This window comes from Erythrolamprus reginae, chromosome 2, assembly GCF_031021105.1.
Source record: "Erythrolamprus reginae isolate rEryReg1 chromosome 2, rEryReg1.hap1, whole genome shotgun sequence".
Taxonomy (NCBI): Eukaryota; Metazoa; Chordata; class Lepidosauria; order Squamata; family Dipsadidae; genus Erythrolamprus; species Erythrolamprus reginae.
Genome location: NC_091951.1, coordinates 205,513,710 through 205,758,875, shown reverse-complemented (window position 1 = coordinate 205,758,875; position 245,166 = coordinate 205,513,710). Strand labels below are relative to the sequence as shown.

Genomic DNA, 245,166 nt, shown 5'->3' with positions numbered 1-245,166 from the left:
AAAATTGTTAATTGTGACCGCTAACTATGGACTTCCTTATGGCTTTCTAATTCAGTGGGGTATACCATCAAAATTTGAGATCTCGGTGTTGCAAAGTTAGTACTGAGATTCAAACCCTACTCATTGAAATAACATTATACAGTTATTTTTTTCATGGAATGAAAACAAAGGTTCAAGATACAGAATGCTTGAGGACCTTCTCCATTACCCTTTGCCATGACAAAAAACGTTGTGACAAAATATCTTCTTTTCTATAGTGTCCTCAAGACATTGTCTTCATCTTAGCCTGAATCTGTTCAGTGAGGCAGGCTTGGGTCATCCATTGAGCTAAAGTTTTTTGTCCCCTTATTCCAAAACCAGCCTCAAGGTGTATAAAATCTGTTAGGCTTGGTTGCCTTAAAAAGGCAGGGTTATGGTTAGGTCTCCTTGGGGTCTGGGTCAAAACCTGATGCGCGCGTCCCCAGTGTGATTTTGCTTCCGTGCATGCGCAGGAAGCAAAAATGCACCGAAATCTCACAAGTTGACGCGTGCACATGCAAGATTTCATATATTTCTTGCATCTGCGTGTTACCAAAATCTCATGCACGTGAGCGTCTCCTTGCAAGTTTTTATTTCTGTGCATGTGCAGGTAGCAAAAAAGATCAAAAATTCAAGAAAAAAGATGGCGCCCAAAGGACTGGCACCGGAGTGGTCACACGCAAATTGCGCAATCTGGTGGTCACTACCGGTGTGGAGTTGCCTATTGCACGGGTAGCAACCCACCACTGGATAGATTTATGTAATTACATTCTTTCTATTTAGCTGTGTGTTCGAAGATAGGTGAAAGTAAAAATACAGCACACACAATCATTAAAATAAATTAAAGTCTATGTTAACAATGAAAGTCACGATGGAATAAGTGCCTTGACTGTTGTTTTAAACTAAGGGTGAAATCCAGCAGATTCTAACAGGTTATGGAGAACCAAGTTCGGAAAACTGGCAAATACCACCTCTGGCTGGCCCCAGAGTGGGGTGGGAATGGAGATTTTGCAATGGCCACAAGAGAGTAGTAAATATTTAGTCTATCACTTGACTGCCATTTAGTGGTCACCCATATCTTTTTATTTGGTATTCTATTTTAACATACTGGCAGATTCAAAATGGGAAAGGCATTGCCTTAGTTAAGTACTAAGTATATATAAAAAATAATATTAGCACTCTAATTTGTATTTAGAAAGCAAATGGCCACCTCACCAAGGCAAATCTTATAGTACAAATGTGATATGATATTTGTATCTTACACTGGCTAGCCGTCCAGCTGATTCATTTCACATGCTTGTAGCATTCCAACATTCTTTGTTGGTGCTATTATATCAAGATGGGATTTGTGACTGCTATAATTGTGGAATGTGCTCCCTGTTACAAGTAGTTATTCAGTGCTGTCAACATCTCTTTAAAGTAGATCAGGCTGCAAGGATAGTATTTAAAAAAAATTGGATAGTTGAACATAGTAGTACTCTACACTCCATTATCACTGTTTAAGAATACTTTGATAAAAATGCAGGCATAACTGTAAACTACAAATGTTGGGAATGGTTAGGAGCTCTCAATTGTTCAATAAGCATTGCTAATAGTAAAAACAAGTTACAGTACACCTGAATTCTTAATTTATGTACAGTGGTACCTCTACTTAAGAACTTAATTTGTTCCGTGACCAGGTTCTTAAGTAGAAACGTTTGTAAGTAGAAGCAATTTTTCCCATAGGAATCAATGTAAAAGCATTAGGAAAGAAATAAAAGCTCAGAATTTGGGTGGGAGGAGGAGGAGGAAGAAGAGGAGGAGGACAGTCGCTGCCCAGAGTGAAGGTACCGTTTCTTTTCTCTGGGTGCTGGCAGAGGTTTATTCCCTCTCCAAGCGCCCAGAGAAAGGAAAATACTTTTTTCGCTCTGGACTGCCAAACCTCCTTAAGCACCACAGAAAGGTTCCTCTGGCAGCTTAGAAAAGCCTGAGATGGCTGGGATTAAAAGAGGAATGGCAGGAAACTGGCTGGGCCTTCATGCCACTCTCAAATTTCCTGGGAAATTTTTCCGGGCTCGGGTTCTTAAGTAGAAAATGATTCTTGAGAAGAGGCAAAAAAATCTTGAACACCCGGTTCTTATCTAGCAAAGTTCTTAATTAGAGGCGTTCTTAAGTACAGGTACCACTGTATTATATATTACATATGCATAACTATTATCATTTTTAAAGCTCTGGAAGCAAAGCTAACATCACAACAGGGTAGAGAACTGAGCATGAATTGAGAAAAACACTACAATAATTTGAAACTGGCAAGGGAGTCACATTAAGATCCAGGATAGAAGTTCCAGCAGCTAATTCTGAAGAAAATCTGAATAAGGTTGGAATATTCTTTTCTGGAACCCAACCACATCTTTGTAGTTTGCACCCTCCTCCATTCATTCACTGCCTCTCTTTTAAAGAAGTAGAAATTGTAAGCACATGGTGGTGCCCTCAAACTCAAAGGCTCTGGTACATAAGAGGATGAGCCTCCAACATTGCACTTCCTTGTTGAATAAAAGACAACCAACTAGAGCTTAACTCATCTGGGCTATTTCTTGACCTGTACCAGCAAAGAGCAATTCTCTAATCCATGCCACACTCTTCTGAAGATCTGATATGTCGTATGAAAGTTATTTCCTAGTTTCTCTGCTGCACTATAGCACAACAAACGGAAAGCTTTGGCAACATATTGAATTTTAGCAGCCAATTTTCACTGAGGAATAAAAATGAAACTCACATGCTCCATAAATGGTTTTTGTCTGTTTGTGTGTGTGTGTGTGTGTGTGTGTGTGTGATGTGGGTTCTACACAGCAGAAATTGACATCTGTACATAATTTCCACACCAGCAACATGAAAACTGCAAATCTGCATTGCCCTGTTAAGCTCACTTTCAGGAAGCAAGAATTTCCTAGGGAAATGCTGTAAAATTTAAAATTTAAAATCAAACCAGGAAGATAGACTGGTGACCTTACCTACAGATACAAACAAAATATAAAAAGGAGGACTTGAAACAACAGGGCTTTCAAAATGAACAACAAGAAATCGACAAGATATTAACAGGCACAGAAGAATAAAGGACATCTAAGGTATATAATTGTCTTCTAAACATAAAATGGAGGAAGAAGTTGTAACAGAATCAATGGTAGCATGGGCCAAAAACTTTGGGTACAACATTGACTTAGAGTATTGGTAACAAATTTGGAATAAAAAATACAAATTGACAATGTCGGTCGTATTTTAAAAGAACACATATAAAATGTTTTATAGATGGCAACTACCACCTGCAAGATTGGCCAAAATGGATCCATCTAATTGTTGGAAATGTAATCACACACAAGGGAAGTTCTACCACATGTGGTGGATGGACATGTCCCAAAGCAAAAAATATTGATGGAAAATTTAAAAAATGGATAGAAGAGATAGTGGAACAGAAAATTGAGATGAGACCAGAACTATTTCTTCTAGGAATAATAGGAGAAAAGATGAGAAAGGAAATTCCTATATTATTCAATATATAATTACTGCAGCGAGAATCACATTTGCTCAAAACTGGAAGAAAGAAAAAAATCCACAATGATTATAAAAAAGGTGCTAGAAAGCTCAGAGATGAGTAAATTAACAATGGAATTGAGAGAGAGAGAGGAAACAATGTATTATAAAATATGGAATGAATGGTATGATTGGCTTGAAAGGGAAAGGGAAATTAATGTATAATGTAATATAGCCATATCAAAATAAATGTAAATGGAAAATGGAAATACAGATGTAAAATAATATACAACAGGTATAAAATTGTAAATTGAAATATGTCTAGGTTAAGAATAATAGTCTTAGATGTGTATTATAAAATATGGAATAAATGGTATGATTGGCTTGAAAGGGAAAGGGAAATTAATGTATAATGTAATATAGACATATCAAAATAAATGTAAATGGAAAATGGAAATAGATGTACAATAATATACAACAGATATAAGATTGTAAATTGAAATATGTCTAGGTTAAGAATAATAGTCTTAGATATGAAAAATGTAGAATGAAGAAAGTACTTCGAATAGCGACAAGCGGTTTTAGTGAAATTATGTTTTGTCTTTTTAATGTGAAAAAACTCAAAAGTATTTTAAAAAATAAAATAAAATTGAAAACAATTATTTTTTCTTAGGTGAGAATCCACTTGGCTATGTGGTGTATTTGTAAAAGCTGCCACATTTGTAGATGCTTATGCGGAGCTTGTGAGAGACAAATGAAGGCAAATCTATGGACTTGTGAGGATGGGCTTCAGCCTAAGTCCAAAAGCTCAGAGGACTAAACTTCTGGTACTGTTGAGTGGCCCCAATTGGATCCTGCAAATAAGCTTCCTTGCAACGGGTTCCATCCATGAAAGGGTGCATCAGATTTTCTGATAAGCCATTGCATTATATGATGCTTCACCGGTGGCTAACTCAAATTTCTCTCTGCAGTCAAACTTGTCCCAGTCCTATTTTTTTGCCTCTGCACTCCTCCTACTTACAGGATATAACTCTTCCATACTCTGATCAATATTCTATTTCAACATCTGAAAGGTAATTCCCAGTACAGTATTTGAGGTCACTGATATGGCATTGTTAAACACAACACAATGCAAATCATTTGCAGAATACATGAACTTTCTCTCACTGACACAAGGTATTTTGGCATGAAATACAGAATAGAATAGAATAGAAATAAATGCTTTCCATCCTATGTCAGTAGAAAACCTCCAATATGCTGGACCATCCAATTCTGTTTCCCTCCTCATCACTCTAGGGAAGTAAATCAAACTTCTGTGAAATCAAACTGTCCACTTAGGAAGCAACAATGATTGACAATCAATTTCACATGCTATTGTGCACATTCAACTTTGTACAGAATGAACTATTCCATGAGAATATTTCATTTATTCAGATCTAGGATGTGTTATTTGAGTGTTCCCTTTATTTATTTATTTTTGAGCAGTATATTTTATAAACCACAAGGGATTGCAAGCATCTTGAGTGAACCCGATCCTTGTGGATTATTTCACAAATCACAAAGCCAACAACAGCTTCATATCACTTATGAATTTAGCCATTTCCCAGGAATAGGCTATAAAAACAAGAAATTGATTCTGAAAGCTTCCCGTGAAATCGGTGGAATTTCTGCTTGCACTGGGCCTTCAGAAAGTTGCCAAGGATTTAACCAACCAATCATTTTTTTCTCCTCAGTTCTTCTCAGACAAACATTTATTTATTTACTTACTTACTTACTTACTTACTTACTTACTTACTTACTTACTTACTTACTTACTTACTTACTTACTTATTTATTGGACTTATAATATATATTGGATTTATAGGCCAATTAATAAGATAATAACTTAATAAAATTTCTTAAAACTGTTGTGGGTGGCTCTGGCTCAGCTCCTGCCCCAGGGAATGTGGAGGTGGATGCAGGGGAAACTTCAACATGTCATATGCCTGTGTTATTGCTGACAGTCAGTTCAGAGTTTAGTTTCCTCGGACGAAGAAGAAGGTGGGAGTGACTTGGAAGAGGGGGGCTTGGCACACAGCCCAGGCAGTCAATCTCCATTATCTTCCATTGATTCAGATGAAGACATCTTGGACCCACGCAAGCGTAGAATTATGCATAGAAGAGACCAAGTAAGGATATATTACAGGAGATAAGAGGCCACCTGTGTTTGGGTGGGGCTCCAGTAATTAGGGCTGCTGCTATAAATAGCAGCGTGTGGGTTTGGCCGTTGTGGAAGAGTATCTGATTGCAGTTCTTCAGGAATCGTGTGTTGCTGTTTTCTGGACTTTGTTGATTTTTCAAAATCAAAAAGTCACACACGTACTTCTTGTGGTTGGCTCTGGGCCAGCTTCTGCTTCAAGAACTGTGAGGGTTGATGTGGGTGAATCCTCCCATTGTCAGCACTGTCTGTAGAAGATAGTGAAAGTGAAATGGAATCCTCAGAAGCGGTAATTGCAGGCAGCCCATTAGATAGTCGCCCTGTGAGTGATTCATCATCATTATCATCAGTGGATTCGGAAGGGGAGACATTCATTGATGTGCGCAGATGCAGGGCAATGTCAAGAAAAGAGCAACTGCGTAAATACTACAGGAAATAAGGAAGATCACCTGTGGCTGGGGGTAATTAGGCTAATGGGGCTGCAGTTAAATTGCATCTGGGCCTGGAAGTTTATCTGTTCGATGAAGGAGAGAAGAGTACTTTGAATCAGGATTCTACTGGGACTATTTGAACTGTTTCCAGGACGTTTTGGACTACTTCATAGTTAAGTTTGGGACTTAAGAACTCTTGAAGGAAGGTGGCTGTGACATCTTTACAGCTGCTTTTTATCTGCTTTGTGTTTGTTTATTGTTCTTCACAGCATTCAAGGCTGTTGGTTTGAAGGTGAGCACTTTGACTGACTAAAAGTGTGTTTGGCTCATATTTTCCTTTCGATAAAACAGTGTTATTGACTTTACAATTGTGTGTATCTGAATTCCTACCTTTGAACTCAACTGGGGGCTCGTGTCAAGAAGCCCGGCAGAACACGTACTATCATAACATAAGATTCAAATGCATCCAAACACGGCTCCACTTCTCATTTTACCATTAGGCTTTTAGGTCTAGCAAAAAAAGGAATAGAAACGAAATGGAAATGGAAGAGAGCTGAAGGGAGGGTCAGCAAAACCACAACTTCAGTGCTGTTGTTTAATGGCTTTGCGGGTAGACATCAGCTAGCTGTGAGTTAGTTTTTGCCCTTGTGTTATGAAAAAGAAAGCTTTAAAAAAGCAGATGGTAATTAAAATTGAAGCTTTGAAAGGATGGTTTTCATTGTTCAGTGATTTTTTTAGTCATTAAAATTTCACAGAGATAAAGTCAGCTGAAAGTTTTAAATTAAGCAGGCAATAAAAAAAGGAAATGTCACATACATTGAATATATTTACTAAATTAATACCATATCTGAGCACCAAGGTTGGAAAGCTAAACCACCAACTTTGCAATCTCCAAACATGCCTTGTGAATATACAGCAGGGGAGAGAATACATTGCAGTGAGATGATTTATTTTCTTATGGTTTAGGGTACTTTGGAACCCAACAGTTTATGGCTTATGAACCCTGGTTTATAGGAGAAATATGCAATGTTTTCTGGGCTTGAAAGCCATTAGAAGCCTGAGATGTTTGGGAGGCATTTTAAAAAGATAGTTCATGTGCTATATTTTATTTAAAAAGTAAAGTTGAGCTTTTTAAAAAAAATTCCAGATCATTAAAATCAAGAAGGTCCAGGTGTATCAAGCCAGGGAAGGAAGCCCTCTAGAAAGTACAGGAGCCAAAAGGCAAAAGTGTCAACTTTTAGGGTGCCCATAAGGCACCCTAAGTGGTTCTATTAACATAGGGACACATAATAAAGAAAAATAACTTCAAAATGTCATGTGTTGTAAAAGAAATTGACTGCCCAGTTTAAAAGATTCTAAGACTAGTCTACAGTCCCACTTAAGTAAGGAAAAAAGAACATTTTATCCTTTGATCTGGAAGAGAGCAGCGTAAATTATCCTGCAAAGGGAGCTGCTTAAATCTATTACACTGTAATGGAACCCTTGGGAAAGTTCTAACGACCCATACATTTACGGTAGGATTTTACAGGTTGATCACAGTGTATGATCCCCCAAACATGCTTTTTGCTTTACAATAGTTATTTATAACCATCTAACGCACATATTTTCTGATAAGTACTGATAATCTGCACAAAAGATGTTAATTACTTGTTCTCAGTTATGCCAGAATCAACCTCTCTCCCAAGAATGGAATTTAGTCTGATTCAGGAAGATTTTTAAATCCTAAATGACACACAAACATTAGCCTTTTTGGTATAACACTATATTCTGGAGAATTCATAAAACATTTTTATTAGTCAGGGCTGTTAAACTCCCCACCTGTGGGTGTCGGGCGGGATGGATCATGCGTTGGCCACACCCATATCCCGATTAGCAAAGGGGGGGAAAGTCCCGATACGTCACGTGACTCTACCAGTTTGACACCCCTGCTGTAGCGTTACCAAGTCAAAGGAGCTTTATCCAATTTAATTTCTGTTTCTGTGAGAGAAATGGAAGAAAGCACAGTGACGTCAGCTTTACCTCTTGTCAAATGCTGCATAACAAAGGTCTAGCAAAAGTCCCTTCTACTCGTATCCTAAAATCAGTGTGCTGAAGAACATTGCTGTCCTTTCCCCTTGCTCCGGCCTCTTCTTGAGAAGGGATGGTCCTAAAGTGAATCCCTCCATCTCTATTGAATTGTTTTGGTAGCAGGTGGGTACAGAACTTCCGTCCCCTGTCCTATTGCTCTCCTATATCTCCTATACCTTTCTTCTATTCCTATATCTCTTCTTCTATTCTTTCATTGATATGTTCTATTACTATATCTTCTTTTCTATCCTTTCTTAGATATATTTTACTATGAGTATCTCCTCTATAACCTTCATCATGTATTTTACTATGTGTATATAGATATATATATATACCCATTAAAACCCTCATTGTGTATTGGACAAAATAAATAAATAAAATAAACTGTTGATCCACTCATTAGAAAGAATGGAAAATTTGGGCTGCCAATCAAGCGCCAACCCTCAGATCAGGGAACTGAGGGAGAAGGTCAAGCATAGAACCAGAGAGAGAGAGCGGGTGTGTATGCAGTTCTCCTCTGTCAGAGCATCAGGAATGGGCAACATGTAAACATTTACAGTTCTTGATTGCAAGGTCAAAATCCAGGTTCCTGTCCCAGGAGGCTGCCAGGGCTCTGGGGAGGGAAGGCAGAGTATCTAGTGTGGGAAGAACTGGTGATGGGAGGGGATAAAGCTACTGCTGGCATTTCCCTGTTTATCTGAGCTCTGCTTCTACTAACACAGACATTCAGTTTTGCAATATGTAATTGGTCAGCTCAGCAGAAACCTATAAGGAAACGAGCAGGAGGAAACCCTGCCCAAAGTCCAAATCCCTGTCTCTTAAAGGGAAGCCCTTGCCTGAATCTTCAAGAAACTTTCATTGTCAAAAGGCACACTATATCTTATATAAACATTAGAATGGTTATATTCAGACCTCAGCTTAAAAAGGAGATATCCATTTCCTGATGCAAAACAGCTGGCTCTTATTGCTGAAGAAGGGACTCCTGTGACACAACTGATAAAACTCAGTAGAGTAGATGACTTTCCTCAGCTGTTAATGCCTCAAGAGAGAAGGAAGAAGAAGAAGAAAAGGGGGAAAGAAGATAGAAAGAGGAATTATGGGACTTGGGGCAAATGTATCTCTTCAGCTGCTTGTCCTATATGTTGAATTGCATATTGAGGCACCAGGAGTCCAGTGGTGATCACATGACATACCGGTTCCACAATCCAAAATGATCACACCCAAAAAGTTCCAGGAGCTCAAAAGCTTGGAAGGATGAGACGATGGAGACTGCAGAGCTGGTGTCCACCTTCATGAGACATGGCGTACCATCGATGGAAACTGCGATGGTCAGCTTTCCCTTGCTTGGCAGCTTGACTTAAGTGGCACTGTTGTGGATGGCTCTGGGCCAGCTCCTGCTCCAAGGACTGTGGGGGTTGACGTGGGAGAATGCTCACATTATCAGAGGCCGGTTTTACTGCCAACAGCTTCTGACAGTGAATGGTCTGTGTCAGGGGAAGATTCTGGAAGTGAAGTAGGATTAACTGAGGAGGTAATTACAGGCAGCCCATTAGCTAATTACCCCATTAGTGAACCATCATCATCATCATTATCATCATCTTTAGATTCAGAAGGGGAGGCATTTATAGATGTTCGCAGACGCAGGTTGATGTCAAGGAAGGAACAACTGTGCAAGTAGCTCCCCCCAGAGATTAGGACTGCCCCCACCCTCCTTGCCTTTCGTAAACTTCTTAAAACCCGCCTCTGCCATCAGGCATGGGGGAACTGAGACATCTCCCCTTGCCTATGTAGTTTTATGTATGGTATGTTTGTATGTATGCTTTTTATATAATGGGGTTTTTAGGTTTTTTAATGTAAAATTGTTATTTTAGACTTTGATATTAGATTTGTCATTGTACATTGTACATTAGATTTGTTATTTTAGACTTTGATATTAGATTTGTCACTGTTGTGAGCTACCCTGAGTCTACAGAGAGGGGCGGCATACAAATCTAATTAATAATAATAATAATAATAATAATAATAATAATAATAAATAAGGGAGAACATCTGTTGCTGGGGCAATTAGGCTAATGGGGCTGCTGATAAATTGCCAGCATTGTTGCCTCTCGGCGTGGGAGTTTATCCATTTTATGAGAGAGAGAGACTTGTGGTTTGCTTTGGGATTTACAAAGACTTTTGTGAACGGCTTCAGGATTTTCAAGGACTTTGTGGAACAATTCACAGTTAAGTCTCAGCCTGAGGACTCTTGAAGGAAGGTGGCTGTGACATCTTTACAGCTGCCTTTTATCTGCTTTGATTTTGTTTTACGTTTTTCACAACATTCAAGGCTTGTGGCGTGTGGGAGAGCACTTTGGCTGATTAAAAGTGCATTTTGGACAGTATTTTCCTTGTGATAAACCAACTTTGTTTACTTTACAAACATGTGTGTTTGAATTTCTCCTTTGCACTTAATTCGGGGCTTGTAACGTGAAGCCCAGCATAACACACACGAGTCTGGTTGGTGTCTAGTGGTCCCTGTACTGTGGTGTGACTTCCAAGCTTCCCACTGAAAAGAGTTTGACTGGTCATTGTGTGTGGTGTCAGGCACATGTGCACAGCTGGTGGGGAAAATAGCATGGCAAACCCTTGCCAAATGTCCTCGCCACTCGCATCGTTTGCAAATGGAGTTGCGGAAATGGCACAATGCCTTCAAGTGCTGCCCCCCCCCCCCCCGGTGTTGTTGTTCCATGTGGCAGACTTCTTCATTGCTGCTAGCCGAGTCCTTGAAGGGGCCCTTATGTACTGAGGCCAGCGGCTTGGTTTCAGCTCTGGAGGCAGCAAACTTGTGAAGTGAATCAGCTTCTTTTATCGATAATTCTGCAGTCCTGGCTTCATCCAAAGCAACAGCCAGGGTCAAATTTGTTCGGGCAAGCAGCCGGTGCTGGAGGCAGATGTTCTGGATGCTTCAAATGAATTGGTCGAGCAGAATATCATTGAGGTCTCTGAATTCACAGTCCACAGTGTGGCTTTATGGAGGGCAGTGATATATTGGTTTATCGTTTCTCCCTCCTGCTGCATGTGCTGCTGGAATTCATAGTGTTGGGTGACTTTGGAAGGAGAGGGAGCATAGTGTGTCTTCAAGGTCACTTATAGCAGTGTTTCCAACCTTGGCAATTACACAGGTTATTGTGGTTGTAGTTGGCTACTACCTCAATTGCTGTTTCCACATTGCCTTCAAAGGCATCTCTACATAAAGCATTTTGGGAGGAGGATGAGGAGTGCCAAAATCTCTCCCCATATGCTATGTATCATGTCATCTGTTTCAATGACCTCACTGCCTTTAGGGGTTTTGCCAAACATTCTGTTTCTGTGCTTATTGCTTATCAAGTTACAACTCTCATTAAAAAAGGTCTCCCTTAATAGTCCAAAATAGGATGAATGGTGTCCCAAAGAGATCATTTCATTCTTGTCATCCACAAATTATTTTCCCTTCTGTGTATTCCGGAGTAATGACAGAAACTATGAGGTCTTTCACGTGAACACTGTGATCTACTAGGGGATTTGGGAAGACAGACACAATTCTATAAAAACCTTCCCACCAAATCCTGAATTTGGTTATACCTGCTAAAGCAGGGGTGTCAAACTCAATTTCATTGAGTGCTGCATCAGGGTTGTGTTTGACCTTGGATGGGGAGGCATGGCCAGGGTGGGCAAGATTAGCTTGACAACACTCGTGTCAGGGGTACCTATAATGGCTTGAGTGCTCTGCCAGAGAAAGTGGGCTCCTGAGCTTCGTTTTTGGCTGTGACAGCCTCCTGCAACCCACCACCAGCAAAAATGGAGCTTGCAAGGGCCTCCCATGGTCCTCCCAAGCTCCATTTTTGCTGGCTGAGGCCAGAAGAGCCCTTCACTCCTCCACTCGAAATAGAATTCCCTACGAAACTAGACTTACAATGCTGGGTCTAGAAAGCTTAGAACTAAGACGCCTCAAACATGATCTACGTATTGCCCACAAGATCATATGCTGCAACGTCCTGCCTGTCAAAGACTACTTCAGCTTCAACCACAACAACACAAGAGCCCACAACAGATACAAGCTTAATATTAACCACTCCAAACTTGACTGTAAAAAGTACGACTTTAGTAATCGAGTTGTCGAAGCGTGGAATTCACTACCGGACTCTGTAGTATCATCCTCTAACCCCCAACACTTTACCCTTAGACTATCCATGGTTGACCTCACCAAGTTCCTAAGAGGTCAGTAAGGGCCGTACATAAGTGCACCAGAGTGCCTACCGTCCCCTGTCCTATTGTCTCTCCTATATCTCCTATATCTTCTCTTCTATATCTTTTTCTGCTATTCTCTCATAATTATATTTCACTCCTTTATTTTCTCCTCTATTCCCCCTTTAATACATTCTACCTGATTATATCCTCTATAACCCCCATTGTGTATTACTGTGTATTGGACAAAACAAATAAATAAAATAAATAAATAAAATAAAACTGTGGGCTTGTGCTTTACTGTTTCCAGGGCAGCCCCATGGCCCAGATCTAAGCACTTTGAGGGCTGGATCCGGCCTCCAGGACTTGAGTTTGACACCCTTGTGCTAGAGTAACCTGATGCAAAGGAGATTAGAGTACTTAAAAACACTGTGCCATGATTGCTCCCATTGTGTCCCATGGATGCTCAGCCTCCTGTGGTAAATGTTTTAAACTTCAAGATAAGCAGTGTGAAATATAACGGTCTGAGAGAAAATAACACTATTTATAATGAAGACATCGGAACTTGATCAGCTGTAACTCGGAAAATGGCGGCTGCCATCTAATTCTGCAACCGCCATAAACTGCCGCTAGTGATCAAGGGACAGAGACTGAGAACTGGGCTGTAAGATCAAGCCAGAGAAAAGACCTGTATGCCTCGGAAGAGCTGTATGCTATGTGCTTTAGCTCCCCGTGGCATTCCTGATCATCCCTTCGCTGCCGAACTCGATCAGCTGGGATTCAGAAAATGGCGGCCACCATTTAATCGTGTGGCCACCGCAAGCAAACGAGTAGCAGAGAGTGAGAGCTGGGCCTTAAGACCAAGACTGACAGACAGACAGACGGACAGACAGACCTGGGAGGCTGTGGTGCCAAATGGTGGGGGTGCCTGGCATCGGAGGGACTGTTGGAGCCGTTGGAGTGAAGGATTATACTAGAGCTGTCATTACCAAGGGGACTGTCATTATCAAGGGAAAGGAGGTTACTGCAGAGAGAGAAGGATGGCCGAGGCTGAGGAGAGGGCGAGGAGCTGTTCTGAGGCTGTTCGACATTACTGAGAGACTGTGCGGGATCGCGGTGAGAGGAGAGTGTGGAGAACTGGAATTGTTGCCCAGTAAGAACAGTAACTATCACAGGGTGACCGGAGTGAACACTGAGAGCCGGGGGAGCTGTAGAGACGCAGGAGTCCGAGTTAATAATAATTTGAGACACAATTTACGAACTGGGAGTGCCAGGCGGTGGCAACGGACGGCACTAAAGAGATCTTTCTTTCCCCCAGGGACTCATTATTTAAAGACTTGGACATTTATGCTGGACTTTTTCCAGAACTTAATTGACTCAGAGTCTGGGGCCACCTAGCTATTGATGATCTAAAAACTGCTAACTAATTGATTTTTAACTGATTCTCCCCCCCCCCCCCCTGTATTTTGGTCTTTAAAAATATTTAATAATTTGACATCCAGTACTAGTTTTAGAGTAATTGATAATTAATTAGTACATTTAGGCTATTTTTATATTTCTGGTATATGTATTATGTATTTTTAATTTTTTAACTATTTTTTAGGGATTAATGTATTTATGGTATGAATGAATGGGATTATGTTAGTAATTATTGGAATGAATGGAATATTGTGAATGGAAATGAATGGGAAGAGGGGTGATAGATGGAACAGGGTGGGTGGGTGGGATTATAATATGTATGAAATGAATGAATATGATATGAATGAAATTTCAGGCACACCTGACACTGGAAGGGCAGGAGGTGGGGGAACACTTATCTCTGGGGTGGCGGAGGGTCAGAATATCCCGGTCTTGCTGGGGAGAGGCAGATATGGCGGAAGCCATGGAGCTAGCCGTTCCAGGGGAAGGAGGGATCGCTGCTTAATAACGATCCCTTGTTCCGGCTCCATGAGCTTAACTCAAGGCACTGGTGATGAGTGTAAGTCTGGCCCTGGGCTCAAGCTGTTGCTACTCAATGCCAGGTCGGTAGTAAATAAAGCTCTCCTAATCCAGGATTTGATCCTGGATGAGGAGGCCGACCTGGCTTGTGTGACCGAAACCTGGCTGGGCCCGGAGGGAGGAGTTCCTCTCTCTGAAATCTGCCCAGCCGGGTTTCAGATATGGCATCAGCCTCAACCCCAGGGAAGGGGGGGAGGAGTGGCTATTATAGCCAGGGAAAGCCTGTGCCTGCGTAGACTCATTGCTCCAGAGATTGCGGGTTGCGAGTCCCTCCTGGTGAAGTTGGACCTAGGGGTTCAGGTGGGCTTGTTACTCACGTACCTGCCTCCCAGCTGCGTGTCAACAGCCCTGCCTGTGCTGCTGGCGGAGGTGGCCGGGCTGGCGGTGAAGTTCCCTAGGCTTATGGTCTTGGGGGACCTCAACCTGTCGTCGCTCGGCGGATCCTCTGGGCTGGCACAGGAGTTCATGGCCACCATGGCAGCCATGGACCTGACTCAAGTAGTGCAGGGTCCGACTCATAAGGGGGGGCACGCACCCGACATGGTATTCCTCTCTGAGCAACTGAGTAATGGTCTGAGATTAAGGGGCTTAGAAGTATTGCCTTTGTCATGGTCAGACCATTTTCTACTGCGGCTTGACTTCCTGGCTCCAATCCTCCCTCGCAGGGAGGTGGAACCAATTAAGTTGTTCCGCTCCAGGCGCCTGATGGATCCAGAAGGCTTTCAGAAGGTGCTTGGGGCTCTTCCAGATGCACTCATCCACAGTTCAGCAGAGTCTCTGGCTGAGGCCTGGAACAAGGCTGCAGCAGAGGCCCTTGACTGAATTGCACCGCTGCGACCTCTCCGCGGCACTAGACCCCGTAGAGCTCCATGGTTCAACGAGGAGCTCCGGGAGTTGAAACGCCAGAAGAGACGTCTAGAGAAGCGATGGAGGAAGAGTAAGTCCGAATCCGATCGAACACTTGTAAGAGCTCATATTATGACTTACAAAATGGCACTCAAGGCAGCAAGATGCGCGTATCATGCCACCTTGATTGCATCAGCGGAATCCCACCCGGTCGCTCTGTTCAGGGTAACCCGCTCCCTTCTTAACCAGGGGGGAGTTGGGGAGCCCTTGCAGAGTAGTGCCGAGGATTTTAACACATTTTTCGCTGATAAAATTGCTCGGATTCGAGCGGACCTCGACTCCAATTGTAAAACAGAGTCAACTGACAACGAGTCAGTCGAGGTGACTGGGGCTAAACATCTTTGTCCATCTGTCTGGGAGAGGTTTGACTTGGTGACACCTAAGGAAGTGGACAAGGCCATTGGAGCTGTGTGTTCCGCCACCTGTCTACTGGATCCGTGTCCCTCTTGGTTGGTTTCGGCCAGTCGAGAGGTGACGCGGAGCTGGGTCCGGGAGATTGTCAACGCCTCTTTGGGGAGTGGGTCCTTTCCGGCTCCTTATAAGGAGGCACTTGTGCGCCCCCTCCTCAAGAAGCCTTCCCTGGACCCAGCCATACTCAATAACTACCGTCCAGTCTCCAACCTTCCTTTTATGGGGAAGGTTGTTGAGAAGGTGGTGGCACTTCAGCTCCAGCGGTCCTTGGAAGAAGCCAATTATCTAGGTCCTCAGCAGTCTGGATTCAGGCCCGGCTACAGCACGGAAACTGCTTTGGTCGCGTTGATGGATGATCTCTGGCGGGCCCAGGACAGGGGCTTGTCCTCTGTCCTGGTGCTTCTTGACCTCTCAGCGGCTTTCGATACCATCGACCATGGCATCCTTCTGCACCGACTAGAGGGGTTGGGAGTGGGAGGCACTGTTCTTCAGTGGTTCTCCTCATACCTCTCTGGTCGGTCGCAGTTGGTGTTAGTAGGGGATCAGAGGTCGACCTCTAGGTCTCTCCCTTGTGGGGTGCCTCAGGGGTCGGTCCTCTCCCCCCTGCTATTTAATATCTACATGAAACCGCTAGGTGAGATCATCCAAGGGCATGGGGTGAGGTATCATCAATACGCCGATGATACCCAGTTATACATCTCCACCCCATGTCCAGCCAACGAAGCAGTGGAAGTGATGGGCCGGTGCCTGGAGGATGTTAGGGCCTGGATGAGTGTCAACAAGCTCAAACTCAACCCAGACAAGACGGAGTGGCTGTGGATCTTACCTCCCAAGGACAACTCCATCTGTCCATCCATTACCCTGGGGGGAGAATCACTGGCCCCCTCAGAGAAGGTTCGCAACTTGGGCGTCCTCCTCGATCCACAGCTGACATTAGAGAAACATCTTTCAGCTGTGGCGAGGGGGACGTTTGCCCAGGTTCGCCTTGTGCACCAGTTGCGACCCTACTTGGACCGGGAGTCACTGCTCACAGTCACTCATGCCCTCATCACCTCGAGGCTTGACTACTGTAACGCTCTCTACATGGGGCTACCTTTGAAAAATGTTCGGAAACTTCAGATCGTGCAGAATGCAGCTGCGAGAGCAATCATGGGCTTTCCCAAATATGCCCATGTTACACCAACACTCCGCAGTCTGCATTGGTTGCCGATTAGTTTCCGGTCACAATTCAAAGTGTTGGTTATGACCTATAAAGCCCTTCATGGCACCGGACCAGATTACCTCAGGGACCGCCTTCTGCTGCATGAATCCCAGCGACCAGTTAGGTCCCACAGAGTGGATCTTCTCCGGGTCCCGTCAACTAAGCAATGTCGCCTGGCGGGACCCAGGGGAAGAGCCTTCTCTGTGGCGGCCCCAGCCCTCTGGAACCAACTCCCCCCAGAGATTAGAACTGCCCCCACCCTCCTTGCCTTTCATAAGCTACTTAAAACCCACCTCTGCCACCAGGCATGGGGGAATTGAGATCCTCTTTCCCCCTAGGCCTTTACAATTCTATGCATGGTATGTATGTATGTATGTATGTTTGGTTTTTATATTAATTGATTTTTAATCATCAATACCAAATTACTATTGTACACTGCTTTATTGTCACTGTTAGCCGCCCCGAGTCTCTGGAGAGGGACGGCATACAAATCCAATAAATAAATAAATAAATAAATATCGGATTTTCATTAGCCCCAATCAATGCGGACAAGGCAAATGTTTATCTAAGATGACTTGAAGGGCCCATGGGCCATGTCACTTTCATTAACTTCATTCTCTTTTTAATCAGTTCCTGAACTAGAGGACAACCCAATTTCCATGTCTTTCTGTACTTCTTTCTCGTCACAAGAGAAAGAAGTACAGAGATATTTCTGCAAGGGCAACTTGTCATGCAGAGCTGCCAGAATCATCTCTTTTTTGAGGAAATGAATAAGAAATGGGCATGGTAGTGCAAACAAATGGAAACCAGTTTAGTCTAGTGGTTAAGGTTTCAGGGTAGAAACCTGGAGACCGTGAATTCTAGCCCCACCTTAGCCATGAATGCCAGTTGGGTGACTTTCATTCTCTCAGCCCACATATGCGCTCAGCCCACTTGATTGGTCTGAAAGAAGCAGATCCTGCATTTGTGGGAAACCACTAATGGAAGAAATGCAAGCAGTTAATGCAAGCAATGATCACTTAAATACCAGGTCTCTGGTTTATTAATTAATTAAATTTGTTTGCCACCCACCTCACTGCAAGACTTTTAATTCTCATACACCCATTTTAAGCTAGAATTAGAAGAATATAAGTAGTGATAGTTTAGGGTGTTGCCATAATTGCTTTGAGGAAGAAATATGAACAACCGCATCTAGCCAGTATAAATAACAACTAGTTATTAAAATGCAAAAAAAGGCTTCTTTAGACACAGGATCAAAGGAAAGTTCCACTGCCTGAGAAAATAAACTCGGGGCAACACACTGCTAGCAGGAAATGTTCCCGGCCTGTAATTAGCTGCATTTAAGTGGGTCTGTATAATTTTACATTCCATACAGATAATGGTTCATGGTCCATGAGGCGATGGTCAATGAACTTTTTCATAGCATTGAAGACGATTTTTTTAAAATCTTCATTAAAGCTTCGGACAGAGCCTGTGAAAAGCATCAGCCATTGTTAAGCCATTCAAAGTTGTCTAGAACAGACTCCACAAGAGGACTAGAATTCTACTTTATGAGATAGGCTACAATTAACAGAACTTTGCAAATCTAATTTTCTTCTTCTTCCTCTTCCTCTTATGCACCAGTGAGCCAGGGAGAAGTTAACCTGAGCCTTTTTCTACTTTTTTCCTAGGAACTCAAGAAAAGTTTCTTCCCTTTTCCTCACCATGGATCTCTATATGAAGCAAGATTTGTGACAATGGTGAAAACAAGCATTTTGTTGCCTGAAATGGAAAAAAACAACAACCCCAAAACCAGATAGCACTTAATCTAAGAAGCATGGCAACTAGGACAAGTTTTCCCAATTTGGTGCCCTTCAAATGTGTATGATGTTATTCCTTCCGTGTTTTTCATAACGTCTGAAAATACCCTACGCAAGTAGACTTAGAATCCTAGGTTTAGAAAGCTTAGAACTACCTCACTTTAAACACGACCTAGGCATAGCCCATAAAATCATCTGCTACAACATCCTTCCTGTCAATGACTACTTCAGCTTCAACCACAACAACACAAGAGCACGCCACAGATACAAACCTAATGTAAACCGCTCCAAACTTGATTGCAGGAAATACGACTTTAGTAACCGAGTAGTTAATGCATGGAACTCATAATTACCAGATTCTGTAGTATCATCACCTAACCTCCAAAGCTTCCCCCCCTAGACCTCTCCAGATTCCTAAGAGGTCAGTAAGGGGCATGCATAAGTGCACCAGAGTGCCTTCCGTCCCATCCTAATGTTTCTCTCTTGCAAGTATCATGTATATAAACATTGTTATACTACCAATTTGTACTTGACTAAGTAAGTAAGTAAGTAAGTAAGTAAGTAAGTAAGTAAGTAAGTAAGTAAGTAAGTAAGTAAGTAAGTAAGTAAATAAGTAAATAAGTAAATAAGTAAATAAGTAAATAATAGAAGTTGATGTCTAAAGGGCTTTAAGGTTGATCTAGATATTCAGTTGTGAAATTCCATTGAGATATATTAGAGTAAGAGAAAGAACAAGAAACAGAAATGAACTAGTTAGAATCTGCCAGATATTAAAAATAAAAACTTGTTCAACCAAGTGGCTGAATTACATGATGACACTACCCGTAGGGTTGTCTTCTTTCATGTAAAATAACAGCATTACCATTGAAACTATTCATTCACGTATTTGGTCATTTTAAAATCTCAACGACCTCCAAAGATCAAAATGAAAGCAGCAGAAGAGCAGCATCATTGTACATTTGCCCAGGTTAAAAGTTTGTCCTAGGCTAGAGGCCATTCACCAGCTTTGGTACATGTAATGGAATATACCTAGCTTTGTTTCTATGTTAGACAGATTGTTTCCTTTTTTAATTTTAGATAAGATGGTTGAACAAGATGTTCGTGGCAATTTTGACTCCATAGTAACAGATGTAAAATATTGTAACGATGGAAATAAGCAAGGGACAGGACACACAACTGGAACAATTGCACAACGTAATAGTAAACATACGACTAAGAGAAGAAAGAGGTTTGGAGGGGAAATATTCACATTTTGGGGAAGAAGAGGTTTTGGCATGTTTCAGACCTTTGGTGCAAATTGCTTAGCATTTTTGCATAAAGCAAATTCTTGGATGAAAATTACAATTGGCATAAATAACAAATTCACATAAAGCAAAGGAAACCTGTAGATTTCCACATTTACATCAATGTTCAGTGTTCTATGTTAAAGTCATAGCAACCCAGGCCAACAGACCGAGTTATTGGGAATGGCCACTCTTTGAGATATCCTTTGCCAGGACTGAATGTGGTAATTTGGTTTATCCCATTGCCAGCAAAAACACAGTGCGGAGAGGCCAGTTATAGGACAGTGTAAGTTTAGTGAAGATCTGGAAAAAATATCCTATAAGTTCAGTTGTTCAGAGCTGGATTCTCCATCATCCAGTGCTATCTATCATATCAGTGTGGCCAAGTCTCCTGACTTTTCTGCAAAAAAGTTTTTATCCCAGGAATGCTATGGTTTAAAATAAGCGTAAGTGATTGATTCTCTCCCTGGGACATGTATGGGAAAAAAGTTAATGGCAGCTTCAGCAAACAATAAATCCCAAGGTTCTAGTGTAAAATAAATGCCAATTTGTACTGTATAAACACTATCAAGAAAATAAATATGCTTTAAACTGAAATCCAAAAGGTGAGACACAAAGGACCACACATTGCTTCCTTGTCAGCAGGAGACTCTTCAACAGCAGCATCATATCTTATTTTTCCATTTTCTTTTTCCTATTCTTTCCAATGCAGTTCTAATAAAGACGGAAAGAAAAATGGCCACTTCCCTTTACTCAGAGATGCAAGTACAGTGGTACCTCTACTTAAGAACTTAATTCATTCCATGACCAGGTTCTTAAGTAGAAAAGTTTGTAAGTAGAAGCAATTTTTCCCATAGGAATCAATGTAAAAGCAAATAATGTGTGCAAACCCATTAGGAAAGAAATAAAAGCTCGGAATTTGGGTGGGAGGAGGAGAAGGAAGAGGAGGAGGACAGTTGCTGCCCAGAGCGAAGGGAGCATCACAGAAAGGCTCCTCTGGCAGTCCAGAAAAGCCTGACGTGGCCGGGATTAAATGGGGAGTGGCAGAAAACTGGTCGGGCCTTCATGCTGCTCTCAAATTTCCTGGGAATTTTTTCCGGACTTGGGTTCCTAAGTAGAGGCAAAAAAATCTTGAACACCCGGTTCTTATCTAGAAAAGTTCTTAAGTAGAGGTGTTCTTAAGTAGAGGTACCACTGTACAGTGGAACCCCGACATAAGAGCTGCTCTACTTAAGAGCAACTCGAGATAAGAGCTGGGAGGGGAGAGATATTTTTGTTCTACTTACAAGCCCAAATTCGAGATACAAGCGCCAAGGAGCTGTCTCCTGAAGCCAAACGCTAACTTCCGCGTTCGGCTTCAGGAGACAGCTGCGAAGCGGCGCGCGTGTTTTAAAAGGTTGCAGCCGGCCTGGGGGGCTCGGGGGGGTGCTTGCAGCTTTCTTTCTTGCTCTTTTTCTTTCTCTCTTTTACCTTCCCTTCCTCTATTTCTTCTTTTCTTTCTCCTTCCCACCTTCTTCCCTCCCTCCCTCCCTTCACTCATTCCTCTCTTACTCTCCCCTTTCATAAGTTTCCTTGCTTCCTTCCTCTGTTCCTGTCCCTTCCCCCTTTCTTTCTTTCTTGCTTTCTTTCTTGCTCTTTTTCTTTCTCTCTTTTACCTTCCCTTCCTCTATTTCTTCTTTTCTTTCTCCTTCCCACCTTCTTCCCTCCCTCCCTCCCTCCCTTCACTCATTCCTCTCTTACTCTCCCCTTTCATAAGTTTCCTTGCTTCCTTCCTCTGTTCCTGTCCCTTCCCCCTTTCTTTCTTGCTTTCTTTCTTGCTCTTTTTCTTTCTCTCTTTTACCTTCCCTTCCTCTATTTCTTCTTTTCTTTCTCCTTCCCACCTTCTTCCCTCCCTCCCTCCCTTCACTCATTCCTCTCTTACTCTCCCCTTTCATAAGTTTCCTTGCTTCCTTCCTCTGTTCCTGTCCCTTCCCTCTTTCCTTCCTTCCTTCCCACCCTCCGTCCATTCATTCACCCATTCCTCTCTTGATTGCTTAAAGCCGGTCCCTGGTGCAAAAAGGGTTGGGGACCTCTGTCCTACAGGATTGGGTGGCAGAGAAGTTGAACATATGTAAATTTAAAAGTTTAAGAAAGTTTACAAGTTAAGTGAAAGAAACTTCATTATTCATTTATATGTACATGTACATTTCTTCATTAAAAACATGTCTTTCTGCATAATTTAGACTAACTTTGTGAGTTTTTTGAGGGCTGGAACCAATTAAAATTATTTACATTAATTCCTATGGGGAAAAGTCGTTCGAGATAAGAGCTGCTCGACTTAAGAGCCCAGGTCCGGAACGAATTAAACTCGTATCTCGAGGTACCACTGTACTTGCATTCAAACACAATCGAGCCTTTATGTTCATTGGTGAAAACAATTGGTTTCAAACTAGGAGCAGGACTGGAGAGAGAGAGAGAGAGAGAATTTCAGAGCTATTTACACTGGAGAGTTTCCCACTGTATGTCTCTGTAAAGAGACATCCACACCATTTGTGGTCAAAGAGATATCTGAAACCTTTCTGCACCTTTCCCAGCACCAAACTAATGAAGCTAAAAGCCAAATAAATTGACAAAAACCACAGATCAGGGCAAAAGTGGCTTTGCTCCTCCCGAAAACTGCTTTTTAAAAACCATAAATGTATGTTCCCAACAGCACCATCCTATCTAGACAAGAATTTATTAGAGGAGGAATAAACTCAGAGTTTCAAAATGAATTCACAGATTTGCCCCTATGAAACTGAACCGCTTCCACTTTGGCAGAGGCTTAGAGGAACACTCCACATCTTCATGTCCTTGAAGGAAAGCATAATGTCTCTCATCCTCTGTTTCTTTGCCTATGTCTTGTCCAGATGTTTTTCTACTTCCTAGTCTAACCTACAGCTCTACTATTCCTTGGTAGTCTCCCATGCAAATGTTATTCAAGCCCAAGACCTCTTAGCTTCCAAGCCCCAAATAAGATCAAAACTGGAGTCTGTCAAGCCCAGGATCCTTCCCAATTAAAACACAACCTAATTAAAAATGAATAGGAAGGAACCTAATGGATGCCAAAGGGAGTTGCTGTGGGCACATACTGGTTCCCATTGTGAACTGCAGTGCTAAAGACTTGCTTCATTTTTTCCATGGAAACAAATCTGGACTTTTAGAGAATGCAAGATTTAAGGTAGGTAAAACTGGTGGGGGCAAATTTGGACGCTTCATTCCTACCAGATCCACGTTAGGAAGAAATGAAGTCTGATAGGCTCACTTCCTTGCTTAAAAATAAAAGACTGCAAAAATATTTCTACTGATTGGAAGAACTCTTGAGAGTGTTTACATGCAAAAAGAACAGAATGGAATGAAAGACATCTCTCAGGGGATCACACGCAACAGAGACTGTAAGTCAGTGACGGGCTCCTACGGGTACGGTCAGAAACGTAGTACCGGTAGCAAAACGTGGATCTCCACCCCAGAGCACCCAATTTACACTGAAAGATGTTGAAACAAGATGCATAAGCCACGCCCACAATGTGGTAGTAAAGATTTTGGTAGCCCATCATTGCTGTAAGTCCAATTTACCTTCTCAAATCATCTGTTTAATGTTTTCATCAGAAATTGTTTCCAATAAAGATTGAAGCAGAGAAAATTTTACCTGATATGTATGGTATATTCCTACTTTAGATGAGTTTACCTGAGCATGATTTTTAGTTTCCCTTGTTGCCTTCTTTCCTTCTCTCTGACATCTGAGTTCTAGAACAGGAGTCTCCAATCTTGGCAACTTTAAGACTTGTGGACTTCAACTCTTAGAATTCCTCAGCCAGCTGGCCAAGGAATTCTGGGAGTTGAAGTCCACAAGTCTTAAAGTTGCCAAGATTGGAGACTCCTGTTCTAGATGATGTGCTCTTCATCTCCTAAATAGAATAGATGCCTAGGTCTTTTACTATTTATTTATTTATTTATTTATTTATTTATTTATTTATTTATTTATTTATTTATTTATATTGTCCAATACACAATACATATTGAAGAGGATAGACATGAGGTGTTATATATAAAGAAAGGATATAAAAGTAGAGGAGAAGATATATGAAAGGAAGAAAAGATATATGAGATATGAGATAAGGAGATAAGGAGATAAGGAGAGACAATTGGACAGGGGACGAAAGGCAGGCTAGTGCACTTATGTACGCCCCTTACTGACCTCTTAGAAACCTGGAGAGGTCAATCGTGGATAAGGGAGAAATGTTGGGGGTTAGGGGTTGACACTACTGAGCGGTAATGAGTTCCACGCTTCGACAACTCGATTGCTAAATTCATATTTTTTACAGTCAAGCTTGGAGCGATTAATATTAAGTTTGAATTTGTTGTGTGCTCTTGTATTGTTGTGGTTGAAGCTGAAGTAGTCATTGACAGGCAGGACGTTGCAGCATGTGATTTTGTGGGCAATACTTACATCGTGTTTTAGGCGTCGTAGTTCTAAGCTTTCAAGACCTAGGATTGATAGTATGCTTACGTAGGGCATTCTGTTTTGAGTGGAGGAGTGAAGGGTTCTTCGGGTGAAGTATCTTTGGACATTTTCTAGGGTGTTGATGTCCGAGATGTGGTATGGGTTCCAGACAGATGAACTGTATTCAAGGATGGGTCTGGCAAAAGTTTTGTAGGCTCTGAGGAGTAGCGTGAGTTTGCCAGAGCAGAAGCTGCGTAGGATCAGGTTAACAACTCTAGAAGCCTTTTTGGTGATATTGTTGCAGTGGGCTTTAGCACTTAGGTCATTTGATATTAGTATTCCTAGGTCTTTTACTGAGTGTGGGCTGGCTGTGAGAATTTGTTTATTCAGTTTATATATGAAGTTTGGATTCTTTTTGCCGATGTGGAGGGTAGAGCATTTGTTGGTTGATATTTGAAGTTGCCAGGTGTTAGACCAATTTGAGACAAAGTCCAGGTCTTTTTGGAGAGTAGATGTGTTGTCCGTGGTGTTGAATAGTTTTACATCGTTGGCGAAAAGAACACAGTTGCTTGTGATATGATCGCAGAGGTCGTTGATGAAGAGAATGAAAAGAGTAGGACCTAGTACGCTGCCCTGGGGAACGCCTATTCATTTAATGAAGGCATCATGTGGTGCTTATGACCCTCCTTTGAAATTTCCTGCACTTTTGCACACTTTGCTTTATGACTGCATCACATAGCAATGGAAAGTCTGTTCACAATCATCCTTGTAAGTTAAGAAATAAAGTATACTTCACCTGGTGGCTAAAGACCCAGTGGCTATATTTATACAATGTACTCATTTGGTGAGAGAGTGAAAATCGTTGTGAAAACTCAGCCCGTTTGCCTGCTCCACAATTCAGGATATCATGTTAATGCAGAAAAAGGGTTAATTCGACAAGCTATCTGGAGAGCAACAAGGGGAAGAGAACACAGTCGGTGCCTTTAATTCTTATTATAAACAGTTCTATGACTGCCTTAAGAGGAAGCTGGAAATCATATCCTGATGCTCTGCAGTGTGCAGCACAAGGAATTTAACACTTTTTCCTGGCGCTGGCAGGACGCATGATGCGAGAGACAGACGGGGTCTGCTGAAGTCTAGGATTAGGGGGTTCTTTTCACTGCTTCGGCAAAGGACGTGGGTGCACGCAACGAAAGAGCTGGATTATTGTTTTGGACACGGAGGTGACCAGCATGCAGGTAAGACAGTGGGACATTAAACAACAGACTAAGAAGACAAGTTACACAGAAATCCTTCTCCAACAGTTTCAAAAAACCTGCCAGTTCTCATCTATATATAGAACAAGGTTATTAATGCGGGTTATATTTTTTTAATTCCTTTTGCCTTTTGGTTTGGAGAAGCTTTGTGTACAAAGAATAATCTATTCTGTTTATAAATATTGTGGGGGGGGGAGGCAGTACATAGCTGTTTAATCTTCACAACAAAATGGAATTGAGTAACATGAAAATAATTAGTAGGAAATTAGCTTTCCGTATTCCAAACAATGAAGACGTGGACACAACTCTTGAAAGTGTTCTTGGTTGCACTTTCTTCCATGTCATTGCTCTTATGGTGTTGTCACGTTGGTGGTAGATTGGTGATAGCGTTCATTGCTTCTCCTCAGTCCTACATCCTACAGGCTCAATTCTCTGTTAAGAAGTAGGAATTCAAATGAGAGTAAAATATTGAACCGATACCAACATTTCTATCTGAAACTCTACCAGGCAGAGTCTGCCCACGTGTAACAGATGGGTCAAGGGTTGCAGACTGAGAAACCATCTTTCAGGGAAGGTCAAAGGGGAGGGAGCCAGGAATTTGACCTTCTTAGTGAATTCGACTTATTCATCCATCCAAATCGCATATTGATGGAAGATCTCAAGAGATTTCAGGGATTTGGGGCTGAAGATGTAAATTAAATGGGTACAGTCCAGGGATGGGTTCTAGATCCTTTTGCTGCTGGTTCTCTCAAGGTTGGACCATGCACATGTGCATTTCTGCAGCCATTAAAAAAATCCAAGATGGTGGCACCCAACCAAAGTAGCCCATGACATCCTCACCGAATTACTAACAGTTACTAATGGTTCTAAAAAAGCAGTAAGAACCAGTAGGAACCCACCTCTGATTTAGCCAATCCAAGGAGGACTATTGTGTGGTTTAGACATCAATACAATGGGTTTTATTTTGATAATTTTAATCTTTGTTTTATATGGTCTTACATGTTTTTATTTTACCTAGAGGTAACCTAGATGCACTCCGCAGTCTGCATTGGTTGCCAATCAATTTCCAGTCACAATTCAAAGTGTTGGTTATGACCTATAAAGTCCTTCATGGCATTAGACCAGAATACCTCCGGGACCTCCTTCTGCCGCACAAATCCCAGCGACCGATTAGGTCCCACAGAGTTGGCCTTCTCCGGGTCCCGTCAACTAAACAATGTTGTTTGGTGGGTCCCAGGGGAAGTGCCTTTTCTGTGGCGGCCCCGACTCTTTGGAACCAGCTCCCCCGGAGATTAGAACTGCCCCCACCCTCCCTGCCTTTTGTAAACTCCTTAAAACCCACCTTTGCCGTCAGGCATAGGAGTATTGAGACATATCCTATACAATTTAAGTATGGTATGTCTGTGTGTATGTCTGCTTTAATAACAGGAATTTTAATGTTTTCTTTTTTTTAATCGTTAAATTATTAGATTTGTTATGAACTGTTTTCTCTTGTTGTTGTGAGCCGCCCCAAGTCTACAGAGAGGGGCGGCATACAAATCTAATAGATAGATAGATAGATAGATAGATAGATAGATAGATAGATAGATAGATAGATAGATAGATAATAAGAGGCAGGATATGTTATTGAAGTGGTTGTCAACTTGTGATCTGCAGAACCCCGGGGGGCTGTGATGTCATCACAAAGGGGGTGTGAAGGCTTGAACAAATGTTATAATTTAAATCTTAAGTCTTTGGGGACCATGACCATGGTCCATAGTCACAAAAGATATTTAAAGGGAGTACGTGGTGAACAAAAGATTGAGAACCACTAAGTTATTGGACAGCAAAAAAAATCTATGGGATTGCTAGAGTTGAAAACAACTGGCTAGTACAATAATTAAATAAAATAAATTCCCCCTGGGTATCAATTCTGAGTCTGTTTAGAGTTTGGTCAGTTCATTTTATAAATATGTGAAAGAGAATATCTCACATGCATAATGGAAGGCAGATATACATAATAAATTATAATTATTATCTGTTCATAACAATGTGAAATCGCAGCTGCCAATTCTTTAGCTAATATCCATTAAATTCTTGCCAAGAACCTAAAATGTTGTAATGCATTCGCATAGTATCTGTACAAAATCTAAGAGTATAATCTTTTGCAATTGATAGATGGAAATTTTGTCAATGTGCAGATTAAAGGTAGTCCTCAATTTATGACCACAATTGAGGCCAAAATATATGTTGCTAAGTGAATGCCAATATGTACTGAAAGGCAACATGAATGCCAACATGTACTGTGACATACTGAAGCAGAGCATGATCCTCTCCCTTCAGAGATTGGGCCACAGGGCAGACATAACAACGACCCCAAACAGACCTCCAAAACGACCACTACCTTGCTAAAGAAGCTGAGGGTAAAGGTGATGGACTGGCCAAGCATGTCTCTAAACCCTAATGAACATCTGTGGGGCCTCCGAAATGGAAGGTGGAGGCGTGCAAGTTCTCTTAACATCCACCAGCTTCGTGATGCTGCCATGGAGGAGTGGAAGAGGACTCCAGTGGCAACCTGTGAAGCTCTGGTGAACTCTATGCCCAAGAGGGTTAAAGCAGTGCTGGAAAATAATGGTGGCCACACAAAATATTAACACTTTGGGCCACATTTGGACATTATCACTTAGAGATGTACTCACTTTTGTTGCCAGTAGTTTAGACATTAATGGCTGTGGGTTGCATTATTTTGAGGGGACAGCACATTTACCAGTGAAAGGCTACCAACATTTTTACTACCACACTGTAGGTGTGGCTTATGTAGGATGCCCTGCATTTTCTTTAATCTTTCAGTGCAAATTGGGTGCTTCGGGTGGAGCTCCATTTTTGCTCCCCCCATACACTTAACCCTGCTGTTCTGGTCGAAAAAAGTTAAAAATCTTCTGTTCGGGTCACATACGACCCGGACCGAAAACTCTTCATTTGAAGTGCTTATGTTTGGTCAATTTGAAAACTTTTTTCACTTGGAAAGTAGTCTGAACATTTCTGCACACAATGATATGAAAATTGAAATGAAAAAAGTAAATCTTATTGGTTTATTTTGCGGACATAATGCACGCCCCCCCTTTTTTGTGATTTTTTTTCAATTTATGGATAGTTTTGCTTGCAAAATCCATTCTATTTTACTAAAGTTGGTGTGGGATTGGTAGCTTGAACATTTCTGAACATAATGATATGAAAATTGAACTGGAAAAATTGATGCATATTGGTTTATTTTGCACATAAATGTATGCCCCCCCCCGTTTTTTTGAAATAGTCTTCACTTTATGGATAGTTTTGCTAGCAAAATACATTCTATTTTAATAAAGTTGGTGTGGGATTGGTAGCTTGAACATTTCTGAACATAATGATATGAAAATTGAACTGGAAAAATTGATGCATATTGGTTTATTTTGCACATAAATGTATGCCTCCCCCCGTGTTCAATTATTTCAATTTATATAAAAATTATGCTGTTAATTTCAAACTTACATACTTTTTTTTAGTAAAATGGATTTGTTTCATAAAATTAGTTCTCTGGCTACAACGTGGTTGATTTTCAAAAGGATATTCCAAATATTTCTAGCCAAATATGTATAAAAAGTGACAATAATGGCACACAGCAAGGCCGAGGGGGGGTGGCCCTTTTGTGGCAAAAATAAACCAATAAGAACCATTTTTTCCAGTTCATTTATATTTTTCTTGTATTCAGAAGTGTTCAATTTAGTATATCAAACCTTTTGGGGGAAAATTCCTTAGGGATTTGTAGCCTTAAAAAATAGAAATTGACACGAAATTCAGAAAGGATGGGGGGAGGGGCTTTTTGATCAAAATAAAAATATAAGTCTCAATTTTTCCAGTTCAATTTTCATATCATTATGTTCATAAATGTTCAAACTAGTTTTCCAGTTGAAAAAGTTTTCAAAAAGACCAAATTCAAGTACCTAAAAAAAATCATTTTGGTCCGGGTCTATATGATCCGAACAGACTAAACGTGACTTTTTTTTTGCCCAGAAAAAAATTTTTCCCCCCACCCCCACAAATATTTTTTTGATGATCAGCATTGTTAAATTGAGTAAATGAATGCCTAAGATTTTAAAGAATATTTCGGATTTGGAGCATAAAAAAATAAAAAGTGAAAATGGTTGCAAGCAGCCGAGGGGGGGGGGCTTATTTCTGATTTTAAAAAACCAATAAGAATCATTTTTTTCAGTTCCTTTATATTTTTCTTATATTCAGAAATGTTCAAGCTAACAATCCCACACCAACTTCAGTAAAATAGAATGCATTTTGCAAGCAAAACTATCCATAACTTGAAAAACATTTCACAAAAACGGGGGGGAGGCACATTTATGTGCAAAATAAACCAATAAGGATTAATTTCTTCAGTTCAATTTTCATTCCATTGTGTGCAGAAATGTTCAGACTACTTTCCAAGTGAAAAAAGCTTTCAAAAAGACCAAACATAAGCACTGCAAATGAAGAGTTTTCGGTCCGGGTCAAGGTGACCCGGGAACAGAAGATTTGTAACTTTTTTTGCCCAGCAAAAACTAAGCCCCCCACCCCCCAAAAAAAATTCTCATAGAGAGAACCCCTGAAATGATGAACAGTCATGAAATTTCAAGTTTCAGATATGCAGGGAAAATTTTTTATAGGGACTCAAACTTGGCTTCGGGTCACATACGACCCGAACAGAACAGCAGGGTAGCATACAGCTTAAGTGTAGTGAGTATACAGTATAGCCAGTGGTGGACTCCTACGGGTACTCACTTAAGCTGTATACTCACTACTTTACATTGTAGCCAAGTATCATTTCTTCAGTATTGTCACATGAAAAGATATACTTAAGTATTTACAAAATGTGTACTCACTTCTGTGACATACTGTACATATACTGTATATATCTCAAAGTTCAACCCAACAAACATTCTCTTCCATCAATTCAAATTTATTATAGCCTAAAAGCAGATTAATTCAATTTTATTTACCTTCCTCAAAAATAAATACAACTGCAGTTAATAATTATTTCTCTCAAGTAAGAACCGTATGTTTAGGATTGCATCCTTGGTTAAGCCATAGTTGAACTTGAAAGAAGGTGAGATTTGAAACAATAATGTTTTAATTTCCAACCTTGCTATACTTTTCTTTATATTCCACGTTAAAGCTGTCTTTAATACATTACATAGTAAATATTTAATGCTGTTTTGTTAAAGTCATAGATGTTCCGTACAGTATATTAAAACAAGCATCTATTAAATTTTGATTCTCAGATTTTATGTTTTTTATTCAAGTTGAGGTTAGGAATTTGGAAACATGGTGGCAGCTAGTTCAGAAGGTCATGCCAAAGGCAGAAGATAAGAATGTCTAGAGTAGTATTTCTTAAACTTTCTTCTTTCAGGATTTCTTTACACTTTTAAAAATTATGGAAGACCCCAAAAGAGCTCTTGATTGTATGGATTAAATTTATTGATATTATCATATTAAAAATTAAAATCCACACATTCACTACCACTAGGGCCTCTCACATTTGCTTGATGGGATTTTAATGTTTATTATTTTTCAATATAGGCCGGCAAATAATTTTGATTTCTCAGACCTCTGAGAGGTCATGAGGACCCCCAGAGATCCTACGACTACATTTCAAGAAAAACTGCTAAATGGTGTAATGTTAAATGCACCTTCCATTTTAACGTACACATTATCTAATGTATAATATAATGTTTCCATGCAAATACCTATCACATGAATGCCAACTGATTATTGGGATTAGAGACAAAAGGTGTATTAGAGGAAAGGCTGGAATCGGATGCTTTTGCTCTTGTGTTGCAATCTGGAAAGAGGAGAAAAAAATCCTTCTCTGATATTTGATGGAAGAATATTGGATAATAGCACTAATAGAGCAATTTTCCCTCTAAGCAAATAAAGGTAGTCCTTGTCTTATGACCACAATTGAGCAAGATCCAAAACAGTTGCTAAGGGAGTTTTGTCCCCCCCCTTTTTTTGCCACAGTTGTTAAGTGAATCATGCAATTGCTAAATGAATCTGGCTTCCCCCTTCCCCTGTCTGTCTCTTCCCCCTCACTGCCTTCCTCTGTCTGAGGCATCTTCTTGCAACCAGACTGGCCTTCTATAAACAGATGTTTCCCACTGTTCCACATCAAAATCCCCAGCTATAGGAGCTGGCCTGGAGCCAACCACAACACCCCCCATTCACTTTGCTTGCTGAGACCACTTTGAAAGGTTACAAATAGTGATCGAAAGACCTCAGGACAGTAGTCATAAAAACATGCCAGTTGTCAAATACCTGAATTCAGATCATGTGAGCAAGAGGAGGCTGCAATGGTGGTAACTTCAAACAGTCACTAAATGAACAGTTGTAAGTCAAGGACTTTTGCTCAAGGCCACTTGAGAAAAGTGTGTTAAAATTCTGTTTCATACACAAACTAAATAGTGATCGGTCTCTTCTTAACTGATGCTTTAAAAAGCTGAAGATAAAATACATGAAATGCAAATATACTGCTCAAAAAAAATAAAATTTGTGTGAATAACTACTCTCGTAGCTGGGCTTGCAAAGATTTTATGTTCTTTTAGTCTTTCATGTTCAAACTAAATTTTTAATACTTAGAAAGAATTTGCTGAGTTTTGCAAGAATCTCATATCCTTTTAATCCATTCAGAGTTACTTCTGAATAACTTTACGCAGTAGAGAGTTGACAGAGATTGCAAGACAGTGTAATGATTTTCTGTCCATTCTTAACCGACTTGTCTGAAAGTAGTCTTGATGGCTGGTTCCAGCTCTCCCACTGCTAACAATAAATACCCACAGCTATTTTAATCTTTTCTGCTCTTGAAAGCCAGCATGAGAAGAGGGACAGGAAGAAGGAGTGGGGGTTAAAGAAGCTGTGATAAAATCCAGATGGAACTGCCCAAGAGGCCTGGGAGTGGATGCGCTGATTTACACAGGAACTAGAAGCCTCATCTATCCAGGGTTTATCTCTTGCTCTCTCCTTCCCATTGCAATGTTAATCCAAATCTAAACTGGTTACATGCCAATCGTGAAGTTTGTAAGATGGAAACACCCTTCAGAGTTTCTGTCTTGGTTACTTCTCACGTACAGAAGGGAGATGTCTGAGAAATTGAGCCATCTCCCATGTGAGAATAGAATAGAATAGATAGAATAGAATAGAATAGAATTCTTTATTGGTCAAATGTGATTGGACACACAAGGAATTTGTCTTTGATGCATATGCTCTCAGTGTGTATAAAAGAAAATATACATTTTTCAAGAATCATGAGGTACAACACTTAATGATTATCATGGGGTACAAATAAGCAATCAGGAAACAATCTATATTAATAAAAATCATTATTATTATTATTATTATTATTATTATTATTATTATTTTCAAATATAACAGAAAAGAAAAGACATAAACATAACATATACATACAACATTTGGGAAACGAGAGCTTCCCCACTTCTTTTTTGAGTGTTCGACCAGAGAATTTTCCTTTTTCACTTAATATTAATTCTTTTATTTGACGTGTTGCTTTGCTTGAATTTTATTTATTTCTCCATTGTTCTTTCATTTAGCCAATCGTAGACCTTCCCCCATATTTTATAATAATCTGAGTCTTCTTTTCCCTCTAATTTTTTGGACATCCTGTCCATTTTTGCGCATTCCAGTATTTTTTTAATTGCCATGTTTTCTTCTGGTGTTTTGTCTATTTTCCATTTCTGGGCATATGCTATCCTAGCAGCTGTTAGTATGTGTATAGCTAAACATCTTACCTCTTTTTTCATTTTTTAATTAAAAATACCTAATACAATATAATTCTGGGTTTTTTTCAAAATCTTCCTTTGTTATTTTTTTTAGCCACTCTGTTATTTTATTCCAATAATTTTTTGCTTGTACACATGTCCACCATTGATGATAAGGATACAAGCAACAAGTTACAGTCGTACAGTCATAAGTGGGATGAGATGGATAATGGGAATGATGAGAAAAACTACTACTAGCCCATCTTGTAGCAAGCTCGGGTGCAAGAGAAGCCGGGGGGGGGGCAAGCAAGCCCTGATAAAGGGTGCACGCCCCACCCCTGGCTTCCCAGAATGCCTGAGCGGCCACTGGATACTCTGGGGCATTCCTACACTACCGTGGGGATCGCCCCAGCCAATAGGCGGTGCCGAGTTGGTTCCCGCCATCAGCAACTGTTGGCTGGGTGTTAATTCGCCCGGCCTCTTGTTAATATTAGTGCAGACTTAGTAAATAATTTCAGAAAATATTTGATTAGTAGAGTGATGTGTTTGGGGGAAATTATTATTGTGTCTAGTTGTCTTGGCATGCAGTGCTCTGTAGCAACGTTTTGAGGATAGGAGTTGAAAAAGTTTATGTCCAGGATGTGAGGGGTCAGCAAATATTTTCACCGCCCTCTTTTTGACTCGTGCAATATACAGGTCCTCAATGGAAGGCAGGTTGGCAACAATTGTTTTTTCTGCAGTTCTGATTATCCTCTGAAGTCTATGTCGGTCTTGTTGGGTTGCAGAACCAAACTAGACAGTTATAGAGGTGCAGATGACAGACTCAATTATTCCTCTGTAGAACTGTATCAGCAGCTCCTTGGGTAATTTGAGCTTCCTGAGTTGGCGCAGAAAGAACATTCTTTGTTGTGCTTTTTTGATGACGTTTTTGATGTTAGGTGACCATTTTAGGTCTTGATATATGATAGAACCTAGAAATTTGAAGGTCTCTACTGTTGATACTGTGTTGTCTAGTACAGTGAGAGGTGGAAGGATGGAAGGGTTTCTCCTAAAGTCTACCACCATTTCTAGGGTTTGATAAAATTTTGTATATATGTTTTGTTTTCAGTTGACTCAAAATATTGACATGCGAAGTGAAGTGTTTTCCTCTATGAGTTATGATAACGAAAAAGCCCAATGCAAGTTTTGTATCATTTGTGTAAACAGGTAGCTTTATTGTGCATTCTTTGCTGCTAAGGCCTTATTGGGTTTGAAGCTGTTCATCCTCTGCTTTGTAGGTCTTCTGAGAGGAGGACTTGTTTCCAATCCACCCTGCCGGCATCTTTTGCCTCTTTATCCCACAAGTATGGAGCCTCTGTCCTCAGTGTTGGTGCTGCTGTTATTAAGCCTGGCTAGGCCAATTCTCTCAGGCCCTGAACCAATCACTGGACCAAAATGTACCTACACCTTCATCTTGCCCCAGCAGAAGTTCACAGGAGCAGTGTGCTGGAGCAGTGTACGTCCTCCCGCTGACCCTCCACGTCCCAACCGTAGTGAGGTGGAAGAGCTCCACGTCCAGCTGAGCCGACAGCAGGCCGAAATGGATGAACTACGGCGACTGGTGGAGGTGGACGGGGCCATGGTGAGCGAGGTCAAAGCATTACGCAAAGAGAGCCGCAATGTCAATGCCCGGGTGACCCAGCTCTACACTCAGCTGCTTCACGAGATCCTTCAACGACGAGAACGGCCAGCGCAGACCTCTCATCTAGAATGGCGGGTAGCCAATGCTTCTGCTGAGGCCGCACGGGTGGCGGCCAGTTACCGTCAACTGGAAGGGAAGTACAATGCTTTGGCTGCCCTTGTCAACAATCAGAGTGCCCTCATCAGCCGCCTAGAGAGAGAGTGCCAGCAAGGAAGAGCGGGCAAGGAGGTGCTGCCACAGGTACTGGTCAGAGGGAACTGGGACTCAGGAACCAAAGAGAGGACAGGAGCAGAGGTGGGCTGCTAAGGTGGAATGGTGACGTGTGCTCTCCCCCGTGGCTCTGAGTGCTAGCAGAGTCCAGTGCACTTCTGCTACTGCACCTGGGCAGGTAGTGAAATCATGCATGGACACGCAGATGCTCCCATAGCACTCCTGCGTACCCGTGTGCGATTTCGCTACCTGCCTAGGTGGCGTAGCATAATTGCACTGGACTCTGTTAGCACTCAGAGCCACAGGGGAGAGCACACGTCACCGTTCCACCTTAGCAGTCTACCTCTTTACAAGAGAATAGGCAAGGTAGAAAGAAGCATGGTTTCATGATTATGAGGATAATGGTAGTTGGTTTTTTTTTTAATTTGAAACTGGAATTTTCTAAAATCATACTTTCTCCATGGAAAAATTTAAAAATCCATAAAATTGCATCACTTCTTAATAGATTTAATAAGCCTCTTTTGCAAAACCAACGTAGGAAAATTATGCACGTCATTCACTTGATTTGTTATTTGTTTATCCCTTTCAATTATTAAGACATCAGCTGGTTTCTTTTGTATGTCCAGTATAACAACTTTTTCCATGTCATTAATGTAACATGTCATTTTAAAATGCAATTTCAAATCAGTCTCAATCTCACGATCAGGAGATTGTGAGTTCAATCCTAGGTGGAGGCAGATGTAGGGTATTCTGCTTGGGTGGGGGGTTGGATTAAATGACCTGCGAGGTCCCTTCCAACTCTGTTAATCTGTTAAATCTGATCGGACAATTTCCATAGCACTTTTTAAATGCAGTCTGTGTATTTAAAGACATTCTTAAAATTAACTCCTATAATTCTGATCTTAGTTCTTTCTGGTTTCCCTTACTATATCATATTTAAAGTCTTATTATGTTTATTTAAAAAAAATTCAAATGCAAAGTATTTTATCCAGGAGAAGTATTTTTATCATTAATTTCAAAATCTTATTACAAATCCATCTGGACCCTTAGTCTGTTTGTAAGCCTTTCACAATCAAAGTTCTAATTATCCTTTTGCTGCTTTTTTTTGGGGGGGGGGGATCCTCAATACTTTAAGTCCTTAAATTTGTACAGTATTTAAAATTGTTTTGCTCAGAATTGAAGGAAATTCTCCTTGTATTTTCAGACTTAACTATCCAAAGATTTCTATTACTGCCTGCAAGCAGTATATGCAGTTAGAGAAAACTTAAGGCTGTGATACTCAATTCCTTCTGCAATTTATAAACCATGTGGCAACATTACTAGAAGCAAACACCAAAACGGAGATAGCCCATATATAAATTCTGCTTCCAGAGCTAGACTGGAGAAGACTAAACTAAATTAACCCCATCCAAAAACCCAAAGAAGTTGCCGCACTGTGTTTTCTATCAACTCTTATGAACCCACAGGAAGCCCATGTGAGAGTAACCATAGGGTGAAAACCGATGTGATTTGCACCACCCACATTTGCAGCATTCCAAGTTAATCTGTTTTCAGACCACCAGGGTGGGATGAGCAAAAGACTTACCCCTCAACACTTCAGATCTATAATAATAATAATAATAATAATAATAATAATAATAATAATAATAACAGCAGAGTTGGAAGGAATCTTGGAGGTCTTCTAGTCCAACCCCCTGTTCAGGCAGGAAACCCTACACTTCTTCAGACAGATGGTTATCCAGCATCATCTTAAAAACTTCCAGTGTTTGAGCATTCAGAACTTCTGGATGCAATCTATTCCACTGATTAATTGTTCTAACTGTCAGGAAATTTCTCTTTAATTCTAAGTTACTTCTCCCTTTGTTTAGTTTCCACCAATTGCTTCTTGTTCTACTCTCAGGTGCTTTGGAGAATAGGTTGACTCCCTCTTCTTTGTGGCAACCCCTGAGATATTGGAACACTTGCTATAATTTCTTCCCTAGTCCTTCTTTTCATTAAACTAGCCATGCCCAGTTCCTGCAACCGTTCTTCATACATTTTAGTATCCAGTCCCCTAATCATCTTTGTTGCTCTTCTCTGAACTCTTTCTAGAGTCTCAACATCCTTTCTGCATCGTGGTGACCAAAACTGAAGGCACTATTCCAAGTGTGGCTTTATCAAAGCCTTATAAAGTGGTATTAACACTTCATGTGATCTTGATTCTATCCCTCTGTTATTGCAGCCTAGAACTGTGTTGGCTTTTTTGGCAGCTGCTGCACACTGCTGGCTCATATTTAAATGGTTGTCCCCTAGGACTCCAAGATCCCTCTGACAGTTACTACTGTTGAGCAATGTACCTATGCATTTTGTTTTTCTTGCCTAAATGTAGAACCTTACGTTTTTCACCAATGAATTTCATTTTTGTTAAATAGCACCCATTGTTCAAGTTTGTCAAGATCCTTCTGTATTTTGCACCTATTTTCTGGAGTGTTGGCTATTCCTGCCAGTTTGGTATCATCTGCAAATTTGATGAGTTCCCCATCTATCCCCTCATCCATGTAATTGATGAAGATATTGAAGAGAACTGGGCCTAAAACAGAGCCTTGGGGTACTCCACTGCATACATCCCTCCATGTAGATGCAGTTCCATTGAGCACTACACGTTGAGTGCGGTTGGTTAGCCAGTTTTGAATCCATCTGGTGGTAATGTTGTCCATCCCATATTTTTCTACTTTATTTAGTAGTAGTTATGGTCTACTTTGTCAAAATCCTTACTGAAGTCCAAGTAAACCATATTGACAGCATTCCCCATGTCCACTAATTTTGTCACTTTGCCTAGCATCTTGCTTTCATTTTACTCATCTATTTCCGTAAATATTGTTTAGAAACAAATATCTATAGCTATTCTATGGGGGCATAATGCTCTTCTATGGTTGGGTCCTTTTGGTTTCTTCACAAACTAGCCTTCACCAATTTCATGCTTTCCAAATGCAAAGGAAAGGATAGACTTCTAAAGATGTAGAATCTGCCTTATCCATGACTCATCCATTTTCTGTAGAAACATTTCCCTCTGCCCCCAAAACCAGCATAGGAAGAGTTGTAGAGTTCAGCTGAGATGCTCTAAAATTGGATGTTGCTCCCTGAAGACATGATTGTTGCTCCACCTCTTCACACAGCCGCCTTTGGCACCAGTGGTACCTCACAACCCTGCAAGCACCTCCAATGAAAGCAGAGCCCACTTTGACATCATCAATGACATCCAGCGAGACCAGACAGCATCTGCCCAGCACTGGTCTGACAAGGATCCCTCCCCACTGGATGACACTCTTCTGCTCCCTGCTGCTGGTCCCACCAAATCTACAGGTGAGAGAGAATGCAACTGCCAAGAAACACAGCAATCTGTTGCCATGATCGGAAATGACCAGGTCTTAAGTCATCCCAATGGGGAGGTAAAGTTATTCCTAAAAGAGGATGGTGCAACGTTCCTTTATTTCCTCTCCACCCACCAGGGAGAGAAACCTGAGTTACATTTTCTATATAATATTGGTATGATGATTTATGTTTCATTTTCTGTAAGGTTCAGCTATGCAGTTACTCCACCCATAATTAAAGTACAGTACATCAGTCCAGGCACGGTTTAATGCTACTTATCTGTGTGAAATACAGATTAACATGTAACACATTGAATTCTTGGGATGTTCATGCAGACAAAGCATGGACATCAACTGTGGGTTGCTCTCAGTTCTGTGAACCAGTAGTGGTGGTGGCAGGAGGCTCCGCCCACCCACCTGGTACGCTTCTCGCATGCACAGAAGTATCACGCGCGTGAGTGTCTGTGCAAACTGGTAGCAGCAGGTTTTAAAACCCACTCCTGATGGACTTCCAAAGTATTCTTTATCTTGTGAATAATTCCCCACTTTTTTCTCTACTGCTCCATGCTATTTCTAGCATATTTTTAGACTGCCAACTAAGGGATGTTCCATTCCGCAGATTTATTAGTTTGGTTTTGAAAGTTGAAGTAGACTTATAAACCACTATGAATAGCTTATTATAGTTTAGAAGAAATATTCATACTCTCAATGCAGAGTGTTGGCTTTATAGCTGCTCCCCACCCAACACTGTTCACCCTTACTTATTCATGGGGCCTCCTGCTTCTTCCACAAAGCATCTGTTGACCAGAACCAAATAAAAATAAAAAAAGATTGTCATTTACACTGAAACTACGTCCCATTCTTTTCATCTTGGAGATCCAAGCCTTTGATCTGATGTTCTAGCTTGGCTGAACATCAAACAGTATTTGCTAAGAGAAACCAGTGATTTGTTGGTAGGCTTTCAAAACTGACAAGGACCTAAATGCCAGAGCATGGCTTCCTAGTATATAGAAGGACTTTAGTGCAGGGGAAGCATTCCCTTGTCTGAGTCTTTCTATGGAAAATGTGGTTTATGGTTAAAGGCATGCCTGCCACAAGGCAAAATATCAACAGAGACCAAAATGTGGTGTTTAGACCGAAATGTGGTGTTTTTGTAGAAACATAGAAACATAGAAGACTGACGGCAGAAAAAGACCTCATGATCCATCTAGTCTGCCCTTATACTATTTCCTGTATTTTATGTTACAATGGATATATGTTTATCCCAGGCATGTTTAAATTCAGTTACTGTGGATTTACCAACCTCGTCTGCTGGAAGTTTGTTCCAAGGATCTACTACTCTTTCAGTAAAATAATGTTTTCTCACGTTGTTTTTGATCTTTCCCCCAACTAACTTCAGATTGTGTCCCCTTGTTCTTGTGTTCACTTGTGTTCACTTTCCTATTAAAAGAAGCCTATTGTAGAAGCCACAACAGCATCGGTCAGTTTGGAATAAGCTTTATTTTGTTTCCTGTGCAGGGCCTTGGTCTGACTGTCAAGCAGCTCAACAGGATGGCCAAGCCAGTGGCATCATCATACTGCAACCAGCTCATGCCAAGGATATCATCCAGGTCTGGTGTGACCAGGAATACGATGGAGGTGGTTGGACAGTCATTCAGCGGCGGCAGGATGGATCAGTCAATTTCTTTACCACTTGGCAGCATTACAAGGTTGGAGGATGTGGCTCCTGGTGCCCCCACGAAGAGGGGAGCTATGAAGTGGAAGGATACCCAAATTGTGGGTAGAGTGAGGGGGAGCGAATTGCAGGATGCACGCTTACTTGAAGTTAGCATTAGCGAGCTGAAGTCACATAGCAGGGCTGAGGATGAAGAACCAAACGTGATGAAGCTAGGAGCCAGGTTCATACACTGAACTTCAGTGGATGGTTATAAAGAGCATTCACAAACCTCAAAGCAAAAGACTCAGGCATATGTACTTTGGGGGCTAGTTACCATTATAGAAAAACGGTTATAAATTTATATTTATAAATCCCAGCGACTGGTTAGGTCCCACAGAGTTGGCCTTTTCTGGGTCCCGTCGACTAAACAATGTCGTTTGGCGGGACCCAGGAGAAGAGCCTTCTGTGTGGTGGCCCCAACCCTCTGGAACCAGCTCCCCCCAGATATAAGAGTTGCCCCCACCCTCCTTGCCTTTCGCAAGCTCCTTAAAACCCACCTCTGTCGTCAGGCATGGGGGAATTGAAATTTTTCCCTTCCCCCTAGGCTTATAGAATTTATACATGGTATGCTTGTTTGTATGATTGGTTTTTTAAATTGGGGTTTTTTAGATTATTTTTAATATTAGATTTGTTTACATTGTCTTTTTTATTGTTAGCTGCCCCGAGTCTTCGGAGAGGGGCGGCATACAAATCTAATAAATAAATAAGCAAGCAAACAAACAAATAATAAATAAATAAAATTTATCTTCAACGAGAAAGAATTGGGTTATCCAAGCTAAGATTGTTTGTACAGTTCTTGAGAAAACCATAACGGATGAATCCTTCCATATTGTTAATCTATAAATCATGGTACACAAAACACGTTAAGTCAAAGATGCGCATTTTGGCTTAGTAGCAAAGTAGTAGTGAGTATTATTAACACTCACGAATATCCTGTTCCAACTGGTGTCCTATGATGTCGTCCCTCCCAAGAAATCCTCTATCCTTCAGTGTAAGGCATAGCAGTCCCGCTTTTCATGTCCATGTATTGTAACTCCTCCCACAGGGCCTTTTACAAGACCACTGGTTACACTTTCAAGATCATCTCGATGGCCAGGAACCGTCCCTTCCAACCAGCTTTTTAATGAGGCCTTCATTGCACCCCTTATAGTGGTACATATCCCCTCATGTTCTGATCACGTATGCCCGTCCCACACCTGGCAGCTCTTATTTTTACCACAGCTTTCACCTGGCACCCCCTTGCCCGCAGCTCCCTCTCGGGAGTGTATATTCCTAGTCAATTTGGAGGATTCTTATTGACCTGGCATATTCGTCCATGGGATACAGGGATATAGAGATGTTCTCTTAAGCATCCTGATGGTTACAGAGATACCAGGTGATCTCTTTGCAAAGGAAGGAGATGGGTTGAGCCTGGATGCCAGATTATTCTATGTATTGACCTGGCAATGTATGAATGCATGTTCTGTGAATGAAATTCCTAATTTCCCACTACAGAAGTACTCCAGAGAGAGTCATTTGCCTTAATGGCACTTTGCTAATCGTTTGCTCACTGTGTTTATCTCAGAATGGCTTTGGAAACCTGGAAGGAGAACACTGGCTGGGCCTGGAATCCATTCACTTGCTGACCCACCAGGGTTCCTACATGTTGCGTATATTAATGGAAGACTGGAGTGGGCGACAGGCACAGGCTGAATACAATACCTTTGCTCTGGAGCCCGAGAGCGACTTCTATCGGCTGCAACTGGGAAAATATCAAGGGAGTGCTGGAGACTCTCTCTCTTGGCACAATGGCCGACAGTTCAGCACTCTGGATCATGACCATGATGCTTACTCAGGTAAGAGGGCATCACTGGTGGCAGAAACTGCTGGAAGGACGCATCAAAAACTGAGCAGGAAAGACTATTGATACAAATAGTTCGGTGTAATGTTTAAGGAGATGGACTAGAAGCCAGAAGGCTTGAGTTACAATTTTCCATTAGCCATGAAATCTTAGTGACTTAGGCCAGTTATTCTCTCTCAGCCCAAATCACCTCACCAGGTTATTGTTGTGAGGAAAATGGAAGAAGGAGGCCTTATGGATGCCGCTATGAATTGTATACAGAAGAGTTTATACCAGTATTTCTCAAGCTTGGCCGCTGGAAGATGTGTGGACTTCAAGTCCCAGAATTCCCCAGCCAGCAGAGCTGGCTGGGGAATTCTGGGAATTAAAGTCCATACATCTTCCAGCGGCCAAACTTGAGAAACACTGGTTTATACTCATCGTACATTAATCCCTTTCTTTCTCCTTGGAGCTCAGATTGATGGGTGGGAACCTTCTATTTGCTTCCTCATGAAAACTACAAGGAAGGCTTCAGGCCAGCATCAGCCAGTTGGGCTAGTCAGAACCTGCTGGCCTATGAGGCATCCCATTGGTTGCTTCCACATGATAGTAAAGCAGGAGAAAGCTGTTGTGATGGGACTTGGAGGCAGAACTATGTCATCTAGAATCATCAATATAATTTTGTGGCCAAAACATGGAGCTCAGTTCACCTTCATCCCTAAGGTAAATCAACACCTGCAGGGTAGAATATTTTGAAAAGTAATTGTTTTGTCTCTGAAGAGAATGATTAAAGGTTTAGCTTGTTTTTCCAAAATGACACATAAAGTGTAAGTGCATGTGTTTTCCATTTCTTTAATTCAAAAGAGGCCAGGTTGTTAAATGTACTAAAAGATGAAACTTCTCCCAAGGCCACCATTATATTTATAGTCAATTTCAGGCAGTTTAAAAGATTTTAACTTATAAAAACCGTATATTATCTTGTGTACCTCAAGGAAACTTGGAGGCTTCTATTCTCCTGCAAAATGCATTATCTAGTTAGATATGCTGCCTCAGCAGAAATTTTTTTTTTAGGAGACAAAACAATTTTTTTTATTTCTGGAAAATCAAAGATTTCCAGGTAGAAGACTCAAAAGTCTTTGTGCAGCTAATCCGTCTTTTCTCCTTGAAGACTTTTTATTGCAATTTATCTCAATCCTTACGGGAAAAAAACAAGAGGGAAAGAAATAACAAGCCAGCACAAACTGGCTTTTCCACTTGCCTAGGCAGAATTTTCTATTTGGGGCAGAATGGCTGCAAAATAAAATCCTTGTCTGTTTTATGATTTAGCAGCTGATGTGTACTCTGGCCCAAGGTGTTTCATATTAGCTTCAATGAGGCTTCCATTGGTTTTATTTCTGTCTTTAAACACAGTGTTGGCTCTTATTTCCCATTCTGTTGAGGAAAGGGGAGAGCAAGAATTGCGCTACATAAAAGAACGTTGAGGTTCTAGAATGTACAGTTCCCAAGCTATTAAAGGAGAACCTAGGCGGGAAACAAATTAATATTCCTACAGCAGTAGTAAAATTGCTTAATTCTGCCTCAGATTTCTAGAAGGAAGCCTGGGCAGATAAAGCATTTAAATTTCAATTGATTATCTTTCTCTCTGTCTCATTTGTCTTTCAGCATTGCAAAGTTAGTTCCAGCTGTTCCCCCTCCCCTTCCAATAATTGGAAGTTATGTTCATTCCAAATGCTGCTTGATACACAAAGCAAACGCACTTTGCCAATAAACCATAATCTGATCTATCTACAAGTAGTCCTCATTTAGTAAACCCAATTAGGACTGGCAAGGGGGTTGTTAAGTAAGGCAGTTGTTAAGATAAAAATAATCACTTATAGTGTTGTACTGTTTTGTATAGGATAACACATACTGACTGCATTGGTGAACATATGATGGAGATGGGGACGGGAGAGGGAGAGAGTTTTGCATTAGTGCCATAGCCACAAATAGTTACTGTCTAAGACACTTTCTAAGCCAACCTTACCCAAATAATTTTTCAAGGCAGTACAACATTTATCTCAGCATTTGGCATAAGAGACTGAGCAAAGTTTGGATAATATGTGCAGTATATGAATATATATGCAAACATGCAGCACTACGTTAATTGAACTTCAAATTATAAGAGAGAGAGCAGCTCATAATTTTCCTATTTGGAGTATTTGTTAAACATAAAATTTTGTTTTCCAAGGTTGCCTGGAATGAATGTGAAATAATTTCTTTTGCACTCATACGAAAAATAAATACTTTAAGATACTAAAGATAAAGCATGGATAGCAGCCTTTAAGAAATTATAGGTACCTTTTTCCCTGCCAAGGAAGGGCTATATTTTCTCAGTAATTTTTTAGAGATTGCATTACATGCTAACACTAAATTAGGCTGAAGTCAGTGGAAGGCGGGGCCAAGAATCAGTGATTTCCTTCCTTCCTTCCTTCCTTCCTTCCTTCCTTCCTTCCTTCCCTCCCTCCCTCCCTCCCTCCCTCCCATTTGCTTGATGTCTAAATGTGTTATTTATTTATTTATTTATTTATTTATTTATTTATTTATTCATTCATTCATTCATTCAGTCCAATACACAATAATACACAATGAAGGTAATAGAGGACACCTTTGAGGAAATAGAATTAGAGAAAGAATAGAAGAGAGAGTATAGGATAAAATAATCAATGAGAGAATAGAAGAAAGATATAGAGATAGAAGAGAAGATATATGGGATATAGGAGAGACAATAGGACAGGGGTCGGAAGGCACTCTAGTGCACTTATGCACGCCCCTTACTGACCTCTTAGGAATCTTGAGAGGTCAACCGTGGACAGTCTAAGGGTAAAATGTTGAGGGTTAGGGGATGATACTACGGAGTCCGGTAATGAGTTCCACGCTTCAACAACTCTATTACTAAAGTCGTATTTTTTACAGTCAAGTTTGGAGCGGTTAATATTGAGCTTCAATCTGTTATGTGCTCTCGTGTTGAAGCTGAAGTAGTCGTTGACAGGCAGGACATTGTAGCGTATAATCTTGTGGGCAATACACAAATGTGTTATCTGCAAAAGTCATGTCAATTAGGCCAAGGCACCTCAGTTAAGCTCCTTGTGACACAGTGGCTGCTCAGTTTTTCCCTAGGGTACCAAATGTTAATGGCATCTGAATTCATAGTTTGATCTCGCTCCACCCTCACCCCTTTATTCTTTCTCCCTAGGGAATTGTGCCCATTACCAGAAAGGTGGTTGGTGGTACAATATGTGCGCCCATTCCAATCTCAACGGCATCTGGTACAAGGGCGGTCACTACCGAAGCCGTTATCAGGATGGAGTCTACTGGGCAGAGTTTCGTGGTGGTGCCTACTCCATCCGAAAGGTGGTAATGATGATCCGGTCCACGCGAGGCAGCTAAGTTCCATTCTTATCTGCTGAACAGATGACAAAGCACATCAAAATCCAGATGGATGTACTTTGCAAAAGAATTCACTGAACTCTGGAAACACACCGTGCTTTTTTTTAATTGTCTGACCTCAGGAGAAACATCTTTAACTGTCTATGCAATGCACTGATTGGCTGAGAGCCTTGTACTTCACAGATTCCCCCGCCCACTTGCTTCTCAGGCAATTTTGCAGCTTTCATAAAAAGCATTGCTTCCAAAGAAGAAAGTGCCAAAGATATTTCAAATAGTACTTTAAATCATGTTAAAAGTCTTTGAAAAAAAGAAAAAGCATATTGAGACACCATGTGGCAGAGAGCAATATTGTATAGTAGTAAAAGAATTACCTTTTAAAAATATTTTTGGCTTCTTCCTGATACAGTATAGTTCTCATCACCTACCTTTGAGTTGATTTTTAAAAATGATACTAGCATCCAGTCTCCCTGTTGTAGCTAGCCCTGGTCCCTGCAATTGGCCCAGTCCTCCAAAAAAACAAATGAGATTTTATGCAATCTGAGGCTGTTCTTGAAATGTGTCAGGGTAAAGGAAAAATATTTTTCATCACCAGAGCAAGAAAAGACATATACAAGGTAGAGTTGAGAAGGTAGGGCAAGAAAAAATGTTGCCAGGACGGGTTTGTCTGGTACTTTAAGTGGGTGTGGGGACATAGCTTTGAAGATGCACCTTCATCCATATCCTGGCATTGTTTAAGGCAGAGGTCCCCAAACCTGGCAACTTTAAGACTTGTGGACTTCAACTCCCAGAATTCTCCAGCCAGCATAGCATTCTCCATAGCATAGCATAGCTGGCTGGAGAATGCTGGGAGTTGAAGTCCACAAGTCTTAAAGTTGCCAAGTTTGAAAACCTCTGCGCCTACAGAATTGTCTTGAGCAGAAGTCTTCAAACTTGTCAACTTTAAGACTTGTGGACTTCAACTCCCAAAATTCTCCAGCCAGCTATGCTGGCTGGAGAATGCTGGGAGTTGAAGTCCACAAGTCTTAAAGTTGACAAGTTTGAGGACCCCTGGTGTAAGGTGAAATTCACTGAAGTGTAGTTCTCCAGTCTGGCTTTAACTGGGAATCTTGCAATGAGAATACCTTCATTAACAACTTGCCTGCATGCTCCATATACTTTTGGACATTAAGGGATAGCCTTCCTGCCCAGTTTTTACAGATGGAAACTGGAAGTAAAACTGGCCTTCACCCAGCAATGAAGTGGAGGTTGCTTGGGTCACCGTCTTACCTCCTGGTAAATATATTGTCATCCCAGGGTTTATTTTTGAAGGGGTGCTTTTATTAACTCTGCCTGATCTTTTAATATTTGATGTGGCTCATATTCTATTTCCCTTGCCCGCTCAGATTAAAATTCTATTTCAAAGAAAATAAAATCCTGAACATAAAAACATACAAAGCACAAATCCTGCAAATGACAACAATGCAATGACTTAACAGCTGCACAAAGAAATATAGGGACAGTCCTTCCATTCAGGTGGTCCAATAACAAAGCTGTACCCAATGAAGCAAAAGGAAGGGATTCTCAGGCAGATCTGTGTGTCACCTTAATATGAACTTCTCACTTCAAGTCTTCATCTTAACTCTCCCCTAGTAAGAATGAGAGAATACATCAAACTATGAGGGTTGCCCAGAAAGCAATGCACCACATTTTTTTCTTCAACAATTATTTATTGAACACAATGAAACTTACACACAAGAAAGAATGATGATGTTTCTTCTACACATAATCTCCGTTCCATTCTGTGGCCTTCCTCCAATGAGACATAACGGCATGTATGCCTTGTCGGTACCACTCCTTCTTCTGGTCACAAACCCATTTCTGCAGTGTAAATCACCTTTTTTTCATCCTCAAAATGTCTTCTGCAAATGGCATCCTTTAATGGAATTGTTTGTGAATGTTCCCAACAGTTTCTTTCTTCGCAGCAAGAAATTAAGTGATGACACGCTGCTTGTAACATACATCACTTACAGATGTCATTTTGAAACACTGCTGCAACCACACTGTCTGAAGAAACACAAAATTTACACACGCACTCCTGACAATTCTAATAACATATATCTAAAATTTCATATTCGTACCATTACTGTAGGCTGAGAAAAAAAATGTGGTGCATTACTTTTTGGGCGAGCCCCGTACATACAAATGAGTCCAGATCAAGGTGTTTTATATTACAGCTTGGACATCTGGCATACACTGTCTATCCTGAGGGAGTGAGGCTCCCTGGAGTCTCCGGCAGAGTTCCTACACATCCACTGGTGCTGCCATGTGAAAATGCCTGAACCGGAATGTGGGACATGTGTCTCTTCAAACCAACCTTTATGTTTCTGAAAGAATTGCTGTTCCACTTAGTTAATTGCAAGAGAATAGTTGTGGTCAATATATTGTGAGCTTCTGCACATCCCCTCTCAGGTGGTATAGCAGGCAACCTCTGATTGGACTTATACTGGGATATTTGTTGCTGAAATCAGACATCTTCATAGAAAAATCATTTTAATTTTCATTTTAATATACCAGGGCAACCAAAAGATACATTGCAATTTGTTATATGCATTCATCACTGATTTGAAAAACATCTGCACAGAAGGAAATATACTAACGCTTTCTATTTCAAAATCAAGAAGTATTATCTCAATTATAAGGCATTGCATATATTAGCTTTCCCCCCTCCCATAGCCTTTAAATGGATAATTCTCATGTTGTCACTTGACATATTGGGACTTTCCCCCCTTTTGTTAAACAGGGCGTGGCCATGGCCAGCATGAGACACATCTGGCCCGCATGCCATGACTTTGATAGTCCTGCTGTAATATATACAGAGAAAAATGATTTATATATGATAGAACTAATACTTCAATAGCATTACTATTATTATGCAAGTACTTTGGAGGGTAGTAGCCTGCCCTTTTTAATTAAGAAAAATATTTGGTCTTTTGGTTTTATATTTCAAGAATTAAAATATATCACAATGAGAATTATTCTTTTCATCTATTGGCTTGTTGCTTGCCACAGGGATCCTCCAATTCCATGATCTTTAATATTTTGGTCACATAAAGTGCAGGTCTACGAGCTCCATGGTGATCACAAAGCTTCTGCAGTTCCTGTCATATATCTTTGTCATAGTGTCGGATTGGATTTGAAGCAAATTGCATTTCACGATTAGGACAGACAGGCACAGAGCTCAGGAAATTGTAAAGTAGGACTCCATACAAATGTCACTTTTCCTAATTTCTTCTGTTGATCTATTGCAAGATGGTTGGCATCTCAAGCCTACAGATGGCTAATTGATGCCCTCGCATTCGTTCTCCTCATCCTGTTCTTCCAGATCCTCTAAGATGATGTCATCAATGTCCAAAGATGCCAAGCTGCATTGGCTTATGCAAGTGGCTACTGTGGAACCAGTGCTATCGTGCACTTCGCTGGGATACAGGACTTTTCGCAAGTGATTCTTCATACGGCTTCGTGGATTAACACAGTAGGTCCCAGGAATATGAGGTTCTGCAGGAGAATAGAAGATCAGATAATAATGGTTGGCTGTTGCCCCTGTGATGAACCTGGAGGTATATTGGTTGAAACCCAAACCCAGGCTTATCTTGCTTCCCTACCCCCTCTACTTTCACCTTTCCTAGATAGCAGTAAGATCCTTTCCAAACCCCGGTGCTAACTCAGAGGTCACGGAATCCATAACCAAAATAATCCTGTGAGCCCAACAAAATTGCCTACCCATTGTCATATTTTTGTATTTATCCCCAGAAAGTATTTCATATAGCCCTGCAGACGGTGCTGTTTGTATTTTTTTAATAAGATATTAAAACCAGCTAAAAAAAAAAAAGGAAAACCACATTTTTACCAACATCAATTATAGCGTACTGGAAGATGACACGCACACTGCCTACTGAGCATAGCAGGGATCCTGAAGATTAAGGTGGCACGGTCAATCTCACCTGATCGGTTGAAGCAGTCTACTGCAAAGCAAGAATGCTTCTGTCTGCCTCGGAATCTTGGGAACTTTTGTGGTGGGAGGATACAGCTTGGGAGTACAGGTGTATGGCACCGGAAGCAAGGGGTTGGTGTTCCCATCTGAGCTGATCTCCTGTATGGGGAAGACAGAAGACAGTCCTTTATTTATTTGATTTATGTAGCCACCTATCTGACATACCTGACTCTGGGCAGCTTACTGGATTTTTTTTTCTTTGTTTGAACACTGGTAATTAGTGTCTTCATAATTTTTTATGACAATTGACAAATATTTTATTCTATTATTTTGTTTTTCATGAACTTACATTATTGCCAACTCCCAGCAACTATCTGCTTCCCCCACAACCATTTTGCAAACTGAGTTGGGCTAAGACAGAGTGACAGGCCCAAGGTCACCCATCCGGCTTTCAGGCCTAAGGAAGGCCTATAATTCAGTCTTCTAATTTCTAGGCTAGCACTTTCACCAGACACCAGACTCTCTAATGATCATGATAATGTTCTATGTGTTCTATGTGCAGACTGAAGATTCTAAAAAGTGCCATTCCAGGGTCTAGCTCGCTCAGTTAGATACACCAAGAGCATCTATTTCTAAGAGGCAAACTGGTAGTTTTTTTAAAAAAAATCTTCCCAAGAAAAGAAAGCTACTTTTACCAAAATTCAGATAACTCTTCTGTTCTAACTACCAAGGAAAAAATTGAAGGCCTCCACAACTTGATATGTCAACACACATCATCCTGAGGTCTAGATATTGAATGACTTAACAAAAGATCAACTAACATGCTGTATATTTTTGGTTTGTTACATTTAACAAATATGTGGCTTTCTAAGTCTTGGGGATGGTAACTATGCCAGGCCATGCAGGATTTGGCTCTCACCTGAAAGTATGGATACACGTTAAACATTTAAATTCTGCTGTGCCCCACATTTTATTGTATGGCACTGGATCATAGCGGATCTTACACCGGCGGCAACGGGACACCTGTGAAAGATACAAAACAAAGGGCTGAACAAGGTCTCAACTCCCCAAAGAATCTCAATAATAGTAACCAGAGCAGAAATTCTGTCAGAGTTGGCGATGTTGCCATGTCCATTGTGTTAAGATTGATTAAACCCAGCAATTTCTTTCCTGGAGTCCTGCCACACTGCAATCTGTTTCATTTGCAAGCTGCAACCAGGGTCCTGTAATTCCAGCCCACCTCTTTTATTTATTTATTTATTGTATTCACAAGGGGTGGACAAAAAAATGGAAACACCTGTAAGAACAATTTCCTATCCTCGGTTATTTATTAGTTAAATTAATGAGTTATTTATGATAGAATTTTTGTTTCTAATTATGTTATTTGATATGTATTTTTAAACTACTCTTTTTTTTACAGAAATTTAAGGAAATTGGTTATAACTTTCTATTAATGGCGGATCTCTCAGACTTTCAAAGAGGCCAAATTGTTGGTGCTCGAATGGCAGGCGCTAGTATAACAGAAAGTGCCCAAATGTTTGGCGTTTCAAGAGGTAATGTCTCAAAAGTAGTGACTGTTTTTGAAAGAGAAGGGAAAATGTCCTCAGCCAAGCACAGGTCTGGTCGAAAGTCAAAGTTGTCTGAGAGGGATTGTCAGACTCTAAAGCGAATTGTTAGAGCAGATTGCAAGACTGCAGCTCCTAAAATCACTGCAGAGCTCAATAGACACGTACAGAACCCAATTTCCACAAAAACTGTTTGAAGGGAGCTTCACAAATCTGGATTCCACAGAAGAGCTGCAAGGTGTTTCCATTTTTTTGTCCACCCCCTGTATATGCTGCCCATTCCAAAGTGGACCTAGAGAGGCTAACAAATGGGATAAATATAATAGTATTAAATTACAATCCCAAATACTAAAATCAATAATAACAATAACTAATATCTTTAAATGAACCATACACACACAGCAGTCAATCTAATTCCACGCCTGCCGGAAAAGCCAAGTCTTAATGGCTTTCTGGAAGACTGGTAGTGAGGATACAGTGTCTCTAGGGGCAGTTGATTCCATAAGGTCAGAGCTGCCACAGAGAAGGCTCTTCTTCGACCCACATTGTTTGGTGGATGGGACCTGATGAAGGCTGACTCTGTGGGCCCTTCCTGGCTGCAATGAGGTATGAGGTCAGAGGGGGTCATATAAATAGTCTGGCCCTGAGACATTTGGGGCTTTAAAGGTGATAACCAACACCTTGAATTGGGTTCAGAGACCTACTGGCAACCAATGCAGCTCACATAGAGATGGAGTAACACGGGCATACCTAGGTATACCCGTTATTGCATGCGCCACTTCATTTTGCACCAGCTGAAATCTCCAAACACTCTTCAAGGGTAGTCCCATGCAGAGCGCATTGCAATAGTCAAGACGAGAGGTGATGAGGCCGTGACTGACTGTGCAAAGCGCCTCCTGGTCAAGGTAGGGTCGAACCTGTGCGAAAGCCCCCTGAGGGATGTTGCTCTAGCCTCAGCTATGGGTCTAGGAGGACACCTAAGTTGTGAACCCTATCCGAGGGGGAAATAGTTTCTCTCCCCAAGACCAAAGACGGAAAGATAGAAGCGTCTTTAGGAGGAAAGACCCACTGCCATTCAGTCTTGTTAGAGTTCAGTTTTAACCTGTTAACCCCCATCCAAACCCTTATGGCTTCAAGACACTGGCACATGACATCCACTGCTTCACTGAACTGACAGGGGGTGGAGATATACAGCTGAGTATTGTAAGCATATTGTTGGTAACTCGCCCCATGTCGTTGGATGATTTCACCCAGCAGTTTCATGTAGATATTGAATAGGAGAGGAGAGAGGACCGACCCCTGAGGCACCCCACAAAGGAGGAGCCTAGGGGTCAACCTCTATCCTCCCACTAACACCGACTGCGATCGGACAGAGAGGTAGGAGAAGAACCACCATAAAACGGTACCTCCCACTCCCAACCCCTCCAGCCGTCACAGAAGAATACCATGGTCAATGGTATTGAAAGCCACTGAGAGGTCAAGTAGCACAGGATAGAGGAGTGCCTTGTATCCCGGACCCTCCAGAGATCATCCATCAGCGCAACCAAAGCAGTTTCCGAGCTGTAACTGGGTCTGAAGCCAGATTGAAATGAGTTTAGATAATCCGCTTCTTCCAAGGTTCGCAGGAGTTGGAGCACCACCACTTTCTTGACAACCTTCCCTACAAAGGGAAGGTTGTTGAGAAAGTGGCGGCGCTCCAACTACAAAGGGAAGGTTGGGGACAGGATGATAATTATTCAGTGAGGCTGGATCCTGGAAAGGCTTCTTGAGGAGAGGCCCCACAACCGCTTCTTTCAAAGGTTGGGGGAAGGATCCCTCACTCAAAGAAGAGTTGACAATCACCTGGAGCCAGCCTCACGTCACCTCCCTACTGGCTGAAACCAGCCAGGAGGGACACAGGTCCAACAGACAAGTGGAGGTGCTTATCGCTACTGTGGCCTTGTCCACTTCTTCGGGTGTCACAGGGTCAAACTCCCCACACACAATGGGAGGAGTTCTCTTCACGGTGCTTCTGTTTTGGCCTTACCAATTGGAATCATTGACATTTTTAAGAACTCATAAGCACCATCTGGATTAGTGCAAAATGTGGGCTAGAAACAGGGAGAAAGTTGGCAACCAGTCTATTTAATGAGGAAAAAATTGTAAGAAAAATGTGTTGCAATGGCACAGGAAGTAATGGGAAAAAACTTGTTTCTTGCGGTTGCAAGCTTCAAATGTTGGATTAGTCAGTACCACATGACTGATGGTATCTATCTGGAAGCAGATGCAGTGTATTTATTCAATCAGTAATTATATAGATCACATACAACACATCAGATCAAAACCCATAAGGTAAAATACCAACCTAGCAGAAAGCCTCTGTACTAAAAAGCAACCTAAAGTACTGTAATGATGCAGAACAATAAACTATTAAATATAACATAAAATAATGATTTATAAAGTAAATACACATTTCTTCAAATGAAGAATGTGAAGTAATTAGAAGTAGTCCTTAAGTTGCAATAGCAACTGAGACTGGGAACTGTGTTGCTGAGTGATCCAGTTATAAAGCATGTGTAGAGTAAGCAATTATATGCATACATCTGCATATTATTATTTATGTTTAAATATACGACGTTTAAGTTATTATTTTCATAATTTTTATTACAGCAATGCAAAATTTGGCATCAGTGTAGATTTTGGTGGGTTTCATGTCTCATAAAAGAAGGGAAGAAATTATCAAATTAGATGCAACAATAGCAGACACAACTGAGATACTAAATCCCTACAGTAGACCATAGGATGGATTCACCTCAACTCGTCCTTGGAATCACTGTGAGATAAAGAATGAAAGACAGAAAAAGCTCACACATATGTCCCCAAGTTACTTATTGTTCTGCCAGCTCCTGGCACAAGCCTTCAATTAAATGTAAAAGTAGCAAAAACAGATACACACACAGGAAAAGGCAACAATAGTTTCTTTATCCAAAGAAAAATAGAAGAAAAACCCTCTTTTGAATTCAAAGGGCTCACTTGTAAAAACAAACTTGAATGCAGTGAAATAACAAAAACAATAAACTCAAGTCAATTAACCAATAGTTGTGCATTCGTCACAGCTACTCCTCTTCAGACATTGTAAACTCACTATGATTTATGGTCAGAGTCCCGAAATCCAAACACAAGGTCCTGGGAAAATCCGGAACAGCAATGCAAAATCCACAAGCACGATCAGATAATCTTCCACACTGCGAGGCTGGCACGCTGCCCATTTAACAGCAGCCCTAATTACTTGAACCCCACCCAACAACAGGTGGACTCTATTATCTCTTGTAATACCTACAAAGCTGTTCTCTTCTATGCATAGCTCTACGCATGCGTGGGTCTATCACTGTTTCCTCATCAGAGTCTATCGAAGATAAGGAAGATGATGATTGGCTTCTTCCTGGACTGCCTGCCAGGCCCCCTCTGAAGGTCCTATCTCACAGTCACTCACTTCTTCAGATGAAAATTTGCTGCCCGAAGCTGTCATCCACATCCACCCCCACAGTCCTTAGGGTAGGAGCTGGGGCAGAGCTAACCACAACACTTATGCTACAGTTTTCCATTCCAAAGAAATTGCATCCCTACGGAGAGGGGCGGCATACAAATCCAAATAATAATAATAATAATAATAATAATAATAATAATAATAATAATAATAAAGGCTAGATAATTCATAAAGATTGTTGCAAAAAAATCCAAACCAGAAGCAAACACAGATAACTGATTCAGCTGGATTCATTAAGCTCTTTATAAACATATGAGGGTCGCCCAGAAAGCAATGCACCACATTTTTTCTCTCAGTCTACAGTAATGGTACAAATGCAAAACTTTGGATATACATTATTTGAATTGTCAGGAGTGTGTATGTAAATTTTGCATTTCTTCAGACAGATAGCGTAGCTGCAGCACTGTTTTGAAATGGCGTCTGTAAGTGATGTATGTTATAAGCAGCATGTCGTCACTGAATTTCTCACTGCAGAGAAAAAAACTGTTGAGAACATTCACAAACGTTTGTGTACAGTTCATGGAGAATCTGCAATTGACAGAAGTACTGTTAGTCGTAGAAGACATTTTGAGGATGACAAAGTCATAATTCGCACATTGCAAAAATGGTTTTGTGACCAGAAGTCACGAAGTACCAAGGAGTGGTACCGACAGACCATACACGCCCTTGTGTCTCGCTGGAGGAAGGCCATAGAACGGGACGGAGATTACGTGGAAAAATAGGGATCGTAGAAGAAACATCATTCTTTCTTGTGTGTAAGTTTCATTGTGTTCAATAAATAATGGTTGAAGAAAAAATGTGGTGCATTACTTTCTGGGCGACCCTCGTAGTAACAGATGAATTTGCAATACCAATAGCAGAGTTCTTTTTCAAGTAAACACAAGCAGAGGAGTTATTTTCATTTCAGCAGAGCAGTCAAGCACAGAAAGTACAGAGTGTGCAAATAGTACAGTGTGGACAAAGCCACCCCAGCTTTAAGCTTAAGCTTTCACTTTTGATTCTCTGCACAGACTCAGAAGTGGTTTGCTCTCATCGGATGACATAATTGCTATGCATGAATATTCTAACATTCATGGTCCTCAGGAGCATGGGTTTCCAACCTTGGCAACCTTAAGCCTAGTGGACTTCAACTCCCAGAATTCCCCAGCCAGCTAGCTGGGGAATTCTGGGAGTTGAAATCCGCCAAGCTTAAAGTTGCCAAGGTTGGAGACCCATGCTCAGGAAAATACACTGCTGATCTTTGGCAGGAAATTGGCCCGATTTTCAATATCAGTGAAGAAAGTCTCCTTGTAAATATTTCTTTAAAAATATTTGGCTAAAAGAGTCCAATAACTTAACAGTTGCTATTTTGCTGTTTGGAAAAAACTTCTAAAACCCAAAGAAACACAAAAGACACAACTTCAACAATGGGTTCTGTTACTCTGGTCACATAATCAACAACCCCAGAAGTCATGACCTGTAGGAGACTACAGGTTTGGGTTTTTTTAAATGGATTTCTCTGTTGCAAAAATTTGTTCCAATTCCTTTTAAAATGAGAAGGAGAGGTGAACATCTCTATGCTTCATATGAATTTAGTGGAGGACTGTTTTATCACACACTTACATGGTCTTTTCCTTTTCAATTTAGGCAAGAGTAGAAAATAGCGAGGAAGACAGTGAGGCCACAAAAACAGTATAGTCATAAATCAGCTTTCTTATTTATTTATTTATTTATTTATTGGATTTGTATGTCGCCCCTCTCCATAGACTTGGACCACCTTCCTTTGGGGGCTAAAGAAATCATTATTTATCAGATAGGATCATGCATTAAGGCCATCACACTAACCTGTTTTCTCTCTGGGACTCGACGCCACCACACGAAGTCACAGGGTTGGCAGGCAAACTGAAGACAAACTGAAGGGATGTGATTGCATTGGGCATTATTGAACATCTGTAAGTTCTCCTCTGTCAAGGGCAACAGCTGTCTAGCAACCTCCTAAGGAAAACACAAAGGAAAGACATTGCAGTGATCCCAAGTGTTCTAAAATAATAAATATCCAAGTATTTTCCCCATAGATTAAATTAATATGTCTCATCACTAAGGGAAGGGAAGGGAAAGGAAAGGACTTGGATATGGAAATTCTGACCGATGTTGCGGGGAAATGTACAGGGTGTGTTCCAAAATTAATGCAATTTTTTTTAAAAAAAATAATTTATTGAACAGATTTGCACAAACACTTAAAATTCTTCAAAGTACTGTCCTTGGGCCTCTACACATTTTTTCCAGCGACTCTGCCATGACAGGTATGTGCCCTGGAAGGCGTCTTCGGGAACCTCTTCAGGGCATGGTCAGTGCCGCAACAAGACGGTATCCCTTATACTCCTGCGGGGAGATGTTGAATCTCCACTGTTTGGGGGTGCCGATTCCAGCTGGATTGGCCCGGAACCTCCCTGAAGGGGGTGGGGTGAAGAAAGGGTCTTTTCTGCCTGCCATTTTTGGGATTGGCATACCCCGCAGTAGGCTGGCAGCCGACCTCCACTGGCAGTGGGTGAAACGGCCTCAGTTGCCATAGTCACAACAACTACGTACTTCAAAGAGATAAAGTGTTGGGAGTCATCTGGAAGGAGAAGAAATGCAAGTGTTTGTGTGGGAGGTTGAAGAAAAAGAGAATTCTGAAGAAGGGGTGAGCTATTTTGCCGGAGGGAAACCTTGATACTGAATTTACACATTTTTTTATGGAAGTTAAGCTAAAGCGAAAGTGTGGAAGCAGCCAGACTATTAGAGGACTGTTTATTCAAAATTAAATGGATTTTAAAAATTAACTAAAACCCAAGAATTATGCCTTTGGTCTGCTTTTGAAATATTGGCATTAAAATTTGATTTTTGGAATCTATCGAAATTTAAGCCTAAAAAATCTTTTAAAAAGTTAAAAGAATCGAAAGTTACTGTGAGATTTTCTATTGGGACATCTGCTGGTGAAGTTGAGGCAGTATTTGGTTGGATTTGTTATTCACTGAATATGACCTTCATTCAATGGAACTGGGCAGATTGTTTCCATAACAAGTGATAAAGAGCAGCTGGGAACCAGAAGAAAATATCATTGACTCGAACTTTATTTGAACTTGAAAGGAGAAAAAAAGGGGACAAAAAGATAGACTGTTTGTTTTACTTGAAATAGTTTGGTTCTTTCAAACCTGGATGAGATGGAAGAAATAAGAGATTTATTCAAAGATATATTGAAAGACATTAAGGACTGGAAAGAAGAAAATAGAAATCACAATATTCTTTTTTTAACTGGAAGGTCTTATCAAGAATGTAGAGAAATTGATGGAGTGGAAGAAGAAGAGAGGAGTTCTAAACAGATTGAGATTTTTCAACAGCAAGATATTGATGGAAACATAAAAGCGAGACTAATTGGACCTTTTCATAAACTAGATGATTCTATACTTAATGAGATTGATGAAGTGGGTAAGAGATGCCAAAAGATGAATGATTTAGAAGATGGTTTGATTAAAGAGGTGGTAGAGGGTCACATGTTTGATTATAAGAAAATGAGCACTAATAAAACTGAGAATAGATGTGACCTGATACCTTAGAACAGGCAAAGCAAGAAGGAAATTAGAATGGAAAGTGGGAAATCAGGAAAGATTGTTCTTTTTGGCAGAAAGAGAGAGAGGAAGAAAATATTTAACTATAAAAAGACAAGAAAGACCAGAAACAAAATAATTGGGGCTTGGCAAGAGGAATGGAAATTTGATGAATGATTAATGACTAATATGAATTGGTTTAAGGGTGCAATTATATATATTTAGTATTGCTTTAAGATATGATGTATTAATTTATAAAATTGTAGAAGCATAGAGTTGCATGAATAATCTAGATTAATAATTGTAAAAGATTGATTTTATTTGATTCATTTTAATACTATCTAAGTTTGGAAACACTGAAATATATATATAGAAATCAAAGATTGAAAGGTACTATGTATTGATAGAATTATACAATATGCTATTTGTTTTATGATTATAATATTAGGATAAATGTTTAAAAATGAACTGATTAATAGTTAATTTTTTAATTTTTTAATTTTTTAAAAATTCATTTTTAATAGCAATAATGTTCGGTTCTTTTTTCTTTCAATTTTTATTATTATACTTTCTTTTTTTTCAGCTTATAAACTTTTTCTATTCTAGTTAGGAAGAGGTAGTAGGGGTTTTTAGTTATTTTTAAAGAGAATGTAGGAGAAGGGGGAGTTGATATAACAGCTTATTTGAATTTGCAAAAGTAAGATGAAATTATTTTAATAAGGTCAAAGGAAATCAATGTGGAATTCAATTAGATGAAAATTTGGACATCTAGATGACAAAATTAGAGGTCAAGGTTGGGAGGTCTGATGAGTACCGGAAGTAATTTATTTGGAACTATTAATTTTTTGGGGGGGACAATCATATATGCTTTAATAATTTGACATTGCTTTTATTTTAATTTGAAAGTATTTTGAAATGTATTGAATAAAGTTTGTATGGAGGAAAAAAAAATTATACCCCCAAAAACGCTTAACAAAAACATTACTGGGAACTAAATTCTCTCAGGTTGGGTTGGGGAACAATAGGGCTGATGTCAGGAACTGCCACCCTGCTGTATCAGCCATACTTTGCCAGCCGCCCGTCTGCCATACACACTGGGGGGGGGGGGGGAACTCTGGGAAGTATAAGGTGGGGGGAGCTGGCATAAGGGGAATTGAAACTACTTGTACCACCCTATGAGAGCTACCAGCAGTTCCAAAATGACACTATAGAAAGCAGTACCATACAGCCCCTCAAGCCAGGAGTGTTACAAAAACAATTTATTTAATGGCAGAGATAACCAAAGGGGAAGGTGGGAAGAGCAGAATAGTCAACCAGATGCTTTGGGTGTGAAAACCTAGATCTGGCTTTGCTACACTCCAACCACTTGGCTTTAGTAAAGTGTACTTTCATTAATAATGGAGTTGAGAGTGTTTCTTTTCTCACTGACCAAGTTGGGATGGTTGACATTAAGTCAGATCTGTGACTATGTCCTTAACCGAAAAGAAGTCAGAAGAGTTGGAGGACACCAGGGTGAAGGAAGAACCTGAATCCTGGGACCCCAGCAGGGAGCCTGGGGTGGCCCCTTGAGTTTGGTGTCCGAATGAAGATGGCAGGAAGGAGACCTATGCTCCTGCCCATGATACCGGAGAACTGGCAGGAGAGCTTACTGGGATAGGCAATGACCTGTCGGTTGTGGGGAGTCAGAAGGATGGTGGAATCAGAAAAAAAACCTCTGGGGTTCAACATCATATGAGGCGTCAGGGGGCAAACTTGCTGGCCACCAGATTAGGCTCAAACTGTTGATGCCTAAGCTGTGGCATTTGACTACGAACTCAACTATCTAAGAGGGAGATTCCAGGAGTTTGGGAAATGTGACCATCCCATCCCAGTGGAACAAGCCCTAGCTGCCATGCTGGCTGTGTCAAGGCTATCAGATCCAGCTGCCCCAGCACTGGCTGTCCTGGTGGCATTGGCCACCCAACCGGCACCGGGCACTGCATGAGCGCCAACTGCTACCCTGCCCTAGTCACACCTCTAGCAGTAGTCATCCTCCTGAGTTGGGATTAGGGTTATGGTTATTGTTAGGATTTATTCCTACTGTTAGCCGCCCAGAGTCCATTTTGGAGTGAGCAGCATATAAATACAATAAATACAATAAAATAAATAATAAATAAATAAACAAATAATCTGCACTTGTACATTTTTCCTGCTTAAGTATAAAACCTTGCTTTTCTCCACATTAAATCTCATTTTGCTGGATAGGGCCCACTGTTCAAGTCTGTCAAGATCCTGACCTTATTTTCTGGGGGTTTGGTTATTCCTGCCAGCTTAATGTCATCTGCAAATTTGATGAGTTCCTGATCTAAGTCATTTATGAAGACATTGAAGAGTACTGATCCTAACCTACCTTCGTGTAGATGTAGTACAGTTAAGGACTATTCTTTGAATATGGTTTGTACACCAGTTACAGACCCACCTGGTAGTGATGTTGTCTATCCCAGGAGTCTCCAACCTTAGCAACTTTACAACGTGTGCACTTCAACTCCCAGAATTCCTTAGACAGCATGTGCTGGCTGAGGAATTCTGGGAGTTGAAGTCCAAAAGTCACAAAGTTGTCAAGGTTGAAGACCCCCGGGTCTATCCCATATTTTTCTAGCTTAGCAATAAGTAGGTTGTGGTCTACTTTGAACAGTCTGGAATTTTCTTTCCCAATGATGTGGCCAGGGTACACTGCATGGCCCTGGCGTTAGATGGATACACACCTGACTGGCTTGTTGCTCTACACAACAACTCAGACAAATTGCACCACTTTGACCACTTAAGACAACGTTTTGAAGACCCTCTGGCAGTCCCGCAAGCTGCCACCCAAATCACCTAACAGAGGGAATTATGCTACACCTGCCTGTCATTAGGAGTACTGAGAAACCTGCTCCATCATATTCTAGCATTTCTATTCTCACCTTAATTTTCTTATTATCCTTGCCCCTTGTGTCCTGCAAGAAAATATATGTATATTAAAAGCTAGAAATTTGTTAAACTTCATACATAGCAAGGTTAAATTGTGATTTTGGAAACAATTGATAAGGTTGCTCTATGTCAGTGATAACGAACCTGCGGCACACGTGCCTATCTGAGGACATGTGAGGTGTTGCCATGGAGATGGCAAAAAAACAGCCCAAGCGGAAGTCCATTTGTGTGCTCACCCCCAGCCTCCTTTTCGCTGTCAGACATTGACCACTTCATGTGAGACTTAAGACAACGTTTTGAAGGCCCTTTGGCAGACCAGCAAGCTGCCACCCAAATCAAGATCATCTAACAGAGGAAATGTCCCATCACTGCCTGCATACAGGAGTTCTGAAGCCTGGCCACAGTCGATACTGATGGATTACTTCTGAGAGGGGCTGAACACCTGCCTGTCACGGGAAGTACTGAAAAACCTCTTCTGTCATATTCTAGCATTTCTATTCTCACCTTAATTTTCTTATCATCCTTGCTCCTTGTACCCTGCAATATATATATATGTATTAATATATATATTAAAAGCTAGACATTTGTTCAACTTCACACATAGCAGTATTAAATTGTAACTTTGGAAACAATTGATAAGGTTGCTCTATGTCAGTGATGGAGAACCTATGGCCCACATGCCTCTCTGAAGGCATATGAGGTGTTGCCCTATGTCAGCTCAGCTGATTTTCGGCCTTCTTTTTGGCCATTTTCACTCTCCCCAGGCTTCATGAAAGCCTCCCGAGGCCTGGGGACAGCAAAAAAAAAAAAAGCCCAATCAGAAGTTCATTTGTGGCTCACCCCCCCCCCCCCCTACTTTTCGCTATCAGAGCTCATAAGGAATTTCTTCAGGTTTGGACAGTTGAGCCAGACTTCCCACAATTTGGCCCATTTCTTCTGCAGCTGACAAGGCTTTTCTGAAGGCCTCTGAAGCCAATAACAAAGATCCAGATCAATCCGGAGCTCTGTTATCAGCTGCAGAGGCCTTCAGGGGAAAGCCTTGCAGGCTGCAACATAAATGGGCTGAGGTGTGGGAGGCCTGGTTGCAACTAACTGAAAGTAAGTAAGTAAGTAATAGGGCAGCTCTGCTGAAGATAAGTATTAGAGCAGCTCCACAGCTCCAGTGAGACCTGTGCACATGTGTGTGTGTGGGGGGGGGGGGCAGACAGTGATTTAAGAGCTACTTATCAACAATTGACACATTCTTCATGCCAAATGATTAAACTGCTAACTAGTCCATTAGCTGTTAAAAGGGATTGGCAAAGAAAGACATTTTAGATTTGCCTAAAATATTATCTGTGAGATTTTTCTTTCCTTAAAACTTCCAACTCACAGTTCAGCTTCTCTGAGAAATTGGCCTAAATAAAACAGAAAAAAACGTTACCAAAGTAATTTCCATCCATTGTAGCTGCCCTGTCCTCCTCCCTTAGTCACCTGCTTATTCTGCTCCTCTTCTTTCTTCAGTTTATTCACTACTTTCTAAAATTACAAAGAAAAGTTAAAGTGAAAAAGTAGACAGCAGAAAAATAGACAATTATGAATTTACTATCATACAACAAAGAACAGTTAAGTCACAGAAACATATTGTTGGGAAAATTCGAATAGCAAGCAATTGAATAAGTAAACCAAACCTAAAATGTTATATCTGGAAGCTACAACTGATAGATTGGTAGAGTAGCTTAGGTATAATGCCAGAATATGAAGCTGGTGAAGGTTTAACAGTAAAAGAATGACTAACTAAATTATAGGAATTTGAAGTCTAGATGAACTTGTTAGTTAAAAACTAAAGTAACGCTGTATAGAATTCATTTCTATTTCCAGTTTTATATAACAGTTTTGTACAAAGAATTGTGCTACATCCAAAATTCAGATATTAGAATTTATATCTTGACATATTGTCTGCATATAATTTACAGTATTGTCTTAATATATTATCTGTTACCTCATAACCTCTCTGTTACTTTTTGGTTTTAATGATTTGAACTATATTAATCAGATACCTATAAAGTTTTACAGAGAAATGTTTTGATTAGAAAATGGTATAAAGTACCTTGTATTAAAAACTTTTAATGATATACACTGTTAGCATGTATTAGTCATAGCATATTTCACATTAGTTGGTTATCCACTCCTATTTACTCTTTATCTTTGGTTTTCTGAATGTATTGCCGGTATTATGTTTATATTCTTTTAAATTTGTTTACTTGAATTTATATCATCACTATCCCTTAACTATTTTATAAACATATATTATTTTTAAAAAATTTAAAAAATGTATATTCCAAAGAGAAAAAAAGGTTTTGTGGAAGAGTTCTGGATAGGACATGGGCAACCTAGGTGAAAGGCACACATGAGGTTACCCCTCCGCCTTACATCTTTAGTCACGAATGACTTCAGTTTACCCTAACTTCAAATCTGGGATAAATATATTGCTAAAAAAAATAAAGGAACACTTAAACAACACAATATAACTCCAAGTAAATCAAACTTCTGTGAAATCAAACTATCCACTTAAGAAGCAACACTGATTGATCAATTTCATATGTTGTCAGCACATTCAACTTTGTACAGAACAATGTATTTAATGAGAATATTTCATTCATTCACATCTAGGATGTGTTCCTTGAGTGTTCCCTTTAATTTTTGAGCAGTTTATTTCCTTCTTATTGACTTCAGTGGAGAAATAAAAACAAGAACTGCCTAATCACACAGCACACCTAAGGAGAACAATCATAAGGGCTATATATGACCCTTATGGTTTCTAAAACAGTTGTTTTTACCCTATACTGAGAAAATAGCAAGAAGGGTGGGGGGGAAGCATCTAGCATACTATATAGCATAATAATCTGTACAATGGCAGCTAGTTTCCCATCTAAGGCTAAAGTAGTTTGGTTCTTTCCCAATTTAGTGTCCATCATATTCCTTTCAATGTAGTCTTTCACTCCTCAGATTTTACCTAAAGGAAACAGAGCATCTAAATTAAACAGATTATTATTACCATTGCTATAGGATCACCACTGAGCATATCTCCCTCTTCTGGCTCTGCATCTAAAAAACAATAACATATAGTTAGAGCAGTTTAGATTTAAAATAAACAGACAGCCAACATGAAGCTTTCTAGTTGTGAAACTGGGAAATGTACACTTTATGAAAATCCATGTGGCAAAGATATGCAGCAGTTGATCGGGGATAAAGTCCAAGACAAAATAAGCAAGTTGGCATAATTTGAATTGATGTCTTTCTTTAATGCTCTTGGATTATTCTTTCTCAGCATGATCTCTGCAAATGTTATTATTTCTGTGGTTTTCTATACATTAGATTCCTTTAAAATCAATCAACTGCATTTTTACTGCAACATGGATAGAAAACCTTTAGATGAGAACTGGAGAGAATGTGGTCCTTCCTTCCTCTTTCTCATCTCATATATATAATACTTTCCATCTATTTCAGCTCCTCAAAAAGAAGGAAAACTATGCCAACAGTGTTCAACAGCCACCAAGATTGCCTGTTCTGATCCCAGGGGAAGCCATAAATATACATTTTAATAATGTAAGCTGCCCAGAATTGCCTTGTGGTAAGATGGGCAGCTAATGAATTTTACAAATAATAATGTAAAATAAGATCAAACAAAACAAATTAAATAAGAAGAAATAAATGGCTACAAACCTGTTGGATGCAATATGTTAATAAAAGGAGCCAAGAAAGTCAAAGAAGCAAGGCAAGGCACATGTTGAATGGAAAATGCAAACTCCAAGGGTTAGTCTGACTTGAATAAAGTGTGTTTTAGATCGGTGAAGCAACTTTTTAAGGAAAGAATTTTTAAAGTCCCCCCTGCCCCGCACTTAGGACAAAGATAGGATACCTACATCTTCAGTCCCTATGAGGCAGGACAGGTTGAGGAAGTAAAGATATAAAAATTGTGATTAATAATAACAACTCTGTGTCTGGGCATGCAAGCAGGAAGAATAAGAATATTTCAGAGTTATAATAGACGGAAAAATTAGAAAAATCTATAATACAGAAGACACCGTCTGAGTCTTCAAACATACTATGGAAATCCCTGAGCCTCTTCTTTCTGCTTGTTCCCTTCTCCATGGATGTATCCCAAACTACCATAAACCAAATGTTTGAATGCAGACTCCTCCTTCCCCCACACAGACGAGTGTATCAGTATCAATGCTAGATTCACCTTCTGTTTCTTTTATATTAAGTATGATGTACTTGGTTGCTATGTCATGATTGTTGTGGAATATTCGCATCAGAGTCACAGCATCCACGATGCTCACTTTTCCATAGAACTTCTCCCGTAGTCGGCGGACACTTTTTTCTAGCTGCATTGAAAATACAAAAGCAATTTAAAATTTTCAGAGACCTCACATATTTTCTTTTAGGGCAGATTTCCTCTTAGTGCCAACCCAGATTTGTTGCTCAGTAGTTGGATCAATAAATATATTTATGCAATCATTCATTTAAAACGATGGATAGGTATGAAGGCGGGAGAAAGTTTAATTCTTTCCTCACTTGTGGTTTTGACTGCTATTAACACAAATAAGAGCTTTCCATCCAGACCAATAGATACCTGGGGAGGGGGATTTCTTTATGAAGACTGTAGCAAGGAAGGAAAGGGCTCACCCACATACAGGTGCACACATGTATGTACACCCACACATACATGCAATGTAGGAAGAGGGGACAAAGGCAGGATAGAAAAAAGGGGAAGGAAGGGGAGGAGGTGGAATAATTATCTCATTTTGCCTTATATTGCTATTCAATACATCTAAAACTACTTTGAATAACAGTGGTGACAGGAGACATTCTTGTCTTATCCCCTTCTGTATCTCACACAAAGTTTTGTTGATTCTCCATCTACAATGATCTGGGCCTTTTGAAAGGTACAAATCGACTTTACCTATAAATCCTCATTGAAGCCCACATCTTCCAAAATTTTAAATAACAAAGTCCAGTTCAAATTGCCAAAGACCTTTACTACATCTTGAAAGATCACTGAACGTATTTTTCATTATGTTGTTCTAGGTCAGAGGTCTTCAAACTTGGCAATTTTAAGGCATGTGGGCTTTCAACTCCCAGAATTCTGAGAGTTGAAGTCCACACGTCTTAAAGTTGCCAAGTTTGGGGACCCCTGCTCTAGGTATTTTAAACCAAGATTGTTTCCAAAAATGTTGCAAAGGGCTCTAGGCTTGTGCATAAAATGCAACTAGCATTTTATGTCTGAACTAGTATGTCTGAACTAATCTTCTAATCTTCTTTAAAGGTTATGTTTTTATGATATCTCCTTTGTGTCCTCCAAGCCTGTGATGGAGGCTGCCTAAATTGATTTTTAGCTTTTTCTGATGCAGAACAATATCTGATGAGGTTGGTGATGACAGAGACAGAGGGCTCTACCCAGCTTCTAATATTCTTTTCAGCTGGTGAGCTTCCCTTGTTGATGAAGTGGGGGGAAGATGAGGGGGAAATTTGATGGAAGTTCTTCCAATGAACAACAGAGATACTTCTGTTTCATCCTATACCCAGGATATTTTGGAACACACACCACACACCTATTCAGAAATAGCCCAGGTGACAAATCAACAACAGGGGACAGCTCCATGCCAACAACCTATTTTTCATGCAAAGGAAAACTGGTTAAAACCTCCATCCCAGATAACAGCCCACACTCACCCAACTCTACACTAAGGAGAGCAATTGGAGGCTGTTCCATCCACCAATTCGTGATGTTCAATGGGAAGGGGAAATGAAGCTGAGGAGGAATCTCCCAACTACTGCCCTTAAATAGGACCAGCTAAAATGACAACCGCAGATGCTGTCTTTGCCAGCATCCTTTTTTTGCTAACCTAAACATTAGAGGAAAACCCAGTTGCCTATTTTTGCCCCCGGTCCTCCCAAATTTTTCAAAGGTTTTTCTGAAGCAATAGCATTTAGACTTATATACAGCTTCATAGTGCTTTTACAGCCCTCTCTAAGCAGTTTACAGAATCAGCAAGTTGCCCCAACAATTTGGGTCCTCATTTTGCCCGATCTCGGAAGGATGGAAGGCTGAGTCAACCTTGAGCTGGTGGTAAGATTTGAACTGCTGAAGTACAGCTAGCAGTTAGTTGAAGTAGCCTGCAGTACTGCACTCTAACCATTGCGCCACCCTGGCTCATATAAAGGACTCAGACATCCCGCTAAGTAGGCAGATCACCTCTGGGACGAACTGTACCAACATAAAAATTCCTCTCACATTGTTAGTGAATCATTATTTTCCTTACTCATAATTTTAAGGCAAATATCTAGAAGAAACTTTACAGGAGCAAAAGATAAAACCTCCTGAACAGACCACTTAGCTTGTGACCTTTGTTGCGCCATTTCCTCTGGCACTTCTGATAAGAAGGAACAATATTTACAGATTGCATCAGTGCTAGCCATCAGGGAATCTTTCTGAACCTTTGCCCCCGCCCCGGCCAGAACAATTCACTTAAGATAAACATGAAACTAGGTGACCACTGTGGCATACACATCTATCCACTGAGCTAAAAATCAGTGTTTGGTTTCTGTGCACCTGCTAGGAATTGATTCCCCTTTTCTACAGAATATTGGTTGTGCTTACACCTGATGTTTTTGAAGTTTCAATGCTGATGAAACTATTGGTCGAGACCAAGTAGCAGCCTGTAATTTGCATTTATTAAATTTAACTTTGCACAATTAAAAGTTTGAATACTATTTGGCCTGTGCATTAGAGAAGAGCAAAGCTAGTCCACAAACCCAAAGGTACTTTTCCAAAAGCAACTGGACTTTCTTTGTTTTTCCTTAAAGACACTTTATTTCTCATACAAGAACTGAAGAAGCTTCCTGGCATGAGAAGCACAGTTTAGGGTTAAAGCTATGGGGATTTGAGGAGATAACATCAGAGTCAAGGAGTGCATTCCAGGCATTGACCACTTTGTTGCTGAAGTCGTATTTTCTCTAATCGGGTTTGGAGCGGTTTACCTTGGGTTTGTATCTATTGTTTGCCTGTGGATTATTGCAGTTGAAACTGAAATAATCATTGACAGGTAGGATGTTGTAGCAGACAATTTTGTGTACTACGCTTAGGTCAGACCCTATGTGGTTTAGTTCTAGGTTTCCCGTTGGCCAGCATTTCTTTCGGGAGCAGAGCAGCCTCGAACTCAAGCAATCCATGCCAGTCCCAGCCTCCGCAAGTGGCATAATGTATTCTATTGTGAGCAGAGAAGTGGAGTATTCTTCTCGTGAAATACCTCTGGGCTTGCTCAATTGTATTAATGTTCAACAGACAGTGTGGATTCCAGGAAGAAGATCTGGGTTCAAGAATTGGTCTGGCAATGGTTTTGCAGTATCCTTCCCCTGCCATGCCTACCAAGCCACGCCCACAGAACCAGTAGTTTTAAAAAATGGATTTCACCACTGAACTCCATGTTTACAAAGCATACAGTGCTCCTCTTGATTGAACATATTTATATCGAGTAGTATACAAAACATTTTAAATGTAAACTGTTTTGTATTAAAACATGCCATTTTGAGTCCCAAACAATTGTTTCAAGTGTTAACATAGCTGTTTTAGATATAATTCAGAAAGGGACACTTTGAATTTCTTGTTTTGCACAAACTTCTTTAATTAAAGCAATTGCAATTGCCCCTGGCTGGCAAATTTCTCTCCGGACCATATTAAACATATTAGAAAAATATAGCCTGAGGTCAGAAATGATTAAATTAAAGTCATTGAGTAGCTACAGACTGTTTCCTAACTTCTGGTGGGCCCAGTAGGCTCATCTTTCGCCCTCCCCAGGCACCAAAGGCTTCTCTGGAGCCAGGGGGGGTTAAAAACGCCCTTCCCCATCCCCTGGAGGCTCTCTGGAAGCCAAAAACGCCCTCCCAGAGCCTCTGTGCGAGCCAAAAATGAGCTGGATGGCACACACATGCATGTTGAGCTGAGCTAGGGCAACAGCTCACGTGCCAGCAGATAATTCCATTTGTCCGTCCATTATCCTGGGGAGGGGATTATTGACCCCCTCAGAGAAGGTCCGCAACTTGGGCGTCCTCCTCGATCCATCTTTCAGCTGTGGCGAGAGGGGCGTTTGCCCAGATTCACCTGGTGCACCAGTTGCAGCCCTACCTGGACCGGGACTCACTGCTCACAGTCACTCATGCCTTCATCACCTCGAGGTTCAACTACTGTAATGCTCTCTACATGGGGCTACCTCTGAAGAGTGCTTGGAAACTTCAGATCATGCAGAATGCAGCTGCGAGACCAATCATGGGCTTCCCTAGGTATGCCCATGTTACACCAACACTCCACAGTCTGCATTGGTTGCCGATCAGTTTCCAGTCACAATTCAAAGTGTTGGTTTTGACCTATAAAACCCTTCATGGCATCGGACTAGAATATCTCTGGGACTGCCTTCTGCCGCACAAATCCCAGTGACCGGTTAGGTCCCACAGAGTTGGCCTTCTCCAGGTTCCGTCAACAAAACAATGTCGTCTGGCAGGACCCACGGGAAGAGTCTTCTCTATGGTGGCCCCATCCCTCTGGAATCAACTCCCCCCGGAGATTAGGATTGCCCCCACCTCAAAACCCACCTCTGTCGTCAGGCATGGGAAAATTGATTCCCCTGGGCCGTTTCCACTTTATTTATGGTCTGTATGAGATGTATGATTGTTTTTATGTTAAGAGTTTTAAACTGTTTTTAAATATTGGATTTGTACTGTTTTCTTGTTGTGAGCTGCTCCAAGTCCTCAGAGAGGGGTGGCATACAAATCAAATCAAATCATGAATGAACAAATGAATAAATAAATAAATATGGCTCCGCGTACCACCTGTGACACCCGTGCCATAGGTTCGCCATCACTGTGATAGGGAGTTTCTTCTCACACTCACTCATGCCCTCACCACCTCGAGGCTCAATTACTTCAATGCGCTCTACTTGCGGCTACACTTGAAGAACGTTCAGAGACTGCAACTAGTCCAGCATGCAGCTGCGTGACCCGTGATGGGTGTACAATTGTTTCAAGTGTTAACATAGCTGTTTTGCGTTAGACCCAGCTGATCCCAGTTGCTTTCCCAATGTGTCAAATGTGAAGCCAATCTGGTTTGAGCTGAACATATTTTCAAAATGATTGAAGCAGACCTCTTAGATATGATTCAGAAAGGGACACTTTGAATTTCTTGTTTTGCACTTCTTTAATTAATGCCCCTGGCTGACAAATTTCTCTCCAGACCATATTAAACTTTTAAGAAAAATGTAGCCTGAGGTCAGAAATGATTAAATAACAGTTATTGAGTAGCTACAGGAAAAGAGTGATATGTTTGGTAGTTCTGGAAAAATAATTGAAATTTTATTTATTGAATCCCCCTCCCATCGGACTAGAATATCTCTGGGACTGCCTTCTGCCGCACAAATCCCAGTGACCGGTTAGGTCCCACAGAGTTGGCCTTCTCCAGGTTCCGTCGACAAACTGAGTTTTAAGCCTGTCCTTTCTAGCTTAAAAGATATCTCTATTTCTATCTCTATCTCTAACTAATTACATTATTGCTATAAATTATAAAATTTTATTTAATTAAATGCATATTCAGGCATCTATATGATAGAGTCAGAAACTCTGCAATAATTGAGAGTCTGTAGCTACAAATATTTTGGAATGGAATCTGGACTATTCACTCACATGTAACATTCTATACCCTGTTATTCTTCTCCGCACTCTGGCAGCAACAGTAAAAATCTGAGACTATCCCCCTGATGCAATTATTATTGTCTTTTCTGTTTGTCTTTTCTTAAAATGTTATCTTTGGTCTTTACTTTGTCCTTGGTTCGGCAAACAGATTTCAAAAGATAACAGCTTGAGTAAGTAAAACAAAAATACTTTGTGTAAATTCACTTGCTTAGTCCAATGTACAATATTGACTACTTCCTGGATGTCCTGTTCCTATTCCTCTTTCTTTCTTTGACCTGTTGCTTTTCTCTGATGGGTTTTTTTCTGCTTTAATATTTTACTCTCTTTATCAATATTTTTTTCTTCAATGTGCCCAGTATTGGACCTTTAGTGTGGGGCCCATGGAGCAGAAGGAGCGTTAGTTAATGATAGGTAACCAACAAGGAAATTATAACAGGTTAGTCAGTCAGTCAGTCAGTCAGTCAGTCAGTTAGTAATATTTATATGCCACCCAACTCCAGCAGGACTCTTAAAGTAATAGTATAATCTATTTCTCAGGCAGATAAAGATGGCTTAACACTGAATATCAAATACTTATAGATAGGATACAACAGGAGAATTTTTAAAAAATCTTTTGGAAACAGGATACTGAGTCATAAGGCCTATTGATTTGATATGGTGACTTTTATTAAAATTGCTATCAAAGTCACCTGACACTAGAACTAGCTGCAGAAATCCGAATAGATTCCTTTATTGCCCTCTGTTGTTCTTCCGGGAATTTGCAGGAGAGTATTTTCTCGCGGAGAGTTACTGTATTACATAGAAACAGCCTTCCCCAGACATGTCATACTCTAGATCGGACAGGAAAACGATTCACACAACCACCGCCCCCAGATCCGATGCGAATCAAAGATGATGGGTTTTGCAATTTCGGAAGAATCTCGGAGGAAACTCCTTCGCAGGTATCGACCAAATTCTGCAAATTCCTCGAGACATTTACTTTAAAATAATATTGCCCTCTCACTACCATGAAGAGTAGCGCCTACCTCCACTTCATCTTGCCTTTCCCGCTGGTGGTACATGGTGCTGGATGCGAGGGTCAGTTCTTTCTCCAGCTGGAGATCGCTGCTCCGTCCCACTTAGGCAACAGGAAGCCCTCCGAGACAAGCCCAGCCCAACTCAGACTATCGTTGCTTTCAATCCTCTTAAAACAAGGGGTCCTCCCTCCCCCTCCCTGGATGTTTAGTTTAACCCTCCTTTCCGGACAGAAAATTCGCCACAGCTCGTAAAGAGACACGGTTCAGAAAGTCACTTTTCATTCGGAAACACACACACACACAAAAAAAAACCCCAAAACCCCCAATTTGGGCATTTATTTGCTTGCCGTTTGCAATTTCATCCCAAGGCATATTTCTCCTAACAATACCAACTGTCACACCAGTGTAACAAAAGGGACAGAAATGTGGTTTTGTTAAATAGTCATTTACTTCTTTTAATAAACATTTGTTCATTTCAAGAGACCATGTACTTTATCAGTATTTGAATACTGGAATTTCCCCCATTGCATTTCTCCTTCTTTAGTAACCATTCTAACAAGGTAGCCAAATTCACCTCCATTCTCTTAATTTGTAAATATTTATGTACAACTCCCAACCATTCATATCCTTTTGTCAGTGAAACTACCTTGCATTTTTGATGGATTAAGAAGGACATGATCTGATCTAGAAGGATGATGGCAAACATCTCTGAAGGAACCTTCCCTAGTTTCAAGGACTGAAAAAGCGATGGGGGAGAAATATACGTTCAGGCTTACAAGCTTCTGAAAACCTTTGGGCAGGAAAGGGTTTGAAGGCTTGCAATGGTTCAGCCTTGCAAATTTCTGTTAATATAAAAGCTGCAATAAAGTTAGTGCTACCAGTAGTATTTTGGGGTGTGCTGCTTGCCTGGATCACATTGTATGGGTTAGGCTATGCTTAGGGTTTGAGATATTGGGCACAATTCAAGGTGTTAGTCATTACCTTTAAAGCCTTAAATTATCTACTGTTGACCTGTCCCCTTTTCTAAGAAGTCTGTAAGCGGCGTGCATAAGCGCACTATTGTGCCTACCGTCCCTGTCCTTCTGTCTTATTATCCTTTTTATTACTTCTTTATGCATTGTTATGTTAATACAAACTATAACTCTATACTTGTTTGACAAATACAGTAAATAAAATAAAAATAAACAAAATAAAGCCCTACATGGCTTAGGACCACACTATCTTCAATACCACCTTCTACCCCATAGCTCCCAGTGACTGATAAGGGCCCACAGAGTCGGTCTCCTCTGGGTCCCATCAGCTAAACAGTGTCGGCTGGCAGGTCTGCAGGGAAGGGCCTTCTCTGTGGCAGCTCCAACTCTCTGGAAACAGCTGTCTCCTGAGATCCAGATTGTCCCCACCCTACTTGTTAAATCCTGGCAAAGGTGAAAACTTGTTAACTGCAATGGCTTATTTATTTAGGAAGAAGAAGAAAAGCAATGGTAACTCCACGTGCAACAGGCAGCTAGAAGAAAATCACCTCAGCCCACACTGTTACAGCTCTTAAATACTCTGCTGTCAGGCGCGGCAGCCAATGGACGCCCTCGCATCTCCTGCCCGAATGGTAAGCCAATCAGCAACCCCTGGCTGTTGCCGGGAGATAACACTACTGGCTTTCGGGAAAACTGTAAAGACCTGGCTTTTCTGGCAGGCTTGGGGCCATTGATCTGATGGTACACTATCGGGTTCCTGTCATTAATGATATGCATGGTCTTTGACTATTTTAACTGTTTTTAATTGTTGGTTTTAAATTGTTTTAGATTGTTTTTTAAGGAGTTTTAATATTACATTGTATAAACATATTTATTTTTTGTTGTGGCGGCATACAAATTTGAATAATAAATAAATAAATACTAAATATGCCAAAAAGAACCTTTAAATAGTAACCTTAACACCCAAGTACACTTTTGAACAAATTGGCATTTGTATTTTATCTCTTTGAAATTGAAATTCAGACATTTTTGAGCCGTAGCCCATTATAATTCTGAAGGATTCTTGCTCTAGTATAAATGTGATTAATAGTGACAAGTATTTGACTGAAAAGGTATGTTATTTTTAGCTGTATCCTCATAGCCCTGCCTAGAAACTCTTGCCAATCCTGAAAAGCTATAGCCTGGTTAGTACATAGAGGAGAAATCATCAGAGAAACCTGTGGACTAGACTTCCAAATTGGAATTGCATCTCAGAAAACTATAGTGGCAAAATACTTTTGCCCTGTGCAAAGAAAACAAGACGGATTGTGTCATTAACGTTCTTGTACAGTGCTAGAGATCTCCATCTCACATTTTTACGCCAAATGATATTCTACGGGTACATATTACCCTCAGTAAATTCATATCACCATAATTGCGCTCTAGATTCCAGAAGGCTTAAGGGAGAAAGAAGAAAAAGCAATTTTTATTTTTTTGTATGTATGTATGTATCTGTGTCTGTGTGTATGTATGTATGTATGTATATGTATGTATGTATGTATGTGTGTATATATATATATATATATATATATATATATATATATATATGTAGATTGTTCTGAGTTCGGGTTTTGCCCTGTGTAATGTTTTGCATGTCTATGCGACGTTTCGGCGAAATCACATTCACCATCTTCAGGCTGTAGTTCCAATCTTTGTGTTGTTTTAAATGGAAATATATATTGTATGTATGTATGTATCTGTGTGTGTGTGTGTATGTATGTATGTATATGTATGTATGTATGTATGTATGTATGTATGTGTGTATATATATATATATATATGTATATGTAGATTGTTCTGAGTTCGGGTTTTGCCCTGTGTAATATTTTGCATGTTTATGCGACGTTTCGGCGAAATCACATTCACCATCATCAGGCTGAAGTTTCCAAGCTTCGTGCTGTTGTAAAATGGATTTTACATTTTACAACAGCACGAAGCTTGGAAACTTCAGTCTGATGATGGTGAATGTGATTTCGCCGAAACGTCACATAAACATGCAAAATATTACACAGGGCAAAACCCGAACTCAGAACAATCTACATACATATACCCGTGAAAATTTACCAAAACAAATATATATATATATATATATATATATATATATATATATATATATATACTGTATATGTTTTTGTAGATTTTCACGGGTACAAGTATGACGGACTTGGTATATTCAGGTTTCTTCCCGTGTAGGATTTGGAAATTTCTGGCAACGTTTCGACGAGGTCCCACTCGTCATCTTCAGGCTGGTGTTTCTGTCCTTGTTCTAGGGCGAACACTGCGAGACCTGAGCTGCCTTCCTTCTATAAATACTGGTGGCTGGGTGTGGTTTGATGGCTCAGGAATTGCCTGCTGTGTAGAAACTTCCTGGTGAGTCAGTGGGGTAACATCTGGGGTCATTGATGTAGCTGAGGTATGCTGATTAGTTAATGGTTGTAGATTAGGCGTGATATCCTGAGTAGTTGGAGCTTGCAGGCTACTTGATTGTTTTGCAATGTGTGTTCTGAGTCTGGTTTCTATGGCTGGGATATGTTTGAGGGCTGATTTCCAGATGTCTGGTAAGCAGGAGGTATCATCCCGCTTGTTCATATTTTGGGGATGTTTTTCTATCTCAATGGCTTCCATGATTATTCTTTTGCTGTAGTGTTCTGTTTTGGAAATTAATTTGGTACTGTCAAAATCAAGTTCATGTCCTGTAGTTTTGAAGTGTTGGAAAAGGGAGGAGTTTTTTTCTTTTTTTCCTTAATGCATTCTTATGTTCTGCAACACGTGCATTTACTCTCCTGTTAGTTTGTCCAATATATGTGGCTGGGCAGATTTTACACGGTATTTCATAAACTTCCTGGTTTTCTAGCTGGATATTGTCTTTCGGGTTTCTTAGGATGTTGGCTATTTTTTAATCTGTACCAAAGGCTGTCTTGATGTTGTGTTTGCGGAGAATTTTACTGATTTTATCTGTGGTGCCCTCCTCCCTTACATCAAAGGCACCACATTTTGGCCTCATTAGCTAGCCATACCCACTGGGACTTGAACCTGCAACCTTTGCCTTGTAAGGCAGAGAATTATCCTCTAGGCTACAGTATCCAATCCCTTCTCTTATATACATCAAATATTTACATATGAACCAAACACAATAATAGCAAAAAGAAAATCACCATAAATATCTTGCTTTGATCTCATTCTGAGTCCCATTGGGATTGGGTGGCATAGAAATCAAATTAATTAAATTAAATTAAATCTAAATATCAGTGTCTGCCAGTCTGCACTTCTATTTTCTGTCACTCAACCTTCCTTTCCCTCTTTCTCTCCTTGTTCCGTCGGGCTCTCTGGTAGACTCCTCCCAAAAATTCACAGGTACAAATTTCAGACACACACATGTTTGAAAATTCAAAACAATGTTCTTTATAATGAAAATTCACTTAAACTAAGCCCTCTTTTGGTATAGCAAAGAGCACTCGTCTCCAAACAAACTGGTAATTTGTACAAGTCCCTTATCAGTTCTGTGATACTTAGCTTGCAGCTGTGAGGCAGTTCACAGTCCTTCTTTCACAAAGTGAAACACACTTTGCTCTGGTTTAGTTTCAAAGCGGGGAAAAATCAGCACACAAAAAGTCCAAGTCAGTAAAGCAGTCACGAAACACAACGATCAGATAATCCTCCACAATGGCCAAACCCACAGGCTGCTATTTATAGCAGCCTCACTAATTACGACAGCCCCACCCAACCACAGGTGGCCTCATTTTCTTTGATAATAATCTCTCAGTTGTTGTTGCCTATGCATCGCTCTCCGCATGCGTGGCTGTATCATGCGTGGCTGTATCATTAACTCTTGTTCTGAATCCAAGGAGGAGCTAGATAATTGATCTCCTTCTGAGCTGTCTGCCACACTCTCCTCCTCCCTGTCACTCATGTCTTCTTGGTCAGTGGAGCCTTCATCATCAGATTCCACCGAGGGGGGGGCAAAACAGGACTGCAGCATGTGGATGTCTCCCCCACATCCACAGTCCTTGGGGCAGGAGCAGGGCCAGAGCTAACCACAATACTCCTCTTTCTACTTTCTTTGACTCTCTCTTCCCTTTCCTTCTCTAACCTCTCCGCTCTCGTTCTCCTCCTACTTTTCTACTTCCTCTCCTTCTTTCTTAACCCTTCCCTGGAAAAAGGGCATTGACTTACCTGAATACCCCTTCTCATAATTTGGAATCAGCCTTCAGATAGGGTTTTCCGCGTCCAATCACATTGAGGATTGAGCCTGTCAATCAAAACTGCACAATATATGTATAAGGTCACCATGTAATATCTCCAGTTTGAGATGAAGCTGAAAAGGCAGACTCCACGTGGAAGATTCCTGGAAAAAAAGTTACTGAAAGAAGGAAGCCTCACATAAGGGTTCATAAGGTGGCCCTTCCCCAGGTGGGAAAATGGTAGATAATGGGAGGCTTGATATTAGATGGGGAAACCGTGGGGCAATGTGCTAAGGATTTAAAGTGTTCGCAAGACAACACTAAAGATAATGCCTTCATTTGTCGCTGAAGGGTCCGTGGCAATAGTCCCTTGTCTAACTCAAGTTTAAGAAAATGGAGTAGTTTTGGCCTAGGTATGCAAAAGGGCGAGAAACCCTCAGACAGAGAGCAATTTGAAAATGCCTTCCATGTGGCCTGGTAGATCCTGATGGTGGAAGGGCATCTAAATGCTTGGATGGCATCCACTATGTCTCTGTCATACTGTTGGTATAGAAGGATCTCCTGCTCAACCGCCAAGTGGCTAGCTGTAACCAGTGAACCTCCTGATAAAGGATCTCCCCCTGGCTGAGAAGATCCTGCTGCATTGCTAGTCTGAGTGGCAGCGTATGTGACAGAGACATTAGGTCTGCGAACCATGCCCTGTGTGGCCAATGCGGAGCAATCAAAATAAGTTTGGAGGCATGCAGCATCACCTTGGGAACTAGCTTGGACAACAAAGAGAAAGGAGGAAAGGCATAGAGAAGTACTGGTGGCCATGATGTTCGAAGGGCATTGGTTGCTTCTGCTCCCCTTGAAGGGAAATGAGGGGTGGCAAACAATTAGCAGTTGCCCCAATCTACATGCTACCCACCCGAAGACTTGTGGATGTAAACGCCATTCCGTCTGGTCTAAATCTTGGCGGCTTAACTAGTCTGCCTTCGTGTTACCTTCCCCTGAAATGTGGTCAGCCTCAATAGATAGAAGATATTTTTCTGCCCAAAAACCTAGCCAAAGCACTTCATGCCTCAAGGCTTTCAATTGGGTTCTTCACTGCTTGTTAACATGCACTTTAGCCACTATGTTATCAGTGAGCACAAGGACATGTTGTCCTCTCAGCCGTCTGGCAAAATATTCGAGGTCAAGGAAAATAGCTCTTAGGTCCAGGAGGTTGATGGGGCAATTGTCAACCCAGCGACCCTAGGCAGTATTCCCTTCCACGTGGGCTCCCCAGACAGACAGACTGGCATCTGTAGTAACTATAACTCTATCTGGAGGCAGGAAGGTGGAACCTACTGAAATGGCTGGAGAAGCCCATCAGTATAACGAATGCTTTACCTGTGATGGAAGTGTCACCTTTAGCTTGGAAGATCCTCGCCCAGCTTTTGGGAGTAAGAACTATTGTTGTTCCCTGGAGTATAACCGCTCATGGAACAATATCTAAGTAAGATATCATTTTACCCAAGAGAGATGAAAGAATGTCCAGGGAAACTGAAGGATTACATAGAATCCATGAAACTAGCTCTCTAATACAGTACTGGAATGTCTCTCTTGGGAAAGGGACATGCTTCACTCCAGGGAATCAATAACGCAGGGGTGAGCTGCTCCCGGACGGGTGGGGGGGGGGGGAACGCTGTGGGGTAGCGAAAATGGAGCTCCACCCCAGAGCACCCAATTTGCACTGAAAGATGTTGAAAGAAAATGCAGGGTGTCCTGCATAAGCCACACCCACAGTGTGGTAGTAAAAAAATTTGTAGCCCTTCACTGTAATGATGGTACCTAAATGGTGAATGGATCGAGATGAAACCAAAATGTCGTCTAAATAGCACTGTAGGCGTGTAACCTTAGACATAAGATGTGCCTCCGTGCGGCTAGGACCTTAATAAATATTCTAGGGACTGATGACAACCTAAACGGTAACGCCTTGTGCTGGAAATGGTGGCCTGCAAAACAAAACCAGAGATATTGTCTGTGTGTGTGAAAAATAGAAATATGAAGGTATGCTTCTGACAAATCGAAGAAAGCTAAAAAATCACCCTTGTGAATATTGGCTAAAATAGACCTCATGGAGTGCATTTTGAACTTTTTGTATTTAATAAAGTAATTAAGATGCTTCAAATCAAAAATGAGGCACTAATCCCCTGAAGTTTTAGGAACAAGGAATAATATAGAGTAAAAACCGGAACCTCTTTGTTCATTAGGAACAGGTTCAATAGCTTGAATATCAAGATGTTGTATTGCATCTTGAATTGACTTTCTTTTAATTGGGTCATTGGATACTGAACATTGCAAGTAGCAAAGAGGGGGAACAAATATAAATTCTGACATAAATCTGAACTTTACAATTGACCTAATGCATAAATCTTGAGTGGCTGAATCCCAAACGTGGGAGAAAGGGGATAAACGCCCCCCAGTGGGAATATCCCCCAAAGAATTACTTGTATCTTCTGATAAATTTGGAATTTGAATTACCCCCTTTTGCTGGGTGTCTACTTGGTTTTCCCCTGGTAAATCTGTCATTAAAGAAAGATCTGGAGGTATATTGACCAGGGGACTGGGGAAAATTGTACCCCTGGTCAGCCTGGCAAAAGGGCCATTTATTATAAGGAGTAAACTGGGGATTCACTTTTTTTGTAAAGGAAGGCATGATCATCTTACAATCTTTGGTCTCTATTAAAATAGGGTCCAAAATATCTCCAAACAACGCCTGTCCTTTAATAGGTATTGAAGCCAGATGCCACTTCTGGCGTGCATCAGCAGACCATCCGTGGAGTCAGTTGTCCCGTCTGCTGGAAGTGGTGGAGGCCATCACCTTGGTGGAAAAACGTGCTGTCCTCAGTGTAGCATCCGCTGAAAACTGTGATGCCACAATCACCTTTTTCAGGTCCTGATGGAGCCGAACTTCTGATGTAGTTCTTTGTTCCTGAAGTGGGTGAAGCCAAATTAATGATGCTCTGGCAAAGAACGAAGCTGAGGAAGATGCTCGCACCGCTCAAGTTGAACTATGGTGTGACTTAAGCAATAGTTGTTCTAAACGTCTATCCTCCAGCTTCAGCAACTCCTCCACTTCCCCAGGCATGGAATTTGGGGAATGGAGTGCAGCCACAGGAGGATCTACAGTTGGGGGTGTGAGCAAGTTTTCTAGCTCAGGAGCTGCGTTGAAATGCTTCTTGTCAAAAGTTGAAAGCATCGGGTCTGCCACAGGAGCTGTGAACTGTTTCTGAATGTTATCAATGAACAGCTGAGGAGCTGGAATAAGATCCACTGCTTGGATTTGACCTGGACTTTGTTTCAGACTGGTCTAACACCTGGCAACTTCAAATATCAACCAACAAATGCTCTACCCTCCACATCGGCAAAAAGAATCCAAACCGCACATACGAACTGAATAAACAATCTCTCACTGCCAACCCACATTCAGTAAAAGACCTTGGAATACTAATATCAAATGACCTAAGTGCTAAAGCCCACTGCAACAATATCGCCAAAAAAGCTTCTAGAGTTGTTAACCTGATCCTACGCAGCTTCTGCTCAGACAATCTCACACTACTCACAAGAGCCTACAAAACTTTTGCCAGACCCATCCTAGACTACTGCTCATCTGTCTGGAACCCATACCACATCTCAGACATCAACACCCTTGAAAATGTCCAAAGATATTTCACCCAGAAGAGCCCTTCACTCCTCCACTCGAAACAGAATATCCTACGAAAATAGACTAACAATCCTGGGCCTAGAAAACCTAGAACTACGGCGCCCAAAACACGATTTGAGTATTGCCCACAAGATCATATGCTGCAACGTCCTACCGGTCAATGACTACTTCAGCTTCAACTGCAACAACACAAGAGCATGCAACAGATTCAAACTTAATACGAACTGCTCCAAACTTGACTGTAAAAAATATTATTTCAACAATCGAGTTATCGAAGCGTGGAACTCATTGCCGGACTCAATTGTGTCAACCCCTAACCCCCAACATTTCTCCCTTAGACTCTCCACAATTGACCTCTCCAGGTTCCTAAGAGGCCAGTAAGGGGCACTGGTGTGCCTTTCGTCCCCTGTCCAATTGTCTTTCCTTTCTCTCATTTATCATATATATTTTCTTTCTTTCATATATCCTCTCCTCTAAGTTCACTTTACCCTTATATATATTGCTACATGTCTATTTTTCTTCCTATGTATTTGTGTATTGGACAAATGAATAAATAAATAATAATAAAATAAAAAAAATATGGAATGGGAAGTAGAAGCTTTGTTTTCAGTTCCTGTGGTAGGAGGAGTGGCCAGGCCCACAGCATTCCTAGCCTTATGGGGAAGTGATTTAAATAAGGCTGGTGGGAAAAGGCCTGCAGGAGCAGGCTGCTCTATTGGTAAACCCTCATCAGCCAAGAGCGCCTCATCCTGACACTCTGCCTCCTCCAATGCTGAGGCTTGGCTCTCATTATCTGAGGAATCTGAATAATTATGATTCTCTAATCCTCCAAAGGATTTGTGTTGCAACGGAGGCTGGTTCAGCAGAGGCTGGGCTTGGTTTTGCTGCCAGGCCATTTGCTGAAAACCAGCCATACATTATTATTTTTTTATTTATTCATTTGTCCAATACACAAATACATAGGAAGAAAAATAGACATGTAGTAATATATATAAGGGTAAAGTGAACTTAGAGGAGAGGATATATGAAAGAAAGAAAATATATATGATAAGTGAGAGAAAGGAAAGACAATTGGACAGGGGACGAAAGGCACACCAGTGCCCCTTACTGGCCTCTTAGGAACCTGGAGAGGTCAATCGTGGATAGTCTAAGGGAGAAATGTTGGGGGTTAGGGGTTGACACAATTGAGTCCGGCAATGAGTTCCACGCTTCGATAACTCGATTGTTGAAATAATATTTTTTACAGTCAAGTTTGTAGCAGTTCGTATTAAGTTTGAATCTGTTGCGTGCTCTTGTGTTGTTGCGGTTGAAGCTGAAGTAGTCATTGACCGGTAGGACGTTGCAGCATATGATCTTGTGGGCAATACTCAAATCGTGTTTTAGGCGCCGTAGTTCTAGGCTTTCTAGGCCCAGGATTGTTAGTCTATTTTCGTAGGATATTCTGTTTCGAGTGGAGGAGTGAAGGGCTCTTTTGGTGAAATATCTTTGGTACAGTATTGGCAATAATATTTTGAATGTTGTTAGGATCCAATATTGTTGGCTGGTCTGTTTGGACAGCTATTGGTTGTTGCCCTGCCTGAATGCCAGGTATAGCAGGCAAGGCTGTTTGTTATATTATTAACTAGCAGTGGTAACTGTGAAGTGGTTGCCATGGGCGGGTTATTCGATCCAAAGGCTGTTGGATGTAGGTGGTGCTTGCTGAGCGGGGGTTCTCCACACACATTTGTGTTAATTAGAGACACCCTCTCATCATCCAACGCTGACTGACCTTCCATACTTGTTGAAGTTGAGGAAAATTGTGGTGGTAAAGAAGATGACCACTTTCCCACTTTATGGTCAGGTTTGTGTACTCGGCCATGCTCTGCCGCTCTGGATGACTGAGGTGTTTCAGCAGGCAGAGAAGCCTTCCACTCAGAATCTGATGCCTTCACATCAGCTGCTTGGAGGGCATCAGCTGCTGGGAAACCTGCTGCAGATTCTCCATAGGGATTCTCCTCAGCCTGCTAAGTGAGGGAATCAGCTGACAGGCTGGAGAACACAGTTGGAAGCTATTGGTTTTTGGTGCGGTGGAAAGCCTCCAGCGCCTCTAAAATGGCGGATGTGAGCAGGAGATTTAAAATGTGGTGACTGCAGCAAGCTCTGATAATCACCTTGTAGAGTGGAAAACAAATACCAGCCAGAAGATAGTGTAAAATCCCTTAGTGTAGAACCCTTTGTGATCAGTATGGCTGGATTACTGTCCTGATCTGACTGTGAGAAGTACAACCTGTGACAAGTGGTCCGGTTACTGAGATAAAATATTGCAGCCGAGGTAAAAATACAGTCAATTGTGATAACAGCAGAAAAAACCCTTGTAGTATTAAATTTTCTTTTCTTGTGTCTACCTATTAATCAGCAGTCAGATAGGAATTCCACGACCTTCCTCATGAGTCTCAAACTAGAGGTATTAGATGGCCAGATATGCAGTGTTCCCTTGAATTTCACGAAAAGTCTATGCCACGGTTTTTCAAAAATATTAATTAAAAAATACTTTGCGGTTTCCCCCCCTATACCATGGTTTTTCCCACCTGATGATGTCATATGTTGTCGCCAAACCTTTGTCCACCTTTAATAAATATTTTTTTAATAAACTTTAATAAATAAACATGGTGAGTAATAATCTAAATGGTTGCTAAGGGAATGGGAAATTGTAATTTAGGGTTTTAAAGTGTTAAGGGAAGGCTTGTGATACTGTTCATAGCCAAAAATAGTGTATTTACTTCCGCATCTCTACTTCGTGGAAATTCAACTTTCGCGGGCGGTCTTGGAACGCATCCCCTGCAAAAGTCGAGGGAACACTGTATATATCATGCAATTTTGATTTACAGTTTCAGTCCTCAATGTGATTGAACAAGGAAAACCCTATCTGAAGGCTGACTCTAATTATCACAGAGAATGCCATTGTTTCCAACTTGCCTGCATGCTTCATATACTTTTGGACTTTAGGGCTGGTCTTCCTGCCCAGTTTTTATAGATAGAAACTGGAAGAAAACTGGCCTTCAAGCAACAATGAAGTGGAGGTTGCTTGGGTCACCGTCTTACCTCCTGGTAAATATATTGTCATCCCAGGGAATATTTTTGAAGGGGTGCTTTTATTAACTCTGCCAGATCTTTAACATCTTAACTCTCCCCTAGTAAGAACGAGGGGTAAATACATAAACTACAGTATATTATACATACAAGTGAGTCCAGATCAAGGTGTTTTATATTAGAACTTGGACATCTGGCATACACTGTCTATCCTGAGGGAGTGAGGCTCCCTGGAGTCTCCGGCAGAGTTCCTACACATCCACTGGTGCTGCCATGTAAAAATGCCTGAAACGGAATGTGGGACGTGTGTCTCTTCAAACCAACCTTTATGTTTCTTAAAGAATTGCTGTTCCACTTAGTTAATTGCAAGAGAATAGTTGCAGTCAATATATTGTGAGCTTCTCAACATCCCCTCTCAGGTGGTATAGGAGGCAACCTCTGATTGGGCTTAGACTTTATACTAGGATATTTGTTGGTGAAATCAGACATCTTCATAGAAAAATAATTTTAATTTGCATTTTAATATACCAGGGCAACCAAAAGATACATTGCAATTTGTTATATGCATTCATCACTGATTTGAAAAACATCTGCACAGAAGGAAATATACTAACGCTTTCCATTTCAAAATCAAGTATTCTCTCAATTATAAGATATTGTATATATTAGCTTTCCCCGCCTCTCATAGCCTTTAAATGGATAATTCTCATGTTGTCACTTGACATATTGGGACTTTCCCCCCCCTTTTGTTAAACCGGGCATGGCCATGGTCAGCATGTGACAGAACTGGCCCACAGGATAGTCCTAGCCCAGCTTTTGATAGTCCTGCTGTAATATATACAGAGAAAAATGGTTTCTATATGATAGAATATTTCAATAGCATTACTATTATTATGCAAGTACTTTGGAGGGTAGTTGCTTGCCTTTTTTAATTAAGAAAAATATTTGGTCTTTTGGTTTTATATTTCAAGAATTAAAATATATCACAATGAGAATTATTCTTTTCATCTATTGGCTTATTGCTTGCCACAGGGATCCTCCAATTTCATGATCTTTAATATTTTGGTCGCATAAAGTGCAGGTCTACGAACTCCATGGTGATCACAAAGCTTTTGCTGTTCCTGTCATATCTTTGTCATAGTGTCAGATTGGATTTGAAGCAAATTGCTTTTCACAATTAGGACAGACAGGCACAGAGCTCAGGAAATTGTAAAGTAAGACTCCATACAAATGCCACTTTCCCTAATTTTTTCTGTTGATCTATTGCAAGATGATTGGTATCTCAAGCGTACAGATGGCTAATTGCTACCCTCACTATTATTCTCCTCATCCTGTTCTTCCAGATCCTCTAAGATGAGGTCATCAATGTCCAAAGATGCCAAGCTGCCTTGGCTTATGCAAGTGGCTACTGTGGAACCAGTGCTATCGTGCTCTTCACTGGGACAAATGACTTTTGGCAAGTGATTCTTCATCCGGCTTCGTGGATGAACACAATGGGTCCCAGGAATATGAGGTTCTGCAGGAGAAGAGAAGATCAGATAATAATGGCTGACTGCTGCCCCTGTGATGAAACTGGAGATCTATTGGTTGAAACCCGAACCCAGGCTTATCTTGCTTCCCTACCCCCTCTACTTCCACCTTTCCTGGATAGCAGTAAGATCCTTTCCAAGCCCCGCTGCTAACTCAAAGGTCACGGAATCCATAACTAGTGTTGGGCGAACTGAACCTGCAAAGTTCGGGTTCGTACCGAACTTTGCGCGGTTCGGTATACCGAACCCAAGCCTGAATTTTTGCAAAAGTTCGGCAAAAGTTCAGGTTCGGGTTCGGGAGAGCACCAGGAAGCCCCGAAACAGCCAGGAGCTGTCAGCCAGTCGGGAGGTGAAAAAGGAGGTGGCGAATCCCACAAGGAGATTCCAGGGGCGGAGCTTTGACATCACTGAGACATCCTTCCTTGCCGGCTGAAACGGGGACTCCAGGAAGGATGTCTCAGTGACGTCAAAGCTCCACCCCTGGAATTCCCTCGTGGGATTCCCCACCTCCTTTAGCGCCTCCCAACCGGCCGACAGCTCCCCAGATGTTCTGGGAAGCACCGCAGCCCAGCTGTCAGCTTCACAAACAGCAGGTTCGGCAAAAGTTCGGGTTTGGGAGAGCGCCGGGAAGCACCCCGATTGTTCCGGAAGGTGACAGCTGGGCGGTGGCGCTTCCTGGCGCTTTCCTGAGCGCCGAACTCAAAAGTTCGGCAAAATTTCGGATTCATGTTCGTGTGCCGAACCTGAACTTTTTTAAAAATTCGGGTGCTGAACCCGAACCCGAACTTCGTTGGGTTCGCCCAACACTATCCATAACCAGAAAAATCCTGTGAGCCCAACAAAATTGCCTACCCGCTGTCATATTTTTGTATTTATCCCCAGAAAGTATTTCATATAGCCCTGCAGACGGTGCCGTTTGTATTTTTTTATAAGATATTAAAACCAGCTAAATAAAGAAAAAGGAAAACCACATTTTTTCTGCCTTTTTGCTGTCAATGACCAACATCAATTTGGTATAGTGTCCTGGAAGATGACACGCACACTGCCTATTGAGATTAAGATGGCACGGTCAATATCACCTGATCGGTTGTAGCAATCTTCTGCAAAGCAAGAATGCTGCTGTCTGCCTCGGAATCCTGGGAACTTTCGAGGTGGGAGGATACCACTTGGGAGTACAGGTGCGTGGCACTGGAAGCAAGGGGATGGGTTTCCCATCTGAGCTGATCCTCTGTATGAGGAAGACAGAAGTCGGTCCTTTATTTATATAGCCACCTATCTGACATATGTAACCCTGGCTACCCCAACCCCCATAGCCTGGTTTTATTATAATTCATAGCACTGTGTTTTACAACATTTCTTCAGGCCACTGAACGAAAGAGAAAAGATAACTTTGATTCAAAGTGTGTTGTGAGACTGTACAGATTCTGCAACATGCAAATTTTGCAAAATAAACAAACATTGCTCAGAACAAGGAAGCCACGAACTAGCTTACAATACAATTAGAACTATTAATAAAGGAGAATATTTGTAGCTCAAGATTGAAATGAGGGGTCCTTGGTGGTCATTGAGCGTGCTTGATTTATTTAAGACATGATCAGTGCTAGTCATCAATCACCAGCCCTGATGATGTTACCAACTGCAAGAAAACAAGCAAGCTCAGAGAACACCAAGGACTAGAGCTGTTATTACTGGATTTTGTTTTGTTTTGTTTTGTTTGAACACTGGTAATTAGTGTCTTCAATTTTTTTTTATAACAATTGACAAATATTTTGTTCTATTATTTTGTTTTTCAACAGCTTACCTAGTTACCAAGTCACAGCGACTATCTGCTTCCCCCACAACCATTTTGCGAACTGGGTTGGGCTAAGACAGAGTGACAGGCCCAAGGTCACCCATCCGGCTTTCAGGCCTAAGGAAGGCCTAGAATTCAGTCTTCTAATTTCTAGGCTAGCACATTCACCAGACACCAGACTCTCTGATGACCATGATAATGAAAATGGTTGCTTCTTGGGTATGGGAATGTTCTATGTACAGACTGAAGATTCTAAAAAGTGCCATCCCAGGGTCTAGCTCACTCAGTTAGATACACACAGAGTATCCTATTTCTGAGAGGCAAACTGGTAGTTTTTTTAAAAAAAAAATCTTCCCAAGGAAAGAAAGCTGCCTTTACCAAAAAATAAAAAGGAAAAAATTATTTAGTCAGCCGCCAATTGTGCAAGTTCTCCCACTTTAAAAGATGAGAGAGGCCTGTAATTGACATCATAGGTAGACCTCAACTATAAGAGACAAAATGAGAAAACAAATCCAGAAAATCACATTGTCTGATTTGGGAAGAATTTATTTGCACATTATGGTGAAAAATAAGTATTTGGTCACCTACAAACAAGCAAGAGTTCTGGCTCTCACAGACCTGTAACTTTTTCTTTAAGAAGCTCCTCTGTCCTCCACTTATTACCTGGCAGCTGCTTGAACTTGCTATCAATATAAAAGACACCTGTCCACAACCTCCAAAAGTCACACTCCAAACTCCATTATGGTGAAGACCAAAGGGCTGTTGAAGGATACCAGAAACAAAGTTGTAGCCCTGCAACAGACTGGGATGACTGAATCTGCAATAGGCAAGCAGCTTGGTGCAAAGAAATTAACTCTATAGCAATAACTAAAAAATGGAAGACAAACAAGACCACTGATAATCTCCCTCGATCTGGGGCTGCACGCAAGGTCTCAACCTGTGGGGTCAAAATGATCACAAGAATAGTGAGCAAAAATCCCAGAACTATACAGGGAGACCTAATGAATGACCTGCAGAGACCTGGGACCAACATAACAAAGGCTACCATCACTAACACACTACGCCGCCAGGGACTCAGATCCTGCAGTGCCAGACATGTCTAGGCCCATCTGAAGTTTGATAGAGAGCATTTAGATGATCCAGAAGAGTATTGGGAGAATGTCATGTGGACAGATGAAACCAAAATAAAACTGTTTGGTAGAAACACAACTTGTCGTGTTTGGAGTAGAACGAATGCTGAGTTGCATCTACAAGACACCATATCTACTGTGAAGCATGCAACATCACGCCTTAGGGTTGTTTCTCTGTAAAGGGACCACAATATCTGATCCATGTACATGAAGGAATGGAGCCATGTATTGTGAGATTTTGAATGCAAACCTCCTTCCATCAGCAAGGGCATTGAAGAAGAAATGTGGCTGGGCTTTTCAGCATGACAGTGATCCTAAGCATACTGCCAGGGCAATGAAGGAGTGGCTTCATAAGAAGCATTTCAATGTCCTAGACTGGCCTAACCAGTCTCCAAATCTCAACCCTATAGAAAACCTTTGGAGGGAGTTGAAAGTCTGTGTTGCCTAGCGACAGCCCCAAAACATCACTGCTCTAGAGGACATCTGCATGGAGGAATGGGCCAACTATCAGCAACAGTGTGTGCCAACTTTGTGAGGACTTACAGAAAACGTTTAACCTCTGTCATTGCCAACAAAGGATATATAACAAAGTATTGAAATGAATTTTTGTTATTGACCAAATACTTATTTTCCACCACAATTTGCAAATAAATTCTTCCCAAATCAGACAATGCAATTTTTCTGGATTTGTTTTCTCATTTTGTCTCTCACAGTTGAGGTCTACCTATGCTGTCAATTACAGGCCTCTTTAATCTTTTTAAGTGGGAGAACTTGCACAATTGATGGTTGACTAAATAGTTTTTCCCCCACTGTAGCTCTTCTGTTCTAACCACCAAGGAAAGATTTGAAGGCCTCCACATCTTGATATGTCATCACACATCATCCTGAGGTCTAGATATGAAATGGCCTAACAAAAGATAATCAACTAAAATGCTGTATATTTTTGGTTTGTTACATTTAACAAATATGTGGCTTTCTAAGTCTTGTGGATGGTAACTATGCCAGGCCATGCAGGATTTGGCTCTCACCTGAAAGTATGGCCACACGATAAACATTTAAACTCTGCTGTGCCCCACATTTTATCGTATGGCACTGGATCATAGCGGATCTTACACCGGCGGCAACGGGACACCTGTGAAAGATACAAAACAAAGGGCTGAACAAGCTCCCAATTCCCAAAAGAATCTCAATAATATTAACTAGAGCAGAAATTCTGTCAGAGTTGGCGATGTTGCCGTGACCACTAAGCTTGATTAAACCCAGCAATTTCTTTCCTGGAGTCCTACTGTTTCATTTCCAAGCTGCAAGCAAGGTCCTGTAATTCCAGCCCATTTCTCTTCATGGGGCTTTTGTTTTGGCCTTACCAATTGGAATCATGGACATTTTCAAGAACTCATAAGCACCATCTGGATTAGTGGGCTGAGAAACAGAACGTTGGCAATCAGTCTATTTAATGGGGTGAAAATGTGGGCTGAGAAACAGAACGTTGGCAATCAGTCTATTTAATGGGGAGAAAATTGTAAGAAATATGTGTTGGAATATATATTTCATCCAGCACAGTGGCGCAGGAAGTAATGGGGAAAAGCTTGTTTCTTGAGGTTGCAAGCTTCAAATGTTGGGCTAGGAGTCAGTACCACATGACTGATGGTATCTATTTGGAAGCAGGTGCCGCGTATTTATTCAATCAATAATAATGTAGATCACATACAACACATCAGATTGAAACAAATAAGGTAAAATACCAACATGGCAGAAAGTCTCTGTACTAAAATGCAACCCAAAGTACTACAGTGATGCAGAACAATAAACCGTCAAATATAATATAAAATAATGATTTATAAAGTAAATGCACATTACTTCAAATGAAGAATGTGGAGTGATTACAAGTAGTCCTTGAGTTGCAATAGCAATTGAGACTGGGAACTGTGTTGCTGAATGATCCAGTTGTAAAGCATGTGTAGAGTAGGCAATTCTAGCAGGCAAGGGTACTATCATTAAATGAGGACTGTAAGTTTACAAGTCATTGTAAATCTCCCTCATTTAGCATTGTCATAACTCCGAGGAGGTGCTCACCAAATAGTTATAACCCAAGGACTACCTGCATAAATCTGCATATTATGATCTCTGTTTAGAAATAAGGCTTTAAAATCATAATTTTCATAATTTTTATTAAAGCAATGCAAAATTTGGCTACTGTGTAGATTTTGGTGGGTTTCACGTCTCATAAAAGAAGGGGAAATCATCAAATTAGATGCAACAACAGCAGACACAACTGAGATACTGAATTCCTACATGAAAATGCAGCTTTGGAGTAGACCCTAGGATGGATTCACCTCAACTCGTGCTTGGAATTACTGTGAGATAAAGAATGAAAGACAGAAAAAGCTCACACACATGTCCCCAAGTTACTTATGCTACATTTTTCCATCCCAAAGAAATTGCAGCAAGGCTAGATGTTATTATTTTAAAAAAATCAAAACCAGAAGCACACAGATAATTTGATTCAGCTAGATTCATTAAACTCTTTATAAACATAGTAATAGATGAATTTACAATATCATTGTGAGTATTCCTTGTCCACCTCAGGTCATGTCAGATTCTGAGGAGGATGAGCCAGGCCCCTCTGGGTACGCCGGGCCATGGGGGTTGCCAGAGGAATTCAATTCAATTCAATTTATTAGATTTGTATGCCGCCCCTCTCCGAAGACTCGGGGCGGCTCACAACAATAATAAAAACAATATTCCAGCGAAAACAAATCTAATATTAAAAAGCACATAAAACCCTATCATATTTAAAAAAGCGAACAACATATATATACCCAAACATAAATATAAAAAAGCCTGGGGGAAAGGTGTCTCAACTCCCCCATGCCTGGCGGTATAAATGGGTCTTGAGTAATTTATGAAAGACAAGGAGGGTGGGGGCAGTGCTAATCTCCGGGGGGAGTTGATTCCAGAGGGCCGGGGCCACCACAGAGAAGGCTCTTCCCCTGGGGCCCACCAAACAACATTGTTTGGTCGACGGGACCCGGAGAAGGCCAACTCTGTGAGACCTTATCGGTCGCTGGGATTCGTGCGGTAGTAGGCGGTTCCAGAGGTACTCTGGTCCAATGCCATGCAGGGCTTTAAAGGTCATAACCAACACTTTGAATTGTGACGGGAAACTGATCGGCAGCCAATGCAGGCCACAGAGTGTTGCAGAAACGTGGGCAAATCTAGAAAGCCCCACGATGGCTCTCGCAGCCGCATTCTGCACAATCTGAAGTTTCCGAACACTTTTCAGAGGTAGCCCCATGTAGAGAGCGTTGCAGTAATCGAATCTCGAGGTGATGAGGGCATGAGTGACTGCGAGTAGTGATTCCCTGTCTAAATAGGGCCGCAACTGGTGCACCAGGAAGCAGAGAGCAAGAGTGAGGCGTGACTTGAGTGAGCCTGAGGAACCACTAGCATTTGGATGATGCAGAAGAGGATTGGGAGAATGTCATATGGTCAGATGAAACTAAAGTAGAACTGTTTGGTAGAAACAAAACCCATCGTGTTTGGAGGAGAAAGAATGCTGAGTTGCATCCAAAGGACACCATATCTACTGTGAAGCATGGGGGTGGCAACATCACGCTTTAGGGCTGTTTCTCTGCAAAGGAACCAGAATATCTGATCTGTGTACATGGAAGAATGAATGGGGCCATGTATTGTGAGATTTTGAATGCAAACCTCCTTCCATCAGCAAGGGCATTGAAAAGGAAACATCAGTGGGGGCTGATGTGACATTGGGGGAGTGGTCCCAGTGAAACAGTGAGGAAGACATGAGAGTGGAAAGCAATTGGATCAACCCTCACTATAGAAGAATGCTTAGAAGGTGGGAAGGGTTACAGAGTAAAAGGTTTTAATTTACAGCCTTAGCTCTTTGAGGTGTGATGTCACTTCCAGGCAGTATAAAGGAATGGGATTGTGGGAAGTGGGGAGTGGAGAGTCAATGCCGTTCTTTGGAAGAGACATGAAACTGAGGTGCGCTTGAAAGAAGCTTTAAAACCATGATTTCTGCTTCAAAAAATGCAATCCTTTTTGGACACTGTGCTAATGAAAACTTTGGAGAGCAGACATAGGTAAGTAAATGAATTGGACTTTATCTCAGGAATAAAGAATGGGTTTCTGGCGCTCTTCCCAGACATAGATTACTACAGAGATAAATAATTTATTTATCTCTACAGAGATAAATAACTGCTTCTATGCTGTTTACCCCTGCGTTTCCTTCGTGCATGCTTGATTTTGATTAAAGAGTGGGATTTTATCATAAAATAAGTGATTTCTGAGCCTGGAATCTGCTCCGGAGGCCCATGTTCAGAACAATCATTAGCACAGTTCTTCTTCAAGTAAACACAAGCAGGAGAGTTAGTTTCATTTCAGCAGACCAGTCAAGCACAGAGAGTACAGAGTATGCAGAGAGTATAGTGTGGACAAAGCTTTAAGCTCAAGCTTTCAGTTTCAATTCGCTGCACAGATTCAGAAGTGGTTGGCTCCCATTGACTCCAAAATCCAAAGAAACACAAAACACACAAATGCAAAAAATGGGTTCTGTTCCTCTGGTCAGATAATCAACAACCCCAGAAGTCATGACCTGCAGGATTTCCCTGCTTCAAAAATTCTTTCCAATTCCTTTTAAAATGAGAATGACAGGTGTTGCAGTATAACATAAATGTTAGAATAGGATTATATCATATATATCTGGACCTCTAGCATAAAAATGCTCTGCTTACCCTGATTCTATTATAGCCAGGATAGGACGGTACTAACTGCTTAGTCTGTATTTCTGGTGAATTACAACAGGGAAACTACTGACCATAAAAGGGCTCAATAAACGTCTCACTGATAAACAAGTTTACATCACTCCAGACAGGACATTATGCGATCAAAGGGGGAAATTTACATTGCCTGAAGCAAAAACAGGATGAGATGGTGATAAAGGAGATTGGTAGTGATAAGGCAGAAGGCTTCAGAGAAATTAAGTGTCAGAAACATTTGCTCAAAGGAAAAGTTTCAAGGAAATTGGTTTGTGGTATCTGGGGGAAAGGAAGGACTCAAAGATATGCCATGTTTGAAATTATGTTTGTGTATCACTTGACATGTACGTGTAATTATCCCCATTTGCTTATGCTCCCAAATAAAAAGAGGTACACGACTCTATATTGTGTCACTTCACCCAGAGAGAAAATGTGTCCAAGTCTTCTTTCTAGGATTCACGTTCGTGAGTGACCCCCCCTTTGGCTGGGTTGCTCTTAGCCCCTCTGAAGACATTGTCTTGATCAGGGACTTTGCAGCATCCACAGACAGGTGAACATACTAATCTCTATGCTTTATATGAATTTAGTGGAGGACTGTTTTATCACATGGCCTTTTCCTTTTCAATTTAGGCAAGAGTAGAAAACAGCAAGGAAGGCAGTGGGGCCGCAAAAACAGTATAGTCAGAAGTCAGCTTTCAAAAAAAAAAAGAAGAAGTCAGCTTTCTTGGACCACCTTCCTTTGAGGGCTAAAGAAATCATTATTTATCAGATAGGATCGTGCATCATACCAACCTGCTTTCTCTCTGGGACCTGACGCCACCACATGGAATCACAGAGTTGGCAGGAAAACTGACGACTAACTGGAGGGATGCGATTGCATTGGGCATTATTGAACATCTGTAAGTTCTGCTCTGTCAAGGGCATCAGCTGTCTACCAACCTCCTAAGGAAAACACAAAGGAAAGACATTGCAGTGATCCCGAGAGTTCTAAAATAATAAACATCCAAGTAGTATTTTCTCCTTAGATTAAATTAATATGTCTCATCACCAAGGGAAGGGAAAGGAAAGGATTTGGATATGGAAGTTCTGGCCGACGTTGCGGAGAAATGTATTATGGATTAGTAAGGAAGGAATCTACTTAAGTAGAGCTTCCAATATATTTCTAAATACGTTTCATTTTGCAATGTGTTGGAACATCAATAAATATTCCTTTACTTCACCACTAAATATCTGAAAGTATTGTCATGAAGGGATGAAGAATTGGCTGATCCAATTCTTAGGCAACTTTCCTATTTTAATTATTTTAGTGCTCTTATATTTGGGCAGGCACTGGAGTTATTCTACAGAGAATAATGATCTTACACATACCGGAGCCTACTAGGCCTAATTTCTGAGATCTATTGCCCAGGAAAGCACGAATGGGAACTAAAATCTCTCAGGTTGGGTTGGGGCTGATGTCACCCTGCTGTGTCAGCCATGCTTTGCCAACTGCCTGTCTGTCATACATACTGGGGGGGGGAGGGGAACTATGAGGAAGTATAAGGTGGGGGGAGCTGGCATAAGGGGAATTGAAACTACTTGTGCCATCCTGTGAGAGCTACCGGCAGTTCCAAGGTGACACTATAGAAAGCAATGCCATACAGCCCGTCAAGCCAAGACTGTTACAAAAACGATTTGTTTAATGTAATTGGCAATTAGAGATAACCAAGGGAAAAGGTGGGAAGAGGGGAAAAGTCAACCAGATGCTTTGGGTGTGAAAACTCAGATCTGGTTTTGCTACACTCCAACCACTTGGCTTTAGTAAGGTGTACTTTCATTAATAATGGAGTTGAGAGTCTTTCTTTTCTAATTGACCAAGTTGGGAGGGCTGACATTAAGCCAGATCTGTGACCATGTCCTTACCCAAGAAGGAGTCAGAAGAATTGGAGGACACCAGGGAACCCGAAACCTTGGGACCCCGGCAGGAAGCCTGGGGTGACCAGCTTGAGTTTGGTGTCCGATTGAAGATGGAAGGAAGGAGACCTATGCCCCTGCCCATGATACCGGAGAACTGGCAGGAGAGCTTACTGGGATGGGCAATGACCAGTGATGGGCTGCACCCTGTACAGGTAGGATCCACAATCCATTAGAAGAAATGGAGATACATGCGCATCTCCATGCCCCCTGACACATGCATGTGCATACACGCATGAGAATTTGCACCTGAAGCAAAATTGTACGAGATTTTGGTGATTTTCACCAATTTTTCACTTCCGCGCATGCGCTAAAGCAAAAATATCAAAGAAAAACACCAAATTTGTGTGAGATTTTGCTTCAGGCGCATGTGCAGAAGCAAAATCTCATGGTGGGGGTCCACGGGTGAGAACACCAACCATCCCCCTTGGAGGTGACATATGATGGAAGCCTGAAACAACTAGGCTACTTTTGGGGCCACATCCGGCATCAATCAATCAATCAATCAAAATAGAACTGGAAGGGATCTTGGAGGTCTTCTAGTCCAACCCCCACCCTTGCTCAAGTAGGAGACCCTATCCCATTTCAGGCAAGTGACTGTCCAGTCTGTTCTTAAAATATCTCCAGTGATGAAGCACCCACAACTTCTGAGGGCAAGCTGTTCCACTGGTTAATTGTCCTCACTGTTAGGAAGTTCCTTCTTAATTCCAGGTTGCCCCTCTCCTTGATGAGTTTTTCTCCACTGTTTCTTGTCCTGCTCTCTGGTGCCTTGGAAAATAAATTGACCCCCTCCTCTTTGTGGCAGCCCCTCGAATACTACTATCATGCCACCACTATTCCGTTTTTTGTTGACTAACCAAACCCAAATCCTGCAATCTTTACATGTTTTAGTTTCCAAACTTTTAATCATCTTAGTTGCACTTTTTCCAAAGTCTCAACATCTTTTTTGTAATGTGGAGACAAAATTGAATGCAGTATTTCGGGTGTATTCAGTATTTATTAAGGTTTTATAGATACTAATACTTTACATGATTTTGATTCTATGCTTCTGTTTATACAAGCAAGAATCGTATTAGCTTTTTTGGCTGCTGCCCCACTGTTTTTGAGCCACTTTTTGCTTAATCTGTACTTGAACCTTTGGTTTTTCCTGCTTAAGTGTAAAACCTTGCTTTTCTCCACATTAAATTTCATTTTGCTGGACAGGGCCTGTCCAGTCGGTTCAAGTCTGTCAAGATCTTTATGGATCCTGACCTTGTTTTCTGGGGGTTTGGCTATTCCTGCCAGCTTAATGTCATCTGCAAATTTGATGAGTTCCTCATCTAAGTCATTTATGAAGACATTGAAGAGTACTGATCCTAAGCTTGATCTCCACTGCTTACCTACCTTTGTGTAGATGTAGTACCGTTAAGGACTATTCTTTGAATCTGGTTTGTAAGCCAGTTACAGATCCATCTAGTAGTGATGTTGTCTATCCCAGGAGTCTCCAACCTTAGCAACTTTACAACGTGTGCACTTCAACCCCCAGAAAAGTCATAAAGTTGTCAAGGTTGGAGACCCCCGGGTCTATCCCATATTTTTCTAGCTTACCGATAAGTAGGTTGTGGTCTACTTTGAACAGTCTGGAATTTTCTTTCCCGATGATGTGACCAGGGTACACTGCATGGCCCTGGCGTTAGATGGATACACAGCTGACTGGCTTGTTGCCCTACACAACAACAACTCAGACAAATTGCACCACTTTGACCACTTAAGACAACGTTTTGAAGACCCTCTGGCAGTCCCGCAAGCTGCCACTCAAATCACCTAACAGAGGGAATTATGCTACACCTGCCTGTCATTAGGAGTACTGAGAAACCTGCTCCATCATATTCTAGCATTTCTATTCTCACCTTAATTTTCTTATTATCCTTGCCCCTTGTGTCCTGCAAGAAAATATATGTATATTAAAAGCTAGAAATTTGTTAAACTTCATACATAGCAACGTTAAATTGTGACTTTGGAAACAATTGATAAGGTTGCTCTATGTCAATGATAACGAACCTGCGGCACACGTGCCTATCTGAGGACATGTGAGGTGTTGCCATGGAGATGGCAAAAAACAGCCCAAGCAGAAGTTCATTTGTGTGCTCACCCCCAGCCTCCTTTTCGCTGTCAGACATCGACTATTTCATGTGAGACTTAAGACAACGTTTTGAAGGCCCTTTGGCAGACCAGCAAGCTGCCACCCAAATCAAGATCATCTAACAGAACAAACAGTCCATCACTGCCAACATACAGGAGTTCTGAAGCCTGGCCACAGTCGATACTGATGGATTACTTCTGAAGGGCTGAACCGGGAATTATGCTACACCTGCGTTCGGAGACTGCTGGGAAGCCGCGCGGCTGTTTTAAAAGGTGACAGCCGGGCGGCGGGGCTTCCCAGAAGCCTCCCGAACGCCGGTTCGTAACTCGAACAAAGTTCGTAAGAAGAGGCAAAATTTTGCTGAACCCCGGGTTCGGTTCGGGAGGTTGCTGGGAAGCCCCCCAGGCCGGCTGCGACCTTTTAAAACAGCCGCGCCGCTTCCCAGCTGTCTCCCGAAGCCGAACGCGGAAGTTCGGCTTTAGCGTTCGGCTTCAGGAGACAGCTGGGAAGCGGCGTGGGTGTTTTAAAAGGTCGCAGCCGGTCTGGGGGGCTTGCCAGCACCCCCCGAACCCCGAACCCGGGTTCGGGGGGGGTGCTGGGACGCCCCCCAGGCCGGCTGTCACCTTTTAAAACAGCCGTGCGGCTTCCCAGCAGTCGCCGAAAGCCGTTTTTTTGCGGGGTTTTTTTTGGTTGCACGGATTAATTGACTTTACATTGTTTCCTATGGGACACAATGTTTCGTCTTACGAACCTTTCGTCTTACGAACCTCCTCCTTTGTAGACATTTGTTCAACTTCATACACAGCAGTATTAAATTGCAACTTTGGAAACAATTGATAAGGTTGCTCTATGTCAGTGATGGAGAACTTATGGCCCACATGCCTATTTGAAGGTACATGAGGTGTTGTCCTATGTCAGCTCAGCTGATTTTTGGCCTTCTTTTTGGCCATTTTCACTCTCCCCAGGCTTCATGAAAGCCTCCTGAGACATAGGGGCGGCAAAAAACAGCCCAACTGGAAGTTCACATGTGTGTGCTCACCCCCAGCCTCCTTTTTGCTATCAGAGGTCTTCAGGAACTTCCTCGGCTTTGAACAGTTGCAGCTAGACAGCCCACACCTCGTCCCATTTCTTCTGCATCTGAAGGCCTCTGAAGCTGATAACAAAGATCCAGATCGATTCAGAGCTCTGTTATCGTTTATAGAGACCTTTAGGAAAGACTTTCGGGATGCAGCATAAATGGGCTGAGGTGTGGGAAGCCTGGTTGCAACTATCTGAAAGTAAGTAATAGGGCAGCTCTGCTGAAGATAAGTAGTAGGGCAGCTCCACAGTTCAGTGAGGCCTGTGCGCATGGGCGGGGGGGGGGAGGGGGGCAGAGTAGAGGTTGTGCACATGTGGGGGGGCATTGCATTATGGGTGTGGGCACCCACGTGCATGCTATTGTACGTTTGTGCACCCTTTTGGCATCTGAGCCAAAAAAGGTTCAGCATCACTGCTCTATGCCTTCTACAGTGTAGACCCCCTGGGTGTTCTTTCCTGTTCCCCTTTCTTCTTTAATGCACAGGCCACAGAGAGATGTAGTTACTTATTCTTTAATTTTCCAATAATGTCAATGTAATTCTATGGGACTTCAGAGGCACACCTGGAAATAATGATGCTGAGAGACTAATGATTTCTTTTTGATAGCTTAGGTTTCCATTTAATTTCTTTTTCAAATTAAAAAAAAACCTTAGAAGCAGGTGGAAAATGTTAAGAAAATGGTTTCTAAACATAGGGCTTACACTGCACACCTATGATTTAAGAGCTACTTATCAACAATTGACACATTCTTCATGCCAAATGATTAAACTGCTAACCAGTCCATTAGCTGTTAAAAGGGATTGGCAAAGAAAGACATTTTAGATTTGCCTAAAATATTATCTGTGAGATTTTTCTCTCCTTAAAACTTCCAACTCACAGTTCAGATTCTCCAAGAAAATGATGTAAATAAAATAGAAAAAAACGTTACCAAAGTAATTTCCATCCATTGTAGCTGCCCTGTACTCCTCCCTTAATCACCTGTTTTTTCTGCTCCTCTTCTTCCTTCAGTTTATTTACTACTTTCTAAAATCACAGAGAAAAGTTAAAGTGAAAAGGTAGACAACAGAAAAATAGACAACTATGAATTTACTACCATACAAGAAAGAACAGTATCCAAGTCAAAGAAACATATTGTTGGGGAAATTCGAATAGCAAGTAAATTGATTGTTAATTTTTATATAACAGTTTTGTACATAGAATTATGCTACATCCAAAATTCAGATTTTAGAATTTATATCTTGACATATTGTCTAGATATAATTTACAGTATTGTCTTAATATATTATCTGTTACCTATAACTTCTCTGTTACTTTTTGGTTTTAATTATTTGAACTATATTAATCAGATACCTATAAAGTTTAATAGAGAAATGTTTTTATTAGAAAACGGTATAAAGTATCTTGTATTAAAAAGTTTGAATGATATCATAGCATATTTCACATTGGTTGGTTATCCACTCCTATTTACTCTTTATCTTCGGTTTTCTATATGTATTATATATGTTGATATTTGTTTAAATTTGTCTATTTGAATTTATATCATCACTATCCCCTAACTATTTTATAAACATATATTATTTTAAAAATAAATACTGTATATTCTAAAGAGAAAAAAAAGAGGTTGGGGAAGAGTTCTGGATATGACATGGGCAACTTAGGTGAAAGACACATATGGGGTTACCCCCCGCCTTACATCTTTAGTCACAAATGACTTCAGTTTACCCCAACTTCAACTCTGAGGTAAATATTTCCTTCCTATTGACTTCAGTGAAGAAATAAAAACAAGAACTGCCTAGTCACATCAACACAGCTAAGGAGAACAATTATATGGGCTATATGACCCTTATGGTTTCTATATCACCCTTATTGTGATGAGATTTTAATCGCTGACCTACAGATCTAAAGTCAGCTTCAGTGGACTGCAATACAGCATTCTACCTGCTGCGCCACCTCAGCCCTATCCTGAGAAAATAGCAGGAAGAGGGGGGGGAAGCATCTAGAATACTATATAGCATAATAATTTGTACAGTGGCAGCTAGTTTCCCTTCTAAGGCTAAACTAGTTTGGTTTTTTCCTAATTTAGTGTCCATCTTATCCCTTTCAATGTAGTCTTTCACTCCTCAGATTTTACCTAAAGGAAACAGAAAATCTAAATTGGCATCGGACCAGAATATCTCCGAGCCTGCCTCCTGCCGCACAAATCCCAGCGGCCGATTAGGTCCCACAGAGTTGGTCTTCTTGAGGTCCTGTCGACCAAAAATTGTCAGCTGGCGGGACCCAGGGGAAGAGCCTTCTCTGTGGCGGCCCTGGCCCTCTGAAATCAACTCTCTCCAGAGATTCGAATAGCCCCCACCCTCCTCGCCTTCAGTAAAATGCTGACGACCCACTTTTGTCGCCAGGTGTGGGGATAATTACCATCTTTCACCCTTTTTTATTATGTTTTTGGCCTTACAGTATGATAGATTAAGTTGAATGTGTATGACTGCATAGTTAGGGGTTTTATTATGTTATTAATGCCTTCTTAAATGGATTTAATTTTTTTATTATTAGATTTGTAATGTATTGTATTACTGTGTTATTATTGTTATGCTGTGGGCCGCCCCGAGTCTTTGGAGAGCGGCAGCATACAAATCTAATAAACTATAAACTATAACTATAAACTATAAATAAAAGAGATTATTTTTACCAATGCTATCGGATCACCACTGAGCTTCTTTCCATCTTCTGGCTCTGCATCTAAATACAATAACATATAGTTAGAGCAGTTTAGATTTAAAATAAGGAGACGGGCGGCATACAAATCTAAATAAATAAATAATAAATAAATAAATAAATAAAATAAATAAATAAATAAAATAAATAAATAAAATAAACAGACAGCCAACATGAAGCTTTCTAGTTGTGAAACTGGGAAATGTATACTTTATGAAAATCCACATGGCAAAGACATGCAGCAGTTGATCGGGGATAAAGGCCAAGACAAAATAAGCAAGTTGGCATAATTTGAATGTCTATCTTTAATGCTCATGGATTATTCTTTCTCAGCATTATCTCTGCAAATGTTATTATTTCTGTGGTTTTTCATACATTAGATTCCTTTAAAATCAAGCAACTGCATTTTTACTGCAACATGGATAGACAACCTTTAGGTGAGACTAAGAACTGGAGAGACTGTGGTCCTTCCTTCCACTTTCTTATCGCATATGTGTACTGCATATATAATACTTTCCATCTATTTCAGCTCCTCAAAAAGAAGGAAAACTATGCCAACAGTGTTCAACAGCCACCAAGATTGCCTGTTCTGATCCCAGGGGAAGCCATAAATATACATTTTAATATTGTAAGCTGCCCAGAGTTGCCTTGCGGTACGATGGGCAGCTAATGAATTTTACAAATAATAATGTAAAATAAAATCAAAATAAATAGAAGAAATAAATGGCTACATGCACATATTTGCAAACCTGTAGGATGCAATGAATACGTTAATAAAAGGAGCCAAGAAACTCAAGGAAACAAGGCAAGGCACACGTTGAACGGAAAATACACACTCCAAGAGTTAGTTTGACTTGGGTAATGTGCGTTTTAGATTGGTTAAAAAAAAATTTAAAGAAAGAATTTTTAAATCCCCCCCCCCCCCTAGCACTTAGGACAAAGATAAGATACCTATATCTCCAGTCCCTATGAGGCAGGACAGGCTGAGGAAGTAAAAATATAAAAATTGTGATTAATAATAACAACTCTGTGTCTGGACATGCAAGCAGGAAGAATAAGAATATTCCAGAGTTATAGACTGAAAAATTAGAAAAATCTATAATACAGAAAACACTGTCTGAGTCTTCAAACAGGCTTTCGAAATCCCTGAGCTTTTCCCTAACTACCATAAACCAAATGTTTGAATGCAGACTCCGCCTTCCCCCACACAGATTAATGTATCAGCATCAGTGCTAGATTCACCTTCTGTTTCTTTTATGTCAAGGATGATGTACTTGGTGACTAGGTCATGATTGTTGTGGAATGTTCGCATCAGAATCACAGCATCCACGATGCTCACTTTTCCATAGAACTTCTCCCGTAGTCGGCGGACACTTTTTTCTAGCTGAATTGAAAATATGAAAGCAATTAAAAATGTAAAATTTTCAGAGTTGTTGCTTAGTAGTTGGATTAATAAATATATTTATGCAATCATTTATTTAAAACGATGGATATATGAAGTTTAATTCTTTTCTCACTTGTGGTTTTGACTGCTATTAACACAAATAAGAGCTTTCCATCCAGACCAATAGATACCTGGAAAGGGGGATTTCTTTATGAAGACTGTAGCAGGGAAGGAAAGGGCTCACCAACATACAGATGGACACATGTATGCATATCCACACATGTAACCCCCCCCCCTCCTTAAAAATATTTAGCATAACTAACATAATTTCTTCTTTGGCCTTTAATGAGCAACTGTGTAGAATTTCACTAGTGATTTTTCAATGGTTTGCAAATATTCATCAGAAAGTGCATCCTTTCCAATGTCTCAATTTGTAAGCCAAGCCAGAGTTCCCATTCCCCAACCGAAGACCAGTGAAAACATAAAGGAAGTTAGCAGGAAGATTGTATATGCATCTTAGGGATTCTTTTGTATCTTTGTAAACTTAAATCATGGATTGTAGAGCAAATTGCTACTTGCTGTGACATTTTCACTGAACAGGCAAAACTGGAAAGTTCATCCTTCTTGGCAAACACCCCATTTGTATGATTAGAAAAACAAAAAATTCAAATCAAAACTGACTCTCATGAATACAAGCATGTCATTTTTGGAAGTCAATTGTTATCCCTTTCTCCTGCAGTTACTTATTTCAACTTTCCAGTTTAGCCTACAGCCCTGCAATTAACTGGTGGCCCCCAATTAGGTACAAACTGGGTTCATTCCTATTTAGTTTCTGGATCAGCCTAGGTTGTTCCATTCATTCATTTTAGTCAAACATGTACAAGATCCATCTGTCCATCCATTACTATGGGGGGGGGGAACCCTGACCCCCTCAGAGTGGTTCTGCAACTTGGGAGTCCTCATAGATCCACAGCTGAGGCTAGAGCAACATCTCTTGGCTGTGACTAGAGGGATTTTTGCACAGGTTCGCCCAGTGCGCCAGTTGTGGCCCTATTTGGATAGGGAGTCTCTTCTCACACTCACTCATGCCCTCATCACCGCGAGGCTCGATTACTTCAATGCGCTCTACTTGGGACTACCCTTGAAGAACGTTCAGAGACTGCAACTAGTCCAGTAGGCAGCTGCGTGACCCGTGATGGGTGTACAATTGTTTCAAGTGTTGACATAGATGTTTTGCGTTAGACCCAGCTGGTCCCAATCGCTTTCCCAATGTGTCAAGTGTGAAGCAGCTCTGGTTTGAGCTGAACATATTTTCAAAATGATTGAAGCAGACCTCTTAGATATGATTCAGAAAGGGACACTTTGAATTTCTTGTTTTGCACAAACTTCTTTAATTAAAGCAATTGCCCCTGGCTGGCAAAATTCTCTCCAAGCCATATTAAACTTTTTAGAAAAATGTAGCCTGAATAGCTTCAGGAAAAGAGTGATATGTTTGGTAGTTCTGGAAAAATAATTGAAATTTTTTTTTATTGATTCCCCACCCCCCCATATACAGTGATACCTTGTCTTACAAACTTAATTGGTTCCGGGACGAGGTTCTTAAGGTGAAAAGTTTGTAAGACGAAACAATGTTTCCCATAGGAATCAATGGAAAAGCGATTAATGCGTGCAAGCCCAAAATTCACCCCTTTTGCCAGCCAAAGCACCCGTTTTTGCGCTGCTGGGATTCCCCTGAGCCTCCCCTCCATGGGAAACCCCATCTCCGGACTTCTGTGTTTTTGCGATGCTGCAGGGGAATCCCAGCAGGGGAATCCCAGCATCACAAAAATGAGCGCTTCGCTGGCAACGGAAGTCCGGAGGCGGGGTTTCCAAGCGAAGGGAGCATCAGTGAAATCGCAGCATCACAAAAACACTGAAGTCCTCGAAACCCCACCTCCGGACCTCTGTGTTTTTGCGATGCTGTGATTTCACAGAGGCTCCCCTCGCTGGGAAACCTCACCTCCGGACTTCCGTTGCCAGTGAAGCGCCCGTTTTTGCACTACTGGGATTCCCCTGCAGTATCACAAAAACACAGAAGTCCAGAGGTGGGTTTTCCCATGGAGGGGATCCTCAGGAGAATCCCAGCAGCACAAAAACGGGTGCTTCACTGGCAATGGAAGTCCGGAGGCGGGGCATCCCAGCGGCGGCGGTGGGTTTGTAAGGTGAAAATAGTTTGTAAGAAGAGGCAAAAAAAAAATCTTAAACCCCGGGTTTGTATCTCGAAAAGTTTGTATGACGAGGCGTTTGTAAGACGAGGTATCACTGTATTTTCAAACTGACTTTTAAGCCTGTCCTTTCTAGCTTAAAGATATTTCTATTTCTATCTCTAACTAATTACATTATTACTATAAATTATAAAATTTTATTTAATTAAATGCATATTCAGGCATCTATATGATAGAGTCAGAAACTCTGCAATAATTGAGAGTCTGTAGCTACAAATATTTTGGAATGGAATCTGGACTATTCTCTCACATGTAACATTCTATACCCTGTTATTCTTCTCCGCACTCTGGCAGCAACAGTAAAAATCTGAGACTATCCCCCTGATGCAATTATTATTGTCTTTTCTGTTTGTCTTTTATTAAAATGTTATCTTTGGTCTTTACTTTACTTTGTCCTTGGTTGGGCAAACAGATTTCAAAGGGTAAGAGCTTGAGTAAATAAAACAAAAATACTTTGTGTAAATCCTCTTGCACAGTGCAATGTACAATATTAATTAATTTATTTGTATGTTGTCCATTCCAAAACGGACTCAGAGCAGCTAACAAGTAAGATAAGGACAACAATAGAAAAATAGAGAAATAGTAAATAACAATCAGAATAACAATATCCTAAAAAAACATACATACACAACGGACAATCTAATTCCAGGCCTGCCGGAAAAGCCAAGCCTTAATGGCTTTCCAGAAGACTGGTAGGGAGGAGACTGTGTGAATCTCTGGGAGCAGTTGATTCCATAGGTTCGGAGCAGCCACAAAGAAGGCACTTTCCCGAGGTTCCACCAACCGACATCGTTTGGCAGATGGGACCTGGAAAAGACTGACTCTGTGGGCCCTTACTGGCTGCAATGAGGTATGAGATTGGAGGTGGTCCCATAAATAGTCTGCCCCTGCCCCTTGGGCTTTAAAAGTAATAACAAGCACCTTGAATTCTGTTCGGAGACGGACTGGCAACCAATGCAGCTCGCATAAAGATGGAGTAATACAAGCGTACCTTGGTACACCCGTTATTACGCGCGTGCCGCTGTATTTTGTACCACCTGAAGTCTCCGAACACTCTTCAAGGGTAGCCCCATGTAGACCGCATTGCAATAGTCAAGACGAGAGGTGATGAGGGTGTGAGTGTCTGTGCGGAGCACCTGCTGGTCAAGGTAGGGCCGCAACTGGTAGACAAGACGAATTTGTGCAAAAGCCCTCCTAGCCACAGCTGAGAGATGTTGCTCTAGCCTCAGCTGTGGATCTAGGAGGACACCCAAGTTGCAAACCCTATCCAAGGGGGAAACTGTTTCTCCCCCAAGACCAAAGACAGACAGATGGGATTGTCTTTAGGAGGAAGGACCCACAGCCACTCAGTCTTGTCAGGGTTGAGTTTTAACCTGTTAACCCCCATCCAGTCTCTTACGGCTTCAAGACAACGGCACATAACTTCCACCACTTCACTGAACAGACATGGGGTGGAGATATACAGCTGAGCATAATGAGCGTAGTGTTGGTAACTCACCCCATGTCGTTGGATGATTTCACCCAGTGGCTTCATGTAAATATTGAAGAGGAGAGGAGAGAGGACCGACCCCTGAGGAACCCCACAAGAGGGGCCTAGGGGTCGACCTCTGTCCTCCACTAATACCAACTGCAATCGGCCAGAGAGGTAGGAGGAGAACCACCGTAAAACGGTGCCTCCCACTCCCAACCTCTCCAGCCGTTGCAGAAAGATACTATGGTCGATGGTATCGAAAGCAGCTGAGAGGTCAAGGACCACCAGGATAGAGGAATACCCACTATCCCGGACGCACCAGAGATCATCCATCAGTGCGACCAAAGCGTTTTCTGTGCTGTAACTGGGTCTGAAGCCAGATTGAAATGGGTCTAGATAATCCGCTTCTTCCAAGGTCCACAGGAGTTGAAATGCCACCACTTTCTCAACATCCTTCCCTACAAAGGGAAGGTTGGAGACAGGACGGTAGTTATTCATTGAGGCTGGGTCCAGGGAAGGCTTCTTGAGGAGGGGCCTCACAACTGCTTCCTTCAAAAGTTGTGGGAAAGACCCCTTGCTCAAAGAAGCATTGACTAACACCTGGAGCCAGCCTTGTGTCACCTCCCTGCTGGCTGAGACCAGCCAGGAGGGACACAGGTCGAACAAGCAAGTGGAAGCACTCATTGCTCCTTGGCCTTGTCCACTTCATCAGGGATCACAGGGTCAAACTCCTCCCACACAATAGGACTAATATTGACTACTTCCTGGATGCCCTATTCCTATTGCTCTTTCTTTCTTTGACCTGTTGCTCTTCTCTGATGGCTTCTCTTCTGCTTTAATATATCCCTCTCTTTATCAATATTTTTTTCTTCAATGTGGCCCAGTACTGGAACTTTAGTGTGGGGACCATAGAGCAAAAGGAAAGTTAGTTAACATTAAGTAGAAATGAGCAACAAGGAACAAGGAAATTATAACAGATAATCTGGAAACAACAACAAGGAAATTGTAACAGATTATTTATTTATTTATTTATTTATTACTTTGTTACGTAATTTAGTTAGTTAGTTAGTTAGTTAGCTAGCTAGTTAGCTAGCTAGCCAGCCAGTTGGTTAATGATATTTATATGCAGCTCAACTCCAGCAGGATTCTTATAGAGTAAGAGTTTGATATGATGCCTTTTATTGAAATTGCCATCAAAATCACCTGCCCCTAGCTGCAGAAATCCGAATGGGTCCCTTCTTTATTGCCCTCTGGTGTTCCTCCGGGGATTTGCAGGCGAGTATTTTCTCGCGGAGAGAAAACTTTATTACATAGAAACAGCGTTCCTCAGACAACGGAAAGGAAAACGATTCACACAACCCCCGCGGCCAGATCTGATGCGGATCAAAGATGACGGGTCTTGCAATCTTCTACCTACGGGGTGGGGGTGGGGGACGAAAGGGACCGTCGATCTGGAGGAAGCTCCTTCGCAGGCATCGACCAAATTCTGCAAATTTCTCCGGACCTTTTCTTTGAAATAATATTGCCCTCTAGCTACCGTGAACAGTAGCGCCTACCTCCACTTCATCCTGCCTTTCCCGCTGGGACATGGTGCTGAAGGCGAGGGTCAGTTCCTTCTCCAGCTGGAGATCGCTGCTCCGTCCCACTTAGGCAACGGAGGGCGGCACAGGAAGCCCTCCGGGCCAAGCCCAGCCCAACTCAGACTATCGCTGCTTTCACTTTCAATCCGCTCAAAACAAGTGCCCCCCCCCCGGATGTTTAGTTTAACCCGACTTCCTTGTTTTTCATAGCGCCATAGCGACAAGTCATTTTAAGAGACGCGGTTCGGAAAGTCACTTTGCTTTCGGAAACACCGCCCCCCCCCCCAAAAAAACCAGTTTGGGCATTTATTTGCTTGCCATTTGCAATTTCATCCCAAGGCATATTTCTCCTAACAATACCAACTGTTACACCCAGGGCCACCATCAGGAATTTTGGGGCCCCATACAGCCTAAGTGTCTCTCCCCCCCCCCCCCGCCATTTTAAAACTATTTTAAGTCGCCAAGCCACTCCATCCCCCGGGGATCATTTCCCGCTTCACGCCAAGCGAGGCGGTCCCATAGGCCAGTGTTTCCCAACCTTGGCAACTTGAAGATATCTGGACTTTAACTCCCAGAATTCCCCAGCCAGCGAATGCTGGCTGGGGAATTCTGGGAGTTGAAGTCCAGATATCTTCAAGTTGTCAAGGTTGGGAAGCACTGCCATAGGCTATTTCAGGAACTGGGTTAAGCCGATTGTGTGGACTCGTCCAGGAGAAAGAAAGAAGCGGGAGTGACAAGGGAAAGAAAGATCCTGGCATCGGTCAGGCGGAGCGAGGCTTATTTACGGCTCCTTGGCACTTCTCCCTTCTTGTTGACAAAACCATGTGCTTTCTAGCGAGGGGAGAGGGGAGGGGGATCCCACACCCGGCAGCCACCGGAGAGGAGCTGGAAAGGACGAGGGGAGAGAAAAAGCAGGGTACCAGCAGTCAGGCGGGTGTCTTGAGGGGGCACTCCCATCTGGAAGGAAGGGAAGAAAGATGAGGGCGAGCTAAGAAGGAAGGAAGGAAGGAAGGAAGGAAGGAAGGAAGGAAGGAAGGAAGGAAGGAAGGAAGGAAGGAATGGTAAAAGGGGCGATCAAGAGAGGAATGGGTGAATGAATGGACGGAGGGTGGGAAGGAAGGAAAGAGGGAAGGGACAGGAACAGAGGAAGGGTGCAAAGAAAGCAAGGAAAGGTGTGAAAGGGGAGAGTAAGAGAGGAAGGAGTGAAAGAAGGGAGGGAGGAAAGAAGGGAGGAAGGAGAAGGAAAACAAGAAATGGAGGGAGGGAAAGAAAGAAAGAAAGAAAGAAAGAAAGAAAGAAAGAAAGAAAGAAAGGGGGAAGGAACAGGAACAGAGGAAGGAAGGAAGGAAACTTATGAAAGGGGAGAGTAAGAGGGGAAGGACTGAAGGAAGGGAGGGAGGGAAGGTAAAAGAGAGAAAGAAAAAGAGCAAGAAAGAGAAAGAAAGAAAAAGAAAGAGAATGAAAGAGAAATAAAAAGAGAGAGGGGGAATGTGAGAAATGGAAGGAGGGAAGGAAGGAGAGAAAGAAAGAGGGAGAAAGAAAGCAAGAGAAAGAAAAAAGGAATGAAAGAGAAAGAGAAAAAGAAAGAAAAAGAAACGAAAGAAAGAAAGAAAGAGGAAAGAAAGAGAATGAAAGAGAAATAAAAAGAGAGGGGGAATGAAAGAAAGGGAAAGAGGGAAGGAAGGAGAGAAAGCAAGAGAAAGAAAGAAAGCAAGAGAAAGAAAAAAGAATGAAAGAGCAAGAGAGAAATAGAGAAAGAAAGAAAAAGCAACAAAAGAAATTGTGATTTTTACAATTCCCTCCTCCGCTCCCCACAAACCACCTACCCCTCTACCGCAAGAGGGAAGCGCCCAAAGCGCCGGGTTCCCCTTTCTCCCTCGCCCGCATCCTTGCCGCGGTGACTCACCAGGAGAAGGCTGGAGACCCACGCAGCTCCTCAGGGGGCCTTGCGGAAGGCGGCGGCGGAAGCCCCCATGGCCGGCGCTGGGTGCGAGAAAGGATGCTTTCTGCGCGGGCGGAGGCTGAGAGCTGAGAAGGGCGCGCCTTGCCCACCCTCGCCGGAAGAGCTGCCCATCTAGCAATCCCGCTGCCCCATTGCCCGGTAGGGGATGATGGGCAAGGGACGCCTCGGGGAAGGAGGGCAGGGCGGGAAGGGAAGGAGGGGGCTGGTGGGGGTTTAGGAAAGGGGAGCCCGCTGGGCACGAGGGAACGCTGGCCACGCGGGGCTCCGAGGCCAGCCTTGCAGCTCCTCGGCGGGAGGAGCCGAAAGCCATCGGGAGAGGACTGGGCTCAGCAGAAGCGCCCCCCCCCCATTATTCAATTTCCCCGGGGCCCGTGACGCGACTCCCAGTAGTACCGGTCTATCGGCGGCCCTGGTTACACCAGTGTAACAAAACGGGTAGAAATGTGGTCTTGTTAAATAGCCATTTACTTCTTTTAATAAACATTTGTTCATTTCAAGAGACCATATACTTTATCAGTACGTATTTGAATATTGGTATTTTCTCCATCTTTAGTAATCATTCTAACAAGGTAGCCAAATTCATTTCCATTCTCTTTATTTATGTACAACCCCCAACTATTCAAATCTTTTTGTCAGTGATGCATTTGTCAGTGATGCATCCTTGCATTTTTGATGGATTAAGAGGACCATGATCTGATCTAGAAGGATCCTGGCAAACATCTCTGAAGGAATCTTCCCTAGTTTCAAGGGCTGAAAAAGCGATGGGGGAGAAATATACGTTCAGGCTTACAAGCTTCTGTTAATGTAAACCTTTGGGCAGGAAAGGGTTTGCAGGTTTGTGATGGTTCAGCCTTGCAAGTTTCTGTTAATATAAAAGTTACAATAAAGTTAGTGCTATCAGTAGTATTTTGGGGTGTGCTGCTTGCCTGGACCACTTTGTAAGGGTTAGGTTACGCTTAGGGTTTGTGATATGCCAAAAAAAACCTTTAAATAGTGCAACCACAATACCCAAATGCAATTTTGAACAAATGGTATTTGAATTTCATCTTTTTGAAATTGAAATTCAGAGACATTTTTGAGACAGTGACCCATCATAATTCTGAAGGATTCTTGATCTAGTATAAACGTAAATTAATAGTGACAAGTATTTGACTGAAAAGGTACCTTGACAGGTACATACTATCCTCGGTAAATTCACTTATTTATTTGTTTGTTTCTCTGTCAAGCATATATAGTGTTCTGCCGGGCTCTCTGGTATGACTCCCGAAAATTCAAGGGTACGAATTTCAGACACACACACGTTTGAAAATTCAAAACAATGTTCTTTACCACAAAATTCAAAAGAAACAAAACACCCTTTTTGTATTGCAAAGAACACTCATCCCAAAACAACCTTGTAGGCTGTACAATTCCCTTAATCAGTCCTTAAGTACTTAGCTAGCAGCTGTGAAGAAATGTCACAGCACTCCTTCCAACGAAGTGAGACACACACACTTTGCTCGGCTTTGGTTTCAAAGGTGTGAAAAATCAACAAAGAAAGTCCGGAAAACAGCAAAACACGGTCCTGAAGAACTGCGATCAGATAATCTTCCACAACTGCCAAACCAACACTCTGCTATTTGTATCAGCAGCTCTAATTACTAGAGCCCCACCCAAACACAGGTGGCCTCTCTTATCTCCTGTAATATGTCCGCAATTGGTCTCTTCTACGCATAACTCTGCGCCTGCATAGGTCCAAGACTTCCGCAGATAATGGAAATTGGCTTCCTGGGTTGTGTGCCAAGCCCCCCTCTTCCAAGTCACCCCCACATTCTTCTTCGTCCGAGGAAACTGCACTACCTGCCTCTGTCGGCAATAAAACAGGCCTATGACATGTTGATGTTTCCTCTGCATCCACCTCCACATTCCTTGAGGCAGGAGCTGGGCCAGAGCCAACCACAACATACAGAATAGTAGTAGTTTGTATAAACTTAAGTAAAAAGTAACGATAAAAGAGTACAGTAGGACAGGGACGGTAGGCACAGTGGTGTACTTCATGGTTTCCCAACCTCGGCAACTTGAAGATATCTGCACTTCAACTCCCAGAATTCCCCAGCCAGCGAATGGTGTACTTATGCACGATTATGCCATAATTATGCCATAATTGCGCTCTAGATTCCAGAAGGTTTGGGGTGGGGGGGGGAAGCAAATCTTAATTGACTTTCTGACCCGCCTCCATCGACGCCAACCCTGGTTACAGTACTACAGTACAGTACAGTACTGCACTCGGGAACCTCCGAAAGCTTCGCCCTTCGACGTCTCGCGAGATCTTTCCTCGGCTTTAGAACCACCCGCGGGCGGGTGAAGGCGGGATGCGTGCCTGTTCTTCCCCCGCCTTCAGGTTGGGGACACCCGCCTACCCCCCGCCCTGCCCAGCTTTTTCCCCGTTCCCTGCTCCAGTTTTCTCGGGGAAAGAAGCTTCTGCTGCGGAGCCATCATGGCGGCGGTGGCCGGTTCTCTCTCAGCCGCCCTCACTTCCTTGGCGACCACCGCCGCTCCAAGTCCCGTCGGCCTCCCGCCCGGCTACCAGCCGTTTGAGCCCGAGGCGCTGGGTCTAAACCCGGGCTGGAGGCTCACGAGCTGCGGGGAGCTGCGCGGATGAGGCTGCAAAGTCCCCCAGGAGACGCTGCTCAGACTCCTGGAGGGACTTTCCACTTCCCAGCCTGGGTTGGCCGGGGCCGGGGATGCGGGAGCTGGCGGGAGTCCTCCTCCCACCCTCGGTAAGGCTTAGCGGTGATAGCCTCGGGTGCTTTCTAGGTGCGGGCGGGGAATGCTTCAAAACTGATGGAACAGCTAGTAGTGAACGATGGCAGGAAAGGGGTAGGACAGAAACTCCAAGAGCGGGTTTGTTGGGAGAGGGCGATACCGTGCCGTGGGTGACAGGTGGAACGGAAGACTTTTTATTTGACATAAACTCTGGAAGGTATTTGAAATAGGTTTAGCTTCGTCTCCCACACCATCTTATACATGGATAACACGCCACATTCTATTACATAAAAATCTCCCTTGATTGTCCGAAAATCTCCTGAACTTTGTCCGAAGCTCTGGACGTTTTGTGGACAGTTCAGTCTTGCAGAAATAGTTCGGTCTTGCAGAAATGATTTGGACATTGGAATTGTTTTGAACTTTAGCCTGCTGGACAATACAAAATTCAATCTTAACATGTTGGGTGCATGGCTCTCGACTGAGAAGCGTTCCCAATCTGCCTCATCACATCCCCTATTTTATGGCATAAGTACTGAAAATGAAAAGACAGACTATCAATTTCCAAGCAATTGCTTGAATTGAAAATAATTCCAAAGTTCAAGAAAGCCCTCTTCTCTACAGGCATTGGAATGGACTCCTGTGTGATTCCTTTGAGGCATGGCGGTCTATCCCTGGTGCAGACTACAGACTTTTTCTACCCACTTGTAGAAGACCCTTATATGATGGTGAGTTGACACGCTGGTGGGAAGGTGGAGGAAGTATTGGTCAATATAGAAAGGAGTTTGAGCTGTGTCACTGAAATTAGGTTTCCTCCTCAGCTGATTATAATAGTTGCCTTGCCCTCCTTATTCAGTTCCAATTGTTTTATTATTCTGATTTAGGGACGCATTGCTTGTGCTAATGTGCTGAGTGACCTTTATGCCATGGGCATCACAGAATGTGACAACATGCTTATGCTGCTGAGTGTGAGCCAGAAAATGACTGAGGAGGTGAGAAATATTTTTTTGTTAAAATAATTTGAATGTGTTTTTCTATATGCTGCCTGGATTTGATGCAACAAATTATAATATGGTTCAGTGATTTTTGTCTTAAAATGTGCAAGCCAGAAATCTAGCCCCTTGAATGAATAGAGGAAACATGGAGTGGGGTAGCCTGTCCCATATTTATTGTTTCTAGGGTTAGGGGAGCACTGAGTTATGTTCCTAAAGATTGAATTTTTAATCAAAAGATGGAATTAAACAGTTTTTTAAAAATTATTAAGTATTTTCATCAGTCATAGTTCAGACAAGTAATGTTTAATTCAATAATTCATCATAATAATGTGTAATTACAAGTAGTGTTGTTTCACAGTATACTAAGTCATCATTTATTTAAATAGGTTTCACTGAATAGACAATTTTATTCACCTACAGTAGACTAATTAAGCAAAACTGCATCTTAGCTGGATTTTGTATTTATAATCACCTCTGTGCTGCTTAGTTCCCATAGTTTTTTAACAGTTTACATCTACCAATATAGCTTACAAATAGTACAAAGAAATTTCCCATTATAATTTCAAGTGCAAAATATTTTATTGATTGATTGATTGATTGATTTTGTCCAATACACAATGAGAGTTTTAGTAGGTATACACATAGTAAAATACATAATGAAGGTTATAGAGGATATACTCATAGTAAAATATATCTAAGATAGAAGAGAAGATATAGGAATAAAATGTATCAATGAAAGAATAGAAGAAGAGATATAGGAATAGAAGAAAGGTATGGGAGATATAGGAGAGCAATAGGACAGGGGACGGAAGGCACTCTAGTGCACTTGTCCTTGCCCCTTACTGACCTCTTAGGAATCTGGATAAGTCAACCATGGATAATCTAAGGGTTAAATGTTGGGGTTTTGGGGATGACACTATGGAGTCCGGTAATGAGTTCCGCGCTTCGACAACTCGGTTACTGAAGTCATATTTTTTACAGTCAAGTTTGGAGCGGTTAATATTAAGTTTAAATCTGTTGCGTGCTCTTGTGTTGTTGTGAAGTAGTCGCCGACAGGCAGGACGTTGCAGCATATGATCTTGTGGGCAATACTTAGATCATGTTCAATCTTTGCACCCCATTTGATTGGATCCAGTAGCAACTGATCTTTGTCTGATGCTTACAAATGGTTCTTAAATCCTTTTTTTATTTGTCTCCCAGGAGCAAGAAAAAATCATGCCTCTGATAATCAAGGGTTTCCGGGATGCAGCAGAGGATGGTGGTACTTCAGTAACTGGTGGACAGACTGTTGTGAATCCTTGGATCATTGTTGGCGGGGTTGCAACAGTTGTTTGTCAGCCCAATGAATTTATTTTGTAAGTATTGGACTCTTATTATCAAGTGGGAATTTGAAAAAGTAGGTTGCAGCGTTTCAGATATCTGTATAGGTGAGGCAAACATGTTGCATAGTACAGTGACCAGGTTCTTAAGTGGAAAAGTTCTTAAGTAGAAGCAGTTTTTTTCCATAGGAATCAACGTAAAAGCAAATAATGCGTGCAAACCCATTAGGAAAGTAATGAAAGCTCAGAATTTGGGTGGGAGGAGGAGGAAGAAGAGGAGGAGGACTTTAAGGCTTAAAAAAAGAAGAACTCTGAGGCGGTGAGGAGGAGCACGCGCCTCCCATACACCCGGAGCGAGGCTGCCTCTCATACACTGAGCCAGAGAGAGAAAGTCAGGCGGGTGAGAGGGGGGAACCTCCCGTTCCTTTGACCAAAAGGCGGCTGCTGCTACCTGCTTCCTCTTCCTTCACCTGCTGAAAGGCTCCCCTCTTGCTCGCTCGCTTTGTAGCCAGCTCCTTTACTTCACTGTGGTGACTCCTCGGTTTGGCTGGAGCCAAGTTAATTCGGCCAGGGCGAAGCGTTCCCTTTTGCCTTTCCGTGCCCAGATGCTCCAGGAGGCAACCTGGTGTGGGAGGCAGCGTGAGGGAGTCAACACAGCGGAGTGGTTTATTCCCTCTCCAAGCACCTAGAGAAAGGAAAACGCTCTGTTTGCTCTGGGATGCCCAGAGAGAAGGGAGTGTTTCTTTTCTCTGGGCGCTGGCAGAGGTTTATTCTCTCTCCAAGCACCCAGAAAAAGGAAAATGTTTTGTTCTCTCTGGACTGCCAAAGCCTCCTTAAGCACCACCAAAAGGCTTCTCTGGCTGCCCAGAAATGCCCGAGATGGCCAGGATTAAAGGGGGAATGGCAGGAAACTGGCCGGTCCTTCATGCTGCTCTCAAATTTCCTCGGAAATTTTTCCGGGCTTGGGTTCTTAAGTAGAAAATGGTTAAGAAAAGGCAAAAAAATCTTGAACACCCGGTTCTTATCTAGAAAAGTTTTTAAGTAGAGGCGTTCTTAAGTAGAGCTACCACTGTATATCATAATACAGCAAGACTTTTTTTAAAAAAAAGTTGGATTCTTATTCCTTTGATTCTAGGCCTGACAGTGCAGTTCCAGGAGATGTCCTTGTGCTTACCAAGCCTCTGGGGACTCAGGTGGCTGTAAATGCTCACCAGTGGTTAGATGATGTAAGTATCCATGGGGAACTGGGCATATCTCTCTGTGTTTATCTATATCAATAGAGAGAAAATTAACCCCACTCCCATACACAGACAGAAAAGTTCAAAATACTTTCTGAGGACAGGCTCTAAATTGCAAGGTGACTTTAGAATACTGTATTCCCATCTATCAATTGTTGGTGGGAAATAGCAGGAGAAATTGTTGTTGTTTTATCCCAATTAAATTTGTTCGTATAAAAGAGCGAAGGAGTCTTGATGTCATGATGGAACTGGCAAGATATGCTTTCTTCTGTTAGCGAAGAATGAAATCTCAGAGCCATTTCAAATGCTTGTATTATTTTTCCAGCCAGAGCGGTGGAATAAGATTAAGCTGGTGGTCTCCAAAGAAGATGTTGAATTGGCCTACCAGGAAGCCATGTTTAGTATGGCCACGCTGAACAGAACAGGTGGGGACCTAAATATTGCTTTGGATCTTTACTTGGTTTACAACACAAAGTTACCTTAGCTCTCTACATATTTAAACATCGTATTTCTTTTCTTTAAAGGAATGCATAAGAGTATGGTAAGACAACCTCCAATACAAGAACTATTTTATCTTCACAGATAGCATTCAACCGTATCTCCCTACAAAAACCTATATATGGAAACAGTTAAAAACATGACGTTAAAGTATTTAATGTACAATGGCAAGATTTATAGAACAAATGGCAATTAGATATTGTATATAGGCTATTTTGTTATCACTTATACCACATTTGTTCCTTTTCTTCAGCTGCAGGTTTGATGCATACTTTCAATGCCCATGCTGCCACAGATGTTACAGGATTTGGGATTCTGGGCCATGCACAGAACCTGGCTAAGCAGCAGCGTAGTGAGGTATCATTTGTCATCCATAATCTACCCATCATTGCCAAGATGGCTGCTGTTAGCAAAACATGTGGCAGCCGGTCCAGGCTCCTCCAAGGGACTTCTCCGGAGACTTCTGGTAAGTTGGATAAACTAGGCAAGGAACAAGCAAAATGTAGGCCTGGATTCTGTGGAACATCTTTAAATGACTTGTAGATCAGCAACAATTGCAGATTCTCAAACATATAACAAAATTACTTCATTGGACCTTGTGTATCCAATCACGCTTGGCCAATAAAAAAATCCATTCCATTCCATTCACTTCCCAAGACTCCCCACAATTGCTGAAATTAAAACAAAACAAAGTACATTGGTTATAAACGATGGGGAACGATCTATTTTTTTTTATGATTATAATTTGCTGTCTTTCTGTTTACAAGGGGGGCTGCTGATTTGTCTACCCCGGGAGCAAGCTGCCCGCTTCTGCGCTGAAATAAAGTCACCTAAATATGGAGAAGGACACCAAGCCTGGATCATTGGCATTGTGGAGAAGGGCAACCAGACAGCTCGCATCATTGACAAACCTCGTATTATTGAAGTCACCCCACGGGGAGCCAGTGCTTCCCCTCAGGACAACAATTCTAGTGCTAGCCCTGAAGTTGCCTCGTGAGAAGGGAAAGTGGCTTCTCCCCACTGTCAGCTCTGAAGTCCTGGGTCAGGGTACAGTCTTAAGTTTCTAGAACACAAATTGTCCAGAATGTATCTCCTTATTTGTTGATGGCGGATTCCTCTCTGCCATCTGAGATTATTAGATTTTAAATCATCTCCTGCAAGCAAGTAAATTGCTAGCATGGTGGATAATGGAGAATATGGTAATTCAAATTATTTATTGGAATAATTCTGCCTGTTGAGCTCTCTCAGCTTTTGGTCAGACTGAGCAGCTGATCCAAAAGAAGGGTGTGTGATTTTAAAAGCCATTTGGCTGAGTTTAGAGGTCTATCTTCTCTTCATGAAGCATCTCCCTGAAAACCTTACAAGGTCTTGGAGGAGCGGAGGAATCCCAGAGGAGCAGTGCCAAGCTCAGCTTCATGGATTGTTGCTTTGGTTGTAAATTATGGGTGATTGAGTGAATAAAAAGTTGATTTCTAAAGGATGGAGTGCTGATACATTATTGACCTAGAAGGGAGGTACCTGATGGAAGTAGGAAAATCACTGATTATCTTCATTATTGCTTTAATTGACTTAAGGTGAAAGAGGCATACAGTACCTTTTCAGCCTAAAGATTGATTGCAAGCAATTTCATTTGGAAGCCCTCTTAGAAAGCAGAAGAAACACCTCTCTATCCCTTTTATTTTATAGATAAAATAATAACCTCATTATGGGACAAAGAGGAGCAGTAGTCTTTATAGGAAAGGAGGGTTGTATTTTTCCCCACATCACCCATGACATGAGTTACTGATACGAGGGTTATCCAGAAAGTAAGGTTACAGGGCACATAGCTTTCCTGGGGAATGTTCGCAGGGGAAGTTGGTATTACTATCATGTAGTGGGAATCCAGTGGTAGCGAACGAGCAGTGCCAGTGGTCAGTAGCTCATCGACTGGCATTATGGTGAAGGTTAGAGATGAGCATCCTTATACCATTTCCTGCTAAGTGTGAAGTGTGCACTATAATAAGCTACCTGAATGCTAAGGTCACGAATGCTGCTGCGATTCATCCCAAAACCGTTTCAGTTTATGGAGAGGGTGTAATGTCAAGACAGCACGTGACAAAATGGGTACAGAAGTTCAATTTTGGAAGGAGGAAATTCACAAAGAAAATTTTCTCCCTGGTTGCCGTTTAACAATTGATGACCTGTATGAACTTTGTCCAAACATTTCACTCGCTGTTCCTGAGAACATAAGTGATTGACTGAAATATTTCAAGTTGTGTGCGCAATGGGTGCCCAAGATGCTTACTGAAGCACATAAAATTGACAGAGTCAGTGCCACTTGAGAATTTCTTGACTTTCAAGATTGAAGGCAAGACTTTTCTCAACTGTATAGTGACAGGAGATGAAACCTGGGCTTATCATCCAGAGAGCAAACGTCAATCAATGCAGTGGTGCCATACCCATTCTTCACCCAAAAAGTCAAAACTCAGCAATTGGTGAGAAAAATCATGGTGTCAGTGTTTGGGGACAAAAAAGTGGTTCTGGTCGTTGATTTTGGGACAAGGTCAGCAGTAGGCTCGGCCATTGTTATAAGAGGAAAAAAGTTAATGGTGTACAGGGGAACAGGAAGTGAACGGTCCACACTTTTTGTTCCAGGATTGGTAGGTGAACTGCTGGTTTTGTTTAAAGCAATGCAAACGCACATCAGCTTGCAGCTTCCACATCTTTACAATCCATGACATGGATCTGTAGGGTGTCCATGTCTGGAGCTTTATACTGGCATTTGGGGCAATAATGAATAGGCTGTTCTAGAACACTTTGTCTTTGCTCTGTTATAAGCTGGGGTAGTGCCCATCAAGAAAACTGGAAAGGAAAGGAAGAGTAAGTTAGCAAATTGAGCAATATTACGTAATCGCAAGCAGTGGTTAAACAATCTAAAGATACAATTGCTACAATATACCAAGCTGCAATGATAGAGAAGTGTATTTTTTTTGTCTAAACTTTATATGGAAAAGTTTTCTGACAAAAAAAATCCACTGGGCTATATTAAGCAGCTAGCAACAGTTAACATGCAATATAAAGAAAACTACTTTCCAGAGAAAACAATTTTTAAAAGTTAAGAAAATTACAGGCCACTGTACTTTCCACTCAGAAAAAAAAAGATTGCTAAACAGAAAATCCAGTAGATTCTAGAGCATTCAACATATGCAGTGATGGGCTACCAAACTTTTTACTACCACACTGTGGTCGTGGCTTATACAGGACGCCCTACATTTTCTTTCAACATCTTTCAGTGCAAATTGGGTGCTCTGGGGTGGAGCTCCATTTTCACTACCCCACTGCATTCCCCGCCATCCAGGCAGTAGCCCACCCCTGAACATATGTGATTTTTGTTGCAAAGAGATTTATGATGTGTGTAGTAGAATAGAATTGTGCTAATAGAGTATTGGGAACAACTTGTTCTCTGTCCAGGCTTATCAAATTCTCAGTGTGCCTGAGTTTTATACTAATTTTGGTAGTCAGCCTAAGAGGACTTTGACAAAATCCCATGAAAGGTTCCACCCAGTATAAATATAGACATAAGAAAAGGGGATAGCCCATTTAGGTATATGATTTAGTAACAGCAAGCAACAACTGGTGTAAATATTTAGTTAAGAAAGACAAATGGTTTCCCCAAGTACCTACTTTGAGCATAAATATTACTTTGTTATTGTTCTTGGGTTGACCTTAAGCTTGTAAGGTGGATGTGACTATAATATTTCTACATAGCTGGCTATAAAACACCCGAAAGCAAATTAGGTAAGATGGATTTTTACCATCCTCTTTAACACCTCAAAATACTTTCTACAATCCAGTTTACTTTTCTCTTTCTTTTGGGCTGCACACTTCCAAAGTTGCCCAGAAACGGGCAGCAGATATGCAACAATTCTTTTTTCAAGATTGCCAGTGAGGTTCAAAGATATTTGAAATAATCATTATCATAGTTCCCTCTAAGTTGCGCAGTGCGCTATAGCGCAGAGGTTTTTACCTCTCAGCCCAGGGAATTTCAAATTTAGCGCGGAGGACTGACCTCCGCGCTGAAATTTGAAATGAGAACTGCTGCTGCTCTACAACATAGGGCAGCAACAGTTCCTTAGGAAAGGCGGGAAAGAAAGGGGCCGGCCAATTGCAGGCCGGTTTCTTCCCGCCCCTTAAACTCCGGATTTTCCCCTCCCCGGCCACGCCCATCGGCAGCCAAACGGTTGTTTAGCTGCCGGCTGGGTAAGGTAAGCCTCCCTGGGTGTGGGGGGGGGGGACTGCTGACAAAGAGGGCTGGTGGCCATCCTGCCGCTAGGCCTCCAAGCCTGCATGGGGGGGGGGGGGTGCCGACGAAAAGGGCTGGTGGCGCGGGTGGGGTGCGACGAGCGCGCCTCTTCTCTGCGGGGGCCCTCGTGTGAGGTGTACCGCAAGCCAGGCCCGGCAGTGACAGCAGCCATCCACCCCCTCGCCCTCCCAGGCATCCATGGCGCCTTTTACCTGCTGCCGAATAGCCACACAGTCCCGGACTCCGAAATCGCTCTCTTCTCCGGTCAGCAAAGCCATCTGCCCAGGAAAGCGCCATGCGTTGAAAAAGCACGATGCTTTCCTGGGCAGCCGGCTTGCTGGCCGGAGAAGCGGGCGATTTGGGAGTCCGGGACTGTGTGGCTTTGCGCCACGATGACAAACGGCTCCGGAGCAGGTAAAAGTCAGCCGGGCAGAGGCGGTGCGTGGCTACTTCCTCTTCGCTGCAGAGCCACGCGGAGGCGAAGACACGACGCCCGAACACGCTCCACCTCCCGGGAGCCCGGCCGACTTTTGGAGCCGTTGCTTTCGCCCGGGCTCCCGGGAGGCGGAGCGTGTTCGGCCGTTGTGTCTTCGCCTCCACGCGCTGCCTCCGCCCAGCCGAAAACAAAACGGTTCCAAAAGTCGGCCGGGCTCCCGGGAGGCGGAGCGTGTTCGGGCGCCGTGTCTTCGTCTTCGCCTCTGCGCGCCGCCTCCGCCCAGCCGAAAACAAAACGGTTCCAGAAGTCAGCCGGGCTCCCGGGAGGCGGAGCGTGTTCGGGCGCCGTGTCTTCGCCTCCGCGCGGCTCTGCAACGAAGAGGAAGTAGCCACGCACCGCCTCTGCCCGGCTGACTTTTACCTGCTCCGGAGCCGTTTGTCTTCGTGGCGCAAAGCCACACAGTCCCGGACTCCCAAATCGCTCGCTTCTCTGGCCAGCAAGCCGGCTCCCCAGGAAAGCATTGTGCTTTTTCAACGCATGGCGCTTTCCTGGGCAGATTGCTTTGCTGACCGGAGAAGCGAGCGATTTGGGAGTCCGGGACTGTGTGGCTTTGCGCCACGAAGACAAACGGCTCCGGAGCAGGTAAAAGTCAGCCGGGCAGAGGCGGTGCGTGGCTACTTTCTCTTCGCTGCAGAGCCGCGCGGAGGCGAAGACACGACGCCCGAACACGCTCCACCTCCCGGGAGCCCGGCCGACTGGAGCCGGGGATGCCTGAGAAAGCTAGGGGGTGCATGGCTGCTTCCTCTTCGCTGCAGAGCCGCCGGGCAGAGGCGAAGACAACAGCACCCTCCACTCTCTCTCTGGCTCTCTTTCTCTCTCTTTTTCTCTCTGTTGCCGGCGTGGTGAACGAGAGAGAAAGAGAGAGAGAGAGAGAAAGGAGGGGAGAGAGAAAGAGAGGGAAAGAAAGCAAGAGAGAAAGAGAGGGAAAGAAAGCAAGAGAGAGAGAAAGAGAGGGGGGAAGGAGGGAGAGGGAAAGACATGGAGGGAGGGAAGGAGGGAGAGAGAAAGAGCAAAAAAGAGAGGAAGGAAGGAAGAGAGAAAGGAAGAGGGATGGAGAGAGAGAGGGAAAGAAAGATGAAGGAAGGGAGAGAGAAAGGGGGAGGGAGAGATAGAAAGGAGGGAGAGGGGGGTAGTTAGATAGGGAGAGGGAAAAGGAAGGGCTTGGAGAAAGGCAGGGGAAGAGAAAGATAGAAAGGAAAGAGGGAGGGAGAGATAGAAAGAAAAGAGGGAGGGAGGAAAGAAGGAGGGAGAGATAGAAAGGAAAGAGGGAGGGAGAGATAGAAAGGATAGAATTATGGATGCAAGAACTTGCTCATGTGTGATAGCGCACGCCCACACTTTATTTATTTATTTATTTATTTATTTATTTATTTATTCTTATATGCCGCCCAGTGCCAAAGGGACTGCCGCTCAGACACTATACTTTTCCGCTCACCCCGAAAAAAAATTAGAGGGAACACTGATCATTATGCTTGGAGACAAGTACTTCTCTTCAACAGATAAAATCTTTAAAATTCTAAAGGAAACAGGAGCCTACTCAGTGCATATGAGCACCACACTTCTTGACCTAACTTTCTGAAATTAAAAGTTAACAATAATCTAACAAGGTCTGTGATTATTAGAAATTATTAGAACATATACATCCTTCACTTAACGTGGAAAAGAGGGTTCTCTGCTGAACAAAGATGCGAAATGGAAGTGAATTACCGTATTTTTTGAAGTATAAGACTCACTCCTCCCCGCCATTAAAAGAGGATGAAAAATTGGGTGTGTCTTATACACTGAATATAGCCCAGCCCACCCGCCCCCACCCTTTGCCCTCTGGAATTTACCTCCTGGCAGCAAACAACCTGTTTCAGTTTCAACTTCAGTACAGTCTGATTAGAACAAGCAGGTGATTGTCCCTTTGGTCTCACAAACACCAGCTGTTTCAGGCTGCAGGGAGGCAGAGACGCCCCCCCCCCTTGGGCTAATCAGGCTGTGCTGAAAGTGAAAGTGAAAGAGGCTGTTTCCTGTTTCCTGCAAGGAGACAAATTGCTGGGAGGCAGAGTTAGAGGCAGATTTTTTTTCTTGTTTTCTTTCCCCCCAAAAGATAGATGCATCTTACACAAAGCATCTTATATCCCATAAAATACGTTATATTGCATTTCCCACATATGTCAAGCTCCAAAGTACCAACAAGAAAAATAATACCTCAATAAAAATATTGTCTATGGCAAAAATTGAAAACAAATCACATGCTCTAAATCAGGAAAAGAATTAATAAGCTACCAGATTCTCAAAAACTGACATAGTCATGTAAACAGTGTATTGCAAGAAGATTCCATTTTTGTCTAATCATTTCCCTTTTATAAAGGGTTTCTTGGGTTGGCAACCAGAAAGGGATGGTAGCAGATAATTTTGTCTTCTACCTATTCCAAATTCTCAAAATAGCACATCTAATAAAATGATTATTAAAACCTACATTCATCTTCACTTTGTCGTACCACAATAACCAATTTCACCCATTCCTTCATCCAAACAAAGCATCAATTTGCAAAGTACAATATAGTATTTGATAATTCTAATTCTTTAGCATTCTGCAGGACTGTATTTAATTCCTGGTTTCTTAATTCTCAGAATTAAATACCAAGAATCACTTTATCTCTTCTTGAATTAAATACCAAGAATTACTTTATCTCTTCTTGATTTTTGAAAAATCCCCATTCTCCCTTAATTTTATATTTCTTCTAACATACCAACTGTCACACCAATGTAACAAAATGGGTAGAAATGTGCTCTTATTAAATAGCCATTTACTTCTTTTAATAAACCTTTGTTCATTTCAAGAGACCATATACTGCTCAAAAGAAAATAAAGGGAAAACTTAAACAACAGAATATAACTCCAAGAATTCAATGAGAATATTTCATTCAGATCTAGGATGTGTTATTTGAGTGTTCCCTTTATTTTTTTTGAGCAGTATATTTTATAAATATTGGAATATTGGAATTTTCCCTCTTGCATTTCTCCATCTTTAGTAATTATTCTAACAAGGTACCCAAATTCATCTCCATTCTCTTAATTTGTAAATATTTATGTACAGCTCCCAGTGATTCACATCCTTTTGTCAGTGAAACTATTTTACAATTTTGATGAATTAAGAGGGCCATAATCTGATCTAGAAGGATTGTGGCAAACATCTCTGAAGGAACCTTCCCTAGTTTCAAGGGCTGAAAAAGTGATGCGGGAGAAATATACTTTCAGGCTTACAAGTTTGTGTTGATGTAAACCTTAGGGTTGCAAAGGGTTTGCAGGTTTGCAAAGTTTCTGTTAATATAAAGGTTCCAACAAGATTAATGCTACCAATAATGTTTTTGGATGTGCTGCTTGCCTGGACCCCCTTGTAATGGTTAGGTTACACTTAAGTTTAGGGTCTGCCAAAAGGAGCCTTTAAATAGTGCAACCACAAGTACGGTTTTGAACAAATGAGCATTTGAATTTCATCTTTTTGAAATTGAAATTCAGAAACATTTTTGAGTCAGTAACCCATCATAATTCTGAAGGATTATTGATGTATTATAAATGTGATACTAGTAACAGTGACAAGTATTTATTTGACAGAAAAGGTATATTTGGCTGTATGCTCATAGCCCTGCCTGGAAACTCTTAAAAGGTGACTATAATGAAAGCTATGGATGTGGGATAGTAGCTTGCCAATCCTGAAAAGCTCTATAGGATAGTCTGGTTAGTACATAGATGAGAAATCATCAAAAAAGCCCGTGGACCAAACTTCCAAATTACACCGCATCTCAGAAAACTATAGTGGCAAACTATTTGTGCCCTGCGCAAAGAAAAAAAAGACGAATTGTACAGTGCTAGAAATCTCTGTTTTTACGCCAAGTGATATTCCAAATATTACATATTACCCTCGGTAAATTCATAACGCCATAATTAGTTCTAAATTCCACAAGGTTTAAGGGAGAAGGGGGGGAAGCAAATTTTAATTCTCTGTCTGACCCGCCCCCGCCCCTGGTTACAGTTTACAAGTGTACCTCCCAAAGCGTCGTCCTTTGACATCTCGCGAGATTTTTCCTCGACTAGGGAGCCACCCGCAAGCGGGTGAAGGCGGGATAGGTTGCCAGCTCTTGCCCCGCCCTTAGGTTGGAGACAAGCCCCGCCCTGCCCAGCTTGGCGAACGATGGTGGTTTCCCCCCCCCCCCCCCCATTTCCCTGCCACAGTTCTCGCGAGGAAAGAAGCTTCTGCTGCGGAGCCATCATGGCGGCGGTGGCCGGTTCTCCCTCAGCCGCCTTCACTTCGTTGGCTACTACCGCCACTCCAAGTCCCGCCGGCTTGCCGCCCGGCTACCGACCGTTTGAGCCCGAGGCGCTGGGTCTGAGCCCGGGCTGGAGGCTCACGAGCTGCGGGGAGCTGCGCGGATGAGGCTGCAAAGTCCCCCAGGAGACGCTGCTCAGACTCCTGGAGGGACTTGGCACTTCCCATGCTGGGTTGGCCGGGGCCGGGGATGCGGGAGCTGGCGGGAGTCCTCCTCCCACCCTCGGTAAGGCTTAGCGGGGGAAGCCTCGGGTGCTGCGTTTTAGGTGCTACCAAGCGGGGGATGTTTCAGAATTGATGGACGATGGAGGGAAGGGGGTAGCGCAGAACCTGGGAGAGGAGGGCGATACTGTGCCGCGGTGGGTGACAGATGGAACGGGTGCGCTGTTGAATTTTACATAGTGTTTTATTGTACAGAAACTTTGGAAGTGATTTTTAAATAAACTGCATGCGATCGAGTTCAGTTTCCGCTCCCACATCATCTTACACGTGTCCCTCTGACCTTCCTGCCAATCAGCTTAAAGCTCTGTTGGGAGAATTGGCATTAGACTTATGGTTGGGGGGTCACCACAACATGAGAAAGTGTATTAAGGGGTCACGGCATTAGAAAGGTTGAGAACCACTGGTGGTTGTGTATTTTGTGTATTTTGTAGTGTAAAGCCAGCAGACAAGAACAAGCTGTGCCAGTGGTCAGTAGATCATTGACTAGCATTGTGAACGTTCGAGATGAGTGTCCTCCTTCCGTTTCCCTCCAAGTGCAAAGTGCATGCTGTAATACACTATTTGAATGCTTAAGGGCATGAATACTGCTGCGGTGGGTGCCCAAGATTTTTCCCACCGATTGCTGAGTTCAATTTTTTGGCTGAAGGAGAATGGATATGGGGCCACTACATTGATTGACGTTTGCTCTCTGGAGTATGGTGATAAGCCCAAGTTTCATCTCCTGTCACTAGACAGTTGAGAAAAGCCTTGCTTTCAATCTCGAAACGGTCAAGAAATTCTCAGGTGGCACTGACTGTCGCTTTTGTGCACTTCAGTAAGCATCTTGGGCACCAAACGCAGCAGCGTTTATGCCCTTAGCATTCAGGTAGCGTATTACAGTGCACACTTCACACTTGGAGGGAAATGGAATGAGGACACACTCTCTAAGCTTCACCACAATGCCAGTCGATGATCTACTGATTACTGACACTGCTCCTCTCGTCTACTGGCTTCCCACTGCATGATAGTAATACCAATTTCCCCCGCGAGAGCTACGTGCCTTGTAACCTTACTTTCTGGATAACCCTCGTATGCCACATTCTACGGTAGTACATACAAATCCCCCTTGATTTGAACTTTGTCTGAAACCTTGGATTCAGTTTTGCAAGATGATTTGGACTTTGGGATTGTTTGGAACTTTAGCCTGCTATAGAATACAAAATTCACTCTTAACGTATTGGGTGCATGGCTCTCCACTGAGAAGCATTCACCCCTTTTGCTTGTTGTCCAATCTGCCTCATCACATCCCCTATTTTATGGCATAAGTACTGAAAATGAAAAGACAGACTATCAACTTCCAAGCAATTGCTTGAATTGAAAATAATTCCAAAGTTCAAGAAAGCTGTGAACCCTCTTCTCTACAGGCATTGGAATGGACTCCTGTGTGATTCCTTTGAGGCATGGCGGTCTATCCCTGGTGCAGACTACAGACTTTTTCTACCCACTTGTAGAAGACCCTTATATGATGGTGAGTTGACACGCTGGTGGGAAGGTGGAGGAAGTATTGGTCAATATAGAAAGGAGTTTGAGCTGTGTCACTGAAATTAGGTTTCCTCCTCAGCTGATTATAATAGTTGCCTTGCCCTCCTTATTCAGTTCCAATTGTTTTATTATTCTGATTTAGGGACGCATTGCTTGTGCTAATGTGCTGAGTGACCTTTATGCCATGGGCATCACAGAATGTGACAACATGCTCATGCTGCTGAGTGTGAGCCAGAAAATGACTGAGGAGGTGAGAAACAATTTTATTTTGTTAAAATAATTTGAATGTGTTTTTCTATATGCTGCCTGGGTTTGATGCAACAAATTATAATACGGTTCAGTATTTTTTGTCTTAAAATGTGCAAGTCAGAAGTCTAGCCCCTTGAATGAATAGAGGAAACATTGAGTAGGTTAGCCTGTCCCCTATTTATTGTTTCTAGGGTTAGGGGAGCACTGAGTTATGTTCCCATACATTGAATTTTTTTGAATCAAAATATGGAATTGAACAGTTTTTAAAAAATCATTACATACTTTCATCGTTCACAATTTAGACAGGTAGTGTTTAATAATTATATTAATGTGTAATACAAGTAGTATTGTTTCACAATACACTAAATCATCATTTGCTTAAATAGGTTTCACTGAATAGACAGAAATTTCATTCACCTGCAGTAACGTAATTAACTAAAACTACGTCTTAGTCATTTATTTACAAGTGACTCTTTGCTGCTTAGTTCCCACGGTTTTTTAATAATTTACAAATGGTTTACAAATGGTACAAGGAAGTTTCCCATTATCGTTTCAGTGCAGAAGATCCGATGTTCAATCCTCGCACCCCGTTTGGTTGGATCCAATAGCAAATTATCTTTGTCTGATGTTTACAAATGGTTCTTAAACTCTTTTTTTCATTTGTCTCCTAGGAGCGGGAAAAAATCATGCCTCTGATAATCAAGGGTTTCCGGGATGCAGCAGAGGATGGTGGCACTTCAGTAACTGGCGGACAGACTGTTGTGAATCCTTGGATCATTGTTGGTGGGGTTGCAACAGTTGTTTGTCAGCCCAATGAATTTATTATGTGAGTATTGAATTCTTATTATTAAGTGGGAATTTTAAAAAGTAGGTTGCAGCATTTCAGATATGTGTATAAATGAGGCCAACATGTTGCATAGTGTATAATTGCTATGAAAATTCTTGTTATTAACTCACTCAGTCCAAACTTTAGAAAAGTGATTAGAAAATTGAACTAAGGATCTTTTTAGTTTAATACATTTAAGTTACAGTTATTTTGAAAGAACAATTAGATAAAGTTGAATAGAATTCAAAGCAAGCAAATGTTATGTTTGAAGCTAAACTATATTAATATTTGTGCTGTTTTGTGGGACACCAAATCATATACAAAATGAGACTTCAGTGACTCAGTGCATGGCCTTTTGTAGTAAGGGTGAAGGTAACAAGATTTATCAGAATGGGGAAGTTCCTTCTGAATTGTAACACCCATCCCCTCTCAAATTCTTTCACATTTTTACTTAATCCGTGAATCAGAACTAGAGATGCAAAATATAACACATTTTCAGAATCCTCTAGTATTTCCTGTAAGTTTAATTTCTCCAATGAAATAAGGTAATATGGGGAGAGGGTGTCATCAGTTTCCAGAGATACATATTCCACAATGAAAGTGGTTTGGAATATTCTGGACATAAACTGAAATGCATTTTCTCCAAATCTGAAATCTAGAGAAAAAGCAGAATATTCTTCAGACTACAGATAGTCTGTTAATAACACATCTGAAGCCAGCCATTCCATTACAAAGCTCTGAAATCACTAAGTAAAATATTATGTGACCTTACTGGACTTAAAAATTCATTTCAGCTTCCATCATTGACCAAGCCCTGATTGAGAGCAACTTGGGTTTTCATGTCTGTGTTCTCCATTGATTTTACTTGTTGGGAAGCAGTTATGAAGCATGTAAATGGTGATCACATGACCATGGGCCATTGCAATGATTATAAATGTGCATCAGTTGCAAGTATCTGTATGGTAGTCATGTGACCATAAGATATTGTGAGGTCATAAATATGAGGATTGGTTGCAAACTGGGTTTTTTAGCTGTTGTAATTTCAAACAGTTATTAGAAAAGACAGTTGGTAAATGAGGACTACCTGTATACAATTTAGAGTCAATATTCTAAATAATATTTTAAATCCTCTTTAACTTTGAGAATACTAATTCAGAGGGTTTATATCTTACATTGAGATTGTACTGGTGTAAAGTGCATTTGCCTTGTTATCGCCCTGCCTGGTCTGTTGAAGATGCTTTCCGATTTAATATGGAAAGTTCTAAAAATGGGTGTCATAAGGATCTTCAGCAGGCTGAGAAATGATTAGAATTCAAGTAGAAAAAGACTAAATTATTCTGATGACATACAACAAGTAAACAATTATAAGTCTTTTATGTGATGTTGAAGGTGGCATAGATCATTTTGCTAACAGTATCTGAAATCATACATTGTATTAAACAAATTAATATATGTTGAGATACAAACAGATCAGTTTGTATATCATTGAAGGCCAAAATAATTACACCCAGTTTCTCAGTGTCATCCAGGGGATGTTTGACAAATTATTTGCACCCACCTGCAATTTGGCTCAATCAAATGTTACAGCAGACTTTTAATTTGCTGATTCTGGAAGGTGATAAGGATACTTTTATTCTGTTTGTTGGATGACCTTTGGTTACTCCTAAAGAAATGGAAGATGCGTGACCAATTCTGGGAATATCTCTTATAGGATTTTCCAAGGCTGGGGATTTTTAAACCAGTTATGAGAGCAATTTAAAATCCTATTTCTTCATTCCCAAAGCCAAATCAGTAGGATGCCGTTGTACATTCTTGTGGGTACAGGTAATCCTTACAGGTAGTCCTTGATTTACAAGTTTGTTTAGTGATTGTTCAACGTTACAACAGCACTGAAAAAAGTTATGACACAACTAATTTCACATGACTAATGCAGCATCCTTGTGGTCATGTGATCAAAATTCGGGTGCTTCACAATGTCCTGGGGTTATCTGACCTGACCACCTTTTGTGTCCAGAAAAGCAGAATCAGTGTGGAAGGCAGATTTACTTAACAATAATGAATAGTCACTCAGGAACCATTAGAAGTTATGGCTGCACTAAACAAGGGATACTTACAACATGTCTAGTTGCAACCGTCATAGCATCCTTGAAGTTATGTGATTGTGATTCAGGTGCTCAGTTCACAATTGTGACATTGCAGCATTCCATGGTCATAGGAATCTCCATTTGTCAGCTTTGCTGTTGATTTCTGTCAAGCAGTCAATGGGGAAACCAACAGGACTTTGTAATTGGTGATCATGTGACCAAGGTACACTGCAACTTTTAGTATGGCCATGCAGAACAAAAATGCAAGGAACTAGAACAGCGGTCAAGTCCAGGGGAGACATGGTGCCATTCCTTATAACCGTGTTACTTAGGGAAGTTCACAATCTCAATTATTATCAGTGAGGACTACTATATTTCTTTTTCTTTTGAACTTGTATTTGATTCTGTATAAAATATTAAGGTTTGCAAGTTATAGATTAAGACAGAAAATAAAAATGCAAAACTTTTTTTAAAAAAGTTGGATTCTTATTCCTTTGATTCTAGGCCAGACAGTGCAGTTCCAGGAGATGTCCTTGTGCTTACCAAGCCCCTGGGGACCCAGGTGGCTGTAAATGCTCACCAGTGGTTAGATAATGTAAGTATTTACTCAAGGGGAAATGGGCATATCTCTCTGCGGTTATTATATCAATAGACAGAAAATTAACCCCACTCATACATACACGGAAAAGTGCAAAACGCTTTCTCAAGACAGACTCCAAATTGCAAGGTGACTTTAGAATACTGTATTCCCATCCAAAATCTAGCAATTGTTGGACATGAAAGTGGTAAATAGCAGGGGATATATTTCTTCTGTTAGGGAAGAATGAAATCTCAGAGCCATTTCAAATGCTTATATTATTCTTCCAGCCAGAGCAGTGGAATAAGATTAAGCTGGTGGTCTCCAAAGAAGATGTTGAATTGGCCTACCAGGAAGCCATGTTTAGTATGGCCATGCTGAACAGAACAGGTAGGGACCTGAATATTGCTTTGGGTCTTTACCTTGCAATGCAAGGTTGCCTTGGCTCTCTACATATTTAAATATCTTACTTCTGTTCTTTAAAGAGGTGTATAAGAGTATTGTCAGACAACATCTAGTACAAGAGCTATTTTATTTTCACAGATAGCATTGAATCGTATTTCCCTACAAAAACCTATTTAGGGAAAGAGTTAAAAACATGACATTAAAGTACTTAATATACTATGGCAAGATATTTTGAGCATGATTGGTACTGATTTGCAAAAAAACTAAACTATGTGAAATGATTGCATGATTGGTAATTGGTAAACTACTGTATGTGAAATGATCACAATTGGTAATATTTCTGGATTTGTAAAATTAAAGTTCATTGACTTATAGAAGCAGAACTAAATAACTGAGCAGCAATTAGATTAATATGCTATCAGAGGTAGAATAGCTAGACATTACAAAATATGTAACAGCTATAAATCCAGCTTTTATGTGAATTGCTGTATCCTTCTGGGGATATATTGCTGCCACCAACTTCAGATGCCTGTTAAAAATCAGCATGATAATAAATGAATGATTCTTGCTATTTTAGTTCTAGAACAAATAGCAATTAGATATTGTATATAGGCCATTTTGTTGTTACTTATGCCACATTTGTTCCTTTTCTTCAGCTGCAGGTTTGATGCATACTTTCAATGCCCATGCTGCCACAGATATTACAGGATTTGGGATTCTGGGCCACGCACAGAACTTGGCTAAGCAGCAGCGTAGCGAGGTATCATTTGTCATCCATAATCTACCCATCATTGCCAAGATGGCTGCAATTAGCAAAGCATGTGGCAGCCGGTCCAGGCTCCTCCAAGGGACTTCTCCGGAGACTTCTGGTAAGTTGGATAAACTAGGCAAGGAACAAGCAAAATGTAGACCTGGATTCTGTGGAACATCTTTAAATGTCTTGTAGTAGATCAGCAACAATTGCAGATTCCCAAACATATAACAAAATTACTTCATTGGATCTTGTGTGTCCAATCACACTTGGCCAATAAAGCATTCTATTCTATTCACTTCTGTAATCTTCCCATAACTGCTGAAATTAAAACAAAACAAAGCAGTGCTAGAGTGATTTATGTGCGGAAAAAGTGAGGTTTGTGAAATCTTATCTGTCTTGTGTAGCATTAATTTAGTGGAATGTAAGAGTTTAGGTTAATCTACTGTGGTTACAGAGGGATGGGGAATTATCTAATTTTTAAAAAATGATTATAATTTGCTGTCTTTCTGTTACAAGGGGGGCTGCTGATTTGTCTACCCCGGGAGCAAGCTGCCCGCTTCTGTGCTGAAATAAAGTCACCTAAATATGGAGAAGGACACCAAGCCTGGATCATTGGCATTGTGGAGAAGGGCAACCAGACAGCTCGCATCATTGACAAACCTCGTATTATTGAAGTCACCCCACGGGGAGCCAGTGCTTCCCCTCAGGACAACAATTCTAGTGCTAGCCCTGAAGTTGCCTCGTGAGAAGGGAAAGTGGCTTCTCCCCACTGTCAGCTCTGAAGTCCTGGGTCAGGGTACAGTCTTAAGTTTCTAGAACACAAATTGTCCAGAATGTATCTCCTTATTTGTTGATGGCGGATTCCTCTCTGCCATCTGAGATTATTAGATTTTAAATCATCTCCTGCAAGCAAGTAAATTGCTAGCATGGTGGATAATGGAGAATATGGTAATTCAAATTATTTATTGGAATAATTCTGCCTATTGAGCTCTCTCAGCTTTTGGTCAGACTGAGCAGCTGATCCAAAAGAAGGGTGTGTGATTTTAAAAGCCATTTGGCTGAGTTTAGAGGTCTATCTTCTCTTCATGAAGCATCTCCCTGAAAACCTTACAAGGTCTTGGAGGAGCGGAGGAATCCCAGAGGAGCAGTGCCAAGCTCAGCTTCATGGATTGTTGCTTTGGTTGTAAATTATGGGTGATTGGGTGAATAAAAAGTTGATTTCTAAAAAGGATGGAGTGCTGACACATTATTGACCTAGAAGGGAGGTACCTGATGGAAGTAGGAAAATCACTGATTATTTTCATTATTGCTTTAATTGACTTAAGGTGAAAGAGGCATACAGTACCTTTTCAGCCTAAAGATTGATTGCAAGCAATTTCATTTGGAAGCCCTCTTAGAAAGCAGAAGAAACACCTCTCTATCCCTTTTATTTTATAGATAAAATAATAACCTCATTATGGCTTGAGGAACTGTTTAAGGCATTTAAAATCTTACTGGGATATGGGACAAAGAGGAGTAGTAGTCTTTATAGGGAAAGGGAGATATTTTTTTTCATTGTCCATGAAATTAGTTACTGATAGATTAATAGGCACGTGACTTGTATCTCTGGTATCCCTGATGCACTCTGAGTCAAAAGCACTTGAAAAGATTGCTTTACACAAACCTAGGATAGTGCAACCCTTTCCCTACCCCTGGCTATAATAGCCAGGCTTGGGACAAGGTCAGCAGTAGGCTCTGCCATTATTATAAGAGCAAAAACGTTAATGACGTACAGGGGAACAGGAAGTAAACAGTCCACGCTTTTTGCTCCAGTATTGGCAGCTGAACTGCTGTTTCTGTTTAAAGCAATGCAAAATGTACATCAGCCTGGAGCTTCCACATCTTCTTTACTGTCACTGGATACAATCCATGACATGGATCTGTAGCGTGTCCATGTCTGGAGCTTTATACTGGCATTTGGGACAATAATGGATAGGCTGTTCTTCTAGAACGTTTTGTCTTCGCCCTGTTACATGCTGGGCATGGAATGGGGTGGTGCCCATCATGAAAGCTGGAAAGGGAAGGAAGAGCAAGTTAGCAAATTCAGCATACTGCATAATCGCTCCTTCCCTAACAAGTGATGGCAGTGTTTAGGGAATGATGAAAAGGAGCATTATCTGGCAGAAACAAAAACACAGATATTACTTCTGCAGTGAATTAATAGAGGCAATGATTAAACAGTCCAAACATACAATTGCTACAGTATACTCTGTTTTCCCCAAAATAAGAGATCCCTTAATTCAATCAGGCGTTTAAGTACATGGCAATAAGGCCAAGTGCTTATTTCAGGGTTCAAAAAAATAAAAGACAGGATCTTATTTTCGGGGAAACACGGTACCATGCTGTAGATAGAGAAGTGTATTTTTTAATCCTTTCTATGGAAAGGTTTTCTGTCAAAAAAAAAATCATTGGACTACATTAAGCAGCTATGATGTGTGTAGTAGAATAAAATTGTGTTCCCTGTCCCAAGTTTATCGAACTCTCAGACTGTGTTGAGTTTTATACTAATTTTGGTAGTCGCCATAAGAAGACTTGGAGGAAATCCCACAAATCACCCAGTATAAATATAGACATAAGAAAGGGGAACAGCCTATATTAGGTAAATAATTAAGTAACACCAAGCATGAACTGGTCTAAATATTTAAGAAAGACAAATGGTTTCTCCAAGTAGCTACTTTGAGCATAACAAATTACTTTGTTATTATTCTTGGGTTGACCTTAAGCTTTTAAGATGGATGTGACTATAATATTTCTACGTGGCTGGCCATAAAACACCCAAAAGCAAACTGGGTATGATGAATTTTTATCATCCTCTTTAACACCCCAGAATATTTTCTACAATCCAGTTTCTTTCCGACTAGCACTGCACACTTCCAAAGCTGCCCACAGAAACTGGGGCAGTAGTAGCCATGCAACAATTTTTTTTCCTCAAGATTGCCAGTGAAAAATATTGTCTATGGCAAAAATTGAAAACAAATCACATGCTATAAATCAGGAATTTTTTTAAAAAATAGAAAAGAAATAGCAAGAAGTTTCATTGCTGAAAACATTGCTGCAATTTAGCTGCAGAAGCTTCTATTTTCCATTTTGTTTATTTTGTTTCCAATGAAACCAAGAGTTACTCCAAGATAGCTATTATTTTCATGTATATCCAAGCAAGTGGCAAAAAAGCCCCTATGAACTACCTTAAGCAAACCTTTTATTTCAAACCTAGTAGCAGCAAAAGATTTGTCTGCAGCTCTTTGGTTTTATATTTGCCATATGCCCTCAAACTACTGAAATAGCACCCGACTTTTCAAGAAATTTAATTTTACTTCCTTACAAAGTATGACAATAGATTTAAACCTTTAAGTTGAAGAGAAAAATTAGGGCAAATTCAAACTCACAGTTAAGATTAATTACATCTTTTAACAGTAAAAAGATGAAATACACAGCTCAAATATAATGCCCAAAGATCAGCCTTCTTTGATATTTAAGAACATCTATTTCCTATGTTTAAATGTCCTTTTGCCCATATTGCAAAGTGAAAAATGAAAGAAATAAAATCTAAATCCTCCAGGATTTAGCCTTAAATCCTTTCTTGCCTATGTCTCCAGGAGCAGCAATTTGGGGGCTGTATGCTTGGTTTCTGTTGCTCTAGCTCAGTGTTTCCCAACCTTGGCAACTTGAAGCTATCTGGACTTCAACTCCCAGAATTCCCCAGCCAGCAAATGCAAATGCTGGCTGGGGAATTCTGGGAGTTGAAGTCCAGATAGCTTCAAGTTGCCAAGGTTGGGAAACACTACTCTAGCTGATCCTGCATTTGATTGAAAGAGTTGTGGCCACACGCTGCATCTTCACTGCCAAAGTGCTTGCAAAGCACTTTTTTTTTTAGGGGGCGGGCTGTTTTATAATTATGCCAGCCTGTGAAATCAGTGGAGATTATTGCAAAATAATCAAGTGCCAATACTTACTCGGCTGAGGAGGTGGACGCATTTCTGAATGGCGATTTCTCATCTCTTCCATCAAAGCCCTGGATGGACAAAAAAAAGAGCACCAGAATGGCTTTCTCTCGGAAATGGTGGAGGAATAGTGAGCTGTATTGCCTCTGAATACAGATTCCCAGCAAAATATTACAGAAGCTAAACATGAGTTGGGGGAGAAAAACGGCTCTACTCCAGATGCGTAGGGAATTCTTTCCATCCTCTAAGTTACTCACCGGCTGACCCCTTCAGAGTCGGCTTTCAGCTTCTCATTCTCCCTCTGCAACTGGGTAATCTGCTCCAGCAGGGACTCTCGTTGTTCGTGTAACTTTTCACGTGCCTGGCGTTCTGCCAGGAAATCTGTCTTGTAGATATCAGCCTGAATGGAAAAGATAGGATAGCTACTCCTGGTGGCACAGTGATTAGAACTCCCACTTGCCAGCAGTTTGATCCTGGCGGGCTCAAGGTTGACTTGGCCTTCCATCCTTGGAAGGCTGAGTTGGTAAAATGAGGGTCCAGATTGTGGGAAGCCATATGCCGTAAAGCACTGTGGGGTGGCATATAAGCCTAAATGCTATTGCTGTTGTTATGTATACTGCTCAAAAAAATAAAGGGAACACTCAACACATCCTAGATCTGAATGAATGAAATATTCTCATTGAATACTTTGTTCTGTACAAAGCTGAATGTGCACAACAGCATGTGAAATTGACAATCAGTGTTGCTTCCTAAGTGGATTTTGATTTCATAGACGTTTGATTTACTTGGAGTTATATTGTGTTGTTTAAGCGTTCCCTTTATCTTTTTTGAGAGTGTATATTACCTACCTGCTATTTACATAGATCATATTGCTTTATACCTAGCCATTAATTATTAGGAAAAAGAAACTCCATCCTCTATATTTTTTATCTCACTTTTACTACTTTATAAATAGCTCAAGGTCGTAAACCTAATATACATTTTCTTCCATTTTACTCACAACAACCAAGGTTGTGAGGTGGGTTGTGCCAAAAGTGAGCAATTGGTCCAAAGTCACCCAACTGGCTTTCATGGCTAAGGCAGAATTAGAACTTGCAGTTTCCTGGTTTCTAGGCCAGCACCTTAACTATTACCGTATTTCCCCGAAAATAAGACCATGTATTACCTTTTTGTGAACCCCAAAATACACCCTTGGCCTTATTTTCGGGGAGGCCTTATTATTTTGGGGCGCATGGAGCAAGATGGGTCTCCTCTTGCCATCTTACCCGACTTCCAGCTCTGTCTTCCGAACCGTAACCAGAGGAAATGGTATTTACGGGAGAGGGCTTACTTTCAGGGAAACACAGTAGATTTCATGCTGCACCACTCCAAATGCCTAAGAATAAATCCCAGGCTCTTTTCTAACGAAGTGACATCATACTCGCCTGGGCTTTGAGCACAGGCACAGTCTCCATGACAGTTTTGTGCTGCTCAGCATCCTCCTTCAGCTTGTCAATGTGCTCTTGCTTGGCTACCAGAGCTTCCTCCGCCTCTTGTATTTGCTGAGACAATTCAGCAAGATGCAGATCCAAGCCCTGAGGAGGGGACAGTTGACACTCTGGGCAAAGGATTTTTTTTTCTTTCTTCCTGGGCCAAGAGAAGATTCGCCCCTCCCAAATTCTGGCTCCCACTCATCCCCAGCATCAAGATTTCCCATTCAGATGCATCCAATGTCTCCCACCTTGCTTCGCTTCTCCGTTTCCAAGCTGGTTTTGATGTGGGCATCGTACTCCTGGAAAAGCTGGTGATAGGCCACCTGCACTTGGGCTAGTTTTCTCCTAAAATGAAGGAGATTATACAAATCATTGCCAAAGGACTCGGGTTGATCAGGCTACTACGGTCAGAAACGCCCTCATTTCCTTTGGCTCTGCCCAGATCGCTTTCACACTCACTTTTCCTCGGTGGCGCTCTGTCGTTCCACTCGCAGAGCACTCTCGAGGTTTTGCACCTGCAGCCTCAGCTGATCCACCTGTACACCATGCTGTTTGTTGCGGATTTCAGCCTCTTTTTCAAGCTGCTGCAACCGTTCACCAGCCCCGCGAACCCTGTAGAGATGGCACACACGCACACACACACACACACACAGAGTCATCTAACTGCCCAACTTGCCAAACTTCCAAAGACAGAATTCCCTCCAGACATCTACCCCAGCAAGTACACACCACGACAACACTAGATCCAGCATTGTTTGATTCAGTAAATTTTCTACACAGCTTCCCGAGTCGTCACCGTCCTGTTCAGGGCCATCATCCTCTTCCGTGGCTTCCCAGGGGAAGTGTATCACTTTGGAGGATGTGCATGCAATGGGCGGCCTCTCCGAGCTCTCCATCCCAGCCTCTTGTACCTCTGAAGAAGCAGCGTGCCTTACCTCTTCAGCAGTGCAAGTGAGCAGAGTGAAAACAACAAAGAAACATCTCCAGCTCGTCACTGCTTTTGGTCATTATTTTTGATGTGATCCGATAGATCACATAGAAACTCACAGCGATACCCAGTTCACAGCTGAATATTTGTTTTTTTTAAAAAAATCTTCAGTGACTGGAGAATTGGAAAGAAAGCGGTGCCTTGCCCTTCTGGCCAGGAAAAAATATATATATAGGTGGTCTCTTCTGCTTTTCAAGGTTAGAGGTGGTTCTTCCAAAATTTGGGAGGTTTCAAATTGCTGATTTTTTTCCACAATTGGCCCAGAAAGATACTGTGAGTAGATTTAGGGCACGAGGTTTATCTCACAAGCTCTGCCAGTGTGAAGCCAGGTCTACTTAGAGAGGGAAAGCAGGGCAGTCACCCTCCCTGTGCCACAGAGCAACCTCATCTCATTGTTCCATAATGTCTGCATCACTGCAGAGAAAGGGGCCTCTCCCAGCTGTCTGCCCACAACATCACATGCAAGCCTCACGCATGAGTCTCACCTTTCCTCCAGCTCTTTGTTTTGGTCTGTACAAGTTTCGAGGCGTCTTTGGCTCTCCAGCAGTTCCCCCAGCAGGGATGTCACCTGGGCCTTTGCTAAAGTCTTATCCTCCCCAACTTGCTGTAGTGAGAAAGAGGGGCTAGGGTCAACATAGCTACAGTGGGATAGACAGGGTGTCCCGGGGGAAAGCATTTTGAAATTCCCTGATTTTCCCCTGACATTTCCCTCTAACTTGCGATCTAGTTAAGGCGCGGTCGTAGATGATGTCATATCAAACGGCTAAGCCCTGGAGAAATATTGGTAGCTAACGAAGAAGTTGTTGCCACAGTTATGCTCATTTTTGCTTGACTCTGCCAGGCAGCGCAATCCGTTTATTTTGTTTTTTACATGATTTCCCCCTGACTTTTAAATATTTTAATACAGTTTGGTTTCCCCCCCTGATTTATTCCTTTCTTTTCACAAATTCCCTGATAATTCCCTGATATTTCCCGAACCACCAATTTTCCTGATAATTCCCTGTTTTCCAGGTTTGCTGGACACCCTGGATAAAGAGGAGCCTCCTGATTTATTCCTCCTCCCCAGCTTGCAAAAGAACATATTCACCTCTAGTTGTTTGGTCAAGGTTTGTAGCTGCTGCTGGATCTCCTGCTCCAGGGCAGTTTGGCAGGCTAACTCCTCCAAACTGGATGTCAGTTGTTGCCGAAGGGCTAGGTTTCTGGGGGGTGGGTGGGGTTGGAACAAAACAAGGAAGGATACAGATTGAATGTCACCAGTTTCTGAATAATGGGCTTTACAGAGTTGGAATAGAAATACATAAAAATGACAAATTTAGGAATAAAATAAAATGCAACAGGGAAAAACCCAGTACTGTATTAAAGTCCAAACAGTTAAATACTTCATTGTAAAGCAACTTTGCTAGACCAGTGTTTCCCAACCTTGGCAACTTAAAGATATTTGGACTTCAACTCCCAGAATTCCCCAGCCAGCGAATGCTTCCCCGTCGACTAAACAAGGTTGGGAAACACTGTGCTAGACTATCAAAAGAACCTGTGTTACACAACAACACAAAAATGACAGAACTGCCAAATTTCATGCTTTGTTTCTCCTTGAATGAAAAATTGTCTTGTTTCACTATTGTTCCCTAATGATAAGCGCTGTGAAACGCAGTTTGGAAACTTTACAAATGATGCCACTGAAGAATGAAACTCAGCATTTCTCCAGCATGTTCAAGAAATTGCTTAGAAATATAAGTGACAAATTTCATAATAAAACTCACAGTTTCAGCTGCTCGTGTATGACTGAGACAAAACCTTATTCTAATGGGGACATGTTTGTAACCTCCTAATAAGGCTGAAGGCAGCTATTTGGACCTGGAGGCTCTGCACACAGTCACTCAGACCCTCATCACCTTCCGTCTCAATTACTGCAATGTGCTCTACGTGGGGCTACCCTTGAAAAGTGTTAGGAGATTGCAAATAGTCCAGAATGCAGCCGCGAGAGCGGTCATGGGTATATCTCGGTATACCCATATAAAACCTATCCTCCGTGTGAGCTGCACTGGCTTCCCATTGATCCCCAGGCACAAGTCAGGGTGTTGGTTATTACTTATAAAGCCCTATATGGCTCAGGACCAGACTATCTACGGGACCACCTCCTGCCACATACCTCCCAGAGAACAATAAGATCACATAGAGTTGGCCTCCTCCAGGCCCCGTCGACTAAACAATGTAGGTTGGTGGGACCGCGGGGGAGGGCCTTCTCTGTGGCTGCCCCAGCTCTATGGAACCGTACTGCTCCCACCCTGCTGGCCTTCTGCAAGGCCACAAAGACCTGGCTTTGCTGGCAGGCCTGGGGGCCATAAATTGTACATTTTTCATGACCAAACTTTATGAATGGTGTGTATTTATAAGATTTGACTGTTTTTTATATAAATGGGTTTTTTCACGGGGTTAGTTTTAGAGATTATATTCGACTTATTTTTATTGCTTGTATCTTTTGTATTGTATCATATTATTTTGTAAGCCGCCCTGACTCCTTCGGGATTGGGCAGCATAGAAGTCGACTAAACAAACAAACATAAACAAACAAACAAACAAATAAATAAATATTTCACAGTACAGTGATCCCTCTATTATCGCGAGGGTTCCGTTCCAAGACCCCTCGCGATAATCGATTTTTCTCGATGTAGGGTTGCGGAAGTAAAAACACCATCTGCGCATGCGCGCCCTTTTTTTCTATGGCCGCGCATGCGTAGATGGTGGAGTTTGCGTTCCCCGCCGCCCACGCAAAGGGGAAACCCCGATTCGGCTCCTCGCTGCTGCTGCGCTACCGAGCAGATCAGCTGCTGGGCGGCCGAAGGAACCTTCCCTGGGTCTTCCCCCTCTTGCTGGCGGGCAGGCGAGCGAGCGGCGGGCATCAGCGAGGAGCCGGGGTTTCCCCTTTGCGTGGGCGGCCGGGAAGACCCGGGTTGGGTGTTCGGGGGGGTGCTGGGAAGCCCCCCAGGCCGGCTGCGACCTTTTAAAACAGCCGCGCCGCTTCCCAGCTGACTCCCGAAGCCAAACGCGGAAGTGGTTTTTTTTTTAAATTAATATTTTTTTAAAAATCGCGATATAGCGTTTCGCGAAGATCGAGATCGCGAAACTCGAGGGATCACTGTAGTATGTATAGCTATTTAGGTAGGGCGAAAAGTTTACTTGTTTCTCAAATCTAGGAAAACTCCAAGCATCCCTCTGCAAATTAATACCCATTATTTGCTGTTTGATAACTGCTTTAGTAACTCCCACTCCCAATGTCAGGGCTATAACAGGCAGACAAATATTTTGTCATTTTTGCCTCTAACCTCTTCTTCTAAGTAGAGTAAATGCTATCTAATAGAGACAGGGGTAATAACCTTTCAGGGAAGAATATCAGTCTGCCAGTAGGTGATTTTACATATCCAAAATTGTTTTTCTACCTGCTTACAAACCAGAGGTGGGTTCCTCCTGGTCCAGACCAGTTCGCCCGAACCAGTAATGACCCACTGGTGATGTTATGATGACATCACTGATCAGTCGGTGCTGGTCCGTGAGCACCACCATCTTTTAAATTTTTTTTGTTTTTTTCTTTCAATTTTTAATATTTTTTTATTTTGTACATGCGCAGAAACTGGGTTTCCGGCACTGCGTATGTATCACCATTTTGCTTTTAGGGTTAGGTTTGTTTTTAAAAAAATAATAATAATCCAGTTTTTTTGCACTCTGTGTGCGCGAGATTGCGCCCACACGGCGCAGGAGGCAGCAAGGTAAGTTGGAACCCACCCATTACAAACTGTCTAAAATGAAAGGGTAACACTGGAATAATTACCATATTTCCCAGAGTATAAAACGCACTTCCAGCCCAAAAAGAGGGTGGAAATTTGGGTGCGTCTTATGCACAGAATGTAGCCCTACTCACGCACCCTTCCCTTTGGCCTCTGCCTCCCAGCAATTTGGCGCCTTGCAGCAAACAGCGCACAGCCTGATTAGCACAAGCAAGTGATTGTCGGCCTCCCAACCATCAGCTGTAGGTAGAAATAGGCTACGGCAATCCCCGCAGCCTGAAACTATTAGCTGCTTGTACTTAATCAGGCTGTCTAAAACTGTAAATAAAGCTGTTTGCTGTAAAGAGGTAAGTCAATAACTATAAATGCCTATAGAATGTTCAAAAACAGTGGAACCTCGACATACGAGCAGCTCTACTTACGAGCTACTCGAGATAAGAGCTGGGAGGGGAGCGACATTTTTGTTCGCCTCCCGAGCTCACATTCGGGATACGAGCGCCAAGGAGCTGTCTCCTGAAGCCGAACACTAACTTCCGCTTTCGGCTTCAGGAGACAGCTCCTTGGCGCTCGTATCCCGCGTGTTTTAAAAGGTTGCAGCCGGCCTGGGGGGCTCGGGGGGGTGCTGGCAAGCCCCCCAGGCCGGCTGCAACCTTTTAAAACACGTGCGCCGCTTCGCAGCTCTCTGCTGAATCCGAACGCGGAAGTTAGCGTTCCGGATTCAGCAGAGAGCTGCAAAGCAGCGCGCGTGTTTTAAAACGTCACAGCCGGCCTGGGGGGCTCGGGGGCTTCCCCCCGAACCCCCCAGGCCGGCTGCCACATTTTAAAACACGCGCGCTGCTTCGCAGCTGTCTGCTGAATCCGAACGCGGAAGTTAGCGTTCCGGATTCAGCAGAGAGCTGCGAAGCAGCGCGCGTGTTTTAAAACGTCACAGCCGGCCTGGGGGGCTCGGGGGCTTCCCCCCGAGCCCCCCAGGCCGGCTGCCACGTTTTAAAACACGCGCGCTGCTTCGCAGCTGTCTGCTGAATCCGAACGCGGAAGTTAGCGTTCCGGATTCAGCAGAGAGCTGCGAAGCAGCGCGCATGTTTTAAAACGTCACAGCCGGCCTGGGGGGCTCGGGGGCTTCCCCCCGAGCCCCCCAGGCCAGCTGCCACGTTTTAAAACACGCGCGCTGCTTCGCAGCTGTCTGCTGAATCCGAACGCGGAAGTTAGCGTTCCGGATTCAGCAGAGAGCTGCGAAGCGGCGCGCGTGTTTTAAAAGGTTGCAGCCGGCCTGGGGGGCTCGGGGGCTTCCCCCCGAGCCCCCCAGGCCGGCTGCCACGTTTTAAAACACGCGCGCTGCTTCGCAGCTGTCTCTGAACGCTAACTTCCGCGTTCGGTGGCAGCGTTTTTTTTTTGTTGTTGCACGGATTAATTGACTTTACATTGTTTCCTATGGGAAACAATGTTTCGTCATACGAGCGTTCCGACTTACGAGCCTCCTTCCGGAACCAATTAGTCTCGTAAGTCGGGGTTCTACTGTATTAGACTTATTTTTTAAAGACTGCTTTATTATTTTTTTAGACAACTTAACAAAATTAAAAAGCTTTTTAAAATAAATGCTTGACCTGGAGAGGCCCAGTACTATTGTATCTTTTAAATAGCAGAGAATAACATATACTTCCAAAAAGCCACATCAATTTTAACAGCATCTCTATAAGCATAGTCTGAAATGTGTCCTGTTGTAGTATTAGGATAAGGCAGCTGAGTTAGACCGTGACTTAATCATGTTTGGAGTAGATTTATTTAAATAATTGGGAGGAATTAAGTGTGATTACATTTAAGAAAACTTTCTGCGATTATTATACCATAATGTACATTTCTCCAATCCTTTGCTATTTCTACGGGTCAGGCACACATGCACAGAAATACACCACAAATAGTGTGTAATCATCTGTACTATTTGCCATTTGCTGCAAGGAGGCAAATTGCTGGGAGGCAGAGGCAGAATTCTTTTCTTCTTGCTTTCCTCCCCAAAAGCTCGGTGTGTCTTATATTTCAGAATGTCTTATACCTCAAAGTTTATACTCCAAAAAATATGGTACCTTGTCCTGGTAATATCTGAGGAAACAGCACTTCTAAGAAGTGTTAGTGATTCTCAACTGAGTATCAATGGGCATTTAGCTAGCCTGTTCTTCCTTTCTCATAAAAACATTGCATTTTCTTCAGCTGTGTTAGCCATTCTGGAGATGATTACTTCTATTTGCTCTTTCCTCAACCATCCATTTGCAACATATGAAAATTTTAGTTCTTGATCTGTCCTAACAGCATGCATACTTAATGCATCATTATCTACTTACTCTTCTTCAGTCTCCTTCAGCCTTTTTTGCAGCTGCTCAATTTGTTTCCCACCAGCACTGTGAAGAAGGACAGAGGATGATGATGAGAGAAGGAAGAGGAGAACTGCATCTCCACTGGCCATTCCACATAATATTTAAATGCTATGGATATTGTAGAGCATTGTGTACATTAAAAACTGCAATGCTAAGGTTTGTGTGTTCTGAACTTCTGATTATTATCATCAGGTACATTTCTGCACATTCCTATGAAATATGAGAGCTTACTGGGGGAAAGGTCTTTTCCAGACCTGTTTTGGAACATCTCCAAGAGGAGGCTATCATTGTATCATATTTTTACCATCACTATTTTTATCACCATCTAACTTTAGCTGTCTTCCCCCCCCCCCTGCAAATTATATTTGTACATTTATTGTTATAAATTTACTGTTTGCGGCAGCTTTATCAGTATTATTTTATTGCACCTTTAAAATAATTCATTGTAAAGCATTCCCTAACAGGGAGCAAATCTTCATAATCAATAATACTGATAAGACAAATAAGTAAGTACTTTAGAAGGAGTATCCAGGCTAGTCTGCAAAGGTCTCAAGATACTTACTTGTCCCCCGAGCTCTGCAAGGACTCTACTTCCATGGATTGTCCCAATGAACAGCCATTGTCCTAGGAAGGCAAAAGAAGGATGCATTGGGAGATCAGCCTTACCAGCTCCAGTTACCTTTCCTCATTCTCTTTATGTCACTATCCTGAACGTCATGCAATCTCCCCCCCCCCCTGTCCTCCCATGTCCCATTATACATTCAGCATCTGTTGCTGCTGCCAAGTCTCACTTTAATATTTATTATGGACTCTTCTACTGGCACAGTGACCTTTGCTGTTTGTTGCAATATGGCGATCTTGGCCTCCAAGGCAAGTTTTTCTTTTTGTAAGACCTGGTTGGCATCTTGTAATGCCTTCCAGTCCTCTTCCAGCCTTTCCTTTTTCTGTTTTAGTAGCCCCGATGTCTGAAATAAAAACAATGGAGAGAAGGAACATCTTTGTGATGAGAGATTGAATAAGCCATCCGCAGGTGAAATGATACAGCCTTAATCTATCTACAGGATGAGACAAATGTAGAAAGACTGCAAATCCCTACTTTCTATGTTCTTTCTTTGCATCCATTACAAATTCTAGTTGCTTATCTAGGTCAGTGTTCACTTATGCAAAATTTTCCAAAAGTGCTGAACTACATTTCTAATCTAATCATCTTCAATCAAGATTTGCTACCCTAGTTAAAACTATTGGAATGTGCACATCTACATACTGTATCTGGAGAGCACTGAATTAGTGAACTAATAGATAATGCACACATACCGCAGTAAGTACATCTTCCTCAGTAAGAGTCACAGTGTCTGACTCCTCTTGTGCGCCAGAGAAGTGTTTTTCCGAGAGAAATGGTTGAGAAGCTGTCTGTGAAGAGAAAACACAAAAATCTTGATGTATGTGATAGTTTTGAAATTGCTACCATCTTTTTTCACATGTCAACATGCACCACACATTGTAAGGATGTCTATTCTGTAGCAAGATACTTAAACTGGGGGGGAAAAGGATAGGGGATCTTGAGGAAGACCCCCAAACTCTTAAACCTTCTGTGTTCCCAACAGCACCCAGTTGCACCTTCAATCGCTCCAGATCCTGAAAAGCCTGCTGCAACTGTTTCTCCAACTCCATGCGTTCCACGTGCAATTTTCCAACCACAAGCCGAGCCTCCTGGAACTTGCTCATAATGAATTCTTTCTCCTCCTTTTTGGAAGCATGGAACTGCACAAATTCCTGGTACCGCTCTCGCAGCATGTGATTACTCTGTCGGATGGCTTCTACACCCAGAACACAAACAAAGGATGTTTACTGGATCAGCGTCCTACCTTCTTTATGTGTTACATTAGAGGACAATGATTGGCTAAACAATAAATCCACCTTCTCATCACAATCCCTTTTTGCTACGCAGGATGAATGCACTCTTCTGTAATGAGAATCGAATTCTCAGAGTCACTTCGTCTCACATCTCAGAGACCAAATTCCTAAAAGCTAGGGGAAAGACAGCCATATAACTATGTCTAGCATCAGGCTACCAAAATCAGAAAGTTTGATAGATTATAATTTCATTAAATATAACTCATCCATTCAGGATGCCACTCCGCCAGTCTGATTTCTCTTTCCTTTCATATTATTGTATTTTTCAGAGTAAAAAACGCGCTCCCCCATTCCCAAAAGAGGGTGGAAATGTTGGCGGAACTTATACACTGAATACAGCCATTTTTGGCCTCTTGAAACCCTGCCCCATCTGAAAATTGTAGGGATGTGGCCCTGTGGGGCGTGTGAGTAGAAAACTGCCTATCTTAAGCAGGCCCCTCATGCCTAGATGAAATAACCCAGTTCACATGCCCAGAATGATCTAAGGTACTTTCCTGGTGCATGATCTCATCTAGGTTGCAAAAGAAGAAGATGAGGAGGGGGGAATTCAGTGAAAATGCTGTTGCTTCGTTCTACATTTGGCTGCTTGGAAAACCGTATAAAAGCAATAAACACTGTGAAGGCAGTCAAAGACATCTTTGCATCCTGCCATGATTTGACTCTTAATTCCATCAAAAATGGCTGCGCAGAGAGTTTGGAAGGTCTGCAGAGTCGGGCAAAAACACCCTTGTTTTTTCAAAAAATGGGTGAAAATTGTCTAAAAGCAATACTTGTAGGCATAGTTTTAAAAAAGCTGTCACTATAATAATAATCAAATACTTAGTAACATAAATTAGCTTATTTTTGGACTATAAAATGCACTGAGGTGTGCAGAGATTTTGGGAAGTCTGAAGAGGGCTCCTTGCAGCTGGGGGAGGGCAAAAAAATTGTATTTCTTATTTACCTCTTCCAAATCTTGGTGGGTCTTATACTCCAGTGCATTTTATAGTCCAAAAAATAAGCTAATTTATGTTACTAAGTATTTGATTATTATTATAGTGACAGCTTTTTTAAAACTATGCCTACAAGTATTGCTTTTAGACAGTTACTGGTCAGACTCAGACTCCATTGATAATTTCCATCAGTAAGTTTAGTTGCAAGAAAACCATTCTTCTCTGATTTGTCCCTGTAATTCAGCCATTCATTTTCATCTGGATTTACAGCATGTAATTAAGTAGCATTTCTCTTTTTCAGATTATATACAATGATTGGCCTTGCTACTAGCTCTTGCCATTATCCCAGACCAAAAGAAACTCTATTCAAAACTTAAAGTGCTGGCAGGAAAGGGATGACTGCTCTGAACTTATTCTGTCCCCAATTTTTAAAAAACCCAATGGAATCTACTCTTACATACTAAGTATAGAAAGAAAACATGCAAAGGAGAAAGAAGCTCTCTAGCCATCAACAGAAAGTAAATACACAATTTACAAAGCTGTCCAATATAACTTCAGAGATATGTCAAATGAAGCTTTTAGAGCTTCGGATGTGAAAAAAAAGGGAAACTGGAATATACTTGAAACCCAATAGACAGTTGGTTAGTTTTCTTCCCAAATATAACAACTCACTAAATATAGGCAAAAATAAAAACAGAAATATCAGAATCTAATCAGTGGTTGGACATCTGAAGACTTCTAGAAATTACAGAATTATATCCCCACATGATTCCTCATGATTAATAATGATGCCTGGAGCTGAAGAGAATTATAATTCATAAGGGAAGGCCAGAGATTCTAAACCATTCTAGTTATCTACCTTTCTCTTGATACTTAAAATATTGCCTGATTCATTTATGGAAATGTCTTTTTATAGGATGCAGGGACTGAATATAAACTGAATGATAGGACTCAATAAGAGAAAAATGAATTTATCAACCTTGATATCATTTAAACATGATAGTGGCAGTCATTCCAACATGTCCTCACCTTTGAGGTCTCTGTTCTCAGCCAGGAAATATTGTACAGCTTCATGTCCTGCTAGCTCAGCTGGCAACTGAAGGGTACCAGCTTTGCCCAGGGAGGAATCATCTCCCATCATGCCATAATCACCAGCTGGGCACCCACTTGGCTGCACCATGTTGCAGCTCCAATCCCCTTGGGCTATATTCATCCAGTCAGATCCTGGGAACAGAGAAAGCATACTATCAGTACCTTCATCAAAGCACACATATGACAATAACAACACATAGGGGATATCCCTTTGCCTCAGTTTACGAAAATGAGATAAGTAATGAGATATCACTTTCTTTCTCATTTACAGTGTGTCTGGTCTATGCTGAAGTGGAGAGGCTTTTTTCATTGGTCACAAGATCCATTAAACTGCATCTAGTGCATCTAATTACACTATGCAAGGAATCTGTTTTATTTTTAAATACCGGTAGTTTTTATTAATCTTCCAACGTTAAAATACACAAATACAAACTACAAATACAAAAAAAACCCAAGACAAAGAAAAATAAATAAAAGTAAAAAACTAATAAGACAAAAATCACATTGAACAAATACAAAATATATACAAATATAAACATTAAGATAACTATACAATATATTTTACAGTATTTTGTGTCAATATATACTACTTTGCTACTTCACCATTTAAGTTGGTACATGTTTTTGCCATTACTAATTAAACTTATAGTTTCATATATGCACAAATATTTTATCATTCATATTTTAGTTTTTTCTGTTTCATACTTTCATTCCTAATTTCTAACCAATTTTAAAATCTATTCCAAATTCTATAGTAGTCAGATTATTCTTTTTCTTTTAATTCCACTGTCATCCTATCCATTTCAGCACATTCTAAAATCTTACTAATCACTAGTTGTTGTTTTCTTTCAGTATTGTGCAAAGGTAATACTGGCCACAGTTAGTATATGAAGAGTTAAGTACTGTTTATCTTTTTCCATTTTTGAATCCAAAATTCAAAATAAATACAGTTCTGGTGCCATTTGAATTTTATATTCCATCATTCCTTCCTACCATTCTCTACCATTTTAACAGAATTTTGCAAGGAATTTGTTTTGATGCCCAGTTCATAGTTCATTTTAAATATTTTTTTCCATTTCAACAGAATAATTTACATTTAAATGATGGTGGTGGAAATAATACAGATTCTGCTTTTTTGGGGGTTTTTTGGTTTTTAAAAGGAAGGATCAAAATATTGCTAATCCACTTCAAATTCCCAGAGATCTAACAGCAGGTCTGGAACTATTATGGTTTTTTATCTACTTCCAGGCAACAGCTAACAGGTCAAATCATATTATGAATCATTGTGATGTGTGAAACCTGTTGTGAAGATACAGTAGTAGGATAAAAGGAGTGGGGTTTAGTAGCCTACCCTAAGTTCTTTAGAAAGGGCATGCAAGAAAATGAAATAAAGGAAATGAGCTCAATGGCGAAGAGAAAGAAACAGGCCTATCACTTACTACTAGACATGTTAGTTTACAAGTACCATAAAATAAAATTAGCAGTTATTCCCTCCTATCCACTAGCAAGTTTCTGAAAACTTTGGCTAACAGCTGTTTAAAAAGACTTGCTCTAAACCAGTGACTTTTAAACTGTTTGTCCCAATTACCTTTTTAAAACATGTCTCCAAAAATATTATTCCCCTTTTTAAAAAAACAGACTCTGTTGCTTTACAGAAATGCTCTGGCAATGATGGTTTCCAAACTACTTGATTCTCAAGCAAGCAGTTACAAATTGCTCTATAATCCCCAAGTTACCCCCTTGGGTAAATTACCACCATTCTAGGAACTTTCCCTCCCAAACTTTAGTAACTTTTAAAGTGTGGATTTCATGCCGGCTGGGGTTTGCTTTTGGGGGTGGGGTGGGCGTGTCTAAGTGCTGCCACTCTTTCCCATCCTAGCATTCTATTGTTTGACTACAATTGCCAGCATGATCTGAGTTTTGGGGGGATTAAGATGATGGAAATCATAATCTAATGCAGTGTTTCCTAACCTTGGCAACTTGAAGATATCTGGACTTCAACTCCCAGAATTCCCCAGCCAGCGAATGCTGGCTGGGGAATTCTGGGAGTTGAAGTCCAGATATCTTCAAGTTGCCAAGGTTGGGAAACACTGATCTAATACATCTGGAGAACGCCAGCTGTGGGCAAAGGTTCTCCAAACGCCTAGTGCCCCGGGCCGGACCAGGGAGCCCGCATCAGACCAATCTGGCGTGGAAGGGCCAATTGCCAAACGCAACCCCTCCTGCGAAGCGCAACCCCCCTCCGCCGCCCCAGTCCAAAGAGGGATAAAAGGGAAAGTCGCACCTCTTCTTCGAACTCCAGATTCCACACACCTTTCTAAGGGTTTCTTCCTTCCTGGTATGTTGTTTTCTTGTTTACCGGAAGTGACATCTTAGAAAGAGAAAGCAGCTCGGGAAAACGAAAGAGGCGGGCCTCGAGGCTGGGAAAGGCCCGGAAGCAACGTCAATCAAGGCGGTGGCCGTAGGTGCAGCCAACAGAGTGTGTCTTAAAAATTTAATGCAGGGTTAACCAACCTTGGCGACTTTTAAGACTTGTGGACTTCACCTCCCAGAATTCATCAGCCAGCAAAGCTCAGCCAGCAAAGCAAAGCGGTCTGAGGAATTCTGGGAATTGAAGTCTTACAGTCGCCAAAGTTTGGAGACCCCCTCTGGTCTAATGTGCATAAGAATATTTGACTCCGAATCCCAGAACTTCCGGCGGCCATCGCGGCGAAAGAGGAAGAAGTGAACGCTTTTTCTATACAGTACTTCTTAAATGACTTCCTCCCGCCCACCTGTCGATTTTTGCAGGTGTTCACCATTAGTCCTACTTTCGTGGAAGAAATAGCGATTAATCCTTTTTGAAAGAAGAAAACAAAACCTGATTAACAATAATATTTGGGGTGTCCCCTATATCAGTGTTTCCCAACCTTGACAACTTGAAGAGATCTGCACTTCAACTCCCAGAATTCCCCAGCCAGCGAATGCTGGCTGGGGAATTCTGGGAGTTGAAGTGCAGATCTCTTCAAGTTGCCACGGTTGGGAAACACTGCCCTATATGATATGTACTCGCATACACGCAGACCAACAACCAGTAGCCTCTTGTAAACAAAGTGAGGTGTGTGAGTGGAAGAGATTGTTAAACTTTAATCCCTGATGGTAAATATGGATAAGGTTACAGTTCCCTTGAGTCTGCCCCAAGTTGGGACTCACTTCTGTCCCACACAATCATTCATATTTTATTTTATTAGAGATGGAGGGGATCTTGTAGGTCACTTAGTCCAACCCTTGCCCAAGCAGGATACCCTACGTGTAAAACAGCACATCGTTTTATTCTGCCACCCAAGATTTGCTGCTGTCCTTTCTTAAATTCTTTGTTGGACTAGTCTTGAAAACCATTTTAATCATTTTATATTTTTTCTACAATGGTAGAGAATTAAGGCACTAGTTTTCTTAGTAGTCTATTCTTGCATCTTCTTGCAGTGTGGGGACAATGTTACAAGGGAATGAACTGAAAATTGAGGGGGGGCATTTCAGTAAATGCCCCCACAATTGGTAACAGCATTAGATTGACAGGAGAAAGAACTACACGATTGCTATTCATCTTTGTGCTATTGTATCCCACTAGTAGTTTGAAAAAGGCATCAAATATCCAAATACATATCACTCAACGGAGAGTGACCAAAAAACTTTCAAAAATAAGCAAGAATTCCTGTCATTAACTCCTTTTCTCCCAAAACTTTCAATCTATCATTTTTAATGAAAATTTATGGTGGATGATAATTATAATTTTATGTGTTCTGGTTATATTAACCACAGCTAAAATGATCTGCATTTTCTTTTGGCTATTGAATGTATATAATCTGAATGAAAACAATTATGGGAAAAGAATCAGAGAAAAATACATCACCCAAATATGTAACTTTTAAATTGTTCATGATTTATTAACAGGCTGTAAGCAGAATTATGCATCTTCAGCTCCATCAGCCTGTAGAATTATATATAGTACTATCTGCATCCTTGGAAGGGAGACATAATTTTGTATAGATTTCGCTGTTACAGTATATCATTCAATTTTGAGCACATTTTAATCACAAGTAGTTCCTGCTGTGTGTTCCATCACAAGTTTATTTAAAATTGCTTCAATTTACTCAAAAAAACCCCTCATTTTTGGATGGAATTTATTTTCAATCAGGTTGTTTAGAATTTAAATCTAAACATATAATTTATTTATATGATTCATATTCTTAGTGTGGCTATCATTTGAATCTAATCCTTGGCACTATTCTCAGGTCACAAATTGTTATGTATAACACATTTAAATCAAACATTATATCTGAAATGTGTCATGTCATCTCAACTGTTGTGGTGATGAACTGTGCCTTGTAGCTTAGCATATGATATCATGTAAACCTAATAAATTATTGTTTTATTCTGTCAATTATATTATCACTAAAGCTGGAATAAGGCCGCATGATGTTTCCTAGATAGGCAGACTACTGCATATCCAACTGACTTGAGTAAAATGTTCCCTAGATAGGCAGACCACTGTCTACTCCAACTGACTTGAGTAAAAAAAGAAACAAATGGGGGGGGGGAGCATGCTACCTAGTAGAAAATTAGCCTTATTTTAAGGCTAATTAGAAGTAGCCTTATTTTTAAAATCAGTCTTAATTTTAAGAATATAATCTAGAATCTTGGGGAGCGTCAGGCCCCAAATCAAGAATGAAACATAGCAATTCTTCCTAGCTGAGTTTTTATTGGTTCACACCTATAGATAAAACTTTGCAAGGCTGGGGATCCTAACATATGAATGCATCTGTGATATATTCTTTTGGGAGAGAGCAATCTTTCATATACTGTACTACTAAGTGCCTTTTATTTTTCTGGAATGCATCTCCTCCTGTGCATCCATCACACTAAATTCCATCACACAGAGCCAATAAAGTATAGAAGTGAAGGTGCTGGACTTGGACAGCTTATTTTTATTTATTTATTTATTTGTCATACAAATATAGTATTGTATTGTAGTACGTTTAACATAATATAAGTATAAAGTAGAGATAGAAAAGATAAAAAGACATTAGGACAGGAACGGTAGGCACAAAGGTGCATTTATTCATGCCCCTTTAGGCCTATTTTCATCCATCAAAGCTCACAACGTGCCTACAGGCTAGTCTCCCTGTCAGTTCATTCTACCCTGCAGTTAAGAGTCTTCAAGTCAAAAAAAAGGGCAGGGTTTTGATTGCATTGTCATGTCCACCTTCTTGACTTTTTTTTATTTTATTTTGTAGCAAGGATGTCCCTGCCTGCTACTGACAAGGAGGTGGTGGAGAAAAATTGGAGGAGACAAGGGCTAGGTATGCTGTCCCAAGCGCCTAAAGAAAAAGTGGGATTTATGTTTAACAAATGCACCATAATTGACATTATTGTAAAGTAAAGGTCAGCTGGATCAACTGGATTAATCAAGGATCATCTTGAGCAAGATAGTCATTGAAAGAAAGGATATATCATCTGTTTGACATCATAAATGGAAGTTTTGTGACATAGCCACCATTGCAGCCACTCTGGAACAGTCCCTGCAAGTTGCAACATGCTTTCAAATTTATAGCTGTAACGTCTGTTCCCAAAATGTTGTTTCCACTAGCTGAAATCCTGAACAGGAAATTCTGTAGAAATGAAACAAATGGAGTAATGATTTAAAACAATGTCTGGCAGTTGTAAGGCTAGAGATTTATCCTGGTTGCTCCCAGAGTATTGGTTGACTGTACATAGGTGCTAGGGCCTTTCCTCTTTTCTCTGCTTATCTTTTAAAAATGAAATAATTATCAAACTATCATCTTAGCCTCTACATTTCTTTCAATTACACTGTGTAATGTAAGTTGAGGTTTTATTTTACTACCTTATTCTATTGCACCAAAAAGAGTTGGAAGCCAGTGCTTTTCTCTACACTTTTCCTCCCTAATTTCCCCATTATTTTCATTTTTTTTCTTTGTATCTGTGGAGATTCTCAGTCATCCAGGCCATGGTTGTCCTAAAGGTGCTTTTTCAAGAGGTAACTGGACTTTCTTGTTTTTTTCTTTGAAGACATTTTGCTTCTCATCCAAGAAGCTTCTTCAGCTTCTTCAAAGAAAAAACAAGAAAGTTCAATTTTTCTTTGTACAGTGTTCCCTCGATTTTCACGGGTTCGAAATTCGCAGAACATCTATACCACGGTTTTTCAAAAATATTAATTAAAAAATACTTCGCGGTTTCCCCCCCATACCACGATTTTTCCCGCCCGATGACGTCATATGTCATTGCCAAACTTTCGTCTGCCTTTAAAAAACATTTTTAAAATAAACTTTAATAAATAAACATGGTGAATAATAATCTAAATGGTTGCTAAGGGAATGGGAAATTGTAATTTAGGGGTTTAAAGTGTTAAAGGAGGAAGGCTTGGGATACTGTTCATAGCCAAAAATAGTGTATTTACTTCCACATCTCTACTTCGCGGAAATTTGACTTTCGCGGGCGGTCTCGGAAGGCATCCCCTGCGAAAATCGAGGGAACACTGTACTTCAGTATTATATATTATACATTATATTTTGATAAACTGTATATTTAACTATACAGTATATAATATATATTATATTTCAATAAACTAGTAAAATGCTTTTAAAAAATTATACCATTTAGTGTTGTGCCAACACTTCTAAATGGGTAGGGAAAACTGTAATATTGTATATCCATCTTCAGGGAGACATTTTGAACCTTCTGATCTCTAATTTATTTTTATTTATTTATTGTTCATTTTTTTAAATTATTTTTTGTTTCCTAATTTATGCTCTATTTTTATGTGTTTTGGAGAAAACATTTAACCCAAATATGAGGGTGTGGTTTTTTTTCCAGTGCTGTTGCTGCCCCTATGCGAGTAATGTGGAACAAAAGCCCTTCGTGGCATCGGACCAGAATACGTCCAGGCCTTCCTCCACTACCACCGGCGCCCAGCTCCTCCTCCTCTTCTTGCTTCTTTAGAAGATGACAGACAACCGGCGGCGCGGAGGCTGGGGATGGTGTGCGTGTGTGGAAAGGGTCAGCGGGAGAACTGGGGGGAGCCGTGGCCACTGCCCCGTGGAAGGGACCCGGCTGGGAAGCTCCTGAAGGTGTGGGCTGGGGTCTTTCTGGGAGAGCAAGCAGCAGGCGTGGGCTGGGGTCCCCCCAGTTCTCCCGCGGACCTCTTCCACACATCCCGACTCCTGCAGCCTCCGCGTTTTTCTTTCGGCTTCGGGTTGGACATGAGGAGCTCAGCCAGCCCAGCGGCTTTTTACATTGGGGAGATGTTGCCAGCCCAGCGGCATTGATTCCTCCAGCCGCTTAGCTCCTCCTATCCACCCAGAAGCTGAAAGTTCTGGCCTTTGTTCACCAGCCTCCACGTTTTTCAGGTCTGCATCCTGGGTGAGCGAGCGGGCGAGGAGGCGCGACCGAGCGAGCCCGGCTCAGGCTCCGGCTAGGACGGGGCGGCCAGCCCCGAGTCGGATGCACCCTCGCCGCCGCGCCCAGGCAACCGGAGCGCTGCCGCCGCCGCTCCCGGCTCGGCTTCCCTCGCCACCGCAGGCAACGCGCGCTGTGATCTTCCGGGCCGGCGAGGCTCAGTGACAGAAGGCAGCCGCCTGCCCCGGGAGGCTCAGCCGAAAGGGGCCGAGGCTTGATCCGCTGAGCCTGGCCGGCCCAGAAGATCGCAGCGCGCGTTGCCTGCGGCGGCGAGGAAAGCCAAGCCGGGAGCAGCATCGCCGGCGCTCCTGGCTTGGCTTCCCTCGCCACCGCAGGCAACGCGTGCTGTGATCTTCCGGGCCGGCGAGGCTCAGTGACGGAAGGCAGCCGCCTGCCCCGGGAGGCTCGGCCGAAAGGGGCCGAGGCTTGATCCGCTGAGCCTGGCCGGCCCGGAAGATCGCAGCGCGCATTGCCTGCGGCGGTCAGGGAAGCCAAGCCGGGAGCGGCGGTGACGCTGCTCCGGTTGCCTGGTCCTCTCCTGCCTCCCATGCTGATGTTCCCCGCTGCATCGGGCGCCGCCAGGCCCGAGTTGGACGCACCCTCGCCGGCGCGCCCAGCCGCTGCTCGCCCCGTCCTAGTCGGAACCTGAGCCGAGCCCGCTTGGTCGCGCCTCCTCGCCCGCCCAGGATGCAGACCTGCTGCCTCTCCCCGCACCCGCCGGCCCGATCCTGCGCCTCCTGCTCCCCCCCCAGCCAAAAATACAAAGGCGGTCTCCCGCTGCCCGCGGAGCAATGGGAAGCTGAAGCCGCTGGCGGTTTCAAACTCCCTTTGCTCCACGCTGCTCCGCCCTGCCTGTCATGCGGCGGCAGACCGTCTTTGTGTTTTTCACTGAGGTGGGGAGCAGGAGGACCTTCCTGACTCCCTCCCCCAGCGCCGGACCTCCTGCCCTCCCTCCCAGCCAAAAACCCAAAGTGGCCTCCCGAACGTTTTCCATCTTACCAACCTGCCGCTGCCGCCGCCGCCGAGAAGCCCCGCCGCCCGGCTGTCACCTTTTAAAACAGCCGGGTGGCTTCCCAGCAGCCTCCTGAAGCCGAACGCCAAACCCGAACTTCCGGGTTCGGCTTCGGGAGGCTGCTGGGAAGCCCCCCGGCTGTTTTAAAAGGTGACAGCCGGGCTGCGGGGCTTCCCAGCAGCCTCCGGAATGCCAAACCCGGAAGTTTGGGTTTGGCGTTCATAAGACAAAAAAAGTTCGTAAGAAGAGGCAAAAATTTTCTGAACCCCGGGTTCGTATCTCGGGTTGTTCGTAAGACGAGGGGTTCGTATCTTGAGGTACCACTGTCTATGTTTACAAGTAGCAGGTAAGGAACCAGTCTAGAAACCAGGTGAGTACTAGCCCCACCTTCGGCATGAAAGTCAGGTTAGGTAGTCTTGGGTCAGTCACTTTCAACCCAAACCACCTCACAGGGTTATTTATAAAAAATAATGATAAAAGTGGGATATAAATAAATGTTTAGGTCATTATTTGAATGTGGGATCCTTCCCCAGCTTGGCTTAGAAAGCCCATTAAAGAATCCAATAATATGTCATGATCTACAGTACTATAGTACTATATAGTACTATCTACAATACTATACTATCAAATAGTAAGGTGGAAGGAAATTCCACCTACAAAAAATAATAATAAGCAGAATGATCATTGGTCTGGGCCTTTAATATTCCTAACATGGAATCCAGGAATATTAAAGGCCCAGACCAATACAGTAGAACCTCGACATATGAGCTGCTCTATATACGAGCATTTCGAGATGTGAGCTAGGAGGGGAGGGATATTTCTGTTCTACTTACGAGCCCAAATTTGGGATACGAGCGCTCACCGCCTGTCCCTGTCAGCGCCCAGCCACCTTCACCCACCCGGACAACCGCCAGAGGGGCTCCTCCGGAGGGGTGCACGGGGAAGGGCTTGAGCCGCCACCTTCTCCCTTCCCCTTGGGAGCGCCGCACCTCTTGTCTGCCCGGCCCGAGAGGCACGAAAGCGGTCCGCCTGGAATGCCAGCAATGCCGCCGGGCCGATTGCAGAGCGGGGCAGGCAGCGCCGCACCGGACCCCTCAGGCTGCTCCGCCCGGGATGGGGCTCCTCCGAGCCCTCGACGTGCCTGCCCAGGGAGAAGCCGCTGCCCAAACCTCGGCCGCTCACCAAGTGGGAGCAGTTCGCGCGCCTCAAGGGCATCCAGCCGACTCGCAAGAAGCGCGGCACGCTTGTCTGGGACGAAGCCGCCCAAGAGTGGAAGCGGTGCTGGGGTTACCGCCGAGCCGGCGGCGACCCCTCCCGCGAGTGGCTCATGGAAGTGCCCGACTCGGCGGACCCCATGGAGGACCAGTTCGCCAAGCGGCGCCACGAGAAGCGCGAGCGGGTGGCGCGCAACAAGCTCAACCGCCTGAAGAACCTGGCGCGCGCCCAGCGGGGCCGCCCGGCTGCCAACCTCCACGCGACGGGCCACCAAGACCGAGCCGAGCCGCGTCGCCGCCCTGGCTCGCGTCTCCACCGCCTCCCGGGGCCGCTTCCAGCCTCGCCTGCCCAAGGAGCCCGCTGTCGCCCAGACCAACACGGCGCGCGGCAAGAAGCGGCGCTTCCAGCCGCTGCTGGGCGACCTTGAAGGGGAGAAGAAGCGGCAACGGGAGCTGGCCCGCAGCCTGAGTAGCAAGAAGCCCGCCCTGGACCTCATCCGCGCCGTCAACAAGCAGCTCCACGAAGACGGGTGAAGGTGGCTGGGCCGCTGACAGGGACAGGCAGCGAGCGCTCGGAGGGGGCACAGCCCGGAGCGAGACTTGGCCTCCGCTGCGGCTGCTTTTTGGGCTTGCACGCATTAATCGTTTTTCCATTGTTTCCTATGGGAAACAATGTTTCGTCATAGGAGCTTTTCAACTTACGAGCCTCCAATTAAATTCGTAAGTAGAGGTTCTACTGTAATTATCATTCAGTTTATTATTTTTTCTTGCAGGTGGAATTTCCTACCCCCTTACAGGGTCATTGGTGAGGTCTATGGTCAAGAAATCCATATTTCAACAACTATGGGCTTGTGTTCCAATTTACCTAAGCTAATAGAAAAGATAGCGGCATTCCAGTTCCGTTAGGTCTTAACTTAAACAAATTATCTTGATCAGCCTATATGTAAACTAGAAGTTAGCATGAAGATTTATTCTCTCATCTCTAAAAGAAGCTCTTCACTAGGAGGTAGATAAGTGTGACCTTCTGGATCTGTTGGTATCTTTTTTTATTGTTGACTACACTACTGTGTCTTCTTGAAATACACAGTTAAGAGAGAAGGAGGGTATGAGGGAGTGCTTTTGGTTTTTCTGTTCCTATTTCTATAGGGATGATTTTAAAAAGCGATACAGTGAGAATTCTGCATGCTGCTGTTGCACCCCCCCCCCGCCTCATACCCTGTTTCCCCGAAAATAAGTCACCCCCAAAAGTAAGACATAGGAGAGATTTCGTAGAATTGCCTAATATAAGGCATCCCCCAAAAGTAAGACGTAGGAAACGTTTTGTTTCGTAGCATTCCCGAATGGAACATATATTACACTGCTGTCCATAAATTGCATCCCAAAACACTGCAGCAATCAGATTTAAAACACATCCACCACCGCATCCAAACGCTGCATGTTTGGATGCGTTTTTGCTGCAGCAGGATACAGGATACAATTCATTGAAAGAAAATAAGACATCCTCTGAAAATAAGACGTAGCACATCTTTGTGAGCAAAAATTAATATAAGACGCTGTCTTATTTTCGGGGAAACACGGTAATTGTACTGGAAGGACCAAAAAGACTTAATCTTGTCTATCATGTTGCAGCTTAAAACTACAATTAGGGCTAGAATTTCCATTTTAAGTAATTGTAGTTGCAAGTCATCAACTGACTGAACCCAATTTTGCAAATTTGTTTTACAATGGTCATAAGTCACACAATCATAACCATGCAAATGCAAATTGTGATCAGGCAACTGCAAAACATTGCAACTGGTCATAAATGCAAGAGAGTTGTCAAGCACCCAAATTGTGGAATTTGCGGAGGAGGACGATCATAAAGTTCACATTTAGGTCATAAATGATTTTTTTTCCAGAGGCTATTACAATAAAGTCTAAAAAGAAAAAAAGATGGCAAGCATGATGAAGTGAGGGGACTCACTCTCCCTTGACTTTTTTTTTTATCATATGAGGAATTGGAATAATTATTTTTTGGTCCAGATGTTAAATTGTCAGGAGGTGGCATTGGTTTAATTGGTGCATACCGAAATTGTAAAAATGTTGTATTGTAAATTAATGGTATCTTTTTTTCTATACACATGATTGGAGAAGAAAAATAAAAAAAAAATTCACCCCACTCTCCCTTGACTTGAATAAAGAGCCTGAAATAGCAGGGGTGGGGCCACCTGGATTTTGGGGACAGGGAGACCTTATGGCAGGTGCTACAGAGAAGGCACCCTTCTGGGGTTCCAATAGATGACCTTGTTTAATTGCCATCTTGCAGTACTGCATATTGAATACTGCACACTGGAGGCTGAAATCAACAAATTAGATCCATAGGATATACAGTAGTTCCAAAGGACATGGTCCTCTGCAAAACCCTTGAAATTAGATGCAAACACTTCTTCCCTTAGGCATCAAAAAAACCCTTAAAAAGCCCCAACAAAACTACATTCCAGAAATAGAAGTGAAGGTTGTGCAACAAGATCACACTGAAAGAGAAATTGAGAAAAGACCTTCAGCAATTTCCTGTTCTACTGTTTAACATTGATATGAGGAAGGTTGCTTTATAAGATTTCTCAGAGTTCATGTTATGTTTCCTTCTAAAATCTGAACTTCCCTGAAGAAATTGCTCTCTCTTTTTCGGGAGAAATACTCCCCGAAACATCTTTGCCAGTTATTCACCTACCTTTCAACACTTGAGCTATATATAGCAGTAAAAAAAAGAAGTAAAAAACCTATGGTCAGATGCAGTGAAGGCCCCCAATATTTTTACCACCACACTGTGGGCGTGACTTCTGCAGGACACCCTCCATTTTCTTTCAACCTCTTTCAGTGCAAATTGGGCGCTCTGGGGTGGAGCCCCATTTTCGCTACCCCACTGCGTTCTCCCCCATCCAGGCAGTAACCCACCCCTGGTCAGATGTAATTGCTATTTTACTCAGCTTTGCAGAAATATTACAAGACAATAATGGTGTCCACCTACAAAGGAGGCTTATTTCTGAGAGAGAAGAAAAGAATTAAGAATGAATAATGTACAAAATAAATTCAATCCTGTCTAAGCATCTAGGATTAATCATGCTTTGGGGCACATAATTTAGGGACTATTTATTTCTTTACTTTTATAATCTTATTCAAGTTAAAATAAATTGACCTGAATAAACAGTTTTTGTTCTATTGCCCTGAATAAAAGGAAGAACAAGATTGTACTGCATCAAATAACTGCCCATACCTCTGTTATCATCAATAAGCAGAGCAACTTCTGAAAAGTTAAGTGATGCCGTGGCAACACGTCTTGAAATAGGAATTATAATCAGCTTCATTAATTACAGTGTTCCCTCGATTTTTGTGGGTTCAAATTTCTCAAAAAGTCTATACCACGGTTTTTCAAAAATATTAATTAAAAAATACTTCATGGTTTTTTTCCCTATAGCATGGTTTTTTCCATCCCATGATGTCATGTTATTGCCAAGCTTTCGTCCGCCTTTAATAAATATTTTTTTAAATAAACTTTAATAAATAAACATGGTGAGTAATAATCTAAATGGTTGCTGAGGGAATGGGAAATGGTAATTTAGGGGTTTAAAGTGTTAAGGGAAGGCTTGTGATACTGTTCATAGCCAAAAATAGTGTATTTACTTTTGCATCTCTACTTGGCGGAAATTCGACTTTCGCGGACGGTCTCGGAACGCATCCCCCACGAAATTTGAGGGAACACTGTATACAGTACTATGGGAAGCCTGTTGATCTAGTGCAGTGATGGTGAAATTACCGCATGTGTTCCACAAGTGGCACATGGCGCCATATCTGAGAGTATGCGAGGTGTTGCCCTATCTCAGCTCCAGTGTGTGTGTGCCCGCTGGCCAGCTGATTTTCGGCCTTCTTTTCAGCCGTTTTCACTCTCCCCATGGCAAAAATGGCCCAACAGGCCAACCAGAAGTACACTTGTGTGCTCACCCTCATCTTCCTGTTTAATGTCAGAGGTCGTCAGGAACATCTTCGGCTTTGGACTGTTGCTACGAGGCCTCACACACCTCAGCCCACTGGAAAGGCTTTGCTGAATCCTGTGGAGAGCGAAAAACAGCCCAATGGGCCCACTGGAAGTCAGGAGGCTTCATTGAAGCCTGTGTGCATATGCAGGGGAGGCAGTGCGGGGGTTATGCGGGGGTTACATTATGGGGGTGAACACGCACATGCTATCGTGCATCCACACATCCTTTTGGCACCCAAACAAAAAAGATTTGCCATCACTGATCTAATGTCTATGGCACCAGGCTAGAAACCAAGAGACCATGAATTCTAATCTTGGCTTTGGTTGGATGACTTTGGGTCAGTCATTCTCTTTCAGCCAAACCCACCTCGTGGCGCCACGACACAGGAGGAAGCGAACCAGCAGCGAGGTAAGTTAGAACCTACCCCTGATCAACAGATATAGTAAAATGCAACACAAAAGATGGCTAAGTTTACACAACTTGTTAAACTAAACCAACCCCCTCCACACACACACAGCATTTTCTGATTCAATAAACTCAGGCAAGTTTAGAATTTGCCCTCTAGCAAACGAAGACTTTCATTAGATGATGCAAATGTTATTAAGGGAGCAATAGTAAATGCCAAAGTGTTCGCCATTCATTGGATTCAAAAGTACTAACCAGCGGCAATGAAAGGCACAAGCTCTGTTGGTCTGACAGTAATAAAAATTGATTGGTTGATTGATTTAAAAAAATCCAGAAAGTCATAAGCCATAGGGACCATATTCATTTACCTAGCATCATGGGTGAATCCTTGAGGTACTGCCGAGTGATTGGCTACAGACAGATCCAATTAGACCTCAACCTATGACCATGATTGGAACCAGAATTTCCCAATTGTCAAATAGGGTCTTTATTAAGTGAGTCATACAAGATCTTATGACCTTTTTAGCCACAACTGTTAAGTGAATCACTGCCATTATTAATGCAATCCTATAGTTGTTAAGCCAATTCAACTTCCCTCTTCGGAAATCAATTGCCAAGACTGCAAATTGCAATCATCTGACTCTGACGTAAATGCATGCCCATTGCCAAGCACCCAATTTTTGACCAGGTGATGGTGGGGAAGCTGTAACAATCACAAATGTGAGGAGTAGTTGTCACTTTCTTCACTGCCACTATAACTTTGAACATTTGCTAGATGAATGACATAATATACATAGACTTCAGCAAGGCATTCGACAAAGTAGACCACAATCTACTTCTTGGTAAGCTAGAAAAAAAATGGGATAGATAACATCAGATGGATTTATAACCGGATGACAAACTGTGCTCAATGAGTAGTCCTTAATGGTACTACATCTACATGGAGGGAAGCAAGCAGCGGGGTACCACATGGTTCCATTTAAGGCCGTGATGGTAAACATATGGCACACACATGCGCATGAGCGAAGGGGCAGAAGGAGGTTGTGCACATGCACAGGACATTGCATTATTGGTGTGGCCACATACATATCCTTTTGGCACCCAAGCCAAAAAAGGTTTGCCACTGCTGTACTAAACTAAGGCTTTATAGAGTAGTATTAGTACCTCACTTGATCTTGATTGTATCGGTCTGTTAATGCAATTGAGGATTGCATTGGCTTTTTTGGCTGCCACCACATACTTTTGGCTCATATTTAGTTGGTTGTCCACTAAGACTCCAAGATCCCTCTCAAAGTTACTGCTATTAAGCCTGGTTTCACCCAGTCTATATGTCTACTTCTGGTGGGTTTTTTTGCCTAAGTGTAAGACTTTACTTTTCTCTACGCTGAATAGTTAGATAGGGCCCAGGGTCCAAGTCTATCAAGATCCATTTGGATCTTGAGCCTGTCATCTAGAGCAGTGATGGCTAACTTGTCCGTTGCCAAGGGCCAAAAGGGCAAGCTTGCACACACGCTCATAATGCAATGTACGTGCACTGTTAAATGCTTTCATGGAGGGAATTTCCAAAGAAAGAGCAAGCAACCCACTCCAGTCTTCCCTAAGGGGAGAGCACATACTAGCTTCATCCTCCCTAAAGGGAGACAAATGCGTTTTTTCAAAAGGCAACTGGACTTCCTTTTTCCTTGAAGATGTTTGGCTTCTCATCCAGGAAGCTTCTTCAATTCTGACTCAAGACATCAGAACTGAAGAAGTTTCTTGGATGAGAAGTGAAACATCTTTTTAAAAAAGCAAACCCCAGATGCCTTTTGAAAAAAACACCTTTGGGACAGCCATGGCCTGGATGACCGAGAATCTCCATCGGCACATAGACACACTACTATTAATCTCCTCATCGTTCCCATCACTCCTCTCCTGCCACCAATGACTGTAACTTTGTTGCTTGCATCCTTACAATTTACACTGACTGGTTCCTAATATGACTGGATCGCTTATTTGTACCTGGGCTATCATGAAATATATTATTTGTACCTGGGCTATCATGAAATATATTATTTGTACCTGGGCTATCATGAAATATATTATTTGTACCTGGGCTATCATGAAAAACATGATTCTTGACAAATCTCTCTTTTCTTTTATGTACACTGAGAGTATATGCACCAAGACAAATTTCTAATGTGTCCAATCACACTTGGCCAATAAAGAATAGTAAGAGTGCAGTGGTTAGAACGCAGTACAGTGTTCCCTCACTTATTGTGGGTGCTACGTTCCAGGACCACCTGCGATAAACAAAAATCTGCGAAGTAGGGACAACAAAGCAACAAAATCTCTCTCTCTCCCCCACACACACAACGTAAAAATTTTTATGGGTACTCACCATTTTATAGCTGGCGTAACGGACTTCTTTCCGCGAGTTAGGGACATCGTTATGGGGAGTTGCTGATGCTGTTTTTTTAGCTGGGTCAACATGTTTCTGTACGGTATCATGCTGCTATCTATTGAGTTCCTGAACTGCAGCGACCGAACCATGTTCGTGTCCCAATCTTCGGTCAGTTGCTGAAGTTCTTGAGCCTTTCTTTGCAAGATTGCAAGGCGTTCAAGCGTTAGGCCAACCTCCTCTTCCGCAGCCTGTTCTTCATCTTCTTCATCCTCTTCTTCACTTGCTGACTTGGTGGCCTCCTCCAGATCTTCGTCCGTCAATGGCTGACCATGCGTGTCCAGCAGGTCATTCACATCTTCAGCAGTCATATCACTGAAACCCTCTCCGCCGAGCATTTTTGCAAGGGCTACAGCCTTGTTGACTGCAGAACGGTGAATTTCATCCGGAGAGAATCCCTTGTAATCGTGCACTATTTCAGGCCACAATTTTTTCCAGCATGCATTTAACGTTTCCGTTTTCATTTCACTCATGGCCTTCTGAATGTTTTTCAGGCACGATGCAATCGTGTACTCATGCCAGTACACCTTTAGCGAGAAGTCTTCCTTCATGTCCATTGCTTCCACGAGGCCCTGCAACAAATTTCTCGTGTAAAGCACCTTAAAGGTACGAATAACGCCTTGGTCCATTGGCTGAATTAACGATGTGATGTTTGGTGGCAAGAATTCTATCTGGACTCCATCATGCGCTATGTCGTTAGCATGGCCGCCAGCACTGTCCATCAACAGAAGCACTTTGAACTCAAGGCCCCTGTTTCTCAGATAATCCTTGACCTCCGGGATAAAGCACTGATGGAACCAGTCTCTCGTCAGGTTTCTTGTGATCCAAGCCTTTGGGTTATGCATCCAATGCACAGGCAACACATTCTTATTTTTGTTCTTTAGGGCTCTTGGATTTTGAGACTTATAAATAAGCCCTGGCTTTATCATAAATCCAGCAGCATTGCCACACATGATTAACGTCACCCGATCTTTTTGAGCCTTAAAACCAGGGCCTCTGGCTTCCTCATTCATTACGAAAGTGCGAGATGGCATCCTCTTCCAGAACAAGCCCGTCACATCCATGTTAAACACTTGTTCTGGTAGATAGCCCTCTTCTTTTATTAGCTGCTCAAATGTGTTGCTCACGTAAAGCCCGACTGCGTCCTTATCCACAGAGGCAGCCTCTCCATGCAGAGAAGCGCTCTTGAGCCCAAGGCGCTTTATAAATTTATCAAACCAGCCCTTGCTGGCAGCAAATCCTGTTTTGGTGGGAGAACCAGTCGATGTTGATGGTCGGGGTTCATCATCATTCTCATCCTCTTCTTCTTTAATGCCTTCTTGGTCTTCGCTTTTCTCTGCCATGTGGTCGTAGAGAAACTTAGCCTGAGACCTGATGGTGTTCGTATCCAAAGAAATATTTTTCCCCCGACAATCTTGAATCCACAAGGCTAATACAGCCTCCATCTCGACAATTAATTTATTACGAGGAGTAACCACCCTTTTCGCCGTCTCGCTGAAAGTCAAATTTGCCGTAGTCCTGATATTCTTCTCCTCCTTCTTTATGGAGCGAACCGTTGATTCGTTGATCCCGTAATGGCGGCCAACTGCGGCGTACGACCTCCCTTCCTTCAGCATGTCGAGCAGCGTGACTTTCTCTTTTATTGTAAGCATCTTTCGCTTCCGCTTAGGCTCAATGCCAGAAGTCGTAGAACTTGCAGGGCGTTTGGGTGTCATGCTAGGGCTTGAATGTATTCAGTCTTTACCGAAAACTTTCACAAAAAAACCCCAATCACAACACCGCAGCTACTGTACTAAGCCAATCAGGCTCTGGGATACAAAGCAACACTCTCTGGTTGGTCACTTCTCCATCAATCAACCAATCATGTGTTGTTTACAATCTCATGTAGGCAAGTAGAAAACCTGCAAAGTGAGAAAATCCGCAATATTTTTTTCTATTAATATTTTATAAAAACCCGCGATGCATCAAGTCCGCGAAAGATGAGCCGCATAGTGACAAGGGAACACTGTACTGCAATCTACTTCTGCTGATCAACGGCTGCCAGCAGTTTGGCAGATTGAATCTCAGTAGGCTCAAGGTTGACTCAGCCTCCCCTCCTTCCAAGGTCGGTAAAATGGGGGCAATATGCTCACTCTTTGTAAACCGCTTAGGGCTGTAAAGCACCGTGCAGCAGTCTATAAATCTAAATGTTTTTATTATTGCTAATTCTATGCTATTTATTCTATTCTATACCATGGTAGCCTTTCATTAGTCCACTTTCTTGGAGGCAAAACTTCCTTCTAAAAATAAAGCCAGGTGATTTATTGCAACAAACCCAAGACTTGGGAGCGCTGAAAGAAGAATCTATTTTGGGTTGGAATCCCTAACCTCTCATTGCACACAAGGGGATGCTTTTTATGCACCTCCTCTAGGTCCCCTTTCTCAAAACGTTTAACCAAGTGTCCACAACAAGCTAGCATGCAATACCCTACCCAGCCTGGTTCTCCCACGTGCTGGACTTCCTCCCAGAATCCCCAGCGAGCAGTATGGGCTTTGGAATGTCGCCCGGGGAGTTCCAGGGACGCAATTCCAGCTCAGGAGAGGCCTGGAGGCTGCTAGGTCTACGCCTCCCTCAAAGGCAGTGTTTCCCAACCTTGGCAACTTGAAGAGATCTGGACTTCAACTCCCAGAATTCCCCAGCCAGCGAATGCTGGCTGGGGAATTCTGGGAGTTGAAGTCCAGATCTCTTCAGGTTGCCAAGGTTGGAAAACACTGCTCAAAGGGGACTAAGCCTTCCGAGGGAGGGAGGGAGGGGGGGGGAAGAGAAGGCACTCACTCGCGTTGCGTCTTTCATTACCCAAGAGAAGTCCCTTCGCCCGCCAAGCAGGCTCGGCCCAACCGTGCGGAAGCAGCTCGGCGCGCCCAGCATTCGGCGGCTCCCTCGATTGGCTCCGGCGCTGGGGGAGCCGGCAGCTCCGACTTTACGAAGGGTTGGGCTTGCAAAGGCGGGCGAGGCCTCTTTGGTCACAGCGCCCGAGGGGCGGGGGATGGGGAGCTCCGCCAGCGGGAGAAGGAGAGCAGCTTCAGCCGAGCCTGGGAGCAGGTACTCGGGGCTGTGGAGGGAGCGGGGGCTGCAGCCGGAAGGGGAAAAAAAAACCCGGATGAAAGGGGTGGGGGAGTTGGAGAGGGGAACGGAGCTTCCCAGAGGTTTGCAGAGGGGGGGGGAGGAAAAGCCCGGCTTCCCTCTCCGGTCGCCGCCGCCGGTTTTCTTCCCTGCGCATAGAAGGCGGAAGCAGGAGGGGTGGGGGGAAGCCAAAGTTTCCAGCGTCCGAAAAACTACCGCCCCCCCCCCACTTGTGTGGTTGAATAAAATAACGCGTCCCCTTTGCGCCCCTGCGCGCACTCCGCCGAATTTGCGCGCAATGGACCAGCCTGGAGGCGAGGAAAAGAAAGGATGCTGGGCTTCGGGCAGGATCGGGATGAAGAGAGGGAGGGGTTGAGAGAGAACCAGACGGGTGATAGTGGCGATCGGACCTGAAAAGTAATCCTCTTGTTCCTACACTTAGTGGAGGAACGCAATGTGAGGTTCTCTAGGATCCCCTTGGTTCATTTTCTTTGAGATATTGGCCGGAGTCTCCGCTCCAGGAAGCTGGGATCGTTCCGTGCGTTTCATGGTGCGCTCTGGCGCTTTTTAGCTTACCGGGAAATTCAGCTGCTTCCTCGTTTTTTCTTGCACCCCCCTCCCTGTGATTTTTTTTTTTTTTAAGTTATGTTGTAACTTGTAGTCTGCAAAAACAAAAATTTTTAAAAAGAGAGTAGTCGCTCAATTTATACAATTAGCATTTTGTTTTCTTAACTTTCTTGGATCAGCCTGCCAAGCAGCAGGACTCCAGGCCAAGGTAGGTAACATGGGGAACCTGTTGACAACACTTGCACAATGCGCCCTTGCCAGAATTGCAGTGGACAAACTATGCTGAACTTCCTACCACAAGTTGAGACTTGTGTCTTTGGATATCAGCCTAGCGTTCAACCTGCCTGGGATGCGCCACTGAGGAATGGAGAGGGTTGTTCACCTGGATATAACACTTTTTGGATGGGGAGGGCATGAAGGTGGGAGGAGTTTTACCTGACATCCTTTTTCTTCTCAGGAAATAATACTGCCAACATGAGTCGCCGCCTGCCACTCGCCGAGCTGTCTGAAGCCGACATCTGTGGGATGTTCCGTGAAGAGCTCAGCCATGGGAAAGACTTCCTCAAATTGGATACCCACATCTTCATCATCTTTGGAGCTTCGGTAAGTTCCTTTGGGCTGGGCAGGATTTCATGGAGCGCGTCTGTTATACTATATATCCAAGAAGTTTACATTTACTAAGTATGCTACAGTTTAGTGACATAGGCATTTTTCGGCTAACTCAATCCTGCCATGTGTGTGCCAGAAATATAAGTAATTCTCTCCATTTTACAAGGGAAAAATGAGGATTTCTCACAGGGATGACAGTTTTGTGTAATTCTATCCCCTGCTACCAAAGGATTGCACTGGAAAGAGCAATTCCTTTTAATTAATTTGGCCATCCTCTGCATCCAAAATTACACTCCTCTAATGTATTGATCCTTCTTTGTCCTGCTGGTATACTCCTGGTCTCAGGTCTAGCATCACCCCTTCCAGAAATGGAAGTGGTGGTGGTGGTGATACAGGCTCTGTGCGTGCTGACTTAAACTGGACTCAAATTTGTCATAGGTAAAACAGCCAAACTGCTCATTAGCACATAGCATCTTGCCTTTGTGCCATTTTTAAGGATATTTGTAAAGACAGTGTGGTTGTACAACTCAGCACAGATGAAGTGTGGTCCACAGCCTTGTTGTTGGAAGGGTGGGGGAAATGTTGAGTATACTTAAGGATCAGGTAATTTTAATCCAAAACACGCTTTGGGTTGGATGAGATGCTGTAAAGATCAGCCCAATCTTCCTTTATAGGGGAATGTGCTTCTCAATCTTTTAATTATGAACACCAAATGTTAGATACTCATAGTGCACAGACATGTTTCAGTAGGGGACAATCTTTTTTCTTTCTATTTTCTTATTTTTTGAGAAATTTAAAAAGCAAGAAGAAGAAGAAGAAAAAGAGAACAGAATGCACACCTTACCAAAAATAAAATTTATACTAGAGCAATATTTGAAATGAAATATAATCATTTTAAAAAGACAAACCCAGAAAAAGGTGTTTTAAAAGCCCCCATTCCCCCATCTTCCTCACCCTTTTCCCTTCAAACATTAATTGAGATTATACTATAGTTTGGATGCCTGCAATTCTGGCTCATTTCTACTGTATTAGATTGTTTTAATTACTTTTAATCCCTTTCCCTTTTAATTCAAAATCCATATTCTGAGTGTCTTATCTTGCCTGGCTATGTAATACTATTCAATTTCAGTAAGAATAACTTTTACTCTCATGAAGTGAAATTCTTAAGAATGTAGTGCGAGTATTTTTATATAATTTTCATATTTTGTAGTTGAATTTTTATTTATTTATATGTTAGCCAAGATTAGATTATTATTCTCAATGAAAAACGAAAAATGAACGTGTTTAAAGACAATAAGAGTAGTGATTAGAGTTTAGAGATGCTACAGGGATATTGCTATAAAATAAACAAAAAATTAAACTGTTAAGGATGCTGTAGGAAACATTTAATGTAAACTAATGAGGGGGAGAGAGAAACATAATAATCCTGCTATAAACCTTGGAGAGCCTCTTCAATTTTGTAAAAATAAGATGAAGTTGGTCATGCACATGCTCAGAATTTAAGCATTACACTACAATCCCCAAACTGGCAATCTGTTGCACTACAATTCCCATCTTGCCCAGCCATGTTGGTGTGAAGATTACAGCTGTAATTCAACAAACATAGCAAATTCCAGATTTGGGGCTAGGTTAAAAATCATGTTACTTTAATGGAGAAGGTAATCATAATACAAAAGAATGAGGGATGGAGCTAATAAGTAAAGCAATTTTACTGGTATGTATATAAATATTACAGTATATCTTTGTATACCACCAATACATACTAGACAAAACAAATAAATAAATATAAATAAATAAACTTTGTGTAAGCCTTTTGTATGCATTAACATCACTGTTTGAAGGTGAGTGTGACTGGGGTTTATTCTGTCCCTAGGCACTTTAGTTTTTCAATTGGACCTCTGCAAAATGCACAAACTTTACTAGCTGTAGTAGAAAAGAGAAACCTATCAAACAAAATGGAGAGTGCATCCACTACTGCCCCCAACACCCACTTTTTAGATATAAACTGGGTCAAACACAAATTCCATTCTTTGCCTAATCCCCCCAGACCCAAATTGATCCTTTCTGCCCCAGGCAAAGCCCCTGCAATCCCAACCAAAGAATAGAAGCCTCACCACCAGTGCAGCTCAAAAAAAAAACCCTTACAAAAGATTTGCAGTCTTTATTCTCCATCAACTTATGACTGCAACAGGCCATCTATCACCTTTAACAAGGAACTTCCTTGGGTCTGCTGCCTCCTGAGAGGCCCCATTTTGCCTAACAATAGAGTAACCCCAGGCATACTGACAAGGACAAGGCCTGCTTCCTCAAACTGGCCATCCAATGAAATCCTTAGGATTCACTGCCTTCTAGCCTTTAACTTCTATAATTAAAAAAAACCAAACGTGATTCTTCTGAGTGTTACACAGCATTCCACCACAGTGGCTCTTCCTGAAATTCTTCCCTGCCAAATACCGCCTATGTTTAATATAATTCGAATTGCGTCTGAACCTTTGCAGGTTTGGTAACCTGCACAATATGTCTAAAATAGTCCTGTGCTTTCTTTGAACTTTATAATGGCAGGGGTGTGGCTATGTGGTTTTTTAAATAATATTTACTGAAGTTTAAAAATACAAAGATTTTAAAAGGTACAGGAACTAAATAGTATATTAGTACAGAAAAAAGTAGGAAGGGCAAAAAGAAAAAGGGAGAGCAAAAGAAAAAAAATCTATATAATCTATAAAACTTCCACCTTCATTACAAGTTCTTTTTTTTTAATCTTGTAATGGTGAGGCTTGAGAATTGCAAGATTGCAGCAGATTGAAAGGCAAGACAACTGAGGAGTGAACTAAGCAGAAAGAGAAACTCTGGTCCATGCTGAGTCATGATGAAATTAAAGTGTGCCACTCTCCTTAAGTCAAAGAAGGAAGTTTGTCTTCTGGACAACTTCATCTTTTTCTTTCTAGTGCACTTCTGTTTCTGATTTGGTGCAGTAGGGTGTAGCTCAGGGGTCCCCAAACATGGCAACTTTAAGATGTTTGGAGTTCAACTCCCAGAATTCTCCAGCCATACTATGCTGGCTGAAGAATTCTGGGAGTCGAAGTCCACAAGTCTTAAAGTTGCCAAGTTTTAAGACCTCTGGTGTAGCTGGAAGTGTAGGCCCTACTACCATTTGTTCCTGGACATGTATTTACCAATTGTGAACTTCATAGCCACTTGAGTGGAGTGGCTGTGAAGTTTGAAGGTCACACTTTACAATGTGTGGGGAGGCATACAAAGCACTACTTTTTGAGTGGTGAAGTGGGCCGTGTTGTTCATCAGTTGCTGTAGAATCTGCTCTTGGCTGTTTTCATGTGCAAATTGCATGCACAACCATTTTGCAGCTGCTTTAACCTTTCAAAATAAGAGGATTCATGCCTGTATAGCAAAGTAGCTTTAAAAAAATATTTAGTATAGCCTGAAGAGCCGCTATGCAATGAGTATAGCTGCTATGCGCTATACTTGGCCTTGACAGGTAGACCAAACAATAAACAACCAAATGAGCTAAATTCTACTTTATTGTAAGGCTATATTAATGGAACCTTGCAATCTGCTAGTACAAATCTCCTGTTTTCTCTTTTGCAACCTGTTAAGTTAGGGAGGATCTTTCCTGGGTCTTTGCTTCCAGCTTTTATCTGATTGTTCCCTAGACAGCATGTCTTTCCCTGGTCTCTCGAGGTCATTCCCACATTTCTTCACATCACAAATCTATTTTATGTCAGCTCCTAACAGACATTAAGACCAGCCAGAAATTAAGGTCTGTTCAAGCATCCATATTTGAGTGAAGACACACTGTCGGTGAGACTCAGTCCTTGAACACAGAATCACCTGAATGTCAGGGCAATTTCCAGAGTTTGTTTTCTCTTTAGTGGTATTTATGAGTTAAAGAACTAAAAGCTCACAAATTCTCTTGGATAAAAGGCACTAAGCCCTCTTTGGATTCCCTCTAGAATAGATTGTAAAGAGAGATATAAGTGCAGCCTAGCAGTTATTGTGAGTTAAAATCTCAGCGATTGAAGATACCTGTTCAGTTATGTTCATCCTGGCATTGTAATCTTCAGACTTTTGATAAGAACCAGTCTGGTTTACTGGTGAGCTGGAAAATGGGAAGCTCAGTTCTAACATTTTCTTAGCCCAGTGGGTTACTTCGAGTCTGCCTCTTAGCCCAAACCACCCTGGCATAGCTGTTATTTGGGGGAAATAGCATTCTATAAATTGCTTTGAATTATACAAAAGTAAATATGGGATAAAAGTCACAATCACTGCTGCCATTTTGCTGTTTGCCACTTCAGTTAGCGGTATCACACAAGCCACACTCCATATTTTATAGATATCAGAGCTGCTTCCAAAATAATGTGACAATATTTCAAATCCAAAACTGGTTTTAAGGGACAAAATGGTTTTCTAAGCAACTCATTTGTCCTTAACCCTAACCATTATTTCCATTAGATTTCTATATCAGTGACTGCATGATCTCTGTAGATGCCATACACTAAATAAATAACCATTCTCCCCTACAGAAAACCCCAAAGGTGGCAAGATATTTTAATATCAGTGCATGTCATGAAAATGCAAGAGAAATAAACACCAAGTAAAATATGCAATTAGTTTGCAAAATCACTGATGAAAATTGACACCAACCCTTTAGTTAACATTTAAGCTGATTAATGGCAGTTAAGCCTTTTAAAGTGTTCAGCTTTAGTATCCATCTGCTGAACTCAAGGACTACACAATAACTCCTTAGGGAGAAGGGCAATGATTGGCTAGAGTTATGAAAGAAATTAGATCACCTCATCTACTGGTGAAAAATGACCTAGAGAGAGAGCTGTATTTGAACTCCATCCAGCTGTAACCCTCATGTGTCCCAGATGTTTCGCATCTTTTTGACTTGGGTCAAAGCGGAATAGTTGATAAATCAATGCAGTAGATAAAGAGCTTCCAAAAATCTGGGAGCTTCTAAGGGTCAAGGCATCTTCAGCAAGAGCAGTAAAGCAGGGCTGCAGTTTGTCAGGAAGGCAAAAGGGAAGTGAAAAGGATCAGGGATATGAGAGGAGATGAAGAAAGGCTTGTGGTCTACAGCAAAGAACAGGGTGCGTGGACAAATGATATAAATATGCGTATTTATGAGACACCCAATATAAAATGGGGTAGAGATTTTTGATGAGGCAATTACACCCTATGGCTGAAAGTGTGTGTGGAAGAGAAGAATATAAATGGCAAGCCTGTCAACAGATTCAGACATGAACAAATGTTATCAAAAATCAGATTTGTCATCATTGATTCCCCTTGAAATGCCTAAATTCTTGTAGATATAACATCTATAAATTATCCTCCAGGGAGAATTTCTTCTATTTAAAGAAATACTCCCCAGAGGAATAACTCATAAATATTATGTCCACAAGAATTCAGGTATTCCAAGGGGAATTTATATTGACAAATTCATTCAGTCTTGATTATTCTACACATTCAGTTATTTCTTAGCACAAATACAGCCATTCTGGTAGTAAACATACATATTATAGTATTGAAATAAGTGTCACACATTTAAAGCACAAAACTGATTTACTGTATTTTTCGGAGTAAAAGACAGATTGGAGTATAGGATGGGCCTTAGTTTTTGGGGAGGAAATGGGGAGGGGGGAATCTGCCTACCAGGTATTCATCTGTTAGCATCCTTACTCTGGTCAGCTTCAGCACATTATTTTATCTCCTGGTTAGGTCTTTAAAAAAATCTTATTTGGAGAGAGTAACAGTGACAGAGTCTGCAAGCCAGTAAGAGCTGAGAACATTGTTAGAATATCATCAGGGCTGGAAAGAAACTTATTCAGAGCAAGTAGAGCAATTTTAAAAAAAATCTTGCAAATACTTAGGGCTGGAAAAACATTCTTCAGAGAGAGTAGCAGTGAAAGTGCTTGTAAGCCGGTGAGAGCTGGGAAAATTGTTAGCACCTAGTTAGGGCTGAAAAATAGACTTTGAAAAAAGTTACATTCAGAGTATAAAACGCACCCAAATTTTCAGCCTATTTTAGAGAGGATAAGGGTGCGTCTTATACTCTGAAAAATGCGGGTATTTACATTCATAGTTTAAAGAAACTCTCAAAATTAGTTAATATTTAGGCTGTTTCTGCAATAATTACAGAGACAACATTTCAATCTCCTTGGAAGACTAAGTGGAGCATTTTAAATAAAGATGCACAGTAATTTAGAACTGAAGTAAACAAAGGTGCTTGACCTTGCATCCTGCACCTGTTGCTATCTTATACAAGTTGTGTCCTTTCATGTGTTCACCTGACTGAGTAATCCTAGAAAAATATATGTTTGAGTTAAGCTAGTGACAGCACATCCTCCCTTGCTCCAAAGCCACTTCTCACTCTATCTTAATCTCTCCTTACCTCAAACACCTGTTTTTTGAGCACAACTACCTATGAAACCAGGAAAAAACATGGCTGCTTTAAGGAGGCACCAGGAGGTGGGGAATGCACGCCCATACTTACCTCAAAGCACATTGCATGCCTAATTTTACACTAGACTTTTAGAAACCACAAGAGAGTCAGGCAGAGTGATTTATGCCAAACGCCAAAAGGTATAGTGTAAACCTTAGATGGCTTAAATTTGGGGGGGGGAACCACTAGCTTATGCAATTTCTAATATTTCTGGAAATGTAATTTAATGCTGGGCTCCATCTTAGGCCAGCTTTGTTTTTGAGATATCGGGTTTCTGTCAATCTGAGGCTATGTTGCTACTTGGGGAAGTAAAGATATAGTGGAAATATCCTGTGCCAGCTCTGCCTTCTTTTTCTTGTAATACCTGTTCTTTGTTTAACTAACAAGGCGGATTCCTACATTCTTATTCCTACATTCCTATTTTCCTTAATTCTCCTCCATGAAAAATCATAGCTCTTCACTTTTTTTTGGTTAAGTCTGGTCGTATACACACCCATTACTGCATTATTTCCTTTTATTTAAATTGTTGTTTTGGGCTAGTAATCCAAAACTCTCCTAAAATGCCTGATTCTAATAATTTGAGCCCTAATTATATTTCTGCCTGAAATTTCTACTTGCATCCTGTTTTCTATTATGACATGGTACAACACAAATAAAACTGGTATTAGTGGACTATGTGACACTATGTTCTACCCTGTTGGGAAGAATTACTAATTCCCACTATCCCTTTACAATAAATAGTAAGAAGAATGGTATTTAAAGATCATAAATAAACCATAAACATTGTGTATTTAATATTTTAAACAGAACTCTAACTTATTCATATAACGATTTTAATTCTATACAAAATAATCTAGAACCAATATTGTACTGTCAGTTTTATGCTCCACATTTTTAAACTTTGTATGAGGAATAAATGGTAGCAATTCACTCCAGAATAATCTCTGCAATCTAGGTCTTATTACAGTAGTGGGTGATAATATAAATGCAAGACTAACACAGAACCCGTGGAGTTCCTCTTCTGCCTGGACTCCTCAGATAGATACTCACCACAAAATATTTTAGTGGCTTCATTTCTTGTAAGAGCAATCCTCCATTTTTTCTACTCTGCTAATCCCCAAGCAATTGTGTAATATATATTGAAACATCCCACTGGTAAATTTTCATAATATGAAGAATTTCATAATGCAAAAGAAATATATACCCTTTCCCAACCCAACGGCTTAGGTTTTTAGAATAGAGTAATAGAAAGAATATAAATTACAGAGGATAGACATGACAGGCCTTAGATGAATGTAACCAAATCCATGTGCCCTTGCTCAGGCTGTATTCTAGTTGAGGGATGGGGATTAAAGGGGTAATCCAAGAGCTTTGCAGAAAAAGGTGGACTTCCAGAAACCAGACAGACAACACCCACGTTTCTACAACACTCCATGGCCTGCAATGGCTGCCGATCAGTTTCCGGTCACAATTCAAAGTGTTGGTAATGACCTTTAAAGCCCTACATGGCATTGGACCAGAACACCTCCGGAACCACCTTCTACCGCACGAATCCCAGCGGCTGATAAAGTACCACAGAGTTGGCCTTCTCCGGGTCCTGTCGACCAAACAATGTCATTTGGCGGGCCCCAGGGGAAGAGCCTTCTCTGTGGCTGCCCCAGCCCTCTGGAATCAACTCCCCCCTGGAGATTAGAACGGCTCCCACCCTCGTCTTTCGCAAATTACTCAAGACCCACTTATATCGCCAGGCATGGGGAAACTGAGACACCTCCCCGAGGCTTTTATATTTTAGGTTTGGTATGTATGTGTTGTATGGTTTTAATTGCTGGGGTTTTATATATTTTTTTTCTTTTAATATTAGATTTGTTTCACTGTTATATTGTCTTTTATTATTGTTGTGAGCCACCCCGAGTCTTCGGAGAGGGGCGGCATACAAATCTAATAAATAATAATATTATTATTATTATTATTATTATTATTATTATTATTATTCCTCTTGTTGACAATAATTGGGGCACCAGCACAGACCTAGTAAGGTCCTTTGCATGTTCAGAACTGTTGCCTCTCCCCCAAACCGGGTGGCAATGGCGAGATCCTACCTTCGATCCACCTTTGAACTGGCCTTAGGTGCCCTAGTTAGCACTGACACAATAGAGGCTTTCTTCCGCCTCTGGCTTTATTCACTAGCATTTCTATGTTCTGCTACTTAGCAGTCTGGCAGCCAGTTGACAGCTGAGAGTGTGATGGAGCTGCTGGGCTAAGAGGCCATAGCGTGGGTGGCTGCATGCTGAGAAGTCATGACTTGGCATCTTTGCAGCCAGCATCAATGGCCACCAACCAATGTGCTTGCCATCCAGTGAGTCAGTAAGGCAAGTGCCAGGGCCCTTTGGAGCAGTGTGGCAGTGCCAGGCGCAACACGGGAATAAAAGGCTTGTGTTAGGGAGGTGCAGTACAATGAAGAGCAGGCTCTTCTCCAGCTCCAGGATGCCGCAGCATTTCGGTCTTGTGGGCACAAAGTAGAGCATGGAATTAAGTCAGTACAGTGGTAGCTCTACTTAAGGACTTAATTCGTTCCGTGAACAGGTTCTTAGGTAGAAACGTTTGTAAGTAGAAGCAATTTTTCCCATGTAAAAGCACATAATGCGTGTAAACCCATTAGGAAAGAAATAAAAGCTTGTAATTTGGGTGGGAGGAGGAGGAGGAAGAAGAGGAGGAGGAAGACAGTCGCTGCCCAGAGCGAAGGGATCGTTTCTTTTCCCTGGGCGCTGGCAGAGGTTTATTCCCTCTCCATGCGCCCAGAGAAAGGAAAATGCTTAGTTCGCTCTGGACTGCCAAAGCCTCCTTAAGCGCCACCAAAAGGCTCCTCTGGCAGCCCAGAAAAGCCCGAGGTGGCCGGGATTAAGGGGGGAATGGCAGGAAACTGCCCGGGCCTTTGTGCCGCTCTCAAATTTCCTGGGAAATTTTTCTGGGCTCGTATTTTTAAGTAGAAAATGGTTCTTAAGTAGAGGCAAAAAGATCTTGAACACCTGGTTCTTATCTAGAAAAGTTCTTAAGTAGAGGCGTTCTTAGTAGAGATATCACTGTATTTTGGATGCAAGCATTTCTCTCTCTCAAATATCCCCAAAAGTCTGGATTGCAAAGGAGTCTTTGGAAAACAAATGGCTTTACAGAAGGAGAAAATGTGGAAAAGGGAGTAATGATTCCTGTTTTGTACTCCACTTCAATACACTAATTGCTGACTGGTTGCCATCAAAAGGAGTTGATATGGACATACAACGTACTTATTCTCAGTGTGTGTATGATAGGATGCTATGAGTCCTGAGATTGAAACACACAGATTTTTCTGTTTTTTCTTGTCTCTGTGATCTCCAAGGACTGAGTCCAGGGTGAGAGTAGGGGTTCACTCTTAGCCACTTGTTTTCCAATCTCAGAGTCACATGTGTTCAAAAATCAACCCATGGCCTTTTCCTCTGTCTTCTATCTACAGGGAGACCTAGCCAAGAAGAAGATCTACCCAACTATCTGGTAGGTTCATTTTGCTGCTCAGGAAGATTCCTTATGCTTTTTGTACCTGGCTTGATTTCATGACTAGCTTGGTTTCCTGCACAGGTGGTTATATCGTGACGGGCTGCTTCCCGATGACACGTATGTGGTGGGTTATGCCCGATCCCAGCTCACAGTTGCCGATATCCGCAAACAGAGTCACCCGTATCTCAAGGTGAGGTCTGCCTCTCTAAACAGCTCTGGCCTTCCTGGGACAATCAGCATTTGCTGCAATGATGCTAAGAGCCAGAACTAGATCCACTCTGCCAGATGAGCACCGACAGACAGCTGCTGCCCTAGGCAGTGGTAGGGGAGAAAGACATCAACAGGAGAGAAGAAAAGAATTATACGTATTACTCGTTTATTTTTATTTTTATTGCAGGATAACCAATCTTGATCTTGTTTTTAGGCCAGCCCAGGGGAAGAAAAAAAACTGGATGAATTTTTTGCTCGCAATTCGTACATCTCAGGCAAATATGACGACCAGGCCTCTTTTGAAAAGCTAAATGCCCACCTGAACGCCCTTCACAATGGAGAGAAGGCAAACCGTCTCTTCTACCTGGCTCTCCCCCCCAGTGTCTACAAGGAAGTCACCACGCACATCCAGAGGACCTGCATGAGCTCCATGTAAGTTTTGGAGCCTGTTTTTACTTGCTGAGGGATAACAGAAAGCAGGGAATCTATAAAGAAAAGCGAGCTGTCAGAGGAGGCTGCACTTGACAGGAGGAGTTGACTCCAAACCAGTAGTGGGCAGCCAAAATGTTTACTGACGCACAGTGGGTGTGGCTTATTTTGTGGGTATGGCTTAATGGCCATGTGACTGGGGAGGGTGGCTTGTTGGCCATGTGATCAGGTGGGAGTGGCTTGAACGATCATCATTGTTCAAGTGAACTGTTAAGCCCTCGACTTACAACCTCACTAGTGTCGCTCACTGGGGTGATAATTTGCTTCACGTTTCCTGCGCTCTCCTTCCTGGGTCGCCCCCCACCTCAGGCTGGGTAGCTAGGTGAACGGGTGCTACCAGAAGCATAAATGCTGTCAGCGCCGCTTCCACCCACGCCTTCTGCTTGCACCTCAGGTGGCCGCGTGAGGCTGGAGGGGAGCCGAGCAGGAGAGAGGGAAGCTTGTCCAAGGCCAGGAAGGAGGAAAGAGGAAAAAAGCAAGGAGTGCAGACGCAGCAGCAGCAGTAGGGGGAAAAAAGAGAGCCGGGCTGAGACCAGTAATCCAGGAAATGACAGCTGCCGATCAGCTGGAGTTGCACACGCATCTTCATTTCCGCCGGTGGAACTGCAAAAAGTACAAGCAGTATCTGAGGACCTTGAGTGCCCTGCAGAGCACTTTAAGACCTGCAAGGCTATTTGAAACAGAAAGTGCTAACATGATAGCATCATATACATATTCAGAGAAGGCTTCTTGGTCTTCAGAGCTTTTCAGTAATGCCTGAAGCAGGATGTGGATGGCATTTCTTTGGTGCAGCCTACCTTGGCTTTATTCACCTGGTTCACAGACTAACTCTGTCCTCTTTCTGTCCCAAATCTCAAGTGGCTGGAATCGGCTGATTGTGGAAAAGCCCTTTGGCAAGGACCTGGATAGCTCCAATGATCTGTCCAATCACATGTCGGCACTGTTTAGAGAGGACCAGATCTATCGCATTGACCACTACCTCGGCAAGGAGATGGTGCAGAACCTAATGGTGCTCAGGTAAGGTAAAAAACAAAACAAAACTGGGAGTAGTGAAGATAGGTGACGAAGTGGATCTATGCAGATAAGCAGCTACCCAACTCAGATTTACCTTCACTTGTTTAACCCTGAACCAAACGTCTTAAAACTTGACTCTGGTTGTGTGGAAGCTTTCAATAACCTTAATATCAGCAAGGCATCACTTTTATAGGGTGTGGACAAGAGCATTGTTGGGTGGAGAGCGCCCAGCCTGTAAAATTAAGAGGCCCTGTGGTTTCATTGTCTGAGATACCTTTATTTTGCAGCTGCTGCTGACTCAGATCATCTTTGGTTGCCTTTATAGATTTGGAAACCGGATATTTGGCCCCATCTGGAACCGGGACAACGTGGCCTGTGTCATTCTGACTTTCAAGGAGCCATTTGGCACAGAGGGCCGGGGAGGCTACTTTGATGAGTTTGGCATTATTCGGTATGTTTCGGGGCTGAGACACAGCAAAATATCTCCAGGACCGCCTTCTGCCACACGAATCCCAGCGACCAGTTAGGTCCCATAGAGTTGGCCTTCTCCAGGTCCCGTCAACTAAGCAATGTTGTCTGGCAGGACCCAGGGGAAGAGCCTTCTCTGTGACGGCCCCAACCCTCTGGAACCAGCTCCCCCCGTAGATTAGGATTGCCCCCACCCTCCTTGCTTTTCATAAACTCCTTAAAACCCACCTCTGCCATCAGGCATGGGGGAATTGAGATGTCTCCCCCTGGCCTTTATATTTTATGTATGGTATATTTGTGTGAATGTCTTGTTTTTAAATAAGGGGTTTTTAGATATTTTTAAATATTAGATTTGTTATTAGATTTGTCATTGTACATTGTTTTTATTATTGCTGTGAGCCGCCCCGAGTCTACGGAGAGGGGCGGCATACAAATCTAATAAATAATAATAATAATAATAATAAAATGTGTTGGTAAGAGCAGATTTCTTGATATTTTACAAGGACCAGTTTTGTTTATTATATTATACTAGTGTATGCATTAGTAAGCCAATTATAATAAGTATAATATTAAAATATATTATACTTATTATAGTCATTGGCTTACTAATGCATATACTAGTATAATTTTATTTTTTTTTATTTTTTGTTTCAGATTGTTTAAAAAAGTATTTTTTTTTGTTTCTATTATTTTCTTTGAGTTTAACATTTGTCTTATTAATTGTGCAGGTTAAAACCCTTTTTTCAAAAAAAAAAAGCATCTGCTGGAGCAGAGATTGGAGAGGTGTGGTGCGATGCTCTCTTTGGATTAACGGGCATATTTTGGCAAACCAGTGTAAACGACTCACACAATATTTGGATTCAAGAACAACCTTTTCTTTCAACAGCAGAAAGGCAATCTAAAACACACCATTGTAGTCCGTAGAGGGACTTAACAATTGTTCATTTAGTGATCGTTCAAATTCACAATGGCACTGAAAAATGTGACTGATGACCATTTTTCACATTTCCGACCAACTTTCAGATGCTTAGCAACTGATCTATATTTATGATGGTTGCAGTGCCCTGGAATCATGTGATCACTTTTTGCGAACTTCTAATGGGAAAGCCAGATTCAATGGACAATCATGTTATTAACAACTGCAGTGATTTTAACTGTGGGAAGAAAGATTATAAAATAAGGGCAAAACTCACTTGAATGTCTCACTTAGCCACATAAATTTATTATTAAATTTATTTATTTATTTATTTATTAAATTTGTATGCCGCCCCTCTCCGTAGACTCGGGGCGCAATTGTGGTTGTAAGTTAAGAATTATCTGGACCTGGGAAGAAAAAAATCCTTCGCATAGAAAATTAACACAATCTAAATTTCTCTTTAACATGCTAGTTTTCAAACAACAGGATAACAGAGAAAAATGGGTCACTTGATGGGAAAACATCAGTAAAAGGGAAGGAGAACAGTGGCAGGAGAGATCCTTGATAACTTTCTCAGCTCCCCAAAATCCCGTCCTTTATTTTTCACTTTTAGAAATTAGCTGAAAAAAATGGGAAATTGAAAAACAATTATGGAGGATGCTTCTCCTACAAACAATTATGGTGGGGCGTAATTTACCCAAACTCATACTAATTAGTCATTGCTTAGGTCAACAAGGATTATGCCAGGTGTTGGAGTTCCAATGTTGGATCCACACTGGTGACAAGTGGCCTACACAACAGGGCTGTTAGTGAGCAACCAGGGTCAGCAGCTGCAGGACTAGCAAAAGAAAAGCTCTTTACCCAAGTTTCTTTGCATCTGAGTAGACATGCAGTAGCTAACGTGCAAATATGATAGCTGGGAATTCAAATTGCAGAGCTACATTACAATCCATTGGGGGATATGTGGAGTTTCCAGGAATATTTAATAAATCTGTACCTAGTGATAACCTTCTTCAAAACATCGTCCACAATTGTCCATTTTTCAGTTGTCTCCTTTTTTCAGCTAATTTCCAAAAGTGAAAAATAAAGGGAGGTGGTTTTGGCTGGCTATGAAAGCTTACCAAGCATTTCCTCTGTAATGGCCCCTACTTTCCTTTTAAAATCAGTTTTTACCCTTTTTTTCCTCTGCTACCATATAGTTTGAAAACTAGCATGTTAAAGAGAAAGCTAGGTTTATCATTTTACGTGGAGGATCCTTTCTTCTCCTGTATAGAAGCATTGCCCTATCCTCTACAGCAGTGATTTTCAACCTTTTTTGAGCCGCGGCACATTTTTTACATTTACAAAATCCTGGGGCACACCACCAACCAAAATGACACAAATTAAATAAATAAATACATACATACATACATACATACATACATACATACATACATACATACATAACCCCCTCGTATATACAATCCCATGTAACATCCCCTTATAAATACAGTCAATCATCAATCATCCCTACTCAAATTTATATCTCATTTCTGGGTACTTCTCCTGTCTTTCCCCCTTTTCTCTCTCATGTTTGTCATTTCTCTTTCTTCCTCCCTTTTTCCCTCATTCCTTTTCCCTCTCACTTCTCTTTTTCCATCCCTGTCTCTCCCCCCCCCTTATGTGTGTGTGTGTATACACACTGGAACCATTTCCAAAACCAGTTGAGGGCTGGGGTTTTTTCTCTTTTATTCTTTTCAAAAAGAGGTGTGGGCTGGGGGGCATTTCTTATTATTTGGGTGCTTTTTACCATATGCTTCAAGAATCACCCCTCTCTCTCTCTTTTGTTTCTCCTCTCATTCTCTGCCTCAATCATTTCTCCTTTTTTCTCCCCTTTTTGTTCTCATTTCTCTCTCTCCTTTCCTCTCCCTGTCTCTCTTGCTTTCTCTCTCTCTTGCTATCTCTTTTTCTCTTATTTTTTTTCTCTCTCTCTCTCTTGTTCTCTTATTTTCTTTCTCTCTCTCTTGTTCTTTCTCTCTCTCTCTTTCTCTCTCCCTCCCTCTTTCTCTCTTTTTCTCACTTTCTCTCTTGTTTTCTCTCTCTCTTGCTTTCTCTCTCTTGTTTTCTTTCTCACACTCTTTCTCTCTCTTGTTCTCTCTCTTGCTATTTCTTTCTCTCCCCCCTTTCTCTCTCTCTCTTTCTCACTTTCTCTCTATCTTGCTGTCTGTTGCTGTCACTCACTCTCGTTCTCTCTCCGTTCTTCTCAGCGGAGGCCAGCGAAGGTGATATTCAATGTCGGGAGCGCGCGGGCGGTTGCGCGTGCTCCCTACCCCCCTGCTAGCCGCTCGGAATATTCAAAATAAGAAAAGCCTTCACCGGCGAAGGTTTTTCTTATTTTGAATATTCTGAGTGGCTAGCAGGGGGGTAGGGAGCGCGCGCAACCGCCCGCGCGCTCCCGACATTGAATATTACCTTCGCTGGCCTCCGCTGAGAACAGAGAGAATTAGAGTTGGGCCATTTTTTGTCTCCTGCGTTCCAGGTGCGGGAGGAGCCACGCCGAAAGGCAGGAGACAGCGGAGGAGGAGAGGGGGCGGGCGGGGGGCAGCGCCGAAAGGCCGAGGGGGCCGGAGGCACCGTGGGGAGGCAGGGGCGGCCGCGGCTCCCTTCCCTTCTGCTGCCGGCGCCTCCCTGCCCCCCCCCCCCCCCGCGGGCTGGCAGGGAGATGAGGAGCGCGCTTTCGGGGAAGCGACGGTGCTTTGGGGAAGCGACGAGAAGCCATGGGCGCGAGGGGGCCGACTTTCAAAGCAACCTTTGCCGGCCTCCCGTGGGAGGGTGCCAATAGCGGCGGCGGCGGGGCAATAGTGGGGGGGGGGGTGAACCGCCTCGCGGCACACCTGACCATGTCTCGCGGCACACTAGTGTGCCGCGGCACACCGGTTGAAAAACACTGCTCTACAGACTGCAATGGTATGTGCTCAAATTCCTTTCTGCTATTGAAGGAAACTGATAGTAGGGGATGAGATATAGAAGATTCTAACTGCAGATAGATTTGATTTAGAAAGATTAAAAACAAATGGTGAAAGGCAGCTTTGCTTGGTAAAAAATCTTGCGACCTGTGGATACCTTTAACAACATCAATCATCATGTCTATCCTAGGGACTCAATAGATGAATAAACATACCAGTCTGAACATCTGGCTGATTGTGTAGCAACTGTAATAGTAATAATAATAATAATACTGGGATGACTGTACATAGCTGTAATCAAAACATGTTCCTGCTACTTCTGTAGGGATGTTATGCAGAATCACCTTCTTCAGATGCTTTGTCTGGTAGCTATGGAGAAACCAACTTCTACCAACTCTGATGATGTCCGTGATGAAAAGGTAGGATCCTGGTTCTTCTGACTCAGTGCCTTTGGGCAAAACTGCATTTTATGGCTCAGGATATTGAGCCGCCTTAGATTTCCATCTGCTGACAATGCTTTCCTTTGCACCTCAATTTAGGTCTCAAGCTTCCTAGGCTTAATTGTTCCAAATTGTATTAATTACAAAACCAAACTTAATATAAAGCAGTGTGTTTACTTCAAGGATCACCTTTATTTGCAAGGATCCCACCTAGATCCCACAAGTATTAGATTTAAACAAACAAACAAACAAACAGGGATGGCTGCATCACGGTCCCTTGTATAGGTGCTCAGCTGACCAGAAAAAAAGGCAAGGGTTATATGGGCTTTATGGAATACCTCCACAAGAGGGAGCTATAGGAGATGGGAAGGAGCAACTTTGCTGGATCACCTTAAAGAAACTTGAATAGTTTCTATCTAACCATGTATGCCGTAACAGCCATTTTGTCAGAATACCTGCAACATGTTCTCAAAGTAGACATTGGTGAGTGGTCTAAAAAGTGGGGAGGGGGAGACTGCTGATAAATCTCTAAAATAAGAATGAATTACTCGGCACCTAGACTACATCTTCTAGCAGTGGTTCTCAACCTGGAGGTCGGGACCCTTTTGGGGGTCGAACGACTGTTTTGCAGAAGTTGCCAAAGACCATGGGAAAAGACAAATTTCTCATGGTGTTAGGAACAGAACCTTCTATTCTGGCGCCTTGGAACATATTTTTACAATCTGACCAATCAGGCGTTTACAGTGGGGATGTACCTATGACCTTCCTGCCAATCAGCTTAAAGCTCTGCTTGGAGAACTGGCGCTAGACTTATGGTTGGGGGTCATCACAACATGAGCAACTGTATTAAGGTGTCGTGGCATTAGAAAGGTTAAGCACCACTGAAAGCTTTTCCATCTCTTCTGAAATTGCCTCATAATGACTGGAACACCAATGCTGACCAGTTTTTTCTATTAAATTTATCTTCCCTTATATATTTCTTCTGTCATGATAAGTAGAGTTTTATCATTTTCACTTGGAGACTCTTTTTTTGAGCATGTACGATAACACATAAGCATACCTCTGTGCCAATTGGGAAGCCTGCATGCTGGTCACATGGAATTTCTGCTGCCAAGTTGACTATATTGTCTTGAAATGACTATACAGTGGTACCTCTATCTAAGAACACCTCTACTTACAAACTTTTCTAGATAAGAACCAGGTGTTCAATTTTTTTTTGCATCTTCTCAAGAACCATTTTCCACTTACAAACCTGAGCCTCCGAAACTGTAAGGGGAAAAGGCAGGGAGAAGCCTCCGGGGGGCCTCTCTAGGAATCTCTTGGCAGGAAACAGGGCCGGAAAAGGCAGGGAGAAGCCTCCGGGGGGCCTCTCTAGGAATCTCCTGGGAGGAAACAGGGCCGGAAAAGGCAGGGAGAAGCCTCCGGGGGGCCTCTCTCGGAATCTCCTGGGAGGAAACAGTGCTGGAAAAGATGGGGAGAAGCCTATATGGGGCCTCTCTAGGAATCTCCTGGGAGGAAAGAGGGCCTCCACCCTGCCTGTGGTTTCCCCAATAGCACGCGTTATTGGCTTTTACATTGATTCCTATGGGGAAAATTGCTTCTTGCAAACTTTTCTACTTAAGAACCTGGTCACAGAATGAATTAAGTTTGTAAGTAGAGGTACCGCTGTAGTTGCCTCAGTTCACTTCTGCTGATGTGTGCTCTTTAGACTCACCGTGGGGGTTTTTTCTTTTCTGTTAGGTGAAGGTTCTGAAGTGCATCAAAGAGGCGAAGAGTGAAAACGTGGTCCTTGGGCAGTACATAGCCGATCCCTCTGGGAAAGGAGAGGCTCAGAAGGGCTACCTTGATGACTCCACAGTTCCAGCTGGATCTACCACCCCTACCTTTGCTGCTGCTGTGCTGTATGTGGACAACGAAAGGTGGGATGGTGAGTATAACCCTACAGCCAAAAGTGGGCTGCTAAAGTGGAACAGTGACATGTGCTCACCCCTGTGGCCCTAGCGGAGTCCAGCGCAATTACGCCTCCTTCGCAGCCCACCTCTGCACATAGATGTCTCAACCAGATTTACTCCTCTATAAAATATAATGCATAAAATGCATACAGCAAAGGACCAGCCCAAGTAAAATATACAGTAATACCTCGTCTTATGACCTTAATTGGTTCCGGAAGTAGGTTCATAAGGCGAAAAGTTCGTAAGACGAAACATTGTTTCCCATAGGAAACAATGTAAAACCGATTAATGCATGCAAAGGGGGGGGGGGAAATCGCAAAATGGTGCTCCGCTGGGCGCCGCCGCCCGGCTGTCACCCTTTAAAACAGCCGGGGGGCTTCTCAGCATTCTCCCGAACCAGAAACGTGGCCTCCAGGAAGGACGTCTTCGTGACGTCAAAGCTCCGCCCGTGGAATTCCCTATTAGGATTCCCCACCTCCTTTCCAGCCTACAGATTGGCCGAAAACGCGGCTGCCAATCACAAAAACGGTGCTCCGCCGGGTGCTGCCGCCCGGCTGTAACCTTCTGAAACAGCCGGGCGCTTCTCAGTGGCCTCCAGAACCCGAACCCGAACTTCCAGGTTCGGCGTTCAAAACCCCGAGAAGCTCCCCGGCTGTTTCAGAAGGTGACAGCCGGGTGGCGGCGCCCAGCGGAGTGCCATTTTGCGATCTGCGTTGGGTTCGTAAGCCAAAAAAAGTTCGTAAGAAGAGGCAAAAAATTTCCGAACCCCGGGTTCATATCACGAGCGGTTCGTATCACGAGGGGTTCGTACACAAGGTACCACTGTACTTTGAACTGGGAGGGGGGGAGGTGTGTAGAGAGTAAATGTCCTTGCATTTCATTGCCTATTTAATACTCTCCTTGTAGGAGTCCCCTTTGTCTTGCGCTGTGGCAAGGCGCTGAACGAGCGCAAGGCGGAAGTACGGCTGCAGTTCCGGGAGGTACCAGGTGACATTTTCCAACAGCAGTGCAAACGCAATGAATTGGTGATCCGTGTGCAGCCCAACGAGGCTGTTTACACCAAGATGATGACCAAGAAACCAGGCATGTTCTTCAACCCAGAAGAATCTGAACTGGACCTCACTTATGGCAACCGCTACAAGGTACGTTTGTTTTAATCTGCCACTGAAAATGCAAACAACGTCATTTTGCATTTGTAGGTGTTCAAGGTGTCTGCTATAGACAGTATGTTAGCTCAGGGGTAGGCAAAGTTGGCTCTTCTATGACGTGTGGACTTCAACTCCCAGAATTCCTGAGCTAGCATGATTGGCTGAGGAATTCTGGGAGTTGAAGTCCACACACCATAGAAGAGCCAACTTTTTGCCTAACCATGTTAGCTGAATGTCCATGATTGTGCCTGTATAAAATGCTGAACTTGGCCGAATAAAGAATTCAACTACAGTAGCCAATTTATATATACAACGTGCTAGGTTTTATTAGCTGATATGGGGAAGAGAGGTGGGATGGAATTGTCAGAGTAGTGCATTTTATGAAGCCTCACCTGTTTTGGTTAAGTAACACCTCTGTGTAATGTTTGAACCCAGAAAACAGAGTATGTATAGTATGAACATGAGGAGTAAATGGCTGCATGGTTTGAATATCAGGAGAAATTATGTAGAGAGATAGGGAGGCAATGATTTAGTACTGTATAGCCCAAAGTCCCAATAGGTCTATAGTTGGTTTCTGTATTTTTTAGAAAGTGAAATTACTGCTGGCATATTTTCACACATACCTCTATTTAACACAGAGATAGGAATTTAGAACATCTTTAACATGAGCATATCATTTATTGTTTTTCAGCAGACAGATCAGGTTCCCAAATGCAATTACATTGATTTTGAATAGGCATAGGAAACCCATAGTAAATTGTGGTCACATGATATGAGACACTGCAAATGGCCATAAATGCAAGCCAATTGCCAAGCACAAAAAATGTGACCTGTTTGGGTTGGGGGGAGGCAGGCATGAGAATCTCAAATCTGGGTTGTAAGTAGCCCTGAGGGAATTCTGTTATAACTTCAACAGTTGCTAAGCAACTGATCATGAGGACTCCCTTTATGTGAATCCTGGCCCGTTGCTGTGACCCTTTCAGCCATGGAAGCCATCGCTTGACACTGTAACATTGGGTTTTAGGTGTCTTTATCATTGCCTTTTCATAATTAAGGGGTCCCATCTGCTTCTAAGTCAGAGGTCTTCAAACTTGGCCACTTTAAGACTTATGGACTTCAACTTCCAGCATTCTCCAGCCAGCATAGCTGGCTGGAGAATTCTGGGAGTTGAAGTCCACAAGTCTTAAAGTTGCCAAATTTGGGGACCCCTGTTCTAAATGCTTCATTTCTAAAGCTAATTGTTAGGAATAGACCATCTTATAGCATACAATGCTTAACATCTTTTTTCTCCCTGTTCTTTCCCACAGGATGTGAAACTCCCGGATGCTTATGAGCGCCTTATCTTGGATGTTTTCTGTAGCAGCCAGATGCACTTTGTGCGCAGGTGAGAGGGGGTGAAGGATCATCAGGGCAGAGTGTAGGAGAAAAACCAACTTTTCCAAGCCACTGATAGGTGTTTTCTTCCATGGGTTATGCACATCTCTGATTACGGCACAGTTCCTTTCAGTTTGAAATCTCTGAATTACAGTTACAGGTTGAAGACTCGAAACTCAAAACAGTGGTACCTCTACCTAAGAACGCCTCTACTTACAAACTTTTCTAGATAAAAACCAGGTGTTCAAGATTTTTTTTGCCTCTTCTCAAGAACTATTTTCCACTTACAAACCTGAACTTCCGAAACTGCAACTGGAAAAGGCAGGGAGAAGCCTCCGTGGGGCCTATCTAGGAATCTCCTGGGAAGAAACAGTGCCAGAAAAGGCGGGGAGAATCCTCCATGGAGCCTCTCTAGGAAACTCCTGGGAGGAAACAGGGCCTCCACCCTCCCTGTGGTTTCCCCAATCGCACACATTATTTGCCTTTACATTGATTCCTACGGGAAAAATTGCTTCTTCTTACAAACCTTTATACGAGTCTACGGAGAGGGGCGGCATACAAATCTAATAAATAATAATAATATTTAAGAATCTGGTCACGGAACAAATTAAGTTCGTAAGTAGAGGTACCACTGTACTTGTGTCTATTGTTTCCACATGTAGTCTTTGAACTGCATCATTATTAATCAGAAATGGGGTCGCTCTGTCATTCAAGCCTGAGGCACCATCCTAAGGTAATGAAGGCCCTACCTAGCCCTCTCTGGTAGCAAGTCTTTTCTAGCGTTCCTTTGGATTTCTACAACCCAGCCTAACTTTTTGCTGCCTTCTCCCTCAGTGACGAACTGCGAGAGGCCTGGCGTATATTCACTCCGCTGCTCCACAAAATTGAGGCAGAGAAGACAAAACCGACTCCCTATTGCTATGGCAGGTGAGGTTAAAAATCATTGCAGGGCCGGCTGTTGGGAGGGCAGCAATGCTACAGAGATTTCAGAGTGGCCTCAGCCCTTTGCATCTGATATGTTCATACGCAGCAATGCCACTCCTAGCCTTTTCTGGCTTCTAGAAACAATTTTGCTCTCCCCTCACAAGGCAGGGTTGTCTTTCAGCTGACATGCTGGCTTTGTTTTTGTTTTTGCAATGGACTTATTTTTCCCATGCCTCCAAATATCTAATACTATATCCCTGTGCCCTTTCTAAGGTACCAGACACTCCTCTCTGGAAATGATTACACTAGAGCACATTCACAGATCCTTGTCACATGACTGTTGTGAGTGGTCCACAACCAGGGCCGTTAGTGACAGATTCTGAGGAGGATGAACCGGGCCCGTCTTGGTACCCTAGGCCAGTGTTCTTGCCAGCTGAATCAGAGACTGAGAGTGAGGGAGAGCTGGAACCTGAGAAACCTCCAGAGACTGTAGAAACCCCAAGGATGGTAATGTCTGACTCAGAGGGGAAGGAGGACATAGAGGATCAGGAGCCCCTATTAGATACCTGTGTCAGAAGATTTAGAAGCAGACAAGAACAGCTTTATGGGAAAAGTTTTAGAAAGTAATTTATAGGAAAAAGCCTAGTCAGTCATAGCTCTAGGAAACAGTTGACCACGGCCAGTCTGTATATAAGGGAGGGTTTCTAAGGTAAAGAGGCGTGGTGTTGCAACGTTTGTCAGGGAGGAACATCCAGATCCGGAGTTCCAGAAATGCTGTGCTGAGAAACTGCCGTGGCTCCTTTAAAAGTTACGCAGAGTTGCTGATTAATGGGAATGAAAATAGATCTGGAGATCCCTGAGGTTATGTGAGTCATTTATGGACCTTATCCAAAAGAAAGGATGTGCTAATTGGCTGCCTCTTGGCTGATGGCTGTGCGTTATCTCTTGGCCAGTTCGAGTGGGGTCTCTGCCAACATGAACTGAAAAGTCTGCTTTTGTCTGTATAATGTATCTTTAGTTATATAAATAGTGCTTGAATTAAATCCTTGTTCATGGAGGCTTCTTGGTTCCGATCCAGTGGGCCCAAAGCAGAACAATGACAAAGTTTGGACCCATGTCTGGCTCACTGTTAGACTCAAACAATTTGACAGTATCAAACTGCCAGGACCGCTCCTCTGCATTCATGTTTTCTTGGATCCTGAGGGCACTCAAAGAGGTGGCCAGGGAGTGGAGAGATAAGATAGATTTAGGCCCGGTAAAATGAAAAAAATAGATTTTTAATGAGTTTCAGTCACTTCACAGAAATGAAACAGCACACCAGCCATTTCTGGATCATTAAAGAAACCATTACTATTTTTCTCAGCTTCCCAGGAGGTGAGAAGGGCGGCTGTACAGAATCGTAAACAGTCGTTTGTTGGAAGCCCATGAGTATATGTGGGGCCTGCTCATAGCTGTGTTTCTAGAAATATTGTTTTTTTTTTAAAATCTTCTAGCCGTGGCCCTGCCGAGGCTGATGAATTGATGAAGAGAGTTGGATTTCAGTACGAAGGCACCTACCGGTGGGTCAATCCTAACAAGCTCTGAGTCCTGCCGGCCTCTCCCTCTCAGAATGGCACCCAAAGCTCCTCTCCACGTCTCTCCAGAGAAACTGAGCCGGCCAGGCTGGGCAGTGGCCTGTGTCCTACCCAAAAGACTGTTAAACGTGCCCATCTCGTCTGAATGGGAGCAACCTGTTGAGCTTAAGGCATTTGTGCACTTCTCCAGCTGCAGTCAGACGTCTTCAGCGCGAACACCATCTTCCGCTACTGAGCTCTTGGTTGGCCCTGGTGTACACTCCGTCTCTATCCCATTCCAGTTTCTGCTGCTGAGCTTCTGGAGGCGTGGGAAAGCTGCAGAGGGTTTTTTGTTTGATTGTTCGCTCTCACACACACTCCATGCTCCTTCCTCATCTACGTATGCTGCTTTATTCGACTGCTTTTACTTGGAACTACTTCTTACATTCCTTCGGATTTTGTACATGATGCTGTTCTGTAAAATGGCAGTTATTACAAAAACTTCCCCCATTTTGTGTCTCTGGAATATGTGTGTGTCTGAGCTCGGCTTAATCTTCACCTGTCTGGGCAACTGAATCTCAATATTGCACAATTGCGGCTGGCCTGAAGGCTAAATAAATAAAATACAGGAGCAGGGGGCCTTGGACCGGTATAGCCAACCTAGCATCCATGCCCCTTGCAGCAGGGCGAGGCAGCAGCCTCAGTCAGGTAAGAGCGGGAGCACCACCTCCTTATGGAGGAAGCCATCTCTCTCTCAGGCTCAGCTTCTACCCGTGAACCTCTTAAGATTCCATTCCTAATTCATACTTATATTAGGAAGCGACTCTCTTTGAGGCTGTGGTCTGACGTTCTCAGCAGGAGCTTTGCCTTTCATCAGGTTGCCTTTCATCTGGCGGAAAAACCTCTAGGATATGCTTGGTTGCTGTTCAATTCCACGAGCAAAGAGATGGATGAGACTCCCATGTACTCTGAAAGGGGAGATAGGATCAGAACAAACATCTGAAGAATAAGGAAAGGCAGCATAATTTAAAAACTAAAGCTGTTCCCTCTTAACACCTGTTAAGAATCTTGGCTACCTTCCAATAGGTATTTCCTCTAAGCCAGGGCTTGTTTTCAGCCCAAGCATTACATTTGGCCTTTTTAGTGGTGTGCTGTAATCTGTGTACTGTCAGATAGGGGCCTGGACAGCAACTTTGATGTAAGGTAATTGCTCTCTCTGCCTTTAATAATCTCCTCCTGTTGCCTTAAACATTGCACCCCAGTGGGCAAATCTGAGCCAGCAAGCAAGAATTGCACCTTTTTTTAAAAAAAGCCCCTCTCTTTTGGGAGATTGCTAGACAGACCAAACCTCCAGAGCTTTTTCCCATCTTCCTCCATCACTCTGCCTTGTTACTGTATCACTTGGTGGTGCAGAGGCTAGAGTGCAGTACAGTGATCCCCCGAGTTTCGCGATCCCGATCATTGCGAAACGCTATATCGCGATTTTTCCACCCGATGATGTCACTCCCTTCCTTTCTCATCTTTCTTTCTCTCTCTCTTTCTCTATCTTGCTTCTTCCTCTCTCACACTCTCTTCCTCCCTCTCTCATCTCTTTCTTTCCTTCTCTCTCTTTATCTCTCCCCCTCTTGCTCTCGAGCGGCAAGCGAGCAGCCGGGCGGGCGGGCGAACAGGCAAGCGAGCAGCCGGGCGGGCGGGCGAACGGGCAAGCGGCAAGTGGCGAGCGGCCGGGCGAGCGGGTGACGGGCAAGCGGCAAGCGATCTTGGGGTTTCCCCTTTGCCTGGGCAACGGGGAAACCCCATCTTCGGCTCCTCGCTGCTGCCGCGCTGCGGAGCAGATCAGCTGTTGGGCGGCCGAAGGAACCTTCCCTGGGTCTTCCCCGGGTCTTCCCCGCCGCCCACACGCAAACTCCACCATCTGCGCATGTGCGGCCATGGAAAAAGGGGCACGCATGCGCAGATGGTGTTTTTACTTCTACACCACTACATCCCGAAATATCGATTATCGCGAGGGGTCTTGGAACGGAACCCTCGCGATAATCAGGGGATCACTGTACTGCAAACTACTGCTGATCACTGGCTGCCAGCAGTTTGGGAGATTAAATCTCACCAGGCTCAAGGTTGACTCAGCATTCCATCCTTCCAAGGTCGGTAAAATGAGGACCCAGATTGTTGGGAGCAATGTGCTGACCTTCTGTAAACCGCTTAGAGAGGGCTACCAAAATTTTTGCTACCACACTGTGGGTGTGGCTTATGTGGAATGACCTGCATTTTCTTTCAACATCTTTCAGTGCAAATTGGGTGCTCAGTTTTCGCTACCCCACTGCGTTCCCCCTCCCCCCGGTCTGGGCAGTAGCCCACCCCTGGCTATAAAGCACTGTGAAGCGGTATATAAGTCTAAACGCTTTTGCTATTTCTGCCCAGCACTCTTCAGTCTCGTTCTGAGCTACCAGTTACTGCTGTGGTCTTTTTTAGAATCCTGCTGAAGGACTCCCAAATTCCATACATGTCTTTTCTATTAGTCCCAGTTAGCCAATTGTGCTCCCTCCTCCCTCTGCCTTTGGGATTCAGCCCAGGAATTTTTGACCCACCCAATCGGAGGACCTACCGAATGGTGATATCAGTGTGGTTCAACATCTCTCCATCGCAGGTCCAGGAGCTGACCAGCGGCTGTCCTTGGCACATCCCCCCACAGAGTATGTTCTGTTCTTGTGCAGCTTGCTGTCTTTCCTCCCAGTCTTCCCCTTTGGAAGAGGTGAAGCGAACAGCCCGAACCCGGTACACACTCACAAAGGGCAGGTCAAACTGTGGAACACAATTTGCATCTCCTGAACAAAAGCAGCCCCTTGTCTCTGGAGTTTGGAAGGAGCTGCTACAAATATCTCTGCTAATAGAGCGGAGAAGGAGCAATATTTACAAGCACCTGGAACTTGGAGGTGGGGTCAACATACTGCAATACAGTAGTACCTCATGATACGAACCCCTCGTGATACAAACCCGGGGTTCGGAAATTTTTTGCCTCTTCTTACGAACTTTTTTTGGCTTATGAACCCACCACAGATCGCAAAATGGCGCTCTGCTGGGCGGCGCTGCCCAGCTGTCACCTTTTAAAACAGCCGGGGGGCTTCTCGGCCCTTCTCCCGAACCCGAACTTTTCAGGTTCGGGAGGCCGCCGAGAAGCGCCCGGCTGTTTCGGAAGGTGACAGCTGGGTGCCGCCGCTCAGCGGAGTGCCGTTTTTGCGATCGGCAGCGGCGTTTTCGGCCGATCTGGAGGCTAGAAAGGAGGTGAGGAATCCCAATAGGGAATTCCATGGGCGGAGCTTTGCCGGGTTCAGCGTTCAGGAGAACGCCGAGAAGGCCCCCGGCTGTTTTAAAAGGTGACAGCCGGGTGGCGGCGCCCAGCAGAGCACCATTTTGCAATTTTTTTTTCTTTTTGCACGGATTAATCACTTTTACATTGTTTCCTATGGGAAACAATGTTTCATCTTACGAACATTTCGCCTTACGAACCTACTTCCGGAACCAATTAGGTTCATAAGACGAGGTATTACTGTATTTAATTTGACAAAACTAAAATAGATGGGGAGAAACTTATAAAATGTATTACAGTGATACCTCGTCTTACAAACTTAATTCGTTCCGTGACCAGGTTTGTACGATGAAAAGTTTGTAAGACGAAGCAATTTTGAATGTATTGAAGGGATTCCCTTCATTTTTGCCAGCGCTGCTTTGAATCCCAGCGAGGGGAGCCTCAGGGGAATCCCAGCGCTTCGGCTGGCAACGGAAGTCCAGAGGCGGGGCATTCCAGCGGCGGCTAGGGTTCATAAGGTGAAAATAGTTCGGAAGAAGAGGCAAAAAATCTTAAACACCGGGTTCGTATCTCAAAAAGTTCATATGAAGAGGCGTCCGTAAGACGAGGTACCACTGTACTTGTAATTTAGTATGGTTTTTAATCCAAAAAAATAAAACTTTGTGGGTTTTCCTTAACCTAAGTGTGCATACTGAGGCAAGAATGTACGGCAGAAGCAATGAAGCAGTGTCTTCAGCACACTGATATTCAATCAGTTGATGTCCCTGTCCAAAAATGTATTCCTAAGTAGCCTATACATGTGCCACAGGTGGCATGCTGAGCCATATTGGAGGGCATGTGAAGTGTTGCCCTATGTTAGCTCCGGTGCGCATGCCCACTCTAGTCAGCTGATTTTTGGCCTTGGCAACTGCTGTTTCGCCCTCCGGAGACCTGAAGCCCCAGAGAGTGAAAAACAGCCCAACGGGCAAACGAGAAATTGGGAAAACAGACTTCTAATTTCCTCGTTATGCTGTTTTTCATTCTCTGGGGCTTCAGGAAGCTTCCCTGAAGGCTATGGAGTGCGAAAAACAGCACAACAAGCAAACCGGAAGTCCATTTTTCTGAACTTCTGATTTGGCCGTTTTTTCACTGTCCCAGGCTTCAGTGAGGCATGTGCAGGGATGGGAGGGGATTGTGCGCAGGAACAGCAGGGGGGTGTGCATGCGTAGGGGGAGGGAATTGATGTGGGTACATGCATGTGTGCTAGCACACACACACACACACACACACACACTTTTGGCACGCAAACTAAAAAAGGTTTGCCATCACTGACCTGTACTCCCCCGGTAAACCTGCTACAAATTTAAATTAAATCACTGCTTCTCAACTAAGGAGGTCCCTAATCTTAGCACGATTCAGTGTATTCCCTTAAGAGGTTTTAGAAGGGGGACACAGGGGTTCCATTTAAATCCAGATTCTGCCCATATGGTAAGCTTTAGAAAGCACCAAATGTGGCTTACTTTATTGTCCATTTTCTCCTGACATTCACACTGAACAGTTAATTCCATGTCTAATTAAATATCCTGATCACTCAATTCAGTTCTATTTAAATCCATTCTTAGATTCAAATAACATGATTTCCTTAAGCATGGTCAAATTCAGTTAGGTAAGATGCACATCAATTTGACAAATGTGTTTGTTCTGCCGGGCGTGTCCCAACCGCCCGTAATTACAAGGTAATTAGTCCAGAAAGACACACACCACACAATAGAAGGAAAACCAAAAGTCAACAGAAAAGCAGAAAAAACTCCCAATCCAATTTCTCACCCAGTAACTGGGAAATTGAGTCCAAATTCCAAAGTCCAGAAAGTCCACACGCAGTCTTGAACAGGGAAACAGCAAAAACCATGATCTTGACGAACTATGAATCAGATAAACTTCCACAAGGCTAAACCAGCACGCTGCTCTTTTTATCTGTAGCACTAATTACAGCAGCCCCACCCAACCACAGGTGGCCTCACTTATCTCCTGTAATAATCCTTCAGTTGTTCTCTCCTAGGCATCACTACGCATGCGTGGATCTGTCATAAGTTCTTGTTCAGAATCCAGGGATGATAAGGATGATTGATCTCCTCCTGGGCTGTCTGCCAAACTCCCCACTTCCCTGTCACTCACACTTCCTTCATCAGAGGAGCCTTCATCATGAGATTCTATCGGGAGCAAAACAGACCTATGGCATGTGGATGTTTCCTCCACCTCCACATTCCTTGGGGCGGGAGCTAGGCCAGAGCCAACCACAACAGTGTTTAGCTAATCAATATCAATTTTACACGTGCAACTATTTTATGGACTGATCATTGAATACAATAGTCTATTTTGTTTTGTTCTATCTCTGGGGAAGGATGTCCCCAAAATCTAGCTGCCCTTGTCATAAAAATCCAATGACATGCATATTTGGACAAACGGCCTCACTAGAACTTGCAAAGTCTCAATCAGCATATAGGAACTGAATCTTCCAGACAAAAAAAATAATGGCCAAAGGAATGAAGAGGGAATATAAGAATATATATAAGAATAATGACCTAAAACGAACAGGGGAAAATGGATGGCAGCAGCTCAAAGTATGTACTATCCTTTTTTGCATAACTCCACTCCAAAGTTTTATTCAACAAACAGGAGGAGCCTGGAGATTAATGTTCCAAGCCTATTAATAAATACCTCATTGCCAAACACATTTCCTAAAAGCCACGTCTTCAAGGCCATTTAAAGGATGGCAGTGTTGGGGCAATTTGAATCCCAGAAGGCTAGCATCACAACCAAGAAGGCATAATGTCCCTCAGGTGATACTGTTTGGAAAATGAGACCTGGAACATGCTCACACCCAAATTTAACTGGGTGGGCAGAAGCAATGACAGTCCCTCGGGGGGCTTGATGCCCTGCCAAGAAGGGCTTTAAAAGTCAAAATCAGTACAGTGGTACCTCTACCTAAGAAGGCCTCTACTTATGCACCTTTCTAGATAAGAACTGGATGTTCAAGATATTTTTGCCTCTTCTTAAGAACCATTTTCTACTTAAGAACCCAAGCCCAGAAAAATTTCCCAGGAAATTTGAGAGCGGCACGAAAGCCTGGCCAGTTTCCTGCCATTTCCACTGGGTTTCTCTCTCTGGCGCAGTGTATGGGAGGCAGTCTCGCGCTGGGTGTATGGGAGGCATGTGCTCCTCCTCACTCTCTCTCTCTTTTTTTAAGCCTTAAAGTTTGGAATTTTTTTGATTCCCCTCACCTCACCTTCTTCCTTCGGCAGCAACTGTCCCCCTCTCTTCTTCCTCCTCTCCCTCCCACCCAAATTCCGAGCTTTTATTTCTTTCCTAATGGTTTTGCATGCATTATTTGCTTTTACATTGATTCCTATGGGAAAAATTGCTTCTACTTACAAACGTTTCTACTTAAGAACCTGGTCATGGAATGAATTAAGTTCTTAAGTAAAGGTACCACTGTACTTTGAATTGCACCCAGAAGCTTAATGGTGACCAGTGCAGCTTTCACAGCAGAGATGGTGCCTGGCTGTGCCAAGATGTGCTCAAAACTACCCATGTGGCTACACTCTGGACCATTTGCAGCTTCCAAGTGATTCAAAAGCAGTCCCAGATGTAACACACTTCAATAATCCGGGCACAGACTGATTAAAGCATGAATGACTACAAGAAGGCTGCCGCCTGCTGCTCCATCAGCTCTAAGTTGTACACTAATTCTGTCTGGGGAAGAAGTGTTATCTCATTCAGAACTAAGATGGAAAGTCCTTGGCAGAGAATTTGAAATGCACAGCCACTCAATTTTGTCCGGGTTGATTGTCAGTCTGTTCTCCCCCATCAAGACTGAAACCACCAAAGCAGCTGGACATAATCTGTATATGTATATCTGGCTTTGTACCAACAGAAGACTTTCCCCAGGAGCTTCATGTAGATTTCAAACTAGAGTTATGAGAACATTGAACCTATGACATCCCATATGTAAGGGGACTACAAAAAAAACCATGCTCCCTACTTCTAATGCTCACAGTTGGTCAAGAAACATACCATGGGCAGTAGCACTGAAGACTGCTTAGAACTTAGGGAGAATCAGAATTTATTTCTTTATTTATCTAATTTATAGGCCACCCAACCCCTTCTGGAGTCTGTGCGGCGTACAACATCTCTAAATAATATAAAAGCAGTTAAAAGCCCATGGGGAAAAAAATAAACATCATTCAAATATTCTTGGCCGGATCTAGATGGTACTGCATTGATCAACGGCCCCAGGCTTGCAGCCAGAGCCAGGTCTTCATGGCTTTCTGGAAAGCCAGTAGGGTGGGGGCAGTATGGATCTCAGGAGGAAGCTGATTCCAGAGAGATGGCGCCGCTACAGAGAAGGCCCTCCCTGACGGCCCCGCCAACCAACATTGTTTGGCCGATGGGACCTGGAAAAGGCCAACCCTGTGGGCCCCTATCAGTTGCTGTAGCAGTAGGAGGTCCTGTAAACAGTCAGGCCCTATATTATGTAGGGCTGACTGCACCACTACTTTGCTAGACAGACTAGAATGCTGCGTCTCCCTCAGACCTGTCTGTCCATCCACCCCTGCCAAAGCCCGCCCCCCCTTCTCAGTTGCCCTCCACTTCAGAATATGCTGTGATGGACAATTCTACCCTCCAATCAGCACAGGGTTAGAATAAATGCACTTATTTTATCACTTACCGTATTTTTCGCTCCATAAGACGCAGTTTTTTCCCTCCCAAAGTAGGATGAAAAATCAGCCCCGCCTTATGGAGCGAAGATGCAGGCAGGGGGGGGGGAGGCGCTGGAGCAGAGGGGGGCGGCGATATACTTACCAAAGGGCCCTGGGGAAATTGAATAATGGGGGGGCCCCGGCGCTTCTCCTGCTGAGCCCCGCTGCTGCGGCTGGAGGCGTGCCCGCTCTAGCGTTCCTTTCGGCCGGCCACCGCCTGTGCAAAGTTTGGCTGCGAACTCGGAAGCGCCATCCCGCCGGCTGGCTGGCTAGCTGCTGCCTGGCCCCCTCCCTCCCAGAGGAGGGTCTCCCTCCGCACCACCAGCGGCGCTCCCCCCACCAGCCAGCCAGCCAACCAAGCCCCACGCCCGCCGGAACCGGCTCCTCGCTCTACCCCCGCCGCCCGCCGCGTTTGCAGGAGGTGGGGAGGGTCGGGCGGCCCGCCAAGGCCAGGAGGGACGCCGCTGCCCCCCCTTCCCTCTCTCCGCCCGCCGCTGCACCTCCTTGACGCCGAGAGGAAATGCCGGCAAAGGTTTTTCTTATTTTGAATATTCCGAGTGGGCTAGCAGGGAGACAGGGAGCGCGTGCAAGAGAGGGAGAGAGAGAAAGAGAGGGAGAGGGGGGAGAGAAAGAGTGAGGGAGAGAAAGGGGGGGAGAGAAAGAGATAGCAAGAGAGAGAGAACAAGAGAGAAAGAGCGTGAGAAAGAAAACAAGAGAGAAAGAATGAGAGAGAGAGAAAGCAAGAGACAGAAAGAAAACAAGAGAGAGAAAGTGAGAAGAAGAGAGAGAAAGAGGGGGAGAGAGAGAGAAAGAGAGAGGGGGAGAGAGAGAAAGAGAGGGAGAGGGAGAAAGAGAGTGGGAGAGGGGGGAGAGATAGCAAGAGAGGGAGAGAGAGAAAGAGAGAGGGAAAGGGGGCAGAGGGGGGAGAGAAAGAGAGGGAGAGGGGGGAGAGATAGCAAAAGAGGGAGAGAGAAAGAGAGAGGGAAAGGGAGAGAGAGGGGGGAGAGAAAGAGAGAGGGAGGGAGAGAGAGGAGATAAAGGAAGAGGAGAGAGAGAAAGGAAGAGAAAGAAAGAAAGAGGGATAGAAAGAGAGAGAGAGTGAGAGATGCTCAGTGAGCCTTTCTTTGAAGTTGCCTTTCTTTCTTTCTTTCTTTCTTTCTCTCTTTCTTTCTTTTTCTCTCTTGCTCTCTTGCTCTTTCATTCTTTTTTCTTTCTCTTTCTTTCTTTCCCTTGCTTTCTCTCCTTCCTTCCCTCCTTCCATTTCTTTCATTCCCCCTCTCTATTTTTATTTCTCTTTCATTTTCTTTCTTTCTCTCTTTCTTTCTCTTTCTTGCTCTTTTTCTTTCTCTCTTTTACCTTCCCTTCCTCTATTTCTTCTTTTCTTTCTCCTTCCTACCTTCTTCCCTCCCTCCCTCCCTCCCTTCAGTCCTTCCTCTCTTACTCTCCCCTTTCATAAGTTTCCTTGCTTCCTTCCTCTGTTCCTGTCCCTTCCCCCTTTCTTTCTTTCCTTCCTTCCTTCCTTCCTTTCCTCCCTCCATTTCTTGCTTTCCTTTTCCTTCCTCCCTTCTCTCCTCCCTCACTCCCTTCTTTCACTCCTTCCTCTCTTCCTCTCCCCTTTCACACCTTTCCTTGCTTTCTTTGCACCCTTCTATGTTATTGTAATAAATATTTTAGCCCACTTTTTGGCTCAAAATATGTTTTTTCTATTTTCCTCCTCTAAAATCTAGGTGCGTCTTATCAGCAGGTGCGTCTTATAGAGCGAAAAATACGGTAACTTTTTGCATGGACACATGTAGAACCATAACCATGAAGACTTAAGATTCTCTCTCACACACACACTCACATACATACACAAGTCTGTGGGAAAGCAGCAGGTCACCCATACCTGGTCGGAGCAGTTGGTGTGCCGGTTCAAATGCTGCAGGAAGGAGAAGACAGAGCATTTGTGCACCAAGATAAGGTCGGCAGTTCCATCGGCCAGGTGGGCACAGGGTGAGAGGCCCTTGGGGCTCTTAGGGCAGGCACTGCTCATGCAGGTGAGGTTGACTGCCAGGAAGCTACCATGAACCCGCTGCCATTCACTACCTGGAGGGGAGAAACAGGTTTATCTTGAGCAATCTTCATCCAGGAAACTCCTTAGCTACTCAGGGATCCAAATAAGATTGGTTATTATTATTATTATTATTATTATTATTATTATTATTATTATTATTATGAGATAACACCTCTTTGTTGCTACTTTTTGACTACTACAAGCCTTTTTCTGGGGACAAGCCCTCCTCGTTTTCTGAAATTATGCTGATTAGACCCAGAAGTTCCAGTCTGAGATTGCCAAAAGCACAGGCAGTAGATATATGCCTGGTATTTTATTTCTGCAGAAACTACGGTTCTTCAGATGCTCCCTCTTCTATTCCACCCCTAAGAAAGAAAGCAAAGCAGCTCGGACCGGTTGTGTTTGTGTTTGCTGCTGTTTGCAAAATAGAGGCATTGAAAAGAGAAACCGCCTGCCAGGCCTGTTCTCTTTAGTTTGCTTTTCCAGGAGAGCCCTTGAGGAAGCAAGCAGTCACTGAAGCACAAGAAAGACTGTGAGTGGTCAATCGACAGCAGACATAAATGCCCCGTAATAACCTTTCCAAATGCACTAACAGGATTTCTCTTTATCACTTCAAGCCCTCCGAATCTGTTAGCCATGTAAGCATTATAAGGTTATAAAACAGTTACTATTACTAGCATTAGTATTGTTCCTTGTTATATATGAGAATCCTAAATTTAGAAGACTGGAGCTTGCTTAAGATCACCCAGCAAGCTGGCAGCAAAATGAAATTAGAAATATTTTTAGTCTTTTTTTTTCCCTTTCGACCAGTTTCAGACAAGGGAGGCTACTTCCTAAATCAGATTACTTGGTCAAACCTAGCAAGACATGAGCTGGAAACACAATCTGACCTGTCAGTGTGCAAAGCTTGCTTTTTTTTTAAAAAAAAAGCTAGTAAAAGCAGATTCTTTGACAAGTACTGTGTTTTCCCCAAAATATGACATGTCCTGAAAATAAGGCCAAGCCTGATTTTTGGGGTGGGCATAAATATATACCCTCTCCCCAAAATAAGCCCTAGTGAAGTCATGGCCGTGGCCAGCATAGGAGGCAGCCCTTCCCTTCCTTGGTTGAAGGGTTTGCTCGCCGGCTGCTTCTGCTCAGCAGGATTGGCTGAGGCACTTCGGGTGTTGCTGCTGCCCTTGCCACTGCTGCCCATGGAAGCTCTGCCCGCCCCCCTGCTGGTCAAATCCAGCTCCGGGCAGGGAGCATGGGCCATGGCTGGGCCGGCTGGGCTACATCTGGCGGGGCTGCCCTCCGCATGGCTGCCAGGTTTCTCACTGTTGGGCGCCTGGGAAGAGTAAAGGGGGCCTGTGTGAGGAAGAGAGTGGAGGCAAGGCTCAGCCACCATCACTTCCGGTGACTTCCTGGGCCTGACTACAGGCATGCCAGTTAGTCAGCACTCAGATGGGGGGGGGACCACGGGGAGATTGGAACAGAGAAGAGCCGGGGAGAAGGGAGGGCCTCCAGTGACCGTCACCATAGAGTGGGAAGCGCACTCGCTAAGCAGCCATTGCCCTGGCTGGGGTTTGGAAGCCACAGAACCAGAATTGTGAGGAGAGAAAGAAAGACTTCTGCTGCTTTCCTTGCGTGCAGCCAAAAGCAGAAGCAACAGGAATCTTTCTTTCTTTCCCTTCCTCAAATTCCCACTCTGTGGCTTCCAAACCCCAGCCAGGACAGTGGCCGCTCTGCAACTGAACTTCCCGCTCTATGGTGGCAGCTGGAGCTGGAACTGGAGCTAAACTGACCTGAACTCCGCTACGAGTCTTCGGAGAGGGGCGGCATACAAGTCTAAGTAGTAGTAATAATAATAATAATAATAATAATAATAATAATAATAATAATAACAATAACAACAACAACAATAATAATAATAATAATTAATAATAATAATATTGTTGTTGTTATTATTATTGTTGTTATTATTGTTGTTATTGTTGTTGTTGTTGTTGTTGTTATTATTATTATTATTATTATTATTATTATTATTATTATTATTATGTCAATACAACACAGCAAACGAGATCACTATGCTGGATTTCGTATTTCATCACCAGTTGGGCGCTTCCCAAGCACCTAGGACTGCGTGATGTAACGGCGAATTATGTTTGCCGATCCCAGTAAAGCGGCCTTTTGCAATTGACAGGTGGAGATTTTGTCAATTCCAATGGTTTTCAAATGTCCGCTGAGATCCTTTGGTACTGCGCCCAGCGGGCCAAGTACCACTGGAACCACTTTCACTGGCTTATGCCAGAGTCGTTGCTCGATTTTTAGATCTTTGTATTTCACTAATTTCTCTAGCTGCTTCTCCTCAATTCTGCTGTCCCCTGGGATTGCAATGTCGATGATCCATACTTTTTTTGTGGATCATCGTGATGCATAATAATAATAATAATAATAATAATAATAATAATAATAATTAATAATAATAATAATAATAACAATAACAACAACAACAACAATAATAATAATAATAATAATAATAATAATAATAATAATAATAATAATAATAATATTATAATAAACAGACCGGCCGAGAGACACCATGGAGCTCCCAGACTCCAGTAAGACCCGTGTCTCCCGTGTGCCCCATCCCCCGCCTGACCTGCCATCCCCAAACTGCACCCCACCAAGAGACGCCCATCTTACTGGAGTCTGACAGCTCCATGATGTCTCTTGGCCGGTCTGTTTAGGGAAAGACCTTGCACAGTACAGAAACTCTTCTTGCGAGGGCGAGCAATTAACAACTTCTTGAAGTGAGAAGACTTTCTGTACTGTGCAAGGTGTTTCCCTAAACAGACCGGCCAAGAGACACCACAGAGCTGCCAGACTCCGGCCTGGCCTGCCTCCTGCATCCTGAAAATAATAAGACAGCCCCGCTCCCCGATAATAAGGCCAAGGCCATATTTCAAGGGTCAAAAAAATATAAGACAGGGTCTTATTTTGGGGAAAAACATGATAGCAGCTGGATTATATGTAGATTTTGCATCCCTCACACATCCCTCAACATGGCTTGTCAGGTTTGAGGCCTAATCATTGCCTGTGCACCACAGAGGACTGATGCAGCCAAATGGACTAAGATTATATTGGAATACTATGAAGTTTAACCAGTGACCCAGAGTGAGATCCACACTCTTGACCCCAGGCCAGTCCTAGTATGGAGGGGGTGATGGGGGTGAACCACAAATGCCTTCTTAACATATAGCAGTATTTCTCAACCTCAGCAACCTTAAGATAAGTGGACTTCATTTACGGGACCGTCTCCTGCCACGTACCACCCAGAGGCCTATTAGATCGCACAGAATCGGCCTCCTCCAGGTCCCCTCGACTAAACAATGTAGGTTGGTGGGACCATGGGGAAGGGCTTTTTCTGTTGCTGCCCCGGCTCTATGGAACCAGCCCCCCCCCCCCCCCCCGATGTTCACACTGCTCCCACTTTACTGGCTTTTTAAAAAGCTGTTAAAACATGGCTTTGTCGACAGGGCAGGGGGGGGGGCATGAATTTTAACACCAGACGTGCCTGAATTATGTTTGTTGGCATGGAAGTTTGTTAGATTGGGTTTTTGGAAGGGTTATAACTGGGTTTGTTAGGGTCCTGGGGTTTTATTTATTGTTGTTGACTTCTTTTTTTATTTTTTTATTGTTTTTATTGTTGAGTCCTACGGGATTGTGCGGCATAGAATTGAATTAAATTAAATTAAATTAAATTAAATTAAATTAAATTAAATTAAATTAAATTAAACTCAACTCAACTCAACTCAACTCAACTCCCAGCATCCTGGCTGGGGAATTCTGGGAGTTGAAGTCTAGTCACCTTAAAAGTTGCTATGGATGACAAAACACTCATGATTGAAGGCAAATATACGTGTCCCAGGATAATGTTGCAGGACCCAATCTGTGTCAGTCAGCAGAACCAGAGGTTTAGTCTTCCGAGCTTTCAGACTCGCGAGGGAGCCCATCCTCAGGGAACTTCTTGGAAGACTAAATGTCTGTTCCCGGTGACTGATCTAGATTAGATCGTGCATGTGAGAAACTGCCTTATAGGTTTTTTGTTACAAGGATTACAGCAAATAAAATTTCAAGTTATTAATTTTCAAGATTAATTTACAGCAAGATTAATTTTCATTGTCAATCCTTTGTGATGAAAAAAGAAGTGTTTTGGTGCTTTTACCTGCCTGTTTTATGAATTCTGAAAAATGTTCTTCCTTGCTTCCACTCAGAAGGTTTTTGCTAGACTCAGAACAGACCATGCAGCTGAAAAGGAGAGCTGGTATTATAGTTTGATAATGTATTCTTACCCACTTAGCCCTATTGGTTTTCATGATTCCTAGCCAGCTGGGAATCATGGGGTTTATAGTCCAGAAATATTAGAAGAATTGGAGATCGCTCCACCCCTTGTGTTTCTGGATTTGGCCCGTGGTTGTAAATCCCATTGTGGCCATTTCCCATTAACGTACCCTGACCGGCAGCGTGATTGATCCCGTGGATTGGTGCCCTCTGACTCTGCTAACTGGAATTCCACAGTGCCTTCATAGCTGCGGTTGCTTAGCACTGCTTTGGCTCCTGAAGGAGGAAATAACCGAAGGGAGGGTTTGGGCTGGGTGTGTTCACACATATACACAAGCACACACCACCACTACTCAGAGGAAAATTCACAGAAGGTTTAAGTTCTTTGGTTTTTAATAGCTTTTCTTTCATTCTGTGTATCATGGGCACGTTTTAAGTCAGTAGGTATTGAATAGTGAAGGATACAGAAAAGAAGATAATTTGAGTATATAGTGTGTGAACAGTTTTGGAAGAAAATGTTACTGCGATAAATGGTTTTTGTGTTTTTTCAAAAAGACTGAGAAGAGGGGAACTAAAGTTATATCATATTTGACAGTGAGATATAGAGTCGATAAATAAAAATAAATGACCATGTTTTTTCTTGAAACACCACTGCTCAAATAGCATCATGTGTGTATTTAAAAAACACATAAGAACATAAGAAGAGCCATGCTCAATCAGGTCAAAGCCCATCGAGTCCAGCATTCTGTGTCACACAGTGGCCCACCAACTGTCCATGGGTACTCAAGGGAATCCTGCCTGCCTCAATAACCTTGGCATCCATGAATCTGTCTAATCCTGCCTTGAAACTATAGCAACGACCCTCTGGGTGAAGAAATATTTCCCTTGATTTGTCCTCACTTTCTTACCTATGAGCTTTAGGGCGTGCCCCCTTGTCCTAGTATTGTGTGATAGAGAAAATATTTTTTCTCTATCCATCTTTTCTATCCCATGCATGATTTTATACACTTCGATTTTATACACTTCAATCAAGTCACCCCTTAAACGCTGTCTTTCAAGGCTGAAGAGACCACACTTCAGACATTCCTCAGAATTGGAATTTAAAACTGACTGGGTACAGAGGAGTAGTTTCTTACTAGGCCCCGCGAGCCTGTATTTATTTCAAGCCCATCAAGAAGAATTTCATTTTTATGAGTCTGCGTTTTCCTTCCCCTCCCAACTCCCTTTATCCAGCTGGTTTCTTCTTCTGCCGAACAATACCTGCATAGGTGTAGCGTGCTGGCCCCATCCAACGGTGCTTCTCACTGATGCTCACTACATCACCGTAGAAACCGTAACCAGTCAGGGAGACAGAGTAACGTAAAAGCATCCCATCATGCCAAACGCTGCAGACATCCAGAGGCTGGCTGTCCCCTGGGAAGGAAAGAAAGGAAAATAGATCAGAAGGAAAACACCCCTGCTTTCTCATTCCATTTTAGGTATGGGGCTGGGTATCTACAGGCTCTCAGTCTTTTCCGACCCTCTGGAATCAGCTCCCCCCCCCCCCGGAGATTAGGACTGCCCCCACCCTCCTTGCCTTTCATAAACTCCTCAAAACCTATCTCTGTCGTCAAGCTTGGGGGAACTGAGACACTTTCCCCTTGCCTATGTAGTTTCTGTGCACAACATGACAGTATGTATGCTTTTATTTACTGAGGTTTCTCTTTTAGATTTTTTATATGTATAATTGCTATTTTAGATTCTAATTATTAGATTTGTCATTATGTATTGTTTTTATCACTGTTGTGAGTCGCCCCGAGTCTACGGAGAGGGGCGGCATACAAATCTAATAAATAATAATAATAATAATAATAATAATAATAATAATAATATTTATGTTCTCAAAACAAAATGTGAAATAGCTAGCCCCACTCTGAAGTGACCTAAGCAGGCATTTGAGGTTTTTTTTTAATTATTAAGGGTATGATCAGAGACCATTTTCAAGCTCGCCCTACAGATGCTTTACTTCCAAAGCTGGCTTTCCAAAATTCCCTACTGAGGGCAGTTTTAAGGACCATACTCTCAAAAGCCACAGATGGATAGAGTTCGCTGGCTAAGCACCTATAATGATGTGCAGAGCAGAGGTGATGGGGTCATTGATTCCCACGGTTGCAAAGCAGACACAATCTGTAGAACCTGGAGTAGAAACAGAAGACATCCTGTCACCCAACTTGCTGGAAAATAGCTCAGAATCTGTCTACTTCCTCCCAGACTCTTAAGCTAGAGTTTTAGTCATTATTTCCCAACTCTTAAGGAAAGCCTCAAGAAAGCTACTGTCCTTACCTGCAGGAATGATGCCAATGCGAAGTCTTGGGGGCAGAAGCTCCGCATCAAAGCTCTCACTGAGGTTCCCTGCCTTCTGTTGGGTTCGGTTGATTAAGGCATGCATCACTTCATTGAATGTACCATCACCTCCCACGCTTACCAGCCTGGAATGGGATGGAGATAATAAGCTAAGTTATAGGTAGTCCCCAACTTCCAACTGTAATTAAGCCTGGTAATTAGGCTTGTAGAATAGAATAGAATAGAATAGAATAGAACAGAATAGAATAGAACAGAATTTTATTGGCCAAATGTTATTGGACACACAACAAATTTGTCTTTGGTGCATAGACTCTCAGTATACATAAAAGAAAAAATACACTCATCAAGAACTCATTAAGATACACACTTAATGATAGTCCAGGTACAAATAAACAGTCAAATCATATTAGGAACCAATCCATATAAATTGTAAGGATACAAGCAATAAATATACAGTCATATAGTCATTTGTTTATTTTATTTATTTGTTTATTTATTTTGTCCAATACACAATGAGAGTTTTAGTGGGTATACAGTATACATACATACATATATATATATATATATATATATACATATACATATACATATATATATATATATATATATATATATACACACACACATAGTAAAAATACATGATGAAGGTTATAGAGGAGATACGCATAGTAAAATATATCTATGAAAGAATAGAAAAGAAGATATAGTAATAGAACATATCAATGAAAGAATAGAAGAAGAGATATAGGAATAGAAGAAAGAAATAGAAGAAATTTGTGGGAGGAGATCGATGACGGGAGCAATGAGAAGATTAATAGTAGTGCAGACTTAGTACATAGTTTGACAGTATTGAGGGAATTATTTGTTTAGCAGAGTGATGGTGTACGGGGGGGAAAACTGTTCTTGGGTTTGTTCTGGTTTGCAGTATTCTATAGTGTCGTTTTGAGGGTAGGAGTTGAAGCAGTTTGTGTCCAGGATGTGAGGGGTCCGTAAATATTTTCAAAGCTCTCAAAGTTTGACTGATGCAGTATACAGGTCCTCAATGGAAGGCAGGTTGATAAGTCATGATGGTCATAAAGTAGATCACTACATGATTGGACCCAATTTTACAACCTCTTCTGTGGCCGTTAAGCAAGTACTACAGTTGTTAATACAACCAATTGTTTGTGAAGGAGTGGTTTTTGCTAGAAATAAACATTGGTTTTTGGCAAAAAAGCTAAATCACAGTCAAGTATGGAAAGCAAGGTAATGTTTGGGAGTGGGTGCATGAAGCGTTTACAGACTCCTACTGCTGGATTCTGTATTTTTTGAATTTGAAAAACACCTGGAGTTTATTTCCATTGAATTTTTCTTATAATCTTGGATTGAAATATAGAGGCACACATACGCTGGTTGTTGTTCTTTATTTCCTGGCTAAATTTCACAGATTAAAATGGCTCTGAAATCTATGAAAGGAAAATGGGAAGATGTGCAGCTGCTACATGAGTTCATCTCTCAAAAATTTGATCAAACTTCAGTGTGTGTTAAAAGAATGTTAAGATCTGAAGCTTTATCTCTGGATGTGGATGAATGTCCACAAAAGGACTTTGATCCAGTTCCAGGTCAAAGAGGTAATTTTGCAGCTGGAGAACTAGCAAAATGGATTTCATTTGCTGTTCTGAAGTTTAGGTCTGCACATTCTTTCAGTGTTATGGATTTGACTAAGCAGGAAAGAGACAGATTCCAGACAGACTTATGTGAAGTCTGAGGAAGACCAGATGGATTTATTACAGTTAATTGGAAATTACTTCTGCTTGCACTTTGATCAGAAATTAGACCTATTTGGAAACTGATTTTAATTATATTTAATTAAACAGTAATTGATTAGAGAAGATATTAAGAAGCAAACATGGATATTTGACCCAGGATTATTTGTTTATAACTTTTGGGAAATTTGGGATAGATAAGATGCTATGGTAAATTTTTTAAGAATAGATTACAATAACCATCTGTCAACAAGTTGCAAATAAATTTAGAAGTTTAAATTTTTATGGAGGGCTTGTTTCCCAAGAGGTGGGAACCAATGTTGCAGTATATTAATCATAATTCAACTAGAGGGTATAATATGTATATGTGTATAATGTCTTGGTTTATGCTACTTTTGTTTCATTTTTATGTTTTGTGAGGGTTTTTTTTTCCTTTTTTGTCCTTTTGGATTTTTTTGAGTTCTGTATTTTATATTTTAATCTTGCTTTGAATAAAATACAAAGTCCATATTAAAAAAGAGATGAAAGTCCATAAAAATCTTTTAAATAAATTAAATAGAAATGCATATATTTAATACCTTTTTGTAACATTTTTCAAAATGTTTTTAAAAAATTAATTTGCAAAGAAGGCCAGAAGCATTCTTGTTTTTAAAGCCATTTAGAAACAAGATCTAAATCAATGGAGCGCATTCCAAGGAGTGGAGTGAAACAAGAACTATCACAGCCTGGAGCTGGATAGGACAGGAGGCAGAGAAAACGAGCTAGGATAGCCACATCTCAGAATCTCCAAGGGGATATCCAGTAGGGTGAGAGGTTTAGTCTGGCAAGAGTCTGTTTATTGTGTATAAACAAAGAAGGAACTGAACCCTGGCTAGATTGTCCTACCTCGTTCTTGGGCTAAGCCTGACAGTGAATGAATTAATGAACTACAATATTTGGAATTAGCTAGTTTTCTCCATGGCTGGACTGGCAGACAAACTTGGGGGGGAAAGGCAAATAGATTGTTTTCCTCCCTTCTTTTGCATTTAAATTATTGGAAAATATATTTGCTTTGCAGGCATTGTTTTGTGAGACTCTTAACGGCTGCTTGGAGCAGGTAATATGCTTTTCAAAGAATAGTTTTGGTCAATTTGATGCTCACCATGCTGGAGGGTATTCAGGAGAAATGGGGGGCAACATTTTGGGGAAGATTCCAGGATTGAACTGAATTGATAGTTCAGATTGAACTACAGGCAGAAATTTCCTCAGAAAGCAGTAAAGATGCAGGCAAAGTAAGACAAAAATATTTACCCATCGAAGCCAGAGAGATCTTGTTGTAGGATGTAATCACGAGCCTCATTCGCTTGGCAGGTCTCTGAAAAGATGGTGACAGGAAGAAATCAGGATACGGTTTAATAGGAGCCCTAGTGGCGCAGTTAGAATGCAGCATTACAGGCTAACTCTGCCCATTGCCAGCAGTTTGATCCTGATCAGCTCAAAGTTGACAGCCTTCCATCCTTCCAAGGCCAATAAAAGGAGGACCTGGATTGTTGGGGGCAATATGCTGATATTTGTAAACTGCTTAGATAATGCTGTGAAGCCCTATGGAGCGGTATACAAGTCTAAGCACTATTGCTACTGTATTGCTAAATGTAATTATAAGAGTCAAACAAAGGATGGAGCAACAGGAAAGCTGGAAGCTATTGGAGATAAAAGAAGTCCATCATGAGAAGGAAAGAGGGAGGGGGTGGAGGAAGACAATGGGACTCACCTACAACTTGAGCATGGATCCCAGCCAGGACAAAGAGTGGAGCCACTTGGCTCTGATAGATCTCCATTGCTCGCTTACGTCCCCCCACTGGATTGATGAAGACAAGGAGACTCTTGGGCCGTGTAACACCTGGAGCAGAAGGAAGGAAAATGTTAGATGGCTGTAGAATGAGTTCAAAGTACCATTGAGTCCAGCATTTGGATTCTCTCAGTAGTCAATCAACACCTCAAAAGTGCATGAAGAAAGAAGTCTCTCTTGATTTGATTGGATTGGATTGGATTGGTTTGTATGCCATCCCTCTCCGTAGACTCAGGGCGGCTAGCAACAGTAGTAAACAGCATATGACAATCCAATATAAACAGTTAAAAAACCCTATTGAAAAACCAAACATACATACAGACATACCATGCATAAAATTGTAAAGGCCTAGGGGGAAAGAGTATCTCAATTCCCCCATGCCTGGCGGCAGAGGTGGGTTTTAAGAAGCTTACGAAAGGCAAGGAGGGTGGGAGCAATTCTAATCTCTGGGGGGAGTTGGTTCCAGAGGGTCGGGGCCACCACAGAGAAGGCTCTTCCCCTGGGCCCCGCCAAGCGACATTGTTTAGTTAACGGGACTCTTTGTTCTCTCACAGTTTGCATTCACAAAAACTCTGCTGCAGAACAAGGCATTTCATGTCAGAGGTGAAAGGTTGGGCCAAAAAGCCTTGTTCAAATTGCTGAGTTTTCTCGGCAACATGCGGACGTGACTTGCTATGCTTTCTTTCAGAATCTAGTCTTCAAACCTGGTTATTTGTGGAAGTCTCCCATCCACCTATTTAAGCTGGCTCGACCCGACTTCTGTAGGGTAAGACGTCATTTAACACCAACTCAAAACTATTTTCCATGACATTTAAAATAAAAGAAAAAAATGCAGAAGGCCTTTGAGCACGCACTGTAACAAAGTACCTTTCCCTTACTACTGACTAAGAGCAGTTCATTTCATTTCTTGATCTAATCTACTCTTCCGGGCTGACATTGCCCTACTTGCAATTAAGAAAGGTGCCCTGGTTCCCTTCTTAGAAGCCATATCCTACCCACATATATGTGGCCTGTCTTTGCATGGCAGCCACATTTTATTATTATTATTATTATTATTATTATTATTATTATTATTATTTATTAGATTTGTATGCCGCCCTGCTCCAAAGACTCGGAGTGGCTCACAACAAGAATATACAGTACAAATCTAATAATTAAAAACAGTTTAAAACCCTTAATATAAAAACAGTCATACATCCCAGACAAACCATACATAAAACGGAACGGCCCAGGGGAATCAATTTCCCCATGCCTGATCGCAGAGGTGGGTTTTAAGGAGTTTGCGAAAGGCGAGGAGGGCGGGGGCAGTCCTGATCTCTGGGGTGGGGGGAGTTGATTCCATTTAAGAAAGCCAGGAAATATTCAGCTGGGCTAGGAACTGACCATGGCGGTGAATCCAGGCCTGAAGGGCGTTGACCCAACGCATGGCTAGCTGAGATGTGGGCGGGGCAGTGAGCTCCAGCACCCCGAGATTCCAATACTCTCCTTTATCCCGCTGTATAAAAAAAACTAAAAAGGAAGAAAAGGCGGGGAATGGAACATTAGAGAGGTTGTTAGAAGATTTATGAGCAGATTAAGTGATTTCTCATGAAGTCAGAATATATTTTGCATGTGAAATTAGGCACCTTTATTTATACATGCATGAAAATTGTCTTGAAAAGCTGTATTATTGTTGAGTTCTCAGATTTATATCCCGCTTTTTCACCAGGAACTCAAAGTGGCATACAAAGCACTCATCAAATCAAGTCAAAACTTTATTACGATCATAGACCAGCATATTTATTTATTTATTCAGGGCCACTTACAACATGTTAGCAATAGCACTTTTTAACAGAGCCAGCCTATTGCCCCCACAATCCGGGGTCCTCATTTTTACCCACCTCAGAAGGATGGAAGGCTGAGTCAACCTTGAGCCGGTGATGAGATTTGAACCACTGACCTACAGATCTACAGTCAGCTTTAGTGGCCTGCAGTACTGCATTCTACCTGCTGTGCCACCTCGGCTCTATAGAGCAGTGTTTACCCCAACCTTGGCAACTTGAAGATATTTGGACTTCAACTCCCAGAACTCCCCAGCCAGCATTCGCTGGCTGGGGAATTCTGGGAGTTGAAGTCCAGATATCTTCAAGTTGCCAAGGTTGGGTAAACAGTGCTATAGAGCATATTCAAATTGGGCTGCAAACAGTCCAAACTCACCCAGCAAACTTTGGGTTACACTGGATCTAATTCTAATTTCTTAATTCTTGAGTTTCCTGGTTACGCTTCAGAGAAAAATGATGATGACTCTATTAGCTGAGTTCATGTAACTCTTAAGATCACATTAACCAGTCATAATTACTGTGTTCATATAATATACTGTGTCCCCAGAGAGAAGCTGCATTGTAGCTCAATATGATGACCTGCTTCATACAACGCACTAAAAATAACTGAATTTCCATAACACACTGTGGCTTCAACATCCAAGGTTGAGAAATAGATAGTGAAAAAAAATCTTAATTCAGGCTTGTCCTTGACTTTTTTCATTGCAAAGCCTATAAACCTAGCTTAGAGCAGTTTTTCCCACCGTGGCAAGTTGAAGATATCTGGACTTCAACTCCCAGAATTTCCTTTTGGGAGTTGAAGTCCAAATATCTTCAAGTTGAGTTGCCAAGGTTGGGAAACACTGGCTTAGAGTGTCTACACTAGAGAAGTGCAACTTTGGATCTGGCCTCCACAGCATAAACACACTTTGTTGTCTCTCCGCTCTTCCCCTGCAGTCAATCAAAGTAATAAGTAACAACATGACCCCAAAGAATTGCTCTGAACAAAAATTGACTGCCCTGAAAGATGTATCAATCACTCCCAGCATGCAACCAAAGTTATAGCCCACCTACCCTAGATTTCATTTTTATTTGATTTCTGTGACTCTCTCTATGCATAATAATATTCATTTACCTAGATGCTCTAAACCTGGATCCATCTTACTCACCTGTGAAAGAGTTTTCATCCCTTAGTAGAGTCCAAAGTCTCCTTTCTGTTGCTGGCTGTTCCAAGCTTCACAGCAACCATCTCCTGGACGGGAATGCAGAATCCCTGGTCTGGAAAGGAGAGAAGATAGTTGCTTTGCTAATCTAATAATTTGTGGAGTTCCTGTTCTGCCTTTTCTGCTTCTTCAACAGCTGTGAGTGTGGGTTTGGTGTGTGTGTGCAATATTAATACAGTCAAAGTCAGAAATCAAATTAAATATATAAAGCTTGCCAGCAGAGATGATAGTAATTCTCAGAAGATAAAACCTTCCTTTAGTCTGAAGGCAGGGACTTGCAGATGAAAATCCATGTATTTGTCTTTAGTTCTTGACCTGCTGTCACAGTGGAGAGCTTTTCAACAGCACACCAAAATTGTCACAATCTGTCATTCAACTGCTCACTCAAGTGCTGGCTGGCATAGAAAAGCATTACTTGGAACAGAACCCATTCCTTTTATCAAGGTTCAGAAAATATTTGTCAATAGGAAAGCTAGCATTCAGAGCTCGGGGTTATTTTTGGGGGTGGGTGGGTGTTAAAGGGACTTTAAGGAACCCTCAGGGATTCTTTATCTATTTTCTTCCTCCTTCTCCTTCCTCTTGGTTATCATTTGCACCAGGGGAGGGCTGCTGGGGATTCGCAAGGGTTTGTGCTTAACCTCCAGTTAAGATTCTGTGCAGTTTGGAGAACCCCCAAATTCCACTCCTGGCTGGCCCTGCCCACTCCTCCCCTCCCAGGAGTCCCCACACGGCCCATTTTGGATGTAGGTAAGTGCAGGGCATGTGTGGAGGCTTGGGGTGGGGTGAAAATTGGGCCTACCGGAAGTTTGGTGAGGCTGGAAATGGGCCTCCAGGGGGCCACTGGAGCCTAGGTAGGCTGTTTTTGTCAAGGAAAGCCTCCGAAGCCCAGGGAGGGCAATTATGCCCCCCCCCCCCATGGTTCAGGAGGTGGACTAGACCACGTCCACCATGGTCACACTCACCCAGTAAATGGGGCAGAGAACACCTTGCTAAAATTTTTGAAGCCTACCACTGATTTGCACCTCATAAGAGGAGAAGACAAGATGCTTGGAGATTGTTGCTCATTTGTTTTGTGATATATCCAGTAAGTTCAGGGAAGGAAAGCCTTGAAACCAGGGGGCTTCAGGGGTCTGGTGATAAGACCATTACAAAATTGCAGATCTCACCAAGAACATAACCAAGCTGATCCAAAGTTCAGAAGTGTAACTTCGACACTTGCCTTATATCCCGAGATTTAATCCCTTTACAAGGGATATTAAAACTGTAAGAGTTGAAATCTAGCAATCCTTTGTATTCATTTCCTCTGTTTGAGTGACAGGAATTTCATAAATGGAATGGAGATGTCTCATAATACTGGTACTACTACTAAGGATCTATTCTTAACATCACAGAATGATAGTGAGTCTCTGCTGTCAAGTATTTTACTACTATTTTGAGGGCCCCAATTACACCTGCAGTATTACACCTGCTCTGTGTCAAAAACAAAAGTCCTACACCACTTCACAATAAAGTGCTTGAAGTCCCAAACATTCACGAAATACACATTCCTTCTGTCAAAAGGAAAGCTCTTTTTCCCAATGGAAAACTGTCAAAAATGTTGTCCATGTATGGAGTGCCTTTTCCCAAAACCCTTCTTTCTCTTCTCCTTATTTTGCAACTGATTCCATATTACAGAAAATAAGATAACTGACAATGCCATTTCTAGGATTTTAAATTTTTCCCTTTCCAGCAGTTGGCCAGGTGAATGGAAATTCTGGCCAGGCCAGTAATCATCTGCTTTTAACTCAATGCCTATCAGGCATGAAAACAAATCAGGCATTAAAAAGAGATCATCCGACAACCCAGGGTGAGGTATCAGCAATAGGCTGATGACACCCAGTTATATATCTCCACCCGCTTCAGTTCAGTGAAGCAGTGGATAGGATGTGCTGGTGCCTGGAGGCTGTGAGGGTCTGGGTAAGAGTTAACAAGCTCAGACTTAACCCTGACAAGACCAAGCGGGTGTGGGTATTCCCCCTGAAAGACTATGTCGACCTGTCCATCCCTGGTTCTGGGGGAGGGGGAAAATTGCCCTCCCCTCAGTATGGTTTCGCAATCTAGGTATCCTCCTAGACTCACAGCTAAGATTAGACCAACATTTGACAGCTATAGCTAGGTGTAAGGTGACCAGACGTCCCACTTTTAGCAGAACAATTCTGCTTTTGAACAATTTATCCTGCGTCGCACAACATTTTTTAAAAGACCCAATTTTTTACAAACGGGACGTTAGGGGGACCTTTGCACAGTTCGCCTAGTGCACCAATTGCAATCCTACTTGGATCAGGAGGCTCTTCTCACAGTCAGCCATGCCCTTGTCACCTCACAGTTAGATTATTGCACGCTCTACATGGGGCTACCCCTGAATGAACTCAATGAACTCAATCTGTATAGTCTGGAGGACAGAAGGGAAAGGGGGGGGACATGATCGAAACATTTAAATATGTCAAAGGGTTAAATAAGGTTCAGGAGAGAAGTGTTTTTAATAGGAAAGGGAACACAAGAACAAGGAGACTCAATCTGAGGTTAGTTGGGGGAAAGATAAAAAGCAACATGAGAAAATATTATTTTACTGAAAGAGTAGTAGATCCTTGGAACAAACTTCCAGCAGACATGGTTGGTAAATCCATAGTAACTGAATTTAAACATGCCTGGGATAAACATATATCCATCCTAAAATGAAATACAAAAAATACTATAAGGGCAGACTAGATGAATCATGAAGTCTTTTTCTACCGTCAGTCTTCTATGTTTCTATGAAGAATGTTCGGGGACTACAGTTGGTCCAGAATGCAGCTGTGCGAGTTGTTGTGGGTGCGCCTAGGCACACCCACATTATACCAATCCTCCGCAAACTGCACTGGGTCCTGATTGGTCTTCAGATGCAACTCAAGTGTTGGTCATTACCAGTGATGGGCTCCTACGGGAACAGTCAGGAACGCAGTTCCGGTGGCAAAATTTGGAGGTGCACCCCAGAGCGCCCAATTTGCACTGAAAGATGTTGAAACAAAATGCATAAGCCACGCCCACAGTATGGTAGTAAAGATTTTGTTAGCCCATCACTGGTCATTACCTTTAAAGCCCTACATGTCTTAGGGACAGATTATTTCAAGACCGCCTTCTATCACAGAGATCCCAGTGACCGGTAAGGACCCACAGAGTTCGTCTTCTCCAGGTCCCATCAACTAAACAGTATTGGCTGGTGGGTCCACTGGGAAGGGCCTACTCTGTGGCTACCCCGGCTCTCTGGAACCAGTTACCTCCTGAGATCCAAACTACCGCCCACCCTGTTGGCCTTCTGGAAAGCGGTAAAGACCTGGCTTTTCCAACAGGCCTGGGGCCGTTGATCTTATGGTGGTAACTGGCAAGATCCTATCATGAATGGTATGCAAGGGTTTAACTGTTTGTATTATAAATTGTTCTTTAAACTGTTTTTAGAGCTTTAGTACTATTTTTGATGCTTTATGTTTTGCTGTGAGCCACCCAGAGCCCTAGGGAGTTGGGCAGCATAGAAATTGAAGAAGTAAATAAATAAATAAACCGGATTTTCCCAGGCCATTAAAACTACTATGGCTTGACCCAAAGGGGCTTCAACTTGAAAAACCCGTTCTGAGATCCAAATGTGTTTGCTAGAAGGAAACTGCTATGATGGGAAACGGCAAAGTATGTTCTACGTCTTCTTTGTGAAATCCAAAACCCCATCGTCAGTTGGTTTAAAAAAAACCCACAACCCTGAAACTCATCTCTTCCGTCTCCTCTCTTTCCCCTCTGCACTGGTGTCAGCCTCAGGGGAAGCACTTGCAAACACAACAAGCTTTGAGTCAACTTGGTCCCAGGCCAGGAAACCTTGGATATAGGTGGTTCCTCTTAACAACACTTTTCTCATTATTTTCTTGAAATAGACGAAGCAAAGGACAAGAAGCAAGAATCAGAAGCCTCTTGGCCTCATAGCCAAGATGAGCTGAGAGAAAAGTTGTGATAACTACTAACATGGTGTGTTTAAAATAAAAGTATGAGCAAATTCATGACTTAGGGCTGTGGATAGGGAATTAACAAAATGGCTCCTCCATGTACTTCCATCTTGTTTATTGGAGGCTGGAGCCAAAAATCCCTATCTTTAAGTATCCACATCCTATGATTTTTCTAAACCTCCCAAGAACATGTTGTGAGGTTCTTCTCCATTCAAAGGATCTCCTCCTGTGTCTACTTTTGTTCTAGTTAAAAGAGAAGCTTACAGTAATTATTTGCATATTTTACCTTATTTTACACTTTATCCAAGTTTATTTCAATATTGGCTACACAATATTTCTTAGTGTTTTCCTTTTTTTATTAAAACACCACCCTATTAAGGCTAAAAAAAAAAATCTTCTGGGGTCTATAATTATAAATGACCTCATATTCACCCATGTTTGAATTTTATAATTTTCTACCCTTCTAGTTAACTTTGTGATTAATATCTCATATTTGATAGAAAATCATGAAGTTTTGGATAACACCATTTTCATTTCAAAATTTTAAATATTCTTAAATAAATATATCATTTTTTAGATATAAGTGACACTAAAATTCTCAGTTTCGGGAATATCTGTACATTGTTATCTTCACAAATCTCACGCTAGCTAGAAAATACAGAAGGAGAAAGATGGAAGACACTAATCCATCAACAAGAGAGAATAATACATTGCCGTCAAGGCTAAAGTGTTCCAGATACAGTTCTGGGCACTTACAGTTCCATTAGAATGCACAAATGATTTTATGCCTTTAGCCATATTGAAATATTGTTTTATTGTTTTAGTGCCATCCAATTCCAAGTAAAACATAAACCAGGAACATGGGTTATCAAGGTAGCTGCTAGCTTTTTCTTCCTCAGATTGCAACTTTGTCTTAAACTCTTTGAGATCTTCTAGTCTAATTGTCCACTCAAATAGGAGAACCTATATCAGTTCAGACAAATGGCTTTCCATTCTTTTCTTTAAAGCTTCCAGTAGTGGAGCACTCACAACTTCTGAAGACAACCCGTTCCACTGGTTAATTGTTCTCGCTGTTAGGAAATGTCTCCTTAATTCTAGGTTCTAGCAGAAACTTCTAACAGTGAGGACAATTAACCACTGGAACAGCTTGCCTTCCGAAACCATGTGTGCCTCCCAGTTTACAAACTGGAGGTTTTTAAGAAGAGACTAGACAGTCACTTATATGAAATGGTACAGGTTCTCCTGCTAAGTAGGAGGCTAGACTAGAAGACTTCCAAGGTCCTTTCCAGTTTGTTCTGTTCTGTTCTACTTTATTCTACTCTCCATTACTTCTTGTCTTCCCTTCTGGTGCTTTGGAAAATACATTCAATCGCCTTTTCTTTGTGGGAGCCCATCAAACCACTTTTTACTTTAGAGATGTTATACACCTAATTCATTACTATTTTCTTTCAACTTGTTATGCGAGTAGTATTTCCTCTGTTGCTATGTGTTACTTTAACACAGTGCTTCTCTCCTGGCCGGGGGGGGGGGCACGGAGCAATGCCAGGGGGGCATGTGACCCTGGGGAACATGGGGTTTTTTTGCTACAGGGAGGGGGGGTTGCACTGAACAATAGCACACAGCACAGAGCAGGAGATATGAAGTGCAGATAACAAACCCTTAAGAGACACCATGGAAAAATATTTCACAGGGATGAAAAGAAAGGAGGAGAGAGACGGAGATGATGAGACAAACATTAAGTCTCCTGAAAGATGAGGATATATGACAAAGCGTATGTAGCGCTTGGCTTCACTGTGACTACAGTGGGAGACAAGGAAAGACCGGTATGTGTATTGTGTCTAAAAATGTTAGCAGTGGACAACATGAAGCCAAATAAATTAAGGTGTCACTTAAACACATTACACCCCAATCATGCTGATAAGCCGCTTGAATTTTTTCAGCAAAAATGTGTTGAATATTGCAAACAATCATCCCAGCGGAGAGTTGGGGGGATGTGAAATGTCAGAAAACAATTGAGAAGCACTGCTCTAATACCACTACTGGCAGATATGTAATCTGCTGATTACAGGCTAGAGCATCTGTGAGAAGGATGGCAAAATCTTATAGTTGTGATCTATGGATCTCATAGAACTTGTAGGGCTCTTTAAAGAGGTACAGTGTTGGAGCTTGGAAGGGAATAATAAATTCAGAAAGATGGTCATGCAAAGTTTGAGGCTATTTAGAGAAAATAGATAGAACACCCTTAAATGATTCTTGTCTAAGAATAGGTATTAGTTACTGCTTGGCACAAATGCAAATACAAATTGCAAATGTCCTAAAATAATGTGTTTTTTCCAGCAAGGAGCAAACTACTGCCACAAATAAAATTTGAACTTTCCTTAAAGAGGTATTACCTACTCTAATCATATCCCATTTTTCTAACGTCAGAATCAATATTTTCTTTGTCTACCTTTTTTCATTTGATGTCAAGTCTTTTGAAGTTGGCAAGTTCTGGAAATGAAAACTCCTTGGATTTCTGGAATGAGCTTTATTGCTATTAGGATCATACAATACAATCTTGAAAGTATCCTACAGCAATTCTTCAGATCAACTTGCACCTAGCATGATTAAAGTGGAATTGCCCTGAGCCTCTTTCTCATATTTCTCCCCTCCAATGAACTATGAATATTTTTTCCCCTTTAATGATCCAATTCTCTACTGTCTTACTCCATCTTCTATGTTCTTAGGATCTGTAGACATTTCATTTCATTTGAAGACACAATTATTCAAATAAAGAATTTTCCAGAACACCATAAAATAATCAAATATCACAATTCAAATACAAGGTTATGAGAACTAGAAATCAAATACCCACGCTTGATAATAATACTAGTGCAAAAGCAATTGAAATGATAATTGACTGCAAATAAGTAATTGACTGCAAATAACACGAGTGCTCAGCATCACATAGTTGCAAAAAAGATTATCAAAGTTTTAGGCTGCATCAAAAACGGTATATTTTTGAATCACATAAATTCTACTTTATTCTATGTTAGTGGATCCATTCTTGAGTACTATGTCCAGTTCTGGGTGGCAGGACTAGAACCTGAGAGAACAATGAGGATGATTCGGAGGCTAGAAAATTAAATACTATGGAGATCAAATAGAAAGAATTGGGAATGCTTCATTTAAGCACTCTTCAAAGGGTCCTCCAAGTTATTTTAATTTAGATTTCTGCATTAAAAAGTGTGTGTGTGTGCGCGCGCGCACATGATGATCTAAAAGGTACCTCTCAATAAAAGATATTATATTAACCATGATTTTTGCTCTTTCCATTGCTTAGCATTTAAAAAGTATAGAAATGAATGGAAAAAAGTAAAAATCATACGTTTCAAGAGCTACACGTTGAAGTTTCCAAGAACTCTCTGAAATAATCAAACATCTCCACATAAAATTAGATTATAATGTACTGGTAACATTGATTTTTTTCCCCATCCTTAAGTTCAGGTTAACTTCAGTCCAGCCTTATATATCTCTTTTGATGCTAAACAAACTTCCTCATCCATTTAATATCATTTTGTTAAAAGTGGAGGGGGTTAAGTGGAGAGGCCACCCCAAGTCTACGGAGAGGGACGGCATACAAATCTAATAAATGAAATGAAGGAGACAGGGCATTTCTATCTACAAGACCGTCTCCTGCCATATATCTTCCAGAGACCAATCAGATCACAGAGAGCTGGCCTCCTCCATGTGCCAGTCGATTGAACAATGCAAGTTGATGGCCACCCGGGGGAGGGCCTTCTCTGTGGCTGCCCCGACGTTATGGAACCAACTCTCCCCACGATGTCCGCACTGCTCCCACCCTACTCTCCTTCCGAAAGGCTGTGAAGACCTGGCTTTGGGGCCAAGCCGTCCGACTGCAACTGTTCTGTATAATTGTGGATTTGATTGGTTAATTCTTTTTTCATTTATTATATTTTTTGTGTGTTTTTTAATGTTTTTTAACGTTTTTTTAATGTTCTTATTACTAATTTGACTTGTTTATTGTATTTTCTATTTTCGTTGTAAGTTGCCCTAAGTCCCACTGGAATTAAATTAAATTAAATTAAATTAAATTAAATTAAATTAAATTAAATTAAATTAAATTAAATTAAATTAAATTAAATTAAATTAAATTAAATTAAATTAAATTAAATTAAATTAAATTAAATTAAATTAAATTAAATTAAATTAAATTAAATTAAATTAAATTAAATTAAATTAAATTAAATTAAATTAAATTAAATTCTAATTTTTTAAAAAATTAAATTTTCTAATTTTTTTTAGAGACGAGAAGGCAGTTATACTGAGAAAAATTGGCTATTTCCCATTAGATATGCTAAATTATCTTTGTTTATTACGGAAGGCTGTCTTTTTTTACTCTAGAAGTGGAGAAATACTAGGGCCAGGAGGTTGGGATGACCCTTAGCACTGGCCTGTCTATAATAATCTGGAGTGGCAACTTTTACAAAGACTGCCTTGCATTTTTCCTTATTACATGAGAACAGGGCTGCTGCAAAGGTGCAGGGAAAAAATCTGCAAACCTGGCCACCTTCCCTTGTTCTGCCATCCATGGCTTGGAAGGCATCTGAAAGCTTTAAATATACCATATAAAATCCTAAGTACCTGTATTATTATTCCCTCCTTCCTCTGAAATGAAAAAGACCACAAAGAAGCATCTACTGAATTGTGGGGGGAAAGCAGATAGTGACACACATAGACAGAGGTGAGCTGCTAAGGTGGAAAGGTGACGTGTGCTCATACACACCCCTGTGGCTCTGAGTGCTAGCGGGGTCCAGCGCAATTACGCTACTGCACCTGGGCAGCTAGCAAAATTGTGCATGGACACGATTTTGCTACGTGCCCAGGTGCAGTAGCATAATTGCACTGGTTCCCGCTAGCACTCAGAGCCACGGGGGGTGAGCACACGTCACCGATCCACCTTAGCAGCCCACCTCTGCACATAGATGTCTCAACCAGATTTACTCTTCTATAAAATGTAAGCTGGGGCAGAGCCTCTTCTCTGGGGGGGGGGCACTGAAATTAAATTACTCCTTACTGAACATTATAAGATCAGGCTGACTTGCTTTATTACAGAGGCGCTTATTCAGAGACAGAGCTAAGGTGAGGATGTTGTTGCTCAGACCAAAGTCTACTCATAATGGCAGTGTTTCGTCAAACACTAAAGCAATCCATATTCCCCCACCCCTTAGAGTTCACATTCCCTCTATTTTCTGCCAAGATAATCATTACCTGAAGGAAGGAAACTATTTCAGAGCTGTGGATATTTTTACCTTTTTTTTCTGCTCAGTTAGGAAAAATATTAACCAAGACTGAGCATTTCAGGGTTCTTAGCTAGGAACAGGTACAATTAACAATGCTAATGTAACTATTCATAGTTAAAGCTGCCCTTCCTCTCAGTCAATGGCCTGTTTTAGTCCAGATTCCCAACTAGGAGGAAACAGGTTGAAGTGGGTTGGATACCAGTTTCCCCTTACTATAACAAAAAGACAATTAAAAGCAAAGATGTCCAGTTTGTGGGAGCCTGCCCTAATTTCGTTTCTGGCAAATGTTCGAATTGCAATTCAATTAATTCCCACCTATACCAAGAATTAACATCTTGGGGGAACATAATGGGATACTTTACATTTTGTTTGTTACTGCTCAAAGTGAGTAGAAAAATGCTCTAACATTTTCTAATTCACATCTGCCTTCAAAAAGTTGAATTTTCTAAATTCTGAAGGACATTTCTGGATTCATTAACATTTAAAGCTTCAATACAATTCCTAAGAAATTCTATACTATTTGGCCTGGTTTGTTTATTGTTATTATTTATTTTTGTCAAATGCACCAATAAAAATATTCACTAGTCTTATTGTTATATATATATTGATATATCAATCGATCGATAGGTAGACAGACAGATAGATAGATAGATAAAGATAGATATTGATATAGATAAAGATATATTTATATATAAATATATATATTGATTTATTTCTGCTTTGTGTTAGGTCAGGAGCCTATGTGCTGTGCTCAAAGCGAGATAATAATTGGGACCAATGGCCTTCACGTCTTCAGAGATGGAGGTATCATACCATTATTCTTTCTCCCTGAATGCTAGATGTCATTAAAGCCACATATTGATTAATATCTTTGAGAAGGACTTTAAAATGTAAACCTTGATAGGCTAATGGCATAATTTAATTTTTTCTTTTCTTGCTTAATTTTTTCTTTTCTTGCTTTTAATCTGAGTATGTATCAGTTTCAGTTGGTTGTAACAAGACATTGCCTGACTCTGGATGTTAGATTCTAATATGGATTTCAAATATTTTCCTTATATAATTTTTTTCCTGTCATGTTAAACATCCAAGGAAACTACTTCCATGCTGCAGATAATTCAGATGCATTCATCTCCCTAGGGTCTGCTGGATCTCATTGTTGTTGTGCATCTGGGTATGGTAAAAAAAATTAAAAGAGCAGCTGCAATGGTGCAATTGACGATTTGCTTGCTTTTTAATGTGCATTGCATATGTAACATGTTTTTAAAAGAGGCAGAATTTTGATTGTACTGTTGCAACTGCCATTATCACTTTTTTTATGACACCTTCTAAAGTCCCTGCCTCGATCCTTTGCAAGTGAATCATACAGTCTTCCTGAATTCTTTCTCTTGCAGGGGGTAATCATTGTAGTACCCAAGCTTGTCTGTTACTGATAAGCTACGGAAACCCAAAACAGAACTGACTGGATCAACTATGGAATTTAGAAATAAAGGTCATATTAAAAGGGATGGCTCACAGGCTGCTCAAGGCTATGGAAGAAAGGGATTGTAATTCCAAAAAACAGTATCTGCAACTCTTTCTAAGATCAGTCTCTCAGTCTTCCAGTTAAGCACATTTAAAGTAGCATGGAAGCCTTGAAGAGCCATTTGCATTCAGCATGATATGAATACAGAATGAATTCTGTATTGCTCCCTCACAGGCTAAGGACATTGGAAAGGACTATAAAATAGAATAGAATTCTGTATTGGCCAAGTGTGATTGCACACACAAGGAGTTTGTCTTTGGCGCATATGCTCTCAGTGTATATAAAAGTGTACATGTTGACACCCAATACATTTTGCTACACTTCCTTAAGACTAAGTCAGCTATCCCCACACTTTTGGGTGCATGGAGAGGGGGAATGATTTTGTTAGTCTGGAGAGGATGTCTTATCCAGGAAAGTCATCTGGAACAGTATGTTATATGGGGGAAGGAGATATTATGAAGTTCAAAACCCAGCTGAGAAGCAGAGCCATCTGGTGCTCTAAATGCAACTCCTACAGTCCCATAACTTTGGCCAATATAGTGTTCCCTCGATTTTCACAGGGGATGCATTCCGAGACCACCCGCAAAAGTCGAATTTCCACGAAGTAGAGATGTGGAAGTAAATACTGTACACCATTTTTGGCTATGGACAGTATCACAAGCCATCCCTTAGCACTTTAAACCCCTAAATTGCCATTTCCCATTCCCTTAATAACCATTTACTCACCATTATTACTGGTACTCACCATTTAATAAGACACTTAGTGATCCTGATATTTATAAACATAATTGTTTATTAACAATACTGTAATAATTATCTTTTTATTTATTTGCAAAAATTATTAGTTTGGCGATGACATATGATGTTATCGGGTGGGAAAGACCGTGGTATAGAGAAAAAACCTGCAAAGTATTTTTTAATTAATATTTTTTGAAAAAACATGGTATAGGCTATTCGCAAAGTTTGGACTCACGAAAATCGAGGGAACACTGTAATGAGATTTGATGCATAAAACATCTGGCATTTATTCTCATTGGCTGGCATACCTACCCCCCCAAAAAAAGCCATTTTTGGGTCAACTGAGAAGCACAGAATCACAAATATGAGAATTCTGTAGCCCCTGGCTAGGGCTGTGGATTAGGAGGGTAAGTAGAGGCCACCAAGTAATTTCAACTCTATCTATGCCTAATACAACTTTGCTAGAACAAGACAGAGCCACTCTTTCTACTTTCCCTCCCAAGTGCTCTTCAGTTATGTTGCTTTTATAACAGCCCCAGAGTGGAGACACTCACTGAACTACAATTCCCCTCCAGCCAAAATGGGATGGGAGTTGTAGTTCAAATATCTCTGAAGATGCCGGGAAGGCTGACTCCTTGAGGAAGTGGAAAAAAGAAGGAAACGCAGAACTCATGTCCAAAGGAAAAGGCACCTTCCAAAGGCTCCTAACTCTGGGCTTGGGTTGAGATCCGTGTCCCCCTTAACCCAAGACCCCGATAGGAGCCCATCGGCACTCGCCCTCATTCCCGGGGCCACCTACCTACCCGCCCACCCCGCATTAACAGATCAGGGCTATGCCGGGGGCGCACGCGCGCCCACCCATCCAAACTTCCCCCCTCTTCGGGGATGTGAGAAAAGAGCGGCGAGACTCACCGCTCGCCAGGCTTACGAACTCCGGAGTGCCCAGCAGGAATTCGCCGCCCGGCAGTAAGGACACCAAAACCCGGCCGCCTGGAGTGCGCAGCGGGCAGCGTAGAAAAGTTTCTCCCATGGCCTGGATTGCAAAAGGACGGTGGCCGGAGCGGAGGGTCGCACAGTGCGACTCGCGCTCCGTTTGCAAAACCGACTGTGGAGATGGCTCTTTGTTCTCCCGCTCCCTCATTCCCGCCGGGCGTCTTTATTTCTCTTAGGTTTAGTTCTCCGCCTCCTCAAGGCGGAGAAACCCCCAGAAACCCGCCCCGCTTTTTACCTGGTGTCGCCGATCTTTTTTCTTCCCGCCCTCGCTCTTCTGAAGTGTGCCCCGAGTCTGCCTAACCTTCCCCAGATAGAAGAGAAGAGAATATTAGAGTTGGAACATACAAGGAGTAGAATAGAATATTAGAGTTGGAACATACAAGGAATAAAATAGAATAGAATATTAGAGTTGGAACATGTAAGGGATAGAATAAAATAGAATAGAATATTAGAGTTGGAACATGTAAGGGATAGAATAGAATACAATAGAATAGAATATTAGAGTTGGAACATGTAAGGGATAGAATAGAATACAATAGAATAGAATAGAATATTAGAGTTGGAACATGTAAGGGATAGAATAGAATAGAATAGAATATTAGAGTTGGAACATGTAAGGGATAGGATAGAATAGATTTTTTTAATGGCCAAGTGTGATTGGACACACATAGAATTTTTCTTTGGTGCATATGCTCTCAGTGTACATAAAAGAAAAGGTATATTTGTCAAGAATTATGATGTACAACACTTAATGATAGTCTGGGTACAAATAAACAATCCAATCATATTAGGAACCAGTCAATATAAATTGTAAGGATACAAGCAACAAAGTTAGAGTCATACAGTCATTTGTGGGAGGAGATGGGTGATGAGAAGGATGAGAAGATTAATAGCAGTACAGACTTAGTAAATAGTTTGACAGTGTTGAGGGAAAAGATCTGGCTGCTTCTTCAACAAGAAAGCTTATTGGAGTGGGCACCCACAGAATGGCCTAATATCATAAGTCTCCGGAGAGGGGCAGCATACAAATCCAATCAATCAATCAATCAATAAACAAACAAATAAAGAAATAAATAAAAGCGTTTCCCCCAAATGTTCAGTTGTAGACTTGTCCTGGTGCTGTAAACTCAGAAAGAGGAAATTTGAGATTCTAAGCAAGCTGTTGGGGACAGAGGGCTTTCCTTTAGAGCAGTGGTTCTCAACCTTTCTAATGCTGCGCCCCTTAATACAGTCCCTCATGTTGTGGTGATCCCCAACCATAAGTCTAGCGCCAATTCTTCCAATAGAGCTTTAAGCTGATTGGCAAAAGGGTTAGCAGGACACCCCACTGTAAATGCCTCAGATTGTAAAAATATGTTCCAAGGCGCCAGAATAGAAGCTTTAGTTCCTAACACTATGGGAAATTTGTCTTTTCCCATGGCCTTAGGCGACCCCTGTGAAATGTTCCTTCAACACCCAAAGGGGTCCCGACTCCCAGGTTCAGAACCACTACTTTAGAGGAAGAGCATCCCAAAAATACCTTTGCCACATTAGGTGATCCCGTTTGGCCACTGTCGGTTTTTATTTGCCTGGAGCATCATAGGATTTATTTCCCTGTATGTGTGCAAATAATTTTTGCCTTGGGGTTTTAATCACACAAGGGTAATTCATTGAAGAAGTAGGTTGAGCGTCAGAGTAAGTACCTGTTGAGGAACATGGAGGTGAAAGAAGCAAATGAAAAATTACTTTTATAAAAATGTAGAAAATGTAACACTTAGGGGTGAAACTTTGTTGTTTCCTACCATTAAAAATTTATCATAAATTGTAATCAGTAGAGACAATGTATTAATGCTCCCTTGGAGAGAGGAACCTACCTCTTAGGCAAGGCCACTCTCAGCAAGAAAGGAACATCCGCCCAAGGTAAAAATTAAAAATAAACAAAAATATGGTATAAGATAGGAAATGTCAAGATGACCTTTTAGAGAGTAAATAACTTAGAAGAACCAAGAGGAGTTGGGAGGGATTCTGAGGCATGGGGTATAAAATGTATAACCTGTCCTGAAGACCGTTTTTGCGCTCTTTGGACTCAATCCATTGGGAAGGGTCTAAGAGCCCACGTTTGCAATCGCTTTTTCAATTTTTCTTCAATAAAATTTTGATTTGTGAACCAGACTTGTCTTCCCATTGTAAGCATACATTTTTTTTTGGGGGGGGGGGGGGGGAGGTACTTTACATCTCACAGGGAGAAAAACTATGTTGTCATAGTTTTTCTCCATGTGAGACAACAAAACTATGTTGTCTCACCACCTGCTGAAGGTTGACTCAGCCTTCCATCCTTCCGAGGTGGGTAAAATGAGGACCCAGATTGTTGGGGGCAATATGCTGATTCTGTAAACTGCTTAGAGAGGGCTGTAAAAGCATGAAGCGGTATATACCTTAAGTTTAAATGCTATCATACACATTTCCTAATTGGGATACTCAAGATCCTCTTAATTAGGATAACTTTAGCTTTTTCTCAAGCAGCTGATCTCTTAGTGTTCTCCAGTGTAATTCTGGTTGCTGGAAAATTATAGCTCACTTGCTATAACTAAACAGCATTTTGGCAGTCTATAATAGTCTCACTTCTATTTTTAAGAAAATATGCTGGCTCTGTTAAAAAAAATGCTATTGCTAACATGTTGTAAGCCGCCCTGAGTCTAAGGAGAAGGGCGGCATAAAAAAAAAAAATCAAATAAATAAATAAATCGAATAAATAAATCAAATAAATTGAATAAATCGAATAAATAAATAAATATAAATAAAATATATAGGGAATTGAACCATTTCATTCTGTTCTGTTTACAGAGCTTTGGGCCTCCAACTTTCAAACATTTTTATGCATTATGGGAATGAATCTTTTAATCTCTCTAAATCTTTTGATGTATCCCTTAGAATCTGCCCACCCTGCATAGATGCGCCACCTGTCGTCTTCCCTGGTAGACATTAGTAGAGTGGAATCCAGAGAATGGAATTCTTAGCAGTTGCCTTCTCCGTCCAGAATAGCAGGTCTCTTGTAGTTCAGTAGTACATATCATTTTATTCTTCAAGAAACTAGTGAGAATTTTTTTCTTCTTCCCAAAGAATAATACAGTATAATTAAGAAATTAACAGATTCCGTTTTCACAGTGGATTGTTTTTATTAATGTTTCTAAATCAGTATATTTTAATCATTGTAATCAACCTGCTATTTCACCAGCAGGAAGCATTCAAAGTTAATAATAAACCTACCGGTAAATCAATAAAGCATAGACCTACTGGTAAATCAATAAAGCAATCAACCAGATAACCAGACAACACTCAGATGACTTTAAATAATCTCTTTCTACAATGATAGTTTTATTGCTCTGATCAAGAATGTTATTTTTGATAGAAAATTAGATAAACAGGGCAGATTTGGCAACTGGCCAGCTGGTCTTCAGATATGCGGTGCTTTGGCACATGTGAAGACCAGAGTAGAGACAGAGATGGCACGGCTTCCTCAGAATAACATTTCAGATGAGCCGAGGTGGCGCAGCAGGTAGAGTGCTGTACTGCAGGCCACTAAAGCTAACTGCTAGATCTGCAGGTCAGCGGTTCAAATCTCATCCCCGGCTCAAGGTTGACTCGGCCTTCCATCCTTCTGAGGTGGGTAAAATGAGGACCCGGATTGTGGGAGCAATATGCTGGCTCTGTTAAAAAGTGCTATTGCTAACATGTTGTAAGCCACCCTGAGTCTAAGGAGAAGGGCAGCATAAAAATTAAATGAATGAATAAATAAATAAATAAATAAATAAATAAATAAATTGGCCACCCTAGGCCAACTGTGTTTGTTCTATGCTCCCAAAGTGGTCAGCCAAAAGAGAACAACGAACAAAGTGGACTACAGTAATAATAGAGTAGATTGAATAAAATATTTCCTATAGTTATACATTAGCATAAGTAATAATTTAGGTTACAATATGCTCCTTCTTGGTGGATCAAATATACTTTTAATGGGAACCAAACTCCAAAAAGGCATCATAACTTCAATGCAAGACCAAGAGTATTTTGCAAGTCTGTCTGGGTGAATCATTCAATTCCTAATTTAAAAGCAAAAATGGTCACAAAGGTAAAAATAACAGGAAAGCCCTTTGTATCTTTTTCTCATCACTGGAAAATCATTTCCTTGTGCCTTCAAGCACTTTCACTGAGAGTAAGGATTCCGGATGCCTCTCATATTTGTTCAATGTTTTCTTGCCGCCCTCCCCAGTCTTGGTTATCCTTGACAAAGTCTAATGTTTCTCCTCTGTATTTCATTTCCACATAATGGAGCCACCTCTGTTAACAATCATTCAGGTCAGGTCTATTGCAGTACATAGATTAAGCGTAGCCTGTTTTGAAGAAAAAGAGACAAAAGCTGGGAGATGTTGGTATTTCCTTCAACTGCTGCATCATCATAAAAATGATCATCCACAATTATTAGATCGACTCCTACGTCCCTCCCTTGTGGGGTTCCTCAGGGGTCGGTCCTCTCCTTCCTGCTGTTTAATATCTACATGAAACTGCTGGGTGAGATCATCCAAGGGCACAGGGTGAGTTACCACCAGTATGCTGATGATACTCAGCTATACATCTCCACCCTGTGTCCACTCATTGAAGCGATGGAAGTAATGTGCCGGTGTCTGGAGGCTGTCAGGGTCTGGACGGATGTCAACAGGCTCAAACTCAACCCTGACAAGACGGAGTGGCTGGGGGTACTGCCTCCCAAGGACGTGTCCATCTGTCCATCCATTACACTGGGGTGGGGAGTTACTGACCCCCTCAGAGAGGGTCCACAACTTGGGCATCCTCCTCGATCCACAGCTGACTTTAGAACACCATATTTTGGCTGTGATGAGGGAGGTGTTTGCCCAGGTTCGCATGGTACACCAGTTGCGGCTCTATTTGGATAGGGAGTCTTTGCTCACAGTCACTCATACCCTTATCATCTTGAGGTTCGACTACTGCAATGCTCTCTACATGGGGCTACCTTTCAAGAGTATTCGGAAACTTCAAATCGTCCAAAATGCAGCCGCGCGAGCGGTTATAGGTCTCCCAAGGCATACCCATATTTCACCATCAGTCCATGGACTGCATTGGCTGCCAATTAGTTTCCAGACCCAATTCAAAGTACTGGTTATGACCTACAAAGCCCTACATGGCATCGGGCTAGATTATCTCCAAGACTGCCTTCTGCCCAGCGCCCGGTCAGGTCCCACGGAGTTGGCTTCCTCAGGGTCCCGTCAACCAGACAATGTCAGTTGGCGGGGCCTAGGGGAAGAGCCTTCTCCGTGGGGGGCCCAGCCCTCTGGAATCAGCTCCCCCCCTGGAGATTCGCACTGTCCCCACCCTCCTTGCCTTCCGTAAAAGTTTAAAGACCTATTTATGCCGCCAGGCCTGGAGCCATTGGATCCTAGACCCCATGACCAATTAGTGTCTTAGTATGTTTGTGGAGTGAATGGTGACAAATGTTTTTAAACTATATTGGAGCTTTTTAAGTCTTTTAGTCATATTAATTGGACTTTTAGATGTACTGTATTTGCTATGTTCTTTTGATATGCTGTGAGCCACTCCGAGTCCTCGGAGAGGGGCGGCATACAAATTCAATAAATAAATAAATAATATTCCTAGTTGTACATAATTTACCTTGAAATTTTGTGTGATATTATAATATTGTTGTGTATAATAATATTCAGGTATTCTTACATGTCACCTTGAATTGAAAAAAACAAAACAAAGCCTAGGATCACAGAATCAAATAATTACAAGGAGTCTAACCTTCTCCTCCTCAGTGAAGTTCATATTAAAGTTTCTCAGTTACTCAGATTCCCCTCTGGTTCTGCTGTCAAATTCAATCAGAATTTGATTTTATAAACCTGAAATCCATTGCTCTGTGTCCAACACTTTGCTAGAAAAGAAAACAGGTCTGGATTGTCTCTGGGACATCCTTTCAGAAATTTGAAGAGTGTAATCAATAATTTTTCTTCAAGACTAAACATGCCAGTTCCTTCAATCTTTCTTTACAGTACTTAGCTTCCAGTTCTTTGATTATCTTCACTGTCATATGTCTTGCTATTCAGTTCACAATCTTCAGCCAATGTTTTCAGCCATTCCTTTCTCACTTGTTTGTTCTAAGTGTTGTATCATCCATAGCTGTGGTGAATATATTTTTTTTCATTTTTTCACCTAAAAGTTTACAAACTAATTCCTTCAAACTTTTGTGCAATTTCTGGATTTTCAAGATTTTGCCATAAGGTTTTTTGATATATCAGATAGTGGAAGATATGAGTTTATTACAGGAAAAACCAGAAAAACAGATTCCCCCCCTTGAATACTTGAACCATAAAAGGAATGATGGAAGATACAGTGCTCCAAATGGAAGAACAGACTATTTTCTCAGAACAGCTATATTTTCAAACCTGAGCCCAAGGATGGGTAATCAATAGCCCCACTTATTTTGGCAGGCTCTAGAGTCACCAAAGATCATACTATTGAAATCTGGCAGCAAGCATCTGATTTTAATGGCATTTTCCTAATAAAAATGCATCATTTCTCTCCAAACTCTATTCCCAAATGAAAAAAAAAAGTTAATTATTTCACTTTTGCCTGTCTTGGAGATATCATTTCAATGCTCCAGTGGGCTTCACAGGCCTGCAGAATATTCTTAATTTAAATTACATTCTTCCAAAATACAACTATCCTGCCTCTCTCTGCCTTAATTAAATCTCAACTTCTTTCTGGAACTGACAAAAAGAGACTTATCACAAAGGCACAAACAGTGATGGTGAACCTTTTTGGCACCGAGTGCCCAAACAGAATGCGTGTGCACGTGCACCAGAAGCCTAAAGCGAGGTGGTGCAGTGGGTAGAGTGCTGTACGGCAGGCCACTAAAGCTGACTGTAGATCTGCAGGTCAGCGGTTCAAATCTCATAATCGGCTCAAGGTTGACTCAGCCTTCCATGCTTCCGAGGTGGGTAAAATGAGAACCTGGATTGTCGGGGCGATATGCTGGTTCTGTTAAAAAGTGCCTTTGCTGACATGTTGCAAGCCGCCCTGAGGCTAAGGAGAAGGGCGGCATAAAAAAAATCAAAAAATAAAATAAATAAAAGAAAATAAATAAATACAAAGTAGTTGGTGTGAATATGCATGCCCGCTGGCCAGCTGGTCTTCAGGTATGCGGTGCTTCAGCACATGTGAAGACCAGCTGGTTGGCGCACATGCACACACTGGAAACCAGAACAACAACTTGCGACGGCATGGATTCCCACAGAGGGGGCTGTGTGTGCCACCTTGGCACATGTGCCATAGGTTTAACACTGCGGGTTTGGAGAATACACTGAAACCAAATGTAGAGTTTGCATGAAGTCTAGGTTATCCATGATATTGAACCTGAGCACAAATGCCCCATTAACATAAAGACAAAGCTTAAAGTGCATTAAAAAATTTATTAAAATGTATAAAGATTAGGTACCACGTATGTGATTGTGAACATGACATCTAAATAATTCTTTTAAAAATCCAAATTAAGCAAATTACAAGATTTTTAATGATGCCACATACGAACTGCAGTTAAAAACCAGGGTCACTGCATTCATCTAGGTAGCATTCAGCTTCTTTACGACATGGCATTGGCTGGCATCTTGTCCAAAGCTTTCTGTAGAAAGCTCTTTTAATCATGGCATATAAAGTGAATAGCCAAGCCCAAATTAGTCAAAAGGGGTATAAAATGTACAGAACTGAAATGAGCCTGTAATCTTAGAGTAAGAAATTTATATTATAATTTATAATTTTTTATTTTCTATTGTTACTTTACTTTTTTCTTTCTTGCACTTCTCTTTGATTTTTCTTTCTTTCCATTTTATTTTATATTAGTTTGTATTAGTTTATGTTTTATATATATATTTTTTTTGGTGTGTGTGTGTGCATGTGTTTAAATCTGCTGCAGTCCAGCCTGAAAGTCAACAATCATATCTGCCTTATCTGAACTTGGTCTACCAAATGACTAAATTCCAGTGGATTTTCCAACTGGGGGGAAAAAGGCATAGAACAAAAAAATAAACAGCTGCATTGAATAATATATGTGACCCCCGCCCCACCCTCCAGAATTCAAAATGGTCCTCAATATCTATTACTTGATCCATATCTGGAAATGTTCTAAGAAAAATTCAGTTCCCCGTCTGTAATTTAGACATTTGACCATAAAAATAATAAACCATATTTTCTACATTTATTTCCAAAGCAAATCTTATCATTACTATTAAATAATGCACTATGCAATTTATACATTAACTTGTTAGAATTCTCAGAATGTTCATCATTATATGCAGTAGTTGCCTTTGTTATGTGCTGGTTATTTAATTCCCTCAATATTTAATTTTGAATGATACCCATTCCTTTAAATATAGTATGTGCACATGACTGATATTCTTCAAAAATTGTTCTGTTGACTTGGAATAGTTTCCTGTCCACAGTTCCTTTTGAATGTTATTGGTTCGTTCATATTGGTACGGTAACTTTCTTTCACAGAAAGAATGGCTAAGCCATTGTGCTAGAAACATTTTATTTTAAACCCATTAGAGAAAGAAAAGAAAAAGATAACAAAAAGAAATAAATGATTAGACTGAAGTCCTGTGATGTGTATGTTCCTGGACGTCCATTACCTTCATTACCCCTTCCTGGTTCCCCCCTCATTTTTGTGGGGATTCTCCTGATCAAAGTAATTCTGCGCCACCTCGCTGCACTCAGTTTCAGAGCCGCCTACTCAGAAATGAAGATGGGGGGGCTGTGGCTATGCTGGGTGGGGCAATTCATGCCAGAAATGGAACCTCCTGTTTGCTCCCTGGCAACTATGGTACCTTGGCAACTTTCCCAAGATGAACGGGTAAACCTTCATTGATATCTGTTTGAGTAGTAGATGGTGGAAGCTCTGTAGGAGTGGACTCTGAAGATGGCAAAGGGTTAGGTAGCAATATTGTTTGTGTGACAGAACTTGGTTTAGCTGTGAAAGGTAACAGCTTTTTGGTGAAAGATTTTCCATTGGCTTCTTTGATTGTGGAAGAGACCACAGATTGAGACTGCCGTCCTTTTGTAGCTAATGCCGATGAAAGCTCTCTAAGTTTGGCAGAGAGTTCAGATGATACTTTTGTATTTGTTGTAGAGGTCCCTTGGGTGACAAAAGTTATTACAGGTGATGTCTGTTCAGTTCTGGCTTTTACATTCTCAGGCTTTTCAGTTTGGGGAAGGATCTGCCTTGATGATGTAGATGTTTCGTCATTGTGGAGTTTTGTAAGAGATACATAATTGGCCACTGGTAGTGACATAATAGTTTGAGAAATTGGGGCTGCTGTTGATACTTGCTGAGTTGCTGAAAGTGTCTTGTTCATTGTTTGGGATATGATCTCTGGAATAGCTGAAGGCAATTCTTGCTGAAGAGGATTTTCTAGGGATCGCTCTTGCTTTAGCCATTTTAGGTGGGTTAAAACCTGGGCAGCCAAAATCGGACCAGAACAATTGTGCAAACTCTGGCTCACAATGCCCATCACTTCCCAATCTGATGTACCTGGGTCACTGCACACCACTGGAGTACCTACAGGCACCTGCAGTAGAAGAGGAAAGAAGGCATGAAAATCAACTAGGCAACTCAAAAAGAGCCTTAAATACTTGCATTGGTGATTTTGTGCTGGTGGATTGGCTATGCAGCTAATATTTATAATCACACTGTTATAACAGGGAGGGGCTCAGCCAACATAACAGGCTTCTGACACATCCAATGAGTTCTAAAAATATTTTCTTGATTAGCAAATCCGAATTATTCCACACAGCTTCAGAATATTAAAACACTAAAAGCACATAAATTCTTTTGAAACAGATTGAAAAGGCTATGCCCCTGCTTTGACACAGTAGCATTCAGGTTTTAATTGTGTAGATAAATAAGAAGGCCTTGGGAAGGTCATTATTTCAATGACCATCACATTAATGAGTTAAAATGGTCAAGAAAAGCATAATAAAAAATTTCTTCATCCACAGATCTGACTCCAAATCCATTTATATAGGTTACCTTGCAATCTACATGCTTAGGAGGATTTTTTCTTTCAACACACAAGTTCCCTTCATTTGTAGATCCAAGCCAGTGCTTAGAACACTCCAAGACATTTAGACTCTCCACAATGGTTATCTTTAAAAACAACTTCGTGGTTTCTAGAGAGAGAGAAAAAAACCTTAGCTATCTGAACTGTTATGCTATGTCAAGGTTTCCTGCAATTCTCTTAATATGTTTATGACTATACGTGTGCAATATTATACTTTAAATATTGGTACGGTACTCTTATTATTTTTTAAATTATCAAATTCTGGAAAAGCTGCTTATCCTCTTTTCTGGGTTTTGCCCAAATTTTCAAATACTGTATTTTAAAAGCAGCAAGGATAAATCATTCCCTAAAAATAATATTGATCATATATCAAATACTAGCTGCCATGTTTATCCAATAATTCTTTGCCAAATGCACTGAGCCAGGGTAGCGCAGCAGGTAGAGTGCTGTACTGCAGACCACTGAAGCTGACTGTAGATCTGTAGGTCAGTGGTTCAGATCTCATCCCAGGCTCAAGGTTGACTCAGCCTTCCATCCTTCTGAGGTGGGTAAAATGAGGACCCGGATTGTGGGGCAATATGCTGGCTCTATTAAACAGTGCTATTGCTAACATGTTGTAAGCCACACTGAGTCTAAGGAGAAGGGCGGCATAAAAATTGAACAAATAAATAAATAAATTCTGCCATTAGTTAGCTGGTTTTTTAAATTAATGCCACAAGTACAAATATCTTCATTGATATTGATCCCAATACAATTTTTTTGACATCCAAAAACCCAAATGGAATGCTCCCAAACTCACCATTGTTACTTTGTTCCAATATCCTGCATTCCTCTGTTATGTCATAAGGTTTTTGTTCTTTGGGGATACAAGCAGGCCACATGTCTTGCCTTCTTAAATCAGCTGGTTGACCAAGCAAGATCAGTCCCAGGTCATTATTGGGTGCTGTATTCCAAGCACTGAAGCCCCGATGTAGCAGAAATTGGCTCACTGTATTGGTGGAGAAACGCCCATGAGATCCAGTCAACTCTACTTGGCTCGGATTCCTACAAGACATACATAGCATGAACTAATCAAGGAAGATGATTCTGGTGGTAGGACTTTCCCATAATCTGGAAATTGTTTGGTATTATATTTTCCCATATGCCAGTCATTCCTAGAAAACTGATTACTCATTACTCACATCAGTAGGAAGCAGTTGGCTGCCGTCAAGACCCACCAACTGCTCAGGATAACTCCTTGGCATCTCCTGCCATTGCCATAGATGTTCACAAGCCATGGTACTTTTGAGCTGTTACTGTGTTCCGAGTGTTCATCTTTGTCTGTGTTGGGCTGCATATGCTGAAGATCACAAACTGTAGACCACCAATAGATTATTGTAGGAAACATCTTATCTGTGCAATATGACATACACTTCAGTGGTGTTAGTTCTGTTCACATTAAAGGAATAAATAGCAGAGCTTCTTATAATTCTTTAACAAAAAATAAGAAAATCAAAATAAAGTACTACCGTAGAAACAGTTAATGGTAATATTATTATTAATGGTAGTAACAGTAGTACATGAGGTGGATAAGAATAATAACATAATAATGGATAAAAATGTCAAATCAAGTCTGAACATCTGGCTAACTGTGTGATGAACCATAATAAACCCCCAATGAGGAACTACCTTGATGTGGTTGTGGAACTGATGTGCTCTGAGGGAGATGAGAGCTATACCAGAGGTTCAACCATATTGGAGATATGGCCCAAAATTCTTGGCAGTCAGATGAGGAGTGTCTCTCCCATTAAAAATATGGAGACATAATTTACAAAAAGGCATACCACCTTGGTGGTCATCCAGGCCAACAAGGACTACACTAGATGTTGGAGTTCCTGGACATCTGGTGGAAAATAGGCTATAGGACTCAGAATTATTGGTTGAGCAACTGGGGGCCAGCAGCTGCAGAACTACTGGAAGGAAAGGTATTTACCCATTGCAAATATAGAAATTTGAAAATAAAGAAGTTGCCGATCACATCCAACACGAAGAATATTTTTAAAACCAATGCACTAGCTCTTTGAAAGAAGAACTACCAAAATCAGAAATAGTAGAAGGGACAAATCAATGTTGATTTATAATATGAAATAAAATATTCACAGAAACAGAATTGGAAGAACTGCAAAAGTCTACCTAGGAAAAAGAAAATCAAAACCTTGAGAGAACTCAGTCTGTTGAGAAAAACTGGGAAGATTTGGCAGTAGATGAAGCCAGCACGAATACTGTATTGAATATTGCACCCTCTCTTCTGCTTCAGAAAGAACAAAGCCCTCTAACTAAAGTAGAATTGAAACAAAGAGCAACTTCTAAAAGAACAGCACAAAAATAATAGAATAAGGATTGAAGGTTCCAAATAAAAAGCTAGCATAAGCTTTTAGTGCAAAAGACCTATACCATTTCCAACAATGGTTGTCCAATCTCTTCTTTAAAAACATCCAGTGTTGGAACACCCACAACATCTGCATGCAAATCTTTTCCACTTATTAGTTCTGTCAAGAAATGTAATTTCCTTCATTAATACCTTCATTGATTCATTGATACCTGACAGATATAATTTACCTTAGATGGGTGTTTTTAATATTTGTACGGCCCAGTGTCACTTCAGTGAAGTGGACAGATATAAAGCTTATCTAACCCCCCCCCCCCCAAAAAAAAGCCTATTATATCAGTGTCTTAGAGTAGCCTCTACTTTGTCATACTCAAGACTAAACACCTGGAAATGAATTTCTAGAAATTCAGTTGAAGAAGCAGAAAACAATACATGAATGTTCACACTGAAAGAGGGATTAGGCTAGCATTTGAGCCCCAGTCTAATCTTAATGATCCATGAAATGCCCATGAAATTTATCTGCATCTCAAAGCTTTATATTCCAAGAGAGTTGTGGATGCTTGGGATAACCATTTTCTTTGGGCCTTTGCAAATATTGAAATTGTTTTGATTCCCACTTTGCTTTAAAAAAATTATTTGAAGATCAGAGTTTTGCAGAATGTGACATTTCTTGAGAATATGGATATGGGAAATGTAAAAAGCTATGAACAAGTGCAATTTCGAATGATTTTTTTTAACCAAATATTGATACATTTTCAGCTCTAAAGGTAGCGAACATAGCAAAGCTTCTATTTTAAATGCAGAACTGTGTAGCCAGAGTAACTGCAAATGCTTAATAATGAAACATTCCAATACTGTGGATGCTCATTATATTTATTTGCATTGTTCTTTCATACTGTATTATCAAATACATATGGTAAGCAACAGCTCACTGCAAGAAATGAACCAACTAATCCACAGTACAGCTGTAGTTATAATTGAATCCCTGGAATACAAAATCAAACAAGGCAGCCATCAAAATAGAAGATCAGGTTGGAAAATAAGATCAGCAAACTGATATCATATGCAAGTAATCCAAAACAGATGAAAGAAAAGAATTGAAGAACAGGAAGATGAAATAATACCTGATCAAAAAATAACACCTAGAAACAAAGAAGATCAAGGAAACATTGGAAGTAATACAGTAATAAAGCAGCAGATAACAGCTATAGCCAAGAACATCAGCAGATAAAAAAAGCTCAAATTGCAAATTATGGACAGAATCTTCAATTTGAATCCAATGAAAAACATTTCTAACAATCTATCAATGGAGAAGCTGCACTGAATTGAAAACCTAGCAAGGATGAAGCAGTGCAGTTTTGGGCATAGATAGGCGATAATCCCAAAAAATACAGCATGAGTGCAGCTTGGTTAAAGAAGGTGAATAAGAATAAAAAAAGAAGCTGAAATGAAAACTTACAATAATAGCAGAAATTGAGGTGGGAGGGGAAGGAAGGATGATCAATAAATGGTCAGCATCAAGTGAAGATGAATTGCTTGGAGTTTGATTGACACATTTGACCTGTCTACATTTATTCCTTAACAAACAATTAATAACATATTGCAAGGAGGTGAGATTGAAGAGTGGCAAAACCTACCTATAATGAAAGATCCAGAAGAAAGGATAGTAGCAGACAACTACAGGCCAATTACCTGCTTACCAACAACTTTCAAATTGCTAACTTAACATATTAACAAAGTTGGAAGGAACCTTGCAGGTCATCTAGTCCAACCTCCTGCCCAAGCAGGAGACCGTACATCTGCCTCTACTTTGCTTCGAACTCATAACCTCCTGCCTGTGAGGCAAGAGCTCCACCTCTAGGCCACAGCAGCTTTCTCTAATGTTGTACCTGATGGAGTTCAACAGCACCTATTTGGAAAAAAAAATATTTCTACCTGACTAGAAAGGAAACCATTCAAACAGCAGAGGAACAAAACACCAACTCCTAATTGAAAAGATGATTCTGGAAAACTGCAAAAGAAGGAAGACCAACCTGAATGTAGTAAGGATTAATAACAGACGTCAGGAGACATATCAGAAGTTTTGTGCAAAGATCCGGGGCACAATGGAAGACACTGATGAATGGTGGTAGATTTGGAGAGGTTAATATCAAAAAAGGAACCTTTCAAGGAGACTTGCTATCACCTCTACTGTCTGTCATTGCACTGATTCCTCCGTTAATCACCTTGAATAACTCAGGCTGTGCTATGAAAAATCAAAAACATCTGCCAGGTTGTTCCTATCTCATGCCCTAGTCAGACCACACCTAGAGTACTGCATTCAATTTTGATCAGACCACTACAAAAAGGACATTGAAACTCTAGAGAAAGTACAGAAAAGAGCAACGCGAATGATAAGGGGACTGGAAACCAAGACATACAAAGAGAGGCTGCTGGAACTGGGCATGGCTAGTCTAGCAAAAAGGAGGGGCAGAGTGGACATGATAGCAGTATACAGATATTTGAGGGGTTGCCACAGAGAAGAGGGGGGGGTCTATTTTCCAGGACACCAGAGGGCCAGACCAGGAGCAATGGATGGAAACTGACCAAGGAGAGATTCAACCTGAAAATAAGGAAGAACTTTCAGGTGGTGAGAGCGATCAACCAGTGGAATGGCCTGCCAGTGGAGGTTGTGAACGCCCATCACTCAACACATTCAAAAGACAATTGGACCTGCAAGATGCCTTTCAACGCAGATAGATAGATAGATAGATAGATAGATAGATAGATAGATAGATAGATAGATAGATAGATAGATAGATAGATAGATAGATTAAATAGATAGACAGACAGACAGACAGACAGACAGATGGATTTACATGGATGATCTGAAGCTATATGGGAAAACACCATCTGAAATATTATCACTGCTCCACACTGTCCAATATATACAGCCATGATATTGCAATGGAGTTTGGACTGAACAAATGTGGCATGATCACCATTAAATAGGGAAAAATACTGAAAACCAAAGGAATCAAGAAGCCCTCGGAAATAAAATCAAAAGTCTGGATGAAGATGATAACTATAAATACATGATCATTCTTGAAACTGACAATACCAAGGATGCTGAAGTCAACAAGAAGATTAGAAGTGAATACATCAAAAGAATTAAGATCTTATGAATGAAGCTCAGTCGAGGAAATACCATCAAGACAATATCCAGACAATTCCAATCATTATGTACATAGCTGTAATAGTGGATTGGGCTCAAGAAGAACTAAAAGCTATGGATAAGACCAAAAACTGTCAAAAACCCTTCATCCCCCTCCAGAGATGTTGACAGACTCTGCTTATCAAGGAAAATATGTGGGTGTGGAATATTTCAAGAATAGGAGATGATTAAAGAAGAAAAAAGAGGGCATTGGAAAAATATTTGAAGAACAGTGAAGAAGATGTATACTGAAACTAGTATACCATGAAGGCTTACTGAGTACTTAAGTGTTGGGTGCTTTGGTTTATTTAGGATGGTTACCCACATCAACCAAGTGCTTCACTACTGGTACCAAAGTAACAACATAAGCTCCCATAAGAGAAGCTGTTTCCAATGCACAAACTCATTGCAGCAATTCTGAACATCAGAAAAAAGAATCAGAACATCTATACAAGGTTTTCCAACAAAAAGAGCCTAACTGCTCAGTCTACCATAGTTCAACTAAAATGAGCTGTGAAAAAATAACTGTAATATTTCAAAAATATCTCAT

At 42.0% G+C, this 245,166-nt stretch overlaps 10 protein-coding genes, 1 non-coding gene and 1 pseudogene across 17 annotated transcripts; 5 read left to right on the top strand and 7 right to left on the bottom strand.

Moving 5' to 3' along the window:
* Window positions 1–25,586: 25,586 nt before the first annotated feature.
* Window positions 25,587–46,101, top strand: ANGPTL6 (angiopoietin like 6). The gene is made up of 6 exons (XM_070736130.1): window positions 25,587–25,724; window positions 34,795–35,438; window positions 38,564–38,750; window positions 40,277–40,467; window positions 42,040–42,310; window positions 45,527–46,101. Exons 2-6 carry the CDS (start codon window positions 34,863–34,865, stop codon window positions 45,718–45,720), a joined length of 1,419 nt encoding a protein of 472 aa, XP_070592231.1. The 5' UTR covers window positions 25,587–25,724; window positions 34,795–34,862; the 3' UTR covers window positions 45,721–46,101.
* A 2,143-nt stretch (window positions 46,102–48,244) lies between these two features.
* Window positions 48,245–72,309, bottom strand: LOC139161827 (shiftless antiviral inhibitor of ribosomal frameshifting protein homolog). 2 transcript variants are annotated; one of them, XM_070741452.1, is made up of 10 exons: window positions 72,048–72,309; window positions 65,525–65,666; window positions 64,334–64,383; window positions 62,770–62,814; window positions 61,801–61,833; window positions 61,290–61,322; window positions 56,606–56,755; window positions 50,610–50,713; window positions 49,701–49,849; window positions 48,245–49,254 (listed from the first exon to the last, which is right to left on the bottom strand). In XM_070741452.1, the coding sequence occupies exons 1-10, from the start codon at window positions 72,081–72,083 to the stop codon at window positions 49,037–49,039; spliced, it is 960 nt and encodes a 319-aa protein (XP_070597553.1). In that variant the 5' UTR covers window positions 72,084–72,309; the 3' UTR covers window positions 48,245–49,036. The 2 variants fall into 2 exon arrangements, with proteins under 2 accessions (XP_070597553.1, XP_070597554.1); XM_070741453.1 differs by lacking the exon at window positions 61,801–61,833 and having other exon boundaries at window positions 72,048–72,230.
* On the bottom strand, window positions 67,491–67,621 carry LOC139163306 (U12 minor spliceosomal RNA). The gene has a single exon (XR_011558461.1). It is a non-coding gene; the product is annotated as a U12 minor spliceosomal RNA (small nuclear RNA).
* A 12,182-nt stretch (window positions 72,310–84,491) lies between the features above and the next one.
* On the bottom strand, window positions 84,492–107,938 carry LOC139161828 (shiftless antiviral inhibitor of ribosomal frameshifting protein homolog). 2 transcript variants are annotated; one of them, XM_070741454.1, is made up of 9 exons: window positions 107,758–107,938; window positions 102,325–102,466; window positions 101,057–101,106; window positions 99,349–99,393; window positions 97,061–97,093; window positions 94,011–94,160; window positions 89,469–89,572; window positions 86,598–86,746; window positions 84,492–85,505 (listed from the first exon to the last, which is right to left on the bottom strand). In XM_070741454.1, exons 1-9 carry the CDS (start codon window positions 107,788–107,790, stop codon window positions 85,288–85,290), a joined length of 924 nt encoding a protein of 307 aa, XP_070597555.1. In that variant the 5' UTR covers window positions 107,791–107,938; the 3' UTR covers window positions 84,492–85,287. The 2 variants fall into 2 exon arrangements, with proteins under 2 accessions (XP_070597555.1, XP_070597557.1); XM_070741456.1 differs by having other exon boundaries at window positions 107,405–107,929.
* Window positions 107,939–111,912: 3,974 nt separating this feature from the next.
* Window positions 111,913–118,013, top strand: LOC139161826 (selenide, water dikinase 2-like). Its single transcript, XM_070741451.1, has 8 exons — window positions 111,913–112,503; window positions 113,111–113,214; window positions 113,371–113,478; window positions 114,682–114,836; window positions 115,936–116,026; window positions 116,364–116,463; window positions 116,790–117,002; window positions 117,304–118,013. The coding sequence occupies exons 1-8, from the start codon at window positions 112,221–112,223 to the stop codon at window positions 117,531–117,533; spliced, it is 1,284 nt and encodes a 427-aa protein (XP_070597552.1). The 5' UTR covers window positions 111,913–112,220; the 3' UTR covers window positions 117,534–118,013.
* A 7,403-nt stretch (window positions 118,014–125,416) lies between these two features.
* On the top strand, window positions 125,417–133,495 carry LOC139161824 (selenide, water dikinase 1-like). Its single transcript, XM_070741450.1, has 8 exons — window positions 125,417–125,855; window positions 127,255–127,358; window positions 127,515–127,622; window positions 128,293–128,447; window positions 131,036–131,126; window positions 131,399–131,498; window positions 132,170–132,382; window positions 132,784–133,495. Exons 1-8 carry the CDS (start codon window positions 125,495–125,497, stop codon window positions 133,011–133,013), a joined length of 1,362 nt encoding a protein of 453 aa, XP_070597551.1. The 5' UTR covers window positions 125,417–125,494; the 3' UTR covers window positions 133,014–133,495.
* Window positions 133,496–133,561: 66 nt separating this feature from the next.
* IKBKG (inhibitor of nuclear factor kappa B kinase regulatory subunit gamma) lies at window positions 133,562–151,505 on the bottom strand. Of its 2 annotated transcripts, none has more exons than XM_070741448.1 (15): window positions 151,081–151,505; window positions 148,734–148,928; window positions 146,476–146,675; window positions 146,173–146,268; window positions 145,650–145,823; window positions 145,421–145,482; window positions 144,826–144,882; window positions 139,795–139,906; window positions 139,193–139,311; window positions 138,179–138,331; window positions 137,968–138,064; window positions 137,672–137,821; window positions 136,505–136,647; window positions 136,260–136,318; window positions 133,562–134,317 (listed from the first exon to the last, which is right to left on the bottom strand). In XM_070741448.1, the coding sequence occupies exons 2-15, from the start codon at window positions 148,915–148,917 to the stop codon at window positions 134,160–134,162; spliced, it is 1,764 nt and encodes a 587-aa protein (XP_070597549.1). In that variant the 5' UTR covers window positions 148,918–148,928; window positions 151,081–151,505; the 3' UTR covers window positions 133,562–134,159. The 2 variants fall into 2 exon arrangements, with proteins under 2 accessions (XP_070597549.1, XP_070597550.1); XM_070741449.1 differs by lacking the exon at window positions 151,081–151,505 and adding an exon at window positions 150,385–150,610.
* A 2,235-nt stretch (window positions 151,506–153,740) lies between these two features.
* LOC139161820 (tigger transposable element-derived protein 1-like) lies at window positions 153,741–168,261 on the bottom strand. The gene is made up of 4 exons (XM_070741441.1): window positions 168,145–168,261; window positions 165,270–167,230; window positions 162,453–162,559; window positions 153,741–154,444 (listed from the first exon to the last, which is right to left on the bottom strand). The coding sequence occupies exons 2-4, from the start codon at window positions 167,042–167,044 to the stop codon at window positions 154,419–154,421; spliced, it is 1,908 nt and encodes a 635-aa protein (XP_070597542.1). The 5' UTR covers window positions 167,045–167,230; window positions 168,145–168,261; the 3' UTR covers window positions 153,741–154,418.
* LOC139163250 (ribosome biogenesis regulatory protein homolog) lies at window positions 157,972–159,008 on the top strand (annotated as a pseudogene).
* G6PD (glucose-6-phosphate dehydrogenase) lies at window positions 168,112–193,539 on the top strand. 4 transcript variants are annotated; one of them, XM_070741447.1, is made up of 14 exons: window positions 168,278–168,411; window positions 169,179–169,207; window positions 169,457–169,602; window positions 179,556–179,593; window positions 179,678–179,786; window positions 180,021–180,238; window positions 181,154–181,312; window positions 181,635–181,760; window positions 185,964–186,057; window positions 187,819–188,005; window positions 188,937–189,172; window positions 190,486–190,562; window positions 191,387–191,479; window positions 192,970–193,539. In XM_070741447.1, exons 1-14 carry the CDS (start codon window positions 168,356–168,358, stop codon window positions 193,058–193,060), a joined length of 1,659 nt encoding a protein of 552 aa, XP_070597548.1. In that variant the 5' UTR covers window positions 168,278–168,355; the 3' UTR covers window positions 193,061–193,539. The 4 variants fall into 4 exon arrangements, with proteins under 4 accessions (XP_070597545.1, XP_070597548.1, XP_070597546.1 ...); XM_070741445.1 differs by lacking the exon at window positions 168,278–168,411 and adding an exon at window positions 168,486–168,515; XM_070741446.1 differs by lacking the exon at window positions 168,278–168,411 and adding an exon at window positions 168,490–169,040.
* LOC139161821 (ceramide kinase-like) lies at window positions 192,733–229,102 on the bottom strand. Its single transcript, XM_070741443.1, is given in 14 exon segments — window positions 192,733–193,997; window positions 195,635–195,831; window positions 202,961–203,160; window positions 207,336–207,418; window positions 207,622–207,727; window positions 208,712–208,864; window positions 209,552–209,626; window positions 209,774–209,919; window positions 212,830–212,893; window positions 213,290–213,418; window positions 214,751–214,876; window positions 216,336–216,357; window positions 216,359–216,444; window positions 228,872–229,102. Coding segments are annotated over 14 exon segments (1,680 nt in total). The 5' UTR covers window positions 229,101–229,102; the 3' UTR covers window positions 192,733–193,933.
* Window positions 229,103–237,729: 8,627 nt separating this feature from the next.
* On the bottom strand, window positions 237,730–240,736 carry LOC139158792 (serine protease 52-like). The gene is made up of 5 exons (XM_070736129.1): window positions 240,724–240,736; window positions 240,237–240,408; window positions 239,855–240,099; window positions 239,025–239,164; window positions 237,730–238,563 (listed from the first exon to the last, which is right to left on the bottom strand). Exons 2-5 carry the CDS (start codon window positions 240,389–240,391, stop codon window positions 237,814–237,816), a joined length of 1,290 nt encoding a protein of 429 aa, XP_070592230.1. The 5' UTR covers window positions 240,392–240,408; window positions 240,724–240,736; the 3' UTR covers window positions 237,730–237,813.
* Window positions 240,737–245,166: the final 4,430 nt, after the last annotated feature.

Coding starts and splice junctions, on each gene's coding strand:
- ANGPTL6 (XM_070736130.1), top strand. CDS start 34,863: ATGGAGCCTCTGTCCTCAGTGTTGGTGCTGCTGTTATTAAGCCTGGCT. Junction 40,468..42,039: donor CCACTTGGCAGCATTACAAG/GTTGGAGGATGT, acceptor TGTTTATCTCAG/AATGGCTTTGGAAACCTGGA. Junction 42,311..45,526: donor TGACCATGATGCTTACTCAG/GTAAGAGGGCAT, acceptor CTTTCTCCCTAG/GGAATTGTGCCCATTACCAG.
- LOC139161827 (XM_070741452.1), bottom strand. CDS start 72,083: ATGTACCACCAGCGGGAAAGGCAAGATGAAGTGGAG. Junction 65,667..72,047: donor AAAGGCAAGATGAAGTGGAG/GTAGGCGCTACT, acceptor TTTTCAATGCAG/CTAGAAAAAAGTGTCCGCCG. Junction 61,323..61,800: donor AGGATGATAAGAAAATTAAG/GTGAGAATAGAA, acceptor ATTTTCTTGCAG/GACACAAGGGGCAAGGATAA.
- LOC139161828 (XM_070741454.1), bottom strand. CDS start 107,790: ATGTCCCAGCGGGAAAGGCAGGATGAAGTGGAG. Junction 99,394..101,056: donor GTGGTGATCCGATAGCATTG/GTAAAAATAATC, acceptor CTGTGATTTTAG/AAAGTAGTAAATAAACTGAA. Junction 97,094..99,348: donor AAGAGGAGCAGAAAAAACAG/GTGATTAAGGGA, acceptor ATTTTCTTGCAG/GACACAAGGGGCAAGGATAA.
- IKBKG (XM_070741448.1), bottom strand. CDS start 148,917: ATGAATATAGCCCAAGGGGATTGGAGCTGCAACATGGTGCAGCCAAGT. Junction 136,648..137,671: donor TGCCTGTGCTCAAAGCCCAG/GCGAGTATGATG, acceptor TTTTCCATTCAG/GCTGATATCTACAAGACAGA. Junction 136,319..136,504: donor GACTCTGAAGGGGTCAGCCG/GTGAGTAACTTA, acceptor TTGTCCATCCAG/GGCTTTGATGGAAGAGATGA.
- LOC139161820 (XM_070741441.1), bottom strand. CDS start 167,044: ATGACACCCAAACGCCCTGCAAGTTCTACGACTTCTGGCATTGAGCCT. Junction 162,560..165,269: donor GTTACGCCAGCTATAAAATG/GTGAGTACCCAT, acceptor CGCTCTCCACAG/GATTCAGCAAAGCCTTTCCA. Junction 154,445..162,452: donor CATTAAACAGGAAGATGAGG/GTGAGCACACAA, acceptor TCATTTCTACAG/AATTTCCTGTTCAGGATTTC.
- G6PD (XM_070741447.1), top strand. CDS start 168,356: ATGGGGAGCTCCGCCAGCGGGAGAAGGAGAGCAGCTTCAGCCGAGCCT. Junction 181,761..185,963: donor GATGAGTTTGGCATTATTCG/GTATGTTTCGGG, acceptor CTACTTCTGTAG/GGATGTTATGCAGAATCACC. Junction 188,006..188,936: donor GGACAACGAAAGGTGGGATG/GTGAGTATAACC, acceptor CTCTCCTTGTAG/GAGTCCCCTTTGTCTTGCGC.
- LOC139158792 (XM_070736129.1), bottom strand. CDS start 240,391: ATGCAGCCCAACACAGACAAAGATGAACACTCGGAACACAGTAACAGC. Junction 240,100..240,236: donor GCCAACTGCTTCCTACTGAT/GTGAGTAATGAG, acceptor TATGTCTTGTAG/GAATCCGAGCCAAGTAGAGT. Junction 238,564..239,024: donor CTAAGCATGTAGATTGCAAG/GTAACCTATATA, acceptor CTTCTACTGCAG/GTGCCTGTAGGTACTCCAGT.